At 33.8% G+C, this 212,529-nt stretch overlaps 6 protein-coding genes, 1 long non-coding RNA gene and 1 other non-coding gene across 36 annotated transcripts; 4 read left to right on the top strand and 4 right to left on the bottom strand.

The window, feature by feature from the left end:
* The first annotated feature begins 7,666 nt into the window (after window positions 1-7,666).
* LOC143233787 (uncharacterized) lies at window positions 7,667-18,709 on the top strand. Of its 5 annotated transcripts, none has more exons than XM_076470456.1 (2): window positions 7,667-7,893; window positions 17,002-18,709. In XM_076470456.1, the coding sequence occupies exon 2, from the start codon at window positions 17,040-17,042 to the stop codon at window positions 18,459-18,461; it is 1,422 nt and encodes a 473-aa protein (XP_076326571.1). In that variant the 5' UTR covers window positions 7,667-7,893; window positions 17,002-17,039; the 3' UTR covers window positions 18,462-18,709. The 5 variants fall into 5 exon arrangements, with proteins under 5 accessions (XP_076326571.1, XP_076326569.1, XP_076326570.1 ...); XM_076470454.1 differs by having other exon boundaries at window positions 16,977-18,709; XM_076470455.1 differs by having other exon boundaries at window positions 7,667-7,983.
* A 16,853-nt stretch (window positions 18,710-35,562) lies between these two features.
* LOC143233790 (acyl-coenzyme A synthetase ACSM3, mitochondrial-like) lies at window positions 35,563-58,451 on the top strand. 10 transcript variants are annotated; one of them, XM_076470465.1, is made up of 16 exons: window positions 35,563-35,928; window positions 37,832-37,929; window positions 38,674-38,781; window positions 39,777-39,840; window positions 40,065-40,126; window positions 41,093-41,147; window positions 43,193-43,314; window positions 43,599-43,752; window positions 44,313-44,438; window positions 45,703-45,777; window positions 47,375-47,455; window positions 47,573-47,674; window positions 48,339-48,466; window positions 54,630-54,729; window positions 54,907-55,026; window positions 56,220-58,451. In XM_076470465.1, the coding sequence occupies exons 1-16, from the start codon at window positions 35,578-35,580 to the stop codon at window positions 56,310-56,312; spliced, it is 1,839 nt and encodes a 612-aa protein (XP_076326580.1). In that variant the 5' UTR covers window positions 35,563-35,577; the 3' UTR covers window positions 56,313-58,451. The 10 variants fall into 10 exon arrangements, with proteins under 10 accessions (XP_076326580.1, XP_076326579.1, XP_076326582.1 ...); XM_076470464.1 differs by having other exon boundaries at window positions 38,669-38,781; window positions 39,722-39,840; XM_076470472.1 differs by having other exon boundaries at window positions 35,889-35,928; window positions 39,722-39,840.
* Window positions 47,296-68,223, bottom strand: LOC143233792 (uncharacterized). The gene is made up of 3 exons (XR_013018308.1): window positions 68,088-68,223; window positions 49,205-49,318; window positions 47,296-47,447 (listed from the first exon to the last, which is right to left on the bottom strand). It is a non-coding gene; the product is annotated as an uncharacterized LOC143233792 (long non-coding RNA).
* Window positions 68,224-75,734: 7,511 nt separating this feature from the next.
* Window positions 75,735-117,483, top strand: LOC143233789 (cytochrome P450 4c3-like). Of its 5 annotated transcripts, none has more exons than XM_076470459.1 (11): window positions 75,735-76,082; window positions 83,395-83,504; window positions 85,930-86,015; window positions 89,988-90,178; window positions 90,357-90,426; window positions 98,625-98,751; window positions 99,853-100,035; window positions 100,860-101,033; window positions 102,048-102,114; window positions 102,732-102,911; window positions 117,328-117,483. In XM_076470459.1, the coding sequence occupies exons 1-11, from the start codon at window positions 75,827-75,829 to the stop codon at window positions 117,399-117,401; spliced, it is 1,518 nt and encodes a 505-aa protein (XP_076326574.1). In that variant the 5' UTR covers window positions 75,735-75,826; the 3' UTR covers window positions 117,402-117,483. The 5 variants fall into 5 exon arrangements, with proteins under 5 accessions (XP_076326574.1, XP_076326573.1, XP_076326576.1 ...); XM_076470458.1 differs by lacking the exon at window positions 117,328-117,483 and adding an exon at window positions 105,784-105,979 and having other exon boundaries at window positions 75,736-76,082; XM_076470461.1 differs by lacking the exons at window positions 75,735-76,082; window positions 117,328-117,483 and adding exons at window positions 82,674-82,755; window positions 105,784-105,979.
* A 2,947-nt stretch (window positions 117,484-120,430) lies between these two features.
* TRNAI-UAU (transfer RNA isoleucine (anticodon UAU)) lies at window positions 120,431-120,522 on the bottom strand. Its single transcript is given in 2 exon segments — window positions 120,431-120,466; window positions 120,485-120,522. It is a non-coding gene; the product is annotated as a tRNA-Ile (tRNA).
* A 2,435-nt stretch (window positions 120,523-122,957) lies between these two features.
* On the top strand, window positions 122,958-132,604 carry Atg12 (Autophagy-related 12). Of its 3 annotated transcripts, none has more exons than XM_076470451.1 (5): window positions 122,958-123,551; window positions 125,402-125,595; window positions 131,128-131,240; window positions 131,602-131,664; window positions 132,396-132,604. In XM_076470451.1, the coding sequence occupies exons 2-5, from the start codon at window positions 125,427-125,429 to the stop codon at window positions 132,453-132,455; spliced, it is 405 nt and encodes a 134-aa protein (XP_076326566.1). In that variant the 5' UTR covers window positions 122,958-123,551; window positions 125,402-125,426; the 3' UTR covers window positions 132,456-132,604. The 3 variants fall into 3 exon arrangements, with proteins under 3 accessions (XP_076326566.1, XP_076326565.1, XP_076326567.1); XM_076470450.1 differs by having other exon boundaries at window positions 131,104-131,240; XM_076470452.1 differs by lacking the exon at window positions 131,602-131,664 and having other exon boundaries at window positions 131,104-131,240.
* Window positions 132,605-133,219: 615 nt separating this feature from the next.
* On the bottom strand, window positions 133,220-168,200 carry LOC143233785 (sorting nexin-8-like). 6 transcript variants are annotated; one of them, XM_076470447.1, is made up of 8 exons: window positions 168,067-168,200; window positions 166,394-166,640; window positions 165,388-165,505; window positions 154,023-154,144; window positions 148,739-148,816; window positions 146,111-146,271; window positions 136,253-136,318; window positions 133,220-135,211 (listed from the first exon to the last, which is right to left on the bottom strand). In XM_076470447.1, exons 3-8 carry the CDS (start codon window positions 165,422-165,424, stop codon window positions 135,130-135,132), a joined length of 546 nt encoding a protein of 181 aa, XP_076326562.1. In that variant the 5' UTR covers window positions 165,425-165,505; window positions 166,394-166,640; window positions 168,067-168,200; the 3' UTR covers window positions 133,220-135,129. The 6 variants fall into 6 exon arrangements, with proteins under 6 accessions (XP_076326562.1, XP_076326558.1, XP_076326563.1 ...); XM_076470443.1 differs by lacking the exon at window positions 165,388-165,505; XM_076470448.1 differs by lacking the exons at window positions 166,394-166,640; window positions 168,067-168,200 and adding an exon at window positions 166,109-166,259.
* A 5,382-nt stretch (window positions 168,201-173,582) lies between these two features.
* LOC143233783 (uncharacterized) lies at window positions 173,583-198,457 on the bottom strand. 5 transcript variants are annotated; one of them, XM_076470440.1, is made up of 16 exons: window positions 198,330-198,457; window positions 194,240-194,381; window positions 192,458-192,523; window positions 192,171-192,226; window positions 191,749-191,824; window positions 189,551-189,712; window positions 187,615-187,753; window positions 183,990-184,353; window positions 183,525-183,671; window positions 182,988-183,120; window positions 182,113-182,593; window positions 181,680-181,858; window positions 180,034-180,295; window positions 179,586-179,709; window positions 179,087-179,180; window positions 173,583-178,890 (listed from the first exon to the last, which is right to left on the bottom strand). In XM_076470440.1, the coding sequence occupies exons 2-16, from the start codon at window positions 194,331-194,333 to the stop codon at window positions 178,451-178,453; spliced, it is 2,817 nt and encodes a 938-aa protein (XP_076326555.1). In that variant the 5' UTR covers window positions 194,334-194,381; window positions 198,330-198,457; the 3' UTR covers window positions 173,583-178,450. The 5 variants fall into 5 exon arrangements, 3 of the variants coding, with proteins under 3 accessions (XP_076326555.1, XP_076326556.1, XP_076326557.1); XM_076470441.1 differs by lacking the exon at window positions 198,330-198,457 and adding an exon at window positions 198,048-198,182; XR_013018306.1 differs by having other exon boundaries at window positions 173,937-178,890; window positions 180,050-180,295.
* Between the last annotated feature and the right edge of the window lie 14,072 nt (window positions 198,458-212,529).

Below are 212,529 nucleotides of genomic sequence, written 5' to 3'. Positions count from 1 at the left end.
ACTTGTCCTCTTGTAAAGGATCATAATTTTAGATTACTTTACACTGTATTGTGCATCTACCTACTTTTGAAATCCATTTCATTTTTTGGGGTAAGAATTTTTGATAATTATTTCATCGTTGCTGGATTTGATTACCGTTTTAAGTTTCAGGTTATTTGTACTACTTATATAGTTAGCCTGTGTAAGAATATTTGGCATATTCGCCCATTGCGCCAGATTAAGCAAATTATGAGCAAAATAATCCCCAATTAGAGAATGTTTATTTCACCATTCCAAAAATGTACTGCTTATTTGTTTGGAATAAAGCACAAAACTACATAAAGGGCTATCAGTACTCCGCCTACTACAGGTATCGAAACCCGATTTTTAGTGGTGGGTGTCCGCAGACATTCCGTTGTACCACTGGGAGGCCGAAATATACTGTACTTGGATATAGCCTGTTTATTTCATCTCCTACTATTCTCAAATTATTATAAGATTTGTATTGTATCTATTTAAACGTTTCTTGTTTATCCAATACATCATACATGTGATTTGATGGTTCTTTCAGGTTTACCCATTAATAAAATTGTTGAACTACAAAAAGTCCAAGCATTTTGTCAGATTAAATTGTAGTTAATTAAATTGTATATGCTCGTATGAATGTACATATAAAACAAAACAAAAAAATTATGGTAGACCATTGAAAAATCTAGCTCATTAAGGTCAATTCTTGTTTAAACAAGTAAAAAAAAAAGCAACCAAAGTTTCAATTACAGTTTCATTCAATGAAAATTGTAAATCTACAATCCACATTATCAGACAAACTATTTGGTAAATTGAAAATTAACCAATCAATATTTTGGTCAAAATCATTTCTGCAGTTAGGCTTCCAATGTTCATTTGTGATGATGATAAACCAACTTCAAGAAAAAATGTATTCTCAAGACAGCTGGTAGGTTAACCTGAAGACGACCGAAGAAGGTTGAAATGTTGTCCTGTACTTTATTTTAATTGAAGTTTTAATGCCCAAACCAGCCGTCTTCAGAATACGCTTTCAAAGCTCAACAGAATGTGACAATAGTCTTTCTTCAACACAATTCTTTAAAGCTTAGCAAGTTCTTGCTCAAGTTGTTACTGTGTTTTACTCCTGGAGTTTAGACCTTCAAATTAAGTTTAATGGCTTACAGTCATGTTCACTGTTAATTTCATTGTGTTAAAGACTTTAAGTGAATCAACTGTTCCAGAGCCTAAAAGAATATAGCATTGTATACAAAACTAGTATTCTGTGCTTTTTAAAGAGCATACGTAACCCCTCACTGAGAGTTATTTCATGGAAAAAATAATGGATAGAACACCTGACTGCCAAAGTAAAAGATTACTAAATTCTGCACATAGAGTATTTTTTTGACAACAATTTGGTTAATCAATGTATTAATATCAAAATTTCTAACTATATTCAAGAACAACACTGCACAACAAAGTTTTTGCTTCTTGAACACTGTTGGGTGTTCCTTATAGATTTTTGGCTGCTGATCACAAAAATCATATCCAGATTTGCTCATCACGTACTGTTTCATCGAAATCTTCAGTTTCACCAGGACATTGTTACAATGAACAAACGATATCAGGGTAACTGGAATCCGTCAATGCTTACTGACTACTGTTGGACACTGCAACGTTATGCACCAGACATTGAATACAAACAAAAATCAGGAGCAAAACACTTTTAATTACGAATTTAATAGCGTATTAGAAACATAAACGCAATTAAATACGTTATTGCCGGTAAAAAGTTAACTGTCTATTTCTAAAGAGTTCATACGTGATGAAGCAAAACTAAAACTATATTTGTGCATACTCACCAGGTACCTGTCACAATTAGCAAAACTTTTCAAAAAATTGTTGTGCAGTGTAATTGTTATTGCTACTTCTATACAACAGAGTAACTATTGATATATCAACACAAACCATAATCACTGATGACGAGAAAACCCACTTGTAGAGAAAAATATATAAGTAAAAACGGCTGGTTTGGGTTGAGAAAATTTTTATTTAGAGGAGCGAACAACGTTTCAACCTTTTTCGGCCATCGTCAAGTTCAGAAAGAAAGAAATAGGTAACTGACCGATAGCTGACCACATGTTTGAAGGGAGTTATGTAACTGAGTAAAAGAATGCAGAGGGCATGCTTAGATGCTTCATTATGTTCATTAATATAGGTATAAAGATGTTCCTTTGTACTGGTTAATTTTGGGCTTGAGTTGTTGTATAAGTAAGGCTTCTTTAATTTTGCGTTTGTTTATGTTTGTTTCTTTAGTATTTTGGTGTTTTCTATGGTTATGGTGTGTTTATTTGATTTTCAGTGTTCGAAAACGTATGAAGATGACTTTTTGTGTTCTTTGAATCTGGTTTCCACTTTTCTACTTGTTTCTCCAATATACGAGTCATGGCAGTTATCACATTGCATTTTATAAGTAATATTGGTGTGGTGTTTGTCAGTGTAGTTTTTACATAGTATATACCTTAGTTTTGTGCCTGTTTTTTGAATAAATTTGATATTAACTGGAATGTCATATGTTGTTACTAGTTTTTGCCAAATGCTGGTTATTTGTCTGCTGATGTTGAGAATATATGGTATGCAGCAGTATATGGTTTTGGGATTTTTTTAATTTGTGGGATATATTTACTTTTGTTAGTTGATTTTGCTTTTTGTCTAGGTGTGTGCGTATAATGTTTTCTAAGGTTTGTGGAGGAAACTTATTGATGTTGATGAAGTATTGTTTTATTTTGTCTAATTCGTCGTTAATTTTATCTGGCGAGCATAGTTTTAAGGCTGTGTTTATATTTGGTTTTTTAGTATGTTGAGTTTTTGTTTTGTTTCATGTGCTGAGTCTCAAGGAATGTATAGTCCAGTATGGGTGATTTTCGGTGGATTTCTGTTTTAAATTGTGTACCGGTTCTTGTAATTTTGAGGTTAAGAAATGATATTTCATTGCTTTCTTCCTGTTTACATGTGAAGTTAATGTTGGGATGTATAGAGTTAATGTTAGTGAAAAAATTAAGTGTGTGTTCTGTAGATGTGAATCCTGCAATCGTGTCGTCTACATAGCTGTACCAGTATGGTGGTGGATGTAATGCTGTGTTAATTGCTTGTGTTTCAACTTGTGTTATAAAAATATTGGCTTAAACTGGTGATATTGGGTTGACCATGCTTAGGCCATTTGTTTGTATATAGTTGTGGTTGTTGAACATGAAGTTTGTCTATGAGGGTTGCTAATTGGTTGCTGGGAAATAAACTGAAATAAACAGGATAGTCAGGAAACCTTAATTGTTGTTACTTACTTCTCTCTTGAAACTGAAATAAACAGGTTTGTCAACAAACCTTGACTTTTGCTACTTTTCACTTGGAACTAAATTTAAATGTTAGTCACAGACCTTGACTGTTGTCACTTCTATCTTGGAACTAAAATAAACATGTTAATCATAAGGCCTTGACTGTTATCACTTCTCTTTTGGAATTGAAATAAACATGTTACTCAAAAGACTTTGACTGTTGTTATTTTTCTCTTGGAACTGAAATAAAAAGATTAGTCAGCAGACCTTGACTATTCTTACTTCTCTCTTCGAACTGAAATAAACAGGTTAGTCAACAGACCTTGACTTCTCTTATGGAACTAAAATACACATGTAATGATGGGATCTTGACTGTTGTTACTTCTCTCTTGGAACTGGAATAAATAGATTAGCCAACAGAGACTGGCTTTTTCATTCCCTTCTTGGAACTGAAATAAGCATCTTAGTCAAAAAACCCTGTGTATTGACACTTCTCTCATGGAACTGAAAAACCGTTGGTCAAAAGACCTTGGCTGTTGTCACTTTTCTGTTGGAACTAAAATAAATATGTTAGTCAAGAAAGTTTGACTGTTCTCACTCTTCTCTCGGAGCTGAAATAAAGAGATTTGTCAGTACAGCTTGACGTTTTTATTCACTTCTTCGAACTGAAATAAACATGTTAGTCAAAAGACCTTGACTGTTGTTACTTCTCTCTTAGAACTGAAATAAACAGTTTAGTCAACAGATCTTGAATTTGCCATTTTATACTTGCAAGTGAAATAAACATGTTAGTCAGAAGACCTTGACTGTTGTCCTTTTTCTTTTGGAACTGAAATAAACAGGTTAATCAGCAGATCTTGACTGTTGTAACATCTCTCTTGGAACTGAAATAAACAGGTTAATCAGCAAAACTTGACTGTTGTGACGTCTCTCTGTGCACTAATATAAATATGTGAGTCAAAAGAACTTGACTGTTGGCACTTCTTAGTTGGAACTAAAATAAACAGGTTAGTCCGAGACCTCGACTATTGTCACTTCTCTGTTGGAACTAAAATAAATATATTAGTTAGAAACTTGACTGTCGTCTCTCTTCTATCAGATCTGAAATAAACAGGTTGGTCAAAAGACCTTGACGATTGTCACATCTGTCTTGGAACAGAAATACACATGTTATTTAACACACCTTTACTGTTTTCACTTCTCTGTTGGTACTGAAATAAACATGTTAGTCAAATGACAATGAGCGTTGTCGCTTCTCTCTTGGAAGTGAAAACAACAGGTAAGCCTACAGAGCTTGACTTTGTTATTCTCTTCTTGAAACTGAAAAAAAAAAACATGTTAGTCAAAAACCATGACTATTGTCAATTCTCTCTTGAAACTCGAATAAAGAGGTTAGACAACATAGCTTGACTGTTTTATTCCCTCATTGCAACTGAAATACACATGTCAGTGCAACGACATTGCTATTGTCTCTTCTCTCTTGGAGGTGAAACAAACGTGTTAGTCAAAAGACAATGAGTTGTGTCACTTTCCTCTTGGAACAAAAATAATTACTTTAGTCAGTAGACCTAGAATGTTGTTACTTCTCTCTTTGTCCTGAAATAAACATGTTAGTCAAAAGAACTTGACTGTTGCCACTTCCCTGTTGGAACTGATATAAAGAGATTAGTCACAGACTTCGACTGTTGTCAGTTCTCTGTTGGAACTAAAATAAATATGTTAGTAAAAAAACTTGACTATTGCCACTTCTCTCTTGGAACTGAAATAATCATGTTAGTCACAAGACAATGAGTGTTGTCACTTTTTTCTTAAAACTAAAATAATCATGTTAGTCAGCAGATCATGACTTTTGTCACTTTCTCTTGAAACTGAAATACACAAGTTAACCAACAGAGCTTGACATTGTTATTCTTTTCTCGTAAGTGAAACGAACATGTTAATGAAAAACCTTGACTATTGGTGACTTCTCATTTATAAGTGAAATAAGCATGTTGGTCAAAAGACCTTGACTGTTGTCACTTCTCTCTTGGAACTGAAATGAATATGTTAGTCAAAAGACAATGAGAGTTGTCACTTCTCTCTTGGAAATAAAATAAACGTGTTAGTCAAAAGACCTAGAATGTTTTCACTTCTCTCTTGGAACAGAATGGAACTAGGTTAGTGAACTAACGTCGATTGCTGTCACTTCTATCTTGGAACAAAAATAAACATGTTAGTAAAAAGACCGTTACTTTGTTATTCTTTTCTTGGAACTAAAATAAACAGGCTAGTCACTTCTTTCTTGAAACTGAAATATACATTTTAGCTAACAGAGCTTGACTTTGTGATTCCCTTCTTGGAATTGAAATAAACATCTTAGTCAAGAGATTCTTACTAACATGTTTATTTTAGTTCCAAGATAGAAGTGACAACTGATCTTGACTTTTACCACTTCTTTCTCGGAACTAAAATGACGTGGGAACGTTATAATGTGCAGTGAATCCTTTTATTCTTCGATAACAAAAAGTAGACTAGGGATTTATGGTAAACGGTGTTGAATTGCTGCTTTTTCTGTAAACTGTCAGTTCTAAATTACTTAACATTGGACGGCTAGCACACGTATCATTTTAGTGGTGTCGCTTGAACTTCAACAAACAACACCCTCTTAACATTGGACGGCTAGCACACGTATCATTTTAGTGGTGTCGCTTGAACTTCAACAAACAACACCCTCTTAACATTGGACGGCTAGCACACGTATCATTTTAGTGGTGTCGCTTGAACTTCAACAAACAACACCCTCTTAACATTGGACGGCTGCACACGTATCATTTTAGTAGTGTCGCTTGAACTTCAACAAACAACACCCTCTTAACATTGGACGGCTACACGTATCATTTTAGTGGTGTCGCTTGAACTTCAACAAACAACACCCTCTTAACATTGGACGGCTAGCACACGTATCATTTTAGTAGTGTCGCTTGAACTTCAACAAACAACACCCTCTTAACATTGGACGGCTAGCACACGTATCATTTTAGTAGTGTCGCTAACTTCAACTGAAAGTAGCTTAACAAATTGTAATCCCGTTAAATGTTTAAGATGGCGAAGAAATAGGGGTTGCCAGATGTTGTAAGATATCTGGCAACTCTTAATGATTTTTGACTGCCATAGTACCAACCCAACTTATCTGTTAAACGAAAGACCTACGTGTCAGTGAGCTGTGATAGGAAAAAGATATATCTGAAAGGCTTTATTTTTACACACCTCTGTTTTAAAATCCATAATGGAGTAGTTAAGAGAACATTGAGAATAATAATAATAAAAAGTACCGAGTTCGAGTGTAATGTTATAAGTCATATATATATGAAGAAAAGTTACAAAATGGTTATTGCATCTTATACTTCTGTATCTCTTATAATCCCATGTAACACACAGGTTTTAACTCTGTTTTATATCTTTAATGATATTATGTAACACAGAGGTTTTAACTGCACATTGTATCTTTAACAATATTATGCAACACACAGGTTTTAACTCTATATTATATCTTTAATAATATCATGTAACACACAGGCTTTAACTCTACATTGTATCTTTGATAATATCATGCAGCACATAGGTTTTCAACTTTATATTATATCTTTGATTGTGTTAGTGTTTTACTTACAGCAAAGCCACATCGGGCTATTTGCTGTGTCCTCCACGAGGAATGAAACACCTGATTTTAACGTTGTAAATCCGAAGACTTACCGCTGTCCCACCGGAGGACTGTATCTTTGATAATATCGTGCAACACATGGCTTTTAACTATATTATCCTGGATAATATCATGTAACACACAGGTTTTAACTCTATATTATATCTTTAATATTTAACTGTGCTTTATATCCTCGATGATATCATGTAACACGAGTTTTAGATTTATTGTTTCTTGATGGGTCAGTGGTGAGTTTCTGGACTTATAATGCTAAATGATTCAGGGTTGGTGGTCACTGCAAATAACGTAATGTTGCTTTAACCTAAAACAAACAAACAAAAACAACAACTTAGCGTTAATCTGTATCCCAAGCTTGGGTATTTATGGGTAAGTTGTTTTATTTCTGAAGAGTTAGGTTTAATTAAATTCAGGAACTTTTAATCATTCGCAGGAGATTTGAAAAGGAAAAGTGTGCTATCATGGAATAAAAATCCACACCTATAATGTGGGTTTGGTCGGAAGTTGTTTTATGTAGTGTTTGTTCAAACGTTACGTTGAACCACAATTTTATCAACGGACGCTATTTCAGCTGAACTTTGGATTTCTAGGCGACGCTCCTTGAATGCTGGAAAATCGTTTACAACTGTTCCAGTTGCTGAGCGACTATCATTTTTTAATCATCAGGGGAGTGATAACAACGAACGTACGAGATTCGTAATGTACGGACGTTTTTATAGTTAGATTTCAGATTAACCAAGACGCCATCTGTACAGTTCAGTTTTTCGATGATAAGAACGTCTGTGACACCAATAGTAGTGACAAATCCCTAGAGGTCTAACCTAAACAAGCTTATTCTTACATGTTTGGAAGAAAGCTAATATTCCGCAGCGAAGTTTCTTGGTAAATGGTTACATTTTGAACTTTGTTCCACTGACCATGTTTCTTGTTACTGTAATACAATTACATAATTAGAGATAGGAGTCATGAAAAGTTAAGTATACCATTTCGCACCGTTTATTTATACGTTTATTGTTACTGTAATATAAGTATATAATTGAAGATAGAAGTTATCAAAAGTTAAATATACCATTTCGCACGGTATATTTGTATGTTTGTTGTCACTGTAATACAATTATATAATTAGAGATAGAAATGAAAATTGAAATATACCATTTCGCACTGTTTATTTATACGTTTGCTGTTACGACAATACAGCTATATAATTAGACATAGATTGTTTGTTTTTGAATTTTGCGCAAAGCTACACGATGGCTATCTGCACTAGCCGTCCATAATTTAGGAGTGTAAGACTAGAGGGAAGGCAGCTAGTCATCACCACCCACCGCCAACTCTTGCGCTACTCTTTTACCAACGAATAGTGGGATTGACTGTTACATTATAACGTCCCCACGGCTGAAAGGGCGAACATGTTTGGTGCGACCGGCATTCGAGCCCGCGACCCTCATATTAGGTGTCGAGCGCCTTAACCCAACTGGTCATGCCAGGCCTAGACATAGAAATCCTCAAAAGACAAATATACCATTTCGTACCGTTGATGAATATGTTTATTGTTACTGTGATACAATTATATAGTTAGACACAGAAGTCATCAAAAGTTGTACATACCATTTCATACCGTTTATTTATACCTTTGCTATTAATGTATTAGAATTAAATAATTAGAGATACAAGTCATAAAAAGTCAAGTATATTCGTATTTCGTATCATATATTTGTACCTTTGTTGTTACTGTAATACAATAATATAATTAGAGGTAGAAGTAATTAAAAGTTAAATGTAACATTTCGTACCGTTTATTAATATGTTTGTTCTTACTGTAATACAATTATATAATAATACATAGAAGTCATCAAACGTTAAATGTACCATTTTCCAATGCTCATTTATACGTTGTGGTTAGTGTAATATATAATTAGACACAGAGGTCATGAAAATTGAAATATACCATTTCGAACCGTTTGTTTTTACCGTAATAGAATTGTATAGTTGGAGATAAAAGTTATCAAAAGTTAAATATACCATTTCGCACGGTGTATTTATATGTTTGTTGTTACTGTAATACAATTATATAATTAAAGACAGAGGAAACAAGAAGTTAAATATACCGTTTCGTACCGTTTTTATATATATATATGTTTGTTATTATTGTAATATATTATATAATTACATATAGAAGTCATCAAAAGTTAGGTATACCTTTTCGCACCGTTTATTTATACATTTGTTGTTACTGTAGTACAATTATATAATTAGAGATAGATGCCATCAAAAGTTTAATATATAATTTAACACCGTTTATTTATACTTTGTTGTTACCTTAATGTAATTAAATAATTAGAGATAGAGATAATCAAAAAGTAAGTATACCATTACGCACCGTTTGTTTACATGTTTATTGCTGTTACTGTAGTACAGTTATATAATTAGATATACAAGTAATCAGAATTTAAATATTCTGTTTCGTAGGGTTTATTTACATGTTTCTTGTTTCTGTAATACAATTATATAATTAAAGAGAGAAGTCTAAAAAGGTTTATTATATAATCTCGCACCGTTTATCTATATGTTTGTTGTTACTGTAATACAATTATATAATTAGAGATAGAAGGTATCAAAAGTTCAACATACCATTTCGCACCGTGATAACGAGAAAACCCCCTTGTAGAGAAAATTATATCTGTAAAAAACAGTTTGTATGGGTAGACAAAGCACAAGGCTAGCGCAGATAGCCCTCGAGTAGCTTTGCGCGAAATTCAAGACAAACAGACAAACTGTAACACAATTACATAATTAGAGACAGAGGTAATCAAAAGTTAAATATTCCGTTTCCTACCCTTTATTAATATGTGTGTTGTTACTGTAATACAGTTATATAATTCGACATACAAGTCGTCAAAAGTTGAGTGTTCCACTTCGCACCATTTATACGTTTGTTGTTGTTACTGTAATACGATTATATAATAGGACATAGAAGTAATCAAACGTTAAATATATTATTTTTTACCGTTGACGTATATGTTTGTTGTTACTGTAATTCTATTATATAAGTAGACCTAGAAGTCATCAAAGCTTAAGTATACCATTTCGCACCGTTTATTTACATATTTATTGTTGTTACTCTTATAAAATTATATACTGAGAGATATAAGTAATCAAAAGTTAAATATACCATTTCGCAGTGTTTATTTCTGTGTTTCTTGTTAGTATAATACAATTATATAATTAGACACAGAAGTCAACAAAAGATAAATATATTATTTCTCACCGTTTGCTTGTATGCTTTGTTGTCACTGTAATACAGTTACATCATTAGAGAGAGTGATCATCAAAAGTAAGGTATACCAATATTCCATTTCGAACCGTTTACTTATACGTTTGGTGTCACTGTAAAACAATTATATAATTAGACATAGAAGTCATCAAAAGTTAAGTATGTCATTTCGCCCCGTTATTATTTATACCTTTATTGTAACTGTAATACAATTATATAATTAGAGACAGAAGTTATAAAAAGTTGAATATGCCATTTCGCACCGTTTATTTATATGTTTGTTGCTACTGCAATACAATTACATAATTAGAGATAGAAATAATCAAAATGAAATAACGTATTTTCCGCCTAATAAGCCGAATTTCTGGCCCTAAATTTTGGACCTGATTTTTGGGGATCGGCTTATTGGCCGATCACTCCTTTCGGAAATTTCTCCTTCTTAGGAAATGTTTTTCTTTTGAAAATTACCATAGGCGGTAATGTTGTCCCATCAGCAAAGCACGTTAAGGCTACAGTGAAACGTTGTTTCTGGAATTTCATTGGTTACCTAATTACAGTGAGTGGAGCCAATAACGAATGACATATTGATTCCATCTCTGTCTCAATACAACACGTTCTGCTTTACTACAGAACGCCAATGATCACACACAACATGCATGCTGACGCTGAAACGAGACTAAGAAATCATTTTGAAGAAACTTGTCACTTCTTAAAAATGGCTTCGGCTTATTGGGCGGTAATAAGCAAAAACCCTCATTTTCAGAGCTGAAAATTGGCCTCGGCTTATTCGGCGATTCGGCTTATTTACCGTATTTTCCGGTTAATTACTGCAATAGAATAATATAATTAGACATAGAAGTCCTCAAAAGTTAAATATACCATTTCGCACCCTTTATTGGTATGTTTGTTGTTACTGTAATACAATTATATAATTACAGATAGAAGTAATCAAAAGCTAAATATTCCACTTCGTGCCGTTTATTTCTTTTTGTTGTTGCTCTAATATAATTATATAATTAGAGATAGAAGTCATCAAAAGTTTAATATACCATTTCGCACCGTTTACTCATAGGTTTTTGTTACTGTAATTCAACAATATATTTAGACATAGAAGTCATCAAAAGTTAAATATACCATTTCGTACCGTTGATTTATACGCTTGTTGTTTTTACTCCAATATAATTATACAAGTAGAGATAGATGTAATCAAAATTTAAATATTTCATTTCGTATTGTTTATTTAGATCTTTGTTATTACTGTAATATAATTATATAATTGAAGATAGAGGTCATCAAATGTTAAATATACCATTTCGTAAAGTTTATTTATATGTTTGTTGTTACTCTAATACAATTATATAATTAGAAATAGAAGTAATTAAAAGTTCAATATTCCATTTCACGTCGTTTATTTATATGTTTGTTGTTACTGTAATACTGTCTAATATAATTAGACATAGATGTCATCAAAACTTAAGTAAATCATTTAGCACTGTTTATTTATATACATGTTGTTACTGTAATACCATTATATAACCAGAGATAGATGTCATCAAAAGTTAAATATACCATTTCGTACCGTTTAGGCCCGGCGTGGCCAAGCGCGTAAGGCGCGCGACTCGTAATTAGAGGGTCGCGGGCTCGAATGTCGGTCGCACCAAACATGTTCGCCCTTTCAGCCGTGGGGACGTTATAATGTAATAGTCAATCCCACTTTTCGTTGGTAAAAGAGTAGCCCAAGAGTTGGCGGTGGGTGGTGATGACTAGCTGCCTTCCCTCTAGTCTTACACTGCTAAATTAGGGACGGCTAGCACAGATAGCCCTCGAGTAGCTTTGTGCGAAATTCCAAAAAACAAACAAACGTACCATTTATTTATATGTTTGATGTTCCTACATTATTAGAGACAGAAATAATCAAAAGTTAAATATTTCGTTCTGTACCGTTTAGGTATATGCTTAAATATATATCTAAAAACGGCTCGTTTGGGTTGAGAAAATTTTTAAGTGGAGGAGCGAACAACGTTTCGACCTTCTTCGGTCATCGTCATGCTCACAAATGATCGAAAAAGGTCGAAACGTTGTTCGCTCCTCTACGTAAAAAATTTTCTCAACCCAAACGAGCCGTTTTTACATATATTTTTTTCTCTACAAGTGGGTTTTCTCTACATCACTGATTAGGTATGTGTTTGTTCTTACTGTAATACAGTTATATAATTAGAGATATAAGTCGTTAAAAGTTAAGTATACCATTTCGCACCCTTTATTTATACAATTATATAACAAGAGATAAAAGTCATCAAGAGATAATTATACCATTTCGATCCGTTTACTTATATGTTTCCTGTTACTGTAACATAATTATATAATTATGCAGAGAAGTGATAAAAAGATAAATATACCATTTCGCACCGTTTATTTATACTGTTTATTGACTGTAATACAGTTATATAATTAGAGATAGTAGTCATCAAAAGTTAAATATACCATTTTGCACTATTTATTTGAACATTTGTCGTTACTGTGATACAATTATATAACAAAGGTCGAAACGTTTCTCGTTCCTCTACATATTGCTTTCTCTACCCATTCGATCCGTTTTTGACATATACCATTTCAAAGCGTTTGTTTATACGTTTGTTGCTACTGAAAAACAATTATATAATTAGAGATAAATATCATCAAAAGCTAAATATTCAATTTCGTGTCATTTATCTATATCTTTCTTGTTACTGTAATATAATTATATAATTCGAGATAGAAGTCATTAAAATTTAAATAGACCATTTCGTACCGTTTACTTATATGTTTGTTGTTACTGTAATACAGTTATATAACTAGAGATGTATGTCATCAAAAGTTAAGTATACCTTTTCACATAGCTTATTTATACATTTGTTGTTACTGTAATACAATTTAACAACCATAAATAGAAGTCATCAAATGTTAAGTATACCATATTGCACCGTTTATTTATACGTTTGTTGTTACTGTAATACAATTATATAATCAGATATACAAGTGACGAAAAGTTAAATATTCCATTGGGTACTGCTTATTTATATTTTTGGTGTTACTGTAATAAAATTATATAATTAAAGATAGAAGTCATCAAAAGTAAAGTGTACCATTTCGCACTCTTTATTTATACTCTTCTTGTTACTGTGTTAGAATTATTTAATCAGAGATAGTAGTCATCAAAAGTTAAGTGCACCATGTCACACCGTTTACTTACATGTTTATTGTCACTATAATACAATTATATAATTAGACACACATGTCATGAAAAGTTTAATATACCATTTCGCACCGTTTACTCATAGGTTTTTTGTTACTGTAATTCAACAATATATTTAGACATAAAAGTCATCAAAAGTTAAATATACCATTTCGTACCGTTGATTTATACGCTTGTTGTTTTTACTCCAATATAATTACATAAGTAGAGATAGATGTAATCAAAATTTAAATATTCCATTTCGTATTGTTTATTTAGATCTGTGTTATTACTGTAATATAATTATATAATTAAAGATAGAAGTAATCAAATGTTAAATATACTATTTCCGACCGTTTATTTATATGTTTGTTGTTACTGTGATACAATTATATATTTAGAGATAGAAGTCATCAAAAGTTTAGTATACCATTTCGCACTGTTTACATATATTTTGTTGTTACTGTAATATAGTTATATCATTAAGCATAGAAGTTATCAAAAGTTAAATATACCATTTCTCACTGTTTATTTAAACGTTTTTTGCTGTGTGTTACTGTAATACAGTTATATAATTAAAGATAAAAGTAATAAAATATTAAGCATACTATGTCACACCATTTACTTATATGTTTGTTTTTACTGTAATACAATTATATAATTAGACATAGATGTCACCAAAAGTTAAGTATACTATTTTGGACCGTTTATTTAAATGTTTGTTTTTATTGTAATACAATTATATAATTCCAAATAGAAGTCATCAAAGTTAAATATATCATTTCGCAACGTTGATTTATACGCTTGTTCCTATCGTAAGTAGTAGATTATTAGTTATATTATTGAACTGCTACTCGCAATAAAAACTTAAAGAAAATTTCACTCGAATATGGCAATAGAACACCTATCGTGGGTTGTCAGTTATCATAATAGTGTTACAGAAGGTACGAGTAGGTTAGTACCAAATATAGTGTTAGTGTCACATATGGTACGGATCTGTCAATACCAGGTACCTTGTTATAGTTACAGAAGCTGGGTCGGTCAATACCAGGTATCATGTTAGGTTACAGAAGGTATTAGTTGATCTGTACCATGTATCCTGTTAGCGTTACAGAAGGTACTAGTTTGTCGCTATCAGATATCTTGTTAGGGTTACAGAAGGTATCAGTTGGTTAGAACCAGATATCACGTTAGTTTTACAGAAGGTACGGGTTGGTCAGTACCAGATATCCTGCTAGTGTTAGAGAAGGTAACTGTTGCTTAGAATCATATATCCTGTTAGTGTTACAGAAGGTATGGGTCAGTCAGACTAGGTATCATGTCAGTGTTATGCAAGGTATGGATCTGCTAGATACATCTATCCTAATAGTGTTACAGAAGGCACCGGTCAGCGCGAACAAACTATCGTATTAGTGTTAAAGAAGGTACCGGTTGGTTAGAATCAGATATCCTTTTAGTGTTACAGGAGGTATAGGTCAGTCAGTACCAGATATCCTGTTGTTGTTACAGAAGGTACGGATCAGTCATTACCAGATACCATGATCCTGTTACAAAAGGCATGGGTCGGTCAGTATCAGATATTCTGTTATTGTTACAGATGGTACAGTTGGTTGTTGGTTAAGATATTCTGTTAGAACTACAGAAGGTATGAGTAGGCTAGAAACAGCTATCCCGTTAGTATTAGAGAATGTGCGGGGCAGTCAGTACCAGAGATCCTGTTAGCATTACAGAAAATATGGGTCGGTCAATACCAGATACCCTGTTAATGTCACGGAATGTACCTGTCGGGTATAAACAGATATCTTGTTACTGTTACAAAAGGTGCGGGTCAGTTAGAACCAATTATCGTGTTGGTGTTACCGAAGGTACCAGTTGGTTAGAACCAGATATCCTGTTAGTGTTACAGAAGGTACCAGTCTAGTAGAATCAAATGTCCTGTTAGTGTTACACAAGGTACTGGTCGGGTAGAGGTATACGTGTATATTGCATGAAGGTGTCTTTAGTCAGACTTTGTATAACGTATGAATTCTAGAGATAGTTCTGATACTAAAGCTTACCTTTCAAAACTTTACATCTTATATAAGAGATCAACTAATAGCTAACTGATATTGGAAATTACAAGAACGAAATGATAAGACTGAAATACCTTTATTGAAAGATAAAACTGAAGGGATAATCCAAATGGATAATGTGAGTAAAATTGATTTTTCTTGCTGTTGTATTTATAATTTTCAAAAATAACCGAATCATTGGTTCCATTAACATGTAACAAAACCATCCACTTATATCATTTCTTTACAGTGTTTAATACTGTCACTTTTAGTCGTCCCAAACGTACAAGCTATATTTCTAATATAGTGGATAAAATCTCTGTTCAAGGTTATAAAATTTATGCGTCACGTTAAATCTATACTTTTAGAGTTAAAAACATGAGAAAGAATATCAGGAGGTTCGTAAAATAACAGGAGTGATAAAAAAAGGTACAGAAGTTAAAGAATGGCTCTGATAGGTGAACACACTTACTTATTTTAGCACAAAGTTACGTAATAGGACACTACCACTATCTGCTACGAGGACTGAGCCCCGAATATCGATGTTACAAGCCCCAAGTTTACGAGGAAATGTAGTTATGAATGAAAATAATGAAATATTTACCATTATAAGGTTTCTACTAATTTACTTAAGATTAGACGAGAGTTTCGTCACTAAATATACACTAATTGAATGAAGGTCAGTAAAAAGTTTTATCACTTGATATATTTCAAATGACTGAAGATTAGACGAGAGTTTCGTCACTGAATACACACTAATTGAATGAAGGTCAGTCAAAAGTTTTATCACTTGACACATACACTAATTGAATGAAGTTAGTCAAACGTTTTATCACTTGATATACTTCAAATGACTGAAGATTAGACGGGAGTTTCGTCACTGAACATACACTAATTGAATGAAGGTCAGTCAAAAGTTTTATCACTTGACACATACACTAATTGAATGAAGGTTAGTCAAACATTTTATCACTAGTTATACTTCAAATGACTGAAAATTAGTCGAGAGTTTCGTCTCTAGGTGTAAACTATATTACTGAAGGTCAGTGGGAAGGTCCTTCATTAGATATACACTAATTAACTAAAGGTTCGTTGGGAGTTTTGTCACTAAATATACACTAATTGACCGAAGGTTTGTTGGAAGTTTCATCACTAGATATACACTAACTGACTGAAGGTTAGCAGAGAGTTTTATCTCGAGATGTACGCAAATTGTCTGAAGGGTAGTCAACAGTTTCATTACTAGATATATTCTAATTGTCTGAAGGGTAGGGTAGTTGAGAGTTTCGTCACTAGATATACACTAATTGATCGAAGTTCAGTCAATATTTTTGTCATTAAACTAAACTGCAGTTTAGCAGAGAGTTTTATCACTAGATATACATTAACTGACGAAGATACTAATTTAATGATGACAATTTTTCAGGAGTAAAATATGAGATACATTTCAGGATTTCAAGAAGTGAAGAGAAGGTACAGTAAGCTCACAATGGAGGCTCGAGGGACAGAAATTCCCTTGTCAAAAACGAGCCATTTCATTGAAAGTTATCATTCTTCCCAGAAGGAGGAAGCAGTTCAACACCACGAGCTTGTAAGAACAATCTTTCCTCAAAGTATAGGATTATTGTCAAACAGTAAAATGAACGAACTGTATGCTAAACAAGAAGATCCAAAAGAAAGCTTATCAAAAACCAGTAAATTAAACCAAAGATATGAGAAGTCAAACACTATTGAGGGCAACATTAACCTTTTATCAAAACGTAACAAAGTTTTTCAACATCATGAAGAAAATATGAAAGATAGCCATTCCAAAACTAGCAAACTAATTCAATTGTGTGAACAACCGACCACTGTAGAAGGCCCAAAATATGGTATTTCCAAAACTAGCAAACTAAACCAACGGTATAAAGAACCAACCACTGTAGAAGACTATAAAAATGGTCTTTCCAAAACTAGCAAATTAAACCAACGATATGAGCAACCGACAATTGTTGACGACCCAAAATATGGTCTTTCCAAAACTAGCAAGTTAAACCAAGAATACGAGCAAAATCCCAGTGCAGAAAACCTGAGAGACAGTCTTTCCAAAACTAGCAAACTGAACCATCGGTATACGAAAGGTGGAGGAGATGGAGGTCAACTAGATGAGATAGCTAATTATATTAGACTGAATCCTCAATACGATGACAAATTTAATTCTTTGTCTGAAACCAGTAGATTTTACAAACAATATACGGAAAACAAAGTAGAGCAACTTGGAACAACACATCCTAATGCACAAAGTTCAAACAAAATGGATCAACTTACATCTTCAGGATTGAACGACAATTACTTCAGTCAGTCAAGATTAATAAGGCCTCCAGAAAGTCACAAGAGTGGCTTCAGTCTGCAGGGTGGACAAGGGCAGATAACAAATGTTAAAGATAATCCAGGACAGAAACAGCTTAAAAGTCTTCTACCACTGTCCTTTGGGAGGAAAGACCCTGACCAAACATACACCACGTTGTACAATACGACTACTGAATCTGTAAGGTACTTACGAAGCAATTCACATTTCAGTCAAAATGATCAAAACTCAGATACATCTGAAACACTTTCACTCAGTTCTAACATCAGAAATGTTCCTGTGCCTTCGCAAACATCTAATCTTGATCAATACTTGGACGAACTTTTTAATCCTGTATTAGATGGGAATGCTGAAGAAATGAATGATGCATTTTCATTAGCTGCATCAAAGGAACGAACCTTTCGTTATCAAAATTATTACAGGAAGCTTAACACTTCGAAATTCAACATAGGCTTATCAGAAAATTCCATTGATGATATGTTTGATCAAATCCTGGAAGAGGATCTCAGAGAAATAAACAAAACTCCAAAATTGACAAAAATTGTAAAGAGAAATGGAGATTGAAAAGTACCCTATATCATTGTCGGTCAAAATTCTGATCATGCAGTCCAATATCTGTAATAGTTTTGTTAAACAAGGCTTGATAGCTGTAATTATGCTGTTTTAGAAATAATCACAAGCGAATGAAATTAACCACACAAGTTAATAAATTGACTATTAAGTTGATTTTATGCATATTTTTCAAATAAAAATATATATAAATGGTCAATGTATTGTATAAATTCAGAAAATAAATGCATTATTTTATCAAAGAGACGACTATGAAAATATTTTCTGAAAGGTCATTCTTATGGTAAAGAATACTTGAGACACTTACTAGCATTTCAAAACTGTGATTCATGAATAATAACTGTTTAATAAAGAAACCTTAAATAAACAATCATTATTCATTATTCACACCCAGGTTAATGAATAATTATTGTTTAGTAAAAAAACCTGAAAACATTACTCAAACTTTAATCCATCTATAATGATTGTTTAATAAAGAAACCTTACAATATTGCTCACACTCTGATGAATGAATAATGACTGTATAAAAAAAACGTGAAAATATTACTAAAATTGAAATTCAGAAAAAACTATTGTATTGTCACATAATCATACCATTCTTTTTTCTGGATATATATATACACACACACACATACATATAATCGAAAATTTTAGGTGTGAAAAAATGAGCATCCAAAAAAGGATTGAGTGTGTGACTTAAAAGTATCAAATCAAAATTTCAGTAATGTCGAGAAACCCACTTGTTGAGAAATTTATATGCAAAAACGGCTCGTTTGGGTTGAGAAAATATTTTACATAGAAGAGCGAACAACGTTTCGACCTTCTAAGTAAAATATTTTCTCAACCCAAACGAGCCGTTTTTGCATATAAAAATCAAAATTTGTAAAATTCTTGTCAATACTATGCGTTTTTCTACTATTTTTGTAAAATTTTTGTCAATACTATGTGTGTTTCTACTATTTTTGATTTTGTTCCTTAAAATCACACACTCAATCATTTTTTTGGCTAACTTATTTTCATACCATACAGAGCCGACCAGATTCATTACAATATATAGTGGTAGTTTTTCTTCTCCAAAACAGTATTAATAACTTCCTTTATTGTATCTCCATAGAATTTAGAAAAATAGTTTCTTGTCATTACCTGCATGCACTCAGCACCTCAATATTACGCTAACTGCTCAAGCAGATAACACGTGACGCTAAACGGTCTTTAGTTAATTAGGAGAATTCAATAAAATTTAGCAAATTTGTGCTCAACAGTTGGAAATGAATAACAGATAATAACCATTCATTCGTAAGATTTTCTGAAAACTTGAGCTAGAAACTAATAAGCTTGTCTGCTTGGCCTAACCAATACTTGTTTATCTGCACATATTTACACCATACAGTTTCGCTTCTTTAAATGAATCGTCTTTAACCTGAATGACAAAATACTAAAATTGGCTCAGTTTTACTCGTAGGTAACGCTGTAGTAAAAACTTCAAGCTAATAATTCACTTGGCTTTTTGGTACGTGTGGTCAAATATTTTGGTCAAATTTGAGTGGTTTTGCAGAATAACTTTATATACGCAGATTCAGTGATGACGAGAAACCCACTTGTTGAGAAATTTATATGCAAAAACGGCTCGTTTGGGCTGAGAAAACACTTTACATAGAAGAGCGAACAACGTTTCGACCTTCTTCGGTCATCGTCTTCGAAGTTTTATGGCCCCAGTAAAGCATATCTACTGAAATCACGTGATAGTTTGAATTGCCACAGTCCGAGTTATATAAGGTGGAATATTGATAAATTAACACGTACTGTATTCTGCAGGTTATTTTGGCCACACTGTGTGTATTGATTCTAGTATTAGTAATATTAAAATATATCTGACAGAGACATGACAGATTTAAGTTTTATATATGAACTTTCAATTCCACAATTCCTTAAATCAAATACAAAAGGGTTAAACTATAATTTCGTTTCGTCTCACCTCTATCTGTTCAAGTAACAGAATGCAAAAATCACAAAACTAGCGCATCTTTCTGACAATATCAAATGCTAAATAACATAAAAATATATATATTCTGTAGAATTCATTCATGATATTTCGAAGGAGATGCTTTAAACAGATTTTATATTTGACTAGTAATTCTTCTGTCTTTAGCGGTTTATTTAAGAATTCAAGTGATTTAGTAAATACATTTTCATTCGATTTTTTTTCTTACATAAAATAGTTGAAATTAGATTTGTAAACTTGTAGGATCTCGATAATTCCTCACTTTGCTGTAACAGTGATATAGTGAGCTATCAAAGAAACATCTGGAGATAAAGGTCGTGATTTATATATGTAAAAACGGCTGGTATGAACGATGACCGAAGAAGGTCGAAATATTATTCGCTCTTCTACATAAAAAATTTTCTCAACCCAAACCAGCCCGTTTTCACGTATATATTTTTCTCCACAAGTGGGTTTTCTCGTCATCACGAAAGGTTGTGATTATATTTATCTTAGAATACAAAACTATCTTGCAATAACAAATAATTGGGGTTTGACTGTCTATTACTTTTGTTATTGAATACAGTAAGAATTTTGAGTAAACCAATTAATATTATTTACTGTCAAGAAACAGTGTCTAGGCAGAATGGGATAAAATATTTACATATGTTCAATTTCTTAGATTAAAAATATACATGTAAAATTAGTTAAGAAAATATAGCTGAAAACGTTGTTTTAAAACACGAGTATAAGTATAATCAAAAGAGGGAAGATTCGTATATGGCCTTTCTCTGATTAATAGGTCATAATTACTGGTACATATTTTATTGTGATCTTTTGTTATTAACCTGAGTGAGTTATAAGATGTTGAATTATATATCAGTGATCACTGAAATGTTTAGAATTGAAAAGATGTTACTTGACCTGAGTAATACTCCCGTGGGATCATCAAAGGTTCCAGAAAAATGTCGTTCATACTTTCAACTACAGATGGCACTGCAGCACCAAAAGTGTATTAACGGATAATCATCCGTGATGACGAGAAAACCCACTTGTAGAGAAAAATTATATATTTAAAAACGACTGGTATGGATAGAGAAAGCACTAATAGAGGAACGAACAACGTTTAGACCTTCTTCGGTCATCGTCAGGTTCCTTTGTGAACTTTGTTTGCTCCTCTGTTAGTGCTTTCTCTAGCCATACCAGCCGTTTTTAAATATATAATTAACGGATAATCATTTAATCAAATTATTTTCACCTGTTTTTCTCTTTCATTGAGCTAGCAGTTCAGCTGTTTCATACCAACCGATGACCAATTTCTTTTTAAATCAACTGCCATTTTTAGCATATTAGTTCAAATTCAGGAACAACTATACACAGACAGCATTTCTTTTAATTTTTATCATGGTTTGTGAAGGAATGTTTCAAGATATTAAGTAATTTTTACAGGAAATTAGTTATTTTCAGACAATTTTTAGTTATTTGATAAATAGAGAGCCTAAACGTTTACACTTCAATCTCATTAATACGCTAAAAATGAAATGTTGGAAACTTCTGTGAGATGAGGTCATTATATGATATAATAAACATGTATTCTGTTTCTCATATACATACACATCTCATAATATTGTTCTACTGCTACTATTGTTATACTACTCCACTTATGTGTATTGTTTTAATGCTACTATTGTTATACTACTCCACTTATGTGTATTGTTTTAATGCTACTATTGTTATACAACTCCGCTTTTTGTTTTGTTTTAATGCTGGTATTTTATATTACTACTTCAATTGCATTGTTTTACTGCTACTATAGTTATACAACCCCAATGATTCTACTGTTATATTGTTACTACTCCACTTATTATTTTGTTTACTGCTACAATTGTGATACTACTCAACTTGTTGTATTGTTTCACAACTTCTATTGTTCTACTACTTTACTTATTCTATTGTTTTACTGCTACTATTCTTATACTACTATACTTATTGCATAATTTAATGCTACTATTCTTATACTACTATACTTATTGCATAATTTACTGCTACTATTCTTATACTACTCCACTTATTGTATAGTTTTACTGTTACTATTGTTATAATACTCCACTTATTGTATAACTTTACTCCTACTATTGTTACACTACTCCCCTTGTTGTATTGTTCTCTACTATTATTTTTATGCTACTCTACTTGTTGTATTGTTTCACTGTTAATATTGTTATACTATCACACATATTGTTTTGATTTATTGCTACTATTGTTATACTAGTCCACTTATTGTACGGTTTACTGCTATTATTGTTAAATTACTTCATGTATTGTATTGTTTTACTATTACTATTGTTAAACTACTCCAATTATTGTTTTGTGTTACTGCTACTATTGTAATACTATTCAACTTATTGTATCGTTTGCTGCTACTAAAGTTATACTACTCCACTTATTGTATAATTCTAATGCTACTATTGTTATGCTACTCCACTTATTGAATAGTTTTACTGCTACTATTGTTACACTCCAGTTATTGAATAGTTTTACTGCTAATAATGTTACACTACTCCATTTATTGTATTGTTTTACTGTTGCTACTGTTATACTACTCTTCTATTGTTTTACTGCTACTATTGTTAAACTACTCTACTTATTGTATTCCGTGATGACGAGAAAACTCACTTGTGGAGAAAAATATATACGTAAAAGCGGCTGGTATGGATAGAGAAAGCTTTATGTAAAGGAGCGAACAACATTTCACCTTCTTCGGTCATTGTCTTGTTCAAAAAGAAAGAAAGAGGTAACTGACCGATAGCTGACCACATGTTTGCAGGTGGTTGTGTAATTGAGTGTAGAAATGTAGAGAGCGTGCATAAATGTTGGATTATATTTATTAATATAGGTATAAAGGTGTTCCTTTGTATTGGTTTATTTTGGGCTTGAGTTGTTGTATAAGTAATGCTTCTTTAATTTTGCATTTGTTTCTTTATTTAGTATTTGGGTGTTTTATATGGTTATGTTATGTTTATTTATTTTTCAGTGTTTGAAAAGGTGTGAAGGTGACTTTTTGTGCTCTGTGAATCTAGTTTCCATTTTTCTACTTGTTTCTCCAATATAAAAGTCGTGGCAGTTATCACATTGTATTTTATAAATAATGTTGGTGCTGTGTTTGTCAGTGTGTTCAGCTACCGTTCAGTTACCTCTTTCTTTCTTTGTGAACCTGACCATAACCGAGGAAGGTCGAAACGTTGTTCGCTCCTCTACCTTACATACTTACATACTATAGACCTTTGTTTTGTACCTGGTTTTTGAATAAATTTGGTATTAACTGGAATGTCACCTTGTTACTAGTTTTTGCCAAATGTTGAACACGAATGAATACATCCAAAAAATGAACAACATCTTATCAGACACAAACAAATTTAAACTAATACACACAACTCCAACAAAGACACACGAAACACAACAAAACAAAATACAACTAAAAATGAAAAAAGCCAACACAATTTCAATAACACTTTATTCCTACCTACGTAAAACCGACTCGCGCACACCACAAATATACGGCATCCCCAAACATCATAAACCAGATTGTCCATTACGACCAATAATGTCCGCATATGAATCGTTTAATTACAATCTTGGAAAATACATAGCATGGGCATTCTCCAAATATGCAACATCAGCCAGCTCATTCATCAAAGACTCTTTTAATTTCAAGTCTAATCTAAATCATAAAGCTTAATCATAAAGCCCTAATGGCCAGTTTCGATGTTATATCCCTCTTTACAGAAGTTCCAATCACTGAAGCCTGCAAGATAGCCTTAGAACTCTATATCCAAGACCCTAACCCAACTACAGACATTCCCAGTAACCAATTAGCAACCCTCATAGAATTCACCACGATAAAGACAAACTTCATGTTCAACAACCACAACTATATACAAACAAATGGCCTAAGCATGGTCAACCCAATATCACCAGTTTAAGCCAATATTTTTATAACACAAGTTGAAACACAAGCAATTAACACAGCATTACATCCACCACCATACTGGTACAGATATGTAGACGACACGATTGCAGGATTCACATCTACAGAACACACACTTAATTTTTTCACTAACATTAACTCTATACATCCCAACATTAACTTCACATGTTAACAGGAAGAAAGCAATCAAATATCATTTCTTAACCTCAACATTACAAGAAACGATACACAATTTAAAACAGAAATCCACCGAAAAATCACCCATACTGGACAATACATTTCTTTGGACTCAGCACTTGAAACAAAACAAAAACTCAACATACTAAAAAACCAAATAAACACAGCCTTAAAACTATGCTTACCACACAAACCGTAGAAAACATTATATGCACACACCTAGACAAAAAGCAAAATCAACTAACAAAAGTAAATATATCCCACGAATTAAAAAATCACGAAACCATATACTGCTGCATGCCATATATTCCCAACATCAGCAGAAAAATAACCAACATTTGGCAAAAACTAGTAACAAGATATAACATTCCAGTTAATAACAAATTTATTCAAAAACAAGGCATAAAACAAAGGTCTATATTATGTAAAAACTACACTGACAAACACAACACCAACATTATTTATAAAATACAATGTGACAATTGCCACATATATTCCCAACATCAGCAGAAAAATAACCAACATTTGGCAAAAACTAGTAACAAGATATAACATTCCAGTTAATAACAAATTTATTCAAAAACAAGGCATAAAACAAAGGTCTATATTATGTAAAAACTACACTGACAAACACAACACCAACATTATTTATAAAATACAATGTGACAATTGCCACATATATTCCCAACATCAGCAGAAAAATAACCAACATTTGGCAAAAACTAGTAACAAGATATAACATTCCAGTTAATAACAAATTTATTCAAAACAAGGCATAAAACAAAGGTCTATACTATGTAAAAACTACACTGACAAACACAACACCAACATTATTTATAAAATACAATGTGACAATTGCCACATATATTCCCAACATCAGCAGAAAAATAACCAACATTTGGCAAAAACTAGTAACAAGATATAACATTCCAGTTAATAACAAATTTATTCAAAAACAAGGCATAAAACAAAGGTCTATACTATGTAAAAACTACACTGACAAACACAACACCAACATTATTTATAAAATACAATGTGACAATTGCCACGACTCGTATATTGGAGAAACAAGTAGTAAAAGGGAAACCAGATTAAACAAAAACACAAAAAGTCACCATCACACTTTTTCGAACATTTCAAATCAAATAAACACCTCAGAAAACACCCTAATATTAAAAAAAGAAACAAACATAAACAAACGCAAAATTAAAGAAGCTTTACTTATTCACCAATTCAAGCTCAAAATAAACCAATACAAAGGAACACCTTTATACCAATATTAATAAACATAATTCAACATCCAAGCATGCCCTCTACATTCCTATGCTCAATTACGCAACCGCCTTCAAACATGTGGTCAGCTATCGGTCAGTAACCTTTTTTTTCTTTGTGAATCTGAAGATAACAGAAAAAGGTCGAAAAGTTTTTCGCTCCTCTACGTAGTGCTTTCTCTATCTATACCATTTTTACATATATAACTGTTTACTAATTGTCTTTCTTCTCGTCTGTCACTAACAGTTGGAGATGAGTACTGTTTACTAACTTGGCTTTCCTTTAGTCTCTCAGTGATAATAGGTATAGAGCGTATTTACTCTAGTATGCCAGTAATATTTAGTGATTAGTGCTGTTTACTAAATGTCTTTCCTCTAGTCTGTCAATAATAGTTAGTGATGAGTGCTGTTTACTTGCTAATTTTCCTATAGTCTGTCAGTAATAGATGTTGATGAGTGCTGTTTACTTGCTCGTCTTTCTTCTTGTCTGTCATTAAACTTGTTATTAGTGCTGTTTACTAGCTGTCTTTCCTTCAATTTGTCAGTAATAGTTGTTTATGTGGGCAGTTTACTAGCTGTCCTTCCTCTGGTTTGTAAGTAATAACTGGTGGTGAGTGCTGTTTAATAGCAGTCTTACCTCTGTACTGTCAGTAATAGTTGTTGAAATGTGCCGTTTACAGATGTTTTTCCTCTAGTCTGTAATTAATAACTGTCTTTCCTCTAGTCTGTCAGTAATAGTTGGTGATGAATGCTGTTTACTAATTGTCTTTCATCTAGCCTATCCTTTGTAGTTGGAGATGAGTGCTATTTACTACAGTTACGACAGAAAGTGTTCGTATCCCTGCGTCGTGAGTAGTTATTTCCTCATAACGTAAAAATTATCACGATTAGGATAAGGAAAGTAGAGTATATTATAAATATTATACTAATACACATCTACATAAATTTTTATGTAAATTTAATGACAAATAAACTGTTTATAAACAAATAACCAAACATAGGAGGGGCAGAAAGTGTTTGTGCGTCTACTTTAATGGTCAGTTGTGTAGCCTTTCAGGTGAATTACTTGGCGCAATCCTCATAGCCGTCCATGATCGTTTGACAATACTCGACTGGTATTTTCTTCCATTCCTCTTTACAGAACGCCTCCAACTCTTGCAAGTTTTTCGGATGACGCTGATGAACCGTGGTCTTCAATTCATGCCAAACGTTTTCAATTGGGTTGAGATCGGGTGATTGCGATGGCCACTCCAGAATGCTTATATGGTTCCTCTGCAACTAGAATTGCACATATTTCGACGTGTGCTTAGGGTCATTGTCGTGCTGGAAGATCACACGACGCCCAAGCCACAAGTTCCGAGCATCATTCTTGATATAAGTGCCTAATATACCAACGTACTCTCCTTTTTTCATGATTCCGTTGACGCGGTGAAGGCTGCCTACACCAGAAGAGCTGAAGGAACCCCATAGCATGATCGAGCCACCTCCGTGTTTAACTGTAGGGACGGTGTTCTTTAAAAGATTTCGTTCCCCCTTCTTACGGTAAATATAGCGAACATCATTGTGGCCGAAAAGCTCGATTTTAGCCTTGTCTGACCAAAAATACTCTTCCAATAAGTGAAGGGTTTATCTACATACTTTCTTGAACACCTCAATCGTGAACAGGCTTTAAATATGGAGTTCTACGAGAACGGTATGCTTTGAACCCAGAAGAGCGTAACATGTTCGTAACTGTAGAGGTGCTTACTTCAATCCCAGTTTCCCTTACCAGTTTTTGTATGTCATTACGTGTTAAACGAGGGTTCCTACTAACTTATCTGAGAACCTTCCTGGAATTTTGGTGGGGCGTCCGGAACGAGGGAGGTTAGCAGTTGATCCTGTAAGCTTAAACTTGGCAATTATGCTTTGAACAGTAGATTTTGGCGCATTAAGTTGTGTAGCAATATCGGAAAGAGACACACGAGACTTGTATTTTACAATAATTCGGTTTTTTAAATAATTGGACAGTTGTTTTCTGTTCGCCATGATGACCAAGCAGATAATGACGGAGACGACGCTAAATTGCCGGAAGTACTGTTTTGCTGGCTAAATTCCAATAATTATGAATCCAGTGTCTAGTTCTGAAATGATATAATGTAGTTTACTCGCCAAACTAAACAAAATTTTTACGGGAATATCAGTTTTTTCACACGTTCTGAACTGTACGAACACTTTCTGTTCCTCCTATTTTTGGTTATTTGTTTATAAACACTTCATTTGTTGTTTAATTTACATATAAATTTATGTATATGTGTGTTATTATAATATTTATAATAAGTTATACTTCTACTAGCCTAATCGTGATACTTTTTAAGTTATCCAAAAAGGATAACTTGGGAACACTTGGGACGCAGGGGTACGAACACTTTCTGTCGTAACTATAGCTGTCTTTCGTCCAGTCTGTGAGTAATTGTCGGTGATGTGTGCTGTTTAGTATCTTGTCTTTCTCTAGTCTGTTAGTAATAGTTCGTGATTGGTGGTGTTTACTAGCTGTCTTTCCTCTAACCTGTCAGTGATAGTAGGTGGTGAGTGAGTTCTTCTAGTTGTCTTTCATCTAGATTGTCAGTAATAGTTGGTGATGAGTGCTATGTTTTCGCTGTCTCTAATTTGTCAGTGGTAACTGTTTACCAGCTGTCTTTCCTGCAGTTTCTCAGTAATAGTTGGTGATGAAGGTTTTTATAGCTGTCCTTCCTCTAGTCTGTCATTGATAGTAAGTGGCGAGTGCTGTTTTCTAGCTGTTTTGCCTCTACTCTCTTAGTAATTGTTGCAGATGAGTGCTGCTTACTTGCTTATTTTTTTTTTACGCTGTCAGTACTAGTTGTGATAAGTTTTGTTTACTTGCTTTCTTTCCTCTAGTTTGTCAGTAACAATTGATGATGAGTGCTGTTTATTTGCTTGTCTTTCATCCAATCTATCAGTAATAGTTGGTAATGAGTACTATTTGGTAGCTGTCTTTCCTCTAAGCTGTCAGTATTGTCTGGTGATGAGTGCTGTTTACTAATTATATTTCCTGCACTCTGTCAGTAATAGTTGGTGATGAGTGCTGTTTACTAACTTCTGTTTTTCTAGTGTGATGAGTGCTGTGTACTAGCTCTCTTTCCTCTAGTCTATGAGTAATAGTTGGTGGTGAGTGCTGTTTCATAGCTTTCTTACCTCCGGATTATCAGTAATAATTGATGCTATGTGCTGTTTAGCAGATTTTTTCCTCTAGTCTGTTTGTAATAATTGTATATAAATACTCTTTACTTGCTTTTCTTTCTTCTACTCTGTCAATAATTGTTGGGGAAGAGTGCTGTTTACTAGCTCCATTTCCTATAGTATGTCACTGACAGTTGGTGATGAGTGCTGTTTACTTGTTTATCTTTCCACTAGTCTTTCAGTAAAAGTTGGTTTTGATGGTGTATACTAGCTTGTCCTTCCTCTAACCTGTCAGTAATAGATGGCGAGCTGCACTGTTTATTAGCTGTATTTAATATAGCTTATGAGTTATAATTGGTTCTTAGAGCTGTTTACTATCTTGTCTTTCCACTAATCTGTCGGTAATAATAAGTGGCGAGTATCTTTTACTAGCTGCTTTTCCTTTAATATGTGATTAATAGTTGGTGATGAGAACTGTTAACTAGCTGTCTTTCCTCTAGTCTGTCAGTAATAGTAGGTCATGAGGGCTGTTTACTTCTTGTACTTTCACTAGTCTGCGAGTAATAGTTTTTGATAAGTGCCGTTTACTAGCTTTATCCTTTAGTCTGTCAGTAATAGTTGGTGATGAATGCTGTTTACTAATTGTCTTTCGTCTAGCCTATCCTTTGTAGTTAGAGATGAGTGCTGTTTACTAGCTGTCTTTCGTCCAGTCTACGAGTAATTGTTGGTGATGAGTGCTGTTTAGTATCTTGTCTTTTTCTAGTCTGTTAGTAATAGTTGGTGATGAGTGTTGTTTACTAGTTGTCTTTCCTCTGGTATGTCATTAATAGTTGGTGATGAGTGGTGTTTTCTTGGTGTCTTTTTTTCTAGTCTGTCAGTAATATTAGGTTGTAAGAGCTGTTTGTTAGCTATCTTTTCTCCAGTCTATGTGTAATAGTTGACGATATGTACTGTTTACCCGCTGTCTTTCTCTAGTCTGTTAGTAATAGTTGGTGATGAGTGTTGTTTACTAGTTGTCTTTCCTCTGGTATGTCATTAATAGTTGGTGATGAGTGGTGTTTTCTTGGTGTCTTTTTTTCTAGTCTGTCAGTAATATTAGGTTGTAAGAGCTGTTTGTTAGCTATCTTTTCTCCAGTCTATGTGTAATAGTTGACGATATGTACTGTTTACCCGCTGTCTTTCTCTGGTCTGTTAGTTATTGTTGATGATGAGTGTGGTTTACTAGTTGTCTTTCCTCTACTCTGTTAGTAAGAATGGGTGGTGAGTGTGGTTTACTACCTGTCTTTCCTCTACTCTGTTAGTAAGAATGGGTGGTGAGTGTGGTTTACTACCTGTCTTTCCTCTACTCTGTTAGTAAGAATGGGTGGTGAGTGTGGTTTACTACCTGTCTTTCCTCTACTCTGTTAGTAAGAATGGGTGGTGAGTGTGGTTTACTACCTGTCTTTCCTCTACTCTGTTAGTAAGAATGGGTGGTGAGTGTGGTTTACTACCTGTCTTTCCTCTACTCTGTTAGTAAGAATGGGTGGTGAGTGTGGTTTACTACCCGTCTTTCCTCTACTCTGTTAGTAAGAATGGGTGGTGAGTGTGGTTTACTACCCGTCTTTCCTCTACTCTGTTAGTAAGAATGGGTGGTGAGTGTGGTTTACTACCTGTCTTTCCTCTACTCTGTTAGTAAGAATGGGTGGTGAGTGTGGTTTACTACCTGTCTTTCCTCTACTCTGTTAGTAAGAATGGGTAGTGAGTGTGGTTTACTACCTGTCTTTCCTCTACTCTGTTAGTAAGAATGGGTGGTGAGTGTGGTTTACTACCTGTCTTTCCTCTACTCTGTTAGTAAGAATGGGTGGTGAGTGTGGTTTACTACCTGTCTTTCCTCTACTCTGTTAGTAAGAATGGGTGGTGAGTGTGGTTTACTACCTGTCTTTCCTCCAGACTGTCAATAATAGTTGGTGATGAGTGTTATTTACTAAATGTCTTTCCTCTACTCTGTTAGTAAGAATGGGTGGTGAGTGTGGTTTACTACCTGTCTTTCCTCTACTCTGTTAGTAAGAATGGGTGGTGAGTGTGGTTTACTACCTGTCTTTCCTCCAGACTGTCAATAATAGTTGGTGATGAGTGTTATTTACTAAATGTCTTTCCTCTAGTCTGTCAGTAGTAATAGTTGGAGATGAGTGTTCTTTACGAATCGTCTTTCAACTACTTTGTCAGTAAAAGTTGATGAAGAGTGCTGTTTACTTGCTTGTTTTCCACTAGTTTGTCTGTGTTTAGTAGCTTGTTTTTCCTCTAGTCTGTAAGTAATAGTTGGTAATGAGTGGTGTTTTCTAGCTGTCTTTCCTCTAATCTGTTAGTAACAGCAGCTGATGAGTGCTTTTAACCAGCTGTCTTCCTTCTAGTCTGTCAGTAATAGTGGGTGGTGAGTGTTGTTTTTAGCCGTCTTTACTCCAGTCTGTCAGTAATACTTGGTGATGAGAGGTGTTTACTAGATGTCTTTTCTTTAGTCTGTCAGTAATAATAGGTGGTGAATGCTGTTTCCTACCTGTCTTTCCTTTAGTGTGTCAGAAATCCTAAGTGATGAGTGTTCTTTACTAGCTGTGTTTTCTCTTGCATATCACTAATAGTTAGTGATGACTGACGTTTACTAGCTGGCTTTCCACTAGTCTATGACTAATAGTAGGTGTTAAGAGCTCTTTTCTAGCTGGCTTTCCCCTAGTCTGTCAGTAATAGTTGATACGTGCTGTTTATCAAAAGTCTTTCCTCTCCTCTGTGTTTAATACGAGTCTAACACAAGTCTATTATAATACTTGATGATGAGTACTAATTATTAGCTGTCTTTCCTTTCCACTGTCAGTAATAGTTGATAATGAGTGCTGTTTACTAGCTGTCTTTCATCTAGTCTGTCAGTCACAGTATGTGGTGAGTGCTGTTTGTTAGCCGTCCTTACTGTAATCTTTCAGTAATATTTAGTGATGAGTGGTCTTTACTAGCTCTCTTTTTTCTTCTAGTCTGTCAGTAGTAATAAATAGTGACTGCTGTTCACTAGTCTTTCATCCAGTCTGTCACTAATAGTTCGTGATGAGTGCTGTTTACCAACTTCTCTTTCCTTTAGTCTCTCACTAATATTAAGTGGCGAGTGTTTTTTACTAGCTGTCTTTCCTCAAACCTGTCAGTAAAAGTTGGCGATAAGTGCTGTTTACTTGCTTGTATTTCCACTAGTACGTCACTAATAGTTGGTGATGAGTGCTGTTTACTATCTGTCTTTTCTTTAGTCTGTCAGTAATAGTTGGTGATGAGTGCATTTTACTTGCTGTCTTTCCACTAGTCTGTCAATAGTAGCTGGTGATGAGTCCTGTTTACTAGTTATCTTTGCACTAGTCTGTCAATAGTAGTTGGTGATGAGTGCTGTTTACTAGTTATCTTTGCACTAATCTGTCAATAGTAGTTGGTGATGAGTGTTGTTTACTAGTTATCTTTGCCCTAGTCTGTCAATAGTAGTTGGTGATGAGTGCTGTTTACTAGTTATCTTTGCACTAGTCTGTCAATAGTAGTTGGTGATGAGTGCTTTTTACTATCTATATTTCCTCTAGTCTGTCAGTAATAGTTGGTGATTAGTGTTGTTTAGCAGCTTGTCCTTCCACTAGACTGTCAGTAATAGTTGGTGATGAGTGTTCTTTTCTAGCTTGTCTTTCCATTAGTCTATCACTAATAGTTGTTGATGAGGGTTGTTTATTTCTTGTAATTCCACTAGTCTGGCAGTAATAGTTGGGGATGAATGCTGTTTACTAGCTGTCTTTTCTCTTGTCTGTTAGTAATAATAGGTGGTGAGTGCTTTTTACTAGGTGTATTTCCTCTAATCTGTCACTAATAGTTGGTGATGAGTGTTGTTTACTAGCTGTATTTCCTCTAATCTGTCACTAATAGTTGGTGATGAGTGTTGTTTACTAGCTGTCTCTTTTCCAGTCTATGAGTAATTGTTGATAATCAATGCTGTTTACTAGCTATCTTTCTTCTAATGTGTCAGTGATAGTAGGTGGTGGGTGCTGTTTACTAGCTTTCTTCTAATGTGTCAGTGATAGTAGGTGATGGGTGCTGCTTAATAGCTTATCTTTCCTCTAGTCTTTTTGTGATTGTTGGTAATGAGGGCTGTTTACTAGCTGTCTTTGCTCTAGTCCAGTGGTTCCCAACCAAGGGGTTCCAGGAGGTGTGAGATAACAGATAACATTTGTTTTAGCCACCTTCACCTTTATTCTTAAATAAATAATTACTGTGAGGGGTGCGAGAACATATTAAAATTTTTAGGGGTGCGGGGCATAAAAAAAGGTTGGGAACCATTGCTCTAGTCTACCAGTAATAATAGGTGGTAAGTGGTTTTTACTAGCTGTCTTTCCTCTTAGCTGTCAGTAATAGTTGGTGCTCATTGTTGTTTACTTGGTATCTTTCCTCTAGTCCACGAGTAATTGTAGCCGGTGAATACTTTTTATTAGTTGTCTTTCTCATGGTTTGTTAAATGGCTTTTATTTAGTTTTATAAGAAATTTTGAAAAAAAAGTGGGGTAGTTACGTTGTACTTCCAGTGTTTGTTTCTCTTGTTTTTAACTTTTAATGGCCTTTTGTAACCTTGACTAGGTTATTTTTTTTAGGACGGAAACCACGTGTATATTTCTCAACTGTTTGGTTTTCTTATCGCTGGTTGAAGATTGACACACTTCAAGGACACTGAATCATATCCCTTGGCTTCTAAACTTGTTTTTTTATCATGTAATTGTGTAACGTTCGGTTATTTGTAGTTCAGTCAACATCTACGAGAAGGGCTATCTGTAATCTGCCACTTACGGGTATCGAAACCTGTTTTTTTAGCGTTGTAAAACCGCAGAAGTACCGCTATGCCATTAGAGGGTAATTATAGAAAGAAATATTCAAAACTTTAAATACGAAGGTGACGAAAGATTACGTCTCTGTACACTTCTTGTTAAAAATTTTTATTTGTAGGTCGTAAAATAAACTTGCCAGGAAATAATAATTTCATGATCATGAAAAACTCAAACTATATTTATAGATTGTGTAACGTCTTGTTTTTCAATTTGTTTTAAGCTTAAAATGGTAGTTTAATGCAGATAGCCATAATTTGTTGGTTTTCTTATACAGGGTGTTTGAAAAGTCACTGTGCAGTTTTGTCTGTTAATAAATATACAAGTGCACAGGGACTTTCCAAACACCCTGTAGTTTGCGGAAAATTATAGCATGACTGAACTTTAAGATTATGAGCATTGAAGCTTACAGAAAAGGTTATAGTGTATTGTTAAGGTAGTTCTTCAAATAGGTCACATAACAACTGCGTTTAGAATAATTAGTATATGTTCTGTATATGCAAACGAATATATAATGATATTTTCGTGAAAGTTTATCACTGTAGAAGCACAAATCTAGACGTACATCCAGACTAACAGAAAATAAAGACGGCATGATTACATAAAAAAAAGAAACTCTATAGACTATTAAAATATTTGTTACCTATAGCCATCACTCACTAAACCTGTCTCCAGATCTTAAATCTAAACTTAGTTATAATGAGTTTGTGTTATTAAATCTTATGTTGTCTTTACATAAATACATCAGACAAAATACAACACTTTAATAAAATAAAAGTAATTAAAATAATATACTGTCGTAACCTCTGACGTGTCAGATCTAGAATCTGATTATTTTGTTGATCACTTGAAAGAAAGCCTCAACCAGCAATAATTTATATATCGAACGGAAACTGTACTTCGAAACTAACATGTAATATCTTGTGTAAATTACAGAAAAATAAAAACGTAATGGACAACGTTTGGTGTAAAATTCAAAAAATCGAAGAAGCTGACGTAAGAGCTTCAGTGTAAAAATACGACAAAGTAAGAAACAGAAGAAGAAACGCATAAGAAAAGATGAAGAAGAAAGACCCTCGTTAAACATGAGAAAGTAAGTAGAGTAACGGGATAAGGGGCAAGGCCTTTTCATAGGGGAAAGGCCAATGTTATTTGTGTTTGGAGGAGCTATTTGTCTCAAAAGGTTTATTAAGGCGGATTAGTAACCCAAATCTGAGTATCATTAGAGAATAAATCTTTCCACGTTTTAACCTACAGGTTCTGCATATTTACTTATTCAGTATTCTTTCAATTACAGAATACAGGACGTCAGTAAGGTGATGGAAGACACTAGACAGGGCATCGACAGGTAATTTTTGGTTCCATAATTAATCGTTCAGAAGGTACAGGCCATGACAGACCCGTGGCTCTTTGGATTAATTGATTAAAATACGACGTGTACTAAGGAAAAATAATTAAAAGTTCCGTCTAATGATTTCAAAGCAAAATTTGTATCATGTTTGGATTGTACAGGGTTTATTTGTTATATTACAAACGTAAAATGGATTAAAAAAAAAATTGATGTTCAGTTTTAAATAATGGATTTGTTTGGATTAAATTTTGCTACTTCGGTTAAAAACGGATTTTTTAGCATGTGATTAAAGGTCTAGCTGGTTATGTTTAAAGCGACGTCAAAGCCAAACAGTAGCAGCTGTAAACATCGACTTGTGAAAGCTAGTATCCTTGAATCGAAATACGAAGCTAGGGGCCCTTTAGCTGTTTCGACATTATCTCTATTTAGAAGTCAAGATTTCATTTCTCGCGAGATGTTTATATTAAATGGATCGGTTCGAGCGTTGAACTGGGCGTATCGTAGCCACAATGTAAAACTGCCTAACTTAAGGAACATTTTGTGTATTTGTTCTCGAACCTTTTCCGACGAAGCCTGGAAAAGATCACAACCTTTCGTTCCAAAATATTTCAACTTTGTTGGTGACGTTATAGACCAATGGACTTCAAAAGAACAAGTAAGATACTGTTGTTAATGTTTGATATACACGTTGTGTTGCAGTAAACCCTTCGTTTCTTAACACAGTGTTTCACAGGCTGTAAAACAGCAAATAGAGTTCTTAATGTTTGATATACACGTTACGTTGAAGTAAACCTTATGTTTCTTAACACAACGTTACAAAGACCGTAAAAAAATAAGATAGCGTTCTTAATGTTTGATATACACGTTGTGTTGCAGTAAACCCTTCGTTTCCTAACACAACGTTTCATAGACTGTAAACAAGTTATTGTTTTGACACAACGTTTCACAGACTAAACAACCATGTTATTTTTTTTTTCTAAATGCTCCTTAATCTATAGCTAACTAAAGCATTTTGGTTTTTTTTCCTCCTTTTTTGTCTGACACCTTCACATCTATAGCCGGATGACTAAATTATTTTGGTTTTCCTTTAATAGTATGAAACGTCACGAGTTTCCTTTCTACACATTACTTCTTTTTAATGTATAGAGAACAATTGTTCTGAGAACATGACATTGAAACGATGCTAAACCGTCGACTTTTTTTTTCGTATGCCGTACTGTCGTGATGTCGAGCTGTCAGAATTATTTGACCTTGAATCTAGAGAGTTCATTTAAACAAGTCTAAAGTTGAACCTTTGAAAATAAGCTAAATTTTAAAGGTCCCCTAACGACAATAAAAGAAGCTGTATAGAAATGGAGATAAAACGTACATCATGGAAGGAATACAAGAATAAGAAAAACAAGATAAAATATACGAAGATAAACTCAATATCTACTAACTCATAATGAATAACTGTCAGTCAGGTATCCTCAAGTAAAATAAGTTAATTATCGCATTAATTATTATAGAACATTTCATCTCCTATTTTATCAAGTCATCTTGCAATAACTATCTAAATAAACTTCTAGTCCACGTATTGGCCAACCGGGTAGCTTTTCACGTGAATAACTATTGTGGTTTCTTTATGAATTACTTGGCGATGGGTATGGAAATAAAACTTTTCTATCCTGGCATGTAATAAAAACAGAATAGTGGGAGAAGCTTCAACAAAAATGTTTGTGGTACATTACAGAATGATCAGACCCCGAAGTTCAAGCATTTATCAAGTTATTATGGTTAATAATTGGATTAAATATGCCATTTACTATTATAAAAACAAACAAACTAGGCTTCGATACCTGCCGTAAGCTCGCTGTGTAGATCTGGGCTTAACAAACAAATTGTGCTTTTCGCCCCCCCACTAACACAGCGGTATGTCTGTTGACTTACAACGCTAGAAACGCGGTTGCAATACTTGTGGGGAACAGATAGCTCATTACGTAGCTTTATATGCTTAACAACAAACCAACAAAAATTGTGCCCTGTACCTTAATAGTGAAGTACTAGGCTAATGGTAATTAACATTAGCAAAGTTTATACTTTTCCTTTAGTCACATGAAAGCTTTCGACAAACAACAGTAACAAGTTAGTTTTATTTAGAACGTGAAAGATTATAACTCTGTAAAGTAAATCTCACTCCTTTTTATAAAGTTGTTATGGCGACACTACTTGCTTTGTTGTTTTGGACACTCAAGTTTCTTCAAGTTTGTTTGTGTGAAATATTGAAGAAATACTTGGATGAAAGAGTAGACCCCAAACCCTGATTATGAGACGAACCTTTCAAAAGCTTCAATAAAAATAAATCTGTTTAATGTTTTTAAAGATAACTACATGAAAACTACCATTTTTTGTTACTTTCTTAAATAAAAAATCTTTACTTTACAAAATAAACAACAACGAAATCATTAATCAATCATGATTTGTGATGGTTTTTGTTATCTATAGCATAGGATACTAAACATATTGTTACATAACAACACCATATGTAATCATGTCCACTGTTTTTCATCACACGTTAGGATGGGCTGAAAGTTGGGAAAGGAGCTTTTTGGTTTGTCCAAGCTGATGGTACGGAAGTTGTGTGGAGTTTCAAAGAATTGTCCGACCTCGCCAAGAAGTAAGATTTTCAAACAAGAAAATTCATTCATTAAAGATGGATGTTACTAATATGAATTTTAACAAATACAGATGTTTTAGATATTTTAGAAGACCATTTAAATAGGTAGATAGACATAAAGATGAGAGGAAAGTAGTTGGATATAGGATAAAACACAATAAAATACGGTGTATAATGTCAAGTATACCATATTACTTGTTTGTTTTTTGGAATTTCGCGCAAAGCTACTCAAGGGCTATCTGCACTAGCCGTCCCTAATTTAGTAGTGTAAGACTAGAGGGAAGGCAGCTAGTCATCACCATCCACCGCCAACTCTTGGGCTACTCTTTTACCAGCAAATAATGGGATTGACCGTCACATTATTGCGCCCCCACGGCTGAAAGAGCGAGCATGTTTGGTGCGACGGGGATTCGAACCCGCGACCCTCAGATTACGAGTCGAACGCCCTAACCCACATGGCCATGCCGGACCCACCGTATTACTATTTAACTATTTCCGATATCCGTTCCTAATTGCAAACATGTTTCTTTTACTGCAGAGAACTGTAAGAGTGTTGTCAGTTTATTGGAAACAAAAAACTGACCCTGTTGATGCAAAAATTGAGAAACAGTTACATATTTAAAGTAAGGATATGTACATTAAAATTGGATAAGACATTAAAATCTTAGAAAATGTTAAGTCGACTAAAGGTTTATTAAGATTCGTGGACAAGGACTCAGACATGTTGATTTTTCTCTAGAGCAGCCAACGTTTTAGAAAAACACTGTTTTCTAAAGACTGGAGAGAAAATTATTGTTGTGTTACCGAAGGTACCGGAATGGTGGATGATCAACTTAGCCGCAATGCGAGTAGGTGAGTTAAGAGCCATTATGCTATCTAGGTGGGAAAACACCAGGGAAATGAATAATAAACAACGGTGTTATCTAGGTGGGAAAACACCAGGGACGTGATGGAACTATGTAGAATGGAAGGCAACTGAATCTGAAGACGAAAAGCGGAAGACTTTCGAAACGTCTCTCTACACTTGTGTCTCCACAACAGGCAGTTACCGTCCATTCTACAAAGTTTCATCACAAATACTCTGCCTAAACAATCTATCAAAGAATACCAGGAACGAGAGTTAGAAACATAGGTGCTATCTAAAACAAACACCAGGAGAGTGAGTTAGAAACATAAGTGTTATCTAGGTAGGAAAACGCCAGGGAAGTGAATCAAAGTGTTATTTAAGTTGACAAACACAAGAAAACTGTATTAGAAATAACGGTGTTATCCAGGTAACAAATCACCAGGGAAGTGAGTTAGAAACAAAGGTTATCTAGGAAAGAAAACACCAGGAGAGTGAGTTAGAAACAAAGATATTAGCCAAATGTCTAAAACATATTACCTGTTAACTAGATATTTATAGCATAATACAGAAACGACCACAGATATAATACTTATTAATATCGATATTCCACCAGAGGGGTAATATGGAATATCGGTAGGAGAATATGGAAATAGCCACAGATGCAAGATGTTTAATACATTGGTCAATAAATTAATAGCCTGGTTACAAAATTTATATAGTTAGGGTATTTATAGCCAAATATGGAAACTTCTAGATTGGGTTAGTATAACCATTAAGAGCCAGGTACCGAAATGATAGTTATGGTATTAATAACAAAATATCGAAACTTCCAGAGTTAGTTAAAATGAAAAATCTGGATAACATTCGGCGACTGTATAAAATCAGAAACAATTCTTGTGAACATAGATGTGGTTATGTTAACAGATTTTTTTATTATTATACTAGGCTTGATTTTATCTCCTGCTAATATTCAACTGACAGTTAAGGACCTTCTTTATAGATTTTCAATGTTTCAACCGTCAGCTGTCTTTGCTGATCACCAGGTGGCTTCTTCAATAGACCAGGTGAGAACATTTTACAAAATTTGCCCCTTTTCACGATAACATAATCTTCACATATGGTAAAGTTAGACTTTACAGTTACAGTTCTTTTGAAGAAATAGCACGGATCTGATGGTTCTATAAATGTACTGAACTGATGAAGTCCTAAATATTTCTGCTAGAGACAGACAGCTGATGTTAATAAGTGGTCTTACACACACATATGAACAGTTTTTCCTGTTTTCTAGATTGCTGACCAGTGTCCATCTCTTAAAACCAAAGTACTCGTGGGTAAAGATGAAAAATATAGGTGAGAAAAATGAAAAAGCTGTGCCTTACGCTTCGGTTTGATTATTATACTTTCGAAATTGAAAATATATTGTGGCTGCTGCATTCTCTCTTTATTAATCGTGTTCAGGACTTTTCTTAAATATGTTAAAATCTTGAAGTTTTAAGTGCAATATACAAAGTATGTCATTTATAAATTACAAATTTTAAAATTAGGATGTATAATACAGAAGTAAATAAAACACCTACGGATGTATCATTTCATTACATAACGTCAAAGTGAGTAGAGTCAGTGCTTAGCGTGGTTACAAAGTTCACGAATGTTGGATCTTCTGTTTAATATTGATGTACTAAAATGTTTTATCAGCCATTTATAAACAGGTGTTCGTGAGAAGAAACATTATCCCCCTTAACCAGCGGGCCTTAGTGGGTGTAAACTTAACATATTCACCATTCACAGCGGGTAAAAACATTTTCTATTCACTCCACTAATGAGTGGATATTATTTGGTTTCAATACTGCTGTTTCACAAACTTAAATGATGGTCGCAATGAGTCTTAATTTTACCATCAACTCTTTAACAATCAGGTTCTTTATGTAGTTTATATCCCTCAACCCTTTAATATTTATGTAAATTTTACCTTCAATCCCTTAACCAGCTGGTTCATTATATCCAGTTTACCATCAACCTTTTAACCAGCAGGTTTTTACATAAATTTTACCCTCAACCACTTACCTGGTTAGTTATAAATTTTACCTTTGACCAAAAGGTCATTCTTTTAAAACGTATACTTATCCTTTGCTCTTCTAACACCTGATCTTTAACAACATTCCTAAGGTCTTATATAGTATTTTTTCTCTATTTCTGTTCCCATCAGATCTAAAAGGTTTATGTTTGGACGTTATTTTCGGTAGTAATTCTCAACCACTGTTACATTACTCTTAAGTTATGTATTAATATAAACTGAAATTCAACTTATCTTCACAGAAACGGTTGGCTCTCTTTCCAGTCACTACTGAAGAAAGCTTCTTCCTCTCATCAGGTGAGCTGTAATCATATGATCTCAGACATAATTAAAAAAATGTTATCTTATTGAATTTCTATTGCCGCTGAATGCTGAAATAGTGTATTTTAAATTGGCTTACAGAATTTATTTTATCATTGTGATTGACACTTGTTTGTTGAATGAAGTTTTGAGATCAGTCCATTTCAGGCACAATAGTCTGAAATAGCTAGTCGATTTTGCAGCTTAGTTCGTAGGTCACCGAACAAAATGATATGTTTAAACACAAGATATCTTCTTCCTTGCTGCAGTCAAGTCTATATTAGTTCAACGACTCGAACCTTGGCTACTAGAATCTAGGAGCATCCGCATAACAATTCTTTCAATAACTCTCGAATTTACAACCACCTAAACAAGAGCTGTAGCGAAGAACCAACCAGCAAACCCATAAAGAACAACAAATAGCTGAATGGGCGCTAATAAAAAAAAAAAAGGAAGCGCTCCAATTCGTAACATACAACCTGAGCTGAACAATCAACTAGCTATGACACAATCTTTAGTTGTGATCAACTAATTAAGTTAGAGTGTTGTGCCCAATGTTTTACACGACAGCTATATTTCATCATGTCTTCTGGTATGAAATGTAACTCAACTTACAGAATACAAAATAGCGTAATCCCTACGGTATGTTACATAGTAATGTATCAGGTCATCCTATAAGTAATGTCCAAAAATTTAATACAGAAAATGTATCATCATTCCTGTCTTTGTAGAAGGCTTTAATGACTAAAATATGTAGCAGAACGTGAATAAAAATGTTCAGACAAATAAAAGAAACTAACCCAACTCTACTTTTTCAGATCATTAATAAAATAAACGTTCATAAAGATGGATGAGTCTAAGGAGCACATCAAGCATATAATGCTTTGAGTTTAAAACAGGCAATAGTGCAGCAGTAACTACATAAATGTTGTAACAATTGAAGAACTAGCACAGAAGCTTAATTCAACTCATTCAACAGTTTGCCATCATTTGAAACAGCTTGGTAAGGTGTCAAAACTTAAAATGAGTCTTCCATGATTTGACAGAAGCCAACCTGAGAACAAGAGTGGATATTTGCATTTCTCTGCACTCTCGTGAAAGTAACTCACCCTTTATGGACAGGTTAGTGACTGGAGATGAAAAATGAATATTTTATAAAAGTGTTAAGCGCCATAGATAATAGCTCAGTGCAGGTAAACTGGCTAAAGCACAGCCCAAAATGGACCTCCATCCAAGGAAATCTTGTTAAGCGTTTGATGGAATATTGTTGGTGTGATCCAGTTTGAGTTGCTGCCACTCATTGTAACAATTACATCAGACATCTATTTTTAACAGCTAGAGTGCGTGAATGTTGCATCGAAAGAAAAGAGGCCTGCTTTGACCAATCGCAAAGGTGTTGTTTTATACCAGGATAATGCATGGCTCCATACATCAAGAGTCACATCTGCAAAGATTGAAGAGCTGGACTGGAAGAAACTTCTACATCCTCCTTATTCTCCAGACCTTGCCCCATCTGATTGTCATCTATTCCAAAGTTTGCAGAACTATCTTGATGGAAAAGAGTTAAGAACACATGAAAATGTCAAAACTACCCCCCTATATATTCTTTTCCTCCAAACCCCAAGATTGTTATATAAGTAGCGTTCAGAAGCTTGTGAATCGCTAGCAGAAGTAATTAATAATATTGGTTTGGTTTGATTTTCGCGCAAAGCTAAACGAGGATTATCTGCGCTAATAGTATTAGAACATACATCATTGATTAAATAACATTAAAAGCGGTTGAAGCCCTTTCTCTTTTCCTGAACCTAAAATCGGACATTACTTAAGGAATGACCTGATAAAATGTTACAGTCAGTACAAGTATGTTACAAGGCGTAGCAGGTTAGGTCGTACCACGAGCTATATAACAATACATGATATGAAAACTAAGATTGTCTAGTAGTATAGAAATGTAACATTTATTAAACACACACAAACACTCTGCTAGTTGCTTCGAAACAAAGCTTAATTCTGTGGCGTTTTGTTAATTTATTTCTGTTTAGTGTGTGCGTTCTCGAAGTGAAGACGTGTTCTGCGTATTCTTCACCAGCGGAACAACTGGTCAACCTAAGATGGTAGAACATACCCATGCCAGCTATGGAATAGGACATAGTTATACAGTAAAGTAAGAATTATATACAGTCACCTAATAGATAAATAAAGGTTATTGTATACAGTAAGGACATATTTACACAGTAAACTAGGGACATATTTAGACGCTGAAGTAAAAATATTTGTATGCAGTAAGGACATATTCATGGACTATACAAGATATTCAAAAGATTCATATATAATTTGAGAAACTTTCCCAAAGCTGAAAACAGTTTTAATTCTAGAAAGTTACGAAATAGTAAAACGTAAACTTTAAATATTTCATACTTATCCCAGCACTCACTTTCTCTTTGTTAGAGCTTTTGATCTAAAAGAGAGCGACGTATTTTGGAATATTGCCGATACAGGGTGGGCTAAGACTGCTTGGAGTAGTATGTTCACACCATGGATAGCGGGCTGCTGTTCTTTCGTTCACGAGATGCCCAAATTCGACGCAAGCCTTGTTCTTCAGGTAGATGAACTTTATATATCCTTATTAAATTCAGTGACACGTTGTTAAATTTAAGCAGTTAGATCTACATTTTTCTCTTCACATAAGTAAACTTGGTACATCTCTAAGTAATGAAACGCCATCTTATGGTTAATCTATAGTAGTTAAAGTTTGACCCACGTCTTGTTCCTTCAGGTAAGGGTCCGGCATAGCCAGGTGGTTAAGGCACTCGACTCGTAATCCGAGGTGCGCGGGTTCGAATCCCTCTCACACCAAAAATGCTCGTTCTTTCAGTCGTGAGGCGTTATAATGTGATGGTGAATCCCACTATTCGTTGGTAAATGAGTAGCCCAAGAGGTGGCGGTGGGTGGTGATGACTAGCTGCCTTCCGTTTAATCTTACACTGCTAGATTAGAGGCGGCTAGCGCAAATAGTCCTCGACTAGCTTTGTGCGAAATTTAAAACAAACCTTCAGGTAAGTAGATTTTATATGTTCTCTGGATAAATTAACATTCATTACTTTGTGGGTTTCACAAAGAAATTTTGTATGTATTAACAGAATAACTATTATTGTATTTCAGACCCTTCACAAGTATCCGATATCAACATTCTGTGCCCCACCGACAGTTTACAGGCTTATAACACAAGACCTTCAACACTACAGTTTTCCTCACCTTCGAAACTGCTTGAGTGGAGGGGAACCTCTGGTAAGTAGGACAACACAGTAACCAATGTAAGGAGTTCTGCACAGTAGTAGTGTGGGTGAGATCAAATTTCATCCTGACATATACACAGTGTTGTTAACTGTAAGAGAATATAGATAACATGGTGACCAGTGTATGGGGGTTCTACATAGTAGTAGTGCGAGTTGGGTTAAGTGTCATCCTGACCCATGCATAATGTTGTGAACTGTAATAGAATATAAATAACATGGTGAACAGGATTTCTAAATTACACATCGATAAAGTTTAGTGTTTAAAGCACTAATTACACGAAGAATTACGCGAATTTTTCCAATTTATATTTTGTAGCAAATTAAACTACAGGTTTATTATTATTAACGGCTCGAGAATACAAGTTCATTGTATCTATGCTCAACAAGTGTTTTTCTTATAACAAAGCCGCATCGGGCTATCTGCCGAGCCCACCGAGGGGAATCGAACCTCTGATTTTAGCGTTGTAAATTCGTAGACATACCGCTGTACTAGCGGGGGGCTGCTCAACAAGTTCTCGTGTTATTTGACGTACCTGTCATATGATTTACTTCTGTTTGTTTTTTCTACCTTGAAGTAGCCGGCAACTCTACATTTTATCATCTGGTTGTGCTGTTGATCGCCGACTATTTTCTTGTTGAGGGATTTGAACATTACAAGTGTATAAAGTTTTATGTGAATATTGTACAACATGCAATTCGTGAGTTTCGACATCACGTTCCATATCTATCGAATCATCAGCCAGCTATTCCGTTGTAGGAAAAAAAACCAAAAAAAACCCATCAAAAACAGTTCGGATGTAATAGAAGGAAATACACATCGATTTGCTGAGTTTTCGTAATTCGCTTCTGGTAAAGAACATGTATTCTCACAAACACAAAAAGAGATCCGGTAAACTTTGTGTATACTGTTACAAATATGTTACAAAGTCACAGTGTAGTGGAATACTGGGTGACATTGCTACAGCTATACATAGTTGAATTACGTAGTATTATATGTGATAATAAAACTTTAAAAGCAATGAGGCGTTACTTAATTTATTAATTTGGTGTGGAAAATGAACAATAAATATTTGTCAAGACTAGCTTTTGTAACAAAAGGAAACAAGACTGTACATGTACTGAAATCAGCTTATTTAACAACATATTTAGCCCTCCCAAGAGTTTTATTATATAATATGCATGCACTAGGTAAAGTTCTACTGTATATTTTGATACCTTTGTCTGAAATCGTTATCAGTGTGAAATATGTGTTTCAGAATCCCGAAGTGATCTCTGTGTGGAAGAAAAAAACCAATGTGTCTATCAGGGAGATTTATGGTCAAACTGAAACGGTAAGAATGTACGAATCACTAGAAACGCTGCTTGCCAGGCGTCAGTACAGATAACACAGAAACGCTGCTTGCCAGGCGTCAGTACAGATAACACAGAAACGCTGCTTGCCAGGCGTTAGTAAAAATAACACAGAAACGTTGCTTACAAGGCGTCAGTATAGATAACACATATACAGAACTTACTAACGTGGCAGTAATTTAGGCTTAAAAGTTTGGCAGGCCCATAAGGGGCCTGCTGGATAACAAAGTGCGCTAAGAAAGTGTGGTATCTTTTCAACCCTGCTCGTGATTGTAATATATTAAGCGGTCAGGGTAGAGAATGAGAAAAACTTGGGGTAAGTGGTTGAGAAGTACTTTCAAAAGGACAATTCGAGAAGTTGGCGAGAGGATAGCAGGGAAACAAGACTAAAAAGTTAGGTAATATAATGTTAAAACCCGAACTGACCTATAGTTTAAACTAAGTTTAGATTAAAATGCTTACCTCGTATTTACAGAATATCAATGACACATTTTAGTGTGGGGGAAACCCAAGGATACAACTTTCACTGGACACATGCCAAATTAAAAAGCTGTCCAGTGCCAAAAGTTGACGTATCAGTACATAATGTTGAGCTTGTATTAAGGTAATGTTATCACAAGAACTAGGGGTGGAACAAAATTTAATAGTTTGTATGTTTCTGGTTCGCGAGCGTTTGAAATAACTGGTAGCTAGTTTGGTGAGAGATTCATTTAGAATCAAAAGTTGGGCTAATTATTTAAAGTTGCTTTGGCTATATAGTTCGGTAACCTATGTGCACCTTTGATGGTTCTGTAGGTCTTATGGCCGTTTGTATAGATTTGAGGGCATGTTGCGGATAGCGGGATTACAGTATTTGAAGAGCGTCAAATGTAAATTTTGTAGATTGTTCGAGGTAGTAGCCTATGCTAGTGCCGGCGATGCGTTTAATGTAGTTAATTCTTGCGTTGGCGCGATTCATGACGTTATCGAAATGTTTGTATCATGATAAATTATGTGCGTTTGTTTGCTTTTGAATTTCGCGCAAAGCTACTCGAGGGCTCTCTGCGCTAACCGTCCCTAATTAAGCAGTGTAAGACTAGATAGAAAGCAGCTAGTCTACGAATCACACACATATAAAAGACAATGTGTGTGTCAGATGTCAGTACGAATGATATACACTCTACGGTCTTGCTAGTTTTCAGTACTGGCAGTCATTACTGTACATGAAGAAAGGTGATGTGTAAAAGTAGATTCCTGAACCGGATCTTGAACATTGGACTTCTGGTTATTTGGGTCATTGTTCTACAAGGAAACGAAAAATCGTCTCACAAAAATTACTGTAAGTCCAAATTACGGCTCGTACTATTGGCTAATTTAAATACTGATAAATGATTGTGTTAGCCAAAATCCTGGGTTCAAGGTCCTGTTCTGGAATCTCTTTATGGTTGTGACCTTTGTTAGATTCATAATAACACTGAATGTATTATAAAAGTATTGTTACATGAAGAAAGACTGACAGATATTCTGTTATCAGGTTATGTCAACACTTTCTGCATGCTGAGAGACGTTTAATTATTCCTCTTTTTTTTTAAACAACAGACCATACTATGTTCGATGCTCAGTTGTATCCTTGCTAAGCCTGGATCATTTGGCAAGCCTGTCCCAGGGATTCCTGTAACGGTAATTTACGTTATACATTTGGATTAGGCACAAATTGAACATCTTAAAATTAAGTCAAATCTTTAGCTAGTTTGTTTCATATAGGTTAGTTTATGCTCTCTACAGTTTATATTCTAGATTATCGACGACGAAGGAAAGGAAACTCCCCCTGGAGTGGAAGGACACATAGTTCTGAAAGTTAAGCCTTGTCGTCCAATTGGTCTTTTCAAAGGATATACTGTAAGATATTAATAGTCCTTGTATTACCTAAGTTATTTGTATGTTTGCGCTAGTTATTTTACAACGTGTGAAATTTTACCTATCAGAAAGCAAGATAGAATCTTAAAATTAGTTAAGTGTAACCCACACTCCACGTGGGGAAACTGGTCACCACAGACACATTACATTAGCATCAGATATTAATAGGACAGTTAGCCATCCCTAAATTACAAAAACATTACGCTAGCAAGAGGTATCAACGCGACATGTTGGTTACTATTGAATTACAAAATGTTACACTAGCAAGAGGTATCAACGTGACTTGGTGGTTATTATTGGATTATAAACGCTTTACACTAGCATCAGGTATCAACGTGGCAGGGTGGTTACTATTGGGTTATAAACACTTTACACTAATATTATGCATGAATGTGTGCGTTTTAGAGCAAGGCTAAGATTATCAAATGTAATCTAACTCTGGATTGCAGCGCTCTAGTTTTAACGTTGTGAATGTGACAAGATGGTGAAAACAAGCGAGCTTGTGCGATTATTTGGACCAAGTAAGGTAGGAACATGTTTTCTGACATAGAAAAAACATTCGTTTAGAAAAAAATGCATGTGAATTTGTGATTTTGCTATTTATGTTCATGTAACATTTAAGTTGTTTTTTTTCTATTTTATTCAGAACAATCCTGATCAAACAGCATCAGTATTCAAAGGCGATTACTTCTACACTGGTGATCGAGGTTACAAAGACAAAGATGGATATTTTTGGTTTGTAGGACGATCTGATGACATCATTATTTCATCCGGGTACGACTTGAAATTTATTAAAATAATCTAATTACTAGATCCTTAACGCTATGGTAATTTTCATCAATGATCAGTATATCTCAGTAGGCCCGGCAGTTGTAGATTTCATTCACCCCATCTTACAATTCATATTATTAAACAACATAGTACTACAGATGTAACTTGTTTATTAAACTTCATGGAAGTAAGACCTAGCACGTGACTAGCACTTGATGTTAGAAACTTTTGGAAAGTTCACTTTCATTAATTTGACTCCAACCTGACAATCCAACCATCTTGTTTGTGTCATGGTTGACAGAAACTGTTGACAGCTCAGTCGCTCTTGATTGTGTTATGGTTGATCGCAATCATCGATAGTTCAACGATATTTTTGTTTGTTTGAAGTTAAGCACAAAGCTAAACAATGGGCTATCTGTGCTCTGATCACCACGAGTATCGAAACCCGGCTTTCAGCATCATTATTATTTAAATGTGACAGGGACAAAATAATGGACATACACAAGCATACATTCTCAACGGTAATGTTATATCTTGGAATTAATTGTGTTCCTACCCCAAAACAAGTACCTTGCACAGAAATCATTGTATCCACTTAAGAAGTCGTTAATACATTAGATCTCAGAACTGCTAATGAGCTGTGGTGCCAAGTTAGAGAAGCATTAGAATCGTATACGATTAAACATCGCACTAAGGTATAGCATTAAGGTATTAAAAAAAATAAATATACTGTTATCTTACTTGCCAATAAAGGAAATATTTAAGTCCTCTTAAACTGACGTGGCTGTAAGCAAAATATAGAAGACGCAATCCACCAAAGACTCCGAATCCAAACTCATCCATGGAAGGAAAAGGCTAGATAAAGAACAGGACAAAAAAAAAGAAATAACTGCGACACTGTACAAAATACTACACGAACGTAAACTTCATAAAAGTTATTTTCGTTTTAATAACGAATTGTTTCCAGCATTCCACTAAGCAGATCTTGAAAATAATATTCGTTATTTTCTACCGTGTAAGAATGGTTGTTTTTTTTTTTTACAAATCGGCAAGACAAAAAACTTTTAAATCAATACATTATTTTGTTTACCATAATGAATATTTTGTATAATCACGTTTGTTTTACAGGGTGTTCGGAAAGTCACTGTGCACTTATATATTTATTAACAGACAAAACTGCATGCTTTGTCAGATTGTAAAACAACCGACAAGACTTTCACATCACAATTAGTCTAGAAAAATCTATTGCCAGCGATTGCCAACATTTCAAGTATAACAAAATGTGAACTGATTTCAATGGAAATGATTCAGTTATGTAAAAATATGACATTTTGTGAAAAATCTGTACGTGATGGAGAAAAATACATCATTTTTGGAGTGAGCAAACGAGCATTACTGTAGAACATGTAAGCATTTGGTGACAGCAAAATCATCGTAGGCCTATATTACATGAATTTCTGCGGAATATGCAAGCGTTTTATAGCAATAAAACCATCGTAGGCTTGTATTACAGGAACTACTGTAGAACATGCAAGTGTTTGATGACAATAAAACCATCAGAGGCTTGTATTAAAGGAATTACTGTAGAACATGTAAGCGATTAATGATAAAATCATTGCAGGCTTACATTATCCACATTTCTGATCGGATAATGTGTACGGACACAGTATGGGCAGCCTCACGTAGTTTCACTCTTCATGAAGATACCATCGAAATAATATACACACAGTTACGTTATGACATATCTCTTCTAACAGGGATGTCCATTAGTATCTCAAACATCATGAACTTGTTAGACATCTTACTGGACATCTGTCTGGATACAAATTAATTCCATTGAAATGGCCGGTTTTACAGTATATTAGATGGCACTCCAACTGGTTCGCTAACATCACTTGTAGTAGCAGAAATATTCATGTATCATTTGAACACGCCATACTACCTCTTATATGATTAAGACATGCTGATGATACATTTGTTTTACGGACCCATGGAAAGGAAGACCTCAATACCTTTCATGTTCATCTGAACAATTAATAAGACAGCAAAACATTTTTATAGAACTTGAAGTGATGACAGTCTTCCATTACTGGACATTCTGGTTCACAGGAGTTTGATACCTCCAGTTTATCGGAAGAAGACTCAATCAAACAAACAAATTTCCGATCATGGCATACAATAGCTATCAAAACACTAAAATCTAGAGCTACAAGTACATACTACCTATCAAAGAACTTGAACACCTTAATAAGATTTATGTATAGAAGGACTCATAACGTGTGTTATGTGGTTCAACTGTATCAACAAAGAAAAAAATCAACTCAGGTGGTGGAGAAACTTAAAATAAGAAAACGTGTTTATGTCCCCCTATCCCAAAAGACAATTTAACGAAGGTATAATCCTCACTTTTCAGTCCTCTCACAAAGAGCATGGTTTATAGCACCAGGTATGATCGCAGTAAACAATATATTGAGAAAATACAGCATCCATTACAGAAAAGGTTCAAATAACTACAAACATGTATTAAGAACTGTACCACAAACACATCAGCTATAGCTTTATGTTCAGGAAGACAACCATAGAAGAGACATTAATAATGCCAAAATGTTAGACAAACAAAACGCAAAAGGAGATATTAAGGAAGCTAGTGCAATCCAAACAGAAAACAGTAGGCCATCAGTAGGTGTGAATCAAAACAATAGCCAACAGTTATTCAAACTGCATGTAAACCACTAAAAGACATGCAGCATATCATTTGTGCTGTTTTTATATAAAATTAAAAATTCAACAATATATTATTCGAGATATGAATTATTGCTTATTTTTATACATAAGCATTTTTATTACGTTTCGATATTCAGGTAATCCATTTATCTTCTATATCACAATTTTTGGATGGTTGATAACTTTAATATCGTTACTGTTATGATTGTTGCACATCATTGTTGTCTGATGAAAGCTCCAGTAAGATGGCCAAAAACTCGCAAATAAAAATACTTTAACGCAGAGAAAAGTTCGAGTACAGTTCTGCACGATTCTTGTTTGTATCGTGGTTGATGGAAATTGTTGACAGCCCAACCATTGTCTGTTTGTATCATAGTTGGCCTAAGATAGGCTTTAACCAACTTGAGCTTGGAAACTTTTCTTTCTCCATTAACAGCTGTGACAAACAAAATCAGTAGAAATCACAGTGTGACAAAGACATTGGAAAAGATATTACAATCAGACCTTTCACATGCATTCCAAACAATTTCTCAGGGGCATATAGTCTCTCTCTGTAAGAATATGCTATTACAGATCTGTTCATCTATCGGCTGACGAGCCCATTTAGAAATTCACAGAAGTGAAAATAAATCCTTTGAGCTCATTTTCATCAAGTTAACAACGTAGGAGCCTAAACAACAACAACAAACTGTTCTTGTGGAAACTTCTTTATAAGAGCTTCAGCCACTTTGTCGATAATTTCTCTTAAATAAGTTTATGGCGAAATTTGGTTAGGCCACAACATTTATACCAAAAGGCCATTTGTGAACGAATCTACAGTTCTTGTTTTATCAGTGACTTATGCTTTCTGCAAGCTTCCCTGCATTTTCATATCTTTGTAGATTCCTTATCAGTCTCGTTATGATGAAGGAACCAGTCCTGCTCTGATGACGAATTTTTTAATAGTTCAAGAATAGCTAAAGACATGACAACATAACTAAGTGTCAGCAACTTACTGGAGAGGTTGATTTTACGTTGCAAGTTTTTTATTATTGGAAAACTAGTATTTTAGACGAGTTTGATTATATCCTACATTTAAATGGATATTTAGTGTGGAATACCACTGTCTTTGTTCAACAGTTCGTTACATCGTTCATGTTGATATTCAGAGTAGAACGTCACTGTTTTTGAGGGCAGCTCTGTCTCGTGACTGTACATTTCAAATGCATCCCATTCTCTGTATCAAGTATTTTAAGTGTAGTTCAGTCTCTGTATTATGCATTTCAAATGCAGTTCCCTCTCGTATTTAACTACTATAACAAAGTAGCAATAGAAGTGATATTATAAAAGTTCAGTGATCTTAGTAAAGGCAGTATTGTTTTTTTATTTTTATACTAGACTGTTACCTACTTCTGCAGAACGTAATAAAAACTTTCACTTTAAGTATTATTTTATCTATTCGTTACTAGAACTTGTGTTATATACATACACTAAGATAAATTATATACTCTTCAAAACAAAAAACGCAAAAGGGATATTTTTGTTATTTTAAAGAGAAATATATGTAATAACGTTACCAGCTCAGAGTATGTGATGTTACACGTGTTAAGGCACTGATTGTCAGACCAAAATGACAATAAAAGTTGTGCACTTTGAAAACGGAGGAAAACATCGGATTTTTCGCCAAAACGCATGCGTGTCCAATAAATTTGTTTGAGAGATCTGCATGTTCTGCAAGTGCAACATGTGCAAAATTCCTATAAAAAGTGACGGGTTATCGGTTTCCATAGCTCAGTGTTAAGCCACCGACACGCAATACAGTTACGCCAAGACTGACTGAAGCACAACACAACAACGCCATTGGTCGCTTGGAAGCAGGCGAATCTCAATCAGATGCTGCCAGAGCTGTGAATGTCCACCCAAGCACCATCACAAGGCTATGGAATCGTCACCAACAACATGGATCAACTCGTGACCGTCCACGATCTGGCAGACCTCGTGTGACCACGCCCGCACAAGATCGCAACATCCGGTTACGTCACCTTTTGGGATAAGACCACCACTGCGACGTCTACTGCTTCAACCATACCAGGGCTGCGTAGGATTTCCGATCAGACCGTACGCAACCGACTACGAGATGCAGGAATCCGACCTCGACGTCCAGTCAGAGGCGTCATCCTCACCCAGCAACATCGTAAAGCTCGGCTGCAGTGGACTCGGGTACATCGGGTATGGCCTCATCGACAATGGAGGCATGCTTGGTTCAGCGATGAATCACGTTTTATGCTTCGTAGGCAGGATGGAAGAACCCGTGTTTACCGTCGCCGATGTGAACGTTTTGCAGCAAACTGTGTGCAGGATGTTGACAGATTTGGTGGTGGCAGCGTCATGATGTGGGCTGTCATCGCCTACAATGCCAGAACAGACCTTTTGCACATTCGAGGAAATCTTACGGCTCAACGATACGTCGACGAGATTCTTAGGCCCCATGTGCAACCCATCATGGTAAACGTCAACGACGTTTTTCAACATGACAACGCCCGTCCTCACACATCCCGACTCACCACTGTCTTCTTGAGACACCACAACATCAACGTTCTTCCCTGGCCCTCCAGATCACCAGATTTAAACCCCATCGAACATCTTTGGGACGAGTTGGACCGACGTCTGCGATGGCGACAACCTCAACCGCAGACTCTACCTCAGCTTGCAGCAGCTTTGCAGGCTGAGTAGACAGCCATTCCACAGTATGTGATTCGTCATCTCATCGCTTCCATGGGCAGGAGATGCCAAGCAGTTATTGATGCTCACGGTGGGCATACTCGTTATTGACGTTAAACTTCACCTAGTGAGCGTGGACTTCGCCTTTGCAGACTTTGTATGTTCAGCAGTGAATGTGCAAAGTTTCACACGTCATACAGAACTACCCGGAATAAACTTGTTAACAATTTGTCTCATATTTTGCTTTTTGCAAACTAGAAGAGCACTCAGTACAGCGCATGGCTCAGTCACACAGCATCGATTATATTCGGACCTCAAAAAATACGAAACTGGGTTCATAGGTCAGCTGTTATCAACAAACGCACATCACTTTTCGCAGGAATGATGTGCCCACCAAGTTTGAAGAAAATTTGATCATTTTTTACTGAGATACAGAGCAAAAATAGTGTGAAAAATCGGTCCCCATGTTGAACACTAGGGCGTTTTGGATGTTTGTGACTTTTACCCTCTATAAACTAATATTTTTTAATTGTGGCCATAGTTCAAATGTAAACCAACTTTCGTCCAAATCCATTCAAATGTTTGAGAAACCTAGCTGACAAACACACACACTAGGGGGACAAAACCAACATTCCCAAGGTAGCGAAGGCTATTAATATCATTGAAAACACGTTGTGTCTCGTTATGAGATACTTTTAAACGTATGACCAACCACATCATGTAACCCGTTTTGTTTCTCTAGATACAGGATTGGTCCATTTGAAGTGGAAAGTGCCTTGCTTGAGCATTTTGCAGTAATGGAAGCAGCTGTGGTTAGTAGTCCAGATCCAGAGCGAGGAGAGGTCAGTAAGGGAACTTATTTAACAATTACTATTTAAAGGATTCACTTCACACTGTAGGTGTAGGGTAAAATACAAGATAATTCACACCACAATCAGAAGTGTAATTGTACAGAATACAGGTGGAGAGTAGGATATCAAATATTTTTAATGGAAAACAAATTATTTCTTGTTCAAAAGGTGGTGAAAGCATTTGTGGTTTTGAAGGAAAAGTACAGAGACACTGACCACGACATTCTAATTCGGGAACTACAGACGCACGTGAAGTCTCACACTGCCCCTTACAAATATCCAAGAAAGGTAAGAGTGGACACAGTTATACAATTTAAAAATATAAAAGTATTATCGTGTGAAGCTAATTATTAGTGATATTGTTACTGTAAAACTTTAAGAAACAAAACAATCATAGAAGGGACAGAACTTTGAGCACCAATATAACAGCCTCATGTCCGACTACTTTAATGTTCTCATCTTTCATCGAAATAATGATCCATCCACGGGTTTCATTATGTCTTCCTTTGTTTGATGGAACCTCATGGCCAACATCTGGTTAACAAATACTATAGAATATGGTGAAAAATCCCAAGTTTACGTTTCTCCCAAGATTGTCAATAGAATTAAGTTCCGATCAAACAATACGATTCAGTGCACACCATTGGTTTGTTGACAGCACCATTATCCCCGTCTGTCAGAGTAGAAATTAAACAAATACAAAAAAACATACCCAGACGAACCATCAACACTGCTCCACGGTCTGAACAAAAAAAAGATACCTAGACGCACTGTGAACACTACACGACTGTCTAAATAAATCAAACATACTAATTACTTGAGCAAAAGTGTTCACCACAGTATTAGTTCAACTCTAGAAATTTGAAGTAGCTAAAGGTAACAAATGGGCTCATGAAGAGTTACCATGACAACAGTGTTCACAACTTACCCCCCCCCATCAATAACTAAACCATTTTACTGCGGGAATCTTGTGGTTTTAAATCCGTTTCGTCTACAATAAATGTTCGACATGTGTTTGGTATGGTTTTAAAATCCTGCCACTAATGACGATCCTGCTAGATAACCACTTATCATCATGCCTTTTAAATGTGCAACTGGTCTTATCTTTAAGTCTGTAGACTAATATTATCTGACTAGTCATTAGATGAAGTCACTTTGTGAACCTCAATCAGTTATGCGACACGTGATGTGTTCATTTTATTTACACACAAACAAACAAATTTAATGTTGTACAGATGTATGGTTGGTTATGTGGATGGTGATAACGTAAGATGACCAGCAAATTATTTTTCTAAACTGGAATTTCTAACGTGTGAAACAAAATATTTAAGATTTACATTTGTAAGTAAAGATATGCGAGAAATATTCTGAGATCGTTATTAATTTTAGAAGAACGAATTTTAACACTATCAAGTATATGTCAAATATAAATTTAAACATAAATATTAACGTAAGTATTGCATTAACTTTACCTTTTGTAGATAGTGTTCGTAGAAGAACTGCCAAAGACGAGCAGCGGAAAGATAAAGAGAAAGGAACTGAGACTGAAGGAATGGCAGAAAATTAAAGTTTAAACAACTAATGAGTAATCTTGGTAGCAGAGTATATAATAATATAGAGAATATTGGGGTTAATAGATATTTAAACTCGAAATAAAAATTAAAGTTCAAATTGGTTGATTACAAGATTTGTAAGTTAGGAAACAAAAGACAAACAAGATAACTTATTGAAATATATCTGCACGTTTCGAGTAATGTTTAGAACTTACCATATTTCTGCAAGTTATTACAACTGACAACTAAGCCAAGGGGTCGATTCCAGCTGATATATCAGGTCATCCCTTGAGTAATGTCCGATTTCAGGTTCAGAAAAAGAAATAATTCCAAACGCTTTTAAATGTTATTTAATCAATAATGTATGTTTCATTATTAATAATTACTTCCTGCCAACGATTCACAAGTTGCTAAATGCCACTTCTATAAAAAAAATCTTAGGGTTTGGAGGAAAAGAATATAGAGAGGGTAGTTTTGACATTTTCATGTGTTCTTAACTCTTTTCCATCAAGATAGTTCTGCAAACTTTGGAATAGATGACAATCAGATGGGACAAGGTCTCGAGAACAAGGAAGATGTGGAAGTTTCTTCCAGTCTAGCTCTTCAATCTTTGCAGATGTGACTCTTGATGTATGGAGCCATGCATTATCCTGGTATAAAACAACACCTTTGCGATTGGTCAAAGCAGGCCTCTTTTCTTTCGATGCAACATTCACGCACTCTAGCTGTTGAAAATAAATGTCTGATGTAATTGTTACATTGAATGGCAGCAACTCAAACTGGATTACACCAACAATATTCCATCAAACGCTTAACAAGATTTCCTAGGATGGAGGTCCATTTGGGGCTGTGCTTTAGCCAGTTTACCTGCACTGAGCTATTATCTATGGCGCTTAACACTTTTATAAAATATTCATTTTTCATCTCCAGTCACTAACCTGTCCATAAAGGGCGAGTTACTTTCACGAGAGTGCAGAGAAATGCAAATATCCACTCTTGTTCTCAGGTTGGCTTCTGTCAAATCATGGAAAACCCATTTTAAGTTTTGACACCTTACCAAGCTGTTTCAAATGATGGCAAACTGTTGAATGAGTTGAATTAAGCTTCTGTGCTAGTTCTTCAATTGTTACAACACAATCTCCATCAAGTGCAGCCAGCAGAAAGTCATTATTAAACTCAACAGGATGACCTGAACGTGGTGCATCACTTAAGCTGTAGTCACCTGATCTGAACTTCTAAAACTACCATCGAAATTTTCTTTAACTGAGAGTAAACGCATCATAAACACTTTGAACGTTTATGTAGTTACTGCTGCACTATTGCCTTTTTTAAACTCAAAGCATTATATGCTTGATATGCTCCTCAGACTCATCCATCTTTATGAACGTTTATTTTATTAATGATCTGAAAAAGTGGAGTTGCGTTAGTTTCTTTTATTTGTCTGAACATTTTTATTCACGTTCTGCTACATATTTTAGTCATTAAAGCCTTTTACAAAGACAGAAAGTGATGATACATTTTCTTTATTAAATTTTCAGACATTACTTATAGGACGACCCGATAGTATTAACGCTTTGAAATGTAATATAACAAAACCAAATAGATGCGGGCCAGCATGTAACACCCCATGACAGCGTATCGTACACCATAAACTTTTGTTTTACAGTTGTAGTTTCTTATTGTAACCAGTTCAAAGCAGCTAGTTAGGCCTATTTCTACTTATTGCTGAGATGTATCGGTCACATTTAAAAAGGAATTTCTAGGTTTCTGTGAATCCTGGAGAATTATAAAACATAACTTTCCTTTTAAGTTCCACTTGTCCACTATTATATACAAGTGTTTAAACTAATTTAAATGTAGATGAAATTAATAATTTACCTTGGGAGTGTAAAAATAGTTCACTCACTCACACTTTTCATAAACATGTTACTACTGGTAACTTGGAAGCTTGAAAACTAACTATTATGCGACACACTTAATGATCTAAATAAGATTTGCCACAAAAGGTAATAAACAACATATTCTAAAATCTAGTGAAAACAATAATGATTAATGCATTTTGAAACTTAACAACATTATTTCTTATTTACCTAGATTATTTTTGGAATGGAAGTTTTATGTACTTAAAGATATAAATAAAATTTATATTATATCATAAAATTTAAGAAATATTTTGATTTATCGTTTTATCAATTAAAAACTGAGATTCAAGAATTGAATGGTCAGTTTAATAATTGTTCTTATAGAACTATAAATAAAGCTAAACTGGCACTTTATGCAGTATACAAATAGTATATAGAAAAGGTAAATCTACATTAAATAACAATTTGATTCAGGATAGTTTTCTTAAACGTTAGTGAAATTATTGATTATTGTATAGTTACATTGGTTAATAAGTGTAAAAAATTTGTGTACTATTGATTTATTTTATCGTGGAAAAGCATAACAATTTTGTACTAATTAAATCAAAATTACTTAGATATATGAATTGGAGCTATAAAATAGTTTCTATAATAGTTTCTACAAAATGGAATTATTTTATAGCTCCAATTCATATATCTAACTAATTTTGATTTAATTAGTACAAAATTGTTATGCTTTTCCACGATAAAATAAATCAATAGAACGCTTAAGAAAACTATCCTGAATCAAATTGTTATTTAATGTAGATTTACCTTTTCTATATACTATTTGTATACTGCATAAAGTGCCAATTTAGCTTTATTTATAGTTCTATAAGAACAATTATTAAACTGACCATTTCGTTAAATAAATTACTTAATTTTTATTTGATAAATTTAAATTATAAATGCTAAATGAGAAACATTTGAGGTGATAAATAAATCAACCCATTTTAGAATACCCAAGAAATTGTGAACAAGTAAAGAATATTCAAACATTTGATTTTACCACATTGAACACCACAATTCCATTAAAATGTTTAATTTTTTGTTATAAATTAATTCATGGAATTCTGTTATGCTTTCAAAGTATTGGAAAAAAATATGTAGCTCCAAAAATATATCAAGTTTCTCAATTTATAATAATTATACATTTTTCAATAACCAGGTATTTAAACAGGTCATAGGTGTTCCTACGGGAGCTAAACATTCTACTTTATAGCTAATTTATCTTTATTTTTAATAGAATATGTTTATTGAAGATTAATAAATCCAGACATATTTTCTTTAACTTACAGATATAAAGATGATTTAAGTAGTATAAATAATAATTAACTAAATAATGTAATTCACACTATTTATCTGGTAGAATTAGAAATTGAAAATACTTCAATATCTAATATAATATCCGCGCCATGTGGCAGGCAGGATTCCACCACGGATGAGGATATCGTGGAAAACGTATCGAAGTTTTAGGAATACATTGAGGAGCTGCTTGTATAATACAGTCAGTTACTGCTACCACACAGTCGTCTATTGATGACTTACAGACGATTGTAGGATCAAGTTTTGCGAAAGCAGTGAAAGAGGGCCAGTTTGCTTGATCCAGCTTCCACTGGGGCACGCGGGTCGGGTGGCATCGACCACGGCCAATCTCTCTCAAAATGATAGGAAAATGATCACTGTTTCGTGGATTATTGTCAACTCTCCAAAAAAAAAAAAAAGGGAAAATAATGAAGGGGAGCAAACTAAGATCAACAGCAGTAAATGACTGACTAGACGTATGGAAACAAGTAGAAGAACCAGTATTGAAAAGAGAAGGGTTGTAATCAGAGGGCATACTCTCTACAGAGTGAACTTTGAGTACCTTTGAATGCAAGAGAAGTTCAGTGTGTTGTGATGTGGATGTTTCCACCAATATGTCACCAGCTCGTAGCTTCTCTGCTGACTTTGGAAAGCCAGCAAGTCCCTCTCGTCCCTTCTGAACGAAAAAGGGAGACATTTGCCCTAAAGGTTTTTCCGAAAGAGAATGTAATATAAGAAAATGAGGTACAACAGGTGTTACAGATGAAGATTGCTGCTCAGAATCTTCAAGACATGGTAGTTTACCTATGCACTGTTTTTTAAAGTTTTTATTTGGAAGATCCATAGTAAAAAAAAAGAAATTTCAGTGCCCACTTACCCCACCCACCATTGAGCCCTATGGGGGGGATGCAATACAATGTCAAACAAGAACACTGCAGCAACGCGAGGGTTTCGTGAGCACTATACCTAAACACCAGCATCAAATACATCGTTTCCAACACCTGTTGAGAACATCCAACAGTGGTACTTAGTTGACCCTATCCCAAGTGGACTAGCCGATTGACCCAAGGGACGCCACCCCAAGGCCGCCCGACTACAGGAATTTAAGGCCAAAGCGGTGTGTTGGGGTTGGACCCATCAACCACCAGGATCCTCTCCTCCTTTTCACGGGGTGCCACGCACAGCAGACACGTGGTTGGATATTTATATCCCAGAGGAGGTAAACCGAAAGAACAGAACCTTCCCTGGGAGGTACCCTCACCATGTACAGGAATCCACACCGAGGGGGCAGATAGTTAACCGAGGCTTTGCTGCTGTGTTCTTACAAGAACAACTAATAGTTACTTATGTTTCGCTACGTTTTCACAAAAGCTAGAACAGACGGTTACGTAGGTTTCGCTATATATCTCAGAACGGATGGTGTCGGTATTAACACCTTTACTGATGAGGAGAAAACGTTTCGACCTTCTTAGGAGAGCGTGTTTGAAAGTGCGTCAACGGTAACATTCAAACACTTTCTTTCTTAACCTGAGGATGACCTAGAAAGGTCAAAACATTTGTCTCTCCTTATCAGTAAAAATGTTAATACCCACAGAAGCCGTTCTGAAATGAATTTTTATTTCAAGTGGGTTTCTCGTCATGAAGCATTAGGTTTCGTTTCTACAAAGACCCGAACAGACACTTACCTCCGTTTAGCAGCATTTGTGCAAAGACCAGAACAGACAGTTATTTATCTGTATTCCTACATTGTAGTTCATTACGTAAGACTTTGTATAATTTATACAAAAACGGATACATTTGGCTTTTATTCGTATTAAATAAAATATTAGTTAATGTCTTATCCCTTATTTAAGTTGGAAGAAGATGACTTTACGTCATTAGAAAACTAGGGCTTAATCTGATTGGCAGCGTTAAATTAGTATTGCATTATCTTGCCTGGAGAAATTCCATTGGCTATAAACAAGTAGAAGAAAGAAAGTTTTCCAGTTTCTGGTTGATTGAAATATACTATATTTTTTATTTTGTTGTAATCATTTTATCTTAGAGAGTTGAAAAGCACGATATATTTTATATGAACATGAGGTAATGTCTCGCTTACAAGATTTACTGTTAATTTGCGATGAAGTTATAGGTTTATTAGTTAAAATCAGTAATATTTGTTGTTTTTGTTTCGATAACGTCTAATATTTTTAGCGATATCAGCATTAGAACAACTGCTTAGAAAGAAAAAGAGGTCACATTATTGAAACAGGTCGGAAAAGTAGGTCAGTAATTACAGAGCCCATTATTACCTGAAAACACGTTGATATCTAACCCAGTTAAACTACACAAGTGTGCAGTGTTAAAATTCCACAAAATGAAGTTCCTCCTGAAAACTCTAAAGACGTCTTGTTGCTTGTGGATTTCTGTCACCTGCATCGCTCAGCTTATTTGAAGAAAAAGTTCACAAGACAGCACAGGTAGAGGTTCACATAAACATTAAGAAACTATTATTCAGAAATATTAAATTTTAAAATGTGGAATAGATCAAACACAATACAGAAACAAGTAGTTTAAGTACAGATGCACGTGCCAAAAAAGGTGAACAAAGTTAAGGTTCAAGACATTTGTAACAAATTCCTCACGCTACAAGTCCTTATTTTAATTCTCTTAAGTATCACAGCTTTTAGATAGAGTCAAAACAAATTTGTAGGTATAGAGAACTATGTCAACAGTGTGTTTCAGACCTTATTTTAGCGATTTTATCTTCACTTTAAGCTACTCATCTTCCTTCTGTATTGTTTTGAAGATCTAATCTTTAATCTTGCGTTTTCTATGGACAAATCTAAATAATTGTAATGTTATCCTATGTGAAAGATTATTTAACGATCTCTCAGGAAACAAAACCTTTGGACTGACTTCGTAGACTGGATAGTGATTGCTTGTGGTATCATTATTACAATGTTATCATTGATAGTGGTACTGTATGTATTATCACTATGATGTGTGGTAATAGAATATCACATATATGACATATATGTACAGCTGCTACATTTATTCCTTGGAGATACATATAGGAAGAGTTTGTAAACACTAGATTGGAGGAGCAACTGAACTGTACTGGAATGGTAGAGGGACTGGACTTTGTAACCACACGAGTTTCAAACACGCAGGCTTTATAGTTGTTTAAGTTGTACAGCCATAGTAAGGCCGGTCAATTTTGTTGTCGCTCGCGAGATTTATTTTTAAAATAATATTCTTTACATTCTACGACTGCAGAGCTTCTCCTCAGAAAAGAAACACATTCCGGAGCCTTAATAAAAAACAATACACTAAAAATAGAAACAATCGGTCACTAGCACCAGATAAAACTTTATTTCAAGCTTTTATAATATAATTTTATAAATAATATCAATACTTAAAGAAAAATGTTTACTTCTACTTAGTCGTTCAAAAATTTCTGCTTACAAAAATTTATATCAGTAAAAGTACAGCGTACTTATTTGTTAGTGGCTCGGATAGGCTTCCTTTTGTTCACAAAAAATTAATATTTTGGAGTTATGGTTGTTACTTGATAGCGCAAATCATCTTCAGTATTTAGCCTATTTCTAAATTTGGTCTTTGTAACTGTATACAGTGCATACAATAATTGTACACAAATTAGATATGTGCTGCAAGACAAACTTTTGCATCTTTACTTAAAGAAATTTCATTCATAAGTAAAAAAAATAAAAAATACGGATTTTCGAAGCAATCATGTTTTTCCATAAATATACATTCACCTCATAGTTTACGTTGAAGCGCTTCCATTTTTCTCCGAGCTTTGAAGTACGTTATCATTCTACCCTGCATTTTAGCATTTACTTCATTTAGATTGGCAAATACGTTCTAAGAGTAAGCCACTTTCTGTATTCAGCAGTTGTCCTTTAATTTGTATGCAACTTCAAAATGGCATTTAGTTAAAAAAAGAAACCTATCTCCTCACGCAGTTCGTAAAACCAAGCAAGCACTTTTCTCCCAGGAAAACCATCGGACTTTAGTTTAAAGCAATTTTTATACAAACTTTCCATATTCTTACGAAGAAAATTGAAGATGGTCGCATTGAGTGGTCGTGATTTTATAAAATTAACTATATTTTATGACATCCTCCATTACCTCAAGTCTTCTGGCAATCATTTCATTGCAAATGTATGACGATGAAAACAGTAGTGGATATTCTCGATGTCGGGGTTTTTGTTGTTTTTTTTTTAATGCGTGCCACTGCACCTAAAAGTTTACCAATCATAGCTGCAACGCTATCAATGAAAATACTTGAGGAGAGTTGCTATTGGATCTCATGTTCTTTTATAAATAAATTGATCAGTTTAAATATTTCTTCGTCTGTTCTTTGAGTTAGCAAAAGGTTGCAAATTAGTACGTTTTTTTCAAAACTAGCTTCGTAAACACAAAGAAACACAAGCAACATCGCATAACCTGCGACATCTATTGATTCATCCTTCTGAAGCGAAAAAGTTCGACTCTCCTTTACAATTTGCCGACATACTTAATTTTTCAAGAAACCGAGTTATCAGAAAGGGACACAGTTAACGTTACGAAATTTCTCAATCATGCACTCTACCAAATCTTTGGCGCATGGTTTTATCAAATCTTCTGCACTTGTATGAGCTTTGTCTGCTTTTGCAATACGGTAAATAACACGATATGAAGTAATAAGAGCACCTTTGTTGTCCTAATGGACAAACAACATAATGTAGCTTTCATTGCATGGAATTGCGAATCCTTCCTTTTGAAATACTCGGAAGTTGAATTTTTTAATTCGGAGTGTGGGGGGGGGGGTTTCTAGATGCCGTTTTAACTTTGCTGGATGCAAACTAATGTTACTCAACACTCTTGCACATTCAACACAACCCACTAGATTCACCTTTACCTTTACATGTAAAACTACATTAAAACTTTCATCATACTTTCTTTTCTTTCTTGTTACATTACTTTTTGCATCATCCTGCGTTGAAGTGCTTGCACACGAGGATAACGCCGATGAGTTTGTATTAGGCCTCGTAATCCGAGGGTCGCGGGTTCGTGCCCGCGTCGCGCTAAACATGCTCGCCCTCCCAGCCGTGGGGGTGTATAATGTGACGGTCAATCCCACTATTCGTTGGTAAAAGAGTAGCCCAAGAGTTGGCGGTGGGTGGTGGTGACTAGCTGCCTTCCCTCTAGTCTTACACTGCTAAATTAGGGACGGCTAGCACAGATAGCCCTCGAGTAGCTTTGTGCGAAATTCCAAAAACAAAAAACAAACTTTTAAGCGAAAGAAAATGTTAAGCCATATTTGACGCGAGTCCAAATCTCAAACGAAATGAAACATGACCTCAAGCGGGCGTACGGCATCATGGAGCTCATTGGTATAAAGTTTATCTAATAAAAAAACTATAACGAATCTAATCTAACCTAACAATTACCAATTATAATTGTCAGATATAATTATACTTTATATAAATATACTTTGAAATTGAAACAATTGATACTGCATTTAATTGCACCACAATGTTTCAAATTTGGACAAGTTTCACCTAAGAAGTCATGTTTCATTTTGTTCAAGATTTAGCTGCTAATGCAGATCTAGCTTTTAAAATACAGTCGGTATCACCACCCAGGGTTGACAGATGTTTCATACAAAAAGTACTAGGCTGTCTTACACCTCCAATGACGCATGCGATATTGAGGTGGTGTCATATCTACCATGCAACCAGTGGTGCTACTGCCGAAGATCATTGAGATTGTATTAACACTTTCACCATGAGAACTTCCCCTAAAGGCCTAAACTAAATAAAATCGTCTGGCGTTAGGCAGAGTAAAATATTAAAAGGCCCAATACGTGATAAACGTGTTATATTAAATATACCTTTTAATTTTTCTTATTGTATAGCGTATTCAGATTCAATTTTATAGATTTAGGGAAAAAAAATATTAACATTCTAAAATTTCCTTGCGGAGCCCCAAATAACTATGGTTTGAAAAAAAATATGGAAATTGGATCACGAAACGTATACGATCCTCCTTTCACTGTGATGACATCACCCCGGTTGACCGTCATTGCTACATACTAAATAAAATATATAATTACAAGATGTTTGCCTCCCTTTCGCCATCTTCTGCTTGCACGACTCCTATAGTCAGCTTCAAGGGTACAGCATCTATAAAATTATCAACCATGTGGACTTAACTATAATTCACCAGTTGCCGTCACCGTGATTGTCAATCTGATGCTCGAAACTGAGCTTGGTTTAAAGATTTGTTGTAAAAAACCGTCTAGACGATTGCATAACATGACCGAAGTTTATCATGCAGTGGGGGTAAGCAAAACTGCCACCAGAGTAGCAACCCTATACATCAAATTATAAGAGATCAATACAGTTACAATAAAGAGTTCATCGCTATGGCACGTGTGTTGCTTACCACATAAATTTTAAATTAAATCCACAGCCTGCACGCAACTATATACATGTAGTAGATTAAGAGCCTAAATAAAAACCACATTTAAACATATCGGATGTTAACAGTTACATATGCACTGTTATTTTCTAGGTAATGAAACAAAACTACTTTATACAATGCACAATGTTGCATTTAGTGACGCTGCTGGGGTTTTATTACAATACTCACAGCCATTTGTGCTATAGGTATGTGGAACGTATTTAATAACAAACAAGAAATGAGCGATTCCTATTATGAATCACTACCGAGATACACGATAGTATCAGAATGCGAGGGCATCAAACAAGAAACTAAAATCTGGTCATAAACAAAATTATCATACATCGGAAGGGTATGAACCAGCGATTCAAGAGGAGATAACATGAACATTGATACAGGGGGTGAGGATGGTAAAATGTTACGTTCGTCAAGCTTTTATGCGAAATTTGGAACAAAAATGTAATAGATTACAGATATGTGGACAGTTAAAAAGGGATAAGGATCAATAGGAAGTTAATTTACAGAAATGTTAGAAGACATTCTAAAAAGAAAAATATATACACAACAAAGTGGTCAATTTATGAAGAGTACAGCAGTATAGAAGATAAGATATTTGAAAATGAGAGAGACTGGATAATTTTTGCGTTAATAATGGTAAGATTTATGGCAAGAGAAGCTAAACCGCTGGTAGATACGTGTTTAGGCTCACAATAACAAAGGACGCGCTGCATGTCACAGGAAACAAATGAGAGGAAGAGTTAGACCCAAAGGTCAGTGGATAATACTGATTGATTATGACTTGAGCACGATATACATAAGACGTTCCTATTAAAGGCACTTAACAAGATAAAATAGCATTTCTGCTATTTATTGTTTTCACCTCTGGGGAAGTTTATTGTTGCATTATGCATTTCAGGCTTCAATATTCCTTAACAGTTTGACACCAATTTGAACCTGGTTTACTTGCACTATTATATAAAATGATGTCACGTGTTTAGCAATTAAATTTTAGTATAAGCATTAACCTACATCAAGTAGGTTATTTGTCAATCTTTTTATCCTCCTAGAATAGGTCGAATAAGAAATGTTTTCATTGGCGAATTATGAAACCGTACAATAGAAGAATGGCAGATCCAAGGACGATATAGGGAGTATTAAAATTTAGTACAAATAAAACTTAACGTAAAACATCGAACAGGACAGTCTTTGTTAATAAATAATGATTTAGTTAAATCTTATTAATCATTACAATTGTTACTAATACTACAATTAACATTACTGGACGCTATGCTACTAATGGTAAATTCACTTGTAAACAGTGGCTCAAGTATACCATAACATGCAGAATTAAAAGAATAAAACAGATATTAGTTTCAACTAAACTTAGGAATTACTATTACAAAATTCGCTGACATCACTTAATGTTTTATAGATTTCAGTAGGACCTACAAGATATCTAGGTCCTTTACTTAATAAATATCGTCTCCAATATAGGTAGAATTGCTCCAAGTAGACTACGTTTCTTAGCACTTTGCACTGAAACGTTTTAGAGTTACTTGGTGGCTTCTATGGCTGGCAAAATTTGGGTATAAGAAGTTACCGAAAGGACGTACCATATCCGGTAAACCAGTCTTGGAGAGTTTTAGTACTATAGCCGATTGAATTATCCATTTATTTGGACATTAGTAGTACCATAATAGTCAAATATTCTCAAGCAGAGACGTGTCTATTCAAAGGAATAGATATTTTAACCCTTAAATAGCGGGAATGTTGTAGATAGCATCAATAGATGATGACCACCGATTAAGTGGTAAACCATATAAATACATTCTACTCGATTACAATCTACTTTTATTATAAAACTTCGTACACTGGATATTCTGCGTCCGCGATTTCAGGGATTGTTGTCATATTAACCCCATAATGGACAAGAAACGAAAAGCGACAGTACAATCAAGGTCGTGCAGAAGAATAATTAACATATAAAAGCAAAAATCTAAAGTGAATCTTTGAAACAACTAAAATACAATCAGTTAGTAGCAGTGACTTACCAGAATTTGATTCAAAAACTAATAAATAGTACACAATAAATATCAGTATTACTAAACTAACTATTTACACAAATAAAGACACTAACCACATAATGAAAAAACACAACTCTGGAGAACAACACAATAATATCATCACAGCCAAATCACTTCATCAGACAAATCACCACTCATTACATTTCCTGAACTAATTCGTTTAAAAACACGAAAGCAATTGTAGTTCATAGTTAAACCACAAGGTTACGGCTCATGTGACCAGCTAATTTACATAATATTTCACAACATTATCTTTAATCACCGCTAGGAGAACCTTGTGTCAATTTTATGACACAAACATATTCAAATTTAACGTGCTCTATCTAGAAGGCGAGTTAATTTTTTATATAACTAAAAATTCATAGCTGAACTAAACAATAGAAACAAAAGTCTATGGTAAACCAAATCATATGCGTAGAATTCCTTATCTCACGTTATTTTTTATTTCGTTTCCTGCTAATCGAAATAGAATATAACATTTGAAATAAGTGTTTTATTGCACTCGTGAATGAACTAAAAGATCCGAGATTATATGGAACGTTTAATGTTTTTAATATAAAGAGATACGCATATTTCCTCTAGTGAAAATTATTTGGACAAGACGGTAATCGTCCTACACAGTTACGGCAAAGATGAAATATAGTTAGCCTGATAGTGACCTTACTTTTCCTCAGAGTGTATTAACTTCACATGGGATAATTCGTTTCTGCTATGTAAACTATGTCTTTATGTTATATTTCTTTTGATTTGTAGCTCTACTCTTAATGGCATATTAAGTGTTCAATCTAAGCTAATATTGATTTTCTTTATTATTATGTATTACCTTGGGTGGAATTTAGGTGAGCTGCCTCTTTTACATAAACGCATATTTTAATAAACAGATTATTTCTAATTTGTAATAATGAATTATTAATCAGAGTATGAGTTTTCAATGAAAACTGCATTGAAAACGCAGTCAAAATAGCACACCTTTCTGAAATGTACCTTGGTATTTACATAATTATAATTTCCCATCTATACTTCATATTGATGGCATTTTGGGAAGTTAGTTTAGTTCAGCTATGAATTACTAGTTATTTTAAAACGATAACTGACCTTCTAGAATCTAGATAAAGCACCTTGAATATGAATGTGTTTGTATTAAGAAACTGACACGAGCTTCCTCTATTGGTTATGTAAAGATATTAATAATGTGAAATATTATGTAAATTAGCTAACCACATGAGACGTAACTATGGGCTACAAACTCTGCGTTGTTTTTAAACGAATTAGGTCACGAGTTGCAATTGTTGTTAATTGTTTTCATGCAGTGGTTCAATATTAGATCACTGGGTTATTGTTTCTTATTTATGTTTTTCTCTCCTTGTGTTTTTTTTCTATGGATTTTATTAAGAAATTATATTTATAATCTATTAATTATAAATTATTTATTTATTTTATGTTTCCTATTAAAGCTAATAAAATTAATAATTATGCTAGATTGTTCACCTATGTCTTTACCCAGTCCTGACCTGGAACAGATTTACTAACTGTGTTTTTCTAAGTAATAATATTTGAATTATATTTGTTTGTAAGTTTCCTTTTGGATATCTCTTGTTGTTATATTTTAATATTTTATTGTTCAGCCAAAGCTGTATCGGTGTGTTATTTAAATCAGTTGTACCATCTTTATAGAACGATATCACACCCTCATACATCTAGATTAGACAGTTTTTAAGTAAAGGTGAGGATCTCTATTAATATCAACATTCAATAACATAATAATTTACATAAGTTCATGATTTCATTATCATTAGTTATGAGTGTTCATATTAATTTGCGTAATTAACGGTTTATTTTATTTATTTTCATGGTTTAAAAACTAGACAGATTTGAGTATGTGGAAGTACTCCTAAGTGGTACAGCAGCATGTCTCCGGACTCCCACGGTCAGAAACCGGGTTTCAATAACCGTGGTAGGCAAAGCAGAGATATCCCATTGTGTAGATTTGTGCTTAATCAAAAACAAACAAACAAACACGAGAAAGACGTGGATAAAATTAGAAATATCTAGTGAATTATGTAGGAATCTCGGTACTTACTAAACTATACACAGTTATGTACAAATCTCGGCACTTACTAAACTATATACAGTTATGTACAAATCTCGGCACTTACTAAACTATATACAGTTATGTACAAATCTCGGCACTTACTAAACTATATACAGTTGTGTACAAATCTCGGTACTTACTAAACTATATACAGTTATGTACAAATCTCGGCACTTACTAAACTATATACAGTTATGTACAAATCTCGGCACTTACTAAACTATATACAGTTATGTACAAATCTCGGCACTTACTAAATTATGTACAGTTGTGTACAAATCTCGGTACTTACTAAACTATATACAGGTATGTACAAATCTCGGCAGTTACTAAACTATATACAGTTATGTACAAATCTCGGCACTTACTAAATTATGTACAGTTATGTACAAATCTCGGTACTTACTAAACTATATATAGTTATGTACAAATCTCGGTACTTACTAAACTATATACAGTTATGTACAAATCTCGGCACTTACTAAACTATATACAGTTATGTACAAATCTAGGCACTTACTAAACTATATACAGTTATGTACAAATCTCGGCACTTACTAAATTATGTACAGTTGTGTACAAATCTCGGTACTTACTAAACTATATACAGTTATGTACAAATCTCGGCACTTACTAAACTATATACAGTTATGTACAAATCTCGGTACTTACTAAATTATATACAGTTATGTACAAATCTCGGCACTTACTAAATTATGTACAGTTGTGTACAAATCTCGGTACTTACTAAACTATATACAGGTATGTACAAATCTCGGCAGTTACTAAACTATATACAGTTATGTACAAATCTCGGCAGTTACTAAACTATATACAGTTATGTACAAATCTCGGCACTTACTAAATTATGTACAGTTATGTACAAATCTCGGTACTTACTAAACTATATACAGTTATGTACAAATCTCGGCACTTACTAAATTATGTACAGTTGTGTACAAATCTCGGTACTTACTAAACTATATACAGGTATGTACAAATCTCGGCAGTTACTAAACTATATACAGTTATGTACAAATCTCGGCACTTACTAAATTATGTACAGTTGTGTACAAATCTCGGCAGTTACTAAACTATATACAGTTATGTACAAATCTCGGCAGTTACTAAACTATAAACAGTTATGTACAAATCTCGGTACTTACTAAACTATATGCAGTTATGTACAAATCTCGGTACTTACTAAATTATGTACAGTTATGTACAAATCTCGGTACTTAGTAAACTATATACAGTTATGTACAAATCTCGGTACTTACTAAACTATATACAGTTATGTACAAGTCTCGGTACTTACTAAACAATATACACTTATCAAAAATCTCGGTACTTACTAAACTATATACAGTTATGTACAAATCTCGGCACTTGCTAAACTATATACAGTTATGTTCAAACCTGGGTGGCCCGGTATGGCCAAATGGTTAGGGCGATCGACTCGTAGTTTGAGGGTTGCGGTTTGAATCCCCGTTACATCAAAAAAGTTCGTCCTTTCAGACACGGGGAGTTATAATGCGACGCTCAATCCCGCTATTCGTTGGTAAAAGAGCAGCCCAAGAGATGGCGATTGGTGGTGATGACTAACTGCCTTCCCTCTAGTCTTACACTGCTAAATTAGGGGCGGCTGGCGCAGATATCCCTTGTGTAGCTTTGCACGAAAGTAAACCAAACAAACAAACCTGAGAACTTGCTAAACTATATTTTATAAACAAGCCCTATGAAGTTTAATTATATGATTTTCTTAACATGTGTTTAATTGTCATTCCATGGGCTAAAAATCTATTATTTAGGTTAACATTACATTCAAGTACTAATCTTTTCCAAATTTTTATGAGAAATATAATAATGTTTTGGAGATAGCGCCACTGGTTAGCGTTTCTTAATTTTGTAAGTTTTTTTTAGAAGAGTTTATCTCTTCAGACTTTTGTATCTTTGTTTTTGGGTTCATTAAATCTTTGTGAAAAGAAACTTAAACCTGTAACTACATGATGGGTATAGAACGACCCATCTTTAAGTGTTCTTTTTTTACTCTCTTGCTGAGGTCAATCACGTGATTTGAAAACCAGTTTATGTGTAAATTCCCCTCTGCATGTTTTTCTATGAATTTTATTGGAGAAGTCTCAGGGACTTCATGTGATATTAGCATTACGAATAATTATTTCATGTTTATTTCCACCAATAAACTCTATATCCCTCAGCATCTTGTCTTGAAGGAATTTGGTCTCTTAATCTTGGTGAGCAAAACCGACACAAACATCATATTTTTTATACGAAGAAAAATATATCTTATAAAAATAATAAAAAGATTCTATGGAATGTTGTTCCACACGTTGTAGAGAAAGCCAACGTACTTTATAACAGCATTCTCGTGAACCAGATAATAATAGATTTTGGCTCTCGCTACAAGCACGTAGTAAGTGTTAGGAAGATACAAATGGAAGAAATGTTACATTTGGACAAATATTTCTGGCTATAAATACTACAATCTTGGCCAAATCTTTGGGTGTTTGTGTTTTTCTTATAGCAAAGCCACATCGGGCTATCTGCTGAGTACACCGAGGGAAATCGAAACCTGATTTTAGCGTTTTAAATCCAAAGACTGTACTAGCGAGGCCCCCCAAAAATTTTGAATAATTTATAACAAAAGAAATCATTGTTATTAAGTTGGAATAAAAGACATTAAGCGCTGTCACACTGAAAAATTTATGTTATTTGAACCATTTATATACGCAGTTTGTATAAAGAACAGGTATTACAAATGATTTATTATAAAAGCAAAGAACTTTATCAGATACCTGTAGAAAAATGTATAACTAATTGTTTAACCTAGCACAACAAAACCTTACTAATATGTATATATAACAACAAAATATAACATCAACTTATTATAAATCGCGTTTGTAACTTTATATCAATTCATATCAAACATTCAATACTTGGTTGGTCCTCCTCGTACTATAATAACTTTTACAAAGTGACGTAGCATGCTGTCGATGAGATTATTGATGTAACCCATCATGAATACATCCCAACTTATCACTAGAAGGCGCTGCAACTTAGTTTGTTAGTTTGTTTTTGAATTTCGCACAAAGCTACTCGAGGGCTATCTGTGCTAGCCGTCCCTAATTTAGCATTGTAAGACTAGAGGGAAGGCAGCTAGTCATCACCACCCACCGCCAACTCTTGGGCTACTCTTTCACCAACGAATAGTGGGATTGACCGTTACATTATAACGCCCCCACGGCTGAAAGGGCGAGCATGTTTGGTGCGACGGGGATGCGAACCCGCGGCCCTCAGATTACGAGAACACGCCTTAACGCGCTTGGCCATGCCGGGCCCTGCAACTTAGTTACAGTAAATAATGTAAGACTGTGGTGAAGTATTTTTAGGTTCATTTGTAGTCAACAGACCTCACTGGGATTACAACCTGGAGCCTTGTTTGTTAGAGCAAACTTATAATGTCCACGTAGTGGAGATAATCTTGCACAGTACGTGCAATGTGGACAATATCATTGCCATCCTGGCACACAAAACTATTAGAAAACCATATCCTACCATATGGCAGAAATATCGTATCCATGTGTTGCCTGTAGGAGGCGCCATTAATGTTACCCTTGATAATATGAAAAGCAGTTGTTTCCATCATAATGAATAACTGCTGGATCATGTACTGCACCACATCCTGTGTATTTTCTGTGGGATATTTCTACCTTCCCTCACCTGTTATACAGGCAAACGACGAACATGGATCCTACCATCATCTTTAACAAGCCGTAAACAGAACTCATCTGAGACAAGTGGCATGACACCATTCTCCTAACTGTAAATGGCATACTGTTTTGCCCAAGTAATGACGTCACCAGTGTTCTAACTATAAAAGGAATGCTGTCTTGCCCAAATAACACAGTGACAATGGACAATTTTTGTTCATATCACTTAGCAGGTAGCTTATATTGCGAAATAATCCTTTTTGGTTAATCTCCTGTTTATTGTACTAGATACCCTGGAATGAATGTGTTAATGCCATTCCTGTTCTAAGGAGTTGCAAAACTTCTCTCGACCTTGACATGTTAACCTAATCAAACTCGTTCATCTGCTGTAGTAGTATAATGACATCTATAAGTAGATTTTCCTGGAACATCATTTTTTGTAGTCCCATGACGTTTGAGGATTTTGGATACAGTACACCAGGGGTACTCTACTATCTGTTTGCTTCATTTTTTTTTCTGGACAGTAGACCAATCTGATATTTTATATTCTCGTACCTGACAAGGCATGATATTACATCAAGTAAAGAGAGACAAATCACTCCCTTTTACATAAAACAAGTGTGTATGTGTGTGTTTTAACGAACAGATGATTAAAACAACGTGCACAGACAACAACAACAAACGCACGTGTTTGTCCGATCCTGCTACACCTCTTATGTTACCAACCAGTCAAAAATTGTTCTGTAACAATACTATCAATATAGAAAGTTTTTGGACAAGACTGTAATAGGCAGAATATGTTAGTGCGACACAAAGGGAACAAATATTATTTACATGTGAATAAAGTTGTCAATTTCTGGCTGTTATCAGAGGGAATTTAAATTGTATGTATTTAATGAATTTTTTTTTAACTAGGAGAGTTTAACGGAGAACAAGAATACATGCAAACAGTAAAAAAAGACAATTAATAAAAAATAGCTTTCTGCATCATAAAAATAGATTTATTAAAACAGATTAAAATACTCTCATCATTTTAGGTTAGAATTCTCACAATTCTGTGTTTTAAATGAAACTTGGTTTGAGAATATAAACAATATAGTTTTGTTCGTTTTGGATTCAACTTGTTCTCCGCTAATATAGCGGTAAGTCTCCGGACTTGCAACGCTAAAATCAGGGGTTCGATTCCCCTCGGTGGGCTCAGCAGATAGCCCAATGTGGCTTTGCTATAAGAAAACACACCTTTGTATACAACTTATATGAAGTGAAACCTTGTGTTTAGAACACAGGTATCATTTGCATGATTCATGGTATTTGTTGTTAAAGGAAATTGTTGTTTTTGAAGAAGAAACAATTCCAAGTAAAGAATGAATCTTAACCATATGTCAACAATCAAGTTAAGAAGTTCTCTTTATTTCACAGAAATCTTGCTTTGAAAAGGTATAGAAAAGCTTGTTTGCAGGTAATCACAAAGCTTCAGGCATTACCGCTATGCCACTAGAAGGCACACAGAAAAGAAAATGCAATATATTTGTCACTGAGTAAAAGTGATCACAATATCTTCACAAATTTGTTTTATACCTCTTTTGACAAACAAAAGTTACGACAATTTGAGTTGTGGCACAATAACATTTTTTTTTTGTCTTGGTCGTGATTTCAGTTACAGTTTCAGATGTTTTTAATCCGTGATGCTTGTTGTATCTTGTTACGAAATTTCTCTAGTTCTGTTCGTGTATAACAATCCGTTGGATGAAGTTAAATATTTCTACAAGGTTTGCCTAAGTGAAGGACAAATCGTGAAGCGATCTCATTGGTGGGTCATTTAACCAATTGAATTTCCTCAAAGGATTAAAAAAACAGAAACTTTTGCAATTTAACTATCACTGCGTAAAATAAGCATCGCGTCATTTAATCTTACTTTCTCGATGACATTCTATCATTGTTATATATCTCAAACAGTATTAAGAACAAAATGTCTTTGAGTGAGATGTTTCCTTTCACTTTAAACACCTCTTTATCACTGTCGTACGTTCGACTTGCTGGCTTAGTTCTGTTCATTGGAACCTTCTTAACGTTAACAGTGGTGTTCGCAAGAATCCACAGAAGAAGCAAGATGTTAGATTCTGTACCTGGTTACACCAGCAGTCATTTGATGGGCCCTTTGGTTATTTGTTACAACGTCCTTCAAGCCGTTCTTGCTAGAAAAACAAGCAAAGAGCGAAGCATATGTAAGTTAACAGCTTTCTCATGTCACATCTCATTATTTTGTATTTAATTAACTTCTTGTTAATTGTTTCAACCTTGTTACGTCTTATATTATTTCTTTAGTTTTTAACGGCTTCACTCATGTTACATTTCCTTTCTTTGTATTTATCTAGTTTCTCGTTAACAGCTTCAATCTTGTTTTGGGCCCAGCATATCCAGGTGGTTAAGGCGTTTGACTCGTAATCTGAAGGTCGCTGATTCGATTCCCCGTTACACCAAACATGCTTGCTCTTTCAGCCGTGGGGGCGTTATAATGTGCCTTCCCTCTAGTCTTACACTGTTAAATTAGGGACAGCTAGCGCAGATAGCCCTTGTATACTAGCTTTGCGCGAAATTCAAAAACAAACAATCACTGTATTTAATTAATTGTTCTTAATACCTACGTTAACGTCTTGTATCTGAAGTTGTTGTTTTAATAAGACATCTATTTTGTTGTAAATTTTTATTATACGTTTCGTTAGAAGCTTCAATCGTGTTAAACTTTACTTCACTGTAAGCCTAATTAGGGGTAGCCCACTTGTTTTGTAACACCAGGAATCAACGTAAATTTTGATTGTTCCACTTTCTCTTCTGTAGCAAGATATGAGTACTTAAACTTCGGTATACACGTCGTTTGCACGTGTTACATCACTTTCACACTAAATAAACCAGCAGTATAATGTTTAAATATTTCATACCGGAGAAACCAACTGCATCCTGATATCTTCTTCAATTATACATGCTCATGTGGGCTGTATTTCAGAGAAAATACCAGCCATTTATGAATATTACACAACCAGCAGTTAATGTAGCATACCCACATCATAATATACTATTTGTCTTTATTTATTTTTTTAAAGCAAAAGTGTAATAAAATCACTACAACAACGCTCAGGTCGATCCAAGTTCAACACTCAAATAGTACATCTTATAGGTTGGTGTTACTAGATCACATCTCTCAAATAGCTATTTCCAGTACATCTTAGAGGTTGTTGTTAGCTGATCACATCTCTCAAACAGCTGTTTCCAGGACATCTTAGAGGCTGTTGTTAGCTGATCAAATCTCTCAAACAGCTGTTTCCAGGACATCTTAGAGGCTGTTGTTAGCTGATTACATCTCTCAAACAGTTGTTTCCATTGTCAACATCTGAACTCACTTGCCGTATTTGTCTGGAGCATCTCATGCGTAAGTCTTTAGGCCACTAAACTGGAATAACCTCATCTTCATCAAGATTAATTTAATCTAGTTTAGTACAGTGGAGACTGCCTATAGTATGTTGCATTTATAAAACGGTGCATTCAGTACAGTGGAGTTGAACAGTTTAGTACTGTTTCACTTTAGGTTCCATACAGAATGGTTACCTGTTTAATCTCAGGTTCCATACAGAATGTCTCCCTATTTCAGCTTAGTTTCCGTAGAGAATGTCTTTCTGTTTACATTTAGTTTAGATATAGAATTCTTCCCTGTTTAATCTCAGTTTCCATACAAAATGTCTCCCTGTTTAATCTTGGATGCATGAGTTCCAATATAGAATATATTTTTGGTTAATCTCGAACGCAGAATTTTTATCTAAAGTATTTGGCTTTTGAATTTCGCGCAAAGCTACACGAGGGCTGTCTGCGCTGGTCGTTCCTAATTCAGCAGTATAAGACAAGAAATAAGGCAACTAGTCATCACCACCCATCGCCAACTCTTGGGCTATTTTTTTTACCAACGAATAGTGGGATTGATCGTCAAGTTATAATGCCTTCACGGCTGAAAGGGCGAGCAAATTTGGTGTGATGAGTATTCGAGCCTGCGACCGTCAAGTTACAAGTTGAGCACTCTGACCACCTGGCCACGCCGACCTTATGTAAAGGAAATCATGATATTATGTGTATAGAGTATTGAAATAAAAATATAAATCAACTGTGAACTACTCGTGTATAAGTCCTTGATGACGTAATTACTTAAAGAAAACATTACGATTATGACATATAGGGTGGATTCCGTAGCATATAAATCAGTATGCTAGAGGTGCTGCTATAAACTAATGATAAAAAAACGAGGAAGTACGTGATTACAAAATCCTGGACAGAAGGTTGACGCAATATCCTGAAGCTAAATACAAACTACAAATGATACAAACAGTGACTAAACTCGGGGTGAGATGAAACACAATGGGAATGAAATAAATAACTGTATTTTAAAAATGATGCATGAGAGAAACGTTTTATTCCAAACTTGATGTCAGCGATTTTTAAAATAGAATGTTCTTAACAATAAAAAGAAACCGTTATTAATTTCAACATGCCATTATTCAATAAACAACACTAGCAGTCCTTTCCAATATTACACCTTTACAAACAATATCAACAGTCCTTTCGAATACTAAACCTTTACAAACAATACCAACAAACCTTTCCAATATTACACCTTTACAAAAAATACCAACAGACTTTTCCAATATTACACATTTACAGTCCTTTCCAATATTACGCCTTTACAAACAATACCAACAGTCCTTTCTAATATTAAATGTTTACAAACAACATCAACAGTCCTTTCCAATACTAAACCTTTACAAATAATACCAACAGACCTTTCCAATATTATGCCTTTACAAACAATACCAACAGTCCTTTCCAATATTACGCCTTTAGAAACAATACCAACAGTCCTTTCCAATATTACACCTTTACAAACGATACCAACAGTCCTTTTTAAGATTATAACCCTTAACTAGACTATATGCTTTGATTAAAATAGTATTCAGAGGAGAACTATTAATTAAGAAGGAGTCCTGAAAAGGCTTATGTGTTAACTAACTCCAACGGTCCTTCTTAGACTTCCATCTTAATGAACTACAACAGGCTCTTTCGATACTCTATTTTAAGTAACTCCTACAGTAACAGACTTCAACAGTCCTTCTTGGGCTTCCATCTTAATGAACTACAACAGGCCCATTCGATACTCTATCTAAAGTATGTTCAAGACTATTTCTCAAGATTCTATTAATTAATTCCAACAGTCTTTCTCGGGACATTCAGTCGTCTTTCTTTTACTTATTAGGATTTTTCATCAGTCCTATAAGGATATTTTGTTAATTTTGTAAAACAACGTTTTACTCTAAAGTTATGATTATGGTTCTTTATAACATTTCATTACTTTAACGTTTGTGATTGCTCAAACATTTCTCCTTAATTCAATTGGTGGCTTACTTTTAGCATTTTCCAATCCAGGTTACTAGTTGACTTTCTAATCTTATTTGTTACATTTTTATTATTAGTTTATGCTGGCAAGTTTTTTAAACGAAACTTAAATATGTCCCGTTGCCAGCTGTACATGGGTCGTATTACAGAAACTAGTTTATATAAATAATTATATATGAAATATTTTCATAAAATCCGTGAAATATTATTTTAAACATTTATATATTCAGTTTGTACAAAAAAAAAAAAAACAGGTTCTATGAGCGTCACAAATGATTTACTAGGACAGCAAACAACTTTATTAAACACCTGTAGAAAGATGTATAAGTAGCGTCTGTACTTTTATATCAGTACATGTTATACATTCAGTATTTGGTTGGTCCTCGTCGTACTATAATAACCTTTAAAATATGATGTGGCATGCTCTTTGTCTGTTAAGAATTTTTTTTTTTTGATTCATTAAAGCTTTGTGAAAAGAAACTTAAACCTGTAACTACATGATGGGTATAGAACAACCCATCTTTAAGTATTCGTTTTTCACTCTCTAGCTGAGGTCAATCACGTGATTTGAAAACCAGTTTATGTGTAAATTCCCCTCTGCATATTTTTCTATGAATTTTATTGGAGAAGTCTCAGGGACTTCATGTGATATTAGCATTACGAATAATTATTTCATGTTTATTTCCACCAATATACTCTATATCCCTCAGCATCTTGTCTTGAAGGAATTTGGTCTCTTAATCTTGGTGAGCAAAACCGACACAAACATCATATTTTTTATACGAAGAAAAAATATATCTTAGAAAAATAATAAAAAGATTCTATGAAATGTTGTTCCACACGTTGTAGAGAAAGCCAACGTACTTTATAACAGCATTCTCGTGAACCAGATAATAATAGATTTTGGCTCTCGCTACAAGCACGTAGTAAGTGTTAGGAAGATACAAATGGAAGAAATGTTACATTTGGACAAATATTTCTGGCTATAAATACTACAATCTTGGCCAAATCTTTGGGTGTTTGTGTTTTTCTTATAGCAAAGCCACATCGGGCTATCTGCTGAGTACACCGAGGGAAATCGAAACCTGATTTTAGCGTTTTAAATCCAAAGACTGTACTAGCGAGGGGCCCAAAAATTTGGAATAATTTATAAACAAATGAAATCATTGTTATTAAGTTGGAATAAAAAAACATTAAGCGTTGTCACACTGAAAAATTTATGTTATTTGAACCATTTATATACGCAGTTTGTATAAAGAACAGGTATCACAAATGATTTATTATAAAAGCAAAGAACTTTATCAGATACCTGTAGAAAAATGTATAACTAATTGTTTAACCTAGCACAACAAAACCTTACTAATATGTATATATAACAACAAAATATAACGTCAACTTATTATAAATCGCGTTTGTAACTTTATATCAATTCATATCAAACATTCAATACTTGGTTGGTCCTCCTCGTACTATAATAACTTTTACAAAGTGACGTAGCATGCTGTCGATGAGATTATTGATGTAACCCATCATGATTACATCCCAACTTATCACTAGAAGGCGCTGCAACTTAGTTTGTTAGATTGTTTTTGAATTTCGCACAAAGCTACTCGAGGGCTATCTGTGCTAGCCATCCCTAATTTAGCATTGTAAGACTAGAGGGAAGGCAGCTAGTCATCACCACCCACCGCCAACTCTTGGGCTACTCTTTTACCAACAAATAGTGGGATTGACCGTTACATTATAACGCCCCCACGGCTGAAAGGGCGAGCATGTTTGGTGCGACGGGGATGCGAACCCGCGGCCCTCAGATTACGAGAACACGCCTTAACGCGCTTGGCCATGCCGGGCCCTGCAACTTAGTTACAGTAAATAATGTAAGACTGTGGTGAAGTATTTTCAGGTTCGTTTGTGGGCAACAGAACTCACTGGGATTACAACCTGGAGCCTTGTTGGTTAGAGCAAACTTATAACGTCTTCGTAGTGGAGATAATCTTGCACAGTACGTGCAATGTGGACAATATCATTGCCATCCTGGCACACAAAACTATTAGCAAACCATATCCTACCATATGGCAGAAATATCGTATCCATGTGTTGCCTGTAGGTGGCGCCATTAATGTTACCCTTGAGAATATGAAAAGCAGTTGTTTCCATCATAATGAATAACTGCTGGATCATGTACTGCACCACATCCTGTGTATTTTCTGTAGGATATTTCTACTTTCCCTCACCTGTTATGCAGGCAAACGACGAACACGGATCCTACCATCATCTTTAACAAGCCGTAAACAGGGCTCATCTGAGACCAATGACATGACACCATTCTCCTAACTGTAAATGGCATACTGTTTTGCCCAAGTAATGACGTCACCAGTGTTCTAACTGTAAAAGGAATGCTCTCTTGCCCAAATAACACAGTGACGGTGGACAATTTTTGTTCATATCACTTAGCAGGTAGCTTATATTGCGAAATAATCCTTTTTGGTTAACCTCCTGTTTATTGTTCTAGATACAACGCTAAAATCAGAGGTTCGATTCCCCTCGGTGGGCTCAGCTTATAGCCCAATGTGGCTTTGCTATAAGAAAACACACCTTTGTATACAACTTATGTGAAGTGAAACCTTGTGTTTAGAACATAGGTATCATTTGCATGATTCATGGTATGTGTTTTTAAGGAATTTGTTGTTTTTGAAGAAAAAACAATTCCAAGTAAAGAATGAATCTTAACCACATGTCAACAATCAAGTTAAGAAGTTCTCTTTATTTCACAGAAATCTTGCTTTGAAAAGGTATAGAAAAGCTTGTTTGTAGGTAATCACAAAGCTTCAGGCATTACCGCTATGCCACTAGAGGGCACACAGAAAAGAAAATGCAATATATTTGTCACTGAGTAAAAGTGATCACAATATCTTCACAAATTTGTTTTATACCTCTTTCGACAAATAAAAGTTACGACAATTTGTGTTGTGGCACAATAACATTTTTTTTTTGTCTTGGTCGTGATTTCAGTTACAGTTTCAGATGTTTTTAATCCGTGATGCTTGTTGTATCTTGTTACAAAATTTCTCTAGTTCTGTTCGTGTATAACAATCCGTTGGATGAAGTTAAATATTTCTACATTGTTCTAGATACCCTGGAATGAATGTGTTAATGCCATTCCTGTTCTAAGGAGTTGCAAAACTTCTCTCGACCTTGACATGTTAACCTAATCAAACTCGTTCATCTGCTGTAATAGTATAATGTCATGTACAAGTAGATTTTCCTGGAACATATTTTTTGTAGTCCCATGACGTTTCAGGTTTCTGGATACAGTACACCAGGAGTACTCTACTATACGTTTGCTTCATTCTATTTCTGGAGAGTAGAGCGATCTGACAAACTGTAACTTCTGGCACATGACGAGGCATGACATTACATCATGTAAAGAGAGACAAATCACACCCTTTTATATCAGACAAGTGTGTATGTGTGTTTGAGGAACAAATATTCAACTTACACAGATGTTATTATCGTATCATCATTACCCTACTCTATTTAAGTTATAACTGTATGTATTTCGACCTTGGGTTACCAGTTTTGATCTAAAATGAAAGATATTACCCCTGGCTGCACATCAACATGTTGGTAAACATAAAACCTATAACGCCGTTTCTTTGCGACTCTGAGCCTAGTAGACACAGAATCACATGAAAATACTTGAACAACGTGGTATCAGTGGCTGTTCTATATTTTGGAACTGGGAATTCACTAATCTTTGATTACTTTTATATTTAACGATCGATTTTTCTGTATTCTAAAACATGCTCTGTCGTTTTATTAGTAAAACCTATTGATTGTTTGAATTTACCTATTTATTACCAAATGATTATTCTCTTTACCTATCTACGTATTGATAAACTAGTTATGACATTATAAACTGTGACATACTTTTTTTTCAACATCACGTATAATACCACAATTACCTGTACTGAAACCAATCGTGTAGACGACTATCACGTTTTATTGACCAGCTTTTAAGTGACTGTAATACAATTCACCATCACTAGGGCAATGTCAACAACGGTCATTATTGAACACGCAATTCCTTCTTTTTATCTTCAGGGTTTTTTCAAGCGTTGAGTGGACTGATTGTTATATTCAGAAACGAAATATGTAAGATCTGGTTGGGATGGCAGCACCTAGTTTTCTTAACTGACCCAGAATCGATAGAGGTAAGACTCATACGCTAATTTTTACATACTTGTGTTATTTCATTAGGATTTTAATTGTGTGTTCTTACGTACAAACCAGAGTTAGTTATCAAGTTGCGTGTTGTGTCATACACTGTTGTTATTATTTAGCTTGTAAATCTAATCTAACTAACACATTTTGTTTAATTTTGTGTTAATTAGTAGTCTGTAAACGGTTTGAAAGGCCTAGACTTATGATGTTTATTTTTGGCCAGTTAATATAAGATACAAAATGAAAATTTAATTTCAGAGCATTTTCGTCTTTTAGCAGACACACACACACAAATATACGAGACTCAGTTTTCGTGGAGTTTCTTAAAATATTCTGGATCGTTTACTGGACAATCATAAACCAGCTTTCTACCAACAATAATAAAGAAGTAAGCCAATGGACTTACTTCTTTATTAACCTAATGATCGTGGTAATTTGCAACACTAAAATCTTGGGTTCAATTCCTCATTGTGAACACAGTAGATAACTTAATGCGGTTTTGTACTAAGAACAAACAAACATAACCTAATAATCAATTATCAGCCAGTAGCGACCTCTCGCAGATAAATTTAATTACAAATGAGGACTAGACTGAGTTTTACTTGTCAATTGTTTCTTTTTTATTCTACCTTGTCCGAGAATTTATATATTAAACAGTTAGCAAATATGATCGGATAGTGAAAGGTCTCATATCATATGGAAATGTTACAAACCTACTTTTCTCCGTTGTGCTTGTTAATTGATTTTAGTTTTTTGTTTTAAAGAAGATTGCTCAGATTAATGCTCTCATGCCTACTTAGCTCCGTATATTTGTATTTATCACGAAATGTTGAGTTATTTAAGTAACTAAAAGAATGGCTTAGCTACGGAACATAAGTTCTCCAAACTTACGACGCTAAAATTCGAGGTTCGATTCCACGCTGTGGATAGTTTTGTGTTTTTTATTCTCAATTTCGCGCAGAGCTACTCGAGAGCTATCTGCGCTAGCTGTCCCTAATTTTGCAGTGTAAGACTAGAGGAAAGGCAGCTAGTCATCACCACCCACCGCCAACTCTTGGGCTACTCTTTTACCAACGAATAGTGGGATTGACCGTCACATTATAACGCCCCCACGGCTGGGAGGGCGAGCATGTTTGGAGCGACTGGGATTCGAACCCGTGACCCTCGGATTACGAGTCGAACGCCTTAACACGCTTGGCCATGCCGGGCCCGGGCTCTCTAATATTGTTACATAACACTCCAAACAATGTTTCGCAAGTTCTCCTGTTGTTACTTTTTTTAGTGACGTACAATAGAAAAGACCGTAGGACGCGGAAAAATTTAAAAACTGATAAAACTCACATTATAACAAACACTTTATTATTATTTGCAAAATTTCGGGCAGAAGCGCGTCGTCACGCAGATTAAACCGTGTTACATAGAAAAAAAAAGGCTCAAACAAATTTGTTGAAAGGTTAAATAATATAGAGATTTAAATTACGTACATACGTTTTTCGTGGAGCGCGTTAATCAATATATTGTTAGATGAAAAATTCTTGAAGCAGTTCTATAAGCAGTCTTAAAAATAGAAAACAAGTATTAAAGTGATAGAAATAACTATGCGATTTCTATGCAACACAGTTTAATTGTTTGTTTGTTTTGAATTTCGCACAAAGCTACTCGAGGGCTATCTGTGCTAGCCGTCCCTAATTTTGCAGTTTAAGACTATAGGGAAGGCAGCTAGTCATCACCACCCTCCGCTAACAATTGGGCTACTCTCTTACCCACGATTAGTGGGATTAACTGTCACATTATAATGCCCCCAAGGCTGAAAGGGCGATCATGTTTGGCGCTACAGGGATGCGAACCTGCGACCCTCAGATTACGAGTCGCACGCCTTAACCCATCTGGCCATGCCGGGCATGCTGTGGATATAACATCGATAATCCATTGTATAGCCTTGCACTAAAACAAATAAAATGAAACGTACTCTAAAGTTAAAAGAACGAATTGAAATGTTTCACACGATATCCAAAACTCATCAGGTTAGTTCGATTAACCATAAAAGCTAAACAAATTTAAAAAAGATTGAATTTTACTTGGTACATAATGCGATTTCATATTTAAGTTCTGTACGAATACCAAGGAATTCAACCCTACGCGATAAGTTTTAACACCAATGTGTATGAAAAAACTGATCACAGAGCCCTCTACAGGTCAAGCCAAAAATATACCTATGATTGTATTTGAAACAGTGCTGCTTATATTTTTATTTACGGTAATTTAAATGGATCTTAAAACACTATAATAAGTAGTTAGTTGCTATTATAATAATACCATAAATTATCCAGAAATCCATAACTAGCATACGTCTATTATTTAAGATAATCATGTCGTCTAACAAACTCACATTCTTCTTTTAATTGTTTCTTTCAGGATCTGCTAATGAACACCAAGAATTTACGCAGGTCTCAACATTATCGTTTTATAAACAGTTGGTCAGAACGAGGAATAATAATGAGGTAAGAGATTTATGTTCCTTGTACCAGATAATAGACGACATATCTTACTCTGTCTGCTACCTTATGATTTTTAATAAACACTTTTATTATTCTATAAAAATAATACAATCGTCAAAAAGAAAGTGTTTTATTCTTTCATTACAAGTTCTTAGACGCGCTTGACTGATAGGCCTGTCCCAAACTAAAAAAAACAAACAATTACTTGTTAGATATTCGCTAGTACCGAAAGTATGTGTGTTTTCTTATAGCAAAGCCATCTCGGGATATCTGCTGGGTCCACCGACGGGAAACGAAACCTTGAAGCTAGCGTTGTAAATCTGTAGACTTACCGCTGCACCAGCGGGTGAAGGTACTGACTAACTGACACACTCATTAAGTGGCTGATGAAATCACTATAGAATTAGTGTTTTATATTGGTGCAGTATGCTCCCTCAGGGCCTCTAGAGTATTTGATATTCACGTGTACTTCAAATACCAGGCCAATACTTCACTATTTACATCTTACCAAAACTCTTTGTAGCAAAGATTAAAAGTGTGTAAATTACAATATCAAAATAAACAGTTAATATCAGTATTTCAGATTAGAATGATCAAAAATATGTCACAAACCCATGGTTAATGTGTCATAAACGCATGATCTAGTTAACTGTAGAAGAATGAGAAATAGGTTACTAAAACATATTAACGTCAGAGGTTTTATAGTTTAAAATTATCAAAAAATAGGTTACTAAATTATGATATGTCCGTATGATACAGTTTAAAATTATAAAAAATGCATTACAAAATGACAGACAAATATATTTCTTTTTTAAAATTCTAGACAACTGGTGGACAATTTCTCGAATCCTAGTTCAAAGTAAAAAGTAAGGAATTTAATGTGAAATCCACAAATACAAAAAACAAAAACAAAAATATAAATGACAGGATGAAAAACCAAATTAGTCAGGTAATCAGGCAACATATTAAATATTTTATTATTTTTGGGTATCAGTAATATAAAATTTTAATTTCCTTGCTGTCAAAAGTTGGCGTCCATTTTGTTAACGTTTACAATGTGATACCTAAATTGTTATTTTCTATTAGTCCATAAAACACCGTATTGGTCTGTATTAAAACGGTACGATCAAGATTTGTCAGTTCTATAAAACAGCTTTCATAAAGATAATTTAGAGAAATGCAACAATATTGTTCAAGGGAGAACCTTCAATATAATAAGTAATTCTATGAAATATGAAGAAAGAATAGTTTCAGTTAAAACGATAAAAATTTTAATAATATCTACACTAGTTTTCCTATTGATAAAATTTAAAAAGTCCTTTATGAATAACTTCAAGATATTTTAATAATTTAGGTAAATTATCAGCAAACACATATGGCTGTTTCACTATTAAAAGCTACCAAACTTTTTCCATTAAAAACACATTTTTGCCAGCCTGTCCTCCAACGGATATATTCCAGTTGAGATAAATTTAGAGAACGAATATAATAGAGTTTTACACATAAGTCCGCTTGTACAAATATAGACGAAACCTTATACCTAATGGCCATGTTCTTCTAGCCGAACAAATTTGGCAAGGGGAGCTAATTCTATAAAAAAAAACAACTCTTTTACTACAAAGCATCGTATCTAAGTTTATATATTAATAATCAATTTTTTTGAAAAACTGACATTTTCAACTTTGAAATGATTTTTTACCATTATTTTAAATAAGTTATTTTACAATGTTTAGTATTCACAACTGGATTTTGTTACATTAAAAGATCCCTTGGACAAAGCACGTAAATTAACTTTCATTTTTCAATCGATTAACTTCTCGGTGTAAACTTTTGTCATGAATAGTTAGTACTATCTATATAACCGTTCCGAATATCAGTTAACTTAGTTTCAGCTAATTACTTTATTTGCAATGTTTATAACTTTAGACTTATTATAATTACTTAATTATCTAGAAGCTTATTGTGTTTAAATATAGACGTTTACCGAATAATTAAATGTATTTGTTCTTCCCAATCGGATTTATTTTGTTAAAAGCATTTAATAGTATGCTTAACATATTGGTGTATTTGTATGAGAAAATAAATAAAGATTCTACAGTTTATCAAGATCTATTTGTAAATGTCTGTTTTAATAGAATCTTTTAACAAAAGGAAAACAATCTACAGCTTCTCTATTTCTATTTCTGGATTTTTTAATAGAATCTTCTAACAAAATAGAAAAACCTCTACAGCTATTCCACATCTTTGAATCTCTGTTTTCATAGAATCTTCTAATAAAATAAAAATCCTCTACATCTTCTGTAGATTTATTCGTGAATCTCTGTTTTATTAGAATCTTCCAACAAAACAAAAAGTCTTCGACAGCCTCTCCAGCTCTATTTCTGAATCTCTGTTTTAATAGAATATTCTAATTTATATAGCTTCTTCAGCTCTATTTGTTAATCTCTGTTTTCAATGAATCTTTTAACAAAAAGAGAACCATCTACACGTTTTCCAGTTCTTTTTGTTAATCTCCTTTTAATAGAGTCTTCTAACAAAATAAAAACACTCAAATGCTTCTCAAGATGTATTCCTGAATCTCAGTTTTAATAGAAAATTCTAATAAAATAGAAACCCTCTATAGCTTCTCCAGCTCTATTTGTATATCACTGTTTTCATAGAATATTTTAACAAAAAACCCTCTACAGGTTATCCAGCTTTATTTGTTAATCTCTCTTTAATAGAATCTTCTAACAAAATAAAAATCCCTCTATAGCTTCTCCATCTGTATTTGTGAAATAGAATCTTCTATCAAATTGAAAAACTCTCTACACCTCTTCTATATCTATTCGTCAATCTCTGTTTGAATACAATATTTTAACAACAAAAACTCCTCTACAGCTTCTCTAAATATATTCGTCAATCTCTGTTTTAATACAATATTTTAACAAAATAAAAAACCCTTTACAGCTTCTCTCGATCTATTCGAGAATCTCAGTTTTATAAAATATTCTCAGAAAATAAAAACCCCTCCACAGCTGCTCCAGCTCTATTTGTAAATCTCTGTTTTAATAGAATCTTTTAACACAGAGAAAAACCTCTACAGCTTTTGCAGCTCTGTTTGTGAATCTCTTTTTAATAGAATATTCTAACAAAATAAAAAGCCCTCTATAGCCTCTCCACTTCTCTTCGTGAATCTCAGTTTTTGTAGACTCTTGTAACGAAATAAAAAACTCTCTACAGTTTCTCCAGCTGTATTTGTGAACTCTGTTTTAATAGAATCTTCTAAGAAAATGAAAAACCTTTCTACAACTTCTTCAGCTCTATTTGTGAATTTCTGTTTTAATAGAATCCTCTGACAAAATAAAGAAACATTCTACAGTTTATCAAGATCTATTTGTAAATGTCTGTTTTAATAGAATCTTCTAACAAAATGAAAACCGGTCTACAGCTTTTCCAGCTCTATTTGTAAATATCTGTTTTAATAGAATCTTTTAACAAAAGGAAAACAATCTATAGCTTCTCTATTTCTATTTCTGGATTTTTTTAATAGAATCTTCTAACAAAATAGAAAAACCTCTACAGCTACTCCACATCTTTGAATCTCTGTTTTCATAGAATTTTCTAAAAAATAAAAATCGCTACAGCTTCTGTAGATTTATTCGTGAATCTCTGTTTTATTAGAATCTTCTAACAAAACAAAAAGTCTTCGACAGCCTCTCCAGCTCTATTTCTGAATCTCTGTTTTAATAGAATATTCTAATTTATATAGCTTTTTCAGCTCTATTTGTTAATCTCTGTTTTCAATTAATCTTTTAACAAAAAGAGAACCCTCTACAGCTTTTCCAGCTCTACTTGTGAATCTCTGTTTTAATAGAATCTACTAACAAAATAAAAACCCTTCTACAGCTTCTCGACAAAAGAAGAAGAAAACTTAAAAAGATAATTTAATATTGACTTTTTAAATGTTATATTATTATATATTTTTTATCAAAGCACTAACGGTGCGTGGAAACAAAGAAGAAAGACGTTAACACCTGCCTTTCACTTCCGAATCCTGGAGAATAGCCTTCATATCTTCAATGAAGAGTCCAAGATATTGGTTGAAAAACTTCAGGAGAAGACACGAGATGAATATTTAGATATAGTGAAACCGTACTCTCTGTGCACTCTAGATATACTCACCAGTAAGTGACTGTCACTCTCTGTATACCAGTGTTGTGGTAAAGTTGATAAGGTTTTCAATTTCATGGTATAGAGTTGTATACTTTGGTGTTACTGCATTGTGTATATTTCTATAAATGGGTGTCACTGTAATATGTAGGTAGATGTTTACCCCTTATCGATGTACATCATATTCCCTAGGAACCGCCATGGGTTTAGAGTTGAAAGCTCAGGACAATCCGGATCTTCCTTATTTGAAAGCGTTACAAAAGTAAGACATTTATATATGCTATTGGCAGTTCAGCTTACAAAATAGAAGAGCACTATTTTAAGTTTCTGTTAACAACCTACTGGTTTGATGAGGTTTTTGAAATAAAATTTACTTAAATCACTTCTAAAAGAGTGTTTAAAAATGCACAGTCGTTAAGAGTTTTTTATAAATTTCCTGGAAACAACTTTTAAAGCCTATAAGTATTAAGGATAAAATCACATATCGTCCGTTGGTTTTGTTTACATATATGTGTTCACTATTCATGAAAGCATGGGTTGGTATTGTTCTCTTACAAATATGATATTTTCAACTCTGTCCATAAAGTGTAATGAATAAATTATTTTTCTATTAGTAAACATATTGATTAAAATATCTTCTATTGTTCTCACAGTTAATAATAAAACAAAAAGGGTGACGTCTTAACATATGTTAAAACAATAGAAATCATTTATTACCTTTTACTACACAACAGAAAGTTCATAAGTTTGTTTGTGTTTTACAAAGCAAACTTTCGGTTATCTTTACCAGAATAAATAAAACCAAATCAGTCATGTATCTTCCAGTCATGAGAAATTATCAGAGTGTGAGAGCAAATAAATGAACATAAGAAAACGGACCTGGTTAAGGAAACTTGTTAACATGAATAGCGTTATGACCACTAATTCCTAATATAAAGTAATTACTTGGTTCTCTTGTTTCGAAGGTTCAGTTATATTACTTAGTGTAAAGAAACCACTTGGTTCTTTTCTATCGAAGATCCAATTATATTAAGTAATATAACGTAACCACTTGGTTCTCTTGTGACGAAGTTCCAGTTATATAAGGTTATATGAAGTATCTACTTGGTTCTCTTGTGTCGAAAATACAGGTATATGAAGTAATATTATATAACCACTTGGTCCTCTCGTGTCGAAGATCCAGTTATATTAAGTAAGATAAAGTAACCACCTAGTTCTCTTGTGTCGAAGCGCCACTTTTATAAAGTAACCATTTGGTTCTATTGTGTCGAAGAACCAGTTATATTAAGTAATATAAATTAACAACTTACTTCTCTTGTGTCAAAGTTCCAGTTATATAAGGTTATATCAAGTATAAGCTTGGTTCTCTTGTGTCGAAGATCCAGTTATATCAAGTAATATAAAGTAACCACTTTGTGCTGTAATGTCGAAGTTACAGTTATATTAAGTAATATATAGTAACCATTTAGTTCTCTTGTATGGAAGATCCATTTGTATTAAGTAATATAATGTAACCATTTGGTTCTCTTGTGTCGAAGATGCAGTTATGATTGTTCTAATGACCTTCATATGTAAGGTTAGATTGTTTGTTTGTTTTGAATTTCGCGCAAAGCTACTCGAGGGCTATCTGCGCTAGCTGTTCCTAATTTAGCAGTGTAAAACTAGAGGGAAGGCAGCAAGTTATCACCACCCACCGCCAACTCTTGGGCTACTCTTTTACCAACGAATAATGGGATTGACCGTCACATTATAACGTCCCCCCACGGCTGAAAGGACGAGCATGTTTGGTGTGACTGGGATTCGAACCCGCGACCCTCCGATTACGAATCGTACGCCTTAACACACTTGGTCATGCCGGGCCTGTAAGATTAGAACTGTGATATTTAATGATTGTTCTAATGACCTTCATATATAAGGCTAGAACTGTTTGTTCAATTATTGTTCTAGTGACCTTCATATGTAAGGTGAGAACTGTGATGTTTGATGATTGTTCTAATGACTTTCATATGCAAGTCCCTCGGTGTGGATTGCTGTGGTGAGGGGACATCCCAGGAAGGTTCTGTTATTTCAGTTTACCTCGTCTGGGATCTAAACATCCACCCACGTGTCTGCCGTGCGTGATCCGTGAAGGGGAGGAGAGGATACTAACACACCACTTTGGCCTTGAATTCCTGTAGACGGGCGGCCTTGGGGTGAACAGTCAATCGGCTGGTCCACTTGAGCTAGGGTCGACCAAGTAGCAGTATTGGATGTTCTAAACAGGTGTTGTGGGTCTTGCATCTGATGCTGATGTTTGGGTATAGTGCTCACGAAACCCTGGCGTTGATGCAGTGTCTTTGTTTGGCATTATAGTGTGTTCCCTCATAATACTTCATGGTGGGTCGGGTCAGTGGGCACCGAAATATTCATTTTTTCATTGTGGATTCTCCAAATAAAAACTTAAATAAAACAATGAAAAAACAGTCCACGTCTTGAAAATTCTAAGCAGCATCTTCAACATCTGTAACACTTGTTGTACCTTATTTTCTCATACTACATTATCTTTTAGACAAATCTTTATAGCAAATGTCTCCCTTTTTCATTTAGAAGGGACTTGAGGGACTTGCTGGCCCTCCAAAATCAGTAAAGAAGCTTCGACCTGGTGACATATTGGTGAAAACATCCGCATTTCAATGCAATCTCTTGCATTCAAAGGCAATTGGGGATATACCTATTGAGGTTACACCTCATGCTACTTGGAATTCATCATGGAGTGTTATTTTTGAGAGGGATTTGAAGAACATCCCAGAGTCAGAGATTCTCGCTGGTTTCTCCACCCAATGAGTTTATGCAATGTGGCGTATCTCCACTCGCAAAGATGGAATTACGATGCCGATCAATGGCCTCATTCTGTCATTTACATTACCACGTCCACCTGCCACCATCAAGGCAGGTTATCTTAATTCCATAGTACAGCCATACATTCCAAACACTCTCAATTGTTTCCAGTGTCAACGGTTCGATCATTCGAATACATCATGTCGTGCTTCCTTGACGTGTGCTCGTTGAGGTGACAAGGACCATGATGGCTCTCACCCGTCCTACTTTCGTTCTTGCCCTGAATGGTTGGAACTAAAAGAGGTGCAGCGTTTGAAAACGATTCATAACATTACTTATCCTGAGACTCGAAAGTTGCTGTACACCACTTCATCTCGGACATATGCTGCTGCACTTCGTTCCACTACTACAGTGGGAGTGCAGACAGATCTCTCTGTACCTCCAAAAGAATCATTCTCCAAACAAATTAAAAGTGTTTCGACCTCCATGGCTAAAAGATTAATGAATCAGCTTCAACACCTATCTCTGTCCCTTACATATATTCCAACAAATCCCAAAATCCACATCGTTTGGTTCCAGATACAGGCATTTCCTCGGATGCATTTTCTTCTCCCACCCCAAGATGCAAAACAACCATTCGTTCATATCCTCGTTGGAATCCTCTTCCAACAGCAAAAACCTGCCCAATCAACCCAGGGCAAAACACATGGAGGTCCTCAAACCACTCTTCAATAAAGACAGTAAAGAAAAAAGACGTGGTTGTAAACAGACGGGTTCTCCACCCAATTCGCCTACACATAAACAAAAATGGCCACCTTGATACAATGGAACTGTCGAGGTTTATGTTCTAATCTAGATGACATCAAAGCGCTGATTGGTTCCTACCGTCCTGTATGTCTTTCCTTACATGAAACATTTCTGCCGATACAGTCACCTTTCGGCAGTTTTCTTTGTACAGAAATGGCAAGCTGTGTGATGGACGAGTGCATGGACGGGTGGCCATGTTGATTGATCAACATGTGCCCACCCTGTCTTTGCCACTCGACACACCCTTGGAGACCATAGCCATCCGTGTTTCCTTGGGTCGTACCATCACTGTTTGTTCTCGCCTGGGAGAGACCTATGATCAAACATACTTTGATGCTCTCATCGAACAGTTTCCGTTTCCCTTCTTAATCCTGAAGGACTTTAATGGACATCATCCCCTCTGGGGAAGTGATGATATTGATAGGAGAGGTCGTTCCGTAGGGCATATGCTCTCTGATCACAACCCTTCTCTTTTCAATACTGGTTCTTCTACTTTTTTTCCATACGTCTAGTCAGTCATTTACTGCTGTTGATCTCTTAGTTTGCTAACCTTCATTATTTTCCCATTTTTCTTGGAGAGTTGACAATAATCCATGAGACAGTGATCATTTTCCTATCATTTTGAGAGAGACTGACCGTAGTCAATGCTACCCGACCCGCGTGCCTTGGTGTAAACTGGATCAAGCAAACTGGCCCTCTTTCACTGCTTTAGCAGAACTTGATCTTGCAATCGTCTGTAAGTCATCAATAGACGACTGTGTGGCAGCAGTAACTGACTGTATTATACAAGCAGCTCCTCAATGTATTCCTGAAACGTCGATACGTTTTCCACGATATTCTCGTCCGTGGAGGAATCCTGCCTGCCACATGGCACGGAAGGCTCAAAAACGGGCCTGGGATACTTTCCGTAGATATCCCACACTCTTGCACCGCATCGCTATCCAGCAGGCCCGTGCACATGCTCGGTGGGTAAGACGTCAAAGCCGGAAGGAATCTTGAATTATGTTCATACCACCAGTTCCAAGGTCATATGGGACAAGATTCGATAGGTCAATAGGCAATATAATTCTGTCCCCCTCTCGATCTTGCTCTCTAATGGCTAGGAAGTAGCCGATACCCGGAGCATCGCCGATACTCCAGGTGAAAGTTTTTGCCGGGTATTTAGCACTTATGCTTCTTTCTTCACCTACTTAGCCATCAAGACTCGGGTAGAGTGATCACCTCTTTCCTTTTGAGCTGATTGTCTCTGTGACTATAATCGTCCCTTTACACTGGTGGAACTCAAACTGACTCTAAATCGGTCTGGCAATACATCGGTTGGATCAGATAATATACACTATGAAATGCTGCGCCATCTATCTTCTGGTTCTCTTGATATTCTTCTGATTGTTTTTAATCGGATTTGGCAGGAGAATGTTTTTCCTGATGACTGGTGCCAGGCTATTGTCTTACCTTTCTTTAAGCCCGGGAAGGATCCCACGATTCTTACGAGCTACTGTCCAATTGCTTTGACGAGCTGTTTCTGTAAGACCTTGGAGAGAATGGTTAATGCTCGTCTTGTATGGTTCATCGAATCAAACAACCTCCTCTCGCCCACCCAGTGTGGGTTCCGACGATAGCGCTCCAGCGTGGACCACCTGATTCGACTTGAAACGTCAATCAGAAAAACCTTTCTTAAACGACAACATCTTGTATCAAAATCATTTGACATGGAGAAGGCTTATGACACAATATGGAAGTATGGCATGGACTGGAGATTCCAAGTTGGTGTGGGTTCGACACATTCCCGTTCTTTTTTACAGGGACTTCGAGTCCCTCAGGGCTGTGTTTTGAGTGTCACACTTTTCCGTATAAAGATTAATGCCTTCACTGAACAACTCCCTCTTACTGTTGCAAATGAGCTCCATGTCGACAACTTTCATGTCAGTCGTCAAACATGAGGTATATTGAGCGGCAGCTACAGACTGCCCTCAATCATTTACTTAAGTGGACCACAGCAAACGGCTTTAACTTCTCTCTCTCTAAAACCGTTTGCATGCACTTTTGCCCCCAAAGAGGTATTCACCTTGATCCTGAACTCCGTATTGGTGAAGTTGTGCTGCCTGTGGTCCCTGAGATAAAGTTCTTGGGGCTTATCTTTGACCGTAAGCTGACCTTAAAACCACACATCAAGCAGCTACGGTCAAATGTACAAGAACATTGAATATCCTCTGTTTCGTCTTTTCCACTACTTGGGGAGCGGATCGGTGTTCTATGCTAAAGATAAAGTCATCTGAAAAAGTTAGGACACCCTATGAAAGCCTGTGTATTTTTGTTTCATTTTTTGATATATAGATACTTAATCTCAATTTTAACAATACTGAGATATGATAGGAATATAACTAAACAATTAAAACTGAACAAAAGACTTTTCAAGATTAAGTGGGGCGAACTTTCTTCAGACTGATGCCAGAGACTGGTAGATGGCTTCAAGAAGCGTCTCACTGCAGTTATTTCAGCCAAAGGGGGTAACACTAACTATTAAGGGGTAGGGTGTCCTAACTTGTTCCTCTGTTAGAATATGCGTTTTTGTAGAATTACATTTACAGAAGATCTTGAAAAGTCTTTTCTTCAGTTTTATTTGTTTAGTTATATTCTATAATATCTCAATATTGTTAAAATTGAGATTAAATATCTATATATCAAAAAATGTTACAAAAATACACAAGCTTTCATAGGATGTCCTAACTTTTTCACATGACTGTATATCGTGCTCTTATTCGATCGAAACTCGACAATGGATCACTGGTCTATGGTTCTGCCAGATCCTCGGCCTCAAAGATGCTGGACCCCATTCATCATCAAGGACTTCGGCTCTGCTCTGGGGCTTTCTGCACTTCCCCAGTTCAGAGCTTATACATAGAGTCCCATGAACCTCATTTGCACCTCCGCCGTTTGCAACTGTCTTTACTATGTGCTTCGAAACTTCGTTCCTTATCAAAGCATCCCACTTGAGGTTGTGTTTTTCTTCCTCCGTGGGCCATACTTTTTCAGAACAGACTATCTGTCATTGCTCATTTTGGCCTTCGAATCCAAGCAAAGTTGGATGAATTGGGTCTGTCCTTGGATAACATTGCTGTATCTGCTGGTCAGCCCATCCCACCATGTCTTTTTACAGTCTCCAAATTGACCTACCTTTAAGTCATCTGAGTAAAGCAGACACTCTTGATTGGAAATACTGTCTGTTATTTGTTGAACATCTTTCGAACCATACTTCCATTCCTATTTATACAGATGGTTCGAAATCAGGTGACTGTGTGGGCTCTGCAATGGTTTGTTGTGGTTCAGTGGTTGTGCACAGAATTCCCTCTACAGCTTTTGTGTTCACTGTTGAACTGTATGCCATTTCTCTTGGCCTGGATCACATAGAAGCTAAACAGTACTCAAACTGCATGATTTATACTGACTCGCTTATTTCTCTACTGGCCCTGGAATCGCTTCACGTTGGTTCATGCCCTGTTCTCACCAATATTCAAAACCGACTGGCCAATTTTTCTTTAACATCTACTTCTATCCAGTTTTTCTGGATACCGGGCCACGTTGGTATTCGTGGGAAAAAGCTCGCCGATACTGCAGCTAAGTCTGTCTGCTCTGGCTCTATCACTGCTGTGCCTGTTCCATACATGGACTATGGTCCTGTATTCAAGGCTTGGCTCCATGCCAGCTGGCAGTTTACTCGTAGTGAGTGATGCAAAAACAAGTTTTTCCAAATAAAAGCCTATCTTGTACTTTGGCCATCTTGTTTCCGTAAGGATCGGAAAGAGGAAGTTGTTCTAACTCGATTACGCATTGGACTCTGTTTTTTAACTCATTGTTTTCTTTTATTTGGAACTGATGCACCAATGTGTTGCCTGTGTAACACTCAGGTCAAAATAAGCTACATTCTACTGTCTTGCCGTCATTACGACTCTCAACGACAGCACCATTTTAAACACGTTCTGTCCATAACGTTAGACAGTGTTATTGGTGATGGTGACACTGTTCACCTTGGAAATGTTTTTTTTTTAAAGACCATTAATCTTTTTTTACATTACACCTTTTATAATGTGATTCCCTTTTAAGAATCAAAGTCCATCTAGTTCGATTTGAAATTAGAAAATGGCCGCGACATCAAATAACTGGAAACTAGGACGCCAACTTCAGGTGACTGTTGTTGTTTGAACTACCCGTTTGAACTATCCTGGCGAGTTATTATTAAAATTTTGCTACAAATGTTTTACAACTTTTATTACTTTACTTTTTGAAAATGGCCATAACGTCAAATAACTCGGAACCAGTACAGGAAAGACCAACTTCAGGTGACTGATGGTGGTTTTTGTACTTACCTGTTAGTCTTCCTGGCGAATTATGATAATTACAATGCGACAGAAAGTCCTTTACAACTTGAATTACTGTAGTTTTTCTCTTACAGCTGTAGACTAGATGTAAACTTTGGTTTATGCAATTTGTGTTTATTTTTAAACTTTGTTTTGTTTTACTTTAATTTCCTTTTGTGAATTTTACTAAATTTACTTTAATTTTAACTTTTTACCGGATGTTTGGCGCAGATAACCTAGCAGCGTTGTGCCATAAAACACCAAATCAACCAACCAACCACTCATATGTAAGGTTCGAACTGTTTGTTCATTGATTATTTTAGTGACCTTCATATGTAAAGTTAGAACTGTGATGTTTAATGATTGTTCTTTTGGCCTTTATCTGTAAGTTCAGAACTCCCATAATTTCTGAACAACTTTTTGTATACTGTTTGTTAACAGTGGCCTAGTTATGTTCTAAATACATATTTTTGTTTCTCAGACTCATCCAAGTGTTTACGGCAAGACTTATGAGACCTTGGTTATGGCCTAACTTCATGTTCAAACTATCTTCTTTATCTGTTGAGTACGAGGAATCCAAACAGATTCTACGCAATATAAGTGAAACGGTAGGAAGAGAAATATAAAGTTTAGACTGTCATACAAGTAAAATGTAGCTTCTTAGTGAAACAGTAAGATGACTGAACGTATGAACTTTTACACTGTCGTAACAAACACCATACTGAGTTATTGAATGAAAACATGAACTAAACTTTAACTTGAGAGTGTTATACAATCCAATCTCGATGTTTTGCTAAATTACAGACACGTCATGACAGGTGGGGGAAATCGTATCAAAGAAGGAATAACTTTTGTCGTTTAAGGTTTTTTATTTATTTCTACAGTTTACTCTCTCGTGCTGAATGTAAGCGAATAGAATTGCTTACACATGCCCCATATTTTGAGTCCTTGAACTATTTTTGAAACAGAGCTTAGCTTGACTTGTACTTAATATCAGTGCATAATAATATTTCAAAATAGAAAAAAATCTAAATTATCAAAAACAGGTTATCCGAGTGGAAACAAAAGATTAAAAAAAAATATAAATGAAGTGAATTATTCATTAGTGTTTTACCATTGATCCCTGTACCATTGTTAAACTCTGGCGGTGAAACAGTTTAACTTGTAAATAAGTAAATAGTGTTTGTTAGAAATACCATTGAAGTTATTTGCCCAGTTACATACAAGAGAAAAATACTAGTTTTTGACTGTATTTTAGGTTACGACACATGACAACTGAAGACCCTTACCCCTCGAAGTCCAAGTGAGAGAAAACTAATTTCAATGCTTTATCGTTTATCTTGTTTCTTTAACTGTAGCGTTGAGTTTGAATGTTTATAACACTGGGAACTAGGTTTCGACTCTTCTGATAAGCAAAGCATAGGTAGTTCGTAGTGTAGCTTATTTAACTATAAAAAGAAAAAAATCCTAATTTATGTTTAACCTAAAAAAATACAACAATTGGTGTAGCTGGTGTGCGGCTCACCGCAGAGATAAACCCTGATATTCATGCCAGAGGTGGGACCAATTTAGCTTGTAATTTTTATTTTAATTTTTAAATAAACAACCCCTAAACATTACAGATTTAACTCAAATGTATATATCTTTGAGATCTTATTATATAAATGAAAAAGAATTAGATATTACCGTTACGTTTCTAATAATTCCAGATTCTTGAGGTGTGTAAGAAAAAAATGTTGACTGAAATCAGCAATAAAGATGACATGATGCAGACAAGGGGCAACAGAAGAGATAAGGAAACCTTCATGGAAATCCTTCTACGTCTACATCTTAACGACAACTGTCTAACTGAGAATGATATAATTGAAGAAGTGGCCACCTTTATGTTTGCTGTAAGTTTAGCAACACCAATAAGGTCTTAAAAATGCATTCAATTTCTCCATCTTCTTAATAAAGTTGCCATTTGCTTCATTTTATAATAATCTTTGAAAAACAGTTTTGCCTATGAAATAATCTCTTTAGACATGATACAAATAATTTGTTTTTAAACCTAACTTTCAAATCGCCACGATTCTAAGACAAAGCTAAAAGGCAGTTTCCATTATCCTGTCAGAATCCCATGTACTTAAGTATTGAACGATTCGTAAACGGTTTTCTGTAGATATCGATAATTTAATATACAATTACGTATTTGTTTGAAAGCAGAATATAAAATATTGTAAATTTTATTTGTTAAATATCATTTTATGATGAACTGTTGTGCATCAGCCATTTCAGGTGACAGCACTGTCACAGTTTCATGTGAAGCATTTATACAAAATTAACGTTAAAACAGAATAAATATGCTCTAGTTTTAAGGTTCAAAAAGGCATCAGTTTATTTTCATTACATTGTAATATTTTAAAACTAAATTTCCAGTATTTCCAATAAGATAAAACTATTATAATGTACGTTGAGCAGATTTTTTACAAACCAAATTCATTAAGTTACATTATGGTAATCTAGACTACAAAATCAAATATTAAAACTATATAAAGACAACAAAACGATGTTTACAAATCATCAGTTATTCATGAATTTTCTGTGCTTCATGAAGAAGGACCTTCTTTACCTCAAACATTGCTAGTTCCACAATTTTGTTGAATATTCTTAGTGAACCTAAAGGTATTGTTCTATGTGTAATGATTATAATAGATCTTACCTTTTTGTCCGCTAGGGACAAGACACATCTTCTTCTGCTTTAGGTTGGACGACCTATCTCCTCGGGTTGAATCCTGATATCCAAGAAAATGTTAGGAAGGAACTAGATGCCATTTTTGGTGATGACCGCCAGCGTCCAGTAACAACGGACGACTTACGTGATCTGAAGTACATGGAATGTGTTATCAAGGTAATATGAAGCAACAGAAAACATCTAAATAAACGTAAAGTGATATCTAGAAACTTTGGGCCAATTAATAATAATTATTTAAGTGCACTAATTAACAATTATACATTAAAAGAAGTGCTTCATCTTCTCTGATTTGAAGAGTGGCCATCAGTACTAGGACTGTTTATTAGTATTTCTCTTTTGTTTTTAAAAGTGTTAATTACATACGTTTAGGTTTATCTAAATATAGAATACTGATAAGCATTGTATTTTACACCCTGATGAAACGAATAAGACCTTCTTCTGGATTTTAACTGGAAATAACCATCTTGTTTCTTGTATTACATCATACTTTATATAATTCTATCTTTTAGCAACAGTCCTGAAGAGGTGAGAGAAACAATTCCCCATAGAAGGATCTATTTCGTGTATAAATATGTTTAAAAAGATCAAACCCATCGGTAATTTTCGGTTTAAAATAGAAGCAAAGTTTCCTATTGAAGTATTACCGATACAAAAGGTTTCTAGCCTTCTTCTGGGTTTACCTAACGAGAACAAGATTTATATAGCTTTCTTCTGTGATTAATTAATGAGAACAGTCGTTAATCTGGCTTTCTTCTGTGATTAACTAACGAGAACATGATTTGTCTGGCTTTCTTCTGGGATTAAATAACGAAAATAATGGTTCTTCTGGCTTTCTTCAGGGGTTAACTAACGAGAACAAGGTTTATCTATGTTTCTTCTGCAGTTAAAAAAGATAACAATATTTTCTGGCTTTCTTCTGAGATAAACTATTGTCAACAATGGTTTGTCTGGCTTTCTTGAGGAATTAACTAACAAGAACAAGGTTTATCTATGTTTCTTCTGCAGTTAAAAAAAGATAACATTATTTTCTGGCTTTCCTCTGAAGTAAAAAACAATAATGGGTTTTCGAAGCTCAACATTCACATCTAAAGTTGTACATATTTGTTGTCAGGAGATTTAACTTCTGTTAAAGAACAGTACCTTATTTAAGACGTTTGTGTTTTAATCCAGGAATCTCTTCGACTCTACTCTCCAGCTCCTCTTATTGCCAGAGAATTAGATGAAGACATGACGATAAGTAAGCCATGCACTTATTTGTTCGCTAAAATATGATAACAATAAGCGTATGGAATAAATCGGGTATATTGATAAAAAACTATTATGTTTTTAACCTTTTCCTACACCCATACAAACACAAATTGCACGAGTTGCATATAAAACTCTTAGAATATCTCGTGTGACGAAATCTCATAATAGGAGTCAGAACAGTTTATTATACAAATTGTGAGTGGAAGAAGTGTTATTTCAGTTACAGTTTCCTTTGAATGCAAGTCAATCTCGGCAAGGAATATTCCGCGTGTCGTTAAAAGTGAGACATATACAGATGTTTTTAATAAACATTTAACGAGGTTTGTCAAATACGGAGTGGATGTAAAACAGAACCTACCACTGTTATAAAGATCGGTATTGTCTGTACAGAATCTTTATTGTCATTATGACAGTGATATTTTCATTCGTTTGAAATAAATGGACACTCCTTTCCTAGCTGACGAATCTGTAACATGTAAAACGTTGAGAATATAAGTTGGTTAAATACAGCTCTAATACACTTTAAACTTCAACTCATGAACTCTCCATTGAAACAGTGTAGCTTTATAATTCCTATGATTTTGAAGTAAAATGCTATATTTCCAGAAGACCACATTGTTCCAGAGGGCACCACTTGTGCTATTTTTCCTTTCATGTTGCACCGCAATCCACAAGTTTACCCAAATCCAGAAAAGTTCGAACCTGAGCGTTTCCTGCCCGAAAATTGCAAAGGCCGGCATCCATTTGCCTTCATACCTTTCTCAGGTGGAATTAGGAACTGTATTGGTAATGGTATTTTTGTTTATTTCACGATGACTGAGGAACTGTATTGTAATGATGTTTTTATTTACTTCACGATAAATGAGGAAGCGTATTGTAATAATGTTTTTATTTACTTCACGATGACTGAGAAACTGTATTGTAATAATGTTTTTATTCACTTCAAGATAAATGAGGAATTGTATTGTAATAATGTTTTTATTTACTTCACGATAAATGAGGAATTGTATTATAATAATATTTTTATTTACTTCACGATGACTGAGGAACTGTATTGTAATAATGTTTTTATTTACTTCACGATGAATGAGGAACTGTATTATAATAATATTTTTATTTACTTCACGATGACTGAGAAACTGTATTGTAATAATGTTTTTATTCACTTCAAGATAAATGAGGAATTGTATTGTAATAATGTTTTTATTTACTTCACGATAAATGAGGAATTGTATTATAATAATATTTTTATTTACTTCACGATGACTGAGGAACTGTATTATAATAATATTTTTATTTACTTCACGATGACTGAGGAACTGTATTGTAATAATGTTTTCATTTACTTCACGATGAATGAGGATTGTTTGTTTGTTTTTGAATTTCGCACAAAGCTACTCGAGAGCTATCTGCGCTAGCCGTCCCTAATTTAGCAATGTGAGACTAGAGGGAAGGCAGCTAGTCATCACCACCCACCGCCAATTCTTAGGCTACTCTTTTACCAACGAATAGTGGAATTGAATCACATTATAACGCCCCACGGCTGAAAGAGCGAGCATGTTTGGTGTGACGAGGATTCGAGCCCACGACCCTCAGATTACGAATCAAACGCCCTAACCACCTGGCTATGCCGGGCCCGTGACATAAATGAACTGAGCTGCAGTCTAGTTGGGAAACAAATGAACGCATGTGTAGTTCACGTTGTTGATTGCGGTATAGATGGTTGAAATACTGTTATTCATCAGGGTTACTAAACATTCTTCTTTTTGATGTTGTCATAGACTAGATGGATCACAATCATCTATACTGAACATATAGTTTGCTTGATACAACCGTATATACATATATATATAGAATATAAGGTTAGGTGAACACAACCCTATATGTGTATAGAACACAAGGTTAGATGGATCACAACTATACGTATGCATAGATCATAAAGTTAGATGAACCACAACCATATGTTTCAGTGATGTGCGATGATTTGTCCTGATGGGGAAACAAAAGCATAAAATATAAAACATATGTACAGGACAGCCAATAAAGATAAAATATAAAACATGTGTACAGGACAGCCAATAAAGGTAAAACTAATTATTTTACGTTAATCTATTTAAGATTTAAATAACTCCAACTGAAGATAAAAACAAGACATTTTCGGATACTTAATTTATTAATATGTCAATTCTATCTTCCTTTCCTTTTGATTGAATAACTTTATTATATCTTCATAGAAACTATCTATTTTTATTTCCTTAACAAGTTGTCTCTCAATCACGATTAACACTAAACTTGCAAGTCTTTCTTTCGTTGTACATTTCTGGTCTAGCTATGTATTCTTTTTAAATGAGAGAAAGAACGCTCAACTGAGGCACTGGTGGCTAGAAGAGTCAAGGTTAACTCACACAACTCTGTAAGTTGCTGCAGGGCTGCATCTAACCTGGCACTTCACAAACTATAAAGTAATTCATTAACAGGTCAACGTCAGTGTATGAAACTCAAAGTTCACTTTTCAAGCGATGAATATCACAGTATCCTACATCATTGTCTTATAATAATTTTAATGTTAGCTCAGGAAAATATTTTTTGTTTTCTTTCTGGTGTTTTAATGTCAAGGAGCTCAAGGAATACTATATTTTTCAAGCTTTGAAACTTAATTTCAATTTGGCCGCAAATTGCATCCACAATTTCATAAAATAACTTTCTGTGTGGTACAGAATAAAATATTTGACATATCCTACTGTATGAATAAAGTAAATGAAATGGTGACTGTTCTGTAAAACATCAAATATAACATTTGTATCTGAAAAAATACTGGCAAATATGTTCAACAAGAAATTGAACACAAAATATCTGAGATTCGATGACAGTGTTTGGACACAGGTAAAGGTTCAGTATCCCAATTGTCAGAATTATCAACAATATTTGGAAATAAGTGAGCGAGTTCTTCCTTGTATTCCAAGACAGTTTCAGTAAGGCAGTGATTACAATTCCAACGAGCCGAGGTCACTTTCGGAGGAATCTTTTGTTCGGTTCAGTATCTGAAAGATCCACACGTTTTGTTGATTTAGCATAAAACAAAGATTTAAGTTTTGTAAAAAATCTGTAACATTCCTTGATCTTCCTCATAGGTTACGACAAGACTAAAGTCAATCTTTGTGCCAACAATGAATGAAATAACTTTTCGATACTTATCTCTGACTTCCTTCTGAAGTCCATTCAGCTCACTGGACATCACGCTTGTCCCATCAAAGGTTTGCGCAACAAATTTTGATCCAATATTTAATTAATCGACTAAATTAGATACTATCTTGAATAAACCTACAGCTATTCGATCTGCATATGTACGTATAGAACATAAAGGTAGATGGACTATAATCATATATATAAAACATAAAGTTAGATGATCCATAATCATTTAAAGAGATAACATAAGGTTAGATGAACCCAACCATGTACACAGAACATAAGACTTGATGGATCACAACCATACCTATAAAATATAAGGATAGATGGACCACAACCATACCTATAAAATATAAGGATAGATGGACCACAACCCTATACATAATTTGGGTAAAAATTGAGTAAATTTTGTTATATAAGAAATGTTTTATTTTTTAATTTATAGACTTAACATAAGTTACGTGTCTTTCAGGTCAAAGGTATGCAATGATGGAAATGAAAGTTGTGTTGGCCCACCTGTTGAGAAACTTGTCCTTCCGGTCTCTCGACCAAAGAGATAAAATCAAGCTCGTAATGGAAATCACACTCCGGTCCTCAGAGGAACTGCGGGTGAAAGTCTCACCTAGAAAATAAAGTGCTCTGATTCCATAATACAGTTATTAATTACAGCACAGTTTTAATCTCTTGACTAGATAAGTTAATAATTGAAAATTAATTCTTTTGGTTACACTGTGCAACAAAGTTGTATTTAATACAACATAGCTAATGTTCAAAACCTTCAGTAATAGGTGTTTAACTTCACGTGGTTCTAAATTCTGTGAAAATTTTTATTTTTACATTTAAAAACTGCACAGAAAAAGAAATCAGAGACTGCCTGCCTTACAAATAACCTCTTCTCACAGCACCTTAAACTTACAATGCGGAATATTTTTGTTGTGGTAGAGGGCGTTACATATAAGATAAGGGCAATGTTTTACTTGTCTACGCGACACAAACTGCATGATATTTGAGCATTTAGCTGTGAAAACAGTTTTTTACTAATTTTTGTGAAAAAACAACAACAAATTCTGTCCAAAAGCTTTGGCATACCCAAATATAAGTAACAACTTCCAGTCTTTCACATACAAACAATTACTGTTGAGGGACTCCTGGTAGAAAATATATTATTTACAAATCTTATCTCGTCTTCTTACATCTACTCAAACTACAACCACATGCCAGACTCATAAAATTCATTAAGTTAAATCATAAATACCGTGGAAGCGATCCTGGCATAGCAAGGGGGTTAAGGCACTCATCTCCTAATCTGAACGTCGTGGGTTCGAATCCCCATCACACCAAACATGCTCACCCTTTTAGCCGTGGGGGTGTTATAATGTTACGCTCAATCCCACTGTTTGTTGATAACTAGAGTTGATGGTGAGTGGTGATGGCTAACTGCTTTCCCTCTAGTCTTACACTGCTAAATTAGGGACGGCTAGCCCAGATAGCCCTCGTGTAGCTTCGCGCCAAATTCAAATTAAACCAAACATGACAATGCACGTGAATTACAATGATCTTTATTGTCCTTGTTTTCTTCTAATGCTCAATTTTGATTGTCTTCTCAGATGAAAGTGTTTACAACTTTTAAGGACAATTACACACACACTACTTGTTCAAGAAAAAATATTATTGGATTGTGGATCAACTTGATAACGGTCTAGTGATTGTAAAAAAGTAGTTAGGGAAACCGAACACATCATATTTGTTATATAGTTTTCTGTGATGTAAATCAGAACAAAATATGGTTTAAATAGTTGTTGTTGATGGTCCATTTAAACGATAAACAATCAGACGAATTACAAAATATTCAAAAGCTGAAACTCTCAATCTACAGAAGAATTCTGAAACAGGTAGGAGAAAATATGTGAAACTTGACTTACACGGTTTGAAACAACTAGCCAGTTCTTTATTTAATTTGTAACTGATCACTTCCAACAACACTATTTAGCCAAATTCTAAACTTTCTGGAGAACCTTGACATAAAAAAGAACATCTTTGGACACGTTATGATGCGATTGTGTAAAGATAAAACTTTTCGCAAAGTGATCTCTGGTGTTTTGTATTGTACTTGTCCAGATTTTCATTTACTCCTTCATTACCTGCAGTCTCACCAACGTAATTTCATTTATTTACAGAAACTAAAGGTTAATTAATAAACATTTGTATTTCAGCGTTGAAGACCTGCTAGACAGGTTGTGAGGTTATAACTATATCATTCAAGGACAAAAACAATTTAAAGATAAGGGTGGGAGCATAATACTTATAGTGGAATGAAATTTACTCGGAGCACCGAACACAATTGTTTCTTTTCTGACTGCAAACAGATGATTCGTATGAAGGGAGAGGGGGTTACAAATCGCTCAATTTTATATTTCAAGTCCCCCGCTGATACAGCGGTAAGTCAACGGATTTACAACGCTAAAATCAGGGCTTCAATTCACAGCAGATAGCCCGATGTGGCTTTGCAATAAGAAACCTCACACATTTCAAAAATCGTTTTATAATCTTATCTAAGATTTCAGTGAAAGTTTGATAAACTTGAAATGGCACGATGCATAAAGCAAAAGGAAAATGTGGAATTTTAAAATGTTTTCTGTTGCTGAGATTACGTTATTTTATTGAAGTTATCCAACAGTTTCTGTTGGATAAGGAACTACCATTGACAGAAACTTGAGATGATTACCTACTTTTCCTCAAAATTATAAAACTGTGATAACCTTTTTCATTTGTACTACTGATGCACATGAGATGGATATAGCTTAGAGACATTTGCTAAATAATATAATACGCTGGCATTTACTGTATAACCTTTACGAAAAGGTTGTCTTAATGAAAGTGATTGATTAGTATGCTGTCATTACAGTTCAGTAGGTGTTTAGTTACTGGTGTTGGTTGGTCAGTGAAACCTTAGTTAAATTTTAGACATTTCGGCAATAAAATTATTTTAAAATGTACTTTTTCCTGTCCAGGTAATAATCATAAAAACATTTTTATTTCAGTCAACATTTCTTTTAATTTGTGGATAGACCCTATTCACTTGTATTTGATTTTCTTTTTTTTTATCATGAACGACATGCTTCCCAGATAGTATAATGACCACTTTCTTGTCAGCTATATTGTAAGCTGTAGGGGTAGGATGGGGAGGTAGTCTAGTCTGTTCGTCTGGTGTTTTTCGCTTTTTTGACCAAGTTGGATAAATGTGAATTTAGTAAGGAATTTATTTGTAAAGAATCCAAGGGTGTGAGTGGACTTGAGGGTAAAGATCGACTTTAATGCATGACTTGAGTTTGTGTATGATGAAAGAGTCGATTCAGCTCAGATCAAACATACGTGTAGCGAGTGCACTATGATATGGGAGTATAAGGGATTGTGACTGTTTTACAAGTATGGTTAGATTAATAAAATATGAGATCCGGAGTTTTCCGGATGTGACATCCATTTTAATATTCCCCCACCAATTTTGTCGTTATGGTCACTCCACTAAAGAAATCCTGAAAAAGTGTTTACAGAAATCATATCTGGTTTACTACAAGTCAGGATACATTACAATCACTGACACAATACTCAATAAACCCCTGGACCTCGAAATCATAACCAAAGAAAATAGGTCTAACACTGGACAAACAAATCTCAGCAACCGAACAAAGTTTAGAAAAATGTCATTGTTTTTTAAACTATGCAGCGCGTATCTAATAAAATATATTCCAAAATTCGGGTATTCTTGAAACTAGCTTAGGAAGTAAGCAATAACACATCGGAAATAACTCTTCCACTTTTCCTAAAATATATTCTGAAAATTATGAGGACTATATGAACCAGCGACATTTACAGGAGAATATGATGCTCAAGAAAGTGGAGGTTTTCGCGATACCGGAGAGTTAATTGAACGATAATTCTAGATAATGCTCACCGTAATTATTATATTCGTAGATTATTACAAATCTGTGTCATTTGATACCTGAAATAAGCTGTTAGTGTATATACGTTCTTCACTAGCGACTCCATTGCAAAATATAGTACGATGTATAAGAAATACTTTGTCAATAAAAATGTTCCATGTGGATTAGAGGAAAGCTTTTTACGAACTTCTAACGTTAAAATCCCAAACAGTGAACACAACACTGTGAGAGCTATATCACATGGCATTATGTTACTAGTTACGTTAAATTAGCTTTTACTCATTTAAGATTGTTGGAATTTAATCTTTTTGTTTCTGATAAAGTTTATCGAGGATTCTCGCATTTAGATTTTGTCGTTTACAGATTTATTCATTAATAACTTGAACATTAATTAAGAAATAGATAAATTATTTTTGAACATTGAGTAAAAAAAAAATAAATGATTGTTTGTTTTTGAATTTCGCGCAAAGCTACTCAAGAGCTATCTGCGTTAGCCCTCCTTAATTTAGCAGTGTAAGACTAAAGAAAAGGCAGCTAGTTACCACCACCCACCGCCAACACTTGGGCTACTCTTTTACCAACGAATAGTGGGATTGACCGTCACATTATAACACCCCCACGGCTGAAAGGGCGGGCATGTTTGGTGTGACGGGGATTCGAGCAAATATTACGAGTCACTCGCCTTAACCAAATGGCCATGCCGGGCCAAAATTAAATGAACTAGCGCGAGTTGTAAGTTAGAAATCATAATTAAAAAAACACTTTTACCATTAGGACAGACATTGTATTGTTAAATAATTGGTTGTCTTGAAGTTATTAAGAATAAAGCTACACAATGGGTTATCTGTGTTCCATCCACCCAAGGTATCGAAACACGGTTTCTAGTGTTTAAGTCCGCAGCAATACCACTATGCCACTGGTGGGCTTACTTATTAAAGAATTAATAAATGATTAATGAACAAAAACTTATTTGGTTACTCAAACTCCCACAAGGTGTACAATACATAGACCAGTACAAAAATGATGTTGAGTGTTTCAACAAGGCTCAGACACGTATCTGATCGGCTGAACTGAGGGGCAGGAAACGTTTAAACAGTTTTATGAGTATGGATGTCTGCTGAGGTAGAGAAGCTGAGTATATTCCATTGGTATGGTTTACTTTGGTCTTTCTTTCTAGCGATTTTCACTGAAACTATTGTTTGGAATGTTTACTATATCGGGTTTATTTGTTTCATGTTTAACTTTTAGTATTATAGTTTCATTACAAAGATTCTTTAGCAATGTCAGCTTAGTATTTAGAAATAACCTAAATCTCCTACGATGGATATACAGCCGAAAATATAGTTAACAGTAAGTTTATCCAACCGATGAAAATATGTATTCTAATATTTATAACTGTATTAGCATTAAAGTAATCCAATATATGAATAAATAATAACAGATTTGCAATCAATCCATTCCCTTGGATCATAATATTTTATCTCTAACTTTTATAAATTTAAGAAATTCGTTTAATTTTCATTTTTTTGTAGTTTTATTTTTAGTGTATCGTTTTATGCATATGTAGTTTTGAATTTGTCATTCATTATTTTAATAAATATAAACCAAAATCTCTGCTTATAGGCTTTTCCTACGTAACATTACTCAAACTTTGGTTTAACTTATCACAGGTATTCTAAATTTACGAACGATGATAGGCACTTTTCCACACGTTCAATGGAATCATTTCTGAAGTTATTTCAGCAGACGTTTGAAAAGTAGCCATTAATTATTAGGCTAATAAAAACTGATGTAAACAGATTTCTGTACTTTCGCACACCAAAGTCTATGATTAAACTATGTGGGCATTCATTATCAGTAAATATCACGAAGTCGTCTAAGAAACTCGTCAAGAATAGCATCTCTTTCGAAATACAATATTCGAAGTTGTTAGGAACGTGAGATTTAGCGGCTTTTGTGAAACCACGTGAAAAATACTCTGTGTAATTTTATATGCTTATCACTAAAGGGCGTAGGTTTCTTTTATATAAATCTTTTAGTTACTTCCACAGAATAAACGTTTGTAGCAGTGTGAATCAGTTTACGCCTTTAAAACACAGTATTCTTTTTTATACTCTATTTGAGAGTATAAGTAACTCGAATAATGAAATATTTCCAATCTATAGACCTGTTTCAAAACAGATAAAGTGTAAGTAACAGTTGTTAACACTCAGAATTTGATTATTAAACTCATGACGCGATAACTTGGTGCACTAAAGTATGAGTAACCCATTACAATATTTGTTATTAAGCCTGTTTATGATAAGCAATTTAATAATACTAGTCATTAATCCTACCTATGATATTATGTTTATATTCTTTATCAGTTTCTATATATTTTAATATCACATCTTCGTCATATGAAGAAATATTAACAGCCCTATGAAAATGACGCAAGCAAGCTCATTTTGTAACATGGTAACTGAAAAACAGAAGTAAACAGAAAGCCATTCTGTATATTTTATAAAAAACTAAACATTTTAACTTCTAAGGTGATCTGTATCGTTGAATTATCGAATTAAGAATAAATTAATTGGTCGTTGCCATCCCACCACACCAGAAACGTTCCATGTATTTACCCAAATTCTATCAGTGTTTCTAGCGTACGAGTTTTAATATCAAACATGAATATTTATTCAGGTGACCCCATAGAGAAAGCTTTATTCTGTCATTTCATGCCTTAACTATTAGTTAAAATATGTTAAATTTATAACATCATTTACTTCCAAATACGAAAATTAATTAAGAGATAGCAATTTATTCTGAAACAACATAATTCTTGTTCCACTTACACAATTGTGAACAACGATACTGGTTGATTTCTCAATATTATCGTTGTAATTATTTTTAACTAATCTAGCTTACTCTGTCTGCTTTTTTATCAAATTTATATATTACTTTTATTTAACCCTATAATTAACTTGGTCATGTCGGACCAACAGCACAAGATATTCGACGTTTGTTAAATATTTTAAGAATAAAATTAGAAGGAAAAAACGTCATAGATATTTATAATAATAAAATATTCATATTTCAGGCAATGTTTCGCTTCATCAGGAATAGTAGTGAAAGTGAAAAATACTTTGATAAATATTTCATGAAAAGGTATATAATTCTACTGTTTTTTACATTATCGATTGAGCAAATGCAACGTTTCGGGCCAGGACCTTTATCAGGTAGTGTTATTAAATAATATAATAATTTTCCTATTTAGCGTTATTGCTTGAAGAAATATCCCGTAACATTGAAAATACGAAACTTGTGATATAAACAAAGAGAAACAATTTACACAATTTTAAACTTTCTTTTATAATTCTAAGAAGTTATTATCAAACATATTATCTGTGTACTTCTTTCACTTCACGTTATTCCTCTGAATTTTCATGTTCAAACAGTAGTCTAATTAGACGTTTCTGGAATATTTTTTGGTAATTTTTCTCCGAGTTCAACAAATATAGAAACAAATAATCTGTATGTTCCGTATTACAATTTCAAGTCGCCTGAAATTTTAATTTTTAATTTAAAAGTTAAATGAATTTCGATATGTTTCAAATTTATGATATTTGCCAACAAAATTGATACATACAATTTTCTTTCTTACCATAAATATATTTTGATATACAAAAAGCAACATAATTTATAATAACATATATTATGAATATTGGTTTATGCACAAGAGTTTTTACAAACGTAAAAACTATACTGAGTTTTCTATCTTGTTTTGAACTTAATCTTTTTCAACGATCCAGGTTCACTACGAGCAAATTAATTCCGAATTTAATATTGTTATACCTCGCTTAAGCTGCTCGACTGGCCGGCCTCAGATCACTTAAAAGCTGATATTTTACCGATGAAAATATTTAATGTCCTTGTAGAAATACTTCCGTCCAAGATTAATTAACTGAAGTTAATTCTAAATCTATAAACATTCCTGATCAAATATCTGTAGTTTCCAAATTATAAGCATTAATCGCAATTTTAGTTACCAAGGTTTATAGTATACTGACTGTAGGTGACCAACAACATTCTGATCTGTCTCTTGACACGTCGGTTTATAGTATAGTGACTGTAGGTGACCAACAACATTCTGATCTGTCTCTTGACACGTCGGTTTATAGTATAGTGACTGTAGGTGACCTACAATATTCTGATCTGTCTCTTGACACGTCGGTTTATAGTATAGTGACTGTAGGTGACCAACAACATTTTGATCTGTCTCTTGACACGTCGGTTTATAGTATAGTGACTGTAGGTGACCAACAACATTCTGATCTGTCTTTTCACACGTCGGTTTATAGTATAGTGACTGTAGGTGACCAACAACATTCTGATCTGTCTCTTGACACGTCGGTTTATAGTATAGTGGCTGTAGGTGACCAACAACATTCTGATCTATCTTTTGACACGTCGGTTTATAGTATAGTGACTGTAGGTGACCAACAACATTCTGATCTGTCTCTTGACACGTCGGTTTATAGTATAGTGACTGTAGGTGACCAACAACATTCTGATCTGTCTCTTGACACGTCGGTTTATAGTATAGTGACTGTAGGTGACCAACAACATTCTGATCTATCTTTTGACACGTCGGTTTATAGTATAGTGACTGTAGGTGACCAACAACATTCTGATCTGTCTCTTGACACGTCGGTTTATAGTATAGTGGCTGTAGGTGATCAACAACATTCTGATCTGTCTCTTGACACGTCGGTTTATATAGTTAAGGAGCGATTCTCAAATATTCAAAATGTCGGAAGTCACGCTGGTGTTTTCGTGCACCATATATTGTTGATTCTACAAATTTAGGGACTTGCGCAATATACATCCAACATTATAGGTCACATGCGTCAATATGAAACAAACGTAGGTATTAGAATAAATGTATAAGAGTAAATCTAGTATATGTTTTAAAATTCTTGATGGCAAGAAACTCGCTTGAAGTTAAAATGTTTATTAGAACGGCTGTTATCGTTATTAACAGTTTTACTAATAAAGCAGAGAAAAATGTTTCGACATTCCTCGGTCACTTTCAGGTGAACAATGAGAAAGTTTGCAACTGACCGTTGTCGGACACCTGTCTTAGGGACGAGATTTTAAACGGGTACGGGATTGTAGGGGGCGTTGTAGTTGGATGTTAGGTTATTAATTGAAATTAGTATAAAGGTGTTCCTTTACATTGGTTTAATTTTGGTTTTAGGTGCTGTTTAAGTAGGGCTTCTTTGGTTTTGCGTTTGTTTATATTTGTTTCCCTACTTAGTATCTGGGTGTTTTCTATGGTTATGTTGTGTTTATTTGATTTGCAGTGTTCAAAAACGTGTGAAAGTGTTGTTTTTTTTGTTCTCTTAATCTAGTTTCCATTTTTCTTAACCTGAAGATGACCTAGGAAGGTCGAACGTTGTTCCCTCCTTATTAGTAAAAGTGTTAATACCTATACCAGCCGTTCTGAGTTATACACCCAGATACTACATAGAGAAACAAATATAAATAAACGCAAAATCAAAGAAACCTTACTTATACAGTAATTAAAACCAAAATTAAACCAATATAAAGGAACACCTTTACCTATACTAATTAATAACTTAAGATCTAACTTACAAACTCTCATTATTAAATTGAAGATAACATGTGAATGTCGTATACGTTGTTCTCTACTTTATTAGTAAAAGTGTTAATATCCCAGACCAGCCGTTCTGACTTACGTTTAAGAAACTATTAGAAACGCAAATTTAAGTTCCCACAAGAAAAGTAACAGCGTGGACGGCATGGGTGTCGAATCCACCACTTTCGCGTTATCAGAATGACGCTTTTTTTAATTTATTTACAAACCTCTTGAAGAGGCCTCATAATCACATATATTACATACAAAACAAGTACAAAAATCAAATACACAGTTATATACAATTGAATGCACCTAATACTATCTGTAATTGCTCATATTAAAGGACACACAATAATGTAACGTTGTGAACAAGGTCGAACAAGTTTAGAATAAAATTGAAAGAAATAATTGACATCACTACGAATAACACATCTGGAATAAACAAAACTTATTTTATTTCTTAACTGACCCTTATAAAATGACAACAGATTTAAATGGATATATTTGGCCAAACAAATTTTCCTAATAGTCACAATACAATATTTAATTAATGTAATCAAAGACATACACTGTAGGCTGTCGTCTTTTCTTAATCCTTCTAGGAAGCCCTGTACAAGAATTCGCCGTTTCTGATTCATTGGTACTGATTTTTGTATGATAAAGGAAATGGTGTCGACAACTAACGTCCATACGGGTTGAACCAATGGATACAGGCAATATAAATGTCTCACTGTTTCAGTGTCTTTACCACAAAGTGTACATAAACCAATGTCATTTTTTTGCATATGAACAAGTATATTGTTCGTCATTAAAGCATTGTGATAAAATAAATAATCCACATCAGCAAAGACAAAGCCTTTAAATGGGTGATAAGTATATTTATGTATTTTTTTCCTGTTAGTATCTATTAAAATATCTCTCCATGCAGTAATTTCTTCAGTAGTGAGGATGGAGTTCTGGTATATTAACTTAATCAGTTTTTTAACAGGAAGATCATTTAAGTGGATAACATTTTCGCCATCTGAATCACACATCTGAAAAATAAATTTTGTCGTATCTGTAATTTGGGGCTTCACCGGCTTCAGACTTTGGCAATGGCAAAAAATAAGACGCGGCGTCTTTTAAACCGACTTCTGAGTGGAATCAAGCAAACCGTCTCTTTTCTGAGATTTGCACAAAGGTAGTATTTTTCACCCCACCTCTTGGAGAACCCGGGTATTTCCCAAAAACCCCTTCTCCTTGACTGCTGAACTCACCAAATTATAGGTGGTGCCAAACGAATCGACTTAGACTCGAGGTTTACCAAGAGGTAAAAACCTTTCACCAATCTCCTAAGATAAACCAGGTATTTCGTGGAAACACTTTTCTTGGGATCCCCAGTAGCGGATTTAAGGTTGTGTGGGCCCAGGGACTAATAATTTTTTGTGAGTCTTACATCACATGTAATTTTACAGAGAATAAAATTGTCATTGGGCCCTCATTACGCCACTGGGATCCCCAGAAAACACACCCCATATTGGGCACTGATTTACATTAATAATATAAATAAATAGGTCTACTAATTACGATTCGTAGCTTATAGCAAAAATGGGCATTAAACTGAAGAACTGCAAAGGACTAATTCTAACATCAAATTTGCATTACAGAAACCCTGCAAATGTCGACGAAAGCCCACGAGTTCGCTAATATCAAAATAAAATTGGCCTGGCATGGCCAAGTGGGTTAAGGCGTGCGACTCGTAATCTGAGGGTCGCGGGTTCGCATCCCCGTCTCGCCAAACATGCTCGCTATTTTAGCATTGGGGGCGTTATAATGTGACGATTAATCCCACTATTCGTTGGTAAAAGAATAGCCCAAGAGTTGGCGGTGGCTGGTGATGACTAGCTGACTTCCCTCTAGTCTTATACTACAAAATTAGGGACGGCTAGCGCAGATTGCCCTCCAGTAGCTTTGCGCGAAATTCAAAACAACAACAAAATAAAACCGAGAACAAACATATGTAGATATTATCTCGTGAAACAAAGCAAAACAAGGTCAAATATGAAAACTAAAGAAGTGATATATAATTACTGAATACTACCTTATTTTCTGTTTCCCCGTCCCGTATTTTGATAGGTATTTCCAGGTATCGAACAACCTGGAGAAGAAAAAAAGTAAAAAGAAATAAATTCGCTGACTTGACTTTAATCTCACTATACGCATAAAATATTATAATTAAGCCTTTTTTCATGTAGTATACGTTTTATAGTACACAGTATACTTTATTTTATAGGCAGACATGATGTTTACTTTATCACACACAATATTTTAATCTGCATACATTTCTTTTGTGTGGGACGTTAATTACATGATATATTAGCAGATGTATAGTTAATAATCTATAACTAAAGAGGACTACCTATTCTAACGCTAATATATATATATATATGATTTCCAGGTTCAACTCATCTTCCACCTCATGCAAGCTCAACCAGTTACGCCGACTCCTTGTACACAGTAAATATAATTTAAGCCTTACTCCTTCCATGTGGTCATTTTAAGGCATAATGTCATTTAATAGGCTAAGCCTACTGTTTGATTTTTAACAGAGAGCATTCTAATTCTGCATACATTTATTTTGTGTATGAGGTTAAAGAAATGATGTATTAGCAGATCTGTAATTAATGATCTATAACTAAATAGGCCTATCTATTCTAATGTCACGTTCTAAATTAAATGTTATCTAAAATTTACCAAAAAATGTCAAGTCTGCGTAGGTCCACAACCATGTAAAATAAACAACTCACTGTGTACTCATTATCATTATATAAAAACATGAACTTGCTCTAAAGTGTAAGTAATCGTTTATTTAATGTATATGATACTGAAAAAAATGACTGGTTTGGCTAACTGACGATAGAGGTGTATATCAACAAAAAATTGTCCTTTTGCGTACCTTCAGGTAAGGGAAGTTGTCCTACGCAGTGAACACGGTGGATAAAAAAGCAAACAAACAGATATTTTGAGTTTTATATAAAGTTTCATTGCTATATCATTAAAGGTTCCTTTTGCATTTTGTCTTCCTTTAAAATAAAACAATAACAGATAAAACTAGAAAGTTCTATGTACTATTCCGAATAAGTGTAACAGGAAATGTTAATAAGAGTGCAACAGTTGTTTGGTTGTTTGTTTTTTGGGCCTGGCATGACCTAGCGCGTTAAGGCGTGCGCTTCGTAATCTGAGGGTCGCGGGTTCGCGCCCGAGTCGCGCCAAACATGCTCGCCCTCCCAGCCGTGGGGGCGTTATAATGTGACGGTCAATCCCACTATTCGTTGGTAAAAGAGTAGCCCAAGAGTTGGCGGTGGGTGATGATGACTAGCTGCCTTCCCTCTAGGCTTACACTGCTAAATTAGGGACGGCTAGCACAGATAGCCCTCGAGTAGCTTTGTGCGAAATTCCAAAAACCAAACCAAACCTTGTTTGTTTTTTGTTAAGTACAAAGCTACACCATTGAGTATCTATACTCTGCACACCACGGGTATCTAGTTCCAGGGTTTAACGGTATAAGACTTCAGAGTTACCACTGAGACATCAAGGGACTGCCGTGGCAGCTATTGTAAAAATATATACTCAACAGACATTTGACACGTGCAGATTCTACGGTCTATCACGACCACATATCCGTGATACAGGTGTATCTGAACAAAAAAACAAACATGGAATAAACAGCAAAATATTTTAATACCATATCACGTTTTGAGGAGAGGAAATTACGATGGTGGACAAAAGTATTTGAAAAAAGAAAGAAGATCCTATGGTGTTGAACGTGAAGAGAACAAATACATGAATAAGTAGCTATCGTCGGGTTCAATCCCCAAACCAACTGTTTAACATATACATGCGTACATTTGTAAATATATGCAATTTCCTCTTAGTTTTCAATTTATGTTTAAATAAAATAGTTGAATTATCTTAGACATCCAGTGACTCGACATTAAGTTCTGGGTTTTCATAAGCTAAAAACTGTTTCAGTACGTACGGGTGGTAGAACATAAATAACAATTATGTAGCTTAGTGCTTAACAAGAAACAACTATTCTAATGTGTGCCATAGTTAATTAGATTCCTTTGGATTATTTGGTACATATAATGTCAAGTTCGGTCCGAGTAATGATAACGAATTTATTTAATTTATCAATAACATTTTATAAACGCTATATTCACCAATCAACTTACCTTGAAGCAACGTTTCAATGCACATTCTGAAATAATGTTCACCTAATTAGTAGAACTTCCTCGTTGGTCTATGAAGAAGAAACACACTAGTTAATTCACTTACTAACTTATTAACTGAATCACAGACGAACGATCGTCAGCTCACTATATGCCACTCATTAAATTTCTATACTGTCTAGTTTTCTATAACTCAAGGAGTTTTCAGATTTTACACAGCCAAAAATAGGTCTTCCAACCATCATCACGCGATGACAAACTCTCTCTAAATTAAAATATTAAAGATACAACTTACCAATAACAAACAAACTACTTTCCAAAATACTTGTTTAGCTTTTCAGATTATATTAATTATTAGTTGTATACGAATAATTTGATTTTCGAAGATACCTAGAGGTATTAAAAATAAGGTAAATCTAGTGCTTTTATCTTTACATGGAACATACCATTTCGTTTATTTTTATTATCTATAGTTCTTCTGACTTTGTTCTTTGATCAGCAAAACCGCAAGGTGTCTAAAAACGGTCATACTTCTACTAAAAATAACTTTTAAATGAATGTTTAAGCTGCACATAGGCTACCTGCACTGTGCCTACAGCAGGGATAAATTTCGAATGCTATAACCCCTCAAAGTTACTGTTGGAACATTAGGGGAATTTTGAATGACGAAAAAAAGAAAGAAAGAGAGAAAAAACAAAATATGCTGATCTATGTGATTAATCTACACGTGTTCTTTTTATTTGGCCCCAAGACATTTATATTGCGTGTGTTTTCGCTATTCATAAGATGTACTGAAAACCATGAATTTGGGAACGCCTTAGTTTTTCTCTAGTACAGTGTCTGAGATAGATGAATGTGTCAAAAGTTCAGTGATCTAATCTGAAAGGTGTTGTAGTGGTTGAACGAACAAACCAATGGTTATGCAGGTCAGTAAGTGATGACGAACTTATGGTATGCGAGAGAATTTTTAGAAGATTATTTCCAGTTTGGGCACACACTCTCAAAAAGTTTCGTCATTCCTGTGTAGGTCATTCTGCAGTGCTTCTTATACACGAAGTGTAAAATGACGCTTTTACATTTTTGTTTCAAAAGTATAATTTTACAAGGCTACTAAAAACAATAGGATTAACGAGGTTATGTATATATATACTTTTGCTAATCAAAATATTTATTCAGTATTTCTTAAAATATAGAACAATGATAAGATTAAAACATTTAAGAAACAATTTATTTTCTTTTTAACAATTGTAAAAATGTGACTTTTATAGAAATGGTTAAATAAAAACAAATAACACCGGAGAAACAAAGAAATTTCATTGTAAAATTAATTTCCCCAGGTGAGGCTCGAACTCACAACCCCGGCATGACTCACAAGTACTGTCTTATAAGTACCGTGCGCTAACCAATTGCGCCACTGGGGAATGGGAATAAAATGTGCAAACAATTTTATTTAAAGTATTTTCCTTTTTAATGCTTTAAGTTTGATATTAAATATTTGAGGGCGAACTTTAATCATTTAAGTTTCACATAAAACTTTGTTCACCAGATGTTTTACCAAAGGCCATTTTCGCTACACATAATGCCAGGCCCTATTTTCGTTGCTAACTAACACAGCATAAAAGTCATTATTTCAACATAGAGTAACGAAAAGACATGGCTTTTCATGTATTCGGTTATTGTTATTTTGCTATTACATTTTCTATTGTTCTGTATCTTTGTTTTGAATTGTTTTCGGCCGACTTTATAAAACCTTGAAGTACTCGACCTCTGAAGTTACCAGACATATTGTCACGAAAGTTGGAAAGCTATTACTAAACAGACATACAAAAAATTGAATTTTGTTTATGTTGTATTTACATAACCTCCTTGATGAATATCAAACTCTATATAATTTATCTATCATTTTCTCTACTCTAACAGTAACTGTATCTAATATCATCAATGTACGGTTAAAAGCTGAAAATTATTAGACAAGTTTTAAAATAAGTTTCTCTCCATCTCTGAATGTGTCATTTTTTTTTTTTGCTATAAATTTAGTTTATAATATTCACAGTTTCATCTAGAGCGTTTTCCCAATTTGTGGGCCTGGCATGGCCAAGTGGTTAAGGCACTTGACTCGTAATCTGAGAGTCGCGGGCTCGAATCCTTGTCACACCAAACGTACTCGCCTTTTCAGCCGAGAGGTCGTTATAATGTACGATCAGTTCCACTATTCGTTGGCAAAAGAGTAGCCCAAGTGTTGACGGTAGGTGGTGATGATTAGCTGCCTTTCCTATTGTCTTACACTGTTAAATTAGGGACGGCTAGTGCAGATAGTCCTCGATTAGCTTTGTGCGAAATTAAAAAAAACAAAACATCCTTAAGTTTGCATGAAAAATAAAAAAATAATCCATTTGACATTTCCATGAAAGAAATAATTCAAAATAATAATTATATTGCACAGAAAACAAAATAAGTAATTTATATGTTCAGTGTGTAAAAAATTATGACCTTAATGAACAAATACATATACTCAGCGATGCATCAAGTGAAATATATTGAAAGTATTCTATACATTCATAATATAAAATAATCTAATCTTTAGGAACAACAAAGTCCATTTTGGCTATAACAACCTCTAAACTAAACTAAAACTATTAAATAAATATACTTTTAAAAATCTTAAAGCAAACGCTTATTATTCATATATTTATATTTCAACGTTCTTCCTAAAGTAAGGTACCCACAACTGAGCACGATACTCCAAATGTGGCCTAACAATTGATATATAAAATTAAATTATAGACATGTATTCAATATTTCTATAGATACAACCTAAAATCCTAATTATTCTACCACTAGCAACAACACACTGCTTCGATAGTTTAAGAGACTGATCAACCATTACACCAAGATACTTTTATTTCATTAAAATTATAGTTTTAATTCAAATGACGATAACCCACGCGCATTACCTTGCATTCATTACCATTAAAATCTCTTTGCCATTTTATTATTGAACTCACTAAATGATGAAATCCTTTTGTGAAACAGCAGCATTCTCTTCACAGCCAATATACCCAATACGTTAATATCATATACAAAATTAAGTAATTTATTGACTGTTCCTTCATTTATGCCATTGATGTAAATCAAAAAGTGTAAAGGTCCTATGATTGAGGTACCCCTTTGCAACATTTAACTGAACTCCAAATATATTCTGAAGATTAGGAGGACTATATGAACCAGCGACATCTACCGGAGAATATGATGCTCAAGAAAGTGGAGGTTTTCGCGATACCGGAGAGTTAATTGAACGATAATTCTAGATAATGCTCACCGTAATTATTATATTCGTAGATTATTACAAATCTGTGTCATTTGATACCTGAAATAAGCTGTTAGTGTATATACGTTCTTCACTAGCGACTCCATTGCAAAATATAGTACGATGTATATGAAATACTTTGTCAATAAAAATGTTCCATGTGGATTAGAGGAAAGCTTTTTACGAACTTCTAACGTTAAAATCCCAAACAGTGAACACAACACTGTGAGAGCTATATCACATGGCATTATGTTACTAGTTACGTTAAATTAGCTTTTACTCATTTAAGATTGTTGGAATTTAATCTTTTTGTTTCTGATAAAGTTTATCGAGGATTCTCGCATTTAGATTTCGTCGCTTACAGATTTATTCATTAATAACTTGAACATTAATTAAGAAATAGATAAATTATTTTTTGAACATTGAGTAAAAAAAAATTAAATGATTGTTTGTTTTTGAATTTCGCGCAAAGCTACTCAAGAGCTATCTGCGCTAGCCCTCCTTAATTTAGCAGTGTAAGACTAAAGGAAAGGCAGCTAGTTACCACCGCCAACACTTGGGCTACTCTTTTACCAACGAATAGTGGGATTGACCGTCACATTATAACACCCCCACGGCTGAAAGGGCGGGCATGTTTGGTGTGACGGGGATTCGAGCAAATATTACGAGTCACTCGCCTTAACCAAATGGCCATGCCGGGCCAAAATTAAATGAACTAGCGCGAGTTGTAAGTTAGAAATCTTAATTAAAAAAACACTTTTACCATTAGGACAAACATTGTATTGTTAAATAATTGGTTGTCTTGAAGTTATTAAGAATAAAGCTACACAATGGGTTATCTGTGTTCCATCCACCCAAGGTATCGATACACGGTTTCTAGTGTTTAAGTCCGCAGCAATACCACTATGCCACTGGTGGGCTTACTTATTAAAGAATTAATAAATGATTAATGAACAAAAACTTATTTGGTTACTCAAACTCCCACAAGGTGTACAATACATAGACCAGTACAAAAATGATGTTGAGTGTTTCAACAAGACTCAGACACGTATCTGATCGGTTGAACTGAGGGGCAGGAAACGTTGAAACAGTTTTATGAGTATGGATGTCTGCTGAGGTAGAGAAGCTGAGTATATTCCATTGGTATGGTTTACTTTGGTCTTTCTTTCTAGCGATTTTCACTGAAACTATTGTTTGGAATGTTTACTATATCGGGTTTATTTGTTTCATGTTTAACTTTTAGTATTATAGTTTCATTACAAAGATTCTTTAGCAATGTCAGCTTAGTATTTAGAAATAACCTAAATCTCCTACGATGGATATACAGCCGAAAATATAGTTAACAGTAAGTTTATCCAACCGATGAAAATATGTATTCTAATATTTATAACTGTATTAGCATTAAAGTAATCCAATATATGAATAAATAATAACAGATTTGCAATCAATCCATTCCCTTGGATCATAATATTTTATCTCTAACTTTTATAAATTTAAAAAATTCGTTTAATTTTCTTTTTTTTTTGTAGTTTTATTTTTAGTGTATCGTTTTATGCATATGTAGTTTTGAATTTGTCATTCATTATTTTAATAAATATAAACCAAAATCTGTGCTTATAGACTTTTCCTACGTAACATTACTCAAACTTTGGTTTAACTTATCACAGGTATTCTAAATTTACGAACGATGATAGGCACTTTTCCACACGTTCAATGGAATCATTTCTGAAGTTATTTCAGCAGACGTTTGAAAAGTAGCCATTAATTATTAGGCTAATAAAAACTGATGTAAACAGATTTCTGTACTTTCGCACACCAAAGTCTATGATTAAACTATGTGGGCATTCATTATCAGTAAATATCACGAAGTCGTCTAAGAAACTCGTCAAGAATAGCATCTCTTTCGAAATACAATATTCGAAGTTGTTAGGAACGTGAGATTTAGCGGCTTTTGTGAAACCACGTGAAAAATACTCTGTGTAATTTTATATGCTTATCACTAAAGGGCGTAGGTTTCTTTTATATAAATCTTTTAGTTACTTCCACAGAATAAACGTTTGTAGCAGTATGAATCAGTTTACGCCTTTAAAACACAGTATTCTTTTTTATACTCTATTCGAGAGTATAAGTAACTCGAATAATGAAATATTTCCAATCTATAGACCTGTTTTAAAACAGATAAAGTGTAAGTAACAGTTGTTAACACTCAGAATTTGATTATTAAACTCATGACGCGATAACTTGGTGCACTCAAGTATGAGTAACCCATTACAATATTTGTTATTAAGCCTGTTTATGATAAGCAATTTAATAATACTAGTCGTTAATCCTACCTATGATATTATGTTTATATTCTTTATCAGTTTCTATATATTTTAATATCACATCTTAGTCATATGAAGAAATATTAACAGCCCTATGAAAATGACGCAAGCAAGCTCATTTTGTAACATGGTAACTGAAAAACAGAAGTAAACAGAAAGCCATTCTGTATATTTTATAAAAAACTAAACATTTTAACTTCTAAGGTGATCTGTATCGTTGAATTATCGAATTAAGAATAAATTAATTGGTCGTTGCCATCCCACCACACCAGAAACGTTCCATGTATTTATTAAAATTCTATCAGTGTTTTTTGCGCGCTCCAAATTATAATATGTCATTGGTTTCTTCCATCCAGTTATCCTTTTAAGTTTTGTCCAATTTATTAACTTATCCCCTACACCTGTAGATCTCATTTTTACAATCCCTTTGTTTTACACCTTGAATAAATAAACTATATTAACACTTATACATAAATGTGTATATACCCTTTGAATGTGAAACGTTTTTGAGGAAGTTCAAGTGCAAGAGTAAATTCTCTTTTATTTTTTTACAAGGAATAATAGTGCAGTAACCCCTCGTGTAGCTATGCGCAAAATTTAAAAACAAACAAACAAGGAATAGTATTAAAGAGGCTCTTCAAATTTAACTCGTATGTGTATATTTTATAGATGGCAGTAGTTAGTTTTAACTATCATGGCTGAAGTTGATGGCAAGAATGTTGAGTTGGTGTCAGCTGATCAAGGTATAAAAGAAGGTGATACATTTGTTGATGAAAAGAAGAATGATGTGGAATTAGAAGAGAAACCAAAGGAAATTACTAATCCTCCAGATACACAGCTACTATCAACAGAAAAAGTTAAAAGTAAGAAATTAGATTAATTCCGTTTGGACACAAAAATGAAACTAGTAGTACTACAGGGTGTTCGGAAAGTCACTGTGCATTTATATATTTATTAACAGACATGTTTCAATATAGAATACAGGAAGTAAATATGAATGACAGTTATAAACAATGTTGAAAGTGACCCCCGTTGGCTCCAGTACAAGCCTGGATCCTTCTTATTTTGTTTCTAAACACCGCTATCAGTTGCTGGCTTGAAATAGACTGAATAAAATATGATTACAAAACTGCACAGTGACTTTCCGAACACCTTGTAGTTGTATTAATGCTGCTGAAGTTATTAATATTAGTAACACTACTGAACACGGGTTAGAAATTAACACGGGTTCATTAAGTTTACTGTAGGCTGAAATATATTCCAGTATTAATATAGGCCTAATTTATTAATATTTTTCTGTGTAAATTATCGAAGTTAAGTGCATGTCCAACCAAATAATGGTCGGGTGTAGTCAACAATAATGAATTATTAATTATTTAAATAAACGTTCAGCCAAAGCAATGAAAACCAGTAAATTACACATACAAATAATAATAATGTGTATTTTAAAATCTTTAGTTCGCTCACCACCATTGAAATACAATGTGAAGACAATTAATAATTTGATACCACAACAACTTAAACAGTGGCTTCAGCTATTTTCATACAAGAATATTAGTGTTGATCTAACAAAAAGGAGGAAAAAATTGATAAATAAAATACAGTTACAAATAAATTAAGTTGCTACTACACAAAATATTTCCTTAGTGAATGTGCCAAGTCATTGTAAGTTAGAGCTGTCACTTTTGTACCTATAACAAGAACTACACTAGTATATGATAAAATCACCACCAGACTGTATCTTCTATCCACAAGAGGATGACACATCCCCTCGTATGCATTTTGTGTAACTAAAACTCATTCTTTTTGTTAACACCATATTATTTAAATGCTATATTACATCCTCCTTGTGTAATTTGTGTAAACTAAAACTCATTTTGTTGACACTACACTGTTTAGATGCTATATGCTTAGACTTTTTATTAAACAAAGAATCTTTTGAGTTTTGTATAACTTTTAAATACAAAATAATTTCATTTAAAGTTTCTTTAAAGAATTATAATCATCAGGAACATTTATTCACCTTGTGCTATTGCCATGAACATTTTTATACATCTGTATTGTGCCAGACTGTGATGTAATCATCACCCAACTTTAGTCTCCCCACCAACAGAAAGGTGCCACATGAGCTATAATCTCCATGAGTGTTAAGATTTGAACAAAGGCTCATCTTTCCCCAATGCTGATTATCTTTGGATGTTTTTTATAGGAATTAATAGCATTTTTGCACTTATAATTTTAAACTTGTATAGGTTTTCTGTAATTTATTTTTATTATGAAAAAGAAAGGCACCAAATCTTAAACTTTTAAGTTAGAACTATGATTTTGAAGCTTCTTCAATTTGATTTTTCTTTTAATTGTTCATGCATGTTATTGGACACATGTTATTGGCTTTTATGAGGTTTCTTTGAGAGTAATGTAATCTGCTGTTTTATCCAAGGTATTAAGTACTCTTCAAGGTTGTTATTAGACCAATAACCTCGACCTGTACACCATTGACATGTCACACCAACATTTATTTCTGAAAAAGTTTATTATATCATTAAATTATGAATTAATGGTTTATAAGTCTAAAATTTTGTAAGTTCTATCTCCTCAACAAGAGTTATCTAATACTGTGGCCAACATTATACAACAGGTTATTGGTTTCATTCTATTCTCAGATCAATGATTCTTGGACTCCTGCTTCTGTTACTTCAATTGAACCTACCCCATTTTTTGTAATTTCTATGACTGTTTTTACTCCTAGTTCCTTCTCTCTAGTTGTCATGTAGAGATGAAATGGCTATTGACAATAATGAATACTCAAACAAGACACCAATGTAATTTTAGTCTGTTCCAAATAACGAGATATTTACAAAATCAGTGACAAAATCTAAATCAGACTAATAAATAAATTCTTGGTAAGTTACCCAATTTACATAAATACTCCCCCAGAAAATTCATATATCTGTAGCTGTTAATCTTGTAATTGTCTATACTCTCTCCAAGTGCTGTCTTACATCTTCTATAGGTAAACAAATACTTCCATGAGAATGAATCATTGTATTTTAGTACTTGCAGTTATATTACATTTTCAACCATCATCAATTTCTCAATAGGTTACCAAACTACTAGTACCATTTCTCCACGCAGATATCAAAAATTGGGTATTCACAATAAAAGATATCCAAACCCATATCTGAACACTTTGCAATAATAATACCCATATTCAGGTATACTTCTCAGCTGCTGAATGGCCCTAACCCTCCATGCCATGTAAGTCATGTCTTACACCAATAGATCTAGTTTTATACTAATTTTTCACACACACTCATTGACGTGTTACCAAATTTTCACCAATGGTTATTTACAGAAGACAAATGTGATACACCATACCTTGCCTCCTGGAGAGAGCTTGCTTCTGAGTAGATTATAAGTACTACATGCACAAAAATAAACTTAGATGTTCTCTAAATACAATTCAAACATAATATCTGCTTATAAACAGACATGGGAAATTTCACCAGGAACCTTATAAACAAATGTGGTAATAAATATATAATACACTGAGTTTAAAAATTTATATACCAAATAAAATTAAATTGCAACAATTTACAATATACAATGTCACCAGGTGACACTGACCAGGGTCAGGTAATTTCAGTTTTTTTCCTCTGCTGGTTGAATTATTAAGATGTGCCTTTTGTTTGCATGTTGTCTAGATTTGTTGAGGTATCTCAGGGTATATAGTTCCATTTAAATCATTTGTTTTCTTTCTGCATAATTCTCTCCTCTTTTATCTCTTGCTTCTTTCCATCTACTTGTCTTTCACTTAATTTCTTTACTTCACACTTTTTTTGAAGTTGTATGTCATGATCCTACTGAGGAAAAATTATGTATGTTTTATACCTTGACCTTATTTTCTTTGTTTGTCCTATCACAGTTCATGTACCTTTTTTTACTTCTGATACATATATTGTGCTTTTCTTTATTCCTGCTATGTAGGATGTACTTCATTGGGATGCCTTATTTCCTTTATCCAATTTTCTCTCAGGAGCCTCTGTGTTGCACCCTTATTGTAGGTTTTTGGATTATTATACTTTGAAACCTTAAGCTGATGCAGCTTGTGACAGTCATATTTACTCGTGATTTCTTGAATTGTTCTTCTATTTGACCACGGGCCCTCCAGCATTTCTTGTTCACTGCAGCTGCTTAATGGGGTCACCCTTTTACTGTTTCTGTTCCCCTTGTCATTGTCTGATGTTCCCTCTTCTCTGAGAGCTGGTTATTGTGGGTCTTGGAGATGACTTGTTTCTGTAGCTAGCCTCTCTGTTTTGTTTTGGTAGGAGCTTGTGTCTACCATTTTTTTCTGGAAGTTCTTTTTCATCTTTAGCTCTCATGGACTACTGTTAGTCCTTTATAATCTGTTGTCCTCTTCATCCAGTTCTTCTTTGGATTGGACACACTGTTTATTTCTCAGGGCTACCTGTCTTGTGAATTATCTTTGTCTTAAGAGATGTTCTCACTTATTAGGAGACATTGATATTTCTGTCTTAGATGTCTCCTGTATTCTTTTTATTGGTGAAAGGTAAATTTTATTTCCAGACCATTCCTTCTTTCCCAAGACTTGGACTGCCTAGGAGTTTGATCAGATGTTTTACTTACCATCCCTCTCCATATGATTAAAAGTAGTACATAGTTGCTTCACTCCAACAGCTACTTTTAGAAACTCAAAACTGTCTTTTCCTGCAGAGGGATTTCTTTAATTCATAGACTTTATATCCTGCCACTTCGACTGGTTGAATCAAGCAGGATATGACATCTTTTTAATGTCACTTCTCTTCAAGATTCTCATCTCTTGACTTCCTTTGCCATAGATATCTCTTAAGGAAATCTTAAAGATTGGGACATGGATGACCTGAGAAGTTTTTGTGTGACATTACTTATATCACACTGAGGTTTCATCAGCTTTTGGGTTTTGTTTCCTTCTAGTCACCATCACATAATCTACTCATAGCCTCTAAAGAGGTATTTTTCATCAAGGAACAAGAAGTAACAAAATGCAAGAACACACTAGATGGCTGGTGTTGCTTTACAGGAAATATTTCAATAACCTAGGAACCCACTGGGTGACTGTTGTTGCTTCTTTTTGAATACTTCAGTAACCTAGGGAGCCACTGGGTGACTGGTGTTGCTTCTCATTGAATACTTCAGTAACCTAGGGAGCCACTGGGTGACTGGTGTTGCTTCTCATTGAATACTTCAGTAACCTAGGGAGCCACTGGGTGACTGGTGTTGCTTCTCATTGAATACTTCAGTAACCTAGGGAGCCACTGGGTGACTGGTGTTGCTTCTCATTGAATACTTCAGTAACCTAGGGAGCCACTGGGTGACTGGTGTTGCTTCTCATTGAATACTTCAGTAACCTAGGGAGCCACTGGGTGACTGGTGTTGCTTCTCATTGAATACTTCAGTAACCTAGGGAGCCACTGGGTGACTGGTGTTGCTTCTCATTGAATACTTCAGTAACCTAGGGAGCCACTGGGTGACTGGTGTTGCTTCTCATTGAATACTTCAGTAACCTAGGGAGCCACTGGGTGACTGGTGTTGCTTCTCATTGAATGCTTCAATAACCTAGGAACCCACTGGGTGACTGTTGTTGCTTCTTTTTGAATACTTCAGTAACCTAGGGAGCCACTGGGTGACTGGTGTTGCTTCTCATTGAATACTTCAGTAACCTAGGGAGCCACTGGGTGACTGGTGTTGCTTCTCATTGAATGCTTCAATAACCTAGGAACCCACTGGGTGACTGTTGTTGCTTCTTTTTGAATACTTCAGTAACCTAGGGAGCCACTGGGTGACTGGTGTTGCTTCTCATTGAATACTTCAGTAACCTAGGGAGCCACTGGGTGACTGGTGTTGCTTCTCATTGAATGCTTCAATAAACTAGGAACCCACTGGGTGACTGGTATTGCTTCTCATTGATTACTTCAGTAACCTAGGAACTTACAGGGTGACTAGTGTTGATACACAGGAAATACCTGAATAACATAGAAACCAACTGGGTGATTGGTTTTACTTCACATGGAATACTTCAATAACTTAGGAACCCACTTGTTATAACTTATACTGTATTCTTGCTTCAGTTTGGTTTACAAAGCTTCAATTGTAATCTTTATAATCTGTAGAGTATCTGTGTGTTTTGTATAACCTATACTGTATTCTTGCTTCACTTACAGTTTTGTAAGCTGTAAAATATCCTCTGTTTTAGCAGAAGTGAAGATCCAACCTTGAATACTGTATTTGGATAATATATTTACTGTTTTATTCAATTACCTATATGTTTTTTCATCTGATTCAAGTTTAACTTAGGAAACTATTTTCTTCAGTTGATATTCTTTTGAAAGCCACAGCTGATGCTCCAATCATGAAAAAGAAGAAATGGGCAGTAGATCCTTGTAAAAAGATTGGATGGATTATTGAATTCATTCTGAGATACTTAAAACTGGATCCCTCAGATTCACTAGTAAGTTTCCTTTACCATTCAATTACTTGTGTGTGAACTTTAACTGTATTTCTTCACTAAAGTTTAGAAATGAACAAAGGAAAGAGATGTTTTTCTTTCTTGAGGAAAGTTTCTTTTATTTTAGCTATTATAACAATGTGTACATATGTAGATGGTGTACTTTTTAATAGTACAATACTTTAATGTTTCCAAGTGTCTTGTTATATCCTGTTTATGTTGATATCACACACAGTTTGATAGTCCATGACTACACAATTATTTAGTTCACAAGGTTTACTGTTTATATCAACTATCTCTAGTAACACTCATAATATTAAATGACATGTACTTATTTATTAAATCAAATTTATTTTCTGTCTAGTTTTTATATGTAAATCAGGCTTTTGCCCCTTCACCAGACCAGGAAGTAAGAAATTTGTATGAGGTAAGAAATAGAAGAATAGTCCTGTACAAAATGACTAAAATACTTGAAAAAAAGAGGTTGTCAAAGTTAAGAGACGGGCATTTTGTATCTACCATTAGATCTCCTCTTTCACTATAACTTATGATGTTTTGTGTTCTCTGTCTGTTGGATAAAACTTAAATCTTGATAATCAGTAAAGATACTGATGTTTTGTGTTCTCTGTCTGTTGGATATAACTTAGATCTTGTCATTTGTTTTAAGTTAATCAGTAAAGTTATGATTTCTGTTGTCTGTATGTTGAGTATAACTTAGATCTTGTGAATCAGTAAAGTTAGTGATGTTTTGTGTTCTCTGTCTGTTAATTATAACTTAGATCTTGTCATTTGTTGTAAGTTAATCAGTAAAGTTACTGTCTTTGTCATGTAAGGTAATGAAAAATAATAATAATCTTCACAAGATATGCTCATGAATAGCTTGTATGATGTGTAATTCAGTGTTGTAACCTGAGTTATTAACATTGAAATGGTTTGCACAGTATATGTTGGCTTTTGATCTTTCAAACATATGAACCTGCCATATAAGTTGATTTAACAAAGAAACTAAATGAATCCCTCGAGTGTTGTTCCAGGTCCTGTAAAATGTTTATAATGTAACGGTTTTGTTAGATGTTAGTGAATTACTTTGCTGATGGAATCATATAAGTATTTGTGTTACAGTAGTGGTGATGTTATAACTTTCTTTTCTTTCTCTAGTGTTTTGGTGCTGATGGGAAACTTGTACTTCATTATGCTAAGACACAAGCTTGGGGTTAATTGTGTTTTTCTATCCACAAGTTAAACATATGAATGTATATGAGTGTAAATATTGAAATTATCAAATTCTCTGCATACAAGTTTTATTAATTGTCATTATTAATATCATCTGTCAGAAATAAAATAAGTTTGACTTTGTTGCTCTCAAATATTCTTAGATTTTCTCAGTACAAATGTTTAATATTTGAAAGAATAACGTGATGAGAGTATTCCTTTAAGTTTGTCACAAACATTTCTATGTGACCTTCGATACACTGTGTATTTATAATGGTGACATGATACTTTTAACTGGTCTAGTAATGGAATAACTATAGAGATGTTTTTTGTGATGTTTTGACATAAGGATTGTCTCTGGGTTGTATGTGAGGGTTTATTTGTTTAGCAGCTACTTTAATTATGATCACGGTGTGATTACTTTGGAACGTCATTTTCTTAACTACTTAGATTTTTAAACACATCTCTCAGCATACACATTTGGACCACTTGGTTTGGTGGTGTTGATGTCCATTGAAGACCAAACACCATTTCTGGATGAATACATATCCATCCTTCCAGTGTTCAGTTTTTACCTCAAGATCAACATTACTACAGTTGAGCACTCTTTAATTATGGTAAATACAAATACCTTACTAGGAATATCTTTTACTGAAGATAAATTAGTGTTCTTAATGTCTAGCCAAAACTAAGTTCTATATTTTTAGAGACACACTTTCACATATAAAGATTTTAATAAATCAAAACTTAAATTTATTTTTTACTACAAGTTTCTTGTTAGCTTCAACATACATTAGGGGTAAGAAAGTAATTTATGAAGATTGCATAATTTGTATACATGTATGTAATAAATCAAAACCCATGCACAATATTGTGTTATTAAATCATCACTCCATCGAGAATCTTTCAGCAACCCCTTATACATTGTCATATTAAAAGTACAAGTAGTTAAAACAATGGAAAGTTATTTACCGAACATATCTATTTACAGACAGGTGCTACCTCCTGGAACTATGGCCATCAATAGCATTTCTAATGGTGGTGAATTTATCATACAACGTATAATTTGGGTTAAATGTAACACATCAGTTGACCATACAGATGTGTTTCATCTGATTTCACTAGGAATGTATTCATGAATAAATATGTTCTACTTAATATTGGTATTAGGCATAATTATGACAACTGAAAATTTTACAAAAATGCTGTACACATAGTTACTTTTGGATTAAGAAGTCATTCGTAATGTATTTGGCAGTATTAAGTAGTGTTGCAGATGAAACAATTACTGGTCAACCTGACATGGTTAGCATACATGTCTTGGTAAGTAAAGCCATTAGTTTGGGAATCATTATAATAGTGTATGTAGCCACATCGGGCTATCTGCTAAGCCCACCGAGGGGAATTGAACCCCTGATTTAATGTTTTAAATCCGTAGACTTGCCGCTGTACTGATGGGGGCATTATATTAGTGATAGGTTACTTAAGTACATAAATATTTTGATTTGTTCATCCAATAAATTAAAATACATCAAGGAGAATTGCTGAAGTCTTCCTCTGGGGTCTGAGAGCTAATACAATAGAAGATTATTGGTTTATTAATTATTATTCAATATAGTTTGCTCATGTTAAGCCTCTTCCTTCTATGAACAAAAAATACTCATAATTACCAATAGTGTTCTCCAATGGACCACTTCAGAAGATGACTATAAAGTCTTGGCTCAAGTTTTCTGGAAATGACAGGTTTGTTTACTCTTTATAATATATAATCATAGTTCAGGCCACCAGTCATGCTTTCATGGGCTTTCTATTTGGGATCATTGATATAATACAACTGAAAAGAAAACTGGGAACTGACCTACTGCCTCAACTTTCACCATTAATAATATGTTAATAATCTGCTGTGATCATAAAATTTACACAAAAACACTTTCCTTACACAAAGGTTGTCTAAAGATTTCATTTGGAAGGAAAGTTGGGGCTCGTGTTTCCAGTTGAAGATGCCAATTCTAGATTTTTTTCATAGTATTACCAGAATTCATATTCTTCACAAGAGGGTGCATGTTCTTCCATAGTTCATACATATGTTGTAATAAAAAAAAATAAAAAGAAGCAAAAATGTCTCATCTTCCTTCCATTCAATATATATATCTTTGACAAGTCTCATGAACTTGGTATATTCTTTTGTTGGTAGTGACTATAATAAAACTACTAAGACTACAAACAGAATATTAAAAAGTTTTATATAAAAAAGGGCTGGTATGGATAAAGAAAGCACTATGTAGAGGAACAGACAACGTTTCGACTTTCTTCGGTCATTGTGAAACGTTGTTCACTCCTCTACATAGTGCTTTCTCTATCCATACCAGCCATTTCTTACATAATTTTCTCTACAAGTGGGTTTTCTTGTCATCACTGATCATTAAAAAGTTTTGTTTTCACTTGACTTACTGATCATAAGTATTGCAGTAAGGAAGAATATTTTAAAAACAGGTATGATCATTCTGAAGTAGGCAAGTTACACTGAATACTTAAGAATAATCACTCCAGTGATGAGAAACCATACATTTTAAAATATCCTTCCTTGCTGTAATATGTAGTAAAATATTTTGATAATTGACTATGTGGTGCTTGATTGTCTCCACTTCTGTTAAGGACACTAATATCTCACCAAGAATATTCATGTAACAATAAACAAGTTGTGCTTCCATATGGATACAGTGAAGTGCAGAATGTTTCCACTTCTCCTGTTGGTCCCCTTCCTAAAAATGACAGTTACTTTTTATAATTTCAAATGAAATTTTTCCAGATTGGTGCATAACTAGACATACAGTTTAAGGTTCAAAATAATATTTCTATTTTATCAATGTTTTACTCAAAACTGTTTTACAATTGACCTTATGTGATTTTGAAATATAAAAATCTTTAAAAACAGTTTCTGCCTATCCTCAAACATAGATTTTCACTTACAAAGAAACTATCATCCATTTAAAATACAGTTAATCAGGACATGTCTCTTTCTTTTCCAAACACTTACTATTATGTGACAACAAGATCATAAAGGGTGGAAACAACTAATAATGAAGACAATTTTGAAAATACCTATAGGTAAAGTTTAAACACTAGTGGACAGATCATGTTAAAGTGGTGTGAGATAATGATTTCTCTGAGCTCCTGCACTGAAAACAATAGAAGCTAGTGGAGTTTAGAATATTTGTGAATATTTACAATTTATTTAAGACATTCTTTTCATCTGAAATTACATTTGCTTGATAGTTATTGCCATCTTCTACTCTGGAAAGGCTTAAGGTGACTCAAGTCCATATTTAGTTCATGTTGTAACTAAGTTTATTTGATACAAACTGATTCTGAAAAAGAATGTTGTTGGCAAAAATACTGTTCTCTAGCCTAATTTGTCACCATATTGAAAGATCAAATCTTAAGTCAGTGGTAATATGTAAAGCTACAAAAGAAATATGTTAATTAAAATCAGTCAGTTAACTGGATGTTTAAAACAGTAACTTCTTAATCAACAATAAAAAGATTGAAATTCTAAGATGAAAGAAAATAGTTTTAAAATTTAAAAAAGTACAGGACAAACTAAGTCAAATGAAAATTTTTAAGCCTAAAATAGATGGTATTCAGTAACTTTGGGTTAAGTATTTCCATTAGGAGTTGGAAAAAAGTAGGGACATTTATAGTGAACCCCTTGAGTCCACAAAGGATTAAACCAATACTTTTCAATGGAATTAATAATAACAGAGGCTCCTTAAATGTACATCTCAAACAACAAGAAACCCAACCTGTGGAGAAGACAAGTCACTTGATGAGTTTCTCTCCATTTTGTTAATGTAGCAATCTTGTAATTCCTGTAAAACATGACAACGATTTAAATGAATGAGATTTTTATGAATGAGTCTTAGAATGCTTGTTTTAATGATTTACAGTAACTATATCTTCAACATACAAATTCTACCAAAACATTGACAACCTATTAAATTGTAATTCATTCTTCAGTAATTCATGTATAATAAAAGCATGACATTACAAACCTTTTACCAAAATACTTCTTAAAGTGTTAAAAGATGATAGTAGAATCCTAAACCAATATAATTCAGTTACTGTTTATTGTATGAATATTCCATATTTACTTTATAATTAAACATTTATTATTTATCATATACACATTTATTATTGTTTTCCATATTTATAAATATTTCATCTTTATACCATATACATGCACAGTTGTTTATCACAGGTGTTTCATCTTTATAATTAGGTATGTGTACAGTTCTTTATCACAGGTGTTTCATCATTATAACTAGGTACGTGTACAGTTGTTTATCACAGGTGTTTCATCATTATAACAAGGTACGTGTACAGTTGTTTATGATTATAATTAAGTATGTGTACAGTTGTTTATTACAGGTGTTTCATCTTTATAACTAGGTATGTGTACAGTTGTTTATCACAGGTGTTTCATCTTTATAACTAGGTATGTGTACAGTTGTTTATCATAGATATTCATTTGTACAACTAGGTGCACGACTAGTTGTTTATGATTATTACTAAGTACACGTACAGTTGTTTATCATTATAACTGGGTATGTGTAAGTTGTTTATCAAAGGTGTTTCATCATTACGACTAGGTACATGTACAGTTGTTTAACACAGGTGATTCATGTTTATAACTAGGTACATGTACAGTTTGTCATAGGAGTTTCATCTTTATAACTAGGTACATGTACAGTTGTTTGTCATAGGAGTCTCATCTTTATAACAAGGTATGTGTACAGGTGTTTCATCATTATAATTAGGTACATATACAGTTGTTTATCACAGATGTTTCATTGTTAGAACTAGGCACGTGTACAGTTATTGTCATCTGTCCTCTCACCTTGTATGCAGTCAGAAGATTCAAGAATAGATTGAGCATCTCAACATCTTCATCTTCCTATCTCGACTTTCAGAAGAAGATAAATTAGTAGCTACCTTAGTTTGTTCATAATTACTCGCACACTACACTCACATAAAACTACAGTTACAATTGATATCTCCTACTGAGATAAATATTAATGAATGTAATGAAACTTGGAATGGTTTTAGCAGTCTGTGTCATAGAAGTAATAATATATGATACCCAATGATTCTTTTTATCTCCACCTTTTTGTTATCTGACAATCTTGTATTGTTTATTTCGAAATAAACTTATTTACACAAGTGGATTAATTATTAGATATTTTTGGACAGTTCCAAATGCTTCTTAAAAAGTTTGTTTGTGTGAGTAGATATACAACCAACCTGGAGTGCTTGCATTCTGTAGTAAGTGTAGTGCTCAAAGATCACAGCCCCATCAGCATAACAGTTCTTGTTATCAATTGATATACTGCAGGAAGCTACTGATGTTAATATTCTTTTACACCAGAACATTCTGTCACGTAACCCTCCTACTAATTACACGTCGGAACATTCTGTTGCCTAACCCTCTTAGTAAACTATAATCAGAACATTCCGTCACATAATCCTCCTAATAGCTACACATCAGAACATTCTGTCACATAACCCTCCTAGTAACCAAACATCAAAACATTCTGTTATGTAACCCTCTAGCTGAATATACATGAGAACATGACTACAAGCAGTATAAAGTAAAGTAATTCTTAATTTTGAACATTCTCTCATGACAGGATGTGATGGAATGGTTCTGGTAGATGTGACAGAATATTTCACTGTCAAAATATCATAGGCCACTTTATTAATTTGTCTTAAACAACATGTTATGTAATGTGCACACAAACTGTGGACATGTTCATAGAAGTCTTATGCTACTAACTAGGAAGCTGTAACTTACACTAATTAAATCTGATTTATATACAATAAAAAAACTTGCATTTTCAGCTAGTACATCAGAAATAGTTAGAAACACATAGGATGAAGAGATTTAAAACCTTGCTTCAAATGATTCCATGTTTCATTTCCACCTAAACTCCAGTTTGAGTCAGTATTGGCAAAGCTGGAAAACCAACTAAAACATAATTTTAAATTAGCAGCTAGTAATTGAACTAATCAATGTTGGTAAAATAGTGAAGTGTCTAAAAGCTACTTCTAAGACATAAAAAGAACAGTAAACTGTAAAGCTTTCAAGGAAACTTACAATTAAAATCAGTGAGTGACAACTTAGAGAACATTAAAATGTGTGCATAATAGTGTTGAACCACAAAACATTATCTGTCACTCTAAATCTCTAACAAATATTTTTAAAAATGTAATAGATTTTCATGTAATCTCAATCAAGGCATCTAAAGTTAACAGTGGCAGGACATCTCAGCTTCAGTGATAAAACCCACAAACAACATATAGCTTTGTATTATTATACTAAAGTTAACAGTGGCAGGACATCTCAGCTTCAGTGATAAAACCCACAAACAACATATAGCTTTGTATTATTATACTAAAGTTAACAGTGGCAGGACATCTCAGCTTCAGTGATAAAACCCACAAACAACATACAGTTTTGTATTATTATACTAAAGTTAACAGTGGCAGGACATCTCAGCTTCAGTGATAAAACCCACAAACAACATATAGCTTTGTATTATTATACTAAAGTTAACAGTGGCAGGACATCTCAGCTTCAGTGATAAAACCCACAAACAACATATAGCTTTGTATTATTATACTAAAGTTAACAGTGGCAGGACATCTCAGCTTCAGTGATAAAACCCACAAACAACATACAGTTTTGTATTATTATACTAAAGTTGACAGTGGCAGGACATCTCAGCTTCAGTGATAAAACCCACAAACAACATATAGCTTTGTATTATTATACTAAAGTTAACAGTGGCAGGAAATCTCAGCTTCAGTGATAAAACCCACAAACAACATACAGTTTTGTATTATTATACTAAAGTTAACAGTGGCAGGACATCTCAGCTTCAGTGATAAAACCCACAAACAACATACAGTTTTGTATTATTATACTAAAGTTAACAGTGGCAGGACATCTCAGCTTCAGTGATAAAACCCACAAACAACATATAGCTTTGTATTATTCTACTAAAGTTAACAGTGGCAGGACATCTCAGCTTCAGTGATAAAACCCACAAACAACATACAGTTTTGTATTATTATACTAAAGTTAACAGTGGCAGGACATCTCAGCTTCAGTGATAAAACCCACAAACAACATACAGTTTTGTATTATTATACTAAAGTTAACAGTGGCAGGACATCTCAGCTTCAGTGATAAAACCCACAAACAACATACAGTTTTGTATTATTATACTAAAGTTAACAGTGGCAGGACATCTCAGCTTCAGTGATAAAACCCACAAACAACATATAGCTTTGTATTATTCTACTAAAGTTAACAGTGGCAGGACATCTCAGCTTCAGTGATAAAACCCACAAACAACATACAGTTTTGTATTATTATACTAAAGTTAACAGTGGCAGGACATCTCAGCTTCAGTGATAAAACCCACAAACAACATACAGTTTTGTATTATTATACTAAAGTTAACAGTGGCAGGACATCTCAGCTTCAGTGATAAAACCCACAAACAACATACAGTTTTGTATTATTATACTAAAGTTAACAGTGGCAGGACATCTCAGCTTCAGTGATAAAACCCACAAACAACATACAGTTTTGTATTATTATACTAAAGTTGACAGTGGCAGGACATCTCAGCTTCAGTGATAAAACCCACAAACAACATATAGCTTTGTATTATTATACTAAAGTTAACAGTGGCAGGAAATCTCAGCTTCAGTGATAAAACCCACAAACAACATACAGTTTTGTATTATTATACTAAAGTTAACAGTGGCAGGACATCTCAGCTTCAGTGATAAAACCCACAAACAACATACAGTTTTGTATTATTATACTAAAGTTAACAGTGGCAGGACATCTCAGCTTCAGTGATAAAACCCACAAACAACATATAGCTTTGTATTATTATACTAAAGTTAACAGTGGCAGGACATCTCAGCTTCAGTGATAAAACCCACAAACAACATACAGTTTTGCTTTTTGTATTATACTATTTCCTTTTCTTTCTTCTCATTTTCCTTCCTAATTTGAACTTTTTTTTTTTTTTTTTTTTCACAACCCAAAATTCTTTATGAATTTTGTAAAATATCAAAGTTATTCGCATATCAGTTAGCCACTTAAAAGGCTTTCTGTCTGTCTTGACTTCTGTAGCATTCAAACACCATGTGTCATTCTGACTTAACTTCTGTAGTTCATACTGGTGTATAGAAGACATTAATAGTACTGAATCTTTTTGTTATTTCACTCTGTAAATTTAATAGAACTATTCTTCACTACAGGTAGCAGTTAATTATTTCAAGAACACTTTAATTTACTATGTCAAAAACGCACATTACAGATTCAAATACAACTTATTATTTAAACCATTTGAAGCTTTGTGTTCACAGTTTAGGTTTGTGTTTTAATGAAGAAACTGTAAAGGATCTAATTAAATAACATTTTGATGTTATAAAGTGGTTTACTTCTAGTTTTAATATGTTGAACACTATTTTAAGTGTCATTCTGGTTTGTATAATGTTTTACTTTATAAACCAACACTATTTTAAGTGTCATTCTTCTTAGTACAACATTCTACTTTACAAACATTAACTGTTTTAAGTATCATTCTTGTTTCTACAATGTTCTATTTTACAAACATTAACACCTTATAAATGAGGAGGATGGTTCAAAAGATGTTCAGCAAATAACAGAGAGTATTTCCAATTGGGAGTGTCTGCTTTTCTCAGATGACTAAAAGATAGGCCACATTTGGGGATTGTAATAATCCATAGTGGGATGGGCTAACCAGTTGATACAGCAATGTTATCTAAGGACAGACCCAATTCATCCAACTGCTCCTGGATATGAAGGCCAAAAGGAGCAATAGCGACTGTCTGTTCTGAAAAAGCATGGCCCACCGAGGAAGGAAAACAGAACCCCAGGTAGGATGCCTTGGTAAGGAAAGAAGTTTCGAATCATACAGTAATGACAGTTGCAAATGGAGCAGGTGCAAAGGAGGTTCCATGAGACTCTGTGTATAAGCTCTGAACTGGGGAAGTGCAGAAAGCCCTGGTGCAGAGCTGAAGTCCCTGATGATGAACGGGGTGCAGCATCTTTAAGGCCAAGGTTCTGGCAGAGCCATAGAGCAGTGATACATAGTTGAGTTTCCAGCAAATAAGAGCATGATATATCTTTAGCATACAACATCTATCCACTCCCCAAGTGGTGGAAGAGATGACACGGAGGATGTTCAGTGCTCTTGTACATTTGACCCGTAGTTATTTGATGTGTGGTATAAAGGTCAGCTTATGGTCAAAGATAAGCCCCAAGAACTTTGTCTCAAGGACCACAAGTAGCACAACTACACCAATACAGAGTTCAGGTTCAGGTTGAATGCCTCATTGGTGGCAAAAGTGCATACAAATAGTTTTAGAGAGAGAAAAGTTAAAACCTTTTGCTGTGGTCCACTGAAGTAAATGACTGAGGACAGTCTATAGTTGTCTCTCAATATATCGTATGTTTGATGACTGACATGAAATGTGAAAGTCGTCGACATAGAGCCTGTTTCCAACAGTAAGAGGAAATCATTCAGTGATGGCATTAATCTTTATACTGAAAAGTGTGACACTCAAAACACAGCACAGAAAAGAACGGGAAAGTGTCTAATCCACATGAACTTGGAATTGCCTGTCCATTAAAAAATTTCAAATAAAAATGGGCAAATGACCATGTAACCCATATAAATGGAGGTCTTGCAAAATGCCATACCTCCGTGTTGCATCATAAGACTTCTCAATGTCAAAGAATATTGATACAAGATGACGTCATTTGAGAAGGCTTCTATGATTGACGTTTCAAGTCGAATCAGGTGATCCATGGTGGAGTGCTGTCGTCGGAACTCACACTGGGTGGGTGAGAGGAGGTTGTTTGATTTGAGACTCCAAACAAGAAGAGCATTAACCATCCCCTCTGAGGTCTTACAGAGACAGCTTGAGAAAGCAAATGGATGGTAGTTTGAAGGATTCTTGGGATCCTTCCCAAGCTTAGAGAAAGCTAGGACAATAGCCTGTCACCAGGCTACAGAGACAGCTTGTGAAAGCATTTAGATGCTAATTTGAAGGATTCTTGGGATCCTTCCCAGGATTAGAGAAAGCTAGGACAATAGCCTGGCATCAGGAAAAATATTCTTCTGCCAAATCCAGTTAAAAACAATCAGAAGAATAGCAAGAGAAGCAGGTAATAGATTGTGCAGCATTTCATAGTGTGTACATCATCAGGTCTGACTGGTGTACTGCCAGACTGATAAAGGTACAGTTTGAGTTCCACCAGAGTAAATTGACAATTAGAATATAGAGACAATCAGCTCAAAAGGAAAGAGGTGATCACTCTCCCTGAGTCTTGATGGATAAGTAGGTGGAGGAAGAAGCAGAAGTGCTAAATACCCAGCAAAAACTTTCACCTAGAGTATTGGCGATGCTCTGAGTATCAACTAATTCCTGGCCATCAGAGAGCAAGATCGAGAGGGGGACAGAATTATATTGCCCACTGAACTTTCGAATCTTGTCCCATGTGACTTGGGAACTGGTGGTGAAAGATATGATGGTTTTGAATGTCATCCAAGAGTCCTTCTAGCTTTGACGTCTTACCCACCGAGCATGTGGAAAGAGATGTGGTGCAAAAGTATGGAATACCTACGAAAAGTATCCCATGCATGTTTCTGAGCTTTCCGTGCCATGTGGCAGGCAGGATTCCACCAGGAACGAGGATATCGCGGAAAACGTTGAGGATTTAGGAATACACTGAGCAGCTGCTTGTATAATACAGTCAGTTACTGCTGTCACACAGTCATCTATTGATAGCTTACAGACAATGGCAGGATCAAGTTCTGTGAGAGCAGTGAAAGGGAGCTAGTTTGCTTGATCCAGCTTCCACTGGGGGTCACAGGTCGGGTGGCACTGACCACAGGCAACCTCTCTCAAAATTACAGGAAAATCATCACTGCCTCGTTCGTTATTGTCAACCCACCATGAAAAGTGGGAAAACAGTGAAGGGGAGCAAACTGAGAGATCAATAACTGTAAAGGACTGGCTAGGTGTATGAAAATAAGTATAAGAACCACTACTGAAAAGAGAAGGGTTGTGATCAGAGAGCATATGCTCCATGGAGTAACCCCTCTCATCAATATTAGCACCTCTCCAGAGGGGATGATGTCCATGAAAGTCCCCCAGGATTAAAAAGGGAGAGGGCAACTGTTCAATGAGATCATCAAGTTCTGATTGGTCATAGGTCTCTCCAGGTGACAGGTAGAGAGAACAAACAGTGGTGGTACAATCCAAGGAAACACAGATGGCTACAGCCTCCAAGGATGTGTCGTGGCAAAGACAGGCTGGGCACATGCTGATCAACCAACAGTGCCACCCCTCCATACACTCGTCCATCACACAGCCTGTTATTTCTGTACAAAGTAAATTGCCAAAAGGTGACTGTATCGGCTAGTTCCAGAAATGTAAGGAGAGACATATACGATAGAAGGAAGCAATCAGCGCTTTGATGCCATCCAGATAAGAATGTAAACCTCAACAATTCCATTGTATCAAGGTGGCCATTTTTATTTATGTGTAGGCAAATTGGGTGGAGAACCCTTCTGTTTACATCCACATCTTGTTTCTTTATTGTCTTTATTTGACGGAAGTCTGTCAAACTCTATGGATCCTGCTCGGATTCGATTGGGCAGGTAATTGTTGTTGGAAGATGATTCTTGCGACTTAGAACGTGAACGAATGATTGTTTTGCATCTTGGGGTGGGAGAAGAAGATGTACCTGAGGAAATGCTCATAGCCAGAACCAAAGGAAGTGGATCTTGGGGTTTGCTGGAATGTATGTTAGGGACAGAGATGGGTGTTGATGTTGATTCATCAACTTTTTTAACCATGGAGGTGAAAAGACTTTTCATTTGGCTTGAGAACGATTCTTTTGAAGGCACAGAGAGATATGTCTGCACTTTCACTGTAGTAGTGGAACAAAGTGGAGAAGCATACATCCAAGATGAAGTGGTGGAGCGCAACTTTCAAGCCTCAGGATAAGTAATGTTTTGAATTGTTTTCAAATGCTGCATCTCTTTTTCTCTTCCAACCATTTCAGGCAAGAATGAAAGTAGGACGAGTGAGAGCCATTGCAATTGATACAATGAGGGTTCGTTTCACACTCATAGGCATCATGGTCCTTGCCACCACAGTGAGCGCACATCAAGGAACCACGACAAGATGTCTTCAAGTGACCAAATCACTGAAACTGAAAAGGGTTTGGAATGTATGGCCATACCTTGCAATTAAGATAACCTGCCTTGATGGTGGCAGGTGGATGCAGTGATGTAAATGTCAGAAGGAGGACACTGGTCAGGATCGTAATTCACCATCTTTGAGAGTGGAGATATGCCTCAGTGTAGAAACTCCTTGGGGGGAGAAACCAGCAAGAATCTCTGACTTGGAGATGTTCTTCAAATCCATTTCAACAATAACTCCTCATGTCAAATTCAAAGTAACATGGGCATAACCTCAATAGGTATATCCCCAATCTCCTTTGAATGCAAGAGGAGTTTCACTGTGTTGAGAAGTGGATGTTTCCACCAATATGTCACCAGATCGAAGCTTTTTAACTGACTTTGGGGAGCCAGCAAGTTCCTCTAGTCCCTTCTGAATGAAAAAGTGAGACATTTGCCCTAAAGATTTGTCTGAAAGAGAATGTAGTATAAGAAAATGAGGTACAACAGGTATTATAGATGTTGAAGATTGCTGCTCAGAATCTTCAAGACGTTGTTGTGTACCTGCGAAATGTTTTTTTCACTATTTTATTTAAGTTTTTATTTGGAAGATCCATAATAAAAACTAAAGAATATTTTGGTGCACACTGACTCCAACCGCCATGAAGCCCTATGAGGGGATGCAATACAGTGCCAAACAAGGACACTGCAGCAACACCAGGGTTTCATGAGCACTATATACCCAAACACAAGCATCAGATACATTGTCCACAACACCCGTTGAGAACATCCAACACTGTTACTTTGTTGACCTTAGCACAAGTGGACCAGCTAACTGATCCTAGGGGATCCACCCCAAGGCTGCTCTTCTACAGGAATTCAAGGCCAACGTGGTGTGTTAGGGTTGGACCCATCAACCACCAGGATCCTTTCCTCCCCTTCATGGGTCACCATGCACAGCAAACACGTGGGTGGATGTTTAAATTCCAGAGGATACAAACTGAAAACAGAACCTTCCCTGGTAAGTCCCCTCACCACATACAGGAATCCACACTGAGGGGTTCTTGTTTGTACAGTGTTTACTTTGCAAACACCAACACTGTTTTAAGTGTCATTCTGGTTTGTACAACATTCTACTTTACAAACATCAACACTGTTTTAAGTGTCATTCTGGTTTGTACAACATTCTACTTTACAAACACCAACACTGTTTTAAGTGTCATTCTGGTTTGTACAACATTCTACTTTACAAACATCAACACTGGTTTAAGTGTCATTCTGGTTTGTACAACATTCTACTTTACAAACATCAACACTGGTTTAAGTGTCATTCTTCTTTGTACAATGTTTTACTTTACATACCTCCACTCTCTTCCAAATGTGAGCATGTCCAAAGCACCCTCTACTGATTGTTCCTTGATATTCTCAGCAGCATCTCGTAGCTTAATGACACTGGAGTGTACCTGCTTCATCAGGTCACGAGCTAGTCTGGACTGTATAGATGTGTCAAGGGGAACCAACTCCTGTAAGATACTTCAAGATAAAGATAAGAGCTTTCACTTTACAAAATCAAAATACTAGATAATATTTTCACTAAAACACATAATTCTCTCACCAAAGCCTATTGATCATAGCTTTAGGAATCACTTATTAATACAGTTGTTTTGAATTTAATGGTAAAAATAAAAGTTAAATTGTGTTTATAAGTTTATACATCAACCTTCAGTGAAAACATCACAACTGAGTTCTTACAAGTTAATAATTGAATGACACACTAACTTAGTGGATTCACAACATAATTTCTGTACCACAATGCCACCCATGTGATTCTCTAAGCTTACCCTGTGTTCCAGTGTACATTGATATATAACACAATACACCTGCTTTATGACATGAATGAAGTCTTCATTTATTCCAGTGTACATTGATGTGATATAGTAACACCCATTTTATGCCATGATTGAAATCATCTATTCCAGTGTACATTGATACATAACACAACACCCACTTTATACTATGATTGAAGTCTAACTATATTCTAGTATACATTAACACCTGCTTTATACTATGATTGAAGGCTACCTATATTCCAGTGCACATTGATAACACCAACTTTTTACTATGATTGAATTCTATCTTTATTCCAGTATACATTGATACATTGCACCAACTTCATCCTGTGATTGAAGCCTTCCTTTACTCCAGTGTACATTGATACATAACACCTGCTTCATGCTGTGATTGAAGTAACCCTTTATTCCAGTGCACATTGATACATAACAAAATAACACACACTTCATGCTGTGACTGAAGTATACCTTTATTCCAGTGTATATTGATACATAACACCCATATCATGCTCTGATTGAAGTCTACTTTTATTCCAGTGTACATTGATACATAACACAATAACACCCACTTAATGCTGTGATTGCAGGCTTCAGTTACAAAATGCTGGATGAAATGAATATTTTTCTAAGGTGACAAGCCATGTTTATAATTAATTAACTTTTTCACATGACACTAGTAATTAGAGGTTTTAACATTACGTTGATTATTCAGTCCTATAGGGTTTTTCAGAAGTGTATATAACTGTATTTCAGTAACTGTATATTTGACATGTCCAACACTGTTACATGCTCCTTGTCTTCTTGAAGACACCTTTATGCACTAAATAATGAAGAGATAGGTACAAACATAAGCCTGATATAAAAAACCCAATTGTTCATAATATTCTTCAAGACTTCAAACTAATGTAATGAATGTTCCTGGAATTTACAGTACCATAATAAATCTTTGACATTCTACCAAAATTGACTATAAAATAATAGATTCACAGTAGCACAATAAATATTCCCAAAATTCTGCAATAATTTATAGTAACACAATAAATACTTCTGGTATTCTGCAGAAGTTCAGTATATTATAATAAATTAATTTTGGAATATTTTTACATTCTGTGTTGTCATTTCAGGTCAATCTAATGATTTTGCATTTTAATAATAGTTTACTGCATAGTTTTCAATGCAAAAAGGTTTATCATACACTTGTCATGAGTAAACCACACCACTCTTTATTGAATGGTCTCCATAATCCATCTAGTGTATGAAGTTGTTTGCAATTAAGAACAAAGCTACACAAAGGGCTATCTGTGTTCTGCCCACCACAGGTATCAAAACCTGGTTTTAAGTATTGTAAGTCTGCAGACATACCACTGTGCCACTGGGGGGGCAGTGTATAAGGACAACAGTTTACCAGAGCCCATTTCAATATTACAAATTCACAGGAACTGATGTTCTCTGATGACTTGGGTACCTCTTTGTAAAGAAGAATATGAATACCAATTTTACTCTCCAGCTACATGAGGTCTTTAAAAGTTTCAATTAATATTTTGTGAAGTAACTTGTGCATACGTTCTGTGTTCCTTTTCTTAAAAGAGATTTTTCTTCATTATGTTGCTTACTTCATTTTAGGACACGTGTATGACTTCTGTCACTGACATTTGTATTCACGCCTTTATATCTGTTACAAAATGCAACACTTTGTTCACCACAGCTGGGGTATATCTGTTTACAGATCTCTCTCTGGATGGTCCTGGTGCTCCATGTTCATCCACGTTACGTTTTTCCTAATGCCATTAAGTACAAAGAATATCCCCATCTTTGAAATTCTAAATCCCTGATCTCAACAGATTTTGTTCATGATCTCAGTATATAAAAACATTGCATCAAAATGAGATTTTATGTACTTTTCTTAAAAAAAATTTTTTTTCTTGCACTACACTGTCTAATAAAAGCCATGTAGTACTGATACATGACAGTGCATTGCAAATTTATATCATATGTGCTTGTCACACAAATAACTGATTTGTTTATTCAATATCATTTTAACATAAAAACTGGTTTCACTATGACTCGCCTTACAAGCAGTATTAATAATATATTTTTGTAATACAAGAAAAACATAACCATATTAACGAAAACAACTTACTTCAACTGTTTGAGCTAGTTTATTAGTAGAAAACTCAGGTCCAGAAAGAAACTCTTCTTTGAGACCATGTTGAACATTCTGAAAATTATCAGACACGTTATTTATAACAACATATTATCAAACAGTTTTCATCAGACACGTTATTATAACAACATAATATCTAATAGTTCTCACCAGACACATTATAATAACAACATATTATACAACACTTTTCATTGGGCATGTTACTATAACATCATCATCTAACAGTTTTCATCAGACACGTTATTTATAACATAATATCTCACAGTTTTCACCAGATATATGTTGTTATAACAACATATTATCTAACAGTTTTCATCACACATGTTCTCTTAACATATTATCTAACAGTTTTCTCCAAGACACGTTACTATAACAACATATCTAATAGTTCTCACCAGACACATTATAATAACAACATATTATATAACACTTTTCATCAGACATGCTATTATAACAATATATTATCTAACACTTTTCATCAGACACGTTATTTATAACATAATATCTCACAGTTTTCACCAGATATATGTTGTTATAACAACATATTATCTAACAGTTTTCATCACACATGTTCTCTTAACATATTATCTAACAGTTTTCTCCAAGACATATTATTTATAATAACTTATTGTCTAACAGTTTTCATCAGACACGTTATTTATAACATATTATTTAACTCTTTTAATTAGACGAGTTATAATAATACATTATCTAACACTTTTCATCAAAAACGTAATTATAACAACATATTATCTAACACTTTCCATAAGATCCGTTATTATAACAGCACATTATCTAACTCTTTTAATTAGACGAGTTATTATAACAACACATTATCCAACACTTTTCTTCAGACACGTTATTATAACAACATAATCTAACAGTTTTCACAGACACGTTATTTATAACATGATATCTAAAAGTTTTCATCACATACGTTATTTACAACATATTTTTAAACAGTTTTCATGAGACACCTTATTATAACAACATATTATCTAACACAGTGGTTCTTAACCTTGTTGGAGGTACTGAACCCCGGAAGTTTTGTACTTGGAAAAATTGGAAAAATAAAATATGATTTTTTCAAATTCAAAACATAAGTAAATATTTTATTAGTGCACAAGATGAACCATGCATCAGTTGCACACAATATCACTGTGTTCAAAGAACAAAACCAACAAAACATGAATTTCACACAAAAACAAAAACATAACTCAATGAATATTTACTGCAAATTAATGTGACTTTTGCTGTTGCCTTTCAGAGACAAGTTCAGAAATGTGCCACTCTCATATTTTCTCAACAAAGTCTGTTCCTTTTCTTCGTTTTTATGTCTACCATCCTTGAAAAGGATTGCTCACAAAGATACATTGTAACAAATGGCATGAGTTTCTCAAGGGCTTTCTTAGCAATAAGAGGGTATGCTACGATTTGGTGACACCAAAACATTGAGAGCGTTGTTGTTGAACCTGGCTCTGCTGAAGTTCAATGATTTTGTCGAGGTATTCATCATTGACATCTGCTGTCGCAACACTAAACGTAAACGACTGTCTCACCCATGCTGGATATGACTCTCTGGTGGGGAAGTATCCATTGAGAGACTTTACGAGCTCATCTAAGTGCATGGCAATTTCAGACACATCTTTGATCTTACTTACACAGTCTTCCAGCAGGGGAAAGTTTGCAAAATTATCATTCTCTGTTCGTAGTTTCCATAATGCTAGTTTTTTTTTAAAAGCCTTCAAGTTTTCTTCTGCTTTGATGATGTTGACTCCACCGCCCTGCATCTGTTGATTGAGAGCATTGAAGGTATCGACCATGTACATCAAAACGAGAATTAACTCAGATTTTTTGAAGCAATCTGCATGACAATGTTGGTGCTCTCGCAAAAACAGGGCTACTTCCACATGCAAGGCAAAAACACGATTCAGCACCTTTCTCCAGGATAACCACCGAATGTTAGAATGGTACAGAAGTACCTCAAATCCTGAGCCCGTTTCATTACACAGCTCATTGAAGATGCGGTGCTTCAGGGCACTATTTTGCACAAAGTTCACACATTCCATTACAATTTTTAATACTTCTGCCAATTTTGAAGGCAAGGTTTTTGTTGCCAACGCATGCCTGTGCAGAACACAGTGCGTTAGAATGATGTGTGGTGCATAGGCTTTCACCAGCGCACCAAAACCAGTTTCGTTTCAGCATGACTGGAGCTCCATCCAAACAAACTGCAGAAACTATATCCCACAAAAGATCATTGTCTCTGAAGAAGTCATCCACAAGTTTCTTCATGTCTACTGCCTTAGTTGTTATTGTAAGAAGCTTACAAAATACAAAATCTTCTTTTATCTCATCATTCTTCACATAGCACATGAATACAACAAGTTGGCTAAGACTGGAAATGTCAGTGGTCTCGTCAAGTTGAAGGCTGAATTTTGCTGGGCTTGAAATCAGATCTGCAACTACTTGAGCCAAGATGTCATTGCTCATGTCATCTATTCTGCTGCTGATGGCGTCATTTGAAAGAGGAATTTGGGATAACTTATTTTCAGCAGCTTTTCCCAGCATGATATTCACCATCTTCAATGCAGCTGGTTTTATTAGTGCTTCACCAATGGTATGTGGTTTGCCCTGCTTTGCGATCAAGTTCGCAACTTCATATGATGCTGTGAGGATCAGTGGGTATAAAGCCAAGAACAGGCAAAGTAACCTTTTCATCGAACCTGGCTCTCTTTACCTTGGATTCAGCAAGCGTTGTGTTCTTGTATTTCCCATCTCCATGCAGCTTTATGGAGTGTTCTTTTAGTTTTGCCGATGCTAGACTAGAATTGCTCAACTTGGCATTGCAAATCATGCATTGAGGACGCTGACTCTCATCATGTTCCGTTATACATGTGAATCCATATTGTATATATTCGTCCGACCACTTTCTGTTTTTGCTCGACATAGTTAGTATGAAGGGATTAAAAAATTAGGAAAAAATCACAAATGATGCACAATTACTATAGTCACAAGTCGACTGCTAAGCACATGAAGTTCCCTGCAGCACAGATATTAAGGCCAAGTGATGTGACGTGATCAGCCACAGCCAATGATGGCCAAGTGGAGCATGACAGCACGAATCTTACAAGAGGGGTGAACGGAACGGACACAAACACAGTGTGTGTGTCTTGACCTCTGCCAAACCCCTGAGACTGACTCACCGAACTTCTGGGGTTCGATTGAACCCAGGTCAAGAACCACTGATCTAACAGTTTTCTCTAAGACACGTTATTATAACAACATATTATCTAACACTTTTCATAAGACATGTTATCTTACAGTTATCATTAGACACGTTATTATAAGAACATATCATCTGACAATTTTGATCAGTCACATTCTTATAACAATACATTATCTCAGAGTTTTTGTCAGACATGTTATTTATAACATATTATCTAAAGGTTTTAATGCAACACGTTATTTATAACTATATTATCTACTAGTTTTCATCAGACATGTTATTTATTACAACATATTATCTAACACTTTTCTCTTAGAAAAATGAAATTATTTATCAATTTCATATTCCTAGAGATAAATGTTTGATGTAAGTCAACTGATGCCACCAGCACCCTTGGTTTTAAATAATATTCAGTAACATTAATTAGGTTTTACATCATATTTAGTGCAGTAAACTTCATTTCCAATAAATTGTTGGAAAGTTTACATTAGTCACTACTACACTATAACATCATTAACCACTGAAGTATCTTACATTAGTAATTACTACACTATAACATCACTAATTAACCATAGAATTATCTTACATTAATCATCACTAAACTACAACATCACTAATTAACCATAGAATTATCTTACATTAAACATCACTAAACTATAACATCATTAACTACCAACAGAATGATCTTACATTACTCATAATTACACTATAATATCACTAACAAACCACAGAAATATCTCAAATTTGTCATTAATACACTATAACATCACAAATCACAGAAGTATCTTACATTAGTCACTACAAAACTATAACATCACTAACTAACTACATAATTATCTTACATTAGTCATTACTACACTACAACATCACTAACTAATTACAAAATTATCTTACATTAGTCAATACCACATTATAACATAACACACTAATCAGAGAATGATCTTACACTAGCCATTACAATACTACACTATCACTCACTAACCACAGAATGATCTTATATTAGTCATTACTACACTATACTATCAATAATTATCCATAGAAGTATCTTACATTAGTCATTACAACACTACACCATCACACACTAACCACAGGATCATCTTACACTAGTCATTACAACACTATAACATCACTAACCAACCACAAAATTTTCTCACATTAGTAATTACTACACGATAAACAAACTAACAAAACACAAAGGTATCTTAGTTATGTTATAGTGTGGTAATGACTATTTAACTTACAACAGAATGATCTTGCATCAATCATTACTGCACTATACCATTACTAACAAACAAAAAAATAATCTTATAATAGTCATTACTACACTGTAATATCACTATTTTACCACAGAATGATCTACTTTAATCATTACTACACTATAAGGTCTCTAACTAACCACAGAAGTATCTTACATTAGTAATTACTACACTAAAACATCACTAAGTAACCATAGAATTATCTTACATTACCATCACCAACTAACTACAGGATCATCTTACACTAGCATTAAAACACTGTAACATCACTAACCAACTGCAGAGTTTTCTCACATAAGTCATTAGTACACTATAACATCACTACCACAAAATTATCTTACATTAGCCAGTACTACACTATACTATAAATAACTTATAGAATTATCATACATTAGTCATTAATACACAATAACATCACTAACTAACCACAGAATAATCTAACATCAGTCATTCTTACACTATAACATGACACACTATCCACAGAATGATCTCATATTAGTCATTACTACACAATAACATCACTAACCACAGAATAATCTTACATTAGTCATTCTTACACTATAACATGACACACTAACCACAGAATAATCTTACATTAGTCATTCTTACACAATAACATCACACACTAACCACAGAATGATCTCACACTAGTCATTACTACACTATAACATGAGTTATTTACCCCAATTTCTTCTTACATCAGTTGTTATTACATGTCTCATTCCTTCAATATTTTCATACAGCAGTAAAGTATGAAAGTTGAAAATTTGCTTACCATACCTAAGAATGTTAGGAAGGAACTAGTTAGTGAGTGGTCATATATATTTGGATGTCTATCCACGAGTGTCAAGAACCTCTTCAGAGCTTTTTGCCTTACTTCAATGAAGTGAGCACCTGCTGCTCGGTTAGTGTTGTTCCAAGGTCAGAGGAAAAAATATACTTATATTTAAGAATGCATAATTCAGATGTTTAATGAATAAACTTTAACACTATAAGGCTAATTATCTTGTTATGGTCTCAACACAAGTTAGACAGCTAGTTTTGATTAAATATAAATACATACATTTACCCTGATTTAGAAAGTTTGAAACAATAAAGGCAATACAGTGTTGGAAAACATGGACAGTGACTAGTCTAATGTGGTGACACAGATCTTATAGAAATGAATCACAGTGTGAGAAAACATGGGCAATAACTTGTGCCTTTTGCTAATTACATCTCATCTTTGGTTTTGTGTTTTTATCCAGCATTAAAACTGTTCCAAGTGCCATATTTATTGCAATTTATTTAGTCTTTGCCTTATAAAGTTGTTTTGAAACACTTCTAACGTTTTCAGTAAATGGGAAAAGTATTATATTTATTGTTGTACATGAAGCCCATAACTACTGATAAACTCAATAAACAGAAACTACTCTTTAATAATTAGTTTTGTCTATTACAGAAACATTTTAAGAGTAAGAGTTTATGAAAAAATGTTAAAAACAGATCTAGTGCAAATAAATATAAAACTTGTAGATACAGGGTGTAAATTCATTCAGTGATTACCTGTTATCCTTTCTGTAGTTTAAAATGCTAGAAGTAGTTCTTTCTGATAACCCTAATTTTTGAACTCTTTTGGAGGACCTTGCCTCTTGACACCTTACAGTGGTCACTCTTGAAAGTAAGATGGCAAACCATTAACCCAGTCTCTACCCTGCACCAACAGTGTTATCCACTTACTTTAACAACATCACTCACCTACTCTTAAAGATGATGAAACCCTTGTGAAGTACAAGAGTCCCAAACAATAATCACAACTCTGTGGTGAACCTTCTTCAAGAACAAAAACTCTCATGGTAATTATAATACAAAAGTTATATAATGCTCCAGTATTCTGTATTTGAGCAATGTGATTTACACACAGTGTTACACGTTATTTTCACACTGCTATGCAAGTATGATTGTGGACTATTGTTTTGAATGTCCCATTTCACTCCCCATAGTTCAACCAAATTGTTTGGTTACTTTTTTACTTCAAACCACCCTACTATTGTTGCACAATTCCCACTTGGATTCTTCTGTAAAGAGAACAAGTCTACTACACACTTCTTTGTCTTTCCCACTGTTTGTGGTCAAACATCCATTTCAATCTTTTAGATTAGTTGTCTCTTCTCAGCAGTGATTTTCCTCCACTGTATGTTTCTTTAGACGAATTCCTGTTAATACATTCTTTACTATTGTTCAGGTAACTCTATTTACAGCATAGTTATTAACAAGATTTGTATTCAACCATTCTCTGTCTCATAAAGGTGATACCCTGAGATATATACCATGACTTTTGGAGAGATTTACTTTACAATTTTGACCACTTCTATAATTAACGTTTATTCCACATACAGTCTCTGCAGTCTTGTATACAGTACCTACAGAAACATGGAGCATCACATACAGTACCTACTGAAATGTGAAGAGTTACATCTGATTTCTAGTTGTGTACATGGTAAATTTCAATCTAGGGAGCCACAACTGCTAGGTATATCAATGAGTGCTCATATTTTTACTGTATAATGGTTATTTGTTTGCTTGTTTTAGAAGAAAGCCACAGTAGACAATTTGCTGTTTCCACCATGGACATTGAGAACTCTAGATTTTAGCATTATACGTCCATAGACTTACTGCTGTCTGATAAGATTACATTTTTTGGATGACACCAGTCACAGTATATATATATATATATATATGTGTGTGTGTGTGTGATAGTTCTGTGTTAAAGGGTGGTATACCTAGATTGTGTTTATGTCTATAGTTTGTTGACAAAGTATACACAGTATATACTTAAAAACAATGCCAAAAAATTAAAGTGTTTTCACAAAACTATCCAACAGTAAAGAGGGCAACACCTTGGAGAAGAAAGTAGGTTCTCTTATCACAGATCTTCAGCCATTCTTTGTTCCAGAAACAAAGCTAGCAGTGACAGTCTAGGCAACTTATCTTGTCTGACCAAAGACTGAGATTTCACTCTCACTCTTTTATAGCCACAAAGTGTCTAATGTTATTTTCATCTGTTTTTAACAGTAACAGGACACATAGCTCAGTTCATCTCTCCCACATGTTAAACACTCACAGCACTCAACAACATGATAAAACAACTGAAACATAAATATCAACACAGAATACCATAGAGGAATATATTTATCACAGGAATACATGTTTATTATTTCAAATATACAATACTTATACCCTTTATATGTAATATACAAGTTTAGTCTATAACACAAATCTTCGTATTATTATACTTAAGTCTATAACACAGTTGTTTGTATTATTACAGTTAAGTTTATAACACAGATGTTTATATTATTGCAGTTAATATTATTACACAGATGCTGTATTATTTCCGTTAAGTCTATCACAGAGATGTATATTTATTAAAGTAAATTCTATAACACAGATTTTTGTATTAAAACAGTTAATTCCATAACACAGATGTTTGTACTATTACAGTTAATCCCATAACATATTTGTTTGTACTATTACAGTTAAGTCTAAACACAGATGTTTGTATTATTACAGCTAAGTCTAAACACAGATGTTTGTATTATTACAGTTACGTCTATCACTGAGATGTTTCTATTATTACAGTTAAGTGTATAACAGAGATGCTTGCATTATTACAGATAACTCTATAACAGAAGTTTTTGAATTGTACCTGATATGTCTGTAACAGAGATGTTTGCATTATACCTGTTAACTCTGTAACACGGATGTTTTTATTGTTACGATTCAGTCTATAACACAGATGTTAGTATTATTACAGTAAAGTCTATAACACAAACATTTGTGTTGTACCTCTTAAGTCTATCACACAGATTTTCTCATTATACCTGTTAAGTCTGCAACACAGATGTTTGCATTATACTTGTTAAGTCTGTAACACACATATATAAATAACTACAGTTAAGTTTATAACACAGATGTTTCTATTATTACAGTTAAGACTATAACAGAAATGTTTGTATTATTACAGTTAAATTTATTATATACACGTTTCTATCATTACAGTTAAGTCTATAACACAAGATTTTGTATTATACAATTAAGATTATAACACAATGTTTGCATTATAACGACTAAATATGTAAAACAGATATTTTTTTTATACCTGTTAAGTCAATAGTAAAGATGTTTGTATTGATATAGTTAAGTCTAAACACAGATGTTTGTATTATTACAGTTAATTCTATAACACAGGTGTTTCTATTATTAGAGTTAAGTCCATAACTCAGATGTTTTTATTATTATAGTTTAGTCTATAACACAGATTCTTGTACTATACATGTTAAGTCTAACATAGATGTTTGTATTATTACAGTTAAGTCTATCATACACGTTTGTATTATTACGGTTAAGTTTATAAAAGAGATGTTTGTATTATTCCAGTCTATAATGCATGTGTTTACATTACTACAGTTAAGACTATAACACAGATGTTTGTATTACACCTGTTAAGTGTATTACACAGTTGATTCTATTATTACAGTTAATTCTATGACACAGATGTTTCTATAATTACAGTTATGTTTATAACATACGTTTCTATTATTATAGTTAGGTTTTTAACACAGATCTTTGTATTATATCTATTAAGTCCATAACACAGATGTTTTATTATTACACTTAAGTCTATCACACAGATATTTGTACTATTACAGATAAGTGTATAACACAGACGTTTGCATTATAACAGTTAAGTCTACAACACAAATGTGTGCATTATAAATTTCAAGTCTCTAACACAGATATTTGTATTATTACAGTGAAGACTATCACACATATCTTTCTCTTAATACACTTAAGTCTACAACACAGATGTGTCTATCATTACAGTTAACTTCATAACACAGATGTTTGTATTATTACAGTTAAGTCTATAACAGATGTTTGTATTATTATAGTTACGTCTATAACACAGATGTTTCTATTGTTACAGATAAAACTATGACACAAATGTTTGAATTATTACAGTTAAGGCTATAACACAGATGATTGTATTATTACAGTTAAGACTGTAACAGAGATGTTTCTATTAATATACTTAAGTCTATAACACAGATGTTTGAATTATTACAGTTAAGTGTATAACACATGTTTGTAATATAGTAGTTAACTTTATAACACAAATAATTCTATTATTCCAGTTAACTCTGAAACAGAGGTCTTTGCATTATACCTGTTACGTCTGTAACATAGATCTTTGCATTATTCATGTTAAGTCTACAATACAGATGTTTCCATTATACCTGTTAGGTCTAAAATATATGTGTGTATTATTACAGTCAAGTCTGTCAAACAGATGTTTGCATTATAGCTGTTACATATATAACACAGACAGTTGTATTATAACAGTTTATTCTATAACACAAATGTTTGTATTATTACAGTTAAGTCTATAACACAGATGGTTGTATTATTAGAATTAAGTTTCACATACTGATGTTAAATCTATAACACAGACATTTTATCCCTAGAGTTAATTCTATAGCACAGATATTTGCATTATACCTGTCAAATCTATGACACAGATGTTTACATTAACCTGTTAAGTCTATAGCACAGATGTTTTTATTATTACAGTTAAGTCTATAGCACAGATGTTTCTAATATATCAGTTACGTCTATAACACAGATGTTTGTATTGTTACAGTTAAGTCAATAACATAGATCTTTGTATCACTACAGTTAAGTTTATCACACAGGTGTTTACATTATTACAGTTAAGTCTATAACACAGATGTTTCCATTACACCTGTTAAGACTGTAACACAGATGTTTGTATTATAACAGTTCATTCTATAACACAGATGTTTGCATTATACCTGTTAAATCTATAACACAGATGTTTGTATCATTACAGTTCTATTTATGGCACAGGTGATTGTTTTATTAGTTATGTCTATAACACAAAGGTTCATATTATTACAGTTAAAACTATCACACAGATGTTTGTGTTATTACAGTTAAGTCTATCACACACATGTTTGTATTATACCTGATAAGTCTATAACACAGATGTTTCTATTATTACAGTTAAGTCTAAAACAAAGATGTTTATATTATTGCAATTAATTCTATAACAAAGATATTTGCATTATACCTCTTAAGACTGTAACATAGATGTTTGAATTATTACAGTTAAATCTATAACACAAATGTCTGCATTATTACAGCTAAATCTGTAACACGGATGTTTCCATTATACCTGTTAAGACTAACACAGATGTTTGTATTATTTCAGTTAAGTCTATCACATAAATGTTTGTATATTAACAGTTAATTCTATAGCACAGATGTTTGTATTATAAGAGTTAATTTTATAACACAGATGTTTGTATTATTAAGTCTATAACACAGCTATCTGCATTATACCTCTAAAATCAATTGTTTCCATTATACTTGTTAAGTCTATAACATATGTTTTTACTATTACAGTTAAGTCTGAAACACAGATGTTTGTGTTATTCAAATAAGTCTATAACACGGATGTTTCCATCCTATTAAATCTGTATAACAGATATTTGCATTATACCTGTTAAGTCTGTAATGCAGGTGTTTCTATTATACCTGTTAAATCTGTAACATAGGTGTTTGTACTATAATAGTTAAGTTTATAACACTGATGTGTGTACTATAACATTAAGATTATAACACAGATGTTTGTATCATTACAGTTAAGTATATCAACCAGATGTTAATATTAATACAGTTAAGTCTGTCACACAGATGTTTGTATTATTTCAGTTAAGTCTTTCACACAGATGTTTGTATTATTTCCCATAAGTCTATCACACTGATATTTCTTAAGTCTATAACACAGATGTTTGTATTAAACCGGTTAAGTCTGTAACACAAATGTTTTTATTATAACAGTTATGTCTATCAAACACGTTTATTAATACAGTTAAGTCTATCACACAGACGTTTGTGTTATTACAGTTAGGTCTATAATACAGATGTTTGTATTACTACAGTTAAGTCTGTATAACAAATGTTTGAATTATGACACTTAAGTCTATAACACAGATGTTTGCATTATACGTTTCAAGTCTAACACAGATGTTTGTATAATTACAGATAAGTCTGTAATACAAATGTTTGAATTATGACAGTTAAGTCTATAACAGAGATGTTTCCATTATTACAGTTAAGACTAACACAGATGTTGGTATAATTACAATTAAATCTGAAATACAAATGTTTGAATTATGACATTTAAGTCTATAACACAGTTGTTTCCATTATTAGAGTTAAGTCTATAACACATATCTTTGTGTTATATCTGTTAAGTCTATAACACACATGTTTGTATTATAACAGTTAAGTCTATCACACAGATGTTTGTATTAATACAGTTAATTTGATGACACAAGTAATTGTATTAGTAAGTCTATAACACAGATATCTGTATTATACCTGTTAAATCTATAAATCAGATGTTTCCATCACACCTGTTAAGTCTATAACACAGATGCTTCTATTATACCTGTTAAGACTGTAACACAGATGCTTCTATTATACCTGTTAAGTCTTTCACATAGATGTTTGCATTATACCTGCTACATCTTTCACATAAATGTTTGTATTATTTCCCTTAAGTATATGACACATATGTTTGTATTTTAACAGTTAATTTTATAACACAGATGTTTGTATTATAACAGTTAATTCTATAACAGAGATGTTTATACTATTACAGTTAAGTTTATTACACAGATGTTTGCATTATACCTATTATTTATGCTGTAATGCAGATGTTTTTATCATTAGTTAAGTCTGTAACACAAATGTTCCCATTATACCTGTTAAGTCTGTAACACAGATGTTTCTATTTTAACAGTTAATTTTCTGACACAGATGTTTATATTATAAAAGTTAATTCTATAGCACAGATGTTTGTATTGTTACAATTAAGTCTATGAAACAGATGTCTCCATTACACATATTAAGTCTATAACACAGATGTTTGCATTATACCTGTCAATTCTGCAACACAGATGTTTGTTTTAGTACAGTTAAGCCTGTATGACACATATGTTTGTATTTTAACAGTTAATTTTATAACACAGATGTTTGTATTATTACAGTTAAGTCTATAACACAGATGTTTGTATTATTTCAGTTACATCTATCACACAGATGTTTCTATTTTAACAGTTAATTCTCTGACATAGATGTTTATATTATAACAGTTAATTCTATAACACAGACATTTGCATTATACCTGTTAAGTCTTTCACACAGATGTTTGTATTATTTCATTTAAGTATATGACACAGATGTTTGTATTTTAACAGTTAATTTTATAACACAGATGTTTGTATTATAACAGTTAATTCTATAACAGAGATGTTTATACTATTACAGTTAAGTTTATTACACAGATGTTTGCATTATACCTATTATTTATGCTGTAATGCAGATGTTTTTATCATTAGTTAAGTCTGTAACACAAATGTTCCCATTATACCTGTTAAGTCTGTAACACAGATGTTTCTATTTTAACAGTTAATTTTCTGACACAGATGTTTATATTATAAAAGTTAATTCTATAGCACAGATAATTTTATAACACAGATGTTTGTATTATTACAGTTAAGTCTATAACACAGATGTTTGTATTATTTCAGTTACATCTATCACACAGATGTTTCTATTTTAACAGTTAATTCTCTGACATAGATGTTTATATTATAACAGTTAATTCTATAACACAGACATTTGCATTATACCTGTTAAGTCTTTCACACAGATGTTTGTATTATTTCATTTAAGTATATGACACAGATGTTTGTATTTTAACAGTTAATTTTATAACACAGATGTTTGTATTATAACAGTTAATTCTATAACAGAGATGTTTATACTATTACAGTTAAGTTTATTACACAGATGTTTGCATTATACCTATTATTTATGCTGTAATGCAGATGTTTTTATCATTAGTTAAGTCTGTAACACAAATGTTCCCATTATACCTGTTAAGTCTGTAACACAGATGTTTCTATTTTAACAGTTAATTTTCTGACACAGATGTTTATATTATAAAAGTTAATTCTATAGCACAGATGTTTGTATTGTTACAATTAAGTCTATGAAACAGATGTCTCCATTACACATATTAAGTCTATAACACAGATGTTTGCATTATACCTGTCAATTCTGCAACACAGATGTTTGTTTTAGTACAGTTAAGCCTGTAACACAGATGTTTGTGTTATACCTTGTAAATATAACATGTAGATGTTTGTATTTTAACAGTTAATTTTATAACACAGATGTTTGTATTATTACAGTTAAGTCTATAACACAGATGTTTGTATTATTTCAGTTACATCTATCACACAGATGATTCTATTTTAACAGTTAATTCTCTGACATAGATGTTTATATTATAACAGTTAATTCTATAACACAGACATTTGCATTATACCTGTTAAGTCTTTCACACAGATGTTTGTATTATTTCATTTAAGTATATGACACAGATGTTTGTATTTTAACAGTTAATTTTATAACACAGATGTTTGTATTATAACAGTTAATTCTATAACAGAGATGTTTATACTATTACAGTTAATTTATTACACAGATGTTTGCATTATACCTATTATTTATGCTGTAATGCAGATGTTTTTATCATTAGTTAAGTCTGTAACACAAATGTTCCCATTATACCTGTTAAGTCTGTAACACAGATGTTTCTATTTTAACAGTTAATTTTCTGACACAGATGTTTATATTATAAAAGTTAATTCTATAGCACAGATGTTTGTATTGTTACAATTAAGTCTATGAAACAGATGTCTCCATTACACATATTAAGTCTATAACACAGATGTTTGCATTATACCTGTCAATTCTGCAACACAGATGTTTGTTTTAGTACAGTTAAGCCTGTAACACAGATGTTTGTGTTATACCTTGTAAATATAACATGTAGATGTTTGTATTTTAACAGTTAATTTTATAACACAGATGTTTGTATTATTACAGTTAAGTCTATAACACAGATGTTTGTATTATTTCAGTTACATCTATCACACAGATGATTCTATTTTAACAGTTAATTCTCTGACATAGATGTTTATATTATAACAGTTAATTCTATAACACAGACATTTGCATTATACCTGTTAAGTCTTTCACACAGATGTTTGTATTATTTCATTTAAGTATATGACACAGATGTTTGTATTTTAACAGTTAATTTTATAACACAGATGTTTGTATTATAACAGTTAATTCTATAACAGAGATGTTTATACTATTACAGTTAATTTATTACACAGATGTTTGCATTATACCTGTTATTTATGCTGTAATGCAGATGTTTTTATCATTAGTTAAGTCTGTAACACAAATGTTCCCATTATACCTGTTAAGTCTGTAACACAGATGTTTCTATTTTAACAGTTAATTTTCTGACACAGATGTTTATATTATAAAAGTTAATTCTATAGCACAGATGTTTGTATTGTTACAATTAAGTCTATGAAACAGATGTCTCCATTACACATATTAAGTCTATAACACAGATGTTTGCATTATACCTGTCAATTCTGCAACACAGATGTTTGTTTTAGTACAGTTAAGCCTGTAACACAGATGTTTGTGTTATACCTTGTAAATATAACATGTAGATGTTTGTATTTTAACAGTTCATTCTGTAACACAGATGTTTGTATTGTTACAGTTAAGTCTCTAATATCGATGTTTGCATTATATCTATTAAGTCTAGCACAGATGTTTCTATTTTAACAGTTAATTCTCTGACCTAGATGTTTATATTATAACAGGTAAGTCTATAACACAGATGTTTGTATTATTACAGTTAAGTCTATAACATAGATGATTGTATTATTACAGTTAAGTCTATAACACAGATATTTGTATTGTTACAGCTAAAGATATTTGTACAGGGTGTTTGGAAAGTCACTGTGCACTTATATATTTATTTACAGACATGTTTCAATATAGAATACAGGAGGTAAATACGAATGATAATTATAAACAATGATGAAAGTGACCCCCATTGGCATCAATACAGGTCTGGATCCTACTTATTTTGTTTCTAAACACCACTATCAGATGCTGGCTTGAAATAGACTGAATAAAATATGATTACAAAACTACACAGTGACTTTCCAAACACCCTGTATTATTTCAGTTAAGTCTATAAAAAAGTTGTTATATTATTATAGTTAAGTCTATAAAACATGTTTCTATTATACCTGTTAAGTCTGTAACACAGATGTTTGTATTGTTACAAGTCTGTAACACACATTTCCATTATACCTGTTAAGTCTGTAACACAGATGTTTGTATTATTTGGGTTAAGTTTATCACACAGATGTTTATTTTAACAGTTAATTCTATAGCACAGATGTTCCTATCATAACATTTAATTTTATAACACTGATATTGGTATTATAACAGTTAAGTCTATAACACAGATGTTTGCATTACACCTGTTAAGTCTATAACACAGGTGTTTTTATTATTACAGTTAAGTATATCACACAGATGTTTACATTATTACAGTTAAGTCTATAACACAGATTTTTGCATTATCCCTCTTATGTTTAACACACAGATGTTTGTATTATGACAGTTAAGTCAATCACACAGATGTCTGTATTACAGTTAAGTCTGTAACAAATATGTTTGTATTATTACAGTTAAGTCTATAACATAGATATTTGTATTAGTACAGTTAGGTCTATAACACAGATGTTTGTGTTACTACAGTTAATTCTATAACAGATGTTTTCATTATTACAGTTAAGTCTGTAACACATGTTTGTATTATTACAGTTAAGTCTATGAAACAGACATTTGTAATAAGTCTGTAACACAGATGCATGTATTATTTCAGTTCAGTCTGAAACAGATGTTTGTATTATACTAGTTAACATTATAACAGAGATGCTTGTATTATTAAGTCTACAAAACAGATGTTTGTATTGAGTCTATGAACGAGACATTTCTTTAAATCTGTAACACAGATGCATGTATTATTTGAGTTCATACTAGTTAACTTTATAACACAGATGTTTGTATTATACTTGTCATGTCTGCAACTTTAATGTAATTCACTGTCTTACTTTTGAGAAGTTTTTTTGGAGGCAGCTGAGGTATCATTCTGAATGAAAATCTTTGTAACAAAATTTCATGCAGAACTACAAAGTCGTTGTATGGTCTCTGGATAATAGAATTAAATATCTGGCAAGAAAAAGAAATCAGTTATATTATGTGCACATCTGTTAAAAGCACAAAATTATTTGAAGGAAAGGTTTCAACTTTGGTCATGACTGATGTATTAGTTAACTGAAGATAAGAAAGACAAAATATAAATATTAAATTCAGTTAATCAAATGAAACTTACTATGTCTTAAGTAAAAGAGAATTAGATAAAAATTATTTCAAACATTACAAAATTACATACAAGTGCAAATTATGCAAAATGACATGCTAAAATGCAACAGAATTAAATTAAAAAAATAAAGAACACTTATTATATCCACTGTGAACTAGATAGTTTATTAGTTACATGATAAACAATAGAATAACATTCAAATAACAAAGAACCATTATTCTATCCACTCTTACAACTAAATAGGTGATTAGTAACATAATAAACAACAGAAATATATTCAAATAACAAAAAACCTTAATTCTATCCATTCTTACAACAGTTTATTAGTTACGTGAAAAACAACAGAATTATATTTAAATAACAAAGAACCCTTATTCTATCCACTGTTACAACTACATATTTGATTGATTACATGATAAATAACAGAATTATATTCAAATAACAAAAACCCTTATTCTATCCACTGTTGCAACAGTGTTGCAATTAGTTGCACAGAGATGCCAACCATTACAATTTGAGCGTAATCATTACAATTTTAGTGTATACATTACGACTATAAGCTCATACAGACAAATTTTACGACTAGTTTTAACTCCCAAATTATTATATTATATAGGCCTATACAATAAAGTGATAAATTGTTCCCCCAGGGCTTGAAGGGGGTGAAAAGAAAATTTCTAGTGAGATACAAATAAATTTTTATAATAAATAAAAGACATAGTCCAAATGCCTACTTGCAATAATCATGTTTGTGCTTGAAATAATAAAAAATATTTGTATTTCCGACATCTACCAATGGTTTGAGTGCGGTGCTTCTCCATACTGGATACGTGGAGGAATCCACAGTTTCGTCATCAGTGCTCGCGTTAGATGGGTATTTCTTGTTTTCTAAGCGGCATAGAAACACCAATGCAATCGTTCACAAGATGGAAAAAAAAAAAAAGAGGCCTCGTTCACCAGATTGTCTGGTTTCTGGCAAATCTAAAAGGAATAAAACTGTGAATCAAAAATTTAGGAAAGAGTATAGTGCAAAATATCTGGTCATTGCATCAAAAGTCAGTGACAGTCATGTGTTTTGTACAGTTTGTCACATCGAAGTTTCTGTGGCGCATGGTGGGATAAACGATTGTTCCATACATACCAAATCGGCATCTCACCAATAAAAGGCTGAGGAAAAGACAAAACGATGCAGATAATAACATTTATGAGTAGGAATTCAGAATATGAAACCATAAATGCAGAAGTGATGTTCACGCAATTCGTCATTGCTCATAATTTACCCTTAGCTGTAGCCGATCATGCAGGACATCTATTCAGAAAAATGTTCCCAGACTCAGATAGAGTGAAAAAAAATATGGCTGTGCTAGAACCAAAACTACAGCCATTATACAAATGTTGGGTTGTGAAGATGACAAAATGATTTCAAGCATACTTACTAACAGTGTTTACAGTTTAGCTACAGATGGATCCACAGACATGGATGACTCAAAACTGTATTCTGTGCTTGTACGATATCTGTATGGGCTCTGTCTACAATCATTACGCTCAGTCATTTGAAATAGTTGGTATCTCTGGTTACATGATAAACAATAGAATTACACTGAAATAACAATGAACCATTATTCTATCCACTCTTACAACAACATATTTAATTAGTTACATGATAAACAACAGAACTATATTCAAATAACAAAAACCCTTATTCTATCCACTGTTACAACTACATAGTTTATTAATGTTTCGCAATGCTAACATATAATTACTGAATTATACAGAGAATTACCAAAATTTTTATCATTAAAGCTTGATTTGGGAAGAAAAACTGTTTTCTAGGATACACCTGATATATAACTAACCCCATAACAACAGTATCTATACTTTGAGTATTTCCTGACCTTACTAGAAACTTCATATTCCACATGTTTCAATACGAGTCCCTTCTTCTTTGGTATAAGTGTGACATTGATTATATCTATAGAACAAATGTCTTGATAACACATGCTTAATTTTGTAGAGTTTTTCTCTCTTCTTAGTTGAATACTCAAAGCTTTCAAATTGGACAGGTCTCCCAGGAATGGCCATGGGAGTTCGATTTGAAATACAAATATATTCAACATGTAAAGTTTGGAATAAGTAATTACACAGCTATCTAAGTAGAAAAGAACTTTTAACTTCTGGTTGATTAGAAAATGTTAGAGGTTTGCAAAAGCTATTAGCACGTTGTTGTTCATACGTGAACTTTAATACATGGTTAGGAATAATTACAAGTGATAATTATATTCTTAGAAATTAACATACACAAACTTAGATTCTTTTTTCCACTTCATTTATTAACACTTATTTTGATGGACACAAAAAAATATGTTTCATCAATTTAATATCCATACAATAATTTACATCATATTACCTTGGCAACCAAAGCTCTGTAGCACTGCATCATTGACTGGCTTTCCTTGTTGACATACAGCAACTACAGTTAAGGCTTTGTAGACCCCTGAGCGAGTTAGGTAGCCATGGTGACAATCCAATAGTTCCCATATCTGTTGTGGAAATACAATTTGGTTCCAATCAAGAAAAATTCAAACATTTAATTAAAGTAACATTAAGCATGATAAAGTTACTGATGAAAATGTTGAATACATCTCCCATGTCATGTGTAATCCCATTCTTGTAACTTGGTAAAAGTCGTACTTCACTTGTACTTTGGATACGTAACTTTGTGTTTTTAATAAATTTCCTGACTTTTAGATTAATCGTTTTTTGTACATAGTGTTACATTTATGCTAAACTTTTTCAATGATTTTAAAGATCTTTGTATAAAGGTTCTTCTTGTTGATATGACCATTTCTGTTTAACCAAATTAAGAATTGGAATATTCCTTGAGAAACTTAAAATACAGAAAGAAATTGACAAATAACAACTGATATGTTTCTTCTAGTCATTTTAAAATAATGAAAGGACTTGACAAATAACAACTGATACACTTCTCCTAAAGTTATTTTAAAATACAAAAAGGACTTGACAAGTAACAACTGATACCTTTCTCCTAAAGTCATTTTAAAATACAGAAAGAATTTGGCAAGTAAAAACTGATACGTCTCTCTTGAAGTCATTTTTGTGAAGTTGAAAAACAAGAATACCTAAATAAGAGTTTCTTTTGAAAGACTGGACTTCATTAAAAGTTTAAAGAACACGTTTTGGTCCAATATATATGTAAAATCGGCTCATTTGGGTTGAGAAAATATTTTATGTAGAGGACCGAACAACATTTCGACCTTTTTCGGTCATCGTCAGGTTCACAAAGAAAGAAAGAAGTAACTGACCGGAAGCTAACCACATGTTTGGAAGGGGTTATGTAACTGAGTGTTGGAATGTAGAGGGCGGTGTAAGATGTTTGAATATATAATTTTATATTATTTATTTTATAATTTTTAATATAGGTATAAAGGTGTTCCTGGAATGTTATATTTTGTTAATAGTTTTTGCCAAATGTTGGTTATTTTTCTGCTGATGTCGAGAATATATGGTATGCAGCAGTATGTGGTTTCGTGATTTTTTGATTCGTAAGATATATTTACTTTTGTTGGTTAATTTTGCTTTCTGCGGGACACACACTTAATTTTTTCAATCACATTAACTCGATACATCCCAACATTAACTTCACATGTGAACAGGAAAAAAGCAATCAAACATCATTTCTTAACCTCAAAATTACAAGAACCGACACACAACTTAAAACAGAAATCCACCAAAAAGTAACCCATATTGGACTATACATTCCTTGGGACTCTGCACATGAAACAAAACAAAAACACAACATACTAAGAAAACAAATAAACACAGCCATAAAACTATGCTCACCAAATAAAATTAACGATGAATTATGGAAAATAAAACAATACTTCATCAACATCAACAAGTTTCCTCCACAAACTGCAGAAAACATTATACGCATACACCTAGACAGAAAGCAACTGCCTGTTGTGGAGACACAAGTTTAGAGGACGACGTTTCGAAAGTCTTCCGCCTTTCATCTTCAAGTCTTGAAGGCGAAAGACTTTCGAAACGTCGTCCTCTACACTTGTGTCTCTACAACAGGCAGTTGCTGTCCATTCTACAAAGTTTCATTGAAAACGCATGTGTTTACAAAAATAAATGATACTTGAAATAATTTGTAAGTTTGTTTGTTTGTTTGTTTTTGAATTTAGCGCAAAGCTACACGAGGGCTATCTGCGCTAGCCGTTCCTAATTTTGCAGTGTAAGACTAGAGGGAAGGCAGCTAGTTGTCACCCCCCCCCCCGTCAACTCTTGGGCTATTCTTTTAACAACAGATAGTGGGATTGACCGTAACATTATAATGCCCTCACGGCTGAAATGGCGAGCGCGTTTGGTGTGACGGGAATTCGAACCCGCGACCCTCGGATTACAAGTCGAGTGCTTCAGCCATCTAGCCATCATTTGTAAAAGGGGTACAAACAAGAAAGGATAAGTGTACATATTTTAAATAAACTTAAGTTGGATATATAATCTGACTACAGTGTTCATGTTTTGCTGTGCGTTTTCCTTTAAACATTTTCTCTATATGATAACTTGAATTGTTTTTTACACAAAATAATAAACCAGATTTTAGAGAGGATTTGAAGAGCTGATGCTACTAATTTATTATTTTAATCTATTCACAAGATAAGTTCATTAGCATCCTAAAATTATATGTGAACCCAATCTGTCATTCCACGGTTATAGATAAGGAGTGGCATTGTTAAAAACTGGTACGAAGCAACATATTAATGCAGGTTGACTAAACTTATGAATAGTTAGATTAATTACTTTACATTTTTTCTTGTGGCTCGTATTTTATTCTTGTACCACCATTCAAATTTATTATATGATGATATTCTTTGGCATAACGGGCTACTGCAGCTAAATGGAAAATATCAAATTTTGTTTGTTACTTATATTCGTGAATTCTAACTTGTGTTAGAATTAGATTCAAATTAATTAATTTGAATCAAGACACACAATAGTGTTTCATGTAGCCAAAACAACACGTAGAACAGACTGTGCCTTATTAACAGAAGAGACAGTTTAGCAATTTCTCACCTTCTATAGCTCGGTGTGTGGTAATCCAAATTATCATACACTACATGGCCAAAGGTATGTAGACACTTCTTCAAATTAGTGGGAGCTTTATGAAATGAGTTTCCATGGCAGAGCAGCTGCACACAAACCTGAGATCACCATGTGCACTGCCAAGCGTCGGCTGGAGTGGTGTAAAGTAGATAACCACTGGACTCTGGAGCAGTGGAAACGCATTTACTGGAGTGGTGAATTATGCTTCACTATCTGGCAGTCTGACGGACGAATCAGGATTTGGTGGATGCCAGGAGAACACTACCTTCCTGAATGCATAGTGCCAACTGTATAGTTTTGTGGAGGAGAAATAATGGTCTGGGGCTGTTTTTCATTGTTTGGGCTAGGCTCTTTAGTTCCAGTGAAGGGAAGTCTTAATGCTACAGCATATAATGACATTCTAGAGAATTGTGTGCTTCCAACTTTGTAGCAACAGTTTGGGGAAGGCCCTTTTTTGTTTCAGCATGACAATGCCCCCGTGCACAAGGCGAGGTCCATAAAGACATGGTTTGCAGAGAGTTCTTACCTCAACCCCATCAAACACCCTTGGGATGAATTGGAACGCCGACTGCAAGCCAGGCCTCCTCGCCTGACCTCACTAATGTTCTTGTGACTAAATAAGAGCGAAACCCCGCAGTCATGTTTCTAAATCTAATAATAATAAAAAAACCTTCCAGAAGAATGGAGGCTGCTATAGCAGCAAAGAAGAGACCAACTCCATATGCCCAGAATGAATAAACACTGGAGTATAAATAGGTAAATTAATAAACGTTCCTCTCACTTCATATTCTGGCCGCATTTTCGCTAGGTATTAACGTATCACGTTATGGATTGCAGGATCCAGAGTTAATACACGATGCCACTGAACATGTTATAAAGTATCAGTCAATCCTGTTATCTAATTTAAAATAATTTGACATAGTCCTTACGGTAGTTAACAAGGTGAATATCTTCCCTCCACTTGGAAGCTTAAAATTAGGGGCAGTTATAGAAACCTTCCACTTAGCCATTTAACCTACATACACCCTTGTGCAAATTAATTGAAACAAGACGGAAAATTACGATTTTTTCAATTTTTTGCGTTTTATTTCTGAGAATCCAAAAATCATTCACAAATTAATACATGATATGTTCGCCTTTATTTTTCAGAAGATCATTAATCCGCTTTGTCATCGAGTCCACGAGCTGACTGCAATCTTTACTAATTTTTGGATCGCGGTACCACACCTCAATTATGGCTTCAATTAGCTTGTATTTCGTAGTACAGTCTTTTCCCCAAAGTCTTTCTCTACAAATCGCCCAATGATTTTCAACAGGATTTAAGTCCGGAGAGTTTCCAGGCCAATCCAGCACCTTTATTCACGTTGTAGTCATAAAATTCTTCACAAGCTTCGATATGTGGCACGGAGCTAGATCTTGCTTAAAAATGCCAAATCCATCTGGAAATCTCTTTTTCAATTCTGGAACGACCCTTCTCTGCAAAACTTCGATGTACTGTGGTCCTTACATCATACCTTCTACGATATGCAAGCCTCCGACGCCATAGTAGCTGAAAAAGCCGCAAAACATCTTCTTCAAGGGACGTTTTACGAACTGGTTGATGTGAAACTCTCAAAGTTTTTCACCTGGAGATCTGCAAACATGCAGACTTCTTTGACCCTGTACAAAGAAACGAGTCTCGTCACTGAATAACACCTTCCTCCATTCTTCTAGCATTTCAGACCCCATTGATACCGTTTTTTCTTCATTGAGTTGGTAAGAAGTTGTTTTTTGATTGGTCTCCTTGCCCTTCTAACGCAATTTTGAATGACGTAATATTCCTCAAAATTTCGTCATATATCCCAAAAATAGATCAACTGTACTGCAAAACACAGCTAATGACGCCGCCTGTGTGAAAAAAATGACTATTAAAGGAAATCAGCGGGTCCAGTGAACCTACACCGGCCGCCATGCTGAAAATACTGTAAAATGACCATTAGTTTCAATTAATTTGCACAAGGGTGTAAACACTATCACATATCACTTCTTAGAATTACATAATTATTAATCTGAAATGATGTCACGAAATATAACAGAATTCTAATCCAAGTAACGTGTCTTTCTGTAGTCGGTTTCCAAAATAATGACTTAAAGCATTTTCTAAAAACTTTTTAAGTATTTATTTGGACAGATTTTACTTCCTTACATTTACGGTAAATTATACATCTTACGAAGTCTTTTTGTCAATTTAGATAAACTCGAAGTTTCATTTAATTATAATATTTAAACACAAATAACACATAAATTATAGTTACTTGTAAATCATGGATTCTTGTTCTCCTTCACGCTACATTACTAGTTAATAGTGGCATTTTAACATGTGTTTGTGCATCGTTAAAACACTATTAAGTGTCCCCAGTGGGATAGCAGGAGGTTTGTGGACTTACAATGCTAAAATACAAAGTCTGAATCTTCACAATGGATAACAGATAGCCCAACGTGGCTTTTCTCTAAAACGAGCAGACACCATTAGTAATACAGAATGTGTTACTCTTATACATTACAAAAATGACTGAATAAGGTAAAAAAAAAATTATTAACGAAGTTTTTAGTTTCCTCTTTATCTTTGGTATAGAATTACTTTAAACCACAAAAGTAGGACTGATTAGCTGCCAAATATACTCTATTAAAGCAATTCTTAAATTTATAATAATGAAAAGAAACAACAGTAGATAAATGTAATACACACATTTTACAATGGTGAGCAAGTTTTTGTCAGGTAGAATTTCTATGAAATAATTTCCAACTGCTATCCATTTTTTTTGCTTTAATTTTCATTCCATCTACAATATTAAAAAGCTTTTAACAATGCATAAGTCACAAAACTTAATTTTAGGAGACAGACAGATTGTATGTTGGAAAAGAAAGGATAGTTAATATTTAAATGTTTTAGACTGAATGGCTATAAAATATTAAATATAAGAGCTAGTATTTTAATGTTTGTACAAGTGCAATTGTTGGCACTCCAATATTAATTATTATATTAAAAAAATTGTTTAATTACTCCTTACAAATCTTCTACCAAATTCTTAATGGTGCATTAAGCACATTATATATTTCCAATCACAAGATTGTGTATATAATAGAACAATTATGCACTCAGCCACATTACAACTGTAACATTTTTACTTCCAAAGTCAGTCCCATAGTTATATACAAACATACCAAAAGATGCAACTTTTATCGATGGAACACACTTCTTTAAAAAATACCAGACTTTAACGTTAGCAACCTAACCCCTTATTAATGAAAGGATATTTTATCTCAACATTCATCCTTCTGGCAAAATGACTCCTTTTCATGAAGTATAAAACACTGTATTTACAGCTTTTATTAAAGCAATCAAGTTATGGATAATAGGTTTTTAAATCTGAGTAAACTGTCATCTGGAAAATACACATAAATGATATTATTATACTTTTTACAATAAAAATTTGAAATTTGTCTTTCTTTTAAACAATATAGTAGAAAAGAATGTTTCATATTAAAATTGTTAATTGTTGGAGAAACAAATAATAAAACAAAATGTAGTTTATAAACTGCAACTCCTCACTGGGTCTTATATAAAACAGAAAAACTACCTTTCTTGAGGTAACACTTGGTGTGTGTCTTCACTATATATCATATTTGTTTGTAGGTGTGTATCAATACTGAAAGAACATCATAAAAGAAGGAAGGTGGTGTTTAATCTTCTAATTTATCCGAGGGCATTCACGCTTGTACTTTTCATATTTTCAGAGCTATTCTACAATCAGTTACATTTATATTGTATTCAATTTATGCAATAGTCATAAACTTCATTTCATTTGAAAGACTGCAAATTTCCTAAGGTTAGTTTGAGTTTTTTTTGAGCACCATTGGAAGACAAACTATTTCCCACACCTGTTTTCTTACATATATCTACATGTATTCACTAACAACCCTTTACTGCCTTTGATAAATGCTCCTTTCCTTTAGGCTCATCACTAGGTAACATGTTGGTTTACTTAAGTACAAAAGATAGTAACATCAGTTAAAAAGCATATAGGAATGAATTATTGAAAAAAATTTTCACTTCAATCAGAAAAATTTGGAATGTCTGTTTTAATAGTACTAATCTGTTAATTATGTCAGTAGTTGTTACACAAAGCTTACAGCTCACATGCATAATAATAGGATTGGCTAATGGAATGAACCTATACAGTTTATTATAGTGTTAGATACCAAGCTAAAGTCAACATGTACTTGTTCACAAACTATGTTACAATTGGCTAATGGAATGAACCTATATAATTTATCATAGTCGTATAGTAAGCTACAGCTAATGTATTTGGCCACAAACTACGATAGAATTAGCTAATTGAATGAACCTATATACTTTATTATATTGTTACACAGAAAGCTACAGTCAACATGTACTTGTTCACAAACTATGTTATGATTGGCTAATGGAATGAATCTATATAGTTTATTGTAATCAACTATGGTGTTAATGTTACTGTCACCAGATTGTGATAGGACTGAACTAATAAAATGATGTACACATGTGAATATCATAAAATAAACCAAGGCTTTTATGTACTTATCAACAAGTTGTGGTTCAGACAATATGCACAATAAACTACAACACCTATAAACTTATCCAGGTTTCTTATGTAGTCTTCCCTCGAGTAAGAACAAGGACTGAAACAATCGACTGTTTTTTTTTACAGTACTGCACAACATCATCTGTTACAATCTTCACTAAAATTTTTGTGCTGTTTCTACATATGAAGTGTGTAGTACAAATTATTGTTTACAAGCAGTTTGTAATATTGCACAGTTGATTATTTGTTGAATCTCACAATAACAATGATGAAACATTTGTTTTAGGATGATGTAGTTCCTATGAGATACTGTGTTATACACAAATTCTAAAGTTAAAAAGAAATGCTTACATACATATTCTGCCTGCAGAATATTGGATTAACATCTCTATGTAATGTTGAAACAAAAATTAACACATTCAATTACATGAATAACACAAGTTTCTAAACAAAATCACATTTCTATCCTTCCTGAAACTGACAAGCAATACACTGAACTTAAGATGTTTTAAAATAAACATCCACAGCCACATTGTACTATTAATTATTAATACACAATTATTTTCTCTGCATTTTCTACACCATCATTTCAGCAGAAACAAAGGTCTCTCCAAGGCTCTGCTGTCAAGAAAATCACTCACATATTTATTTTCAGGCAACAACTCCTGCTATCCAATTGCAGCCACATGTAAAGTTATAACAATGACAACATATACCTTTACTTTATGGTCGTGTCATAACAATTTCTATTAAAACATTTTGTCTCAGAATTAGCTGAATGTTAACTTCAGTCAAAAACAAATATATTGCTCAGGTTTAGCAATCTTTTTTCTATTTGACTGGCTCTTTCCCAGAATCAGATTATAGCAAACCTGTATCTAGTAAACTGAGTACACTGGGACAGTATTTGGGTAGTCGGTGGGGCATATATCGAAGTCTAATCTGATATGAAACATATTTACACTACAGTTCCAAGCATTAAAGATATACATATTTCAATGTGAAACTAAAGTGGTGTGGATAAGCTTTTATGCAGTAATATACATTTTTTGTCAGTGTGTTTTGCCAGTATTTCTTCCTTAGTGGTATATACACTTTAACCACTGCCCACATCTGAATTAAATTTCTCTAAGAATAAGTCTTAGACAACAAGAATCTAGAATATAACACTAAAAATCATTATACATATCAACAACTATAGATAAAAACCTTGTGTTAAACTTATGTTGAAAACAGAGATTCACATGCTAATAACAACCCCCTCTTTCTCACACTCAGTAGTCAGAACACAATTCACTATCTAACTTCAACAAAAAAACTAATTTTTCCTCAGACTCAGCAGTCATAACAGCAATTCACCATCTAACTTTAACAAAAAACAACCAGTTTTTCTTCAGACTTGGCAGTCAGAACACAATAATTCAGTATCTAAATTAAGAAATAAGAACCAGTTTTCCCTCAGACTCAGCAGTCAGAACACAATTCAATATACAACTTCACCAAAAACAACCACTTTTTCTCAGACTCAACAGTCAGAACACAACAATTCACTATTTAACCTCAACAAAAACAACCAGTTTTTTACAGACTCAGTAGTCAGAACAGAACACTTCAGTATCTAAATTAAAAAAAAGCAACAACCAGTTTTCTCTTGGACTCAGCAGTTAGAACACAACACTTCAGTATCTAAATTTAAAAAAGCAACAACCAGTTTTTCCTCACCCAGCACACAACAATTCACTAACTTTAACAAAAAACAACCATTTCTCCTCAGGCTCAGCAGTCAGAACACAATTCACCATCTAACTTCAACAAAAGACAACCAGTTTTCCTCAGATTCAGCAGTCAGAACACAGCATTTCAGTACCTAACTTCAACAGAAAACAAAACCAGTTTCTTCTCAAACTCAGCAGTCAGAATACAACAATTAACTATCTAACTTCAACAAAGAACAACCAGTGTTTCCTCAGACTCAGCATTCAGAACACAACAATTCACTAATAACTTCAAAAAACAACCAGTTTTATCTTCAGACTCAGCAGTCAGATCACAAATTTCATGTTTAACAAAATGAATGGCTTTTTTGTGAGACACATGTGCATCTTCACAATAACATAGTTTATATCTCCAATGTAATACAGCCAGCTTTATTAAGGAGCAGTGATCACCATCAGTTGCCTTGTTTTCATATCATCCATTTGGGTTTTAAAAAGCTTTGATAAAGATTCTATAAATGTACGATTTAAAAATCAACATATAGTGAATATCTTCTTATAATTTCTGAATAATATTCTTTTATTGTGCTGTGGTTCTTTTGTTTCTTTTACTAATCATCTTAAGGAGTCTCTGATGTTTATGTCCAAAAACTTATTAATTATCAGTCTGAGATAATACTGATTGTTTCCAATCTATTCCATGAAGTTAAACTAAAAAAAAATGTAATAAGAAACTTGTTGAATATACTAATATATGGGATAGACACTGTGATGAACATACTAGGGTTAATTGATGTAGCTGTAATACTAACCTTTTATAATAATACTTAATATTATACCTTAGAATTTTGAATCAATCTTGGTGGAATTACAATACATTTCCTTTTTTAATGGGAAGAAATAAACATTAAGGCACAAAAGATGAGCAGTAAATTATAAGACTTGATGATTCAAACATTATTCTCTCAACTTGTACATTAATGCCTAGTAATAACATCATATCAAATGGAGTGTTTCAAATACACTTCACATGAACTCAGACACAATACGTAAATCTGAAAATATACGTAATGTTAAAACTCATACGTTAACACACTTCCCAATTATGTCACAATGATACTGTCTGATATACAATGATGAATCTAGCCCTGACCACCATGTGACAAAATTTCATATCTTCTAGATATGAGACACACAGAAGATCATGGCTGGTCCTGGACTGGTGTCATTAAGTGGAAAATCCTGAGCAACAGCTAGTAACTGTTTGTTTCTCTACTTCAGTGAATATGAGTCCCAGGAATTATGGATGATCTCAAGAGAATAAAACAAAATTTTATGGTCACTAAGTGGAAAACTCCTGGGTAACAGCTGGTGGCTTCTTGCCCATTTCTTCAAGAGAGAAGAGATCCAAGGGACCATGGCTAGTCCCAAAATTGGATAACAAAGGATCATGGTCATTTGAGATACTGTAATATGGCTGGGAGTCCCTGTAACTTCTACTAGCAGACACATGAGGCTGGGTGGCACTGAACCAATCAGGGTACATTCCACGATCATGCAAGTCAACAGACTGTCTATTTCCAGAAACATGATAGTTATGCAATTGAAAGTCCATATCCAATGTTGACTGGTTATCAAGACCAGTCTCACAACAGAGCGCCATAGATGGTGGAGGGTTAAGAACCAAATGAGTGGCTGAAGGAAACACAGGAACACATTCAGAGTTATGTATTTCTGGACTATTAGGTGTAACGGGTTCATGTGCTGCACTAGGAGAGAGTTCTGTAATAGAAAATAAATACAGTGCACTATGGCAGTTTGTGTTACATCTTCAAGTAAACGCTGTACATAATAGTACATTACACACACTAGTAAACGCTTAGTACATTACACACACTAGTAAACGCTTAGTACATTACACACACTAGTAAATGCTTAGTACATACTAGTACATTACACACACTAGTAAACGCTGTACCTCCACTTTTAATCAAGATTTCCAAGACGTCATCAACAGCTTGGCTTTTGACAGGATTCAATCTCTGTTGGTTAGAGGTCTCCATATAAAACTGCTAGATAAATAAAAAGAAACACCTTTCTTATTTTGCCAAACTACAAACATAGTTTGAGGTATCTTACACCACATAAGAAAAAAACTTATCAGTTAATTCACCAGAAAAAGTAATAAAACTCAGATTTAGACTAAAATTAATTATACAAAAGTTTCAAACTACAACTGCAGACTAAAGCAGAAATTAGAAACGTCACAACTTGAGCCTGAATTAAATCACAGAAACGTTGCAACTTGATGTAAGAAAAAGAACTTACTTCTCAAACCATAATTATATATCTCATTCCCATAAGCCTACAGTGTAACATGAATTAAAATAATAAGTATAGAATAAATCAGAACATATTTCCCAAAACAAAACTTAAGTGTGATGTAATTAACAAAACAGAGACTAAAGATAACAAACCTGTTTTTTAGTAGCTTCATTATGATCTGGTACAGTCATGAAAAACTGGGGTTCTGTTCTCATCTTGCTGGGGCTTTTTTGTATAATGTTCAACATTGTATTAAAGTTTGGAAGGGATGTGGTTCTGAAATATGAGTAAATTGAATATGGTAATTAAAAAAACAACAGAAGTAAAGTATTTTATTAGAGAGTATGAGCTAAGGAGCAACACTGGAATGACTCTGGTAGTGAACACAATGAAACGTAAATAGAATCATTTAGATTTAGAATAAAAAGTATGGCAAGATAGTCATCAACAAATGTGTTGAAAGTTGTAATCTGAATTTTACATGATAAAATAAAGACAATAAATATGTGAATAAGAAATTACTTCTTGTGCAATTTCACATTTTAGAATGTTAAACACTTTTAAGAATTGGAGAAACTAAAAGAGAGAACATCAACTAGCCTTTGGTAACCAATACCATTAGGAATAGAATTAACTCGATGTTTGTTTACTGATGAAATGGTAGGTCTCATATCATTAGTTTGACAGAAAATGATAGGAGTGATTCCGGGGAAGGAGCTTATTGATTCTGTAGTGGTGGCCATGGGAGAAGAAGTAAGAGTTGAATCAACTGTAACAACTGGAAGATGGGGTTGAAGAAATTTTCCAAAGTTGGTCTGTACCAAACTGTTGGTGGAAGGAATGTTTGAACAACTTGATGCAACTGGAAAAAGAAAGGAAACAATGTACAAACTTAAGATTATTTGATAGCTTCTATTGGTAAATCCATCATTACATAAGTTATCACTCCTATTGAAGTAGAGTCAAATAAAGCACAAAAAAATAAGCTACTGAACATTACGTAAAGTATGTGATCTTTCTAACCAGTCATACAAATTTTTAACAAGCTTTTCCATAAATAAGTTAAATGAGTGTGTTAACTAAATGTTTCTGGGATCAAATGATTACTGAGAAATAATTTTGTCATATTAACAGGAGATATGTTAATAATCAGCTGTAACAATTTAACAGCATAAGTTTACTTCTTACAGCAAATAACAAAGGTTACCACCAAAAATAACTGCAACTCCAGCTACAAATACCCTTAATTAGAAATGGGAAAAAATAATCAAAGCAAGTAATTAAAAAAAGATTACAAAAGTTCTAATTATATAAGAGTTTATCAGGAAGCATCATTTAGACAGTATGTTTTTTTTTTCTTTCTTGTTAACAGATGTGTGACAATGTTGAAGCAATAATCGCAAAGAAAATTTAATATTTTGATTTGTATAAAACCTGTTAATTTATAGTTGCTGTATTAAAAAAACACCAGAACATTATTTTGTAGCAAGTGCTTCTGGTGAAGCAAGTGGGAGTTACATTTAGAAGATGGACTGCTACAGTAGAATGTACATAAGATGAAACCCCCTGCTAGTACAGCGGCAAGTCTATCGGGCTATCTGCAGAGCCCTCCATGTGACTTTGTTATAAGAAAACACACACATAATATGAAAACAGGGTTTGTGCAAGTGAAAGTTAAATTTAGAGGATGCACTGCTACAGTAGAATGTACATAAGATGAAAACAAGGTTTGTTTTTGAATTGTTTAGTAATAATCATTTTTGTTAGATAAAGGCAACTGATTAAATAAATATAGATGTTTGAAAGTGTTATTGTCACTTTTTTTAACAATTTCAAACATCTATATATATTTTCTAACTGATCTGTTAGTGTGACTATTCTATTTAATTGCTAATATTTGTATAATGCTTGTTTAATTAATCAGCATTGTTATTTTTAAAAACACTACGACTTAATTTGTTTGGAATGGTGACTGTTGAGATGCATTTTGTTTAGTTAGTTGCATTTATCTTAATTGACTGCAAGAGGATAAATACACAAGCATTTCAAAAAGCACCAATATATGTAAAATGTGAATTTTTAGTTCTTTATCAAATTAGTACTATTAAATGTTTGAACCTTAAAAATTTAGTGATTTTTTTTTAAAGTCAAAATATTCCATTATCTTCACAAGATAAACAGTCACCACTTACTGTCAGTTTTGCACTACCTGTACCCGTAAGTAACAACCTATAATTGAAACCTACTTTGTTCATGGTGAAGATGACATTGGTTCAGTTCTAGATTTTGGGAGTTTCCTGGAACAGCTATAGAAGGGACTGTTTGACTGGTTATTGGAATGGTTACAGCAGCAGTTACTGCAGGTAGAATAGCTTGTTGTTGATGTTGCATCATAGTCTGTTGTCGCTGCAACTGGAGTTTAGATCTAAAACAAACACTATATAACACTTAGACACATACCTAATTAAAAAAATTTAGATTTCTTTACATAATGGTGTAGCAGACTGTACAGAAAAAACACTTTTTTATACATTTGAAGTCACTCTGAAAGATTTATTTAAAAATCACAATGAAAATAAGTAATATGAAATGCAACACAACATCATTAGCAAGTTAAAAATTAACTTAACGTTCATCAAGTAGAAGATATCTAAATATGAAAACAACAAACAAATTTACCTTTGCAATTCTAAATATAATTCTTGAATTTTTCTTTGCTGCATTCTAACAATATCTACATTAGCCAGCTGGTTTGTTCCATCTGGTATAGAGTTGTCATCTATATCCATTGGCACAACTGAAGCAGGGCGTGGTTCCATTGCCTGCTCTACACCAGTTGGAGTAGTGCATAATGTTTCTGAATTTGATAACACTGACACAGATGAAGACATATCCATAGCAACAACAGAAGAAACTGAAGACTGCTGACTGTCATCAACAGTTTGTTGTGGAATACTTGGAAGGGTGTCGAGAATTATACCTTCAATACCAACAGGCAAACAAGGGACACTATTACTTCTAGTGGTTGAAACTTCTGTCGAAGCAGATGATGTTATCCGATTGCTTCCATCAAGATATGGCTTCAATCGTTCTATAAGATGGGGCTTAGCCCCTGACACTGGAAGATTCCGCTTCTTCAGCTCTATCTTCAGATCACTCACTGGTTTATGTAAGAAAAGATAAGTGTTTGTTACACAAAAACTCTTTCTTACTTGTCACTCTGCAAATCTTACTGCGTATACTGTATTTCAAATATTTAGCTAGTAAATTTTCTCCTCAAAACACAATCTTCCACACATTTGGTTTCAGACATCAAAATATTGACACTCAATAACTGTTTTATTGTAAAACAATTTTATAGCACTAAATCATACCCCCCCCTTATACAAGCCATCAATAAATGATTTATTATATTTGTTTTTACAGAACCAAACCATCCACACTTACACTAGCCATCAACATTTATATTTTTTTTTGGCAGAGGATTATCTCTTTACAAACTCAAATTCTATCAGGAGGCTAATAATAAGGTAGTATCCTTTAACAATACCTACCTTTCATATCCTCTAGTTTGTTCAGTGGCTGCTGAGATGTAGAATTAATATCTTGGTTGTGGGTATGTATATTTTGTCCAGATGTGTACATATGGCTTGTAGATAAGAACTGACCACGATCCTCTGAGAGATTCTGGTTGTTACAAAAGGATAATCTTAACTCATTAAGGAATAGAATAATACAGCTTTCCATGTATATATAATACGCACGCACACACAAATATATATATATTTAGAGAGAGGTTATATGAGCAGTAGTAAAAGCTGTTACTTGAAAACACTATACGAACAGTTTCTGGTTCATTTAAACAATACATCTTACAACACAACACTACCTATGAATGATTTCTCATAAAAGATATATTTGAATGTACCCAAGTGACAGAATAGTATCTGAAGGTATTACTATTGAACATCACACAAGGAAATCACATGTAAGTAATGTATGAAACAGAAACTGGGGAGGAGAAATGGTTGTTTTGGACACTTTCATGGAGTCAAGTAAACATGAAAGAAGTTGGTATAGTACAATACTACCTGGGAAGAAGAAAGTATGATTTGAGGATATTTCTGCTGCCATTCAAGTTGCCACTGTAGAAACAGCTGCTGCTGTTGAAGTAGCAATTCATAGGAATTTTCAGAAGTTGCTGTAGGTGATGTTGATTTCTGGGCACTTGGTGGACCCTAAACATTTAGAAATGGTTTTACCTTTAGTTTCATCTTTTTTTGATAATAATTTTAACTTACTGACATCTGTGGAATAAGAAGTAAAAACACTTTTGTCATCTTACGATTAAAATGTTTTCAAAAGATCAGGTGAAACATCTTCTAGATTATATTGAGTTTGGTGGGGTAAAACACCTTCTAGATTATATTAAGTTTTGTGGTGTAAAACATCTTCAAGATTATATTAAATTTTGTGTCTTACATTTTATTTTCTACACCTTATTCCACCTTAAAATACTATTTAGTTATTCAACAAACCTCTTCATCACTTCTTACCTTATATTCATGAAATTTAATGGTCTTAGTTTTTGAATGAGATTTAGACTTGAACTTCCTTCGAGTCTTACTGGAGCTACTATTGGACTCCTGGGTTCGACCTTCCTCCTGCTGCCAAGGAGAAGGGAAGCTTGTTTGTGAGGGAGACCGAATTTGGTTAACTGGTGGACTAAATTTCTGATCAGCAACAGAAAATATTGTATGAGTAGGTGACTGGTTTTGGCTGATGATAAGACTGAAAGCTTGAGACCAGGTGGGTGAGACAGCTGAGCTATGGGAAGATGTCAGCTGAGGGTCACTCTTTGAATCTTTAGATTCTACAATGGCAAGCCTAGAAGACTGACTTGTTTTTAAAGGTGTGAAACTGTAAAACAAATAAATGAAAATACTTTATTCATATTTCAATACCTTTGGTTCTCTCTTCTATGCACAACAAGTTAACTTGAACTATGGAATGTGTTAGAACAAAGTATGTTTATGATCCATGAACCTGAACCATGGAGTGTGTTAGAACAAAAGGATGTTTATCATTTACGTACTTGAACTATGGCGTGTGTTAAAACAAAGGATGTTTAGGATAAGAGTACTTGAATTACAGTGTGTGTTAGAATGTAGGATGTTTAGGACACATGTACTTGAACGTTGGAGTGTGTTAGAAGAAAGGATGTTGAGAATCCATGTACTCGAACTACGGAGTGTGTTAGAACATTCCTAATTATTCAGTGGTGATTAGTTTTACATTCATAAATTACTGCTTTTTACTCACTGGTGATTAGTTTTACATCCATAATTTACTGCTCTTTACTCAGTGGTGATTAGCTTTACATCCATAATTTAACTGTTATTTATTCAGTGGTCATTAGTTTTACAACCATAATTTAACTGTTATTTATTCAGTGGTCATTAGTTTTACAACCATACTTTACTGCTCTTTACTCACTGGTGATTAGTTTTACATCCATAATTTACTGCTCTTTACTCAGTGGTCATTAGTTTTACAACCATAATTTAACTGTTATTTATTCAGTGGTAACTAGTTTTACATCCATAATTTACTGCTCTTTACTCAGTGATGATTAGTTTTGCATCCATAATTTACTGCTCTTTACTCAGTGGTGATTAGTTTTACATCCATAATTTACTGCTCTTTACTCAGTGGTGATTAGCTTTACATCCATAATATAACTGTTATTTATTCAGTGGTTATTAGTTTTACAACCATAGCTTACTACTTTTTACTCAGTGGTGATTAGTTTTACATCCATAACTTACTGCTCTTTACTCAGTGGTGATTAATTTTACATCCATAACTTACTGCTCTTTACTCAGTGGTGATTAATTTTACATCCATAACTTACTGCTTTGTACTCAGTAATGATTACTTTTACAACCATAATTTACTGCTATTTACTCAGTAATGATTACTTTTACAACCATAATTTACTGCTATTTACTCAGTAATGATTACTTTTACAACCATAATTTACTGCTATTTACTCAGTAAGAATTACTTTTACAACCATAATTTACTGCTATTTACGCAGTAATGATTATTTTTACAACCATAATTTTACTGCTATTTACTCAGTGGTGATTAGTTTTACATCCATACTTTACTGCTCTTTACTCAGTGGTGATTAGTTTTACATCCATACTTTACTGCTCTTTACTCAGTGGTGATTAGTTTTACATCCATAATTTACAGCTCTTTACTCAGTGGTGATTAGTTTTACATCCATAATTTACAGCTCTTTACTCAGTGGTGATTAGTTTTACATCCATAACTTACTGCTCTTTACTCAGTGGTGATTAGTTTTACATCCATAACTTACTGCTCTTTACTCAGTGGTGATTAGCTTTACAACCATAATTTAACTGTTATTTATTCAGTGGTCATTAGTTTTATAACCATAATTTACTGATATTTTCTCAGAAGTGATTAGTTTTACAACCATAATTCACCAATATTTTCTCAGAAGTGATTACTTTTAAAACTGTAATTTACTGCTATTTACTGAGAAATTAGTTTTACAACCATAATTTACTCGTGTTGACTCAGTTGTGATTAGCTTTACAATCATAATTTACTGCTATTTACTCAGTAGTGATTAGTTTTACAACCATAATTTATCACTATTTACTCAGTAATAATTAAATATCAGTGAATTGTGCTTGTAAAATTACTCAGTAGTGATCAATTTTACAACCTTAATTTAGTTGGTAGTCATTAGTTTTACAACCATAAATTACTGCTATTTACTCAGTGGTGATTAATATATATGTAAAAGCACCTTGTTTGGGTTGAGAAAATATTTTACGTAGAGGAGCGAACAAAATTTAGACCTTCTTTGGTCATCATCAGGTTCAAAATTAGTTTTACGACCATAATTTACTACTATTTACCCAGCAGAGATCAGTATTAGAACCATAATTCACTGACATTTGCTCAGTACTGACCAGCTTTACAACCGCAATTCACTGACATTTGCTCAGTACTGACCAGCTTTACAACCGCAATTCACCGACATTTGCTCAGTACTGACCAGCTTTACAACTGCAATTCACCGACATTTGCTCAGTACTGACCAGCTTTACAACCGCAATTCACCGACGTTTGCTCAGTATTGAGCAGTTTTACCACCGTAATTCACTGATATTTACTCAGTATTGACTAGCTTTCTCAACCATAATTCACTGATATTTACTCAGTATTGACTAGCTTTACAACCATAATTCACTGATATTTACTAAGCAGTGATAAGTTTTACAACCATAATTCACTGATATTTACTCAGTAGCAATTACTTTTACAACCATAATTTACTGCTGTTTACTCAGTGTTGATTAGATTTACAAATGTAATTATTTGCTATTTACTCAGTGGTGACTATTTTCACAGCCATTATTCATTGATATTTACTCAGTGGCAATTAGTGTTACAGTTATTATTCATTGATATTTACTCAGTGGCAATTAGTGTTACAGTTATTATTCATTGCTATTTACTCAGTGGTGATTAGTCTTACAGCCATAATTCATTTCTATTCACTCTGTGGTGACTTATAACTCCAGCAAAAAGATGGTTTGAATTGTAAACTATTTCCATGGTTACATACTCACTTTACTTCAAGTGTTGCCAATCTCCTGTAGCACTAATTTTATTTAATACAATAGCAGGTATGGAGGAGTTATTTAGATAAAGTAATTAGTTTTGCCTGGATGTGTAAATGGTGAAGTCAAAGTGATAAAAATTTTTAATTTTTGCACAAAGATAGAACCACAAAATATTTTTCTGCAGTAGACTTTTCAGGTACATGTATACTTTAGTACATTTATGTTCAATATTCAAAGAAAATGTGATGTCATTTAACTGTAGTTTATTGTTACATAATGTACATGGGACTTCATTAAAATGTGGTTTGCAAAAAAATTATGAGAGAGACCAATGAAACCCGTATTTGTAAATCGAAGCAGGATAGAAAATATTGAATAAACAAGCAGTAAATCATGTTGTGTTATCATGCAAGTTGTTAAAAGTAACGTGTTTCTCTGCTATGCACAAGCACCTGTCTTCTTATCTTCTGTAAGATTGTTCTCTCTCTGTTCTGTTTCACACTGGATTTACCTGTTCTGTGACTGATCACCAATATCTTGTTGTGGAGAAATGGCTCCTTCACTGCTACTGTCTTCTTCAATCTTAAAGCTAGCTGCAGGGTGTTTACAAATCTCTCCTTCACATGTATTCTTGAATGGAATCTGCCCTTCTATAAAACAAACACCATACTTCTTTAGAACATAACCAAATATTACTACAGGAAAAGCTATTTAGGAAGAAGAGATGTATTTTTCTGAAAGAATACTGTTACAAACATCATTACAAACAGAACAAAAAAAAAGAGCTTAAGCAGTAAAATCAGTTAGAAGTTTTAAGATTAATTAGCAAGCAAGTTGGTTGATTTGGTGTTTTATGGCACAAAGCAACTAAGCTATCTGTGCCAAACATCAAATAAAATGTTAAAATCAAAGTAAAATTAGTAAAATTTATAAAAGGAAATTAAGATAAAACAAGTTAATTTTTGAATTAAAAACATAAATAGCATTAAAACCAACTTTTAGATCTAGTCTACAGTGGTAAGAGAAAAACTACAGTAATACAAGCTGTAAAGGACTTTCTGTAGCATAACTGTAATTATCATAAGTCGCCAGGATGATTGATGGCTAAGTTCATAAACCACCTTTAGTCACCTGAAGTTGGCCTTTCCAGTCCTGGTTAAGTTATTTGACATTATGGCCATTTTCAAAAAGTAATAAAAATTGTAAAAGACTTGTACCCAATTTTAATTATAACTCGCCAGGATGACTAACAGGTAGTTCACACAGTAATGTTAGTTACTTGAAGTATGTCACCAAACCAAAGCTTCTTTGATGACTTTGGAGTGCCTGCAAGTCCCTCTAGTTCCTTCTGAATGAGAAAGGGAGACATTTGCCCTAAAGGTTTGTCTCAAAAAGAATGTAGTATAAGAAAATGTGGTACAAAAGGTGTTCAAAACGTCATTTACCAATGAACTGTTTTCTCACTATTTTAAGTTTTTATTTAGAGGATCCATAATAAAAAAAAGAAATTTCAGTGCCCACTGACCCCACCCACCATGGAGCACTATGATAGGATGCTCTACAATGTCAAACAAGGACACTGCAGCAATGCCAGGATTTCATGAGCACTATACCGAGACATCAGCATCAGATACCATGTCCACAACACCTGTTGAGAACATCCAACACTGGTACTTGGTTGACCCTAGCCCAAGTGTACCAGCCGATTTACCCAAAAGGGGGGCCACCCCAAGGCTGCCCATTTACAGGAATTCTAGGCCAAAGTGGTGTGTTAGGGTTGGACCCCTCAACCAGCAGGATCTTCTCCTCCCTTTCACAGGTCACCACGCACACCAACACATGGGTGGATGTTATGTTCTTTCAATTTACCTCCTCTGGGACATCCCCTCACCACATACAGGAATCCACACCGAGGGGTAGCAAGTAATACTGCTTAATATAACAAATAATTATGCCTACTAGCTTACGTTTTTACAAATTTTAATTGTTAAATTTTCCAGTCTGATTTTCTTTTTATGATTCATTTAGTTATTTTTAATCTTCTTTCAATTTTTAATGATTTCTTTGACTGCTAAAACTGGAAAGTGCAAGGTTAAATACGTTTATGACCTATTATGATATGCAAATGAGGAAAGTTAAATTTTTAATAATAACTGTTTTATATATGAGCAGATGTTAATATAAAATGAAGAAGCCCTAACCCACCTTCTCACCTTCAAGAATGTTGCTTATGATTAACTCCAAAGAGGTAACTGTAACCCATCTTCTCACCTTTAACTGCTCGTATAAACTTCTCATCACCTTCAAGAATGTTAAGTATGATTAATTTCAATGATGTAACCCTAACCCATCTTCTCACCTTTAACTAATTGTGTAAACTTCTCATCACCTTCCAGAATGTTGCGTAAGATTAACTCCAATGACACAACCCCAACCTATCTTCTCACCTTTAACTGCTTGTGTAAACTTCTCATCAGCCTGAAGTATGTTGCCTTTGATTAACTCCAATGGACCTGGACGATGTGAGAGACGATCATTCAAATCATCTGCTAAGTGGGCCTTTCTCAGTTGCCTCTGTTTTTCTTGCAGGCTCCCATCTACCTTTGTGTCTAAGTATCAAATTAAGTACAATATAAATAAGCCTGCAGATTAAAGACAAAACAATTACACAATATGATGGATAATATGCAAAGTAACACAAAACTTAACACCCATTTATTATCATCTGTTAGCACTAGAAATTAAAATATAAAACTGGTACACATAACTGTACTATGTAATACAACAATAAAAGAAAGAGGGTTCTAGCTTACACATTCACCTACTGGAATAGGTTATACAACGTATATATGAAATGAGACATCCACTTTTAGGAATAGGTTCGACAAAGTGTACAAAACATCCACTGTCAGGGATACATTCTAAGCCTATATAAAATAAAACATTCATTCAGAAATACATTCCAAGCCTATATAAAACAAGACATTCACTGTCACAAATACGTTATAAGCCCATATGAAACGAGACACCCACTGTCAGGAACACGTTATAAACCCACATGAAACGAGACACCCACTGTCAGGAACACGTTATAAACCCACATGAAACGAGACACCCACTGTCAGGAACACGTTATAAACCCACATGAAGCGAGACACCCACTGTCAGGAACACGTTATAAACCCACATGAAGCGAGACACCCACTGTCAGGAACACGTTATAAACCCACATGAAGCGAGACACCCACTGTCAGGAACACGTTATAAACCCACATGAAACGAGACACCCACTGTCAGGAACACGTTATAAACCCACATGAAACGAGACACCCACTGTCAGGAACACGTTATAAACCCACATGAAACGAGACACCCACTGTCAGGAACACGTTATAAACCCACATGAAACGAGACACCCACTGTCAGGAACACGTTATAAACCCACATGAAACGAGACACCCACTGTCAGGAACACGTTATAAACCCACATGAAGCGAGACACCCACTGTCAGGAACACGTTATAAACCCACATGAAACGAGACACCCACTGTCAGGAACACGTTATAAACCCACATGAAACGAGACACCCACTGTCAGGAACACGTTATAAACCCACATGAAACGAGACACCCACTGTCAGGAACACGTTATAAACCCACATGAAACGAGACACCCACTGTCAGGAACACGTTATAAACCCACATGAAACGAGACACCCACTGTCAGGAACACGTTATAAACCCATATGAAACGAGACACCCACTGTCAGGAACACGTTATAAACCCATATGAAACGAGACACCCACTGTCAGGAACACGTTATAAACCCATATGAAACGAGACACCCACTGTCAGGAACACGTTATAAACCCTTATGAAACGAGACACCCACTGTCAGGAACACGTTATAAACCCATATGAAACGAGACACCCACTGTCAGGAAGACGTTATAAACCCATATGAAACGAGACACCCACTGTCAGGAAGACGTTATAAACCCATATGAAACGAGACACCCACTGTCAGGAACACGTTATAAACACATAAGAAACGAGACACCCACTGTCAGGAACACGTTATAAACACATATGAAACGAGACACCCACTGTCAGGAACACGTTATAAACCCATATGAAACCAGACACCCACTGTCAGGAACACGTTATAAACCCATATGAAACGAGACACCCACTGTCAGGAATACGTTATAAACCCATATGAAACGAGACACCCACTGTCAGAAATACGTTCTAAACCCATATGAAACGAGACACCCACTGTCAGAAATACATTCTAAACCCATATGAAACGAGACACCCACTGTCAGGAATACGTTCTAAACCTATATAAAACGAGACACCCACTGTCAGGAATACGTTCTAAACCTATACCAAACAAGACATCCACTGTCAAGAATATGTTCTAAACCGACATAAAACAAGACATCCACTGTCACAAATACATTATAAATTTGTACCAAACAAAGCATCCACTGTAAGGAATATGTTCTAAACCGACATAAAACAAAACATCCACTGTCAGGAATATGTTATAAACCTATATGAAACAAGAAATTTGATATTTTGCTGAGATAAAAAACACTACTTTCTGCAGTTACACAAAACCTGATATCAGATATCTACCTTCAAGAATATGTTGTTGTACAAGTTCTTGTCTTTCTGGTCGTTTCTGTATCTTGCTTCTCAAAAAATCTCCAGTCTATGATACATTAATAAACATATATAGTTATTCACCATGAATAACTAGTGCATTATTACTGATTAGACAAATATTTTGTGTATTGAAATTCCCAATGAATACTTGAGAAATAAAGACAAACTAAAGCTTTTATTCTTTAAGTAAACTTCAGAGGATAAAGCATATTGGTACAACTAATGCTTAATTTTGTTATGAGACACTGCAAGGGTTAAATAATCTATGATTTCCAAATCTTAAAATCAATTAAACTATGAATAGGCAGGTATACTGCTCTCATAAAGTGTTAACTGCAAAATATCAGGATAATAAAATTATTTTTTTTAAATACAAGTACTTCTTTCAATACCTTTGCTCTCTCCAACTTCTGTCTCTGTTCGTGGAAAGCAGGTGGAGTATTTAAAGCTGAAATAAATAATAATATTGCTTACTGATCCTGTTTCTGGTGAACAACTTATATGAACAAGCATGACAACAAACTTAAGTTGAATCACAAACAGCAGTATTTGTACTTATGTGGCATTGTTCCATGTTTAACATTTTGTGTTCAAGGACAGTATTTTTACTTCTACTTACACAAAATTATTCTTTGTTCAACATCTTGTTACCAAGGGTAGTATTTTCACTTTTACTTACGTGGCATTATTCCTTGTTCAACAAGCTGGTTGATTGGTCTCCGTAGCAGAAGCTTCTTTTGTAGGGCTAAAAACATAAAAATGAAATCTAAATTACTGATTGCTTAATAAACTACTGTCTTATCCTCTGTCATACATAGAAAAAGATAGGTTTTATTATATTCAAACATGTTTAGATATTTGATACTGTTAAACAATACAAAAATACTTACTGATACATATTGCAAGAGGGTATTTTTGGCTTTTAAAAACCTCACATGGGGTAGATGAGGTCTCTGGTTCAATCCCAAGGTAGAATGAGTACAAAAGGATAGCTACAACATTCACATGGTGTAGAGAAGTCTTTGGTTCAGTCCTAGCCATAGTGAGTATAAAAACATAGCTACAACATTCACATGGTGTAGAGAGGTCTCACGTTCAGTCCTAGCCATACTGAGTATAAAAGCAAAGCTACAACATTCACATGGTGTAGAGATCTCATCTTCAGTCCTGAGCTACAGTGAGTATAAAAATGTAGCTGCAACTCTCACACAGTGTACAGAGGTCTCATGTTCAGTTCTCAGATAGAGTGAGCATAAAAACATAGGTACAGCACTCACATCGTATAGAGAGGTCTCACCTTCACTACTGGCCATAGTGAGTATAAAAACATATCTGCAACACTCACATGGTGTAGAGAGGTTTCATGTTAAGTCCTGGCCATAGTGAGTATAAAAACAGCTGCAACACTCACATGGCATGGAGAGATGTCATGTTCAGTCCTGGCCATAGTGACTAAAAACATAGGTACAGCACTCACATGGTGTAGAGATCTCAGGTTCAGTTGTGAGACAGCGAGTATAAAAGGTTATATTATTGTACAGCAAACCAAAAATCTCTATGATGATGAGTAGCCCAACGCTCTTTTATTACCAATACCAGCCTTTTTGAGAATGTATTGAAACAAAAATTTAAAAACTGGTCTTCAACAAATTTCAAACATACTTACTGTAAGAAAGCCCCTTAGAATACCATATATAAAAGTAGGGAAGGTCAAAATTAGGTACACACAAACATAATAAAGAAGAAACTGTGGAAAACATTTATATTCATTAACTTATAACATTTAAAGTACCTTTACCAATTTCTCACCCATAATATAAGATGACTGCCAACCAAAATAAACATCCTACTCATGTCTGATGAGACTACATCTACATGATTTCTACCTAGTGTTCATCAAATCAGGTGAGTTACAATTTATTTAATGTTTTCCTTATATTACTGTAATCTTCTATTCTTTTTACTAGAGTTCAATATAATCTCCGTTTCTTTTCGTTTGTTTGTTCAATTTCATCTACTGTCAACTCTTGAGATAGTCTTTACTAATGAAAAGTTAGATTGATCATAACATTATAATGTTTCCATGAATGAAAGAACAAATACATTTTGTTATGAATTACGATCCTATGATTTGCAGGTTACAAGTCAAGTATGCTAACCAAGTCATGTTCCCTGTTTTTTTCTTTGTTTTTACTATAATTCAATACTTCTCAACATTAATATATGTTTTTCTTACTACAGCCCAATATTTTCCTTATCCCTTCCTTTAGTTGATCACATAAACAATATTCTTAAATATCACATAAGATTGCTGCATGTATATTTTTTTAGTTTCTTTAACCCTTCTTGTCATACATCAGACTAAGCTACAATGTTACATAGATATAAAATGTAGTAATAACTGCAACACAGTTTAAAACAATATAAACATACCAAACTATTATTTAAAAATAGTACATACCTTCTTTATTTTTATCCATAGACTGCTGAAGAGAGCCTTCATCCACTTCAACCGTCCCACCAAGATCAACAGAGGATACAAACCATTCATCCATTTCAAGTACAAATTAGTCACTTTTGACAATGCACAAGGTACAGGAATGCTTTGAATAGAAAGAATGTTCAAGAATTATTATAAGTGCTTTTGTCAAAAATAATATACAAGCGTATTAACATTATTTTAGCAAACAACTTTCATAAACATGGTGTTTCTATCAATTAGAGACTTTCTATAAATTAAGTTATGTTGTGTAGTTAACCTTAAGAGTGAAAAGATTATTTTATTTTTCAAAGTTAAATATTCTAGTCTTTAAAATTACTAATTAACTTCTTTAGTTATTGCCACATAAAATGATCAATTAATTTAAACAACAATGAAACTGGATGAAGTCACAAACATCATTAACTAATCTAAATTAGAGTTCATGATTATTATACTGTAACTGTAATATTGTAATTATAATTTATTAATTAATTCAAGGTAGTCAAAATTAATAAAATAATCAACATTATAACTATCTTTTATCATTTCAACTGCCCAAGTCTTATCTGATGATAACTGATTTATAGAATATAATTAATGTTAAACAGTAGATACCACCATAAAGATGTAGTTTTAGATGTTTGTGTTATGCAATAGATACTACCACAAAGATGTAGAGTTTTAGATGGTAATGTTACACAGTAGATACTACCATAAAGATGTAGAATTTTAGATGCTAATGTCACACTGTATATAGTGGAGAAGACTGAGGAGGGATGAAAATAATTAATTAATTATACATCCTGTGCATAACAAACCAACAGAATGTTTGTGGCCATGATTTGAATGCAACTCATCAGGTCAAGCAGGGTTTGAAACCAATGGTTTAGTTTACTAGCTAAGCCAGTAATTTCACTACTCACAATTTAATGGTTCAAAGAAAATATACTTCTGTTTAAACAAATTGAAGACTTTTATAAAATTTTTCTTCAGAGTAGATCTCACAAAAGGTTGTTAATTCTCTAACTCTTATATATGGTTTAAATTTAATTTTTACTGTATAATGTTACACTTGATTTATCATCATTTCTCTTATTGACTAGTAATTGGTAAGCTAAAACATACAGTTATTTAATCTAACTCATCACAAGTCAATGCTAAAATGTATAATAATAATTATATAGGGCAAACAGATGCACTGACACTTCACTATTTACTCAGCATAACCTAGTTTAATAAATGATACTAGCCTAAAGCTGTAAATGAAAAAATCAAGTCTAATGGCATACACAAATGTTAAAATGCTTGTAATACCTTCAAGCTACAAGCTGTCATCCTTAAGCTATATCTGGTATCTAAGTTATGATAACTATTATAACACAAGCTGCCATCCCTTTGCTACACCATCTGGTATCTTCAAGTAACAGTGACTATTATCACACAAGCTGTCATCCTTGTGTTATATTACATGGTAACTTCAGGTAATTATGGTACACAAGCTGTCATCCCTCTGCTGTACCATCTGGTATATTCAAGTTAGGGTGGTCATTACGACACAAGATGTCATCCCTCTGATATATTTAAATTACAGTGACCATTATGACACAAGCTGTCATCCCTATCATATACCATGTGGTATCTTCATGTAATAATGATTACTAGATAGAAACCAATATCAACAAACTGAACCTTATCTGATTCCAATAAAGTAAACATTTGATCTTCAACTTATGATGTGTCTGCAAGTGTTAAAAATACCATTTTATAACATTTCCAACATGAAATCTTCTTGGGCTAAAATTTATTACACACATATTAATATGCCCTTTCTTTATTAAGTTGTAGCTTCATAAAAAATTATGGTAGAGTTGTAACTTGATCTTTGTACGAAAGTAATTTGATGCATGAAGAGACACACTGAACTTCACTAACACATAACCACAAGAAATGGATATTACTATAGATAATTATTAAGAACTCACCTGGACACTTCAAAACTTTCATATTCTGTGCATAACTATAAATCTAAGCAAAGATGACTAAAATATCCATCTTTTTATCTTTTTCTTCCTTAGAAAGCAAAACTACAAAGCCAATACAGATTTCATAGCTTTGGAGAACAACAGTAAAATATTTATCAATATATTAACACTTCTGTTGTAGAAGCTCTGAAGCACAGCTCTGATAGAAGATGTCTCTTAAAGCTATTATTGTCTAAAATACTTCCACTGTAGGACCACTAGAACAAAGACCAGACAGAGTCTGCATCTATTAAACATATTATCATTTACAATACTTCCACTATAGGATCCCTGGAATACAGATCAGACAGAGAGTCTCCACCTGTTAAATTTATTATAATTTACAATACTTCCACTGTAGGATCACTGGAACACAGATCAGACAGAAAATCTCCATCTGTTAAATATATTTTCATTTACAATATCTCCATTGTACAATCTCTAGAACACAGATATGAAAGAGAGTCCACATCTGTTAAATATATTATCATGTACAAATACTTTCATTGTAAAATCTCTGGAACACAGATCAAACAGAGAGTCTCCATCTGTTAAATATATTATCATTTACAATACCTCCATTGTACAATCTCTAGAACACAGATCAGACAACATCTCCATCTGTCAAATATATTATAATGTACAATACTTCCACTGTAGGTTCTCTAGAACACAGATCAGACCGAGTCTCCATGTGTAAAATATATTAGCATTTTCAATAACTCCATTGTAGAATCTCTGAAACACAGTTCAGACAGTCTCCATACGTAAAATATATTATCATGTACAATACCTCAGTTTTATGATCTCTGGAACACAGACAGACAACATCTCCATCTGTTAAATATATTATCATTTACAATACCTCCATTGTAGGATCTCTGAAACACAGTTCAGAGTCCCCATCTGAAATCTTACTATATACAACCTTTCAGCTAGGTATAAAATGACTGCAGGTCACAGTAACTAATTATTTTATTGGTCACTTCTTGACACCTGTCTATTATAAGTTTTAATAAACTGATAGACATACACTTAGTTATAGAGAGAAAGTTAAGAAAAGACTGCATAATTAATCACAGGGCTCATTAAACCACTGGATTCAGGTTCAAAGTGAATGTTATAGTCTTTTTACAAATTTATCTGCAAAATTTAAACAACTATATTATCAATGTATGTAAAAATTTCCAGTATAGTCCATGCCCCTAACACATGATTTTTTTGCAAACTTATACAAACATAACATCTCTGTCGAATTAATATATTAAAATAAGTAAGTTTTGGTAAATTACACAAATTTAACACAGAACCAAGTCTTGATATTCAATAGGTATATACTACAGTGGAGAACTTGGTAGAAATCTCCTTTGTTGGCTTCACTTGATCATGGCTAGTTATGTCACACAGAGACTAATTTTTTAGAAACATCACTTTTCAACTATAATGAAAAACTACATCTATACACTGTTATCATTACATTTACAAATATAATCCTATTGAACTTTTAAACTTGCTCTAAAAATTGTTTATTTAGATGCAGAATCCATCTTTGATTAAAATGAAATATGAACAAAAATTACAAAAATGATTATATTTTTTACGTTACACACAGATAGCTCTCTACTGTATACAGAATTACTTTTAGTTTTACTAAATATTATACAAATTACAAAATATATAACAAGTTGAGCTTCATGTATTTAATTTTATTGTTCGTATTTTTAACACGTTTCTATGGCATTCATAAAGGCAGATAATCAACTTACCCTAGTTAAATTCACAGTGCTATCATTGTATTTTGTTACAACTATATGTTAAGTCCTATAGAAGATAAAAATTTCGTTTGAAAAAATCATAGGCCTAAGGTTCCATTGATAATAACATAAGAAACTGAGTCCTAGTGACAACACTCTCGGCCTCACATACTTAAACATGAAGATTATAAGTTCGATACACAAAAATATACAAATGGCAACAGTCAAAATTCAATGCAAATGTGATAATTTTTAAAGCCAACAATACAATTTTTTCACAAAAAGTTTCGTTACCTTTTGTTTCTTAAAATTGTTGCACAAAATGTAAACATTTTGAAACCGCTCTCATAACCGCTGCCATTGCAGTGTCCCGGATAATAGATTATCATATGGATCACGTGTGACGCAAGAAACCACAATAAGCATATTATATTCCCGAATGAATCAACTTTGGTCTGAAAGTTGAACTGTAAAAGGGAAGAGAAACAAGTTTCCACACACGTTTCTAAGATGGATACTTGCTTGAAATAATGTTTATGGTTTTGTAATTTAAGACCGTTTCTACGTAACTTTTATCTTAAAATCTATTTTTCTCTAATTTTATATTAAAACTTATAAAACTAGCTGTCATTTTGGTCTCACATTAAATCTTAAATTTTCCAGACTGCCAAACTTTGAAATTTAAAATAATATAACTAGGCGTATCCTGCTGGATGAGAGGTAAATTTCTGGATTTATAATGCAACAACAACTTGACAAGTGGTAATTTTTTTCATCTCTCAACATCACGTTTCTTTGTTCTATTTTCATATTAGAATGTATTATTTGCGTAATTTGTCCTGCATCAATTGAAAACCTGCTAATTGCTGCCACCCTTGTGATTCACATAATACAAAATAAATGCAATTTTAGTAAAAAGTACTTTTTATGTATTTTTTTCTTATACCAAAGCCACATCGGGCTATCTGATATGTCCACCGAAGGGAATCGACCCCCTGATTTTAACGTTGTAAATCCAAAGACTTATCACTATCCCAGAGGGGGACTAGTAAGAAGTAATAACAATTAATGCGCGGTAAAAACTTCGTAGTTTGGAACTATTTCAATTACATATTTATTAACTATAATATTAACTTTCTGTGTTTGCGTTTCTTACTTCACTCTGCATGCATCAGATAATTAAAACGTATGCCCAATGTGTCGTTGAGATAATATCTGATTCCATTGATAATGGACCATTTATGGTTTCTCACTTCTTTCCAACTGAGAATCATTTGATTTTGATATCAGCATTTTACGGACTTTTTCGTATAATATTAATTTCTTAAAATATTTTTGAACTACATTGTAAAACAATATACTTCAACTGCCATTTTTTTCAACCATCTTGCGGTCTAGCTGAAATCACTTGTAGACCAGCAGCTAGAGTTACTGTGTCATCTCTGTTCAAGGTTTGATTATTCTGAATGTATTTCTAAACAAACATATATCTGCACCAATAAAATAATTGATTTAAAAGATATAAGACAATTAAAATACATCACTCGCAACAACCGAGCTGTAAAAGCAAGTTTAATTCTATAGGAAATATTACCGATTTTCTAAAAACAATATTAAAAACTTAGTAATTGTAGAAATCTTAAATAAATAGCTGCACAATCTCCATTTTGAACAGTTAAAATGATTCCATGTGTTTTAGTTCTCACAGTGTTGTTTTCCCTTTTGTTTATAATAAAAAAATAACGTTATTCTTATTTTAATAGGAAATTTACCAATTCATTAACGAACTGGCCCGGCATAGCCAGGTGGGTTAAGGCGTTCGACTCGTAATATGCAGGTCGGGGTTCGAACCCCGGTCGAAACAAACATGCTCGCCCTTTCAACCGTGGGGGCGTTATAATATTACGGTAAATCCCACTGTTCGTTGGTAAAAGAGTAGCCCAAGAGTAAGCAGTGGGGGGTGAAGGCTAGCTGCCTTCCCTCTAGTCTTACACTGCTAAATTAAGGACGGCTAGCGCAGATAATCATCGTGTAGCTTTGCGCAAAAAATATACAAACATTAATGAACTAATACATCAAAGTGGCGCAGATAGCCTTGATGCTTTGCGCCATAAAACGCCAAACATCAAAGTGATTGATAATTGCTGTGTTCTGTATAATCTTTATGCAATTCGTATTTCTTCATATTTTCTTCGGTTAAATTACTTTCAAAGCATTTATGTGAATGCTTGTTTTTTTGTTTTTTACGAATCGAACGCTTGGCCATGCCGGGCCCTATGTGAATGCAATTCAATGGAGAGACAACCATCTTGAGGTTCCAATCGTCCTAGGTTGATCGCAGTGCCACGCTGCGGTCATTGCTGAACAACAAGGATTGTTGACACGATGGTAAAGGTCAGTAAGAGAATTAATTCATACACGTGAGATCTGTAATGACATTATATCACGTATGTCCTTGAATATTTGGTAAACAAGCAGTAAGTTTATAATTTATGTACGTATATTTCACATACTGGAGAGATATAAATGGGAATTGGTGATCCTATGTAAGAGTGGAACTATCTTTATTGCATTTGTTTTTCTGAAATATTTGTGTTTTCTCAGCTGAGTAAAATCCATATCCCATATACACATATCTTATTGGTAGTTACCTGTCTATTTTGAAATGCTTGTGGTATATCAAAGATACCCGTCAATCACTGTATCATCTTTTAAAATGATATTTCTATCAACTTCCATGTAATTTTTCATTATGTATGTATAATGTCTGCATTGGTAAAAGAACACACGGAAATGTTTTATCTTCAGGTGTTTTAGTCCTGTCTTTGGACAACTCCAAACAACGTTTGAAATAAAAATAACTCATCATAATATCCACGTCTTTGTAGTTTCCAATTTCTTACCTATTTTAGTGACGTTAATATAAATAATTTTAATAGACAAATCTTCAATTTCCTTGTAATAATATTTGACAATAATATTTTCTCAGCCACTCTTACCAGTAAAATAAATCATGGCTATAGTATTTATATCTTCCCGAAAAACATTGTTATCATTGCTGTAATGTTTGTTACCTCTTCAAGACCACTATAGCATCCCACTGGTCCAGTTAGAATCTAAAGACTTATGAAGCTATAAGCCTGGGTTTGATAGCCGTGGTGGGAATAGCACAGAAGGTCCGTTGTGTTGCTGTGCACTTAACAACAAACAAACAATGTGTATACGAGTTAAGGTAAAAAAATGCCTGCAGGTAATCCTGCTAATACATTTACACTAATTCTTGTAATTATTTTATATTTTCTGATAAATACATTATATATATATAGACACACACGCGCACACACTATTATTTTGGTAGTTACATACATTATAATTTTCATCCTGGCGTAGGAAGTGGCATTATTAAGGAATATTAAATGATAAGAAAAAAGATTGCTCATTATTGACCACCTGATGTCGCCACCATAATCTCTTTGACGTAGACGTATGTAGAATCTTGACTCCCCCCAAATTGAATTTCTTTAATTGATATACAGGAATGTGCTCATTTAATATATGGTTTCTATCAGTAACCATACACAATGGCAAATAGAATGGTTATTTTTGTTTTGGTACCAATGTTTCATTCCAGTCCTTCAAAATAAACGGCGGGTAATTCTCTTCGGCCAAGAGAATATACTCCTAATTGGAAATAAATGTGTATGAGATGTTGGTTCAGAGATGATATGTGGAAAGTGGGAAGTAAATGATGGAAGATATGATATATAGAAAATAAAACTGTGCGACACAATATCTGTGGAGTAAACGGTCAAGTTAAACATATTGTTGGATAAATAAAATAAGGCAAATTAGTGATTGACGTGGTATTAGGGCAAGTCATGGGAAGATGGTATTAGGGTCAGTCATGGAAAGATACACCAAGTACGTATTTAAAAGAGGATCATGCAGTTTTCTTTGTCGTCAATAATATTTTTGGTTTTTAAATTATAAATGGCACATTGTGAGAAGGATGGTACAATTAACCAGTATGAATACACCTTGATATGAAAAACTGGACATGCATTTGATGCTCTAGAACACTAAAGAAGCTATTTAAAGTGGGAATACTTAATATTGTTTTGGTCTTTGATCTAGGTATTATTGAAGGTGAGAAGCCATTTACAAAACTACGTAAGAAACTAGTTGATGGTGAGAAGCCATTGATCATAAGATATACTTTAAACATTCAAAGGTTGATTATGAGAGGTACTGCAAACATTTGAAGGATGGTCATGACATGTACAGTAAACATCCTAAGGTTGATCGTGAGATATACAGTAAACACACTAAGTTTGATCATGAGATATAATGTAAACACACTGAGGTTGATTGTGAGATATACTGTAAACATACTAGGTTTGATCTTGAAAGGTACTGTAAACACAGTAAGGTTGATCGTGAAATATACTATAAACATCCTAAGGTTGGTAGTGAAAGGTACTGTAAATACACTAAGGTTGATCATGAAATATACTGTAAGCACACTAAGTTTGATCGTGAAAACTTATCAGGTAACAAAATAGAGAGGATAATTTCAGTTTTATTTTCTTATTACAGTGAACACGTATAATTTATTATTGTGAATTATATGGTTTATTTGTTAATCTTAATGTTAGATCTTATGTGAAATAAAACATGTTCAAGATGTTCTCTGCTGCAACACGACTGACGTGAAACAAGGACATACAATATCAATGCCATCACTATATAAAAGCGGTCTTCAAAATCTTACTTCCTATTGACTGATAACACATGGAGAGAATAAATCAAAAAGAAAACAAATCATACTTCAATATAACGAACATGTGATCTGAAAACAAGAAAGGATTAGCTTACCACTGTTGTTTGTTCTACAAACAAAACTTGAATTGAAAAATAGATAAGAATACAGACCTAGAAATGCAGAGAGAAAAATAAACAGCCGAATAACTAGATAAATACACATATAACAATGTTAACGTAAAGAAAGATAGAAAAAGAGACAGAAGAATACCTATATAAAGACACATATGTTAACGAAAAGGAAGATAGAAAGATAAATAGAAGTATAGCTAGATAAATATACAGACAACAACTTAAACACTAAAACGGATATAGGCAGATATAAGAATACAGTCGGAGAAAGGTAGAGAGAAGAAAGACATAAGAATAGCTAGTGAAATTTTCAGACAACGGTATTAACGTTTAGACTCATATAGACAGATAAGAATACAGACGTACAAAAAAAGAGAGAAGATAGACGGAAAAATAGCTAGTAAAACATACAGACAACGTTTAGACTAATATAGACAGAGATAAGAATACAGACGAACAAAAGTAGAGAGAAGATAAACAGAAGGATAACTAGTTAAATATGCAGAAAACAATATTAACGTTTAGACTGATACAGACAGAGAAACGAAAACAGACGTACAAAGGTAAAGATAATATAGACAGAAGAATAGCTACTTAAAAATAAAGATGACAATGTTAACATTTAGACTGATATACAGAGAGATAAGATTACAGACGTGTAAAGGTAGCGAGAAGATAGACAGAAGGATAAGTAGATAAACATACAGACAACAGTGTTAACACTTAGGCTGATATAAACAGAGTTATGAATACAGACGTATAAAGGTAGATAGAAGATAGACAAAAATAGTGACTTAAATATAGAAACAGCAATGTTAATATTTAGCCTAATATAGACAGAAAAAAGAATACAAACGTATAAAAGTAGGTAGAAGACGGATAGAAGAATATCTTGTTAAATACACAGGCAACAATGTTAACGTTTAGACTGATACAGAGAGAAATAACAATACATACGTACAAAAGCAGAGAGAAGATAGACAGAACAATAGCTAGCTACATATACGGACAAGAATGTTAACTTTTAAATTTTAGGAATACAGACGCGCAAAGGTAGAAGACAGACATAAGAATAGCTAGTTAAATATACAAACAAGAATGTTAACGCTTAGACTGATGTAAATAGAGATAAAAATAAAGACGTACAAATGTAGAGAGAAGAATAGCTAATTACATATATAGACAACAATATTAACGTTTAGACTGATATAGAGAGAGTTAGGAATACAGAAGTACAAAGGTATAGAGAATATAAACAGGAGAATAACAAGATAAATATGTAGACAACAATGTTAACACTTGGTCTGATATAGACAAAGATAAGAATACGCGCATATAAAGATAGAGAGAGGATAGACAGAAGCATAGCTAGTTAAATATACGTATAAATGCGTTAGCACGTATGCTGATATAAACTGAGAAAAAATACAGACGTACAAAGAAGATAAACAGAAGAATAGCTAGATAAATATACAGAGAACAATGTTAACACTTCGACTGATATAAAAGGAGATAAGAATAAAGATGTCCAATGGTAGAGAGAAGAATAGCTAGATAAATATAGATAAAACAATGTTAAAGTTTAGACTGATATAGACAAAAATAAGAATACAGGCGTAGAAGGAAGAGAGAAGATAGACGGAAGAAAAACTAGTTAAATACACAGACAACAATGTTAACGCTTAGAATGATATAAAGAGAGATAAGAATACAGACGAACAAATTTAGAGAGCATATAAACAGAAGAATAACTAGATAGATATACATACTACAATATTGTCACTTGGACTGATATATGGAGAGTAAAGAATACAGACAAACAAAGGTATAGATAAGATAGACAGAAGAATAGATAGTTAATGAAACAGAAAACGATGTTAACGTATAGACTGATATAGACAGAAAAAGGAATACAGACGTAGAAACGTAGAGAAAAGATAGAGAGAAGAATAACTTGATAAATATACAAACAACAATGTTTACACTTAGTCTGATATAGACAGAGTTAGGAATACAGACGTACAATGGTGGATATAAATAAACAGAAATAATAACTAGATAAATATACACTTAGAATGATATAACAGAGATAAGAATACAGACGTAGAAAGGAAAAGAGAAGACAGACAGAAGAATAACTAGTTAAATATGCAGACAACAATGTTAACACTTAGAATGATATAGAGTTATAGACAGAGTTAGGAATACAGAGGTAAAAAGGCAGAGAGAAGATAAATAGAAGAAAAACTAGAATAATATACAGACTACAATACTAACTCTTAAACTCATATAAACAGAGAAAAGAATACAGACGTACAATGGTACAGAAAAGATAAACAGAAGAAGAGTTAGTTTAATATGCCGACAACAATGTTAGCGCTTAAACTGATATAGACAGAGATAAGAATACACACGTATAAAGGTAGAAGGAAGATTGACAGAAGAATAGAAAGTTAAATATACAGAAAACAATGTTTGCGTTTAGACTGATAGAGACAAAGATAGGAATACAGACGTGGAAATATAGAGAAAAGATAAATAGAAAAATACCTAGATAAATATACAGACTACAGTACTAACTCTTATACTGGTATAGGCAGATATATGAATACACACGTACAAAGATACAGATAATATAGACAAAAGAAGAGCTAGTCAAATACACAGACAACGATGTTAACGTTTAGAGTGATATAGAGCGAAATAAAACTACAGACGTATAAAGGTAGAGAGAAGATAGACAGAAGGATAAGTAGATAAATATACAGACAACAACGTTAAAACAGACTGATATAGACAGAGTTACGAAAACAGACGTAAACAGGTAGAGAGAAGACTGACAGAAAAATAGCTACTTAAATATAGAGACAACAATGTTAACGTTTAGACTAATATAGACAGAAAAAAGAATGCAGACGTTCAAAAGTAGAGAGAAGATAAACAGAAAAATAGTTAGTTAATTATACGGACGAGCATGTTAACGTTCAGACTGATATAGACATAGATAATAATACAGACGTACAAAGGTAGAGAGAAGATAAACAGAAGAAAAACCAGATAAATATAGTGACAACAATGTTAACGTTTAAACTGATATAGACACAGATAAGAATACAGACGTAAAGAGGTAGCAAGGAGATAAACAGAAGAAGAACTAGTTAATTATAAGGACAAAAATGTTAAGTTTAAACTTATACAGATCCAGTTAAAGATAGAGACGTACAAAGTTAGAAAGAAGATATATAGAAGAATAGCTGGTTAAATATACAGACAACAATATTAATGTTTAGATTGATACAGACTGAAATAAGAATACAGACGTAGAAAGAGAGAGAAATGATCGCTAGAAGAATATCTATTTAAATACACAGACTGCAATATTAACACTTGGACTGATATAGACAAAGATAGGAATACAGACGTACAAAGGTATAGAGAAAGATAAAGCGATTTATAAATGCATAACTATAGAAACTACTTTTTTGACCACACTTTTAAGCCAGGTTTCCAACTATCTAAGTATTATATATTCTAACGTTTACTGGTAATAAGTAAACAATAAGCATCACTTAGTTTTCTTCCCCTTCATGATCAAGATTCTCCAAACTCTAAAGTCGCTGTTTGTGAGTAAGCTATCTCACTGCCCGTTTTTATGTTCTTGGTGTATTTTAACAAAGCTCAAATATTTTTTGTAGATATGTAGATTATTCATTGTTAGTTTCGTCAATGGTGTGTTTAATGTTCTCCTTTCTTGACAAGAAGTGCGTCAAAAGTTACTTTCTCTAAGTTAGGAATACGTAAGTGTGTTCAATGAAGAGTGTTCTGGTAATTAACCTAAGTTATTAAACCATATTTCTGTGGATTGATGTTCCGCAACAATGTTTAGGTTAACTTATTTCTTGCGGTGCGTCTGTCTGAGGACTTGATACTTCGACTAATTTGAGTAAGTTTTATAGGTGTCTGACGCAAAACGCTTGTCACATTTAATCTTTGAAATGAAATATTACAGTTTCAAGTATCGAAATACAAGCTAAAATTAGTCGATCTTTCCAGCAGCAGAACTGTTCCAGGCAACAACGATCAACAATTGAGCCCTTGTCATTCTTCTATACGTTAAGCGGCAAAACTTTCCTCAAGTTATGAAATAAGAATAAACAGTTAGTCCAAAGTGGCAGTAACTTTCGTTTCACTGTGTTGGTCAGGTATGTGTTTCTATCCAGGACTTCGTCAATTTCTCGGCATACGATCCACAGATCTTTGCCGGTCTGATGAAGGACCCTTTTCTCCTTTCTCACTAATGATAGCAATGCCTGGATGATACGTCACTTTCCTAAAAACGGCAGCATTTGCTTTTTGTTTCCTTCCTTGACGTCATAATTTCTAGAATAATATTAATGGTACTCAAATATATATATATATATATAACTCACTGAGAGTGTAAAACGAGCCCCCCGCTAGTACAGCGGTACGTCTTCGGATTTACAACGCTAAAATCAGGGGTTTGATTCCCCTCGGTGGGCTGAGCAGATAGCCCTTTGTGGCTTTGCTATACGAAAAACACACAAACACACACTGTAAAACGAAATACACATATATGTATGTAAGTGTGTGCTTGTATGTATGCGTGTGTTTGTATATGTATATAAATGTACATGTATTTCTACTTTGCACGATTTTATCGTTGGTTTCATAAAGATCTTCCAAGTGCGCAGTGTCCTTTCCTTTTAATACTACATTCCTGTCATGAATAAAAAAAAAGAATTTTGGTAAAGATTTAGTTAACTAGGGATTTAAACAGATCGATAGGTGTAGTTATAACAATTGAATATGATGGTACATTTAAAAGGGACAAGTGAACAGAAAAGATGGTTTTATCTCTTACATGTTTCTTCTTTCAATTTTAACGGTTTGCTAAGTCTCGGTTTTTGACATTTGTTATTGCTAGGTTGTTTCCTAGCAACTTATTTATCAGAAGAATTCTGAAACGCGATTCTAACGGTTTATTATGTTTGTTACTCACTTGTAATTATTGATCAATTATCTTCCTTCCTATGTTTTCATCTTTGTGGTGACACTACGTATGTTATTTCTCAGAGTTTTAGCGTAATTCTTTATTCTTACTTTAGTAGTATCAGTCAATACCTTAGTAATTCTTTATTCTCACCTTAGTAGTGTCAGAAAACATACTTGTAATATTTTATTCTTACCTTAGTTGTGTCAGTCAATAGCATAGTGATTCTTTCTCGCCCCTCAGTGCTGCCAGTAAATGCTCTAGTAATTTTTTATTTTCACATTAGTAGTACCAGTGAATACCCTCGCAATTACTTATTATTATCTTAGTCACCTACTTTAGTAGCATCACTCAATAACCTAGAAATTCTTTATTCTCACCTTAGTAGTGTCAGTCAATACTCTAGTAATTCTATTTTCGCACCTCAGTAATGCCATTCAATACTTTAGTAATTATTTAATCTCACGTTAGTAATATCAGTCAATTTATTAGTAATTCTTTATTCTCGCTTTATAATGTCAATGAATACTCTAGTAATTTTTTGTTCCGACATTAGTAGTGTCAGTCAATATCCTCGCAATTCTTTATTATTATCCTAGTACTGTCAGTCAAAAGACTCGCAGTTCCTTATTATTTCCTTAGTAGTGTCAATCAGTAATTTAGTAATTCTTTATTCTCACCTTATTAAAGCCAATCTATATCCTAGTAATTCTTTATTCCCACCTTAGTAGTGTCAGTCAATACTCTAGTATTTCTTTATTGTCACCTACCATAGTAGTATCAGTGAATACCCTAATAATTCTTTATTCTCACCTTCGTAGTGTCAGTCAATGCCCTAGAATTTCTTTATTCTCACCATATTAGTCTCTGTCAATAATCTAGTAATTCTTTATTCTCACCTTAGTACTGTCAGTCAAATCGCTAGTAATTCTTTATTCTCACCTTAGTATTGTCAGTTAATACAATCATACTCCTTTTTTCTCAGCTTAGTAGTATCACCCGTTACTCTAGTAATTCTTCATTCTTAACTTACTAGTGTCAATCAATACTCTAGTAATTCTATATTCTCACCTTCTAGTGCCATTCGACAACCGTAGTAAATCTTTATTCTCACTTCAGTGGCGTTAGTGAACGACTTGTAGTTATTATTGTCACCTCAGTAGTGTCATTCAGTTCCCTAGTAATTCTTCATTCTCACCTTAGTAATGTCAGTCAATAACCTAGTAAATCTTTATTCTCATCTTGTTAAGGTCAGTCAATACCCTTGTATTTCTTTATTGTCTCCTTAGCAGTGTCAGTCAATAGCCTCGCAATTCTTTATTCTAACTATAGTAGTGTTAGTTAACACCATAGTAATTCTTTATTTTAACCTAATTAGAGTCAGTCAATACATTAGTAATTCTTTATTCTTTCCTTACCTGCGTCAGTCGACACCCAGTAATTCTTTATTACTATCTTAGTAGTGTCAGTTAGTACGTTAGTAATTCCTTCTCCTTACCTTAGTAGTATCAATCAATACCATAGTAATTCTTTTTTCCCACCTTAGTGGTGTCAGTCAATACCCTAGTATTTCTTTATTGTCGCCTACCTTAGCAGTGTCCGTCAATATCATAGTATTTCTTTATTCTCACTGTATTAGTCTCAATCAGTACTCTAGTAACTCTTTATTCTAACATTACTAGTGTCTGTAAATACGCTAGTGACTCTTTATTCTCACCTCAGTACTATCAACCAGTACCCTACTAATTCCTAATTCTCACTATAGTAGTGTTAGTTAGTGCGCTAGTAAATCTTTATATTCACCTTAGTAATATCAGTTAATGACCTAGTAATTCATTATTATCACCTTAGTAGTGTCATTCAATACGTTAGTATTTTTTTATTCTTACTTTATTAGTGTTAGTCAATACCCCAGTAATTCTTTATTCTCACTTTTGTAGTGTCAGTTAATACTCTAGTAATTATTTATTATCACCATTGTCGTCTAAATAATAGCCTCAAAATTCTTTATTCTTACCATAGTAGTTTCAGTCAATACCATAGTAATTCTATTTTCGCACCTCAATGGTGTCATTCAATACTCTAGCAATTTTTTAATCTCATCTTAGTGGTGTCAGTGAATATCCTAGTAATTTTTTCCGACCTTAGTAGTGTTTGTTAATATTCTCGCAATTCTTTATTATTATCCTTGTAGTGTCAGTCAATAGCCTCGCAGCTCCTTATTATTTCCTTAGTAGTGTCCCTTAATACTCTAGTAAATCTTTATGCTCACTTTAGTAGTGTTATTCAATTCCAGAGTAATTCTTATTTCTCACATTAGCAGTTTCAGTCAATACTCTAGTAATTCTTTATTCTCACCTTAGTAGTATCAGTCAATATACTAGTTATTGTTTATTCTCAACTTAGTCAATAACCTCCTAATTCTTTATTCTTACCTTACTTATGTCAGTCCACACCCTAATATTTAATTACTCTCACCTTAGTAGTGTGAGTCAGTACTCTAGTAATCCTTTATTCTCACCTTGTTAGTGTCAGTCAATAACCTACTAATTCTTTATTCTTACCTAACTAATGTCAGTCAATATACTAGTTATTCTTTATTCTGAACTTAGTAGTGTCAATCAATAACCTCCTAATTCTTTATTCTTACCTTACTAATGTCAGTCCACACCCTAATATTTAGTTACTCTCACCTTAGTAGTGTCAATCAGTACTCTAGTAATTCTTTATTCTCACCTTAGTAGTCTCATTCAATACCCTAATAATTCATTATGCTATCCTTAATAGTGTCAGAAATTGTTTAGTATTTCTTTATTCTCACCTTATTGCTGTCAGTCAGTACTCTACTTATTCTTTGTTTTCACCATATTAGTGTAAGTTAGTACGCTAGTAATTTTTTTATTTTAACCTTAGTAATATCAGTCAACAACTTAGTAATTCTTTATTCTCACCTTAGTATTGTCAGTCAATAGACTCGCAATTCTTTATTAATATTTCAGTAGTGTCAGTTAATATCCATCGAAATTCTTCATTATTACCGTAGTTGTGTCCCTTTATACTCTAGTAATGCTTTTTGTTAACATTAGAAGTATAAGTCAGTACCCTAGTAATTCTTTTTTCTCCCATTAGTAGTGTCAGTCAGTACTCTTCTAATTCTTCATTTTCACTTTAGTAGTGTCCGTCAATTCCTAGTAATTCTTTATTCTCATCTTAGTAGTTTCAGTCGTTACTTTAATAATTCTTTATTCTCATCTTAGTAATGTCAGTCAATACTTTAGTAATTCTTTATTCTCACCTTAGTAGTGCTAGTCAATACCGTAGTTAAACTTCACTTTCACCTTGGTGGTGATAGTCAATACCCTAACAGTTTTTATTGTTACCTTGGTAGTGTCAGTCAATTCTGTAGTATTTCTTCATTGTCTCCTTAGTTGTGTTAGTCGGCAGGTTCCCAATTCTTTATTCTCACCATAGTAGTATTAGTCAATACTACAGTAATTCTTTTTTCTCACCTATTTAGTGTCAGTGAATACTCTAGTAATTCTTTATTCTCACCTTAGTAGTGTCAGTCAATAATCTAGTAATGCTTTATTCTCACCATAGTAGAGGCAATCAATAATGTAGTAATTCTTTAATCTCATATTAGTAGTGCTAGTTAACACTCTAATAATTCTTTATTCTTACCTGAGTTCTGTCAACCCATTTCTTCATTGTCTTTTTAGTAGTGTGAGTCAATAGCCTCGTAATTCTTTATTCTCACCTTAGTCTTGTCAATCTATACCATAGTAATTGTATTTTTTCACTTTAGTAGTTTTAATCAATACCATAGTAATTCTTTTTTCTCACCTTAGTAGTGTCAATCAATACTCTAGTACTTTCTTAGTGTCACCTTAGTACTGTCAGTCAATACTATAGTAATTCTTTCTTTACTTCTTAGTAGTGTCAGTCTATACTCTAATAATTCTTTATTCTCACCTTAGTAATGCCAGTAAATACTCTAGTAATTCTTTTTTCTCACCTTAGTAGTGTCAGTTTATACTCTACTAATTCTTTTTCTCACCTAAGTGATGTCAGTCAAAACCCTAGTATTTCTTTATTGTCACCTACCTTAGTAGTAACAGTCAATACCCTAGTAATTCTTTATTCTCACCTTATTAGTGTTAGTCAATACCTTAGTATTTATTTATTCGTTCCCTATTAGTGTCAGTCAATACCCCAGTAATTCCTTATTCTCACATTTGTAACGTCAGTGAATACTCTAACAATTCTTTATTCTTACCATAGTAGTGTCAGTGAATACTCTGGTCATTCTTTATTCTCACCTTAGTAGTGCCAGTAAATACTCTAGTAATTCTTTTTTCTCACCTTAGTATTGTCTATCAATACTTTAGTATCTTTCATTCTCCCACTAGTAGTGACAGTCACTACTCTAGTAATTCTTTATTCTCACCTTATTAGTGTCAGTCAGTACCTTAGTATTTATTTATTCTTTTCTTATTAGTGTCAGTCAATACCTCAGTAATGTTTTATTCTCACCTTTATAATGTCAGTGAATACTCATAGTTTCAGTCATCACTTTAATAACTCTTTATT

This window comes from Tachypleus tridentatus, chromosome 12 (genome assembly GCF_004210375.1).
Source record: "Tachypleus tridentatus isolate NWPU-2018 chromosome 12, ASM421037v1, whole genome shotgun sequence".
Lineage (NCBI taxonomy): Eukaryota > Metazoa > Arthropoda > Merostomata > Xiphosura > Limulidae > Tachypleus > Tachypleus tridentatus.
The sequence above is the reverse complement of the archived record's forward strand: the minus strand, read 5'-3'. Positions and strand labels throughout refer to the sequence as shown.

Bases quoted from the DNA above. Each gene is read 5' to 3' on its own strand.
- LOC143233787 (XM_076470454.1), top strand. From the start codon at position 16,986: ATGAGATACATTTCAGGATTTCAAGAAGTGAAGAGAAGGTACAGTAAG.
- LOC143233790 (XM_076470464.1), top strand. From the start codon at position 35,578: ATGTTTAAAGCGACGTCAAAGCCAAACAGTAGCAGCTGTAAACATCGA. The intron at 35,929-37,831 runs GTAAGATACTGT...ATCACACGTTAG, and splicing joins AATGGACTTCAAAAGAACAA to GATGGGCTGAAAGTTGGGAA. The intron at 54,730-54,906 runs GTCAGTAAGGGA...CTTGTTCAAAAG, and splicing joins CAGATCCAGAGCGAGGAGAG to GTGGTGAAAGCATTTGTGGT.
- LOC143233789 (XM_076470458.1), top strand. From the start codon at position 75,827: ATGTCTTTGAGTGAGATGTTTCCTTTCACTTTAAACACCTCTTTATCA. The intron at 83,505-85,929 runs GTAAGACTCATA...TGTTTCTTTCAG, and splicing joins CTGACCCAGAATCGATAGAG to GATCTGCTAATGAACACCAA. The intron at 90,179-90,356 runs GTAAGTGACTGT...CATATTCCCTAG, and splicing joins CACTCTAGATATACTCACCA to GAACCGCCATGGGTTTAGAG.
- Atg12 (XM_076470450.1), top strand. From the start codon at position 125,427: ATGGCTGAAGTTGATGGCAAGAATGTTGAGTTGGTGTCAGCTGATCAA. The intron at 125,596-131,103 runs GTAAGAAATTAG...TATTTTCTTCAG, and splicing joins ATCAACAGAAAAAGTTAAAA to TTGATATTCTTTTGAAAGCC. The intron at 131,665-132,395 runs GTAAGAAATAGA...TTCTTTCTCTAG, and splicing joins AAGTAAGAAATTTGTATGAG to TGTTTTGGTGCTGATGGGAA.
- LOC143233785 (XM_076470443.1), bottom strand. From the start codon at position 166,448: ATGTCGGAAATACAAATATTTTTTATTATTTCAAGCACAAACATGATT. The intron at 146,272-148,738 runs GTAAGTTGTTTT...AGTATCTTACAG, and splicing joins AACTAGCTCAAACAGTTGAA to GAGTTGGTTCCCCTTGACAC. The intron at 136,319-146,110 runs GTATGTAAAGTA...CATGTTTTACAG, and splicing joins ACATTTGGAAGAGAGTGGAG to GAATTACAAGATTGCTACAT.
- LOC143233783 (XM_076470440.1), bottom strand. From the start codon at position 194,333: ATGGATGAATGGTTTGTATCCTCTGTTGATCTTGGTGGGACGGTTGAA. The intron at 192,524-194,239 runs GTATGTACTATT...TTATGTTTTTAG, and splicing joins TATGGATAAAAATAAAGAAG to CCCTACAAAAGAAGCTTCTG. The intron at 179,710-180,033 runs GCTAGTTGATGT...CTCATATTTCAG, and splicing joins AATGGTATTGGTTACCAAAG to AACCACATCCCTTCCAAACT.